The sequence below is a fragment of the Ahaetulla prasina genome, chromosome 6, assembly GCF_028640845.1.
Source record: "Ahaetulla prasina isolate Xishuangbanna chromosome 6, ASM2864084v1, whole genome shotgun sequence".
Taxonomy (NCBI): domain Eukaryota; kingdom Metazoa; phylum Chordata; class Lepidosauria; order Squamata; family Colubridae; genus Ahaetulla; species Ahaetulla prasina.
In genome coordinates, this window is record NC_080544.1 from 7,581,782 (window position 1) to 7,786,405 (window position 204,624).

General features: G+C 41.5%; 4 protein-coding genes across 6 annotated transcripts; 1 reads left to right on the plus strand and 3 right to left on the minus strand.

Moving 5' to 3' along the window:
- Positions 1–15,032: 15,032 nt before the first annotated feature.
- CHCHD1 (coiled-coil-helix-coiled-coil-helix domain containing 1) lies at positions 15,033–20,338 on the minus strand. Its single transcript, XM_058187990.1, has 3 exons — positions 20,146–20,338; positions 17,962–18,080; positions 15,033–15,436 (listed from the first exon to the last, which is right to left on the minus strand). Exons 1-3 carry the CDS (start codon positions 20,336–20,338, stop codon positions 15,338–15,340), a joined length of 411 nt encoding a protein of 136 aa, XP_058043973.1. The 3' UTR covers positions 15,033–15,337.
- A 4,911-nt stretch (positions 20,339–25,249) lies between these two features.
- FUT11 (fucosyltransferase 11) lies at positions 25,250–32,514 on the minus strand. The gene is made up of 3 exons (XM_058188579.1): positions 31,511–32,514; positions 27,223–27,848; positions 25,250–25,921 (listed from the first exon to the last, which is right to left on the minus strand). The coding sequence occupies exons 1-3, from the start codon at positions 32,216–32,218 to the stop codon at positions 25,774–25,776; spliced, it is 1,482 nt and encodes a 493-aa protein (XP_058044562.1). The 5' UTR covers positions 32,219–32,514; the 3' UTR covers positions 25,250–25,773.
- Positions 32,515–41,637: 9,123 nt separating this feature from the next.
- Positions 41,638–103,064, minus strand: SEC24C (SEC24 homolog C, COPII coat complex component). Of its 3 annotated transcripts, XM_058188573.1 has the most exons (25): positions 102,673–103,064; positions 85,564–85,767; positions 80,947–81,030; positions 79,845–79,989; positions 75,563–75,741; positions 72,974–73,438; positions 70,654–70,793; positions 68,972–69,040; positions 66,802–66,913; positions 64,802–64,929; positions 64,391–64,529; positions 62,586–62,701; positions 60,960–61,084; positions 60,509–60,700; positions 57,442–57,535; positions 55,356–55,472; positions 52,173–52,343; positions 51,606–51,702; positions 50,447–50,592; positions 49,249–49,387; positions 48,741–48,859; positions 45,928–46,107; positions 44,400–44,591; positions 43,949–44,038; positions 41,638–43,693 (listed from the first exon to the last, which is right to left on the minus strand). In XM_058188573.1, the coding sequence occupies exons 2-25, from the start codon at positions 85,736–85,738 to the stop codon at positions 43,553–43,555; spliced, it is 3,555 nt and encodes a 1,184-aa protein (XP_058044556.1). In that variant the 5' UTR covers positions 85,739–85,767; positions 102,673–103,064; the 3' UTR covers positions 41,638–43,552. The 3 variants fall into 3 exon arrangements, with proteins under 3 accessions (XP_058044556.1, XP_058044558.1, XP_058044557.1); XM_058188575.1 differs by lacking the exon at positions 80,947–81,030; XM_058188574.1 differs by lacking the exon at positions 68,972–69,040.
- A 12,834-nt stretch (positions 103,065–115,898) lies between these two features.
- SYNPO2L (synaptopodin 2 like) lies at positions 115,899–187,631 on the plus strand. The gene is made up of 4 exons (XM_058188576.1): positions 115,899–116,127; positions 130,540–130,691; positions 138,485–139,137; positions 181,001–187,631. Exons 1-4 carry the CDS (start codon positions 116,017–116,019, stop codon positions 183,322–183,324), a joined length of 3,240 nt encoding a protein of 1,079 aa, XP_058044559.1. The 5' UTR covers positions 115,899–116,016; the 3' UTR covers positions 183,325–187,631.
- Positions 187,632–204,624: the final 16,993 nt, after the last annotated feature.

The following is a 204,624-nucleotide window of genomic DNA, read 5'->3' on the forward strand; positions in this document are numbered from 1 at the left end:
GGATGGAAGGCTGAGTCAACCTTGGGCCTGGTGGGACTAGAACCTGCAGTACTTGCAAGCAGCTGTGTTAATAACAGACTGTCTTAGCAGCCTGAGCCACAGAGGCCCCTAAATAAACTTCAGGCCTGGTGCCATGTTATTAAGCCTTATTATCATGAGAGAAAACTAAAATGAATTGAAGGATCCACAACCCTACCTCCTTTTAAAAAAATCTTACTATCATGTGCCTTGGCCACTCCAAAGCAATGAAAATCTGTCTCAAAGGTGCTTTTTCAAGAGAAAGTTGAAACTTGTAGAAAGTTAGTACCCCCCACCCCGAAGAATGAAATATTTTGAGAAATATTAAAAAGGCAGAAAATTATATATTAAATGAGAAGTAGGGAAACATGCTCTTAAAAGGCAGAAAACAAACTCAGTCTTTCTTAATAGCCCCAAAGAAAACCGAGGAGGTCACCTTTTAAAAATGCAGATTTGGTAATCCACTCAAGACCGAATTAAAATGCCAAGGAAGCCAGCATCTATGATTAATTACATTTGTTAAACAAGATTTAAAAACCCAAGTCATTGCCGGCCTTCAGGAGACAAACTAATTAAAATTAAAATCAAATAACATACACAAAACAAGCCTCTAAATTACAAAATGCTGTAGAACAAACTGTATAAAAATCCATGTATTCATCAAACCAATTGGTCAGCTACCCAGGACCTCAAACCCATGTTCCCCAATAAACCATCTTTCCAATCAGCCTCCATGTTTCCAATGTCTTTCTCCTTACTTGGAACTGAACCAGAGTTAGGAGTTTTTTACACCACTTTACTGCCATCTTGTGGTTTACTGGAGGTTTTTAGTTTAGATCTGGTTGTTCTAATTGTAGCAGGAATGGCAGAACCTGGCAGTGGAGTTGAGAGATCAGCCTAGACTTTCTATGTAGCTTCAAGTGAACTTAGTCCAACCCATCTTGAATTCCATTGACCCTTATATAACCACAAGCAGGTGCTAACTGTTCAGTAAGCTCAGTAAGCTCAGTAAGCTCAAACTGCCCAAGGAGCTGCTGATTCAGTTCTACAGAGGAATTATTGAGTCTGTCGTCTGCACCTCTAGAACTGTCTGGTTCGGTTCTGCAACCCAACAAGAAAAACACAGACTTCAGAGGATAATTAGAACTGCAGAAAAAATAATTGCTACCAACCTGCCTTCCACTGAGGACCTGTATACTGCACATATCAAGAAGAGGGCCGTGAAAATATTTACAGACCCCTCGCATCCTGGACATAAACTGTTTCAACTCCTACCCTCAAAACGACGCTATAGAGCACTGCACACCAGAACAACTAGACACAAGAACAGTTTTTTCCTGAAGGCCATCACTCTGCTAAACAAATAATTCCATCAACACTGTCAAACTATTTACTGAATTTGCACTACTATTAATCTTCCCATTGTTCCCATCACCAATCTCTTTCCATTTATGACTGTATGACTATAACTTGTTGCTGGCAATCCTTATGATTTATATTGATATATTGACCATTAATTGTGTTGTAAATGTTGTACCTTGATGAACGTATCTTTTCTTTTATGTACACTGAGAGCATATGCACCAAGACAAATTCCTTGTGTGTCCAATCACACTTGGCCAATAAAATTCTATTCTATTCTATTCTAGTTGAGAAGATTCCTCTGCATAGGCACGATTAGCAATAAATCAGTTTAACTGGACACGTGAAGGTACAGAAAATTGTGTACCTTCACTATAGGTACAGAAAATTGTAGGTACATAGTAGACCTTGTCTACTATGTACCTACAATTTTCGGTACCTATAGAAAAACACTCTATTTTGGCAACACTCCATTTTGGAGCCAAAGATGTTTTGAAAATGATTAAAATTTTCTCCTAAATTAATCCTAATCCTGTACTTTACCCTGACATATACTGTGGGCATTTCATTCCCGAAGAATGAAATATTTTGGGGAATATTAATAAGAGGCAGAATATTATATTTCCCCAAAGGAGAAATGGAGAAAATTTTTAACAAAAGCAGAAAGCAACCTCCAACAGCCTCCAGCAAATGCCTAAAGTCTTTAGGGATGGAAATTTTATGCCTATTAAGAAATCCGGACCAATCTATTCATAAACAAAACATCTTTAGCTCCAGGTGATGGGATTAAGAAGGACAGGACAGGACCAGTGGTGGGATTCAACATTTTTTTACTACCGGTTCTGTGGGCGTGGCTTGATGGGCGTGGCTAAGTGGGTGTGGCAGGGGAAGGCTACTATAAAATCTCCATTCCCACTCCACTCCAGGGTGCAAGATCCCCATTTCCTCCCGATCAGCTGGGACTCGGGAGGCAGGGCCCATCAAAGGTGGTATTTACTGGTTCTCAAAACTAGTCAGAACCTGCTGAATACCACCTTTGGACATGACCCTTAGGCAGTGGTGGGATTCAAGTAGTTTAACAACCGGTTCTCTGCCCTAATGATTTCTTCCAACAACCAGTTTGCCAAACTGCTCAGAAAGTTAACAACCGGTTCTCCCGAAGTGGTGCAAATCGGCTGAATCTCACCACTGCCCTTAGGACATACCATTAACCCTCCACCAATCAAATAATAACAGCACACAAAGCAAACCTCAAAATTATAAAATACTGTAAAGTGTATAAAAATCCTTGCATTCATCAAGCTAATTTGTCAGGGGTCAAATCAATGAATGGAATCCTTCTTTCCAATCTGCCTCCGTTTTATTTCTAGCACCTTTCTCCCTGCTTGGAACTGAACCAGATAGACTTTCCTTCCAACGATACTGTAACTGGGAATTAGAGTAATGTATGAAGTCATAATTCTTAATTAATACTATACTGTTCAATGGGAGCTAACAAAGATGTATGTTCCAGCTCCAAATCAGTAGTATTTGAGTTTTCTAGATTATTTCAGTTAGCATCCTTTTAAAATAATTATTCTTGAATTTGTAATAAAGGTATCTAATTAATAGTGCATCGATGCACTATGTTGTGCATCTAACTAGACTTTAGCCAAGTCAAACTGATCTGCAACCAGTTAATATTGCCAAAACCAACGGTGAAATCCACTTAACTTCGCTACTGATTTGGGAACGGGAACGTGCAGGAGTGTGCACACGCCTCTTCTGCACATGCGCAGAGGGTAAAAAACGGGATGTAATGATGTCCTGGTGGGTGGGCGGAGTCTCCCGTCGTCGGCACTACCAGTTCACGCAAGCCGGATAGACCCAGCCGGATTTTACCATGGGCCAAAACCCAACAAAAACATTTTTTACAGTCCTTCCCTTGCAGACTATGACTTCAGCATAACTTGGAGCAGGGGTCTCCAACCTTGGTCCCTTTAAGACTTGTGGACTTCAACTCCCAGAGTCCCTCAGCCCGCAAAGCTGGCTGAGGAACTCTGGGAGTTGAAGTGCACAAGTCTTAAAGGGACCAAGGTTGGAGACCCTTGACTTGGAGGGAGAGTTTGTACATATCTCTGAGCTGATGGTCAAGTTGAGAACATTATTCTCTACTGCTGCAGCATTTATGACGAAATCAGGATTAAATTTTTGACAGTAGCTGAATTCAAGAAATTGGACCTTGAATGGTTGAATTGTCTTCTTGGAGGACGTGTTTCCAGCTATTAATGGCCAAGTTGCTATAATTGCTGTATTGTCATTTAAAGTTAGAAAGGGAATTTTAAACTATTAATTCGAGTCCTGACTTTTTGTTTCATATCTAGCACATTTTAATTACCTTATTTTATTTGCTACTTTGTTGTATTTTATGCTATGCTACAGTTATGACCTATGGTTACAACAATAATTCACAAAGTAAAATCAGGGGTCTCCAACCTTGGTCCCTTTAAGACTTGTGGACTTCAATTCCCAGAGTCTGGGAGTTGAAGTCCACAAGTCTTAAAGGGACCAAGGTTAGAGACCCCTGAACTAAACTGAGCAACCAAAATTTACCATAAGTCCTGGTCCAGAGAAACCTCATAGTCAGCCCTTGTCCCAGCTTGAGTCCTTAAAAAAAAACAAAATCATTTGTAGAGAAAAGGTCCGCTTTTAGTAAGATCAAGTGTTTAAGTCAGATCTGAATGTTCCCATGTAAATTTGGTATATTTCCCTTCTCCTCAAGCCTTCCTAGGTCCTCACCTTACTTGGTCATCTGGCTAGGGCCAAAGAGTATTCAAATTTGTTGTTTTGGGAACAGTCCTGGCTTTGGCACTTCTTTTGCATTCCGTTCTCATGGCTGGATGGATTGGCACCTCTGGTTCCTGTCGTTCCTCCCTTCCTGCATTCCCTTACCTTGCTCCCCTTCCCCACTTTTAGGACAGCATGCCATCAATGCGAAGTGAAGCTGAAGCGGTGTTGTTGGTAGATCTGTCACTCACATATTTTTTGTGAGTGGAACACTCATAAGTGTTTTACAATCTCCATTGCAATACTGTGTAGTGATCTATTAATGCAAATTCAATAAAGATATCATAAAGTGTTCTATCTTTTCACATTTTGTTTCATATATGAATTGTTGTTAATTAAGTTAGACTTTCCAGCTTTCAATATTATAATGTAGTATAACTAGTGATGGGATTCAAGTAATTTAACAACCGGTTCTCTGCCCTAATGATTTCTTCCAACAACCAGTTTGCCAAACTGCTCAGAAAGTTAACAAACCGGTTCTCCCGAAGTGGTGCAAACTGGCTGAATCCCACCACTGAGTATAACACCGAAAACCACTTAATATTAGTACTTCTTTTTCATCATTACATTGCTGGCATACTTACTACTTTGATTAAAATATAAAAATATACTGCATATTTAAAAATCATTAAGTATGCATATTCAAGCTCTGAAATTCCTCCTTCATTAACTTTGCCCATCCACTTGCAACATCTGTTCTGGATTACACAGGGAAGAGGAAAGAAAATCCTCATGCATTTTTTACAGATATACACAAAAGCACAGTGTCTACAAATATACTGTCCTCTACTGTGCTGTCACAGAAATTTATTTATTTATTTTATTAGATTTTTATACCGCCCTTCTCCCGAAGGACTCAGGGCGGTGTACAGCCAAATATTAAAAAGCCCACAATATACACATTAAAACAAAATTAAAACAAGCATATTACAAATGGCCGAAATGTAAACAATTTAAGATCATAAAATTCATAAATAGCCCCAAATTAAAAATTTAATAAAACTTTTTATTAAAAAAGTTAAGAAAAAAGTTAAGGAAAAAGTTTTTTTAAAAAAATTCTGAATAAGTAAATTGAACAGAGTGCCAAGGTACAAAACTACCTTCAAAGCTACAAATGTAATATCTTTAAATTCCAGTCTTAAGAAAAAATAAAAATGTTTATTAAAAAAAATCTTAAAACATCTTGATGCTTATGACAAGGAACAGATGAGAGTTAATATTAAACCTGTTTCCCAATTCTATAGAAGTGCTACAGAAGATCAATTCTTTCTGAGAGTTGCATGACTAATTTGCATTTTTTTTTGGTCCAAAATGGATTACTCCATTACTTCAAGCAAACAAAGGACAAAAGAAAGATCAAAGTAAGGATGCTGATGTCATCTGGACACTCTGTGAAATTGCTCTAAAGAACCGTGCATGCTGCATGTTAAAAGGTCCACCCGGAAGCAGCTGAAGAGGATGGAAGGGATTTATGAGTTGGCTGGAAGGTCCCTCTTGCTTTCTTAAGAACCTATAGTCAGTGTTTTTTTGGGCGTTTTTTGTTTTGGAAATCTTCATAACATCTTTTTAAACAAAAGGAGTTAATCTTGTCAGCTCTTTCTCATCAAAGGGATGAAGCAGGAGGAAGACATACTTAAAAGAATACTCAGTTTTGTAATTTAATTGTTTGTAAATGTGTGGAGGCAGAAGGACTCATTCTTAGCCTTTTCGTTTGACAGATCACTAAGCTGTCATCACAAATTTTTGGGAGAACCAGCACATGGAAGATGGTATCTGTGGGCAAAATGCATCTGTTAAACTAATTGCTTTTAAGTGGTTAAAATCTCAAAAGACCATCAAATTATTTGTTGTTGTTGTTGTTAGAGATCTTGTGAGATTTGGTGGTCTCTTGAAATTCTGATTGTATGTTTATATATATTTTAAGAGACAGTCCAGTGTAGCGATTAAAGCATCAGACTGGGAGACTATAGGTTCCAGTCCCACTTCAAGCACAAGACCAGCTGGGCCATCTCTCTAGGAAGAAGGCAAGCACAAACTACTGCCAAAAACTGCAGGGATAGTTCAAGAAGTTAACCAGAGTCAAGATAGACTCAAAGGCATAAAACCAATTATGACAATAACATCTGAGATGAATTAGACATATTGGACCAGGCTGAGCCCGAGGGTATGGGGCCAAGAGCATCATTAATTTGCAATGGCTCCACTCCCACAAGAGTCCATGCTCCCGGTTTTGACCAGCTTGCCCGATCCAGTAGCGATGATGGCTGGTGGTTCGGAGAACCGGTAGCAAAAATCCCTGGCCCCACCCCCTGCCTCTGCTGAGCCATGCCATCATCAGAGGTTTGGTTTTTTTAACTTTTAAAAGCAGTTTTTCTTCAGCCAAAAACATGCCTTTAAAAGTAAAAAAAAAAAAAAAGCCTTTGATGATCCTGTGGCTCAACTGGGATCGTCAGAGCCTTTAAACTTTTTTTTAAGTTTAAGTTTTTTAAGGTTAAGTTTTTTAAGGTTCACCAGAACCTTAAAAAACATGTTTTCTACAAGCTCTTCAGCTGAAGAGCTTGTAGAAAAAAATCCTTTTAAGAGGTTCTGGGCTGATGAGGGAACTTCAGCTGGGATCGTCAGAGGAGCTTTTAAAATCTTTTTTTCCTCTGGCAATCCCAGATGAGTTTCCTGATCATCACAGGCTTTTAAAATCATTTTTTAACAGCCCCCATTTACAATGCCCACCCAGTGCCCCCTCCTCACTTACCTATAATTACTGTTCCTTTCGGGCTGGCAAAGCCATGCTTTTCTTCAGCTACTATAATCAGTTGCATCAGCTAGCAACTGAATCTGCCTGCCTGAAATCCATCTCCTCGTGAGCAACTCAATCTGCCTGCTTTGCTGGCTGAGGAACTCTGGGAGTTGAAGTCCACAAACCTTAAAGTTACTAAGGTTGGAGACCCCTGATCTAAAAAAATACATAAATAAAATAATAAAATAAAATATTTGTGCAGCTTTCTGAGATTTGGTGTGCTTCTGTAGTGTTTCACTCTAACTACACAAACACACAAAATTTCACAAAGCTGTATGTGGCATTGTGTGTGTGTGTGTGTGTGAGTAGTGTTGTGTTGTGTCTGTGTAAAGTGTGAAAGTGGGAGGTTCCTGCTTGTTGCAGGGGCCATTTTGGGTGAAGTGCAGCTGCTTTTACATTGTATGTGAGTCAGTTGTGTTGTGTATGTGTAAAGTGTGAAAGTTGGTTTTTGGTGCCTCTTATTATTTTGTATACTTTGTTTATTATTTTTATTATTTATTGTTATTGGCCACGCCCACCCAGTCATCTGACCACCAAGCCGCGCCCACCAATTAAGCCACACCCACAGAATCAGTAGGGAAAATTTTTAGATTTCACCCCTGGTCCAGGCCCTCTTGAATTCTGTTACTCTTATTCTAGCATCAATTTACCTCTACTGTTAGTAGATCAGATTCTTGTGTATAGGTAGCATGAAATAAACCTGAAGTGCTTTGAACTGAACTCCTGTTCTGTTCCTAGTTATTTGCACCTGACAAGACCGAACTTTCTCAGTGCCAGACATCATAATCCCAATGATATCTACTACAGCACTCCTAACAGATGGCCATTTGGGAAAAGCCATTGAGATCGCATCATTATTGTAAGACAGTGGTTCTCAACCTTCATAGTGCTGCGACCCCTTTAATACAATTCCCCACAATGTGGCCACCCCAATCGTAAAATTATTTTCGTTTTGAATTTATCGCGCCTGAAGCCTTATTGGCTAGCGATCTGAACTGCTTGCGATTGCCTTGAGGACGGAGGCATTAAAGCGGAGACTCCTCCCCTATTAAGTTTATGGCGTCTGAAGCCAGATTAGGCTAGCGATTGGGAGTGATTGCAGCTGGCTTGAGAGGGAGACATCAGAGCAAAGATTTCTCTTTTTTTTAATTCATCGCACCTGAAGCCGAATTCGGCTAGCGATTTGAAGAGCCTGCAGCTGGCTTGTGGAGTCAACTTTTGGAGCGCGATTCTTCGACTCGCAAGTATACTTCCCATATTTCCGATGGTCTTAGGCGACCCCTGGCAAATCGTCATTCGACCCCCAACTGGGTCGCGACCCACAGGTTGAGAACCACTGTTGTAAGAGATTCTTCCTGGTGCCCAGCCCAAATCTCCGTCCTTTTAATTTTGACCCGCTTCTTCTTGTCTTGTCTTCAACAAAGTTAATCTCACATTTCTCATCTTCTGTACCAGAATCTCATGAAGACTCTCCATGCTTGGTAGGCATGTTAAGGTATTAACATCTGCACTTTTACCAGCACTATAGTCATGGACTACATGTGGGAACCATTGTGGAATGGAGATCCCATGCAGTATACATATTGGATGAAGCTGCAACACATATTTTACTGTAGCTATTAGCATAGACCTAATAATGCACGCGATGTCTCAGGGGCTAGGACGTTGAGCTTGTCGATCGAAAGGTCGGCAGCTCAGCGGTTCGAATCCCTAGTGCTGCTGTGTAACGGGGTGAGCTCCCGTTACTTGTCCCAGCTTCTGCCAATCTAGCAGTTTCGAAAGCACGTAAAAATGCAAGTAGAAAAAATAGGGACCACCTTTGGTGGGAAGGTAACAGTGTTCCGTGCGCCTTTGGCGTTGAGTCATGCTGGCCACATGACCATGGAGAAGTCTTCGGACAGCACTGGCTCTTCGGCTTTGAAACGGAGATGAGCACCGCCCCCTAGAGTTAGGAATGACTAGCACATATGTGCGAGGGGAACCTTTACCTTTTAATAATGCACGATTGCTTGGCATAGCTGTGTGCTTTCACCAACCATCAGTAAACAAAAGTAAAGTCTGGCTATTGGACCATTTAAAAATCGGTAGAACATAGAGGTACAGCAGGTAGACATTTCCTAAATAGTGATTAAACGTAGAAAGCTGTTTCAAGACGGAGAAGTAGTAATTATTATTAAGCCACACTATTCTTCCAATGAATGCTTATTGCTGACATTTGTTGTACACAGTTGAAGTATTAATATATCTAGACAAAATAAAAGATTGATCAGAAAATGAATAGAGTATGCTTGCTAGTTCTCCTTGAACAAAGAATGCAGAATTAATTCTTTCAGTTAGGGTTTGGGTTAGTGACCAGATTCTCAAGAATGGTGCATTGCAGGACAAAGGAGTATGTACTTTGTTGTTGTTAGTTGTGAAGTCGTGTCCAATTCATGGACAATGGTCCTCCAGGCCTTCCTATCCTCTACCATCCTCTGGAGTCCATTTAAGCTCATGCCTATTGCTTCAGTGACTCCATCCAGCCACCTCATTCTCTGTCGTCCCCTTCTTCTTTTGCCCTCAATCTTTCCCAGCATTAGGCTCTTCTCCAGTGAGTCCTTCCTTCTCATTAAGTGGCCAAAGTATTTCAGTTTCATCTTCAGGAGATGTACTATAAATGGTTAAATAGGATCTTTGTCCAAAGGTAGCTTCCAAGACAAGTATGCAAAGATGGCTTAATTGTCTGCATTTTTATTCCTCTTCCAGCCTAGTCCTGTCCACAGGCTGAAGTCTATGTACCTGAGAGTATGTTTTAATTTTATCTTCACAAGTACCTGTGAAACAGGGTCGGTTAAAAGAAGATGAATGACCCAAAGTCACTTGCTAAACTATGGTCAGTTGGGTTCTTACATCTGCATTTTCTTGACCAAGCCCAACACTGTAACCAATGTCTTACAATATACTGGCTGTATTATTAGAGGCAAAGAGATGGTTTTTTTGGGAGGAGCAGCAGGTAGAATTTTGCTCATTCATTTTCTTTTGGAATATATCGCAACGTCTTTGCAATTATCTCTCTGAGTCAGCCATTGCAATCAGAGGTGGTACTTTGCATTTATACTTTATAGTGAAGTTTCCACAGCCTGAAATCCCATTAAAGAAATGAATACCTTCCAGCACTTAGGTTATTAAAAATTTAAGTTACATAAAGTTATCAAATTAAAAAAGGTATACAAAGTTATCAAATATTGGTAGTACCATGAAGGAAAAAGATTTAAGTCCTTGGAAGACTCTGGTCTTTAAAACATCACAAAACTTATTTTTGATGCAGCAAACTAATATTTGATGTTTTACTAATTCCAAGGCAGGTGGGTGTGAGCACACTTTCAGCTTAGATCAGGGGTCTCCAACCTTGGAAACTTTTAAGACTTGTGGACTTCAATTTGTTTTATTTATTTATTTTATTTATTTATTTTTGTCACAACATTATATACAAGCACATATAATGATAGAAAAACAATAGGACAGGAACGGTAGGCACTTTTGTGCACTTATGCACATCTCTTATAGTCCTCTTAGGAATGAGGTGAGGTCAATGGTAGACAGTTTTTGGTTGAAGATTTTGGAAGTTTGAGAAGAGACCACAGAGTCAGGTAGCGCGTTCCAAGTGTTAACTCTTGTTACAAAAGTCATATTTTCTGCAATCAAGATTGAAGCGGTTAACATTAAGTTTGAATCTATTGTTTGCTCTTGTGTTATTGCGATTGAAGCTGAAATAGTCTTTAACAGGAAGGACATTGCAATAGATGACACAGGTCATGTCGGAGTCGGCGGAGTTCTAAGTTTTCTGGAGTTGAAGTCCACAAGTCTTAAAGTTACTAAGGTTGGAGATCCCTGGCTTAGATCGAGTCTTGCAATCCCTTAAATTTGGAATTTTAAGCAGGAATTTTCCACTCTCACTAAAAAATGTTGGAGTTTTATTTCAGTAAGTTATCCTCAGTTTGCTGCTGGTTGCTTTTCAGAACAGCTGATCGTTGTGGCAGGTTATTTTCAATGTCCACTGGTGGCTGCTGCCCTTTGCTTGACCTGCAGGGATCTCTGCTCATTGACTGCATCACTGACTTAATGGGAGAATGAGCAAAAGGAAAGAGATATTCAATGACACCTGCATACTTGGGATAGGGGAGGGTTGTTTTAAACTTGGAAATGCCTTTGTAATTCTATTTCTCCGGCATATGTCAACTGGATGCATTGTTATTTAATCATCCGAATAAAGATTGCCTGCAGAAGTCAACTAAAGCACACCAATACAGCAACTTGCACAAAGAATTCATTACAAAGCATAGAGGAGACTGCCAGCCCATTTGCATTCATTCAGTGAGGAGAGCCTGCATCAAATGAGGGAGTTGCTAGTGAGGAAGTCGTTCCATAGTATAGATGCAGTAATTCAGCATCTGCTGGGAAGCAACACCCCTTTTTTGTAGCTTTTTCCTCTTCCTGGATGCATAGGAGAAATAATGAGGAGGAAAGTTAAGTATCTTTCCAAATCCTGGCATTATATGATTATAAATATTCAGACTGCATGCCTGATCGTGGCTAATCAGTCAAGAATCTGAGACAAAGAATCTGCCATGTGTGTAGAACATGACCATAGTTTGCAAACCCCCGCTGTGTAAATTTATTCCTAACGTTTGCATTGCTTTCATGGTGTCAAATGAATCTAACTCTTCCAATGACACAGATCTGTTAGCAAGCTTTTCCATAACCTTGGCATGCCTAGATAGGCTAAATAATATCCCGCCAGGCATCGTGAGCTGGTCACAATGCAAGATTAAACAGTTCAGTGACTGCTGGCAGATGAAAGACCCATCGCCTACCTGCCCAGATCCAAGCCACAGCAGGGAGAGGAACACTTGGGGGAGCACCATCTTTCTGCCGGCCGGGAGCTGATTCTTCATGCTGGCGCTTTACGCTACTGTCTGTGGCTGAATTTATCATTGGTCTCCTGTGCCGCTATTCCCCTCCCTTCGCTTTCATAGGGGCTCAGAGGTTCCTGTCATTTTCATGCAAGGAACAAAACTCACAGCAGCCCCATTAAAGGCATACTTGTCTTCGTCACTTTAGCTTTTCCTCCTCCAGCAAAAAATGGTCAAGTGGAAATCTTTGCTTTGAACAACGAAAGAAAGCAAAATTATTTTGCTTGCTACTTCTGCACTTTTTTTTTTTTTTTGGTACCTATTCGGCGTTTTAGCTCACCTCTTCTTCCTAAAAGAGGCTTTTCCTTGAGCATTGTACATGCCCAATTCTCACAGATTTCTGCCTTCCAAACTGGACTAGGATTGGGCTTTTCAGTGGTCGTCTTGCTGATACGGACTTCATTGCAAAACAAACGTTTTGGGCTTCATCCAGCTTTTATAAAAGACCTCCATATGGACAAGAGACTTGAGATATCCTGGTTGCCTAAGAGAAAAATCTCCCTCAAGATAGCTCTTAATTCAAAGGTAGATCATTCAAATTAATTAGTGGGTTTAATATGGTTTAGCATAAATCATATTTTTCGCCGCTGGCAGAGCAAATTTTTAATTTGGATAATTTATTAATTGAGAGTAAATTAATAAATTAGCCAAATGAAAAACATTATTGCCAATCATGAAAAATATATTTTATTCACTGCATTAAGACAGAGTCTTAAGAATATCCTTAACGGGTTTCAAAGGAAGTTAAATGCTTGAACACCAACTGGCAGTCAGAAGACATGATCAATATTTTAATTTCACAAGATATAGAGAAATTTAACCATAGTTTCAATTGGGAAAATGTGATAATCCTAGACCAGGCCAAATCCAAAAATGCCAGGGAGTTTCTAGAACAGGGCGGTCAAACTGGAGTTCTTTGAGGGCTGGATTAGCATTGTAGTTCTCCTTGGGCCAGTGGGGGGGGGAGGGGAGATGGGATGGACACCTCCTGCAGCAGTTTGCTGGCCAAAACAGGGCACAAAATGCACCCAGCAAAATCCTGCAGGAGGCCATCCAGGTTGAAAACAGACTGTGGGGTGGGGTGGGGATGGAGCACACGCCCCCCCACCCCACCCCGTTTTGTCCACCCGAGGCACTGCAGGCCGGTCCTTTGCTATTTCCAGGCTGGCCCCGCAGGCCAGATTTAAGCACTCCGCAGGCCAAATTCGGCCCACGGGCCTCGAGTTTGACATCCCTGTTCTAGAAGCCTGGCACTCTTGACAAATCACCCATCAATAGACACACAGACATTAACAACATCTGTAGATTATGCAAGAGAGACAATCAACAATCAAGCTTTGCTGGCTGAGGGACTCTGGGAGTTGAAGTCCACCAGTCTTAAAAGAGCCAAGTTTGCAGACCCCTGACCCAGATCAATGTAGATTAACTCACAAGGTTAACTTCAGACCAAAAATCAAGTAAGCAGTACACAACCAAGAAACTGCCGAAGACCCATCAGTAAACAACAGCCCAACCAAAGATTCCCTAAGACTGCTCCCACCCTCCTACATGGTCCGTTTTCGGCCAGCAGTGTTGCAGGAGGATTGGAATGGACTGGATTACAATGGCCCATTTAATTAGGTCCATTTAATCTACAATCAACCATCTATAATCGACAGCCATTTCTATTTACTATCCTGGACATTTACCTCTGCTGTTAGATCTTGTATTATCATGTTATTTATGCTATTGTATTATTAGTTGAATAATAAAAATAACAATAGCATAAAGGGCCTCTGTGGCTCAGACTGGTAAGACAGTCTGTTATTAACAGCAGCTGCTTGCAATTACTGCAGGTTCAAGTCCCACCAGGCCCAAGTCCCACCAGGCCCAAGGTTGACTCAGCCTTCCATCCTTTATAAGGTAGGTAAAATGAGGACCCAGATTGTTGGAGGGGCAATAAGTTGACTTTGTATATAATATACAAATGGATGAAGACTATTGCTTGACACAGTGTAAGCCGCCCTGAGTCTTCGGAGAAGGGCGGGGTATAAATGCAAAAAAAAAAAAAATAGCTTTTCTTCCTGGAAAAGCAATTTACTATTAAGCTATTAAAGGGTGTAAATTTAAAAATAAGAAGTTTAGTGGAGTATGAAGAATAAGTAATAAATGTTTGCTAGTAATATCTGGTAGAAGAGATAGGAAAATGGTTATAGTAAAAAACGGTGAAAAGAAAGAACGGAAAAAATACATCTTGAGCCTGTGTCAGACACCTACCCCGGCCACACCCATCATGACCACGCCCACCCCTGGACATACACGTACACATACCGGCCCTCCGAAGTCAAACACAACCCTGGTGTGGCCATCAATCAAATTGAGTTTGACACCCCTGATCTAGATTATCACATTTGGACAATTCTTCACTGATGTTTAATTTGGTAAAAAGTAATGTTGTTGGGGCTCACCACTTTCTACCTTCACACACAGAGATCATGAGACGCTTATTATATTAAACATCCTTTTGGTCTGAATGGGTACTAGGATGCAGCATAAAGATCTTACTAAGGGCTTTTCCAGGTCTCTGAATATTATTAGGGAGAATCAAAGTGCCTCCGTTCTTCAAAGCCTCATCATCCCACAAATGCCAAGACATTCCTAGGACTTAGCAATGGGTAGTTTTTGGAAGCAGGACTTGAAAGAGCTCCTGGTTGAGAGTACTTTCAAGTGGAAGCTCCTTGGGGACTGGATTCAACTGACTGTCTGACATTCCCACTAGGACACGAGGGGACAATCATGATCTAGATCAGGGGTCTCCAACCTTGGACCCTTTAAGACTTGTGGACTTCAACTCCCAGAGTTCCTCAGCCAGCTTTGCTGGCTGAGGGACTCTGGGAATTGAAGTCCACAAGTCTTAAAGGGTCCAAGGTTGGAGACCCCTGATCTAGAGAAGTGCTGCTACCAAGAAAGATCCAGAAGACAGAGGAGGGAATCTCATGGATAGGATAAATAGATTTACATAATCTGGTAGAAACGCTGTTTTAGCCAGGGTTTAGCAGACAAAACTTACTCCACTAGAAGAACTTGACTATACATGAAAAATTAATTTATAATTTAATTTTAGTATGTAGGTAGCATGTTTCATTGTATGGTTTTATTTCATATAACTCAATATGACAATAAATGGACAATCTATCAGAAAGTTTTCTGCTTGAAGAACCTTCACATCAGAGAAAATGCAAGCTTTGGTCTTACTGGCAGCAGGTCTTTTTAGACAAAGTCACTTATATAATTCTGAAGATTATTTCTCCTCAGTTTTAACAAGTGAGGGTGGGGGAGTTTTCCAAACTTGATCTAATTTCAGGTTTTAATAACCAGATATTTACAGAAACAATTTTTGTTAATATTAGTATGTAATATTTGGGTGTCGTCCAAGTAATTTGTTGACTTTTTCTGCATCAAGAGTTCCTGAAGATTCTTCTGGAGTTGTCTCTTTTTTCTTTGCCTGAAAAGAGCACAAATAAATTTATGGAGTTATTGAACTGCAGTGTAAATTCCCAGTCATTTTTCCAATGTTATTGATCCCAGTCACTAAATGACTAGAGTTAATTTTGACAAACCAAACAGGTATTGTCAAAAGTCCCTTATTCCTCACTTATTACTCAAACTAACAATTAATTTTATGGCAAATGTAGAGTAGTTGGATTTTTAAAATCTATTCCTAGGAATATGAAAAAAATATATTATTTTGGTCACACTTTGTGACTAGTTTGGTCTTATCCTGCTAGTTGTTTTTTAAGAATCTATTATTTTCTACAAATAAGTGTAACAGAAAAAACATAATTGGCAATATGACTTTTCGGACGCATTCTGTATAAACTATTTTGATGATGCAGACAGCTCATACTTTCTATAACCACAAGGAAAACAATGAGAAGCAAATATGTAATGTATGGACCGTTTCAGCAATTATTTTTCTTTTAACAAGTTTCCTTTTTTTACAAAGCATCATAACTACTTCCAATTTTAGTATGGGAATGAGACTTGTATGCAGTCTCCCAGATATCCAAAGCCAATTTTGGGGATATGGTATACTTCCAACTTTTTCTCTCAATTCTATTTTGTAACAATCGTTGAGCAATTAGGCATATGCTACCTCCATTTTTATTTTGTTTTGTTAGCAATAAAGTTAGCTGTTGAGTATTGAACATTTTGTTGCTGGCAGTCCTTATGATTTATATTGATCTATTGACCATCAATTATGTTGTAAATGTTGTACCTTGATGAACGTATCTTTTCTTTTATGCACACTGAGAGCATATGCACCAAGACAAATTCCTTGTGTGTCTAATCACACTTGGCCAATAAAAAATTCTATTCTATTCTATTCTATTCTATTCTATTCTATTCTATTCTATTCTATTCTATTCTATTCTATTCTATTCTATTTTGCCTCTGTGCTATTCTTCTCCTACGTCAAGGAGCATACTCCCAATTACAGGATCAATTTTAACTTTTCGGTTCTAGAAAAAGATGATAGAAATCAATAGTTTCAAAAAAAATGCAATTTGGACTTTTTTTTAAGTTTCAAGCTTAAATTGGGATGTTCCAACATCACCCGAAGCAATGTGGTCTCATCATGGCCCTATTCGGAGGTCAAAATAAGCATTCCCAATTGAGTCATTTCCAATCTGAACCAACACAGAAATATTTCCAAATTGCACCTCCCAGGGTTGTTCAAAATAGTTTGCACAGTTCTTTGGCTTTTTTTAAAAAAAGTTTTTTTTTTTTTTACATTTATATCCCGCCCTTCTCCGAAGACTCAGGGCGGCTTACAGTGTATAAGGCAATAGTCTCATTCTATTTGTATATTTTACAAAGTCAACTTATTGCCCCCCCAACAATCTGGGTCCTCATTTTACCTACCTTATAAAGGATGGAAGGCTGAGTCAACCTTGGGCCGGGCTTGAACCTGCAGTAATTGCAGGCTACTGTGTTCTAATAACAGGGTCCTTACAGCCTGAGCTATTCCGGCCCTTTGAAAGTGGTTCATAGAGTGAGGATAACAAAGAGTTAAAGCAGGCTCTTTTTTCAATGAAATGACAATAGTGGTAGTGATGTTATCCTAGTCTTGTTTCTCATTTTAATAATGTAAGTGGCAGTATTATGGGCTCCAGCAGTATCGACTACATCCCCTGGCTGACAAATATTTTAAATTATTTCAAGAGCAATTTATTTAGGATTTCATATGCTACCACCAGTATCTTGAAGCATCAACTGTCCCTGCTTATATTTGCTAAATTATCATTGCTGCCCATTTTAATTAGATGAAAGTTTATTAAAGAAATTTTAAATAAAATACTATGCAATTAAAACGGCTGGTGATTCTAAGGCATTACAAACTCAATATAATAATAATAATAATAATAATAATAATAATAATAATAATAATAATAATAATAATAATAATAATAATAATAATAATAATAATAATAATAATAATTATTATTATTATTTAATTTTTATACCGCCCTTCTCCTGAAGGACTCAGGGCGGTTCACAGCCAAGTAAAAACAACAGTAAATAAATGCAATACAAATAAAATCAATAATAAAAAACTTATTCAATTTGGCCCCAATTTAAAAATACATTTAAAACCATAAAACCCATTAAAATTTAAAAACCCAATAATAAAAATTCTAAAAATTCTATGCCAGTCCTGCGTGGAAGAATAGATACGTCTTCAGCTCGCGGCAGAAGGTCCGAAGGTCAGGAAGTTGTCGAAATCCTGGGGGAAGTTCGTTCCAGAGGGTGGGAGCCCCCACAGAGAAGGCCCTTCCCCTGTGGGCCGCCAGCCGGCATTGCTTGGCTGACGGTACCCTGAGGAGTCCCTCCCTGTGAGAGCGCACGGGGCGGTGGGAGGCAAACGGTGGCAGTAGGCGGTCCCGTAAGTAACCCGGTCCTAAGCCATATATATATGGAAAACAGTTTCTTTATAGAATATTGGGGGGGAAAATAAAATGCAATTACTTCTGCTTTTGCTGCACATTCAAAGTATGTCTTAATCTCCTTAGCACAAGCACTGTCGCTGAACTCATGTGCCTTCCAGCAAGCCATCATCAATGCCATTTCTGTAACACAACTTGCCTCTGTAAAAAAAAGAAAAAAAGAAACTCCCATTATCCAGGAGTATTTTATAACTTCTATAAATCTATTGCAAAAGCAACACACAAAATGAGGAACAACATACAGCAGGCACTGATCGCAGCGTATTATTTCAAAGGCTGTTAACCTCCACTGGAATTGAAAATTCTTAAATAGTATCTATAATGGGAAGGAGGATGAGGGAGAAAGTCACTGGTCAATGGAAAGACATTTGATCAAGGTGGGCCAGATCCCTGTATGTAATACCTGGCACAAGACAGATATTCGATCAGATAGATTTTAGCAGAATCGGTAGAAGCTGTGTGAACCGGTACATACATGTTGGATGTCCGTACATATCAGTGGTGGGTTGCTACTGGATCAGGCGAACTGGTAGCGGCTGCGGCGGGAGGCTCTGCCCACCCACCCAGATGCTTCTGCGCATGTGCAAAGTGTCATGTGTGTGAGTGAGCATGCGAGTGCCCAAGAACAAACCGGTAATGATGGGTTTTGAAACCCGCCCCTGGTACCTATGCACATGGGGTAAGCTTCCCTCTCTAGCCTATACCTGGGAATGAAGTCCACGCGCCTTAAAAGTTGGGGAAGTTGAAAAATAACGGTGTATATGGATAATTCTGTTCAAATATATATATGCTTGTCATATGCCCTTCAAGGAGCCCACAGAAACTCAGGTAAAGTCAAGATGATCCGGACTCCAGGTAATATTAGGGGCACGAAAGTGACTTTCTGCTTCCTCTTTCCTGGCGGTTTCCCCCAGGATTTTGCCAGCCATTATTTTAACAGACATTTCTCTCCTCATTGTGCTTTTCATGACTTGTGTAGGAAAAGAAAAAAGACATTTACCAAATCAACATCAGATCTGCTCTGTTAAGCACTGAGAGGTGATTACAGGAAATCTTTCAATGGAAAGGTCACATTAATTTTCAGAATGATGTACTACTTTTTCCTCTTCCACCCCTTTCAAGAACTGCTTCTTTAACAAAGATGTCTTTTTATCCAGTATGACCTGAAGCTTTAATGGCCGGGTGGCTGTTTATTAAGCCTGAAGCACTTGATTAGATTAACAGGGTTGCAAGGGACCTTGTAGGTCATCTAGTCCAACCCCCCTCCTCCCAAGCAGAAGACCCTACACCATTTCTGATGGATTGGCTGTCCAGTCTCTTCTTGAAAGCCTTCAATAATGAAGCTCCCACAACTTCTGAAGGCAACTTCTGTTCCATGGGTTGATTGTTCTCACTGTCAGAAATTTCTCCTTATTTCTAGGTTGAATCTCTCCTTGATCAGTTTCCATCCATTATTCCTTGTTTGGCCTTCGGGTGCTTTGGAGAATAGCTTGACCCCTTCCTCTCTGTGGCAGCCCCTCAAATATTGGAAGATGCTATCCTGTCTCCCCTGGTCCTACTTTTCACTAGACTATCCATGCCCAGTTCCTGTAACTGTCCATCCTATGTTTTAGTCTCCAGTCCCCTCATCATCCTTTTGTTCTTTTTGCACTCCTAATACTAGGTTTTAAGAGAATAACAGAGTTATTCTGTTAAAGGGACCTTGTAGGTCATCTAGTCCAACCCCCACCCAAGCAGGAGACCCTACACCATTTTTGACAGATGGCAGTCCAGTCTCTTCTTGAAAGTCTCCAGTGGTGAAGCTCCCACAACTTCCGGAGACAACTTCTGTTCCACGGGTTGATTGCTCTTCCTGTCAGAAAATTCCTCCGTATTTCCAGGTTGAATCAGTTTCCATCCATTATTCTTTGTCTGGCCTTCAGGTGCTTTGGAGCAGAGGTCTCCAACCTGGGCCACTTGAAGCCCGGAGGACTCCAACTCCCAGAATCCCCCAGCCAGGGTCTCCAACCTGGGCCACTCTAAGCCCGGAGGACTCCAACTCCCAGAATCCCCCAGCCAGGGTCCCCAACCTGGGCCACTTGAAGCCCGGAGGACTCCAACTCCCAGAATCCCCCAGCCAGGGTCTCCAGCCTGGGCCACTTTAAGCCTGGAGGACTCCAACTCCCAGAATCCCCCAGCCAGCAAAGCGCCGCTGGCCTTGGCCTACCTCCGAGCTTCAGTCGCCGGTTGGAGACGCGGTCGGCTAGCACCAGAGGCAGTTTCGCTTTGATCGGGCGACGCCTGCCGGAGACCTTCACCATGTCGCCGAAGCGGCTCCGGCAGAACGAAATTCCACCGGGCGAGCCCGCCATGGCACACCGGAAGAGCGGCCGCCACGTGATGGCCCCCCCGAGCACCATAGAGCCGCACTTCCGGTGCTCAAGAGCGGCCGCCACTCACTCCAGGCTCTCCAGTTGGGCGGGCGGGTGCGCGCGCATCCACTTGCATCCTGAACGTGGGGCTCGAAGCCAGAGTGACGGGGGGGGGGGCTGTGGGGACCCCTTTGGGGGCCAATGTGGGTGGAGGGCCGGGGTAGGCCGAGGGGGGAGGGACGTTGTGCCCAATAAATGTAATAAAGCAGGGGTCTCCAACCTGGGCCACTTTAAGCCTGGAGGACTTCAACTCCCAGAATCCCCCAGCCAGAATTCTGGGAGTTGGAGTCCTCCAGGCTTCAGGTGGCCCAGGTTTGGGACCCTGGCTGGGAGATTCTGGGAGTTGAAGTCCAGCCAGGCTTCAAGTGGCCCAGGTTGGAGACCCTGGCTGGGGGATTCTGGGAGTTGGAGTCCTCCAGGCTTCAGGTGGCCCAGGTTTGGGACCCTGGCTGGGGGATTCTGGGAGTTGAAGTCCTCCGGGCTTAGAGTGGCCCAGTTTGGGGACCCTAGCTGGGGGATTCTGGGAGTCGGAGTCCTCCAGGCTTAAAGTGGCCCAGGTTGGAGACCCTGGCTGGGGGATTCTGGGAGTCGGAGTCCTCCAGGCTTAAAGTGGCCCAGGTTGGAGACCCCTGTAATAAAGAGAATGGACTAGGTGCATTCTGGAGCAGGGCGGGGTCTCCAACCTTGGTGATTCCCAGGGTTCCTCAGCCAGCAAAGGATTATAGGAATCTTCTTTGGAACTTGTAAACATAATGAATGAGAATAAAGTCAATTTCTCGTTGATATATTCTAATATATCAACCTCTTTCTTTTTATTACTCTATGCTTTGGTCAATCATGAATAATTTCTTACATGAAGGTACCTTAGGGTACCTTAGCTTCAATACCTTCCTCTCTATCCATCCATCCATCCAACTGCACTGAATATTCCGATAGAAAACTTTACAGTTACAAATTGTGGTTTCATGCCATTCAACAGATTAGCCTCGCTATTTTTATTTATTTATTTATTCATATTTTTATACCGCCCTTCTCCGAAGACTCAGGGCGGTGTACAGCCAATAAAACAACAAGAATCCTAACCAATTAAAATAAAATATCAAGTTTAAAAAACTGATTCAATCGCTGTATACTTAAAATATTAGCTAAAATTTATCAAAACTAAAACCTTAATAAAACCCTATTAAAACCCACTAAAAACCCCATACTAAAATCAATCGGGCCAGCCCCGCTTGGTGAAAAAAGAAAGTCTTCGGCTCGCGCTTAAAGGTCTGGAGATCAGGGAGGAGACGGAGTCCCACCGGCAGCTCATTCCATAAAGCCGGGGCCCCCACAGAGAACGCCCTTCCCCTGGGGGCCGCCAGCCGACATTGACTAGCCGACGGCACCCTAAGAAGACCCTCCCTGTGGGCGCGCACTGGACGTACCGGACAATGGGAGGTAACTGTCGGCAGCAGGCGGTCCCGTAAATATCCCGGTCTAATGCCATGGAGCGCTTTAAAGGTGATAACCAACACCTTGAAGTGCACCGGGAAGACCACCGGCAACCAATGCAGCCTGCGCAGGAGAGGTGTTACATGGGAGCTACGAGGAGCTCCCTCAATCCCCCGCGCGGCCGCATTCTGCACCAGTTGGAGCCTCCGGGTGCTCCTCAAGGGGAGCCCCATGTAGAGAGCATTGCAGTAATCCAGACGGGAAGTGACGAGGGCATGAGTGACCGTGCATAACGCGTCCCGGTCCAGGAAAGGGCACAATTGGCGAATCAGGTGAACCTGATGAAAAGCTCCCCTGGCGACGGCTGTCAAATGATTTTCTAAAGACAGCCGTGCATCTAGGAGAACGCCTAAATTCCAGAGACCTCTTGGAGACGAATTCATCACGGCTGACTGTTGGGGGCGAGTCATTGGGCCCGATGGAGAGGGTGCGCAACTTGGGTGTCCTCCTGGATGAACGGCTGTCTTTTGAAGATCATTTGACGGCCGTCTCCAGGAGAGCTTTTTACCTGGTTCGCCAGTTACGCCCCTTTCTAGACCGGGATGCCCTATGCACGGTCACTCATGCCCTTGTGACGTCTCGTCTGGATTACTGCAATGCTCTCTACATGGGGCTCCCCTTGAAGGGCATCCGGAGGCTTCAGTTAGTCCAGAATGCAGCTGCGCGGGTGATAGAGGGAGCCCCTCGTGGCTCCCATGTGACACCTATCCTGCGCAGACTGCACTGGCTACCTGTGGCCTTCCGGGTGCGCTTCAAGGTCTTGGTAACTACCTTTAAAGCGCTCCATGGCATAGGGCCGGGCTATTTACGGGACCGCCTGCTGCGACCGAATACCTCTCACCGACCCGTGCGCTCTCACAGAGAGGGACTCCTCAGGGTGCCGTCAGCTAGGCAGTGCCGTCTGGCAACACCCAGGGGAAGGGCCTTCTCTGTGGGGGCTCCCACCCTCTGGAACGAACTCCCCCCAGGACTTCGTCAACTTCCGGACCTCCGAACCTTCCGTCGCGAGCTTAAAACACATCTATTCATCTGCGCAGGACTGAATTAGATTTTAAATTTTATATTGGTTTTAATGGGTTTTATTATTTATATTGTTTTTTAAAAAATTGGGCCATGTAGAATAAGCTTTTTAACTGTTATTTTATTTTGTATTTATATGTACCTTTTTTATTTGCCTGTGAACCGCCCTCAGTCCCTAGGGAGATAGGGCGGTATACAAATATGATAAATAAATAAATAAATCATTGGCTGACGTTAAGGTTCTGCTATAATGCTAGGTTGGGATGGATGGTTTCCCGATTTTTGAAAGGGTTCGCACACCTCCAACGATTTCAGAATCCAGATTAATTGCTCAGTATGCCTAACGCAGCCTGAAACAATATTTGCAGTCCTGTCACCCTTTTCCTGTTTAGTATTATCTCTTTAATGTCCTTAGGCTTCCCAGTGCCAGGTATGACATAGCGTCTGTCTCAAGTGTTTAATGAGCAGTATGGAGCATCTTGGCTCAGCTTGTGCATTCATTTTATAGGAGATATATGGCGTTTTTTAAACAGCACCAGAAAGTCTAATTATTATTCTTGAATCCTATTAGATTTAGTTATTACAGGTGAAGGATATTTAAAATAATTGCTTTTCACATGGAAAAACAGGCCTATACATTAAAGATGTATAGATGTATGCTGGGGAAAAACATCAGGAGGAGCAGGGATCCAGGCAGTGAGCCTCATGCTCACCTTGGTAAGATGTTAATATGACAGCAAAATGGTTGAATTTCATTTTCTTTCGAACTTGTTAACAATATTCAGAGATTTTGACCTTTATGTTTAAATAAATTATTTAAATTATATAAATAATAGCAGTGAATGTTAAGCTCTGGATATTATATATCAAGTTTTAGCAAAAATTAGTCACAGTTCCCATAAAACTCCACCTTGCAGGTAACAGTTAATTCCCTTTTTCTAGCCATCACCTTTGTTATTCTTCCAGATTTCCCGCTGTTTTTGGATTATCCTGTTTTTTGTGCAGTGAAGTAAGTTTCAAAACCAAAACAGAATCAGGATTGAGAGGGACCTCCGAGGTCTTCTAGCCAATTCCCTTCCCAGAGCAGGAATCGTCATACCATCCTGGACAAATGCCTGCCCAATCTTTTCTTTAAAACTTCTCTGATGGAATATTCATGAGTTCAGGAGGCCGGCTGCTCCCCAGTTTAATAACTCTCATGTTGAGGAAATTCCTCCTTAGTCCAAGTTTTGTCAGCGCTCTCATGTAAAGAGGAAACCTGATTAGATGAACTAATTCCACTTTATTTAAGGCTGTATTAACGGAATTTTGCAAACTTCCTGCCACCACTTATAACTGTTTGAACAATTAGGGTGGGTTCTTCCTAAATTTGTTCCTTTGACCAGACAAGAGAGAGGAGCATCTGGGGCTCTTCTCTCTCTTGTCTAATCACATTTCTTCCCCTTGAAGGTTAAGGGCATCCATATATTTCATTACAATTTTGGATCTTTCACTGTAAAGCTTCCGTATATTCTTGTCTTACCCATCAGATGCTAGAGAGAGTAGATCTACCGTATTCTCTTTCCTATGATGTTCCTTCATGTATTGGAAGACCGCTATGATGTCGTCATCTTTAAGCTTGTTGAGGTGCAATTGATTTTTCTGTAGTAATAGTACAGGTAGTCCTCAACTTATGACCATAATTGAGCCCAAAATTTATGTTGCTAAGTGACACGTTTGTTAAGTGAGTTATGACCTTGCTTGCCACAGTTGTTAAGTGAATCACTGCCGATGTTAAGTTACTAAACGGCTGTTAAATGAATCTGGCCTCCGCATTGGAGGATGCAAAAGGGGGTTACGTGACCCCAGGACATTGTAACTGTCATAAATATGAGTCAGTTGCCAAGTGTTGGAATTTTCTCTCTCTCTCTCTCTCGTCTTGCATGTGGTAGCACCTCTGACAGATAGAGCCATCCTAAAAGTATCTGTTTGGATTTTATGGGCTAAAATCAATAAAAATATTACAGCTGCATTAGAATTAAAGCAACAGCAGCTTCTAGTGGCCTCACTGTTTCAGCCCATTTCTGAATCAATCTAGGCTTTTTTTACCCTGTTTTTTCTCATCCTCTTTTCCTCTTATTAAAGCCCTTTAAATAAAGAAGCCCAATGCAATTTTTACCTTTTTAAAAATGCACAAAGCATGTTGGTTACCTAATAGCACAAGAACTGTTGTAATCCTACATTCACAGCATTTCAAATTAAAAGGGAAAATAGTTATTGGCATGATCATGCAAGCAGGTTTCTCTCAGGGTGCCCAGTTTAGCCCTATATATTCCCTTGAATAATTTGTAGGCAGAAAAATTGAACTTATGTCTAATCTTAAGTAATTAGGCTCTCAAAAGTAGGTAATAATTAAAGATTTATTTGATTTATATTCCACCTCTCTTCCTGGCGCCCAAGGCAGCTTACAGGGGATCTGCCTTCATATTTATCCCCACAACAGCAGTCCTGTGAGGTAGGCTGGGCTGAGACTGGACCGATCCAAAATCAGGAAGCAAATTTCCACCATTAAGGGTTGACTTGATCCTAATTCTCCTTGGTCCCAGAACAGCACCCTAACATTAGTACACCATTGTACTAATTTCAATTCTCAGTATATACAAAGAATTTTTATTTACAGAATTAAAAAGGCTATATCATGAATTGCAGTAGTAGTCACTTTTTAACAAAAATATTTTATAAAAACAATTGATTTGATTTAATTCTAATTAAAATATTTCAGCAAAAATGTTACTGTCTTATTCCTGAATGGTGTGTCTAGTATCTGCCTGATTAACACACTCAGTTGTCACATAAGGCAAGTTGGTAAGAGTACATATTCTGCCCATTGTTCATATAGAATTTTTTATATAACAAAGAATCCTAATTGGTTAGTTATGCTGAGTCCTTTTCAAGAAGATTTTGTGCATATAATCCCAAAACTTCCCTTGATGAGTTTCATTATGATGAATCATAGCTGTGAGAGCTTCTCCTTGATCAAGACTCTGCCAGTAATCTTGAAGCCACATTTCTTTCCAACTGAAACATATAGAACAAAAATATTATTTAGTTTTTTTTTTATCATAGACAGACTACATGGTCAGAATAAAGCATTATTTTGCAACTAAACGGGAAGATAAAAATGAAGTAGGCTGTTACTCACTTGCCAAGATCTTGGCCAAACATTTTGGTATTAATCTGGAACTTCATGAACTTCATTTATTTCTAAAGTTAAACCACATATTTGCTACAGAAATTAATAGCCTTGTTGAAAGAAAAATCTGGAAACAACTTTAATATATGTATTTGGATCAGGTAATGTAGAAGTGATGATAAATAAGCTATTATAGCTATGATCTCAAACCATTTTCGCATGCAGTAAGATACAAAGATCAGTAAGACCTATTATACTATTATATAATTATAATGGTAATTGTTTCATCCTACATACTTATGGTTATGTTGCCGCTACTGTATTATGCATCTAATCACCTGCCTATGTTTTGCAAACTGCAACATTTTAGGAAAAAGCAGATTTAAGACAAGGAAACCTCCTCCTCTTTGCTTTCCTGACTTTATTGATGAAGCTGCTTTCAAAATGAAAATCCACTTTTCAGTAATTATGCAAAAGTATATGAAATTGTCCCTCCCATTAAATTTGCAGTTTTAAATTTTATTACAGCTTTTTGCTTATCATCAATTTCAGATTATAATACTGTAAGGTTTGTTTTCTTTGCACTATGAAGCGGTATATAAATCTAAGTGCTATTGCTATATGTAACTTAAATGTAATTATTAAAGTGGTATATTTTGTCTTGCCTAATGCCCCAATGAAATTATTATTTTTATTCAAGGGTTGGGTATCACACAAATGCATGTTATTGTTTTAGGACCAGGTGGTCATGGTATTGCATATCTTGAGAACTCCTATTTTAACTAGTGAATACTGCTGTGTGAGAGACAACTGGGATTGGTTGAAAAGTTGGCATTCCACAGTTCATATATTCTGCAATACTATGTGATGTCTGCATTGAGAGAGTGATCAGAACTACCCATTCTTTAAGTTTTTTTATAGTGAGAATGTTAATTACATAATTGTATTTAAAATTTAATTTAAATCTAGCCATTCAGTGTAATACTAGGTTGTCCTAAAATGGCTCTAGAATACAATGTATTTAATAATATAATCGGATCAAGTCTTTCCAGTCCAGTTTCAGTTATATGCTGCAATTTTGCCACCGGCTACTATAAGAATATATTACGTAGTTTAGTAACGCAAAAGATAAAATTTAATCACAACACTGAATTAACTTTATAGCCTTAATAATAAATGCAAGTACCTGTCTCCATCAGGAATGTCTTCAATATTGCCATAACCAGGTGCTGGTGAAGGACATCCCATGTGTGTGGTCTCTGCGATATGAACTTCTGGCGCTAGTGATTTCCCGTGAGTTTTTTTGTGGTCTCTCTCTGCATTAAGTCTTGCATTTTCTCGGTCACAGACGAAGCACTCAAATCCGTTTAGATAATTAGGCAGGGACATGTCATTTACCCCCCATTCACGCTTCCTCATGTTCTCAAGCAAGAACTGGTTTGTAATACCATGTGGGCTCTTGTAATTTAGATATTTCAAATATTCATCTGGGTTCCTGTCCAGAAAATCAATATATTCTGCAAGTTCTTTAGGGCTTCCAAAGTCATCGATAAGAATAATGGAATGATCATCAGGCATCCAGTCTCGTACGGATGGTGAACCTCGATACACAGGGATAGCCCCTACATGCATGGGCCTCCAGAGTTTCTCTGTCATATAATCAGGACAGATGGCATTCTCCATAGCCAGGTGAAATTTGTATTTAGAAATAAAATTCATGAATTCAGAGTCCTCTGTAGTGGCTGTAGAAGTGTCCATCAATCTCATATTGGGAAGTTTTTGGTTGTTCAGGCATCTACCATAAGAGTCCACCTAGAAGAATGATGATAATGATCTGTTACATTTTTCCCCATCTTCTCTTCGTTCCCACCTCCCTCAATGCATCTTTGCCACCGAAGAAGCAACTAGAATTTTAAATACTCTGTTTTTGTCTGTTTTCATTAATACCCTGCCATTAACCTGTTATGTGACGATAACCTGAGGGGGGGTGGAAATCACATTTAGATAAACTAATCACTTCCTCAGATAAATTCTCTCTTAGTTATCTAACATATACTTGTGTGGGAAGGTCACCCCAAAGAAGACAGTGCCAAGGACCCCTGAAACAGTGCAGAAAATAAAAACAGCTTTTTCCCTTAGCAGAGTAAAGGTACGGAGGCAAGGGAGGCAAGGGCTCAGGAGATAATTGCAAGTCTGGGCAGACTGTGCCAAAAGCTATTAGTAGAAATAAAGCAGATCAGGAAAATACTCAAACCCAAGCTAAAAATAACTCACCAAGGCAAAACCAGAACTCCCTTTTACCTGCCACCCCCCCAGGATTAACCCCCAGGATAGGAAAGACGAAGGTCCTGGGACAGGATTAACCTATTATGGCAGGAAGACAGCTTCAACCAAAGGCACACATCAAAACCCATCAAACTGTAGGAGCTTCAAAGGAAAATCAAGTACAAGAAGGAATGGGTTTGCCTCCCCAATCTGCTTGCAAGCCAGGAAAGCTTGAGCTGTGTCATGTCTGCTTCTTGCCTTCCTACATTAAAAGAATTCCGCTTTCTGGCAGCTGGCTTCTGAATCCATTTCTTCTCAGCGTCTGTGGTGTGTCCTAGCTGGGGAATGAACCCAGGAGTTTTTCTTCCAACACTTGACACTCAAAGTTCAAAGTATAATAATGGTAAAAACCAGGAACTCATCAAAAAATGTGCTAAACGGATTACCGTAACTATCGGTAAGACCATCAGCTTAACCCAAACAAGCTTTATTTAGCAACTTGTCAGGACTTTCTCAACCAAGAGCAACTGATCGACTTACCTACCTATATATCTCTGTCTGTCTATCTAACATCTGTCAATATCATCTATATCTATCTCATTAATTTTTATTTTTGTTTTGTTTATATCCTGACTTTATAGATCTCAACTTACAACCACAATTGAGCCCAAAATTTCTGTTAAACGGCAGTTGTTTTACACCATTTTTCAATCTTTTTGCCATAGCTGTTAAGCAAATCACTGCAGTTGTTAAGTGAATCATATAGTTGTTAAGCAAATCTGGCTTTCCCCATTGACTTTTCTGGTTGGAAGCTGGCTGGGAAGGTACAAACGGTGATTACATGAACCCAGGACAATGCAATTATCATAAATATATGTCATTTGCCAAGCACCTGAATTTAGATCATGTGACTTTGGTCTGCAACAGTTGTAGGTGTGAAAAATGATCATGCGTTATTTTTAGTGCCATTGTAACTTTGAACAGTCACTAAATAAATGATGGTTTTGTAAATAGACACCAATGTCAATATAAGCACGTAGATGAATGATTGAATAAGAACAGAGAATACATATCTATGTCGATACAGTAAGCTGTAAAATAATATATGATCTAATGTTATGTTTGTTACATGTTTTTAATGTGTTTTCATTTTTTGTATTTTTCTTTTAAAAGTCAAAAGTTTAATAAAAATTACTTTTTTAATAATAATAATAATAAAAGCCACCAAGTTTGTTCTAGCTTTGTTATTCAACAACAAAACATTCAATGGAAGACTTTTAGCAATATTTCCACTAGATCAGGGGTCCCCAACCTTGGCAACTTTAAGCCTGGAGGACTTCAACTCCTGGAATTCTGGGAGTTGAAGTCCACCAGGCTTAAAGTTGCCAAGCTTGGAGACCCTTGCTCTGGAGTGCCTGTGGCACAGTTGGCTCGCCGTTCTCCATTCGAAGGTTAAATTAAATGAATAAATAAATAAAAAAACCTACTATTATTGTGTAGCCAGAGCAGGTTTACAGAAATGCAACAAAATGATCAGTTGATTAAAAAGTATGTCCTGAAAGAGACGAAGGCAGGAGCTGGCTTTGTAGCCTTGGGGGAAAAAAAGAGAATGTAAGAGCTGCCTGACAGTGGAAATGATTATCCACAAAGGTGATGGGCTCCTTTATTCTGGATGCTATAAACAGAGGGTGAATAATGATTTGTTTGGGGATTCTTGCGCTCAGGTAGGGGTAGACTTGATGGCTGTATTGCATCTATTATAGTGTACACTGCCCAGAGCCCCTCCTTGACGGAGACGGGCAGGCTAGAAACATGAAATCTAAACAAACAAAAAGTTAAAAAACTCTTTCACATCTAAAATAGAGTTAGATTGCCAAAATTGCTATATATGGGCTACAGAAATCCAGATGACCACTAGATGGCACCAGTTTTCTATTTAGATTTTTGTAGTTGAAAACATGGAAATAAAATACCATGGCTATTCATATTGAAGTGACAAATGCCTGAAAATAAAATCTAAGCTATTTATAAAATGAATTTATGGATCCTCCCCCCCCCAGATTAATTACATTTTCATTGTGAATACGTTTGGACAAGAAACACATGTACCAATTCTAATAATTACAGTTCAATCTGTATATCAAATACAATAATATAATCCTACAGTTTTACAAATGAAACTGATTTATTGGAAGTAAAGAAATAATTCCTCCCCTTAAAACAGGGGTCCCCAACCTGGGCCACTTGAAGCCCGGAGGACTCCAACTCCCAGAATCCCCCAGCCAGGGTCCCCAACCTGGGCCACTTGAAGCCCGGAGGACTCCAACTCCCAGAATCCCCCAGCCAGGGTCCCCAACCTGGGACACTCGAAGCCCGGAGGACTCCAACTCCCAGAATCCCCCAGCCAGGGTCCCCAACCTGGGACACTCGAAGCCCGGAGGACTCCAACTCCCAGAATTCCCCCAGCCAGGGTCTCCAACCTGGGCCCCTTTGAGCCCGGAGGACTTCAACTCCCAGAATCCCCCAGCCAGGGTCCCCAACCTGGGCCACTTGAAGCCCGGAGGACTTCAACTCCCAGAATCCCCCAGCCAGGGTCCCCAACCTGGGCCACTTGAAGCCCGGAGGACTTCAACTCCCAGAATCCCCCAGCCAGGGTCCCCAACCTGGGCCACTTGAAGCCCGGAGGACTCCAACTCCCAGAATCCCCCAGCCAGGGTCCCCAACCTGGGCCACTCTAAGCCCGGAGGACTCCAACTCCCAGAATCCCCCAGTCAGGGTCCCCAACCTGGGCCACTCTAAGCCCGGAGGACTTCAACTCCCAGAATCCCCCAGCCAGGGTCTCCAACCTGGGCCACTTTAAGCCCGGAGGACTTCAACTCCCAGAATCCCCCAGCCAGGGTCCCCAACCTGGGCCACTTGAAGCCCGGAGGACTCCAACTCCCAGAATCTCCCAGCCAGCAAAGCTGGCTGGGGGAGTTCTGGGAATTGAAGTCCTCCGGGCTTCAAGTGGCCCAGGTTGGGGACTCCTTGCACTAGATTACCAGAGTAGCCTGCCAATCCCGCAGGAAATGGGGGAGCCGGCCACAAAATCCAGTCCGCTATTCCAATTCCCGCCCCAAAAGCCCGGCCTCGTCTTCGTCGTCTTGTGAACCGAGCGAAGCCCGTCCGAGGCCCCAGCGCCGCCTCAGGCCGCGGCATCCCCTCTTTACCTGGATGTGTTTCATGAGCTCCCTCACGTACCGGTCGCGGTCGGCGGGGACGTCGCAGTGCGACTGCAGGTAGAGCAGCGGGGCCAGGCCTCGCTGGCGCAGGCGGTCCTTCTCGGCTAGGCCGCGCCTCGGCGGGCGGCGCAGGTAGGCCAGGTCGGGCAGCCACTGGAGGCTGAGCGGGAAGTCGGAGTGGCGGCGGAAGGTGGCGGTGTGGTTGAAGAGGCGGATGCCGGCGCCGTGCGAGAGCAGGTAGTTGTTCATGGGCGACTCCTCGTGGAAGAGGGCCCAGGTCTGGTGAGGCAGCCGGGGCAGCGGAGCCTCGTAGGCCCGGAAATCCGTGCCGTAGAAGAGCAGCGAGCGCGTCCGCCGGTGGCCTCGCACCCGCCGCTCCTTGGTGGCCAGGCAGGAGCCCCGCGGGCAGTCGATGCGCGCCGTCCCGCCGGGGAAGTGCGGGAAGAGGCCGCCGCTCCACCACAGCAGGATGGGCAGCTCCCGGTTGGCGCGCCGGTCGCGGTTCCCGGGCCCGCGGAAGGACGGAGCGGCGGCCACCGACAGCCCGGCGGCGTGGAGCTGCGCCGGCTGAAAGAAACGGGCGTTTCCCGACTCCTCAGAGGCCTCTTCGGGCCCTGAGGGGATTTCTTCCGTGCCGCCGGCCGAGCAGCAGCAGCAGCACCAAGCGGCGAGCTGGACCAGCCGGAGGAAAGCCATGGCCGCTTCGCCTCAGCGCGCCCCGGGGCGGCCGTCGTCTCCGGGGCAGTATGGGGGGGGGCGGACATTTTCCCGCTCCGCCTCAGCAGGGAGAGAAGCGGACGAGGGGCTTCCGTTCCCGCTTCTTTTTTTTTCTTGGCGCTGAGGCGGCGACTCCGTCCGGGTGTTTTTTCCCTTCAAATAGGGACAAGCGAGGCAGCCGGTATAGGCCGGGAAGCCCTTTGTCTCGCTGCCCTGGGTAGCCTGGGCCCAAATCTTGAGGGAAAAGACAAGGACAGTCTGAGGCAGGGGCCTCCAACCTGAGTCACTTTAAGCCTGGCGGACTTCAACTCCCAGAATTCCCCCAGCCAGCAAAGCTGGCTGGGGGATTCTGGGGGGTGGGGGCCTCCCGGCTTAAAGTGGCCCAGGTTGGGGACCCTGGCTGGGGGATTCTGGGAGTTGAAGTCCTCCGGGCTTAAAGTGTCCCAGGTTGGAGACCCTGGCTGGGGGATTCTGGGAGTTGAAGTCCTCCGGGCTTAAAGTTTCCCAGGTTGGAGACCCTGGCTGGGGGATTCTGGGAGTTGAAGTCCTCCGGGCTTAAAGTGTCCCAGGTTGGAGACCCTGGCTGGGGGATTCTGGGAGTTGAAGTCCTCCGGGCTTAAAGTGTCCCAGGTTGGAGACCCTGGCTGGGGGATTCTGGGAGTTGAAGTCCTCCGGGCTTAAAGTTTCCCAGGTTGGAGACCCTGGCTGGGGGATTCTGGGAGTTGAAGTCCTCCGGGCTTAAAGTGTCCCAGGTTGGAGACCCTGGCTGGGGATTCTGGGAGTTGAAGTCCTCCGGCTTAAAGTTTCCCAGGTTGGAGACCCTGGCTGGGGGATTCTGGGAGTTGAAGTCCTCCGGGCTTAAAGTTTCCCAGGTTGGAGACCCTGGCTGGGGGATTCTGGGAGTTGAAGTCCGCCGGGCTTAAAGTGTCCCAGGTTGGAGACCCTGGCTGGGGGATTCTGGGAGTTGAAGTCCGCCGGGCTTAAAGTTTCCCAGGTTGGAGACCCTGGCTGGGGGATTCTGGGAGTTGAAGTCCGCCAGGCTTAAAGTGTCCCAGGTTGGAGACCCTGGCTGGGGGATTCTGGGAGTTGAAGTCCGCCAGGCTTAAAGTTTCCCAGGTTGGAGACCCTGGCTGGGGGATTCTGGGAGTTGAAGTCCGCCAGGCTTAAAGTGTCCCAGGTTGGAGACCCTGGCTGGGGGATTCTGGGAGTTGGAGTCCTCCAGGCTTAAAGTTGCCAAGGTTGGGGACCCTGGCTGGGGGATTCTGGGAGTTGGAGTCCTCCGGGCTTAAAGTGTCCCAGGTTGGAGACCCTGGCTGGGGGATTCTGGGAGTTGAAGTCCGCCAGGCTTAAAGTGTCCCAGGTTGGAGACCCTGGCTGGGGGATTCTGGGAGTTGAAGTCCGCCGGGCTTAAAGTTTCCCAGGTTGGAGACCCTGGCTGGGGGATTCTGGGAGTTGAAGTCCGCCAGGCTTAAAGTGTCCCAGGTTGGAGACCCTGGCTGGGGGATTCTGGGAGTTGAAGTCCGCCAGGCTTAAAGTGTCCCAGGTTGGAGACCCTGGCTGGGGGATTCTGGGAGTTGAAGTCCTCCGGGCTTAAAGTGGCCCAGGTTGGAGACCCTGGCTGGGGATTCTGGGAGTTGAAGTCCTCCGGGCTTCAAGTGGCCCAGGTTGGAGACCCTGGCTGGGGGATTCTGGGAGTTGAAGTCCTCCGGGCTTAAAGTGTCCCAGGTTGGAGACCCTGGCTGGGGGATTCTGGGAGTTGAAGTCCTCCGGGCTTCAAGTGGCCCAGGTTGGAGACCCTGGCTGGGGGATTCTGGGAGTTGAAGTCCTCCGGGCTTAAAGTGTCCCAGGTTGGAGACCCTGGCTGGGGGATTCTGGGAGTTGAAGTCCGCCGGGCTTAAAGTGTCCCAGGTTGGAGACCCTGGCTGGGGGATTCTGGGAGTTGAAGTCCGCCGGGCTTAAAGTGTCCCAGGTTGGAGACCCTGGCTGGGGGATTCTGGGAGTTGAAGTCCGCCGGGCTTAAAGTTTCCCAGGTTGGAGACCCTGGCTGGGGGATTCTGGGAGTTGAAGTCCGCCAGGCTTAAAGTGTCCCAGGTTGGAGACCCTGGCTGGGGGATTCTGGGAGTTGAAGTCCGCCAGGCTTAAAGTTTCCCAGGTTGGAGACCCTGGCTGGGGGATTCTGGGAGTTGAAGTCCGCCAGGCTTAAAGTGTCCCAGGTTGGAGACCCTGGCTGGGGGATTCTGGGAGTTGGAGTCCTCCAGGCTTAAAGTTGCCAAGGTTGGGGACCCTGGCTGGGGGATTCTGGGAGTTGGAGTCCTCCGGGCTTAAAGTGTCCCAGGTTGGAGACCCTGGCTGGGGGATTCTGGGAGTTGAAGTCCTCCGGGCTTAAAGTGTCCCAGGTTGGAGACCCTGGCTGGGGGATTCTGGGAGTTGAAGTCCTCCGGGCTTAAAGTTTCCCAGGTTGGAGACCCTGGCTGGGGGATTCTGGGAGTTGAAGTCCTCCGGGCTTAAAGTGTCCCAGGTTGGAGACCCTGGCTGGGGGATTCTGGGAGTTGAAGTCCTCCGGGCTTAAAGTTTCCCAGGTTGGAGACCCTGGCTGGGGGATTCTGGGAGTTGAAGTCCTCCGGGCTTAAAGTTTCCCAGGTTGGAGACCCTGGCTGGGGGATTCTGGGAGTTGAAGTCCGCCAGGCTTAAAGTGTCCCAGGTTGGAGACCCTGGCTGGGGGATTCTGGGAGTTGAAGTCCGCCGGGCTTAAAGTTTCCCAGGTTGGAGACCCTGGCTGGGGGATTCTGGGAGTTGAAGTCCGCCAGGCTTAAAGTGTCCCAGGTTGGAGACCCTGGCTGGGGGATTCTGGGAGTTGAAGTCCGCCAGGCTTAAAGTTTCCCAGGTTGGAGACCCTGGCTGGGGGATTCTGGGAGTTGAAGTCCGCCAGGCTTAAAGTGTCCCAGGTTGGAGACCCTGGCTGGGGGATTCTGGGAGTTGAAGTCCTCCGGGCTTAAAGTGGCCCAGGTTGGAGACCCTGGCTGGGGATTCTGGGAGTTGAAGTCCTCCGGGCTTCAAGTGGCCCAGGTTGGAGACCCTGGCTGGGGGATTCTGGGAGTTGAAGTCCTCCGGGCTTAAAGTGGCCCAGGTTGGAGACCCTGGCTGGGGGATTCTGGGAGTTGAAGTCCTCCGGGCTTAAAGTGGCCCAGGTTGGAGACCCTGGCTGGGGATTCTGGGAGTTGAAGTCCTCCGGGCTTAAAGTGTCCCAGGTTGGAGACCCTGGCTGGGGGATTCTGGGAGTTGAAGTCCTCCGGGCTTAAAGTGACCCAGGTTGGAGACCCTGGCTGGGGGATTCTGGGAGTTGAAGTCCTGGCTTAAAGTTTCCCAGGTTGGAGACCCTGGCTGGGGATTCTGGGAGTTGAAGTCCTCCAGGCTTAAAGTGTCCCAGGTTGGAGACCCTGGCTGGGGATTCTGGGAGTTGAAGTCCGCCAGGCTTAAAGTTTCCCAGGTTGGAGACCCTGGCTGGGGATTCTGGGAGTTGAAGTCCTCCGGCTTAAAGTGTCCCAGGTTGGAGACCCTGGCTGGGGATTCTGGGAGTTGGAGTCCTCCAGGCTTAAAGTTGCCAGGTTGGGGACCCTGGCTGGGGATTCTGGGAGTTGGAGTCCTCCAGGCTTAAAGTGGCCCAGGTTGGGGACCCTGGCTGGGGGATTCTGGGAGTTGAAGTCCGCCAGGCTTAAAGTGTCTCAGGTTGGAGACCCTGGCTGGGGGATTCTGGGAGTTGGAGTCCTCCGGGCTTAAAGTGGCCCAGGTTGGAGACCCTGGCTGGGGGATTCTGGGAGTTGAAGTCCGCCAGGCTTAAAGTGTCTCAGGTTGGAGACCCTGGCTGGGGGATTCTGGGAGTTGGAGTCCTCCGGGCTTAAAGTGTCCCAGGTTGGAGACCCTGGCTGGGGGATTCTGGGAGTTGGAGTCCTCCGGGCTTAAAGTGGCCCAGGTTGGAGACCCTGGCTGGGGGATTCTGGGAGTTGAAGTCCTCCGGGCTTAAAGTGGCCCAGGTTGGAGACCCTGGCTGGGGGATTCTGGGAGTTGAAGTCCTCCGGGCTTAGAGTGGCCCAGGTTGGGGACCCTGGCTGGGGGATTCTGGGAGTTGAAGTCCTCCGGGCTTCAAGTGGCCCAGGTTGGGGACCCTGGCTGGGGGATTCTGGGAGTTGAAGTCCTCCGGGCTTAAAGTGTCCCAGGTTGGAGACCCTGGCTGGGGGATTCTGGGAGTTGGAGTCCTCCGGGCTTAAAGTGTCCCAGGTTGGAGACCCTGGCTGGGGGATTCTGGGAGTTGGAGTCCGCCGGGCTTAAAGTGTCCCAGGTTGGAGACCCTGGCTGGGGGATTCTGGGAGTTGGAGTCCTCCGGGCTTAAAGTGGCCCAGGTTGGAGACCCTGGCTGGGGGATTCTGGGAGTTGGAGTCCTCCGGGCTTAGAGTGACCCAGGTTGGAGACCCTGGCTGGGGGATTCTGGGAGTTGAAGTCCTCCAGGCTTAAAGTGGCCCAGGTTGGAGACCCTGGCTGGGGGATTCTGGGAGTTGAAGTCCTCCGGGCTTAAAGTGTCCCAGGTTGGAGACCCTGGCTGGGGGATTCTGGGAGTTGAAGTCCGCCAGGCTTAAAGTGTCCCAGGTTGGAGACCCTGGCTGGGGGATTCTGGGAGTTGGAGTCCTCCGGGCTTAAAGTGGCCCAGGTTGGAGACCCTGGCTGGGGGATTCTGGGAGTTGAAGTCCGCCAGGCTTAAAGTGTCTCAGGTTGGAGACCCTGGCTGGGGGATTCTGGGAGTTGAAGTCCTCCGGGCTTCAAGTGGCCCAGGTTGGGGACCCTGGCTGGGGGATTCTGGGAGTTGAAGTCCTCCGGGCTTCAAGTGGCCCAGGTTGGGGACCCTGGCTGGGGGATTCTGGGAGTTGAAGTCCTCCGGGCTTAAAGTGGCCCAGGTTGGGGACCCTGGCTGGGGGATTCTGGGAGTTGAAGTCCTCCGGGCTTAGAGTGGCCCAGGTTGGGGACCCTGACTGGGGGATTCTGGGAGTTGAAGTCCTCCGGGCTTAGAGTGGCCCAGGTTGGGGACCCTGACTGGGGGATTCTGGGAGTTGAAGTCCTCCGGGCTTAGAGTGGCCCAGGTTGGGGACCCTGGCTGGGGGATTCTGGGAGTTGGAGTCCTCCAGGCTTAAAGTGGCCAAGGTTGGAGACCTCTGCTCCAAAGCACCTGAAGGCCAGACAAGGAACAATGGATGGAAACTGATTCAACCTGGAAATAAGGAGGAACAGTCTGAGGCAGGGGTCTCCAACCTTGGAAATTTTAAGCCTGCAGGACTTCAAACTCTCAGAATTTGCTTTGCTGGCTGGGGGATTCTGGGAGTTGGAGTCCTCCGGGCTTAAAGTGACCCAGGTTGGAGACCCTGGCTGGGGGATTCTGGGAGTTGAAGTCCTCCGGGCTTAAAGTGGCCCAGGTTGGAGACCCTGGCTGGGGGATTCTGGGAGTTGAAGTCCTCCAGGCTTAAAGTGGCCCAGGTTGGAGACCCTGGCTGGGGGATTCTGGGAGTTGAAGTCCTCCAGGCTTAAAGTGGCCAAGGTTGGAGACCTCTGCTCCAAAACACCTGAAGGCCAGACAAGGAACAATGGATGGAAACTGATTCAACCTGGAAATAAGGAGGAACAGTCTGAGGCAGGGGTCTCCAACCTTGGAAATTTTAAGCCTGCAGGACTTCAAACTCTCAGAATTTGCTTTGCTGGCTGGGGGATTCTGGGAGTTGGAGTCCTCCAGGCTTAAAGTGGCCCAGGTTGGGGACCCTGGCTGGGGGATTCTGGGAGTTGGAGTCCTCCAGGCTTAAAGTGGCCCAGGTTGGAGACCCTGGCTGGGGGATTCTGGGAGTTGAAGTCCACCAGGCTCAAAGTGGCCAAAGTTGGAGACCCCTGGTCTGAGGGATACAGAAAATTGCTCTGGGTTTTTTTGGTGTGGGGGAGCAGCTTTAAAAGTTGAGCAGTGAAATTTTGCTTACTTTCCAATATGTTGACGAAGAGGTTGACAGAGGGAAAAGCATATCGTGCAATCCTGATTGGCAGTCTCTTCTGCGTAATAAAATATCTTCGTATACGGATAATGTAATTCAATCTAGCATTCACATCTTTAAAACAGAAACAGAGCTGAAGCAGCTTCTTGGATGAGAAGCAAAACGTCTTCAAAGAAAAACCAGAAAGTCCAGTTTGCCTCTTGAAAAAAGCACCTGTTCACAAAAATGTTACACGCTATTAAGATTTGAGAAGAATTAAGAAACATTTAAGGACAACAAAACCATTGTTTTTTTCTATGGGATATTACAACTGTACTCAAATAAACAATATCCACTGTGTAGAAAAATACTGCAGATTTGGAATCGTTCAACATGCGCCAAAGCATCCAAATGATATAAAAAGGTATTTTAATGGGATCATAACCTGTAAAACTTGATTGGCAGTAAACTGATCCAAAATGCTGTATCTGTCTTAGTCCGTGAACTTAAAAAAGATTTACAGTATGATTAAATAATGCCTAGGTCAGATGACCAGAAATATGATTTTAGGATGTTTTTCATTATATTGATTTTTTTTGTCTTTATTACTGTAATTCTCAAGAAGTCTTGCAATTGGGCAGGCAGAAATTAAATAGGAAAAACAAAGATGGTATTATCCCAAAATGTAAGTTTATCAGGAGAACCTGTATCAAAATGAAAATTTGTTCTAGTATTTGCCAGCTATACCTTGCAATCATGATGTAACCGCAGCTGAGTTTTGACTAAAAGAAAGAGCCATGCCTCTGCCATGATATTAAAAGGAATTGTAATTTCTAATCGTTTATAATGGCTTTTTACTTTTATCTATTTGATTAAATTATGTAGACCAATTTAGAATAAAAGTGAAAATAAATAATTTGCTTAAATAAAATCTGCAGGATGGTTTTTCCCAAAATATCTTTAATAATTTATCAGTCTGCTTAACATATCTTAAAAATATTAACACAGGAATATCTCTACATATATCCGTCTTGAAGTAATGGTCTGCTTGATCTGGTGTGAGAGGCATGTTCCAGATCCCATCTGCCATGGTAGCACCTAGGAAGAGCCTTTTTCCTGGTATTAGGTTTGCCCCAATCCTACTGGCCTTTGGCAAATCTGGCTTTGCCACCTAAATGAGAGCACTGGCAATATGGGTGAGCCTATTCTGCGGCTGATCTGAATGTGTGTTCTCATGAATGTTGTAAGTAGTTATGTCATTGCTTTTTTAAAAAAAAAATTAGTTGTTTTATCTTGCATTTGTTTTTAATGTTATGTATATGAGTGGCCATATAAACTTGCTAAATAAAACAAATATATGAAAATTATGGTAAATCATTTGTCTTCTATGGGGTTTGTACATTTATAAACAAAACTCAGTCTGGTGGTAGAGGTTGGAAAAGAAAGTAGAAAAGATGGGGAAAAGTAAGTGAAGAAATATATCCAACATTGTAAGGAAAAATCTTAACTGAATTAAAAAGGCCTGGCTGTTCCAGCCAGTAATTAAAGCAAAATGCCTCTAGAAATCTTGGCCGAATTGTTTAAAAATGGAATCCAAGAAAACTTGAATGTATTATCCCTATGGGGCAAATCAGGCACTTAGCAATTGATAAAATAATTCCTGCGCAAGATGAAATGTGAAATTTTCCGAAGCTGAAATTGTTAAGCTACCAAATTTATTCCGTGTAACATTAAGAGATGAAGGCTAGGCAGAGATGTAAATTTTCTACACTACTACTCATCTGTTCTTCAGTTTCCATTTTCTATATTGGGGAACACTGAATGCTCTAGCATTAGCACAACTTTTAATTCCTTTTTTGAGAGCTAGTTTGACCAAGTCACCAGGTTAAAAACGGAGACTCTGAGGTCTTAGTTCGGCCTTAGGAACTAAGCCAGATAGGTTACCTTTGACCAGTCATTCACTCTCAGCCCTGGGAAGAAAGCAAATGGCAAAATCTTTCCAAGGAAACTGATGACTGGTCCAGGCAGTTGCCAGAAATCAACAATGATTCAAAGGCACAAAAAGAAAAATCCTTTTGTTGTAATTTTTTAAATTTTATAATTTAGTCAAGTATTTGTCTTTTACTTGTGGAAGTATTGATACGTAGTCGCTTTGGTTTCTTTTTGAATGTGTTCACAAAGCTTGTATGTAAATTTTGTGCATAAAATACAGGAATCTTGGAATATGTTTATGGTAAAAAGAACATAGGTTTATGTTCTTTGCTGTAGTACTGAAAGCTGCAGAGATTTCTATTTTGGTGAAATTAGTATGAATAAGGCATGTTATTTAGTGTAAGTGTCCATTTTCAGTGGCTGAAGAAATAACACTACAGTATAGACAGGTTCCTCACATCTCTAAATGCAAATTCAGTGCATGGAATAATATGGGTGAGCAAGCATGAAACAGATAGCCAGTGAAGTTAGCTGGGCTAATATCTAAATACACTGCCGGGATTATTCCATCAATCAGCTGAGATTTGGGATCGAGAAGAAAAAATGAATATATGTAGCAGCAGTGAACTGGGGAACCTTGGGAAGGGGGTGGAAGTTTTGGGAAAAATGACACTGATAGAAGCCTGCATGAATCCCATTTTCTCTGGCTAAGAGAAAATGGGAAAAAATAAGATGGAAAGAATAAAAGAGGGAAGGACTGACAGCGTTCTACAGAGTTGGGGAGAAAAAAATTATCTAGACAGACTTCCAACCAGCCCAGCTTCCTCTCAACCCCACAAACAGTTGTTAACTGCATTTCTTTTTAAATTTTGTTTTAAATAAAGTTAATTTTTGGAATCTTTTCTCTAATCCTTATTTATGTGCCCATATTAGCATGATATCCACGGTTCAAAGGAATCCATGTTGTTTCTTTTTCATGTTGCATTTTTTTGCAGTAATCATGATTTGGTGCCTACATGGAGCTATATCAGTATTCTACAATTACTGCATCACTTTTTGGTTGGAAAGAATAACAAAAATTACAACTATTATTTCTTCCATCTCAAACTGAATGAGAGTACGAATTGTTTTAAGAAACAATCCTACCCTCCAGTAACACAGACCTGTTAAGAATATGCAATAACACAAAAATAGAAATAGATTTTAAGAAATTCAATATAATGTATTCTAGATCACAGTATAAAAGTTCAATTTTACAGTAAGATTATTTTGTCATGAAGAAAGGTAATTTAGCTTTAGGAAGGGATGTTGTATTTCAAAATAGTGCTAGCATACTTTGCCTTTTCATACGATTACTAGTTTTTCTCAGCAAGCACTAATGAAAAATTAGGTTCATAGATTAGAAAATGAAATTCTTTTTTGCAGATAAGAAAAAGTTTATAAGTATCTGATAGAATATTGTTGTAGACCATTGCAAATTATAGTTTATTTGCCATTGTGGAGCTTGATAAAGTCAACCTGCAAACCAGTTCATTCCCCTCCAAAGTACAGGCCTTGGAAAAAATAATCAGTATTTATTTGCTAACAATGACATAAAATACATCTTTATATAATTTTTTACAAATTAAAAGATGAATTGAAAAAAAGTGAAAATACACTTAACTTTTTAAAATTTAAATTCTGGAAATTAGAATTCTGAAAGTTTCATTTTTGACTCTTGTTTTGGGGATGGATGTTGTTTATTTGTTTCACAGATTTCCAAATTTTGGTTGGGATAATATATTTGGCAAGAAGGAGAGGGGCGATCTTAAGCACACCTGAAATCTTTATGAATCTTTTGGAAAAACTCCTTGAGAGCGAATTGTGTACATTTCTTTGCTATGTGATGAAAGGGAAAGCTGCAATAGATCAAACAAAATATTTGCAATTTCTCTCTTTCTCTCTCACACACATACATGCACGCACATACACACAAACACAAAATAGATCATGGGATAAGAAACTATACTCCTGAATATTTAATCATTCATGTACATAAAACTTTGAATTTCAAATATTCAGTCTCAACCCACAATTTGCCTAGGCAAGCCTCTTCCCTTCTCCCCTCCCAACCCTGTCTCAAAATTCCATGTTCCTATTCTCTTAATACATCCTGAACACTGCAAGACAATCTAAGCATAGCCTTTTTTTAAAAAAATAAGTTATCTCCTACAAATTAATGAGCCTTTATACTGAGTCTGTGAAATTCATTTCATTTTGCTATCAGAACTCCTTTGGCCCATTTGAAGCCAGAGTAATGGTTTATCAATGGAAAGATTGCCTATCAACTAGGCCAACTGAATGTCTGAGCTTGAAGACTAAATTCAGTTACGACTATCCAACACTAAAGAACCAGTTTGTTATTTTACCAATGACCAAAATTATCTGGCGCTATCAGTGGCATGATTTGAACTTTGCGTTATGAGCATTTCTTCCCTATGGAGATCTCAGATACTTCAGTGCTTCTTGGATACTACTCAACCTAGCCATATTTCTATGCCACTTTTTGACATCTTGTTATAAAACGTTTCTTTTAAAGGAGAAATCATATGGTCATCATCTTCAAGATACTTAATTAAAACCTAGCATGCGAATAGGAAAAAAAAAGAGACAAAACAAGATACTGGCAAAAAGATGCTTCTTTTCTCAAAGGAGTGATGGCAATACCAGTTCACACCAACCAAAGACAGATTTAACTTTCCTAGAGACAGGACCTGCTTGTTTCCATTTACTTATTTCAAGGCAAATTTGCGTAGCAACACAATTACAGAGTTAAAGGCATGTCAATTTTTTTCCCCAGCTCAAAATTTGGGATCTTTTTTAAAAAGAAGACACCATTCTATAATTCGATTACAGTATATTGCATCCTCAAATTTTAAGAAGTTACCGCCCTATCTGACATCCACCTCCCAACTGAGTAGGGCCGACCACCCATCTTTTTCTATTTGGCTCATTTTCTTTTCATAAAGACTATCACATACACAAACTTTTGCATCACCATCTAATTTTGGAGAACGATTGCTTTTTTTCTTCTGACGCAGAATCACGTACATTAACTCAAAGGAACTCGGGTGTCAGGAGAAAAATGATGTAGATTTCTGCCAATCTTAGTAAGTGACGTAGGTTTAGGACCCAGAACCGAACAGTGTTTTTCATCACCCTCAGTAGATGTTTTGATTGTTCATGTCTCTCGCAAAGGTTTTTGGAGATGCTGAAATTTCGTGGAGTATATTAAAATTATACAGGTTTTTCTATAGTCCTTCCAAAAGGAGATAGGGTCGCTTACGAGGCAGTCAGTGAAACCTACAGATGTCAAGTGCTGGCATTCAGCATAATTCTGACTCTAGCTCAGCAACTGGCGAATTTCTTTGTGCATGTGACAGAGGAAGTCCACATATGAAGCCCCCCCATTCATGCTCTTATCTTCCACCAAGAAGTGTTTGAACAGCAGATCTAGTTTGTCTTCCTGCTTCACAATGATGAACTGAAAGCAAAAAAGAAAAAAGAAGGTATACAATTTGCACATAAAGTCTTTTGCCATCTGAATTTAATGTAGCCACATTCCGACAGTGAAAGCAACGGAACAATCCATGCCCAGGTTTGAACCACCACAAGCCCATTTAAAGACTACGACTCTTTCTTTTAAGGCATTCAAATCAGATTTTTATACACTTTTGAATGCCTGGGAATCATAAAAGACAATCATTTTTGTTATAATCATAAAATCAAAACCAGTTACCTTCATGTAGCGTGATCTTTGAGCCTGGAATATATCAATAGTGGATCGCACTCTTTTTGAAAAGGGATTATCCAAAACTGGTAGTGTGCACTGTAACAAAATTATGGCACATCAGATCAGGGACCATTTAAATCATTAATTAAATGAATTTTTAAAACATAGGTGACATCGGTTACGTTACACAAATCATATTACAAAGTGTGAAGATGCTTGAAACAGTGTGGAATGTTTCACAATATTGAAAATGAAGGAGAACAGCAGAGCCTTAGTGAAAGCTAATATTTCCTCAATGCTGGCCTTTCATTCCCTTGATCATGATCCTGCCAAAATGTTATTCATTGAAATACCTTTAAATTTTTAAGGTTATTATGTAGAAAACGGAAATATCCAAGGTCAGATATGACATATACTAAAATTAAGGCAATTTTCTCTTTATCCAATCCTAACTTACCATAGAGCTGTTGATCTGGCTGAAAGATGAGACTCCAAAGAGGTTTTGGATCAGCCCCTGTTGAACGTTTACTCCTACCCACAAAAATATATTCAGGCCATTTTCTAGTAGGTATATGTCACCCTTGGAGAGACGTTCTTCCGAGTTTCTGATTGCTATTGGTAAGGAGTCGCTGCTATAATCTATTTTGGTCTGTAGAACAGAGTGGAAGTTACTATCTCCTGGGCATATATAAAATACACATACACATTTCACGATAGCACTTAACCAGGAATAATCCTTGGCCTGTAGCCATGGAACTTTCAAAAACTAACTCAATAATTCTCAGAGCGCCCCGTTTAAAATGTAAAAGACATTATAAGAATTAATTGACAGACTATTCCCGTGAATGGGGAATTTGGAATATACATTACACAGACATTACACTTTTTTTTATTTTTTACACTGAATATTCTACATAAATTCAGATGGAAAACACAAAATCATTATTGGTCAGCTTTGCGTGATTTGGTTTGGCACCTCACAGGCATCCTGTCATCAAAGGCTGGGTGGGGGGAAGGATGAAAGGATAATAAAGCTACATGTGGACATGATGGGAAATTGGGAGGGGGGTGGGATGACATGGCAGCCAGATCCTGTTTGTACCAACATCCCACGGCCAGGCACCCTGAGAAAATGTGGATTACCCACAAATATTTCAGTGTTCTCAAAACATCTTGCTGAGCTCCGGTTGATTGGAAAGAGACTAGTCATGGGTGTGTATGTGTATGTGTATGTGTGCGTGTGCGTGATGGGCTGTGGGTGAAACTTTTTTGTCTTGTGAGGCGCAGGAGAATTCAGAGCTGGCTTGACTTCATTGCAACCAAATGGAGTCATGGGTCTTTCTTTCCTAAGGGATCGGATTGGGGCAGGTCTGTCATTATTTGACTATATAATATATTCCAAGGGATTTTCTTAACTCCAGACTCCAGTTTACCTCATGATGGTACTCTCTAAGGAAATATTCAGAACTAAATCATGAGGCATTCATTTAAATTTATATTAAATGCCAATCAAGTATAATTTACATTTTGATATAATTATACTACATAAAATGTGTTTTTTTTTTAAAAAAAAGAATGTTGTCTACACTTCATAGAATGACTCATGCTGCCTATATACACTCACATAACAAATCTATAAAGAAATATTAGCATAAAAATGTCATCAGCCTCTTTGTGGACCATGTTTTTCAAATTTTTAAATTTTGGTGCTCCTCTGTGAACGTCAAATGTCAAGTTTAAAATCTTTTTTCAAGGGTATTCATCCTAGGTGAGATCAAGTTGCCAACTAGAGAAATAGGATATTCTGCAATTTGGCAAATAATTTGAATGAGAATTTTCTAAAATAACAGAAACAGTAAATAGCAATTTTCCCACATGTTTACTACCCTACTAAACAAAAGTTCTATTTAATTACATTAATATTTAGTTGAGTCTATACTTCAGACTTAGACAGTTAAAGCCTGTCTATATTTAGAAGCACTCACCAGTGGTAACAGTCTAGGATAAAAGAAAACATGAGTTTCTGCAACATCCATAGAGCTGATGAGCTGGCGGATATAGGAGCGATCGTCAGTGGTGACCTCAGACCCAGGCTGGAGCACGTCACTTTTCAAAACACAGTTCAAATACACAGGGAGAAGTTTCATGCATTCAGGAAGAATCAGCTAAAAGTGACAAGAAATTTTAAAAAATCATTCTTAGGGCCAGAAAAAGTCAGTATATTAATTTTAGTTTTGTACAAATTCACCCTCACCACTCATTTTGGCTTCAATGAAAAAAAAAACACAAAGCTAATTCAGCTAATAGCTAATAAAAAGCTAATTCAATTCTAGCCTTGCAATTTATCTCAGACTGCAACTATCTCATAAGTCTGTATTCAGATACAGAATCCTCCACTTATAACCATTCATTTTAGCAACCATTTGCAGTTTACAATGGCACTGAAAAAAGTGACTTCTTCTTCTTCTTCTTCTTATTGTTGTTGTTGTTGTTGTGTTGTTGTTTTGATTTCTATACCGCCCTTCTCCCAAAGGACTCAGGGCGGTTTACAGTCAAAGTAAAATCAATTAATACAAAGGAAAATTTAGAGTTGATTGAAGAACTTAAAACCAATAAAACCCCTTATTAAAACCCCACTAGGCCAGTCCTGCACGGTGAAACAGAAATGTTTTCAGCTCGCGTCGAAAGGTCCGAAGATCAGGGAGTTGACGGATACCTGGTGGTAGCGTGTTCCAGAGGGTTGGTGCCCCACAGAAGGCCCTCCCCCTGGGTGTCGCCAGCCGACATTGACTGGCCGACGGCACCCCAAGGAGAACCTCCCTATGGGAGCGCACTGGTCGATGGGAGATCGCCGGTAGCAGCAGGCGGTCCCGTAAGTAACCCGGTCCTATGCCATGGAGCGCTTTAAAGGTGGTAACTAACACCTTGAATTGCACCCGAAAGACCACCGGAAGCCAGTGCAGCCTGCGCAGGAGAGGTGTTATATGGGAGCAACGAGTCGCTCCCTCTATCACCCGCGCGGCCGCATTCTGAACTAATTGAAGTCTTCGGGTGCTCTTCAAGGGAAGCCCCATGTAGAGAGCATTGCAGTAGTCCAGACGGGAAGTGACGAGGGCGTGAGTGACTGTGCACAAGGAATCCCGGTGTAAGAAGGGACGCAATTGGCGTATCGGGCAGACCTGATAAAAAGCTCCCCTGGCGACGGCCGTCAAATGCTCTTCTGACGACAGTCGTGCATCCAGAAGGACGCCCAGATTGCGGACCTTCTCTGTGGGGGCCAATGACTCGTCCCCCACAGACAGCGATGGCCTCAGCTGATTATACCGGGACGCCGGCATCCACAGCCACTCAGTCTTGGCGGGGTTGAGTCGGAGCCTGTTTTTCCCCATCCAGACCCGCACGGCCTCCAGACAACGGGACATCACCTCAATGGCTTCGCTGGGATGGTTAGGGGTGGAAATGTACAACTGCGTATCATCAGCGTACAGATGACACCGCACCCCAAAACCACGGATGATCTCGCCCAGCGGCTTCATATAGATATTGAACAGGAGAGGCGAGAGAACCGACCCCTGGGGCACCCCACATAAGAGGCGCCTCGCGGTCGATCTCTGCCCCCCTGCCAACACCGTCTGCGACCGGTCAGAGAGGAAGGAGGAGAACCACCGAAAAACGGTGCCTCCCACTCCCAGCCCCTCCAGCCGCCGCAGCAAGATACCATGGTCGATGGTATCAAAAGCCGCTGAAAGATCTAATAGGACCAGGACAGAAGAACAGCCTCTGTCCCGGGCCCTCCAGAGATCATCCACCAATGCAACCAAAGCCGTTTCAGTGCTGTACCTAGGCTGGAAGCTGGACTGGAATGGGTCCAGATAGACAGTTTTATCCAGGTACTCAGGAAGCTGATGCGCTACCACACTCTCAACAACCTTTGCCACAAAAAGAAGGTTGGAGACCAGACGGTAGTTCGATAAAACAGCTGGATCCAGGGAGGGCTTCTTGAGGAGGGGTCTCACCACAGCCTCTTTCAAGGTCGTAGGGAAGACACCCTCTCTCAGAGAAGCATTAACAATTCCCTGAAGCCAGCCTCGTGTAACCTCCTGTGTGGCCAGTACCAGCCAGGAGGGACACGGATCCAATAAACATGTGGTTGCATTCAGCCTCCTCAGTATCCTGTCCATGTCATCGGGAGCCACAGTGTCAAACTCCTCCCAGATGACAGCCTCAAGATCCGCCTCCATCATCCCATCTGAGACTACCCAATCTGTGTCCAGCCCATCCCGAATCTGAGCGATTTTATCGTGCAGATATTGTCCAAAGTCCTCAGCACGGCCTTGCAAGTGGTCTTCCCTAACTCCCTGAGTAAGAAGGGAACGGGTCACCCTAAACAAGGCTGCTGGGCGATTATCTGCCGACGCAATAAGAGCGGAGAAATACTCATGTTTCGCCGCTCCTATCACCACTAGACATTTACATTTTGAGTGCTCAGCAACTCACCTGCATTTACAGCTGTTTGCTGCGTCCTGTGGTCATTTGACCATGATTTTTTTTATTTTAAAAATATTTTTTTTACCAAAAACTGGGCATTTATTTTTGGTTTCTGTAGATTTGCTTAAAAACTGCCATGTTCTCTTAATAACGGTGACTTTTGCTTAATGGCCATGGTGATTCAGTTAACAACTTTCATAAAAAAGATTATAAAATTAGGTGCAGTCATGTAATGAACTGCTTAACAATTGACATGACGTACGGCCAATCTCAGTGCCCTGATTAAAGATTACCAAGTTGCGGGAGTTACCTGTCCAGCAGAAGAAGGGCTAGCACAGTTTTTTCGATAGCATGCTAAGATCTGGGCACACTGATTGATCAAGGTATCTCTCACGGTTTTGACTGGATTGTTCAGTACTCCACGATATGCTTCAGGAAAAAAAAAAGTCCCTGATTAGAAAAGCAATTAGCTAAGCTATTCATCTGTTAAAGGAAATTATTAAGATTGAGTCATTGGATATGAAATAGGCAGCAAATAAATTTCATAATTAATAAATAAATAAATAAATAAAATAAAATAAAATAAAATAATAAGGGCAACCAGTTGTTTTCACACTGACGTTCACTGCCAGTGTGCTCTCTTATCTCTTAACATCCATTATTTATTTACAACTCTATCTGCAGCACTGGAAGAATCCAGGAAGATATTTTCTTGCAGCTTGTCACTTAAAAGCTCTCAAGCTTAAAAGCCTGTCATTTAAAAGCTCTCAAAAGACAAAGGTTTCCCTCCTATGAAACAATTACAAGATTGTCCTTACCAAATTTAGCCAAAAAATTGATAAGTGTGTCTGTCTCACAGTTCCTATAAAGATCAGCCAGCTGTGTGCAGCAGTTCAGGGAGAGATTGTGAATGCGCAGACGCCTCTGTCCTGCACAGCTGGTATATAATACAGCACACTACGTGAGAGAGAGATATAAGCAGAGCTATTAAAACGTGTACCTCGAAGATTTCAGTCAACTCCTAGCTTCCCATTACTTTCTATGGATAGTACGGCTTTTATGAACAAACATTAGATGCTCCGGGATTGAACTCTCAATTCAATTCAATTCTTTCTTTGTTGGCCAAGTGTGATTGGACACATAATCACACACATATGAAGAATGGATATTGAAAGTTATTAACTTGGCTGAGATGGCTAAAATCTCAGCGTTTTTAAAAGACAATACGCAGGAAAGATATTTAATTGAATGGAAAAAATGGATTGATTATCTACAAAACAGATATCAGATTAAGAAATATCAGATTGCCTTTGAATAATTAGAAAGTTATTTTATGTAATGGGGAGGGGGTTGGGAGACGAAAAGCTTTGGATGTGGTTATTTGGATTGGACTTTACCTTGTGATTGACCCGGGAAGCCGGGGGTGGGGGAGGGAGGGGGATGTTTTGTTTTTTTTTTTTTTTGGGAGGGAGGGGGAAAAAAGGGGGAAAATGTTTTTGTTTTTTTTAAAACTCTTTCAATAAAAAAAAAAAAAAAAAAAAAAATAATCACACACATATGCTCTCAGTGTACATAAAAGGACAAGATACATTTGTCAAGAATCATAAGGTGCAACCCTTAATGATAGTCATAGGGTACAAATAAGCAAATAATCCATCTCTAAGCAAAACTTAGATCAGATGGGAGGAGGAAAGCAATATCTTTACTATGTTCTTGGGTAGCCCAAGATCATAACCAGTGATTTACAGACAGCTTTCAACAGGAATTGGTGTGATATGCCTCAAATACGTTCAAATTATTTGGCAGTGCTAGGGCACAGAACCAGGAAAAAGAAAGCCTAAGATCTTAAACTTACCCACTGAATGGATCATTGCTAGCCCCTCACACCTATCCACCAAGAAAAAGTGTGAATTCTGTGCTAAATAAAATTGATTGCCGTTTGACTATAGAAAAGAAGATATCCTCCCCAAGAACCACTGTCTACATACCCAACAGCATCCCTTACACAGGAATTACCTGAAGCAAGGCCCCGCTCTCTTCTCTTAGCTTGTCATCATGTTTAAATTCCACAGTGATCGTTTTGTCACAGTCTAAGCCTGCTAATTCCACATCTGTTGTATTGCTCATACAGAAAGCTCCAAAGAAGTCTGTTGCTCGAATACCTAGAGAACGAACAAAAAAACCCACCTTATCCAAGATGAAATCTTTTAAAGGCTGGGTTCGCATATCACACTTGGGCTTAGGATGGTGGAGAATTCAGCAACTCTCACTGAACACATTTTTGGGAAGATTCCAGGCATCTACAAGGAAAGCTATGCTCCTAAGCAGTGAGGAGCAAGTGCTTGGCTTTGATGTTACCTCTATCTGGAGGACATTGTGGAAAGTTAACATTTGGAAAGCGGCAGGCCCAGATACTATCCCTGGGCGAGTTCTTAGGGAGTGTGCAGATGACTTGGCTTGTGTTCTTACAGATGTTTTCAATCTTTCATTGCAGCAGGCAAGTGGGCCTTCCTGTTTTAAGACTGCAATTGTTTTGCCAGTGCCTAAGAAGTTTATGAGCCTTAATGATTATCTTTAGGTTGTACCTGCATCCATAATTATGAATATTTTGAAAGGATTTTATTGTATCTAGCTTCCTTCCAGTATTTGACTCACTTCAATTTGCTTATTGGGCAATCACTCCAGAAAGGATGCTATTTCCTCCATCTGAGTTTGACAGAAAAATGACAATAAAGATTATCTTATCTTTTAACTTAGCTTGATTTATAGACTTAAGTCAGTCCAGAATTTAAGCAAAGGTGAGCTGCAGGACCATGACAGGGGAAGTCTGCAAAGGCTGCAGCTAAACCTCATTCACTGTAATAGTATGTGGGAATGACCTTGGGAATGACAGGAGAAAGAGGCAGAGCCCAGACAATGGTCTGAAAATTGAAATCAGTGACTGAAGGAGGTGTGAGGGGGGGTAGAGAAAGCATCTCAGAAGGGACCTTCCCTATTTTTCAGAAGAGCAAAAGTAAGGGAGGTGAGAGGTATTTGCAAAATTCTGTTACTGTCACTTTACAATAAGGGTAGTATTAGTATTCATAATTGATGTTTCTTGTCTGGATCACTTCAAGGGGCTGATTCAATATTTACTGATTAGATATATGTTTTTGATATATAGATATGTGCTTACCTGTGCTAGTACGTACTCTCATCACAGCATCAAATCCAATTTCTTTTTGAACATCTCTACGTAAATCATTCAAGAAGCGTTCCTGATCCGTTTCCACCTAAAATACACAATCAGCATACTTCACATGGTTGATTTCTAACAGAGGCTGAATGGCACTCCAGCTAAGACCACTGTCTTATACATCCAGTTTATGTAGGATATAAACTCTAAATTACTTAGAAACTCAGAGAACACATCGTTGCTTTAAAAAAGAATCATCTGCAATATACACCATAGTCTACAAGTCTAGATCTTTTATTTTTTCACTGCAAGGTGCCTAAACCACAGAAATCCACCTGAATAATTCAAAATTATGCTGTGAAGAATAATCAACTTCACCGTTCTTTACTTTTTAAACTTATGTAGAAGCCAAGGGTATACTGATCTCCTGTTGAACTAATCTGAGCTACTACCGATTCTAGCTGGCTCCTGAAATAGTTTTACTACTTGCCCTCTCTCCTTTGAGACCATAATTGCAGCCATAAAGTAATATGAATGAACAGATGTTAAAGCCAAGACAAATCATACCTGAAAATATGTGTATTTATAAATGGAGCCACCAGTCTGATACGGAACAACCCCCAAGGTAGCTACATCCAAATATTGATTTGGGAAAAGGAAAAGGTCCACACAGCAGCCTTGGGCCACACAATCCTTGGCTAAGTTGTTGTAGAAATTCGTTTGAGGCTGAAACAGAGTCTAAAGCAGAGAAAAAGGGTAAACAGAGAGAGCAGAAAACAAGATAAATATTGAACAATGTGGGAAATCCCATCTTAGAATTATCTCCTTTGTCCTAAACATGTGAGCAAAAATAAAAGTAAAACCAATTAGGTAATATATTATTTTCTGCCTATAAAAGCCAATTTGGTCTAGTGGTTAAAAGGCATCAAACTAGAAAGCGGGAAATTGGGAGTTGTAGTCTCGCCTTAGGCACGGAAGCTGGTTGGGTATTCTTGGGCCAGTCATTCAATCCACCTCACATGGTTGTTGTGGGGAAAATAAGAGGAAGGTGTGTTGGATATGTTTGAATGGATTATGTGTAAAAATAATAAAGGCGGTATACAAAAATAAATAAACAGAGCCTCATATTTCAATATTACCATATTTGTTCATTGAATTAATTTAAATATGCCAGAATCTGCAAATTACAACTTGTATCAACAATCTCACAAATCATTTTTAGAAATTTCTTAAGAAAACCTTGATTTTCTTAAACGATTTAACTTTTTCTAATAGTTTTTTCTTTCAGAATTTTATTTATTTATTATTTATTTTTATTTATTATTTATTTTAATCATACCTGGTATACTCTTTCAGAAAAAATACAGTTTAAAAAACAGCACTGAAATATGAATAAAATACTATGTTTCAAACTCGTCACTCTGATTTACTAAGCTCAGGTCTTGGGCAAATTGTTGTTGCTTTAATGGATAAGGAAGCTGCAATTATCTTCAAATAAGAAGATAATTTCTTTTTTTCTGAAAAGACTTAGAATGATCTCTAGGCAAAAAAATGGAAGAGGGAGGTTACAGTGGAAATACCATCAAAATAGTAATTTATTATTTATTTATTTATTTTAATCATACCTGGTATACTCTTTCAGAAAAAATACAGTTTAAAAAACAGCACTGAAATATGAATAAAATACTATGTTTCAAACTCGTCACTCTGATTTACTAAGCTCAGGTCTTGGGCAAATTGTTGTTGCTTTAATGGATAAGGAAGCTGCAATTATCTTCAAATAAGAAGATAATTTCTTTTTTTCTGAAAAGACTTAGAATGATCTCTAGGCAAAAAAATGGAAGAGGGAGGTTACAGTGGAAATACCATCAAAATAGTAATTTATTATTTATTTTAATCATACCTGGTATACTCTTTCAGAAAAAATAAACAGAGCCTCATATTTCAATATTACCATATTTGTTCATTGAATTAATTTAAATATGCCAGAATCTGCAAATTACAACTTGTATCAACAATCTCACAAATCATTTTTAGAAATTTCTTAAGAAAACCTTGATTTTCTTAAACGATTTAATTTTTTCTAATAGTTTTTTCTTTCAGAATTGTTGTTGCTTTAATGGATAAGGAAGCTGCAATTATCTTCAAATAAGAAGATAATTTCTTTTTTTCTGAAAAGACTTAGAATGATCTCTAGGCAAAAAAATGGAAGAGGGAGGTTACAGTGGAAATACCATCAAAATAGTAATTTATTATTTATTTTAATCATACCTGGTATACTCTTTCAGAAAAAAATACAGTTTAAAAAACAGCACTGAAATATGAATAAAATACTATGTTTCAAACTGCGTCACTCTGATTTACTAAGCTCAGGTCTTGGGCAAATTGTTGTGGTCCGTCAGCAGCCTACAGAGCTGGCAACGGAGTTGGACAGCGATGAGGCTGAGGTGAGGCCAGGGCCATCGGGAAGTGAGGTGCGGAATCCAGAGCCACCAGAGATTGATAGTAGTGAGGCAGAGACTGATAGTAGTGAGGCAGATAGTAGTGAGCCTGTTCCTAATGCACGCATGAGAAGAGCTGCCAGAAGGCAAGAACAGCTCAAGCAGAGAGGACAACTCGGGAGTAGGGCCAAGAGATGATTGGCCTCTCCCATAAGTCTTAAAACAGACCAGCACCGGCGTTTCAGCTTTGCCGGAAAACAATGTTGTAGCTGTGTCTTCTGCTCCATCTTCTGCTTCGTCTATGTCTTTGTTTTTGTGGCTTCTGGACATTTGCCAGGAAGGGCCTTTGGCAGTTTGCCTAATTGGACTAACGTTTGTGAGATAACTGTGTTTGTGTTGGGAGGCATTTGTTTTACTTTGAATTGGACGACACTGGGAATGAAGTAATTCCCAGCCGTTCGAATAAAGTTTGTTTTTCTACGGACTAAGTTTATTACTACCTACTTGGGTCTGGGTCACAACACAAATAGATTATTTGCTGAAGGCACAATAAAGAAGATGATGACTGAAAAAAAGGAACCAGATGGGCTTTCAAAGAGCAGAACTCAACCTGATATTCAAAGGTCTGCAGATCAAAAGGATGTATATATTTGCTATGGAAATTAAGGCCTTTAATGGTTCTTCTGAATGTTTACATTACAATTTCTCTTCTTTGGTGTTCAATCCATGATTTGTATTTGACTGGGTTTCTTTATTTGGCTATGACAGCTGAAGGAAGAAAAAGTTCTAGGATTTTCCTCTCTCAGGAATTTCATTCAGCAAATTTTATTTTTCTGTCTTTTATGGTGAAGGGCTTTGATCAGCGAAGATTTCCAAGAAGAGCGACTTCTCTGCTGGTTCCCTTTGGAACCCTCTCCCTCCCCTCAACCCTGAGGTAAGGAAGGTACAGCAGAGCCCAGGAATTTGGGGCTCTCAGAGGAGCACTAGCAACCTGAAGACCCTCCCCCTCTTTTTAATCATCTAATATTCAATTTTACCTCTCCTTGCCTAAATATTTTAATATTTTTATATTCAGATTTACTTTCATTCGTTTATAAACCACCCACATTCCTTCTGTGAGGGAGATGAGCAATTTCTAAATGTGATAATAAACCAACAAACCTGGTTCAGGTTGGGAAATATGGACAGTTCATGGCAGTGGGAAGAGTGGGGGGGGGGCAGCAAAAGGAACAAAGCAACCAAGGAGACATAAGAAATCAGAATCAGACTTCCTGCCTTGGCCTACTTCTGTTGGAATACGATCCTTTACCTTTTCTTTATCAGTATTCATCAGTTTCTTGTCATCTCTGTTCTTCAGCTTTCCTGGAGCCTCTGCTATAGGCAGCGATGTGTGAAATATGAAAAGCTTGCCAGCACAGTCGGCAGCCTGTAAGCAAACATGGAAAGGTCCTTGAAGTGACCATTTGAGACTCTTTGGTCCTTAAGAGCCCTCCTCCACACCACCATTTATATTAAAACATAAAAGGCTTTTCAATGAAAAGCAAATGTAGCTTTTCAAGTGACCCATCTTTTACAACCGGCACTTACTGTACATACTGATCTTATTCCCAACATGTTGCAATTTTTTTAAAAAAAATCCAAATATCAACTTATTTGAAGTGTTTAACATTTTATCCATATTGCTCAAGATCCTCTGCATTCCCATTACAGATTTTTCTGCCTGATAAATATTACCTAAAACAGTGGTTCTCAACCTTTATAGTGCTGCGACCCCTTTAATACAATTCCCCAAAATGTGGCGACCCCAACCGTAAAATTATTTTCATTTTGAATTTATCGCGCCTGAAGCCGTCTTGGCTAGCGATCTGAACTGCTTGCGACTGCCTTGAGGACGGAGGCATTAAAGCGGAGACTCCTCCCCTAGTAAGTTTATGGCGCCTGAAGCCAGATTAGGCTAGCGATTGGGAGTGATTGCAGCTGGCTTGAGAGGGAGACATCAGAGCAAAGATTTCTCTCTTTTTAATCATCTAATATTCAATTTTACCTCTCCTTGCCTAAATATTTTAATATTTTTATATTCAGATTTACTTTCATTCGTTTATAAACCACCCACATTCCTTCTGTGAGGGAGATGAGCAATTTCTAAATGTGATAATAAACCAACAAACCTGGTTCAGGTTGGGAAATATGGACAGTTCATGGCAGTGGGAAGAGTTGGGGGGGGAGGGGCAGCAAAAGGCACAAAGCAACCAAGGAGACATAAGAAATCAGAATCAGACTTCCTGCCTTGGCCTACTTCTGTTGGAATATGGTCCTTTACCTTTTCTTTATCAGTATTCATCAGTTTCTTGTCATCTCTGTTCTTCAACTTTCCTGGAGCCTCTGCTATAGGCAGCGATGTGTGAAATATGAAAAGCTTGCCAGCACAGTCGGCAGCCTGTAAGCAAACATGGAAAGGTCCTTGAAGTGACCATTTGAGACTCTGGTCCTTAAGAGCACTCCTCCACACCACCATTTATATTAAAACATAAAAGGCTTTTCAATGAAAAGCAAATGTAGCTTTTCAAGTGACGCATCTTTTACAACCGGCACTTACTGTACATACTGATCTTATTCCCAACATGTTGCAATTTTTTTAAAAAAAATCCAAATATCAACTTATTTGAAGTGTTTAACATTTTATCCATATTGCTCAAGATCCTCTGCATTCCCCTTACAGATTTTTCTGCCTGATAAATATTACCTAAAACAGTGGTTCTCAACCTTTATAGTGCTGCGACCCCTTTAATACAATTCCCCAAAATGTGGCGACCCCAACCGTAAAATTATTTTCATTTTGAATTTATCGCGCCTGAAGCCGTATTGGCTAGCGATCTGAACTGCTTGCGACTGCCTTGAGGACGGAGGCATTAAAGCGGAGACTCCTCCCCTATTAAGTTTATCGCGCTTGAAGCCAGATTAGGCTAGCGATTGGGAGTGATTGCAGCTGGCTTGAGAGGGAGACATCAGAGCCAAGATTTCTCTCTTTTTTAATTCATCGCGCCTGAAGCCGAATTCGGCTAGCGATTTGAAGAGCCTGCAGCTGGCTTGTGGAGTCAACCATTGGAGCGCGATTCTTCGACTCGCAAGTATACTTCCCATATTTTTGATGGTCTTAGGCGACCCCTGGCAAATCGTCATTTGACCCCCAATGGGGTCACGACCCACAGGTTGAGAACTGCTGACCTAGAATTATATAAAATTCTATATGGATCAGTTACCACGTAATAAACAAACTGGATTCAGCACTTACTGCTACTGTCTTGAGAGGTTTACAGAATACTCAAAAAAAAAAAAAAGGAAGAGACTGAGAAAAATCAAGTCAAATTAAGGAGCTGAGGAACATAAAAACTAACCTTTAGAGCTTCCATGCCAGCCTGAATCACTGGAGCAAACACTGTTTCTGTTTCTCTTGTATCAGCAAACATTTCTGGGATCTGATCCAACAGGCTGCAAAATGATGAAAATCGAAGTCAAAATTTAGGCAAATCTCTAGGATTGGCGCTTAAGTTATTTCTGATCAATGAGCACAGATGCTTTATTCCAGCCAATTAGAACTTCTGGAGGAACAAAACCCATCTACGGTATTTTGGGAGTAAGGTAAAAGAGTCCTTGTGGATTTTACTCCACTAGTTGTTGCTGACTATAGGAGATTGTGCGTTTGAAGGTTACTGACCCAGCGCTGTCCAAAGACATTTCCATGGTCATGTGGCCTGCATGACATCACTGAGCGCTGTTATCTTCCTACCAAAGTGGTACCTATTTATCTGTTTGCATTTGTATGCTAGTTTGGCAAAAGCTGAAGCAAGGACGGGAGCTTACCACGTCATGGGGGTCTCGGGTCTCAAACCTAGGCTGCCGGCTTTCCAATCAACAAATCCAGCATTTTAACTGTCAGCCACCACGCTGCCCTATTTCTGGATTAAGTCAAGTTTATTATATATTTTTTTATCTGCCTAATTTTGATCTACAGGGTAGAAGTATTTAAATTTGCACTTTTGGTCTATCAAAAAAACTTCCTACTATAAAGCAGGATAAGAAACAAGCACGGAAATAATTAAACAACTCAGACTGTATAAGCAGGAACTGATCAAAAGCAACAGCATGATTGCTCTCTTAAACTTAAGCTTCCTCCTCTTTCAAGTCCCTTTCAAGGGCCTCTGGTGGCTCAGACTGCTAAGACAGCTGCTTGCAATTAGTGCAGGTTCAAGTCCCACAAGGCCCAAGGTTGACTTCCATCCTTTATAAGGTAGGTAAAATGAGGACCCAGATTGTTGGGGGCAATTAAGTTGACTTTGGATATAATATACAAATGGATGAAGACTATTGCTTGACATAGTATAAGCCGCCCTGAGTCTTCGGAAAAGGGTGGGATATAAATGCAAATAAATAAATAAAAAAAGTCAGAGAATATTTACTTTTGCTTAATGGGGTAACATCTTTATTTATGGTATTTATGGGATACCTTTAATTTTAAGCATAAATTCATGTTTATTTCTCTTAATCTTGTTCAACTTCAAGTTAACGGAGTAACCACTTTTTCTATAGTTCTAATAACCAGTGAAACAGCTCACTTTATGCAAAACGCTTATATCCCTTCCTGTTAATTCAGTTGAAAGCAACTGATTTAACAAATCAGAAGGCACTAGCGCAGCTAATGAGAACAACAAAATGGTCATAAAAAGGTAAAGGTTCCCCTCACACATACGTGCTAGTCGTTGCCAACTCTAGGAGGCGCTGCTCATCTCCGTTTCAAAGCCAAAGAGTCAGCGCTGTCTGAAGACGTCTCCATGGTCATGTGGCCGGCATGACGCCAAAGGCGCACGGAACACTGTTACCTTCCCACCAAAGGTGGTCCCTATTTTTTCTACTTGCATTTTTACGTGCTTTCGAAACTGCTAGGCTGGCAGAAGCTGGGACAAGTAATGGGAGCTCACCCCATTACACAGCAGCACTAGAGATTCGAACCGCCAAGCTGCCGACCTTTCGATCGACAAGCTTAACGTCCTAGCCCCTGAGCCACCGCGTCCCTTTTAAAATGGTCATACTTCGAGCAAAAACTGAATAAAAATAAAACCCACACACTCAAAATGAGTGTGATTCTTAATCCTGGAGAGAAAATGACAGCACGTGCTTGAAGAATCCTATTCCTTGTGGGTGGAAGAACTGGGAGCATCAACTCTGCCCCCTCTATAGGGAGTCACAAACTCTTTTCATATAACACTTTTACATATAACACTTACATGATTAAATATCTTGGAAATTCTGATCTCTTTTGTGTACAGCTAATATTGTCAGATCAGTATGATTCATTCTCTCTGAACGCAGCAAAGTTTTGTTACACTGTCCATAAAATTAGGCAAACTTTGATCACCCACTGATGATTTCATCATCAATGGTAATATATTACTATGCTCTGATCTGTTCAGTTCTGTCCCGTTTTGCTTTATTTTATTTTAATGTTTAATTTTTTGTGCAGATCTGTGCACAGTGCAATGAAGATTGATTGATTGATTGAACCAACTCAGCAAGCATATTTGAATGCTAAATTACTTCCTCAATCCAGATTTTTGTTCAGGAACAATGCTGTATATTGCATGCAATGTGGTTTGAAGGACAAGAAATTAATTCAAATTACCTATAGTAAAATAATCAATCTCACCAGCAATGTTTGATATTTTCAGCATTTCCAGTTATATGTGTTCCAGGTAGTCCTTCCTTTCTTATGTTATGATGGACTTGCCCAGAGCTATTTATGACCTGTTTCTAAACTTCAAATGGCTGCACCAGATGGTCATGTGATGCGTATTTTGGGTGCTTGGCAACTGGCTCAGCTTTATGGCTGTTTGCATTACCCCATGGGCACCCCTTCCTCAGGAAAGCCTTTTTGTGATGGCAATGCTCATTCTAATGATTGCTAACCTTGCCTGAGAGCACTTTCAGGTCACTAAGAACAACAAGAAGATAGACATAACAGGTAGTCCTCAACTTACAACCATTGCTTAGCGACCGTTTGAAGTTAAAATGACACTGGAAAAAGAGACATGACTGGTCCCCGCATTTGCAACTGTTGCAGTTTCCCCATGGTCATGTGATCAAAATTTGGACACTTGCAACAGGCATGAATTTATGACAGTTGTACTGTCCTGGGGGTCACATGATCACCATCTGCAACCTTCCCAGCCAGACTCTGATAAGCAAAGTCAATCAGGGAAGCTGAATTTACTTGTGATTGCATCGCCACTTAACAAATGCAGTGATCTGCTTAACAACCGTGACTAAAAGATGGTTAAAAAGTGTGTGATTCACTTAGCAACTGACTTTCTTAGCAACAGAAATTCTGGTCCCAAATGTGGTCGTAAGTCGGGAATTACCTGCATCAATTTGTCAACGCTCATAGTATATAGGTTGAGTTTTGCTTACCTGGTAAAAACTGTGCGAGATTCGTTCACTTTCACAAGAAAGCCATCAAGCAAAGGTACAAACATATCTGCTATATCCGAAACAACCATCATTTGCGGCTGTGCCAGGGAGCTCTTGACATTATAGAAGTGTAGAACTTTGTTGTACGTGACAAAACCCACCCGGATGGCCGATTCTTCCGTAGTTCCTTCTCTGTTAAAAAAAAAGATGATAAATATAGCGTAAAATGGGCTTGCAAAATCAAACTGAAAAACAGCATCAACAGATGATTGTGCCCTTATATCTACTGACCAAACCCCATGTTTGAGAATGCAGCTGGGAAGTCCTCTCATTTTATAGGATACTTAATTGAAAGACTGACTGAACCGTTTCGCTGAAATAGGTTGATTATAATCAAAGTTTATTATAAAAAATTGGTTCACTAGGACCACTATCTTATGTCAGCAGGTACCTGGGGAGGTAATCCAGGAGAGTCTTCAGTTCTTCACATATCAGCCTGACCAAGCCACTCCGTATTGCATTATATGACACATCAATCATGAAAATAAAAGCAGGAGGGTTGGGATACTTATTATTCTGCAAGAAAGGAAAACAAGCACAATTATTCATTGCACAGTTCTGAGTAATTTCCCCATCTTAGGTCTTGAAAGAAACAAGCTTTAACAGTATTTCTGCCTAGACCAGCGGTTCTCAACCTGTGGGTCGCGACCCCGTTGGGGGTCAAATGACGATTTGCCAGGGGTCGCCTAAGACCATCGGAAATATAGGAAGTATATTTGCGAGTCGAAGAATCGCGCTCCAATGGTTGACTCCACAAGCCAGCTGCAGGATCTTCAAATTGCCAGCCGAATTCGGCTTCAGGTGCGATGAATTAAAAAAAGAGAGAAATCTTTGCTCTGATGTCTCCCTCTCAAGCCAGCTGCAATCACTCCCAATCGCTAGCCTAATCTGGCTTCAAGCGCAATAAACTTACTAGGGGAGGAGTCTCCGCTTTAATGCCTCCGTCCTCAAGGCAATCGCAAGCAGTTCAGATCGCTAGCCAAGACGGCTTCAGGGCGCGATAAATTCAACACGAAAATAATTTTACGGTTGGGATCGCCACATCGTGGGGAATTGTATTAAAGGGGTCGCAGCATTATAAAGGTTGAGAACCACTGGCCTAGACTAAAAGAAACTGCAAATGCAAATCTTACAGTTTTCCAGTACTGACTATTAGCGTTATATCAGTGTTTATCAACTTTGGCAACTTTAACATATTGTGAACCAACTCTCAAGAATTCCCCCATATGCTGGCCAGGAGAATTTTGGGAGTTGGAAGCCCTCTCATCTTAAAATTACCAAAGTAGAGAAACACTGCATTTTATCCTGGCAGCCCTTAATTTTTATGCAAGGTGCTGGCCTCTAGATCCTGCAGATCTAATTTTATAAAAATAAACCCCTTCCGACCCCCATAAGGGCTAATTCAAATTCATCAGAGCAATCTTTTGCGTTTCTTGGCATGTTGTAGCTGGTTCTCTTTTGTCTGGAACCTGAACTAGTTTCTACTGAGGTTTACAATAATTTGATTAAAATTAGCCTCTCTGAAGGGGTAATTAAGGCTCCTTAATCCTTAAAGACAATTACTTATATCATACTGAATATTAATGATGGATGATCTCTCTGCCCATTTAACGAGTGCAGCACTGGAAAGCCAATAGTGAGAAGTGGTGGCAAGGTTTAGAAAGTATAAAAGGAATGTTATTACCCAGAAATAAAGGAAGAGTTCATTAGTAATTGACAGCTTAATCAGCCTACAAAAAGCCCAACAAGAAGATATTTATATTGTTCAAGTCCACCTGAACCAATGAATTTAATTTAATCCAGGGCTGAATACTCTGTCATTTTCCAAGGTTTTGTTCCTCGACCTTAATCCTGACAAAAGTCAGGATTAACGAAATCTATATAATTCCTGCCTACTTGTTTGTGCTCTGACGCCAACTGAAAAGCACTGAATGTTGACTTTCCCCAAGAATTTGTCATTTAGCCTACTGGTCTCTCACTGTAAATAAAATAAATAATAAATTACAAGTAGAGATACCTTGCAGTAGTCAACGGTAGCTAGGTATTCATAGGAGCCCAGTGATAATTCAGGTCTGTCATAGTAGTCCACTCGCCTGCCTGTGTGATCCAAATGCTGGAAGTAATGAGATGGCACTGCGGGGGGAAAAAGAAAAGGGAGTAACTTTTTTTCTGCTTACTTTATTTCTTCTCTCTGTCAGGCCAGAATCTGTGAGTTTCAACTGTTCAACTGGCTCTTCAGAGTTCAGAGCAAGGGGAACAACAGTTGTTAGCCTTTATAAATGCTTCTCGTAAATTGACAACAATGCCATTTGACAATGTACTGAATCCATCTTCTCTCCCTTGGCACTGCCTTTGAATTGAAGGCTTCGTAGCGGGAACATCTGACTTCTGTATCTGCCCCTTCCCTAGCTCTACTTTTTGTGACATCATTCCGGAGAACCTGGAACATTCTTTGAGCTACTTGTTGGTCCTTATAAAGATATCATCCACTTATGGATTTCGGATGTTTTATTTTCATAGGGCTATAGATCAAATTTTATAGTCCTGAGTGGGTTTGCTACCTACATTCTAAGACATTTTAATAGACCCTGCAGCCAATCAGTAAGCAATAGTAATCTTCCTATGTCCATGATGGTGAACCTGTGGCATGCAGAGCCATATCGGTGGGCACGCGAACTCAGCTCCGGCGCGCATGTCTGTGCTGGCCAGCTGATTTTCAGGCCTGCTGGACCTGCTGGAAGTAGGGAAACAGGCTGTTTCCTGCCTCCGGAGGGGCTGGGGAAGGCCCGTTTTTTGCTCTCCCCCCCGGCTCCAGAGCCTCTCATCCCACCCCACCCCGGAGGCCAGAAATGGTCCGTTTGCCAACTTCCGGTCCCACCGGAAGTTGGCAAATGGGCCGTTTCCGGAGGGCCTCCGTGTGTGTGTGTGTGTGTGTGTGTGTGTGTGTGTGTGTGTGTGTGTGTGTGTGTGTGTGTGTGTAGAAGGCCGTTTTCGCCCTCCCCAGGCTCCTAGAGAGGCTCTGGAGCCAGGGGAGACTAAAAAACAGGCCTACGTGCCAAAAGCGTGGGGGGGGGGTTTGCGTGTGCATGCGCGGGTGGTGGGACGCATGGAATTATGGGTGTGGGCACACACACGCATGACACCCCCCCTGCACTCCCCCCGCTTTTGGCACACGATTGCAAAAAGGTTAGCCATCTCTGTCCTATGTCATTAAAATTTAATTTCCAGGTGGTGTTACCTTCCAACAAAAAATGCAAACATATTGCTTTTTATTTTGCATTTATTGTTCTTGCAGGCTGAGGCAAAGAGGCAGTCCCAGAATCAGCGAAATCTGGGGGCTGGGCAGGGGACCGAATGCATCTGCCCTCAGTGTGGAAGGGATAGCCACTCTCAAATTGGCCTTTTTAGCCACGCTAGATGCTGTTTCCAGAGCACAAGACCAGAGTCTTTTGAGACTGAAGGATTCCAATGCATACATACATTGTTCTTGCATTACAATCTTTGCACAAGTGTTAAGAGAATAGCAGAAAGGCTTAGTGTGATCAGCTATGCTCTATTTTCTCACTTTTTTGAGAGAAACCTGGATATACATTTTTAAAAATAAGATGTTCTGCATATTGTATGTTTCATTTCAATAAAGGCAGATTCCTCAATAAGCCAATTGTAAGTAAAATTTAGGGACAAAGGATGATGTATAGTTTTCACCATTTAAATATAAATCTGTTCTTGGATTTTCCCATGACGATTTCTCAGATGAAATTCCTGGTTGGCAGCAAACTGTCCTCACCCTCTACGAGGCCCCTTTCCATAGGAAGCTCTTACCCTCCGTAACGCAGCTACAGAAACAGCACTGGAATCGCCTTCCTCCCTCGATGAACTGCATAAAAGGGCACATGTACGCCTTGCACCTGTTGCACCGAATGGGACCCGATTCTCCATGGTCCACCAAATAAGGAGGGGTCTGGAAAGAAAAAAACACTGGATATCGATGCTATTTACACTCCCCCTTTTTTTTCCCATACATGATACTAAAGAGTGCTTCTGCATCTTGCTCTAGTATTCATGTCCAGAGTAATTTCTTCTTTCTGAAGAGCGAAGCATCAAAGTTAACTCTTGGGATGGAGGAGCTCACTGGGTAAACAAAAGCTTCAAGGGAGGGTTTTCTTTCCCTGGGGTCCATGATCTTGTAATAGTGTTGCTATTTTATCAGATGATTCAGCCTATCAGTCTTACCTCTTCTGCGGGAAGTGCAGCCAACGGTTTTATGACTGCAGCGAGAGGAACTTGAGATTGTTTAGCCATATCAGAAGTGCAGGGAATATTATAAGAAGTACATCTTATATAGCGGGGACTTGCATTACCTTGAAAAGAAGAAATGAAAACTTTTACCTATATATTCTTCAATAGATTTATTACACACACACACACTCATTTCACTGTCTTGCTATTTTTGAAGTGGAAGTTTTTTAAAAAAATTTGCATTTATATCCCGCCCTTCTCCGAAGACTCAGGGCGGCTTACAATATGTTAGCAATAGTCTTCATCCATTTGTATATTTATATACAAAGTCAACTTATTGCCCCCAACCATCTGGGTCCTCATTTTACCTACCTTATAAAGGATGGAAGGCTGAGTCAACCTTGGGCCTGGTGGGGCTTGAACCTGCAGTAATTGCAAGCAGCTGCTGTTAATAACAGACTGTCTTAGCAGCCTGAGCCACAGAGGCCCTTGAATTTATATCCCGCCCTTCTCCGAAGACTCAGGGCGGCTTACATTGTGTAAGTAATATAAATAACACAAACATGATCTCCTTCGAGTGAAAGTTGGATCTTACAACATTATCCTGGGACACGTATATTTGCCTTCATTTGTGAAACCTAACAGTTGATAACTAGATGGGCATGTTCATACTGCTTTCAAATACAGAATTAGTTTGCTGTTTATTGCTTTCCTCCTGAACATTTTTTCTTTTCTTTTCTTTTAATCTAGCCTGCAGCTCAGATATGCCACGGTTATCTCTGATCCAAATAGGCTTGCAGCCATGATGGTTAACCAACCAATAATAAATCAAGTAATGAGGCCCTCAACCCATTCCGAGCCCTAGACCTGGGTACACAGACGATTTTGTGAAAGGCCAAAAGGCTTAGGTCCATTATAATCTCCGAGGGGAGAATATTCCATCAGGCAGGGGCTACAGCACAGGAGCTAGTTCTTGCCAGTTGACACACTGTGATTGACAGGATATGCGGCATGCCCAATCTGTTGGATCAGACCGGACAGCTAAAAACACTTGGAAAAAGATGGAACTTCAGGTAACCCGGCCCCAAGCCATGTATGGTTTTAAAGATAACCACCAGCACCTGGAAACACACCAGGAGCCAGTGCAGTCCACAGAGGAGTGGTGTTACATGTGCCATGTGGCTGGCACCATTTATTACCTATACAGCTGCATTTTGCACTGGTTAAATTTTCTGAATGCTCTTCAAGGGCAGCCTACAGTAATCTAAGCAGGAGGTTACAAGGGCAGGGGTGGCAGTAAGCAGGGCCTCCTGGTCCAGGGCTTGTGGTATAAATGTTTTAGTAAGTCCACAAAAGCATCATGCCATAGATGTCAACATCTGGACTGCCTGTTTACCTATCTGATTTGTATCTCAACTTCCCTCAGGAGCTCAAAGTAGTGACTTTTTGATTTCAAGTAAAATTTAATTTTAAATCAAAAAGTCACTACTTTGAGCACCTGAGGGAAGGTGGGATACAAATCAAATAAGTAAACAGGCAGTTCAAATTTTGACATTATGGAGCAATTTTCAGGAATATAAATATGTATTTGTGCATTGGTATGTGTAGGTATAAATATATGCTTCTGTATACCTGCATCTATTTACCTATATATATCTTCTTGCCCAATAGAACTCATAGCATTCAAACCTTGAATAGGACTGACTTACTCCTTAGTGTTTTAATGCTTATCATTAATTCAAGGAGGTCAAGCTCTGATCTCCGTATTCTCTTGGAGCTATGTATGTTATTCTATGTAACAGTATTCAGAAATTTAGTGTGAAAATACAGCATGGCAAACTTTGTGGCTGAAGAGCACAATATGAATGCATAATGAAATTCTGAACAGAAAAACTGCAGTTCTTCACTATATAACACAACTAACTTAATCCAAGTGTTTATGCCGAACACAGGAAATTTCTTTTTTGATGGTGCCTTCGTGGAGGCTATTTTACCTTGATCTTTCACCAAGAAATTTGTAGTGACAAGAGGTGGGACTTGCCCACGTACTCCTGTGATGAAGGGCTCTGACCCTCGGTTGTTTCTGTCATCTTCAATAACCTGAATCTAAAATGGGAAGCAACAAGTTAGCACTACAAAAGGTTTTAGCAAAGGTTGTGATAATATAACATACAACGTTTTTAATCCTTAAAGGAGGATGTTCATTTTAAACTTCTACTTGTTTTGCTAGGATTGAAATCAACAGTCCAAAATTAGTGTAGTTAATATACTTTGCAATGTTCACTTCAATATATGTTGTCTATAAAGTTTATAAAGTCATTGTTTACATTTTTTTCTTTTTTTGCAACTGGACAGTCAAGTTATAGCTTAAAATTTTATGCTGGACCATTACAACAGCATTTTTGTTTATCAGGTGTCTTCTCTCTCTCTCTCACTCCCTCTCTAATATTTAAATAAACTGCTTTAGGAGTTTCATGATAATCAACACAAAGGCACTATGAAAAGAAATCAGCTCTCATTGAGATATGCTAGACTACCCTAAATCAGATTGTAAAAAGAAGTGATCCTTGAAACTAAGATAATCATAATCATCTAGAGCAGGGATATCAAACTCTATTTCATTGAGGGTTGTGTTTGACCCTGGGGGGCTGGGGGGCGCGTGGCCAGCTCAATGTCACTCGTGTCGGGGACGCCTGTGGCGGTCCAAGCACTCTGCCAGAGAAAACGGAGCTTGGGAGTGCCGCCTGTGGTCCTTGCGAGCTCCATTTTTGGCTGCGATGGCCTCCTGCAACCCTCTGCCAGCCAAAATGGAACTCGGGAGGGCCGCACACAGCCGTCCCTTTTTGCTGGCAGAGGCACCATGGACCGGTCCTTCGCTGTTTCCCGCAGGCCAGATCCAAGCACCGCACGGACTGAATCCAGCCCCTGGGCCTTGAGTTTGACACCCCTCATCTAGAGAAACTAGTGGTCAGAGAAAAGGCAAGTTCAACATTATTTTGTACTCTAGTTTTCTTCCATCTACTTCCATCCCTGCTACATGCCTAGATATATTATGTGTATTTTAGATGCAGCAATCCAATTCCTGAAAAAGAATTCCATATTTTTGTTGCATACTTCTGAAAAATCTTAGGCCAGATTTTTCAAAACCACCATCTTTTTGCTTAGCAGTATCCTGCTTCACCAATACTATTCCATCTGCTCCACTAAAGCTATTCCAAAATTCTCTTCTAGGTTAAGAATAGTAATGATTTCTTGGTACTACCTCATACGGATTCTCCTCCTAATCACTCAAAAAAGAGCATTGTTAAACTCATGACGCAATGTACTACTTAATTATTTCCTAATACCTGGATTATAAATCTATTCCTTATAATGTTATCAAAAACAATTTAAATGTAACCTTTTAATTTATCATCCAATTCACCTTTCTAACGGGAATGCTTCAACTTCCTTTCCCTAGAGAATTAGATTATTTTAAAGAATATCTCTTATGATGAAAATGACTATAAGTTTCCCTTGATTAGAAACACACTCATCAAGAGATTGCACAGAAAATTGAAGTGACCACACCAAGACGACTTTTTTTTTTGTTCCAGCTGTAAAAAAAACTAAGCGAAGTTGGTAACATCACCAATCTATTTTACGTGTTGTGACCAAATTCAGCTCATTCCCAAGACAAAACAATGTAGGAGCAATAGGCAAGTGACATTCTTTGTCTTCATGAAAACAATAATATGAACTGACCTGCTGCTTAATTAAAATGAATTAATTAAAAAAGTAGCTGTTAAAGTCATGCTACAGCAGGTATTCAATACATTACATGTCCAATTTATTCTTAAATATTCATCCTAAGTATGTGCTGTAACGATTTCTCCAGGGGTTATTTGCTTACACGAGGCTAGAGTTGAAAGGAAAATATATAACCTGCTTATCTTTTGTGGTTTTAAATGCCAAGCTTCTATTGCCCCTTGATTTTTGATGTAACAGATGATTTCCACATTTGCGGTGTTTTATTCTGTTTATCGAAATGTGAGCAGAAAGAGAGGAAGAGGAAAGGTGGATGGACTAACACCAGGGATGGTTAACAAGGGGAATGATTTTGCGGATATACACAGGCAGCCACCGACATGCAGACAAGAGCAGACAGAGAGACAACGCACTTACTGGGCTAGGAATTGCATCAGGATCTATTCTGTGCCTGGGTTTCTGCTGAGGTGGCAGCTCATTGAGTTGCTTTTTTTGTTTGTTTAAAAGGAAAAAAAAAGAAGTAAAATTGCCACAAAAAAAGGGAAAAGAGAGACAGAGTAGTAAAATAAAAAGTACCAAGCAGTGTTACTCCTGTCTATCTTAATTTCTACCACTGTTAAATATATTCATCAGGATAGTCTTCATGCAAAGGTGGGTGGGGGATAATACTTGGTTAGGTTTTCACATTTTATCTCCATTTTATCTCCATTAGAGGGAGTCCTCTCTTGATGGAGTCGGCAATTCTCATGCTTACTTCGTGTTTTCAGAATTACAGATTGAGATATGCTCAGATTCTCTGAAAATGCCTTTAAAGGAAAAGCAGAAAAGAAAGCAGAGCTGCTAAACACTTTCTTGTTGGTAAACCTCAGCTTTAAAATATAGAAGGCTGAACTTCTTTTCACCAGCTAAACTGGCATTGCAACGGAAAAGGCATTTTCAGGTACTCTCGGGAGAGCCATTGCAACTACCACTGGATATAAACAAAAGCCAGAATTCCATCATAACATTCATTACCACTGGAGAGGACAGGTTTGTGGTAATATGGGAGGCTTGGGTCCTTTGAATCTGGTCACAGATTCTTAGAATCCAGTCCGTAGCACTGTAGGGTTTACAACATGCTATTATGCTAGTCAAGGTTCCCTTAAAAAAGCAGATAAACGTCAGTATGCCTCACTTTAGTAACTGTGAAACAGCCAATTGCATGCCTAGTATGATTACTGGCCCCTATTTCAAATGTAAAGGGACACGGTGGCTCAGGGGCTAGGACATTGAGCTTGTCGATTGAAAGGTCGGTGGTTCGAATCCCTAGTGCTGCAGTGTATTGGGGTGAGCTTCCGTTACTTGTCCCAGCTTCTGCCAACCTAGCAGTTTCGAAAGCACATAAAAATGCAAGTAGAAAAAATAGGGACCACCTTTGGTGGGAAGGTAACAGCGTTCCGTGCGCCTTTGGCGTTGAGTCATGCCGGCCACATGACCACGGAGACGTCTTCGGACAGCGCTGGCTCTTCGGCTTTGAAACGGAGATGAGCACCGCCCCCTAGAGTCGGCAACAACTAGCACGTATGTGCGAGGGGAACCTTTACCTTTACCTTTTTATTTCAAATGTGCTTTCCATATATTCAAAGAATCAGTCTAAGCTACCAAAATTATTCATGTGGATAAACATGGGCTAAACATGATAGTGTTCCTACTAGTTCCTATAATCCTTTTTCAACTCTGGCATGATCACAGGAAATGCAGTGGGCAAATCTGTGATAATCTAATCCAGGGGTCTCCAACCTTGGTCCCTTTAAGACTTGTGGACTTCAACTCCCAGAGTCCCTCAGCCAGCAAAGCTGGGAGTTGAAGTCCACAAGTCTTAAAGGGACCAAGGTTGGAGACCCCTGATCTAATCAATATGCTATTTCTTTAGAAAACACAACTCTGGAAGCAGTTAGAATGCTAAGAGGGATAGAAAAAGTAATGTGCAAAAATGCCCTTTGGCTGTAGGAAAGGACTATGAATTAGGCAAATGCAGAGGAACCAAGAGTCTTGTTTTTCCTTCCCCATCACTTTCTAGAATAGGACGTTAAATTCTAAAAGTGATCTGGCTCACTTACTGGGCTAGGAATGGAGTCCGGGTCTAGTCGTTTGGGCGGTGGCGGCGGTGGTGGTGCTGGAGGCTGACTTCCATAATTTGCTGGTCCAGGGAAAGCTGGACCATACACCGGTTGAGTTCCTCTATTTTGCCCAAAAGAACCTGAAAAAAAATGATACAGATATACCTTTATTTGAATGCATAACAGAATTTAAAGGTTATACAATATTAATCTCAACTGCTTTTACTAAACTCAGATTCTGATTATACCAACTCAAAACTTCAATTTGAACAATTTTACTTAGAATCCTAAATTAAATCCTGTAAATAAGTGAATAATGCTTTTCAGGATCACTTCTGAAATTTAAGAAATTTAAGCTGTATTAATTACTTTAATACATCTTGACAATATTTCCACAGAAAAGCTTTGTAAAATTAGAATTTCAGACTGGGTCAGAAAAGTGGCATACAGAATCTCCCACACTGTATATTAAAAAGAATAAAGCAGCAGAAAAGAAAGAAAAAATTATGTTGGAATATTTGCTTCCATCTGGATTTTCTGAACTTTTCCATATTTATCACTATTGTATATATTATGAGAGCTTCACAGATTTCGGCAAACAAATAGCATTAGGTTTAATCTGTTAATTTTAACAAGATAGCAAATAAGACCCCCCCTTTCTTGGGACTCGTCCCACTGTGCTTTTTATCGAAAGATATCATGTTCCTGCATTAGAAGTTTCACATCTGGGATTACCGTATTTTTCGGAGTATAAGACGCACTTGCCTCCCCCCCCAAAAAGTGGGCCGAAATGTCTGTGCATCTTATACAGCGAATATTGCGGTGGGGAGGGGGGTTGTTGCGTAGCTGATCAGCTGTTCTAGAACGCGCCAAATGGGTGGTGGCGAACAGGCTACGGCAAACAGGCTGTGGCGAGCAGGCCAGATGAATACCGGATAGATGCTGGGAGGCAAAGGCAGATTTTTTTTCTTGTTTCTCTGCCCAAAAGCTTGGTGCATCTTATAGTCCAGAGCATCTTATAGTCCGAGAAATATGGTAATTACTTTTAGCATCCATAAGATTTGAACAATTTTTTAAAAAGTGCAATTCTCAATTGTTAAAAAAATATCGCAAAGGCAGCTATGAAAATGACCACTAATTCACTGTTCATTATGCTTGAAAGCAAATTAATTTATATATGGAAACATATCATATCTTAAGGTAGGAAAAATATTAGGTGACCAAAAATGCCAGGGTTTTTTTTTTTTTAAGTTTTCAAAATCAGCAGAAGAAAAAAATTATATGAAAAATGGTACCGGAAAATCTAGAGAAAAGGGCTACATGTACCACAGTAGAAAGACTACACTAGGAATTGGTTTTTTTTAGATTTAGATAATGAAGAAATTGATATTTTATGATATGAAATTATTATTCAGCATCTTAGAGAAAAAAAGAGATATTAGTATCTATTATACAATTCAAATGAAATAGTAAGATTCTACCAAACACCACCCTATCTGTTCTGTCCCCTCTCTTCCTTCCCAAAACAATACGCCAGCCAAGGCGTCTGCCAGCAATTTATTTACACTTGGCTGGGTTTCTTCTGACAACAAAAGTTCTGGCAACGTTCCTTCACGTGCCAGCCAAGTCCTTATCAAGTAGCAGTGTGCCGACAGACCGTTGCCAGGGCAACCAGGAGTCTGCAGGATGAACTAAAGTACTCACAAGTAATCCCAGCCTTCAGTCCAAAACAGTCAAAGAGCCAGTAGTCCGGAACTTTGTCCGACACAAGGGCCTACGGAGCACTCTCCCTGCTTTTATCCCTTGTGGGGTGTGGCTCCATGACTCAGCACTCCCTGGGCCTGCCCCATCCTTTCCTCTGCTGCACATGTTAATCTTGGCGTCGCTGTTTCGCACCTAGCCAAGATTGATCCTCAGCAGCTGGTTCTTGGGGTGTTGCCAGGGAGGAGGAGGGGTTGGGGGAAAGAGGCCTTTTCAGCTCCTCCTCCTCCTCCTGGCCTGCAGCTGGAATCTGGGATGGTGCCAGGGAGGAGGAGGGTCCAGGGGGGGAAGGAGGCCTTGCCAGCTCCTCCTCCTCACTCTCCGAGTCATCCGGCTCCAGGAAGCCAGGCCCGGGGGCCGGAGCCACAACACTATCCCTCCGTCCAAATCCAATTCAGAGGGCCGAAAGGAGCCTCTGAATCAAATGCTGCAGGAGAAAAAGTGCAGGGAGCAGCTCACCCACATGAATATAGGCCTCACTAGTGTTTGGATACAGCCCATTGACCTTCCCTTAGATGTAAGTTAGGGACCAATGAACGGATCGTTTTTTACAGCATACCATTTTGCTGCAATGCATATCCTGGTTGTGAAGGATGGACGGGAGGTGGTCCCTGCAGTCCTGTTACTGGTGGCCCAGGAAGTGGTCCCGTCATAAGTGGCTGAGGTGGTGGTGAGGTCACATGATTTGGCTGTGAAGTGAGCAGTCCAGTAACTGGTTGTCCAGGCAACAATGGACCCTGCATTGTGGGAGGCCTCGAAATCCCCGTAGCAGCAGGATAACTGGACACTCCAACCCCAGCAGTTGAAGGTGGGGGAGCAAATAGGGGAGGTGGAGCGGAAGAATGCAGGGCTGATGGACCTGATATAGGTGGCTGAGCTATGGGAAGACCCTGAGACAAGGTGGTAGGAGGCAATCCATGAGATACATTGGGAGGTGCTGGTCCTTGGCCTGAATATGACATATATTGCACAGATCCAGGTGCAGTAAAACTTCCTGAGGCCGATGAAACCGATGTTGGAGGACCTGAGGAGGAGATGCATCAAACAAAATTTAACAACTATTTCCATGTTCTTGGTAGACTTGGTTAACATACTGTATATTGATGACTGAATTTTGTAATGTTCCTTAACATTAAGGAACATCCTTAACACCCGATTGCCTCCCACCGACCCGTGCGCTCTCACAGAGAGGGACTCCTTAGGGTGCCGTCCGCCAAGCAATGTCGGCTGGCGACCCCCAGGGGAAGGGCCTTCTCCGTGGGGGCTCCCACCCTCTGGAATGAACTTCCCCCAGGACTCCGCCAACTTCCTGACCTTCGAACCTTTTGCCGCGAGCTGAAGACATATCTATTTATTCGCACAGGACTTGCGTAGGATTTTAGTTTTTAATTGGGTTTTTACTGTTTTAATTATATTTTAATTTGGGCCAATTTAATAAGTTTTTTAAATATTATTTTATCTTGTATTTATTTTTGTTCTGTTTTATCTGGCTGTAAACCGCCCTGAGTCCTTTGGGAGAAGGGCGGTATAAAAATCTAAATAAATAAATAAATAAATAAATAAATAAACAAATAACTTGACTGATTTCGTATGCTAGTTACTTTCATTACACACGTAGATGTATTTTCATTTAATAACAAAGAAAATACAGTACATGTGAAACCATACTGATTACCTCAATTACCCAAGCTTTAATATAAGACACATTTGAGCAGCTCTTAAAACTTGAATTGGACTAAAAATCAAGACTGACAATAATGCCAATCCATTAAAGTCCAGATCAATTCAAATAGGCAATGAAAGATCATATTTTCCAGGAAGTAATTGTCTCAGGAATTTTTGCCAATGCCAAGCATGCATGCCACAAAAGGAAAACAGATCAATTAAGAATTCAATTCAATTCATATATAATAAAGGGGGGGAGGATTTCTATTACTGCCTGCAAGACAATTATAGGCCCCTAGCTTCATTGTTTTGTATTCCTTAAATAAGCGAATCAACCTTCAAACTTTAAGTGACTTCTGTGAAATAATATAAAGCTATAACAAAGTTTTGACACTGAATTTAATTCCGCTCATTGTTAATGCATCATTTTAAAGTACAATATATTTAGTCTGGATTCAACATCTATTCTACACACACACACACACACACAGCTCTTTCAAATTCAAGTAATTTATAAAGAAATGGATGACCTACACTATACTATTTTAAATCAGGAGCAGGCAAGCCACAGACCACATATGGATAAGACCACAAATACAGCTACAAATTTTAATACTATGATTTAAATCCATCTTTCTCAACATGGTACTGTAAACATATATCCTAATATATGTCATAACTATCATAACTGTTACTCATAATTCATGGAAGACAAGTATCACAACGTCTCATTTTGGACCACGCGAGCAATATTTCTTTCCTTTTCTCAGCATCAGGCAGAATACTTTTTAATCACCCTTTTTATGCTTCTTTCAGCACTGCTATTCAACCTATCCCGTTTTTTTATTAGGTTGTAACTGTGCATGTTGTCCTGCACTGTACTGACACATATTCTAGAAGCTTTTATTCCACAAGTACGAACAGGTGAGAGTTTCAAACGAAACCAATGGATGTGATTTTAAATGCCGCAGCAGGGGCAGGCAATTGATTTTCACAAGCGGCCACATGAGAAACTGGGATTGTTATGGAGCTACGCCGCTGCTCCCCTGTGCCAGACAGGGCTAATCAAAGGGCCAAATTTGGCCCTTTGACTATGTGGCCATAAAATGCTCAGGTTTGCTGTACAGATACATCATAGTATATTAGCAAGATTGAAGGTGCCCTGAATCGTTTTAAAAACCAGCGGACAATGTGTGTTTCAAATCAAGATCAAATCTTGTTGAATTCAAGCCCTGCCCATGTCATTTTCTTGGCCTTCTGGGATGTTGATTTGATTTTCCAACCTACAGTCTTGATGGACGCATCCTCAATGCCAATTACTCCTTAGCTGGTCAGTGATTTATATTATTTACTAGCTGCAGGATATTTTTCTCTTCGTAGTATTTTCAATATGAGAAGTATGTGTATGTTGAGGAGGATAATCTTTCCTGAAGAATCTTCCAAACCAAACCACCCACAACATGCCCGTGTTACCACTTCTCACCATAGCCCAGTCCAGCTGGGGATGGGACAGAGGATGATCCCCTGCCTATCTGCATTTCTGCCACCTGACTGGTCAGCTGTTGGGTGCTAGTTGGAGGCAGTCCATATTGCTGGAAAGCAGGAGTGTGAGCCACAGAAGGAGGTGCTGTGCCCACCATGAATTGTTGAGAAGCAGAGGCTCTGGAGGGAAGAGAATGAAGACAGCTCTTTATTAACATAAGTCACTTAGGTTACATCATTGCTTATACTTAGCCCTGGAAAGAGACAAATCCTTATACTTCTTGGATTGTGGTGGATCTAAAGTTCTTTTTCAGTTCAGAACGGGAAATTTGAATAATTGTATACTTTATGTTTCTTTCTGACAATATCATCTATGGATAATGGATAAGATAAAGCACAAAGGGCCATTGTAGAAATAACTTTTAAAGTGTTTAAATTTGGATCTAAATTTCAGGAAGTGACTTTCAGAAAGAACTTAACTAGAAGGAAATAATCTGACTTTTCAGACAATGTCAATTATCCGGGTATTGCACACCTTTTATATGTACAAATAGGATTGACAGAGGCACCTGTTGGCAGCTCCTTAAAGAAGCCACACCTTTTCTTGAGATCACAAAGCTATGGCTTCTGACAGATGCAATGAAGACAACCATGCCGGATTCAAATAGTGCATGTTGTTATTATTTATATTTAAAGACCAGCCAAACAAAATGACTCTGGGCAACTTACAATTAAAACAAAAATACCTACAGTATGTATGTATGTATGTATGTATGTATGGGCATATATGTATGTACTAGCTGGACGCCCGTGCTTCGCTACAAAACTATGTGATCGGGTGTGATAAATTGACACTTAAAGCCTGAAACTTAATGCAGAATGTATAACTCCATAGCATCAGAGCATATTAGTATAAGGCAACTGGCAGTTGGAACAGAGGGGGAGTGGAAGTAGAATGTCCAAGCCCACAGGCCTGATGAGTCACACACTGGCCACGCCCACACCTTATTTAGCGAAGGGGTAGTATCAGAATGTGTGAATATAAGGCAACTGGCAGTTGGGACAGAGTTCCTTTCAGGTGGGAAAGGGGAGTAGAACATCTAGCTCCTTAGCATCAGAGCATGTGAATATAATATTATATGAAATAATAATGATCTGATGATCATTTCAAAAAATCCTTTCTTAGCGAGCACCTAGAAGCCAAGAAGAACATACATGGCAAATTTCAAATTTGTAGGCTTTACGGTTCTGGAGATTTGGTGATGATGCGTGACAGGCTCACATCTCAGAGAGAAGAGCCTAATGGATTTTGGTAAGATGGCAGAGCTGTGGGAAGGAATCATATTCTTCCCAAATATTTCAAATGAAAAAATGGATTTATTTCTTCAATACCTCTTCATAGTTCCTTATTCTGTTATAATTTCATTGCCTTTATTTGTAATTTCCTTAGCATTTTGTTGTTTGAGGCACAACCACTACAAATAAATAAATTTCACCCTACTTGAACTTTATAGTGATATTAAAAGAGTGAAGATATTAATTTGTCTTCAGCTTTTGCCACTCAGATATTTTCCTGTATTACTGTAGATCCACCCCCCGAAAATCTGTTGTATCTTTTATTATTCTTCGCCAATACAAGGTGTTTTACATATTGGTGACTGAATCACTGAGGCTCTGAAGGTTTGTTGTTTGTGAGTCTCCTAAACTAGTGATCTGTACTCTCTGTAAAGGCACTCGTGGTAAAAAAAAAAAATCCTAACAATGGGATATAATATTCTTGGTGCTTGCCAATCATTTTAAAGGATTTTAGAATAATCAGGTAAACACTTTTATCAGCAGAAGAGAATATATGTAGCTCAGGGTTGAACTGTGGAGTCCTTAGTTGTTTGCTTGGAGACATTTCATTATCCAATTAGGTAACATTTTCAACACTAGAACTAATCAGATGAAACCTCTGCAAGCAAACAATCAAACTCAAACAGCACCAAGGTTGTCAGTTCCTATTTACACTCTCCATTTATTCTCTCTATCCAATGCAGGTAGTCCCCAAGACCACAGCTGAGTCTGTTGCTAAGCAAGACAGCTGTTAAGTGACTTTCACCCCATTTTACAACTTTTCTTGCCACAGTTATGAAAGGGAAGCCTTGCGTGCTGTGAGGCCAGGCTGGTGAGTGGGGCATGGAGGATCTGGTGGCAGGCGCGCTGCTGATCTTCAACTTGTGGCAGACATCCGGGCTGGAATGCAGTCAGTCTTAAGATCTGACCTACGCGTCTGCCCCGGAGCCAGTGAGGAGCTGCCCCACTGCCTTGGCCCCATTCCTGGGCATGCCCACAGGAGGCAGCGAGAGCTGGGGTTCTGGGCGAAAGAGAAGCACTCAGAATGCAGTCAACCTGCGGGGCAAGATGGTCCCTAGGGATGCCAGGCCCCATGAACTCACCGCTTCCTGTGCGCGTGCCCAGGAGGCAGGACGGGGACAGCCTCTCGCTGGTTCCAGGGTGGACCCACAAATCTAAGGCTGACTGCATCACCAGGTTGCAGATCAGCGTCCGGTTGGCCTGGGCTGGGCCGAGATGCCTCAGGCCGGTCCTTCGCTGTTTCCAGGGCAGCTCTGTGGGCAGATCTAACCACACTGCGGGCCAGATCTGGCCCGGGGGCCTTGAATTTGACACCCCTGCCTTAAAAGATGAGCATTACACAACTCTAAAAACTTGCTTTCCACTTTTTTTTCATGTAAGAGCATAGCTATAGCACTTAGATTTATATACTGCTTCACATGCTTTATAGCCCTCTCTTAGCGGTTTAGAGTCAGCATATGGCTCCCAACAATCTCTCACTTTTCCACTTCGGAAGGATGGAAGGCTGAGTCAAAGTTGAACCGGTGAGAATCGAACTGCCAAAGTGTTAGCACCCAGCAGTCAGCAGAAGTAGCCTGCTGATGGCACCACCACGACTTAACTATTGTCGTGGTGTTGTACTTATACGTAACTATTGTCACACACAATTTGTCTGCCTCCAAAGTTTTCTGGGCAATCAGGGAATAATAAAAGTTAATACAATCCTAGATAAAACCACAAGCAATATACTGTAACTAACAATTGTCAGAAACAATAAAAATACAAAACTAAGGCAAGTTTCTTTAAAATAATGAAATTACTTAGCTTACTATGACTTAAGTGTCTAAGGGGATGGCAAAAAGAAGCTAAGCTGTTCCTTTTAATCTAAAGAGCCCTGAATGGCAGCTGGGGCCAGAGTCATAATCTGCACTCAATAATAGATTCCATTTCTAGAGAACAGCAGAAGTCTGCACTTGAATTATCATGCCTCACCAGGATCAGGATCTGGCGATAACAGATGGAAAAAGAACATGGGAAGGATGAGAAAATTAAATGAGGAAGTAATAAAAACATCTATGAAGATGGGAAAAATAAGCCCAAGAAACATGAAAAGCCGAGACCCATTGTCTCATACATGCGTAAGCTTCCCTAAGCTGAAAGGGATTTAGTTTTAAGGATATGAACACCAGCCGGAATTACAGCTGCATAATGAAAAGAAGCTGCCAGAGGTCATAACCATCTTTCTTAGGAAAACTTTAAGTTGAAAACAATGATATAGTGAGAGTATTTTAAAAGTACTCTCAACGGACACTGCAGAAGTATAAAGAAGCATGTTTTTAAAGCCAATATCTCCCAATTTATTGAGAGCTATTTAAGACTATTAGAATCCTTTTCCAATCAGAGGATGCTGTATGCCCATTAGCGTTTTAAAGTTATTGTTTAGCAGCTTCGCATACAGGGGAAACTTTATTTATTGACTTATGGAGTGCTTTTTGCACTTTCTATAATATAGCTAGTGTTGCATATTCTTAAAAATATGAAACACTATATGAAAAAAATCAATAAAACACCATACTATAAAACTAGTGAGTATGGAATGGCTAATTCCAATTCATGCTTATACTAGCAGCAGCACTATTCATTATAGATACAATCTCTCACTCTAGTGTCTCAAATGCTCTTTGGAGCATCCAAAACGTCTTAAATGTCCGGAGTGAGAGTGCCAAATTTTTAACACATCAGTGACTGTTGCACAAGAGCTCCTGCAGAAAATGCTTGCTTCCGACTTCCCCATCATCTTTCAAGTGAGATCGGGAATCTCCACAAGCATAGTCTATAGGCTAATCTACAATTTATGGCAAAAATATGGTAAGATAGAATGCCATGTTTTCTGTCTTCCCGTTCCACAAATAGCAGGTTGACGTCCTGACTAGTCTTTTCTTAAATACCTTTGCATGGGAACTGTAGAAGCAGGTATCCCATTTCGTACATCTCCTTGTCCAAACTGACTACAGGCAGGTTGTTCAGAAGGGATTAACGTTCCCGATGTCGATGCAGATGCTCCAGATGAGGTGGGAGGAGCTCTTAGAGAACCTAGAAGTATTGAATTCCATTGTCAGTTACACATCAGTTGTCAACATTGTTGGCATGACCATTCATAAAAACAACATGAAATAGACCCACAGTATTAAATGTAGTATATTATCTTTTCAGGTATATTTTCATGATACACAAGAATTTTATTATGAGAAGGAGAAAATAAAAAATAAAGATTAGCTACATATGACATTTGGCAGAGGACCCACCAAACAACAGGAGAAAATGCTTTTGTGTAAGAGAGAGAGAGAAATCTGTTAATGACAGTTTAGTTATGAACAAATCATGCTGTTCTGTTCAAACTCTGCAATTCCTCATGCAGACAAAAATAGCTAATAAACTACAACTAGCTCTTCAGATGGTTTATTCCGTGTGACATGTGCATGAGGGATTCTAGCTTGTCCCTCTCCCTGTTTTATCCTGATAATATACAGTAATATACAGTAATATACAGTAAAGGAAAGGAAAACTAAGTCTTGTTACATAGTAGAGGAAGAAAGGCCAATCAGCCGATTGGCACATATTAAGATAAATCAATCTTTATGATTAATGAACAGATCAGCACTGCAAGTTAGAAGTTCTAGTACACATGAATGCTGTGCTTTTTTCGGATAAATAACACAAAGGCCAGAATTAGAATTGGAAAAATATTAGCATCGTTTTCATAGCCCACTACTTCCTAGCTTTATTTTAACCATCAGGTTAAAACGGTCTTACATTTTAGTGTTTCTACTATTTCTGGAAAACACTTTTGTTACTAGAAAGTATTTGTGATCGTATTAGGATTGTTCCTCGCTGCACAAAACCTTTGGCCTACAGTCATGCATTTATAGGGAATATCCGCAAATACCTCATTTCCCTACACTACAACAGCTTAATATTCAGATGAAGTGTAATAGTTAAAGCAAATGCATTAGAAAGTCTTTTTTCACACGATAAATGGAAAGCATTTACCTAGGAAGTTAGGAGCAAAGGAAGCATCAGAATCAAGAGAGACAGGAGGATTCTTAGAAGGAAACCCCAGGGAAGGATAGTAACCTAGAAAGGCAAAGGTATAATACAATGTGTTTGTATGTGCCCATTAATATGTATTATGCCAGATGTCAAAAATGGAAAAACAAATATATTATTATATACATAAATATAATAAATTACTTCTTTTCCCTCCCACCTAACAGTCACATGACTGAAAAGCAGCACAGGCAACAATAAAGCCTAGCCAGAGGAGGGTTTTGTGGTATTGGCATTTAATGGCTTAGCAAGGTATTTATTTTCAAATAGAGTCGTCACAGGGGGAAGGGAAGGAGCAAAGAAGCTGTGTTTTCAAAAGTGCTTATACGAATCAATCGACATTAAAATGTTCTACTAGAATAGAATAGAATAGAATTTTTATTGGCCAAATGTGATTGGACACACAAGGAATTTGTCTTGGTGCATATGCTCTCAGTGTACATAAAAGAAAAGATACGTTCATCAAGGTACAACATTTACAACACAAATGATGGTCAGTATACCAATATAAATCATAAGGATTGCCAGCAACAAAGTTATAGTCATACAGTCATAAGTGGAAAGAGATTGGTGATGGGAACTATGAAACGATTAATAGTAGTGCAGATTCAGTAAATAGTCTGACAGTGTTGATGGAATTATTTGTTTAGCAGAGTGATGGCCTTCGGGAAAAAACTGTTCTTGTGTCTAGTTGTTCTGGTGTGCAGTGCTCTATAGCGTCGTTTTGAGGGTAGGAGTTGAAACAGTTTATGTCCAGGATGCGAGGGGTCTGTAAATATTTTCACGGCCCTCTTCTTGATTCGTGCAGTATACAGGTCCTCAATGGAAGGCAGGTTGGTAGCAATTATTTTTTCTGCAGTTCTAGTTATCCTCTGAAGTCTGTGTTTTTCTTGTTGGGTTGCAGAACCGAACCAGACAGTTATAGAGGTGCAAATGACAGACTCAATAATTCCTCTGTAGAACTGAAATCAGCAGCTCCTTGGGCAGTTTGAGCTTACTGAGTTGGCGCAGAAAGAACATTCTTTGTTGTCCTTTTTTGATGATGTTTTTGATGTTAGCTGTCCATTTTAGATCTTGCGACATGATAGAACCTAGAAATTTGAAGGTTTCTACTGTTGATACTGTGTTGTCTAGTATTGTGAGAGGTGGAAGTATGGAAGGGTTTCTCCTAAAGTCTACCACCATTTCTACGGTTTTGAGTGTGTTCAGTTCCAGATTGTTTTGGTTTCACCACAAGGCTAGTCGTTCGACCTTTCGTCTATATGCGGATTCGTCATTGTCTCGAATGAGACCAGTCACTGTTGTGTCATCTGCGAACTTCGGTAGCTTAACAGATGGATCATTGGAGATGCAGTTATTGGTATACAGAGAGAAGAGAAGTGGGGAGAGCACACAGCCTTGGGGGGGTCCCTGTGCTAATTGTACAGGTATTTGATGTGATCTTGCTTAGCTTCACCTGCTGCTTCCTGTTTGTTAGGAAGCTTGTGATCCACTTACAAGTCTGTTCCGGTACCTGTAGCTGGTTTAGCTTAGTTAGAAGAATGTCTGGAATGATGGGACAATGATGGGACACTAGGACACTGAACTCAAAGTCAAAACAATCCTTTATTGTGAATGCAGCCCCTATCTGCAGGTCCTCAAAACAGTTGTCTCTCTCATGAATGAATGCATCCCAGGATGTTGCAGGTCCCATGTGGGTCAATCACAGGGACCAAAGCTTTTGCCTTCTAAGTTTTTGAACTCCTGCTGGAGCTCATCTTCAGAGAACTTCTCTTCAGAAGTGTGTGTGGTGTCTTTTCTGAGGACTGTTGTTCTATCCTCCCAAAAGAGACATTTGATTGAAGGAAGTGCAGATAAATGCCACATTCACACTCCTGCATGCTCTAGAGTGCTTTCCACTTTCTACCCAAAGCACTGCAGAGCCTTGATTTCTACTAAGCATAAATGTTTAAAAAAAAGGTGATTGAATACCGTTATGTACAGGCCACTTCTAAATAATCGTTAGCAGTTGCCACGATTATTGCTCAAAAATGTTCAGGCAGCCCATCTCAAACTAGCTACGAAGTATTATTTCTATATTTGTTATTGCTCTTGCTTTATATGAATCACGTAAGTTATCAGTGTTTAATATGAAACAGATTATTATTATTATTATTATTATTATTTATTAGATTTCTATACCGCCCTTCTCCCGAAGGACTCAGGGCGGTTTACAGCCAGCATAAGAACAGAACAATATACAATTAAAAACAAAATTAAAAAACTTATTATACAGTTGGCCGAAAATTTAAAAACATTTAAAATCTAAAAAACCCATTAAAATTCATCTAGAAATTTAAATTTTACATTTTAAAAATCTAACAAAAAACTTAAGCCAGCTGGATGCTGGATATCACAGTACAACCACTGAGAATGGAGTCAGAGCTCATTTTGTTTAGTTCATGGCACCAATTTCTTGCCACTTAAGTTTCTGGTATTACATGGAAGGTAATTTAAAGAGTGAAAATGGATAAAAGTCCATACATTAATTTTAACACTAACTAACAATCAGCAAGAAGATCCCTGCTCTAAGCATTTGAATTGATAAATCTTTAGGTTTCTAATTACCAAGGGCTCACTTCTATCAATCTATCAATTAAGTGCTGAATAAACTTAAATTCATGCATTTTGCATCTAATCTCCTGGCAATGCATACTTCTATGTAACAATTTTTAAAATAATATTTACAACTTTGTAGTTTTTCTCCTAAAAAGGTCGAAAGTTGAACTACTTAAAAGCAATGCAGAACTTAAACTGCTCACATATTTATTGGCAAGCAATAAATATTGTTTTTACAGAAGAGTTTTTTTCTTTAAAAAAAAGTAACTTCTCATCAGGAATAGTGCAAGATTTTCAAGTAATTAGTAGAATATAAAATTTCTACAAACGAGGTTTTTGATGAATAATATAGACAAAAATTAAGTCATCTGCAGGCATGAGCTCTTCACCAAATTCCTGCTAATTCATATCCTGATGCCTTAAAATTACTAAAGCCCTGCATTATCTGCCAAGTACAGAGAAATATAAATATGGCAAATGTACCACTTTTGTCCATCATCCCTATTTCAAGAACAAAAACTACTTTTCCAATAGCAAAGAACCTAATCTCTATTCCTTCAAATGGCCTTCTAGAAAAGTTTTCTTGCTGACAGGCGTAATTCCACTCCCCCCCCCCCCAATTTCTTGATAGGCCATATACCTAGGCATGTCCCTATGTTGTTGTTGTTAGTTGTGAAGTCGTGTCCGACCCATCGCGACCCCATGGAAAACGTTCCTCCAGGCCTTCCTATCCTCTACCATCCTCTGGAGTCCATTTAAGCTCCCTTTGACTGCTTCAGTGACTCCATCCAGCCACCTCATTCTCTGTCGTCCCCTTCTTCTTTTGCCCTCAATCTTTCCCAGCATTAGGATCTTCTCCAGTGAGGATAGGGATAGACATATCCCTATACCAGCCCCCAGATATGCTTGCTAATATATTATTTGCAACCTACCAAATTTCAGAGAGCAGCGTTGCGTAATATAGTGTTTTACAACCCACCCACCCCCAGTATTTCACAATGAGGAAGCTATGTTGCAATCACGAAGGTGAAAGTTATTAGCTTACAACCATTTCTCCTTTACAGTGACCAACTTCCAAGAATGAAGAAGCCCAATCCACCCGCTAAACTGTTTCAACTCCTACCCTCACAACGACGCTACAGAGCACTGCACACCAGAACAACTAGACACAAGAACAGTTTTTTCCCGAAGGCCATCACTCTGCTAAACAAATAATTCCCTCAACACTGTCAGACTATTTACTGAATCTGCACTACTATTAATCGTTTCATAGTTCCCATCACCAATCTCTTTCCACTTATGACTGTATGACTATAACTTGTTGCTGGCAATCCTTAAGATTTATATTGATATATTGACCATGATTTGTGTTGTAAATGTTGTACCTTGATGAACATATCTTTTCTTTTATGTACGCTGAGAGCATATGCACCAAAGACAAATTCCTTGTGTATCCAATCACACTTGGCCAATAAAAAATTCTATTCTATTCTATTCTATTCTATTCTATTCTATTCTATTCTATTCTATTCTATTCTATTCTATTCTATTCTATTCTATTCTATTTCTTTTACATACACTGAGAGCATATGCACCAAAGACAAATTCCTTGTGTGTCCAATCACACTTGGCCAATAAAGAATTCTATTCTATTCTATTCTATTCTATTCTATTCTATTCTATTCTATTCTATTCTATTCTATTCTATTCTATTCTATTCTATTCTATTCTATTCTATTCCTTTTATGTACACTGAGAGCATATGCACCATTGCCTTATACACTGTAAGCCGCCCTGAGTCTTCGGAGAAGGGCGGGATATAAATGTAAAAAAAAAAAAAAAAGACAAATTCCTTGTGTGTCCAATCACACTTGGCCAATAAAGAATTCTATTCCATTCCATTCCATTCCATTCCATTCCATTCCATTCCATTCCATTCTAAACACCATCCTCTCCTCTTACCTTGGGGAGGGCCTGCTTGTTGGTATCCTGTAACTGGGCCATTGTAAGCCCCGTACTGAGAGGCAGGAATACTCTGCATTTGCTGTCCTCCATAGTCAGGTTGCATGTAATTTGCATATCCAGGCTGTGACTGCCCATAAGGTGGCCCAGTGTGAGCTTGCTGGTTTACACTCATTATGTTCACATCCCCAGGCTACTCTTCACCTGCGGGAAGGAAAGAGAACCATTTAGAAATCACTCAGAGTAATATTCCTAGGAAGAGGAAAGGTTGAAAGAAACAGTTTGATATAACAATGCTTCTACTACATGACTCTGTGGAGTTTGAATTTATTATTTCGCGTTATATTATTCACAGCTGTTCAATTTATTTCATATAAATAAGTTCTCATAATATACACATAAAGGAGTATGATGACTTGCCACCGTTAAAGAAGATTAAGGCACAGCATAATTAAACCTCAAACTTCAATTTTCATTCACGTTAGGTTATAATTCCCACAAATTTATTTATTTATTTAAAGCTTTTGTGTATCATTTTATTATAGGTTCTCAGAGTGGCATTCAATAATTTTTTAAAAAAATGAAGCGAGAAGGATATTAAAATATAAAGATATTTATAAAACTATCAGCAGAAATAAAACAACATAAAACCTCTTGGATTGAAAAGCCTAAAGAAGATAGCTTTTGCCCCAATGGGTCAGTTTGCAAAAAAGCAGGTTTAGCTTTCACTGGGGTCTGTCACTCGAACTACCCAGAACCCATGTCCATTTTATATAATAAACCTAAGAAAAAAACATGTATCATTCAATAGCCTCCCACCGACCCGTACGCTCCCAGAGAGGGACTTCTCAGGGTGCCGTCCGCCAAACAATGCCGGCTGGCGGCCCCCAGGGGAAGGTCCTTCTCTGTGGGGGCTCCCACACTCTGGAACGAGCTTCCCCCGGGTTTACGGCAAATACCTGACCTTCGGACATTCCGTCGCGAACTGAAGACACATCTCTTTATCCGCGCGGGGCTGGCTTAAATTGGATTTAATGTGAAATTTTATCAATTTTTTAAACGGGGTTTTTAGTTTATGGAAATTTTTAATTTCAGGCTAATTTAAATAAGTTTTTAAATGGTATTTTAATCTGTATATTGTATTGTTTTATCTTGCCTGTACACCGCCCTGAGTCCTTCGGGAGAAGGGCGGTATAAAAATCAAATAAATAATAATAATAATAATAATAATAATAGCGTCATTTGGTTGGGAAATAGAACAGGTTCTTCCACCTATACAGACCTTGAATCTCTTAACACCACCAACACACTAACAACGGAATGGTAGCAATTCTGGAGCAACAGCTTATAGATAAACTAAATAAAAAAAGATGGCAACTTACACTCAGGCTGTCTCTCCAAATATCTATCTTCCTATGTAGTATCCCATATATCAAGGTTGAAAGTAAAACATAAAAGGTATATAGACAGTTCACTTCATTCAGGACAGTGAAGCTGAATTGAGGATGACTCCAACACAGGAAAAAACTAGTTAGGCAATGCCATCAAATTTTGTGTACAATTTACAACAGTTCATTTAGTGACCGTTACAGTGGCAATGAAAAAGTGACTTATGACCGTTTTTCACACCTATGACCACTGCCGCATTCCAATATGATCAAAATTCAGGTGTTTACCAACTGACTCTTAGTTATGACAGTTGCTGTATCCTGGGGTCATGTGATCACCTTTGGCAACTTTCTGACAAGCAAAGTCAATGGGGGAAGCCAGATTCATTTTACAACCGCGTTATTAGTTCAACAACTGCAGTGATTCAAGTTAACATATTTGGAAAGGGAGGTTGTAAAATGGGGCAAAATTCACTTAACTCTGTCATTTAGCAAGAGCAATTTTGAGCTCAATTATGCTCATAGGTCGAGGAGTTTCAGTTGAGCAAGATCCTTTGCACAGGATTCTGATTTAGATTTTTCAATGCATCGGTCTAGTTCAGAGGTCTGCAAACTTGTCTCTTTTAAGACTTGTGGACTTCAACTCCCAGAATTCCTCAGCCAGCAGAACTGGCTGAGGAATTCTGGGAGTTGAAGTCCACAAGTCTTAAAAGAGACAAGTTTGCAGACCCCTGGTCTAGTTCACATGAATGTTAACAGCACCAGCATAGAGATGGGCCAAAATGCTTATTTGGAAAGGAAATTATTGGGGGAATGAAGGGCTGCTCAAAAGCAATCTATGATGCCTTTGACTTTGCAGCCACATCAGACTTGGCAAGCACCAGCTAAAGTAAGGATGTTAAATTATCCCTCTTAGGTGATCTTGCAACTGGATCGAGGCCACTGACATCACCTGTTTGAGAACAGATTGTTGAGAAGAGAGCAAGCATTTAGGCTGAAGAATTTATCCAAGGTTTTTTTAAAAAATGAATTCTATTTACAGATATTGGCAAATTAGCCTCCATTTACCCTTTCATGTGCTGACGTAGCAGCTTACCCCAGGAGGGCCTAACATAGATTCTGCAAGCATTAACAATCCAATTTTTAACAAGACACATAATATGCAATATTTGAAGATAAATATGTCAGGGTTCCAAGGAACACCCCCAATGAAATAAAGCTCTGAGGCTTGAGGTTCTTCAAAGTTCCAATTTATTAGAGATGTCATGTTGGCACAGCTGGGAAAACCCGAAACTCCTGGAAAGTGGTGGAAATACGGTAATATGGACTGTGATAGACCTGTTCTCCAAACAGGCCCATTTTATTCCTTGTTCTGGACTTCCCTCGGCTAAGAGATTAGCCAAGATGTTTGTCAAACAGATCTACCAGCTGCGACAAAATAATATCCGCAATGAACAAGTCAAGGATTTTTCAATACCTCAAAGTTATTCTTTATTTCTCTTTAACATGGAATTATAAAATATATATCTATATCTGGGCACTAGCCATGTCCAATACAATAGTTCAGTTTGCCAACCAAAGGGTAAATAATTATTTTTGGAAGCATAATATTCATAAAGGAAAAGACATGAAGCTGAGTGCTTTACAGTTAGGTTTTGCTAATGTTAAGAACCTATGAAAATCTGAGCTAATCCAGGCTAAATTTATAAGAGCAATGCTCTGTATACTATGTATTCCAAATATGCTTTAGCACCTGAAAACAGGCAGAAAGGCACATGTGAGGCATTGCTAATTATAATATCCAGCCGAAGTAAATTGCATGAAAGACTATCTCATACTTTAATCCTAACAGACAGGTTCATTTCATCTTGGAAGAAAACCCAGCCACACATAATCACTGCAATTTTCAATCGACTTTTTGCTTCAACAACTTTACAAGAAAAACATCTCTGGAGATAAAACACTACATGCTTGATTCTGATCTTTGGAGAAACTGAACTTTAGTAACCAATTCTTATATGGGCAATCTGGGCAGAGGGCCACTTATATCAGTTATTTTGCTGATATAGTGGCTATTCCACATAATACAACACTCTCACAGGAGGATATGCACAGGTGGTATGCCACCTATAATACTTAAGGTAGATACAATCACATTACTTTGCAACATCATCTTTGTTCTCATTTGGAAGGTTCAAGAGAACGAGTTCCACAGGTTTGGCTGCACTTTTCCATGTCCCAGTTGTGGTATTCTACTATAATATTCTCCATTAGCATGACTGGATGAGGAAAGAGTAGATTTCTTGTTAATGGACAACTCCTCCTACATTCCTAAAATGATTGCTCAAGTTTGCTCAATTTATTGTTTTATTATTTCCCAAAAAAATAAAAACATACTTATATGCTCAAATGAACAATTAGTATGTTTATGTTTAGGACACTTAATTTTAGTACAAAACTAGGGAAGAAATGCACAGAGACCACATTTCTAACAAGTCTTCAAGGCAAGACTTTTGCAATGGAACGAATGCTTGTTCAATTTGAGTAAGATGGTTTTTTGACCAAGGAATGAGAGAGGCCTTCCTTGTAATTTATAGCAATCGTTTTATAATTTTAAGAGCACATAAGGACAATTTCGTTTCTTCTCAATTAGTTTCCACCCCGATGGCATTTAACCCGAAAGCATATGAAAAATTACAAAAAAAAAACATTTGCGTGAAATGCTACATGAGATAATTTCTAGGTAAAAGGAAGCCAACTATGGTACAAGACTATGTCATGTGAACCAGCATATTTCTCACAATTAACTGCATTTCTCAGTTTCTTCCAGAGGAGGAAGGGAAGAAGGGAAAATTCTATATGTATGAAAATTTTGCTGAATTTCTGAAATTTTAATTTATACAAAAATACAAAAATTAAGTACTCATTGATAACTATCAATCAATCAGAATAGAGCTGGAAGGGACCTTGGAGGTCTTCTAGTCCAGCAGGAGATCCTATACCATTTCAGACAAGTGACTGTCCAGTTTCTTCTTAAAAACCTCCAGTGATGAAACACCCAGAACTTCTGGTAGCAGGCAGTTCCACTGGTTAATGGTCCTCACTGTTAGGAAGTTTCTCCTTAATTCCAGGTTGCTTCTCTCCTTTGATTAGTTTTCTTCAATTACTTCTGGTGCTTTGGAAAATAAATTGACACCCGTTTCTCTTTTGTGCTAGCCTCTCAAATACTGGAATGCTGCTATCATGTCCCCTCTAGTCTTTCTTTTCTCTAGACTAGCCATACCCAATTCCTGCAACCGTTCTTCATGTTTTAGTCTCCATGCCTTTAATCATCTTAGTTGCTCTTCTTTGCACTTTTCCCAAAGTCTCCATATCTTCTTTGTAATGCTTTGTAAGTATTCCAGATGTGGCCTTACTAAGGCTTTATAAAGCGGTACTACTATTTCCCATGATTTTGATTCTCTGTCTCTGTTTAAAGCAAGCAAGAATTGTATCAACTTTTTGACTGCTTTTGCACACTGTTGGTTCATACTTCAATTCCATTTTTTGTGTCTCCTTATACAGGTAGTCCTTGACTTACAACAGTTCACTTAGTGACTTAAAAATTACAGCTGCACTGAAAAAGTGACTTATTTATTTATTTATTTATTTATTTTATTCAATTTTTATACCGCCCTTCTCCCGAAGGACTCAGGGCGGTGTACAGCCATGTAAAAAATCACATTATAAACATTAAAAGAAATTAAAACAAGCATATTATAAGGTGGCCGAATTTAAAACCATTTAAAACATTAAAATATAAATAACCCCACTAAAATTTTAAGCCAGTCCCGCTTGAATAAATAGGTGCGTTTTCAGCTCACGGCGAAAGGTCCGAAGATCAGGCACTTGACGTAACCCAGGGGGAAGCTCGTTCCAGAGCGTAGGAGCTCCCACAGAGAAGGCCCTACCCCTGGGGGCCGCCAGCCGACATTGTTTGGCGGACGGCACCCTGAGAAGTCCCTCTCTATGGGAGCGTACGGGTCGGTGGGAGGCAAAAGGTAACAGCAGGCGGTCCCGTAAGTACCCGGGTCCTAAGCCATGGAGCGCTTTAAAGGTGGTAACCAAAATCTTAAAGCGCACCCGGAAAACCACAGGAAGCCAGTGCAGACTGCGCAGGATTGGTGTTACATGGGAGCAACGAGTTGCTCCCACTATTACCCGCGCAGCTGCATTCTGGACTAACTGCAGCCTCCGGGTGCACTTCAAGGGCAGCCCCATGTAGAGAGCATTGCAATAATCCAAGCGGGAAGTGACAAGGGCATGAGTGACCGTGCATAAGGCATCCCGGTCAAGGAAGGGGCGCAACTGGTGCACCAAGCGTACTTGGTGGAAGGCCCTCTTGGAGACGGCCGCCAAATGATCGTCAAACGACAGCCGCACATCCAAGAGGACACCCAAGTTGCGCACCCTCTCCGTTGGGGCCAATAACTCGCCCCCCACAGCCAGCTGACCATTATGACCATTATGGCCATTTTCTACACTTATGACCATTGCAACATCCCATGGTCACATGATCAAAATTCAGATGCTTGGCAACTGACTCCTATTTATGATGGCTGCAGCATCCTGCAATCTTCTGACAAGCAAAGTCAATGGGGAAGCCAGACTGACTTTAACAACCGTGTTACTAACTTAACAACTGCAGTGATTCGCTTAACAACCGGGTCAAGAAAGATTGTAAACTGGGGCAAAACAAGAACTGTCTCATTTAGCAACAGAAATTGTGGTTGTTAGTCAAGGACTAACAGTACTTCTAAGTATCTAACTTAATATAATTTGACTACAGTTAAATTGGCCCAATAGTTATAATCTTATACCATTACAAAGTCCATTAATCAACTCCTTCCCATTGGAAACAAACCAAGCCTAGAAAAATCAATCCATTTATTTCCCAGTAGGACGGAAAAGTACTGTTCCTGATCATGCAGATCTGATATCTCAAAGTCCTTAGGTCATTAAGTACACGCAAGAAGTAGAATCAATAGACTACTGATTGTGTTGTTAATTTGAGTTTTTAATAGCATTTGTTAATCTGTTTAAGAAATTAAAAACAAACCAACCATGCAACTCGGCTCGCCTTAAAATTGTCTGACGTCTGAAGGGGCCTATGGACTACCTATCCCCCTTGCTGGAGTATGTCAGAGTCTGGAATTGGGACAAATAAGACAAGGCTAGGAAAGTGATCTCCCAAAGAAAAGAGATCCGGTCTGTTTTGGATGGAACAGTATTCTTTTTCTTTTTTTTAATTTTCTTTCAATTTTCTTTGTTTATAATCAAAAATTCAAATATATAAAAATAGTAGGGAAATAATGGACAAAAAAGGGAAGGGAAGAGTGTGGGGCAATGAAAAAAAAGCAAGAAAAGGCAATGACTTCCATCTCCCTTTGGTGCAGTAGAATAAGATAATACAGCTAATCCCAGAGGTAAGAGTTCACTTAGCGACTGTTCAAAGTTATGACCTAACCCCCCAACCCAAGAATTTACGACACAGTCCCAAAATTATGTCTGTTGGAACACCATAGCAGTCGTTCACACTTACGAACTACAGCCAAGGCTCTGCAACATTTGCCCTGCCTATTGCCCCACTGGGTCTCTACAGGCACTAGGCCTCTTCACCTTGTGAAGATCTAGGGCGCATGCATCCCTCTGGGCCTCTGTTCTTGTTGGCAAAGGCCTCCTCAAGCCCTTTGCCGATGAGAACAGAAGCCCAGGGGGGCACATGCAGCCATCCCGGCTTCCGTTTTCATCGGTAAAGGCTTTTTGCAAAAACGACTGGAGCCTATATGTAATCTCCATTACATTCATAACTCAAGGACTATCTGTAGCATCAAACCTCAACTTTTTACTTTTACATAATAATGTAAGTGTTTACCAGGCCATCTCTTACAGGTTTAATCTAGCTATACGTGAGTTTTCCAAACATTTAGTATGAATTACTGTAATACATTCTATTATCTGCTGTTGAAGTTTCTGGAAACATTGCTTGGTTCAGATGCAGGCAACACTGAGTGCTCAAGTATTGAACATCTATTTTACAGAAATTGCATTGGTTACTAATTTGTTTCTGGGAACATCTCTTACCTAGAAAGAGAATATTTTCTGCATCATCAGCAGAAGCAGCTTCAAGACAAGCAGCAGTGGCTTTAAATTACAAGGAAGTCAATTTTGGTCCAGCCATCTGGATTTTTTTGCCTAATATTAAGAGCTGTTCAATAATGGAACAGCTTAGACGGAAACAGATGATCACTGGAGATGTTTAAGCAGAGGGTGGATAGCCCTATCTCTGGATGCCACTGTAGTGAATTTCTGCATTGGTCAGAAGTTGCACTAGACAATCTCCTAGATCCTTTCCAAATCTTACATTTCTATGTCCTGTAAGTAAGGTTACCAGATCTGCAATGTAAAATATATAAGACCTCTAAACTAGCAGCCAAGAGACAAAAATCTACAGTATAAAATTTTGCTGCCATTTAATGGCAACTAGATCTGGCAGCCCAAATCCAATATCTGTACTTTTAGGTTATCTATAAATGAGTGGTACTAAAGTACTTAGTACTACAAATCAAAATAGTTACATTTCAAAAGTTAAAGAGCGTTGTTATTTTGCAATTATACTTTTTTTTAAAATTTACATTTATATCCCGCCCTTCTCCGAAGACTCAGGGCGGCTTACAGTGTGTAAGGCAATAGTCTCATTCTATTTGTATATTTACAAAGTCAACTTATTGCCCCCCCAACAATCTGGGTCCTCATTTTACCTACTTTATAAAGGATGGAAGGCTGAGTCAACCTTGGGCCTGGTGGGATTCGAGCCTGCAGTAATTGCAGGCTGCTGTGTTTTAATAACAGGCTATCTTACAGCCTGAGCCACCACGGCCTTATCTTACAATTCCTCAAACAACTTCACAGTTTAGGTAAACATTTACATAGAAACATGAAAACACTAACCACAGACTAAGTAAGTTAAATTCCAACATCACATAATAACATGTTTCTGATTAATTCTACTTTTATTGAGTTTATTGATAAAATCTAGATATTAACAATGGTGATACCATTAGCAACGGTGACAACCTCACCATCTCTGAGAGAAACCATTTTTTAAGATTCTGCTTTTGACCAAATGTGGGAGGAGCCTCTTGGTGATATGGAGAAATCTATACAGATCATGTGTTCTTTCTGATAAAATCACGATGTAATGTGAGAATAAGCCATGTAAGTTTTCCCTTTCTAGTTATCTACGCAAAAAATTATTTCCACTACATCCCATCCCTTATTTCAGATTGAAGGAATCTTTTTCTCCTGTCTTTATAAAGTGCAGCCTACCTTGTGCTAGCTGTCCATAACATAATAAATACATCAAATTATTTATTTATTATTTATTTATTTATTTGAATTTTTATACCGCCCTTCTCCCGAAGGACTCAGGGCGGTGTACAGGCAAGATAAAACAATACAATATACAGATTAAAATACCATTTAAAAACTTATTTAAATTAGCCTGAAATTAAAATTTCCGTAAACTAAAAACCCCGTTTAAAAAATTGATAAAATTTCACATTAAATCCAATTTAAGCCAGCCCCGCGCGGATAGAGATGTGTCTTCAGTTCGCGACGGAATGTCCGAAGGTCAGGTATTTGCCGTAAACCCGGGGGAAGCTCGTTCCAGAGTGTGGGAGCCCCCACAGAGAAGGACCTTCTCCTGGGGGCCGCCAGCCGGCATTGTTTGGCGGACGGCACCCTGAGAAGTCCCTCTCTATGGGAGCGTACAGGTCGGTGGGACGCGTGTGGTAGCAGCAGGCGGTCCCGTAAGTACCCAGGTCCTAAGCCATGGAGCGCTTTAAAGGTCATAACCAACACCTTAAAGTGCACTCGGAAGGCCACAGGCAGCCAGTGCAGTCTGCGCAGGAGCGGTGTTACATGGGAGCTACGTGTAGCTCCCTCTATAACCCGCGCAGCTGCATTCTGGACTAACTGAAGCCTCCGAGTGCACTTCAAGGGGAGCCCCATGTAGAGAGCATTACAGTAATCTAAATTAGAATCTAGAAATCAAAACTTCTCCATCAACACATAGCTACGGCCAGCTGCTTACTTAAAACACTTCTTTGGACTGGAAGGATGGATAAATGAGAACATAACTTCAGCTGACATTTTTTTGAGTACCAAGACTTTCAAAGTCAATGGTCATACGGTTAAACTATTTTTGCCCCAAAACCTGAAATTTAGCAACTGAATAATACCAAAGGATTACCATTTTTACTTGAGTCTAATCAATAGAGAAGATTTAGTTGAAAATCAAATAGAATAGAATAGAATAGAATAGAATAGAATAGAATAGAATAGAATAGAATTTTATCGGCCAAGTGTGATTGGACACACAAGGAATTTGTCTTGGTGCATATGCTCTCAGTGTACATAAAAGAAAAGATACGTTCATCAAGGTACAACATTTACAACACAATTGATGGTCAATATATCAATATAAATCATAAGGATTGCCAGCAACAAGTTATAGTCATACAGTCATAAGTGGAAAGAGATTGGTGTTGGGAACTATGAAACGATTAATAGTAGTGCAGATTCAGTAAATAGTCTGACAGTGTTGAGGGAATTCTTTGTTTAGCAGAGTGATGGCCTTCGGGAAAAAACTGTTCTTGTGTCTAGTTGTTCTGGTGTGCAGTGCTCTATAGCGTCGTTTTGAGGGTAGGAGTTGAAACAGTTTATGTCCAGGATGCGAGTGATCTGCAAATATTTTCACGGCCCTCTTCTTGATTCGTGCAGTATACAGGTCCTCAATGGAAGGCAGGTTGGTAGCAATTATTTTTTCTGCAGTTCTAATTATCCTCTGAAGTCTGTGTTTTTCTTGTTGGGTTGCAGAACTAATAATTGGGTTGCAAATCTAATAATTACAACCAAAAGGCTAGCAAAGAAAAAGCTAACACTTACAAATTCAGTGTGTGCATGCAGACACATATTTATGTATCATTCAGTAAGTAGTAAAATAAAATGTAAGATATATAACAAAGTATAAAATATAACATAAGGTAAGGAATTCAATAATAGTAGAGCAACATAAAATTCAAGTACAAGTAGTCCTCACTTACACCCATTCAATAATCAAAGGTATGATGGTATTAAACAAGGGGAACTTAGAACTGCCCTATGGCAGGGGTCTGCAAACTTGGCTCTTTTAAGACTTGTGGACTTCAACGAGGAATTCTGGGAATTGAAGTCCACAAGTCTTAAAAGAGCCAAGTTTGCAGTCCCCTGCCCTATGGTATGTGATCATGATTTGGGCCCCTGGCTTGCAATTATGATTTTGCAGCATCCCATAGTCATGTGGTCATCATTTGCGACCATCATTGCCAGCTTCTGACAAGCAAAATCAATGGGGAAGCCAGCAGGAAGTTGCAAACTGCAATCATATAAATACAGGATGCTCTGACTGCATGGGATTTGCCTAGCAACAGCAAGTGTCATGACCAGACCTGCCTTTTTTTTTTAAAGTTGGGACAGTCACATGACACTGTACTTTACAATTGTGTTGCTTAGTGATGGAGTTTCTGGCCCCAATTACAGTCAAGAAATGAGGATAAAAATCTTCAGCTACAAGCAAGGCAAGAACAAACAGATGCACTGAACTGGGTAGCAAGGAGGATATGTCTGGGTTCCTTTCTGATGGAGGAGCAACAAATGGAAGTTGTTCTCTTTGCCTGGAATTTTTTTTCAGGACGGGATAGTTGGCAGTCATCTGAGAATCCCAGTAAAGATAACCACTAAGGAGCATACAGGTAGTCCTCGACAATTGGGACAGAATTTTGGTTGTAAGTTGTTGCATGTGACCAGACTGGGTTTTTCTTTTAATAATTTTAACTGTATTTTTTATTTATTTGTTTTAGAAGATTTATATGGCCACCCAATCACTGTCAGTGACTCTGGGTGGCTTACAAACAATAAAATATGAAATATGAAAATGTAAGTGGGAAGAGACACAGATAACCTGGTCCCAAGCCATGAAAGTCATTGACTGTTAAGCGATCATAAATCCAAATACTCTCTGCCGAATGGGCAATTTTTGTCAGAAACCAACAAAAAACATTGCAAATTGTGTTACATGACCACGGGACACTGCAACTGTTTATAAACGCGAGCTGGCTGCCAAGAGACCCTCCAACCATTAATGATTCTTTCCGAGGCCTTTTTAGTTTGAATTGTCATAAATTGAGGAATCCCTGTATGGCTTAAGACACATGGACTAAGGCAGCGGTTCTCAACCTGTGGGTCATGACCCCATTGGGGGTTGAATGACGATTTGCCAGGGGTCGCCTAAAACCATCGGAAATATGGGAAGTATACTTGCGAGTCGAAGAATCGCGCTCCAATGGTTGACTCCACAAGCCAGCTGCAGGCTCTTCAAATCGCTAGCCGAATTCAGCTTCAGGCGCGATGAATTAAAAAAGAGAGAAATCTTTGCTCTGATGTCTCCCTCTCAAGCCAGCTGCAATCACTCCCAATCGCTAGCCTAATCTGGCTTCAGGCGCCATAAACTTAATAGGGGAGGAGTCTCCGCTTTAATGCCTCCGTCCTCAAGGCAATCGCAAGCAGTTCAGATTGCTAGCCAAGACGGCTTCAGGCACGATAAATTCAAAATGAAAATAATTTTACGGTTGGGGTCGCCACATCGTGGGGAATTGTATTAAAGGGGTCGCAGCACTATAAAAGTTGAGAACCACTGGACTAAGGGATGCCACGGTAACTTTTTTTAAAATTCAAGTTTTTTATTTTATATTGTTTATACGTATCAATGCACGAACAGTGTGATATCTGGGTATCATACATTTCAATACAATATACATAATATTATTACTCCCAGGTATTATGTTTCATTTTCATTGTTTCATATTGTATACACATATTTTTTACTATCACCCTTCAGTTCTAAACCTTCCTTTTGTTCTTTCATATACTTTCAAAGACGCTTTTTCCCCTACTTCCCTTAGTTAACGCTTCACATTAATTTACATCAAAAATTCATCTTCCAACCTTTCATTATTTGTCTCAATATACACTCCTAGTACCAATCACAATCACAATCATTAATATATTAATACATAATGATGTATTATTAATACATAATGATCAGGGGTAACTTTTTACCAACCAAGGAGGACTCCTAAAGGCAATGCACCCAGCCAGACACCCAGCCAGGCAAATATGCCTTCAAAATTTCAGTATTGTGATGGATAATAGAGAGGAGGCCGCACAAATACTTTCAGATAAATCCCCAGAATTGTAAGGCTTAAATTAGGGTTAAATTGGTTTGAAGATGTCTCAGATATGTTGCTTGAGAGCACTTCTGGCATCTGCTGAGCCTAATGAACAGAGACACTCCATTGAGAAATGCAAAGAGTACATTTTGTCAATAGATGATCTAAGGACCAAAGCAATGGGAAAGAAAATTAATTTTACTCAAAAACTGAGGGGCAGGAAGTAAGCTCTAGCTTCCCAAGCCCATCTGTAAATTGTAAGATGTTATTCTTAATACACTTTGGGCTGCAAGAGTAGCTATAATAAACTTAGTCTTAATAACCTCAAGGGTATTGATATTTGTAAAAGAACAGTTTTGAGTTCCATAAGTATAGTTTTTTTCCTCAGGAAGAGGGAAAAAATGCAAATAATAAAAGAGAGCTTCTTTAGATATGCTATAATGCAACAGTTGATCAGGACTAATAACTAAAAAACAAATGCTAATAACTAATAAGCAAAAGGCTGAACTCCCCAAATCACAGTTTGAACCAGTCTTCTTCAATTAAAAAAAAATTGTTTGAACAGGTAATATAGGTATTCCTTGACTTGCAATCATTTGTTCAGCGACCATTTGAAGTTTTTTTTTTATTATTTGAATTTATATCCCGCCCTTCTCCGAAGACTCAGGGCGGCTTACAATGTGTTAAGCAATAGTCTTCATCCATTTGTATATTATATCCAAAGTCAACTTAATTGCCCCCAACAATCTGGGTCCTCATTTTACCTATCTTATAAAGGATGGAAGGCTGAGTCAACCTTGGGCCTGGTGGGACTTGAACCTGCAGTAATTGCAAGCAGCTGCTGTTAATAACAGACAGACTTAGTCTGCTGAGCCACCAGAGGCCCCCCAGTTACGATAGTGTTCAATTAAGAAATTTAATAATGGCCATTGCTGCACCCCTGTGGTCATTGGACCAAAATTTGGGGGCTTGGCAGCCCATCTGCACTTACGACCACAGGGGCGCTTCAACTTCCACCCACCCACCCGCCCACCCTCCTCCATCTATGCCCTTTTGGTCCTCTGAATTCCATAGCTTTGCTCCTGAGCTGACTTTCACTGCTTTCTTGCTTTCACTGCTGACCAAGCATACCTGGCCTGGCCCTTCATAAGGCAGCTGCTGGTCAAATGAGGCTTTCTTCCCAAGGTCACAAATGAAAGATGGCCAAGAAGTGCTTCACGAAGGGCAAGGGCAGGCATCATCAGTGGAAGCAAGAAGAAGGTAAAGTTCAGCAGTGATGGTGGAGCGCAGCGTAGCCAGGGTAACTGCAGGCTTGGCCAGCTGAGGTTTCCTGGGATGGCAGTGGCTTTGAACTATGCTGTTGGGACAGCTGGGGCTTCCTGGGTTGCTATGAGTTTGCACTGTACAGCTGGGCGTTTGGGCTTGGGTTGCACTGCCAGGGCAGCTGAGGCTTCCCAGGATACTATAGTTTTAGACTGTATCCACAGAACTATAAGTTGCATTTCATAAAAACCGGGATATAAATAAATAAATGTAATGTATAAATATATAAGAAGTTTTGCTGTATTGTCCTCTGGTCAAACCCATCTCAAAGAATGAAAAAGAGTGCTCTATGACAGGGGTCTCCAACCTTGGTCCCTTTTAAGACTTGTGGACTTCAACTCCCAGAGTTCCTCAGCCAGCTTTGCTGGCTGAGGGACTCTGGGAGTTGAAGTCCACAAGTCTTAAAGGGACCAAGGTTGGAGACCCCTGCTCTATGAAGTACACTGAAGGAGCTGGGCAGGAGTAGCCTTGAGAAAGGATGGATATAATCGTGAAATAATCATCTGGGAGAAAATAATTCTAAGAAAAAAATCACTGTAAAAAACAACTTCAAGAGAAATTGGCAGGAATTTATTATATTCTCCGTCAGATTTGTTCAAATGGAGGTTAGCCAACTATTACTTTGGAATAATTTTATTTTACGGTATTTTCTGCACTGTATCATTCTATAATGAATAGAGGGTTGGATTCAATCGCCTAACCAGTCCATTCTAAACAGAGGTAGTCCTCAACTTACAACAATTGAGCCCTTCAGTAAAGCATTTGATAAAGTAGACCATAACCTACTACTAGATAAAATAGAAAAATGTGGGCTAGAAAGCACCAATAGTAGTAGCTATTATTATTAGTAGTAGTAGTAGTAGTAGATTATTATACCCACTAATAATAGTATTATTATACTCACTAATAGTATTATTATTATACCCACTAATCAGGTGATGCATTTTGAATATATATATATATACACACACACACACATATACACACACACACACATATACACACACACACACATACATACATACACACACACACACACAAAATGAAGTTTTTGTTTTAAAAACGCTTAACAGGAAAATTTTAAAATTTTAGAAATTCAGGGCGTAAGAGACATTAATCAACAAAATATGGTTTATTGTGGAATAAATTGTTGTGGGAGAAAATAAAAGTACCCTAACATTTCCAAACTCTACCCATCATACCCTTAATAGTTTTCGCTCTTATGATTCAGTTGTAAAGACTTAAGATATATAATGTTCGAAATAGGGAAGTATTTTGGCTAAGTTACCTGGCACGTAACTTTTTTTGAGTACAGCTTAAAAGTATTTAAATTACCTTTGTTCCTACAATCTGGTGTGGTCCAAGACCAGCCGAGATGTAGTGGAGCAGCCTCATCGCTATTGTGGATGTGGAGTTTGTTGTTGTTGTTATAAATCGAGAAGACGGTTTTTTGCCAGCAACAGACCAGCTCAGGGATCTCCAACCTTAGCCACTTTAATTCTGGGAGCTGAAGTCCTCCAGGCTTAAAGTGGCCAACGTTGGAGACCCCTGCCCTAAAACACACTCTGAAAACCGCTGCCCAACATGATGTAGAACAGAGGTTTTCAAACTGGGCCGCTTTTAAGACTTGTGGACTTCAACTCCCAGAATTCTCCAGCCACCATAGCATAGCTGGAGCATAGCAAAGCTGGCTGGGGGATTCTGGGAGTTGAAGTCCTGCAGGCTTAAAGTGGCTCAGGTTGGAGACCCTGGCTGGGGGATTCTGGGAGTTGAAGTCCTGCAGGCTTAAAGTGGCCCAGGTTGGAGACCCCTGCCTCAGACCGTTCCTCCTTATTTCTAGGTTGAATCAGTTTCCATCCATTGTTCCTTGTCTGGCCTTCAGTTGCTTTGGTTGGTCTCCAACCTTGGCCACTTTAAGCCTAGAGGACTCCAACTCCCAGAATCCCCCAGCAGGGTCTACAACCTGGGCCACTTTAATCCTGGAGGACTCCAACTCCCAGAATCCCCCAGCCAGGGTCTCCAACCTGGGCCACTTTAAGCCCGGAGGACTTCAACTCCCAGAATCCCCCAGCCAGGGTCTCCAACCTGGGCCACTTTAAGCCTGGCGGACTTCAACTCCCAGAATCCCCCAGCCAGGGTCTCCAACCTGGGCCACTTGAAGCCCGGAGGACTCCAACTCCCAGAATCCCCCAGCCAGGGTCTCCAACCTGGGACACTTTAAGCCCGGAGGACTCCAACTCCCAGAATCTCCCAGCCAGGGTCCCCAACCTGGGCCACTTGAAGCCCGGAGGACTCCAACTCCCAGAATCCCCCAGCCAGGGTCTCCAACCTGGGCCACTTGAAGCCTGGAGGACTTCAACTCCCAGAATCCCCCAGCCAGGGTCTCCAACCTGGGCCACTTTAATCCTGGAGGACTCCAACTCCCAGAATCCCCCAGCCAGGGTCTCCAACCTGGGCCACTCTAAGCCTAGAGGACTCCAACTCCCAGAATCCCCCAGCAGGGTCTCCAACCTGGGCCACTCTAAGCCTGGAGGACTCCAACTCCCAGAATCCCCCAGCCAGGGTCCCCAACCTGGGCCACTCTAAGCCTAGAGGACTCCAACTCCCAGAATCCCCCAGCAGGGTCTACAACCTGGGCCACTTTAAGCCTGGAGGACTCCAACTCCCAGAATCCCCCAGCCAGGGTCTCCAACCTTGGCAACTTTAAGCCTGGAGGACTCCAACTCCCAGAATCCCCCAGCCAGGGTCTCCAACCTTGGCAACTTTAAGCCTAGAGGACTCCAACTCCCAGAATCCCCCAGCCAGGGTCTCCAACCTGGGCCACTCTAAGCCTAGAGGACTCCAACTCCCAGAATCCCCCAGCCAGGGTCTCCAACCTGGGCCACTCTAAGCCTGGAGGACTCCAACTCCCAGAATCCCCCAGCAAAGCAAAGCTGGCTGGGGGAATTCTCGGAGTTGAAGTCCACCAGGCTTAAAGTGGCCCAGGTTGGAGACCCCTGGACAAGCCTACACCTGCCGAGGATTCACGGTCGTCGGGTCGCTCGGTTACGGCATTTCGTCGGAACCCAGGAGTCCCGCATCACACTCACCCATCACGAAGAGACCCCCGAGCACGTGGGAAAAGGGAGGGGGGCGGGCAGGCAGGCAGGCGAGCTCCTCTCAAGTCTTCCCACCCAGAGCCGTCAGGAAAGGGGCCAGACGGAAGCACTAGCCGGCGGGAAGGGCCCACGCCAACCCGGAGCCCTTTTCCAAGACGGTGAGGCCAGGCCGGGCCGGGCGACTAGGAAGCCCCGGCAGGCCCCTTTTTCTTCGCCCGCGACGGGAAGCAGCGCTCGGCCCAGGACGCCTCACAGCCAGGGGCCCCCGGCGATGACCACTTCCGGTTCCTGGGCCGGGCGCTCCCCGGAAGTGCCCCTCCCCAGTGCACGCTGCGATTCCTCCGAGCTGCCACGTCCTCACTCGACCAACGGCCCGCCCAAAAGGAGGGCGCATCATGGAGAAGAAAAGAAGAAGAAGGAAAAAACGGGAACAGGAAATGACGAGTGAGCTTGTGCGGCCCCGTGATTGGTTCCTCGCTCCTGTTTCCGGTGTGTGCGTATGGTGCGGGGGGGGGTAGTCAAGGTAGTTTTCCTGTCAGGATCGGAGTCGTTTTTTTCTTGCTGTCTCCGCTAGATTTGCGTCACGTGTGAATCGGCTACGTTCAGCGTTACACGCGTCCGCAGTCCTCTCCCTAGCACAGGGGTCTGCAAACTTGGGTCTTTTAAGACTTGTGGACTTCAACTCCCAGAGTTCCTCAGCCAGCTTTGCTGGCTGAGGGACTCTGGGAGTTGAAGTCCACAAGTCTTAAAAGACCCAAGTTTGCAGACTCCTGGCTTAAGACACATGAGCTAACTTTTTTTTTTTAATTCAAGATTTTTATTTTATATTTTATATTTATTTATTCATTTATTTTGTCAAACACAACACTATATATAAGTATAAGCATGAAATAACCACACAAATTGAAAACAACCAAAGGGAACATTAGGACAGGAATGGTGGGCACGCTGGTGCTCTAATAAATATTATTTATACGTATCAATGCATGAACAGTGTGACATCCGGGTATCATACATTTCAATACACTATGCATAATGTTATTATTCCCAGTTATTACATTTCATTTTCATAGTTTCATGATGTATACACATATCTTTTACTATCGCCCTTCAGTTCTAAACCTTCCTTTTGTTCTTTCATATACTTTCGCGCGCGCATGTGTGTATCTCCCCTTGTTGTGTCTTGCCCGCCCTCAGAGCAGCCGGGGCCTTCTTACCTGCTCCCCAACACTGAGGAATGTATGCCTCCCGGCCCAAGTCCTGGCTCCATGCCCACACAAACTGCAGAAGAAGGAGCATCTCCCTGCCCCAGCCCTGACTCCATGCCCAGGCAAACGGAGCAGCTAGACCCCTCCCCCTCCTCCACAGCAGGTGAGCCTGAGGAAAGTTTACTTCCAACAGCTGATTGGAGTGACCCTGGCATCAGAAGATTGGCTAGGCGGAGGCAACAGAAGGAAGGGAGGGGCAGACCTTAGTGAGTGCTGAGTCATGGAGCCACACCCCATGGCCTATATAAAGGATCTGCTTTCTGGCGGTCTCTGAGTCAGGCAAAAGTCGAACTTATCTTGCTGAAGTCACTTTCTGGTCTCCTGCCTGCTCTGAGGACTTTGCTAGGACTTTGGGCAGAGCTGCAGAGGCAAGCCTGATTCGGATTTCCCTGACCCAGCTGTCAGCGGAGGAGTGGGACACGACACCCCTCTAGTTTCCATCTCTATTTTATTTCGGGTTTTTTTTTCTCTTCCAATAATATTCCAATAATATAATATTCAAAGACAGCAAAGCTAGCTGAGGAACTCTGGGAGTTGAAGTCCACAAGTCTTAAAAGAGCCAAGTTTGCAGACCCCTGCTCTAGCACATTCAAAACGGCTGAATCAATTAAGGGCAGCATACCTGCTTCTTCTTCTTTTTCTTCTTCTTCTTTTATGCAATTCTTTTTTCTTTTTCTTATAAAGAGTTTTTTTTTTATTTTGAACACATTAAAACACAAGACAAACATACAACATTTATATACATATCACTGTTTCTTATCAGCTATTCAAGGAGGTCCTTTCTTACTATTTATACATATTTTAATTCTATCTTATTCTACTTTTATATTATCTATCTTCCTTTATTTCATCTACATTGCATCTACATTCATCTACGTTTTCTTTTTTCCGCTACATACAGATTTCACCCTGTTGTTTTATTTTCATTGTCTTTCCTATTTTTCAACCATTTGTACCATCTGCACCAGACCTTATAATATTCTGTATCCTCTTTTTCTTTGATTTCTTTTGTGACTTTATCCAGCTCTGCACATTCTAGGATTTTCTTAATTAAATAATCTTCTGTTGGTGGGTTCTCCTTCCAATTTTGCCCGTAAGCTATACATGCTGCTGTTAATATGTGTAGTATTATTAAGTATTGTGTAACATTTGTATAGTTTTCTGTTGGGATCCCTAATAAGAATTGTTCTGGCTCTCCTTTTATTGATTCCTGCATTATCTCCTCTAACCCGGTGCAGCGTAGCTTCTTACTCGGATTAGCCGCATGGGCAAAACGCGTAGAGGAGGAGAAGAACCGCCAGCAACCTAAGCCGCAAGGCCTGCCCCTGAAAAGCACTTTTAAGTGGAAATGGCAGTCGGCGTGCCAGTCACTGGTAGCTGTTGATAGATCAGGGTGGTTGTACAGGAATCAAAATTGGGATTTTGGCTCTTAAAAAATCAAAGGTGTAATAACTACATCTTATTCCCCAGGCGCTCCCAACAAAATCCCTAGGAAGCTAATACATGCTGGATTGGATGCAAAGATACTGCAGCAGCTAAGGTCTAGTTCAGTCCAAGGTTTACTTGGAGAATTACATAAAAAGAGTCAAGCATTCACTGTAGTATTCACCATAGTCCTCTTTTCAGCCAAAATCCAGTCCTTAAGACTTAGTCGAGAAAAATGTAAAACTCCCAAGTTGTTCCCTACTGTTCTAAACCAGGGGTCTCCAACCTTGCCAACTTTAAGCCTGTTGAATTCCCAGCCAGCTTTTAAGCAAAAAGCTGAAAGAGACAAAGGCAGGAGCTGGCTTTGTAGCCTTGAGGGGAAAAAAGAGAGTGCCTGACGGTGGAAATATTTCCAGAAATATTTCACTAGAAGAGTTCTTCGCTCCTCCGAAAACAACAAAATACCTTATACCAACAGACTTGAAATCCTGGGATTAGAAAACTTACAACTCCGTCGACTTCGACATGACCTGTGTTTAACACACAAAATCATCTATTGCAATATCCTTCCTATAAAAGACTACTTCAGCTTCAATCACAATATTACAAGAGCAAAAAATAGATTCAAGCTAAATGTCAACCGCTTCAAACTTGATTGCAGAAAATATGACTTCTGTAATAGAGTTGTTAATGCTTGGAACTCATTACCTGACTCCATAGTCTCTACTCAAAATCCCAAAATCTTCAACCAAAAACTGTCTACTAGTGACCTCACCCCATTCCTAAGAGGTCTGTAAGAGCACAAAAGTGCCTACCGTTCCTGTCCTATTGTTCCCTTTCATTATATCAAATTAATATAGTTGATGCATATTTTTTAGTCATATATATATATTCTTGTTGTTTTATCTATGACAATTGTTTGTGTATACTGTTGTGACAAAAAGAAATAAAAAAAAATGATTACCCACAAAGGTGATGGGGCTCCTTTACTTTAGATGCTATAAACAAAGGGTGAACAATGATTTGTTTGGGGATTCTTGCGCTCAGGTAGAGTCAGACTTGATGAATGTATTGCATCTATTATAGTGTACACCGCCCAGAGCACCTCCTTGAGGGAGATGAGCAGGCTAGAAACGTGAAATATAAATAAACAAAAATTTTAAAAAACTTCCCATCTAAAATAGAGTTAGATTGCCAAAATTGCTATATATGGGCTACAGAAATCCAGATGACCACTAGATGGCACCAGTTTTCTATTTAGATTTTTGTAGTGGAAACATAGAACTATAACACTATGGCTATTCATATTGAAGTGACAAATATCCGAAAATAAAATCTAAGCTATTTATAAGATGAATTTACGGAGCCTCCTCCCCTGCCCCCAAATTAATTATTGAATTAATTATGAATTAATTTTCATTATGAATACATTTGGATAAGAAACACATATACCACTTCTAACAATTACAGTTCAATCTATATATCAAATACAATAATATAATCCTACAGTTTTACAAATAAAAGTGGTTTATTGGAAATAAGGAAATAATTCCCCCCCTTAAAACAGGGGTCTCCAACCTTAGCCACTTTAAGCCTGGAGGACTTCAACTCCCAGAATACCCCAGCCAGCTTTGAATTTTGGGAGTTGAAGTCCACCAGGCTAAAAGTGGCCTAGGTTGGAGACCCCTACCTTAAAATAATATTTTTAAAGAAAGGAATCCTTATTGATCTTAAATATTAATATCCTCCCAAAAACACGATCCATCATAATAATTAAAGTATATACATTTTATTCTATCTCCAACGTAAGGCCAATAACCAGGCTTTTTTGAACATCTGTTGTGTCTAATGAATTTAGAACAACAGAGTTGGAAGGGACCTTGGAGGTCTTCTAGTACAATTTCCTGCTCAAGCAGGAGACCCTATACCAGGGGTCTCTAACCTTGGTCCCTTTAAGACTTGTGGACTTCAACTCCCAGAGTCCCTCAGCCAGCTTTGCTCTGGGAGTTGAAGTCCACAAGTCTTAAAGGGACCAAGGTTGGAGACCCCTGCCCTATACCATTTCAGACAAGTGACTGTCCAATCTCTTCTTCAAAACTCCAATATTGGAGCACCCACAACTTCTGGAGGCAAGCTGTTCCATTGATGAATTGTTCACACTGTCAAGAAATTATTAAGGAATTACAGTAACCCTATGTTTAACTGTAAGTAACACACAGGTAGTCTTGAACCTATACATCCAATCGTTTAGTGACTGTTCAAAGTTGTTTATCATCAATTTGATAAACAAACACTGCCACATCAATAAATTATAACCTTCATTTCTTAACAGCAATGTTTAGTCTATTACATAGAATTTTAAAATCCTACAAAATTTGTCTCGCCTTTTCAGGCACGTGGTTCCAGCAGTTTTTGCAAACACTAAAGCTATATTTTCTACAGTATATAAATTCCAGTGGACAATTTTTGTAACTGTATTATGTTATTTGTACTCTGATTTTGCTACAGCCACTAATGAGATAATCTTTCTTAATTTTGATGATGATGATATTTATTTTGGGGCAGCATCTAAATCTAATGAGATTAAATAAACAAATTCAGTAGATGTTAGGATCGGATTTAGGAGGACATACTTCCCTCAATGATTTTGAAACAGATTTAATAAGACTATTGAAAAATGCTGAGGACTTTGCTGTTTTGGCTAAATTTTCTAAAAGATGTTGGAATAGCTGAAGTCTCCCATTATTAATAAGTCTCTTCTCCTATAAATGTTATAATCTGGTCCAGGGAGAAATATGCAGATTTTCTATTGCCTATTGTACACCCCCACAATAAATATAGTTGTTTCACCTTCTTAATATTCTTACCCAAACCCTGAAACTCAGATTCCAGGATCAGTGCATATCTGTACACTTGATTCCCATGTAATACACCCCTCTTTGTGTGTGGACTATTTATTTTGAGTAAGCTGTATCCTTCAGTCTGGCATTCCATTCATAAGTTTCATCCCACCAGGTTTCAGGAACACCCATTAAATCATATCTGCCTTCCGGCGTTAAGATTTCTAATTCGTCCGGTTTGTTCCCCATACTCCATACATTTGTACAGAATCCTTGGGTAAAAAGCTTGATCTATTCTTTCCTGTTTTGAATGCTCCTTATTGGGCGCCTCCACATTCTGTGTCTGACGACTGTGTTCCATTCCAATATGCAGTATTGTATTTTTTTTCAGAGTCCTCTTCTCCTTCCCCCCCCCCCCCCAGAGGATTTAATCCAGAGCCCCCTGGATTAGTTTTCTGAAGCACCTTCCAAACACATTTTCTCAGTTCTCAAGAGCTACAACCTATCTCCTGCCTGGAATCTTTCGTTACGAAAACCAATCTCATGATGAAAGAACCGCATCCGTTCTGTGCTACTGTGATGAAATAAGTATAGGAAAATGGGAAAAGGGACAGAATCTTAATGAATTGTCTTCAAATTCCACTCTTAGTATTAGGAGATTCATATTATACAGACAAGTCAAGAAACGTTAACAGGAAGTTCATAGCCGAAACTGCAGACAACTTGACAGGTAACTGAACTTAGACACCTGTGCCCTAGTTAACAGAAGAACACATGAAATGGGGGGCCCACTGAGATAGTGGGCTGTCAATAAGCCAATCATGCTCTGATATATGCTTGTATAACCATATAGAGAAAGATGTTTTTTTTCATTTTCCTGTTTCCTGTATTGTCTCTAGTATAAAGATATGTACATCAGAACCCCTCGTTGTTCATTGGGTTATATTTGCATAAAACTACCTTTCCTGCGTGTATAATAAACTTGTTCTATTCATCTAGGAATTCTCTGAGTCCTTTAATTCTATAACACTACCGTCTTTCTTCGTTTTGTTTCTCTGCCGTTCAGTTCTCAGTAATGTTGCTGATGCTTTGATGGGATTTGGAGCTCATTCTCTTTGTTGAGATCAGAATCCAAACTATAGGATCATGGCAATGGAGGTTCTCCCAAACTCTTTTCCTAACAGTCTCTTCTCTTCCCTTTGGAAAAGGTGCCATCCAGTGTTATCTCTTTCGGTGATCAATAATACAGGCCAGGGCTAATGTATATCTACTTTATCTACTTATTTATTTCTGCTCATTGCTTTATTTTCCTTTGCTTATTTTAATGGTTTTCTTTAACACTGCATCCTTGTTTTAATCAAGCTGTGACATGGCTATTCTATAAAAAAATTTTTTATTCCTATTAAATTATATTTGCTCCTCTATCGAATTATATTGAACCCCTCTAGTTCAGAGCTTGTCTATTTTCTGTGTTTGGAACATTTACCATGTGAACAGTAAACAATATGAGCTTTATGCCCTACCTTTTCCTCGTGTTTTACAAAATGTGGCTTGTTCTAATATAATTAGCCACTTACCGGAGTTTCTCCTAAAGTGCCTAAGCTCTGGTTTAAAATATTTCATCTTGTTATCTTTTTCCTTGCAAGTTTCAGTTTGAAGCCTTATTGTTCAACTTTACTATGCTTTGGGCAAATACATTTTCACAGTTCTTAAGAAAAATGCCTGTCTCTCTTCAGTAGTCCTTCATCCAGAAACATAAATTGCAAGATCTAAAATGGACAGCTAACATCAAAAACATCATCAAAAAAGGACAACAAAGAATGTTCTTTCTGCACCATCTCAGAAAGCTCAAACTGCCCAAGGAGCTGCTGATACAGTTCTACAGAGGAATTACTGAGTCTGTCATTTGCACCTCTATAACTGTCTGGTTCGGTTCTGCAACCCAACAAGACAAACACAGACTTCAGGGGATAATTAGAACTGCAAAAAAGAACAAACCAAAAAAAAAACAATTGCTACCAACCTGCCTTCCATTGAGGACCTGTATACTGCACGAGTCAAAAAGAGGGCTGTGAAAATATTTATAGACCCCTCGCATCCTGGACATAAACTGTTTCAACTCCTACCCTCAAAATGATGCTACAGAGCACTGCACACCTGGACAACTTGACACAAAAACAGTTTTTCCCCGAATGCCACCGCTCTGCTAAACAATTCCCTCAATACTGTCAAACTATTCACTAAATCTGCACTACTATTAATCTTCTCACCGTTCCCATCACCCATCTCCTTCCACTTATGACTGTATGACTGTAACTTTGTTGCTGGTAATCCTTACGATTTATATTGATATTGATTGTTTCTTGATTGCTTATTTGTACCCTATGACTATCATTAAGTGTTGTACCTTAGAATTCTTGATGAATGTATCTTTTCTTTTATGTACACTGAGAGCATGTGCACCAAGACAAATTCCTTGTGTGTCCAATCACACTTGGCCAATAAAAAATTCTATTCTATTCTATAAAATAGTTTCAGATTCTAAGTCTCTCACTGATATTATATTTGTAAACAGTGTTTGACCTACAGCATTTATCTCCTTTCTTTGCTTTTTTCATGAATTACAAGAGCAGACAGAATACCATCTATTATTGTAAATTCTCTTGTTATAACTTCAAAGTCCAAAATGATGTGATAGTAGTTAGTCTGGATTGTGTCACTCACCCCCACATGGCAAACAGGGAAGGACAACGCTTGATGGCTCTGATGAGCGTTAGGTGCATTTCTTGTATCCAGGCTTGTATTTGTTTCAGTTTTTCATAATAAGGAATTATCGACTATCTTAATTTTTCTCGTGTAATAGTCACATTCTCTCTTTAGATTCAGCAGTTTCCTATTGTTCCAGAATACCTTCCAAATATTTCTTCGACAACCACTTTCATCTTTTATGCCCTTTCCCTCCAGTTTCCTACTTGCAAGGAGTTATTTCTTGCATTGTTTCCTGTCTAAGAAATATTGCTGTTTATTTATGAAGTACAATACAGGTACTGATAATCTTTTTCCCAGCCCTCTTATGTTTTCTTCAAGCATTGCAATGAACTTTAACTTAAATCTTTTTACAGATTCTTGGGTTCAAATAATATGCTGTCTCAGTTATAGAGAAAAAAACATAACGATCCCTCGGTTAAACCATTTTGCAAATTTTCCTGCCAAACTCTCGTTTGCTTCAGTTCTGAAACTGACTGCTTTGATTATGTGAAACAGCCTCTGTTTGGTAGCAAGAAAGAATCATTCAGTCATACACAATGAACAATGAAGCAGTTTGTAGGATATATTCTTCGCAGTTTTCTTTTTATTGTGTTCTGGTTTTTTTCCATAAATCAGCCTTTGAATAGCCTTAAAAAGGAGCATTACATGGTCCAATACATTGATATTTGCTCATCTGTTGTTGTGGAATGGGCTTGCTGGATGGAGGTGGATGTCTCTGGGACCTATTCCTAAATAACATTTCACAAATTTTCCTCTCCAGCAATTGCAGCCTTATCACAAACTGACAAGTAGTTCTTAGGAATGGTTAGGAATTTGAACTTAAATTTCACCACCCTTCAATTTGATTCACTACATAAAATTGGTGCGCTCAAATATTGGGACCCACAATTAAAGGATTCTTAAAATAAACCAAAATTGCAAGAAAGCCGAATTCTCCAAAAGAGCTAAGTACATTGCAACTGAAATTTCACATTCTCTAAATATGTCTATTTCATCAGCCTTTCTTCGCTCTTCAGTGTACTCTGTTCAGATTAGTTTATTTATTGACTTGCAGATGTTGCTGGGAAGCCTAAGTGTTTTTGGCTCAGAGCCTCATTTCTCTGTCCTTGGTGAAAAAAGGCAGGCAGATCAAAGTTGTGTAAATCACTTGTCACCATTTTCTGGATTCTGCAGAGATTGCAGAATACATGTTGAGTGTATTTCATTCTAAAACTACTAGAAAATTACATTATGAGACTTACAACAACTCTGGATACCATCTTTTCTTTCTTTGCTAGTTGCCAGCAGTACAGTATTGTAGCTGAGAGATTTCAGGTCGGAGAAAGCATTTTAAGTCTCTTCGGCTGTCATTTTAGTAAGGTGATTTTGTGCCCACTTTTTCTCATTTCCTAGGAAGAAACAATGGCAAACCACTTCTGAAAAATTTTGCCAAGAAAACTGCAGGGACTTGTCCAGGCAGCCTCAAAAAATTGGACATGATTGAATCGAGTGGAATGGGGAAAAAAGTTAAATCCAGAATATGCTCGAGCTACAAAGACTAAGTAAGTCAAAAATGGGCAACTTTTCAGCTTGTGTGTATGTTTTATATTTTGTCATGTAATTCATGATAAATATATATTTTAGAACACAGAATAATAGAGTTAGAGGGGACCATGGAGATCTTCTAGTCCAGGGGTGTCCAAACTTGGTCCCTTTAAGACTTTTGGACTTCAACTCCCAGAGTCCCTCAGCCAGCAAAGCTGGCTGAGGAACTCTGGGAGTTGAAGTCCAAAAGTCTTAAAGGGACCAAGTTTGGACACCCCTGTTCTAGTCCAACCCCGCTGCTTAAACAGGAGACCTTATACCATATTAGACAAATAGTTGTCCAATCCCTTCTTAAAAGCCTCCACTGTTGGAACACCCACAACTTCTGAAGGCAAGCTGTTCTTCTGGTTGATTGTTCTTACTGTTAGGAAACTTCTCTTTACTTCTTGATTGCTTCTTTGTTCAGTTCCCATCCATTGATTCTTGTCTTGCCTTCTGGTGTTTTGGAAAATAGGTTGACCCGTCTTTGTGGCAGCCCCTCAAATATTGGAAGCCCCTAGTTCTTCTTTTTAACTAGACCAGTCATACCCAATTCCTGCAGCCATTCTTCATATGTTTTAGCCTTCATCCCCCCAATCATCTTTGCCACTTGTTGTGGTCCATCAGCAGCCTACAGAGCTGGCAACGAAGTCGGACAGCGATGAGGCTGAGGTGAGGCCAGGGCCATCGGGAAGTGAGGCGCAGACTCCAGAGCCTCCAGAGACTGATAGTAGTGAGGCAGAGGAACAGGAGGAGGCTGTTCCTAATGCACGCATGAGAAGAGCTGCCAGAAGGCAAGAGCAGCTCAAGCAGAGAGGACAACTCGGGAGTAGGGCCAAGAGATGATTGGCCCCTCCCATAAGGCTTAAAACAGACCAGCACCGGTGTTTCAGCTTTGCCGGAAAACAGCGTTGTAGCTGCGTCTTCTGCTCCGTCTTCTGCTTCATGTAAGTCTTTGTTTTTGTGGCTTCTGGACTTTTACCAGGAAGGTCCTTTGGCAGTTTGCCTAATTGGACTAAGGTTTGTGAGATAACTGAGGAATTTGTGTTGGGAGGCATTTGTTTTACTTTGAGTTGAATGACGCTGGGAATGAAGTAATTCCCAGATATTCGAATAAAGTTTGTTTTTCCACGGACTACGTTTATTACTACCTAGTTGGGTCTGGGTCACAACACCGCTCTTCTCTCCACTCATTCCAGAGTCGCAGCATCTTTTTTATATTGTGGTGATCAAACTTGGATATAGTATTCCAAGTGTGGTTTTACTAAGGCATTATAAAGCGGCGATATCACTTCTCATGATCTTGATTCTATCCCTCTATTGATGCAGCCAAGGATTGCATTGGCTTTTTTGGCAGCTGCAGGACATTGTTGGCTCATATTTAAGTCATTGTCCACTAGGACTCAAAGATCCCTCACACAATTACTGCTATTGGGACTGCCGGTGGGACTCCGTCTTCTCCCTGATCTTCGGACCTTTAAACGCAAGCTCAAGACTTTCTTTTTTCACCAAGCGGGGCTGGCCTGATTGATTGATTTTAATATTTGGGGGTTTTAGTGGGCTTCTTAACAGGGGTTTTTATCTTTTGTAATTTTTTATCTAATATTTTTAAGTATACAGTGGTTAAATTAGATTTTTAATCTTGTTATGGTATTTTAAATTGTTTTTGATTATTGTCGTTTTATTTGCTGTACACCGCCCTGAGTCTTCGGAGAAGGGCAGTATAAAAATGTGAATAAATAAAATAAATAATAAAATAAATAAATATTGAACCAAGTTTCACCTAGTTTGTATCTTTACATTTGATTTTTCTTTTCTTGCCTAAGTGCACCAAGACAAATTCCTTGTGTGTCCAATCACACTTGGCCAATAAAAATTGTATTCTATTCTATTCTAAAACCTTACTTTTCTCTACACTGAATTTCATTTTGTTAGATAGGGCTCAGTGTGCAAGTCTGTCGAGATCCATCTGGGTCTTGAACCTATCTTCTCGGGTGTTGTCTATTCCTGTTAGTTTGACGTCATCTGAAAATTTGATGAGTTTTCCTTCTGTTCCCTTATCTAGATTGTTTATGAAGAAATTAAAGAGTACTGGGCCTAAAACAGAATCTTGTATCCGGATAGCATTACACAGTGGTGGGATTCAAATAATTTAACAACCGGTTCTGTGCCCTAATGATTTCTTCCAACAACCAGTTCACCAAACTGCTCAGAAAGTTAACAACCGGTTCTCTCGAAGTGGTGCGAACTGGCTGAATCCCACCACTGGCATTACACTATCCGAAGGGTGAAATCTCTATGAGTCCTACTGAAATGACTGGCAAGTCCCACTCACTGTAATGTGTTGCCCAGATAAGCTTTCCACTTCACTCACCGCAAGGGTTTTTTGACGAAGGTGAAACAAACATCTTAAAACAGAGGTCTCCAACCTTGGTCCCTTTAAGACTTGTGGACTTCAACCCCCAAAGTCCCTCAGCCAGCAAAGCTGGCTGAGGAACTCTGGGAGTCGAAGTCCACAAGTCTTAAAAGGGACCAAGGTTGGAGACCCCTGTCTTAAAAGATTTCTTATGTGGGTAACAGCAGAGAAATCTTTCAGGAGCTTTTGTAATTCCATGTTTTATTGATATATATATATGTTTTATTTATGATGAACGTATCTTTTCTTTTATGTACACTGAGAGCATATGCACCAAGACAAATTCCTTGTGTGTCCAATCACACTTGGCCAATAAAAAATTCTATTCTATTCTATTCTATTCTATTCTATTCTATTCTATTCTATTCTATTCTATTCTAATTCTATTCTATTTCTTTTATGTACACTGAGAGCATATGCACCAAGACAAATTCCTTGTGTGTCCAATCACACTTGGCCAATAAAAAATTCTATTCTATTCTATTCTATTCTATTCTATTCTATTCTATTCTATTCTATTTCTTTTATGTACACTGAGAGCATGTGCACCAAGACAAATTCCTTGTGTATCCAATCACACTTGGCCAATTAAAAAAAAATCTATTTTATCTATTCTATTCTATTGCAGTGCTTAAGTCAAATCCTCCACAGCTAGAAAAGAATGAGGCAAAGCTCTAGAAAGACAGGAGGTGAGCTATTTTCAGCCATGAGTCTGGAGTGAGACATCCAGGATCTGTTTCGCCAGGAGGTGGAGAGGACAGAGAGTGAGATTGACAAGATACATGTGCAAATAACTCTGGCGTTTTACCAAAAGGGGTATGAAAGGCCTGGCAATGGTCTGCTCAGCAGCTGGACATTTGGAAGGGTATCGGGTGTTGGGCTTTTCTCTGCCTGGGAAAAGGCTGGGGGTGGGGCAGAGAAAATCAAACGTTGGGGAGGGACTAGAGAAAGTAGATGCTACTTGCAGCAATGGACAAGTAGCTCCTCTAAGAGCTAGAGATTTATTTTGCAGCCAAGGTGTTTGTCACACACACCCAAAAGGGCTGCTGAGGTGATGGGAGCCGAAGACAAAGAAGAGGTGCTTGTAACTCTCTCTGGAGGAGGCCCCTGGGGCTTCCGCTTACAGGGAGGCTCTGAACAAGACAGACCCCTCCAAGTATCCAAGGTAAGACCTCCTTCTAGCTCTCTGGAGTGGACACAGACACTGGGGAAAGTGATGGGAATCTTATTTGCGCCATTCCAAGTCATTGATTTTCAGGGCTCCAACCGTCTTCCTTGGAGTTTATATATCTGTGCTTGTTGTACATGCAGATTATTCTAAATGTCAGATAAATAGGTTGTTGCCAAAGTCCATAGGATCTCTGCAGTCAGCATTTTTATTCCCATGCTACTAAGTTTTGTTAGCCGAAGAAGCACATTTTAAAATTTAATCTTCAAAGACTGAAAGTAACGTGCTAAATAAGAACTCAACATTTACTGTTCTCCAAATGGATATTTTTAAATTTTATTGGAAAATTTATTTACTGTTTTTTTCCCCAATAACTGGTCAATTTAATTCCAAATACAGTACAACTTCTATAAAAAACATAGATGGCAAGCAATATCTTAAAGTATTTTTGCAATTTCTCTTATGCAGAGGGGCTTACCTCTTCCAAGTAATATCTACTGTAATGAGTACATCTTCCAAAACCATAATTCAAGATTTAAAGCAATATTTTTACCCATACACATTTTTCAACTCAAACTCAGCTCTTTAAACGACCAGGTTTTTAAAAATTGGGTCAAAAAATACACAAATTAAGTATGGTCATTAGGATCTGAAAAGTGTTGAAAACAAAAATGGAATTTTTTTAAAAAAAGGCAGTGGCAATGTTGCTTGACTTTTAGGGTACTTTGGTCCTAAACTGTGTAATAAAAATGTTGAGAACTCCCTGATGAGTTTGTGCCCTAAAAGGTGTTTAGGAAATTGTTTCCCCTTGAGAACTTTTAAACTGGATCTATATGACATAGAATCAAATTAATTTGTATGTATATACTATACCCACATCGTCCTAAAATTAAACCACTCTGTAACCAACGCAATATAAAAATCTTGTCTTACAAAAGCAAATTGTTTCTAACAGAACCTATGTCTCGGCTAGCTGAGCCACAGTTGTGTCAGCTGTGGTCGACACTATGGTGATGGCATAATTTTAATTATATCAGAGTTGCAATATACTGTCTAATGTTTTCTCTTCTGTGAAGTATCAGATGATTTATCAGGAATGAATATCTCAAATGCATTTTATTCCCAGATTGCTCTTCTGTCTATGAATCTCTAGAAGCTGCCAACAGCAGACCTGTAGATCTATTTAAATTACCGTATATACTCGAATATAAGCCGATCCGAGTATAAGCCGAGGTCCCCAATTTTACCCCAAAAACTGGGGTAAACTGGGGACTCGAGTATAAGCCGAAGGTGGGAAATGAGGCACCTACCGGTTGGGGAAACCCTCCCTCCCTCAGCTGAGAAGGCTGGCGGCTCCCCCGCCCCGCCCTCTCACTGCACCGGCAGGGCTCCAGTCGGGTAAAATGTGAAAAAAAAAAAAAAAAAACTCGAGTATAAGCCGTATATACTCGAGTATAAGCCGAGGGGCTTAAAAAAAAAAAACTCGAGTATAAGCCGTATAGACCCGAGTATAAGCCGAGGGGACGTTTTTCAGCACAAAAAATGTGCTGAAAAACTCGGCTTATACTCGAGTATATACGGTATATATTAAATAGATTACATATTATTATATATTAAATTATATTAAATAATAAACATGTAAACAACCTACAACTGATACTAATACCATTACCTAAGATCCTTACGAAATACGCATTAAACGTTGTGATAACACAAACATGGTCTGTAATAACTGGCCAGAGAATACTTCCACTACTGTTCTCTAATGGCACCTAATTTCAGAACTGAAATGAAGCTGAGCATAAATGAACTGTTCTCACCATTTTAGTTATGTGGATGTGATAGTCCTTTTCTTTAGAGAATTAGCAGCTCATTGAAAACTGGCAGCCAATTAGAAGGTTCTTTTTTTGGCAAAAGGTGAATGGAGATAATTCAGCCAATTTATAACCACTGTCAATAAGCAAGGGCCTCATTGTATCTCCTTAGTTTCAAATAAAAAAACCCACCTCACACAGTTTTCTCTCCCCATGAACAAAATCTGTCGAACAAATGTGAATAATCTCGTGGGTCCATTATAGTTTGTATGACTGAGCTTACTCCCATTTTAGGTGTTCCTTCCATCATGGCAATGAGATGATGAGACAAAGTAGAAGGCAGGATGAGTCGGGGCTTACAGACTAAACTATTTACAGCTGTTGTCCTGTTTCATTTACGAAATTTAAGTTAAAGTTATAATCGTTACTGAATTGTAAATGTCTTGTTGCTACTCCTTTTCCCATCTTATTTTTTTTACTGCAGCAATTTTTTAAAACTTTATTTGCATTAAGAACAGAAATAATATAACCCTTTTTTGTGCAAATGTAGATAGGAAATACACATTGTCCTATTTGAGTGTCAGGACTGAGGACTGGGAGTTGTGAAGGTGTAGTTCATCTGTAGGAGTTGTGAAGGAAATGTAGTGAAAGTCTACTTGCAGAAGCCATTTGTTGCAACCATCAGCCAGTTCAGAATTAACAGCAGGAGTAATCAGGCTCTTTGAGGCAGGTCTGTAGGACAAAGGTAAGACTGGGGTCCAGGCAGAAAAGAATCCTGGGCAAAAAAGTCTGCCAGGCAATTAGGGTTCAGGGGACAAAAGGATTAAATTGCACACCCTAACAATGGGATGGAGGGACGCGGTGGCTCAGGGGCTAGGACGTTGAGCTTGTCGATTGAAAGGTTGGCAGCTCAGCGGTTCGAATCCCTAGTGTTGCAGTGTAATGGGGTGAGCTCCCGTTACTAGTTCCAGCTTCTGCCAACCTAGCAGTTTCGAAAGCACGTAAAAATGCAAGTAGAAAAATAGGAACCACCTTTGGTGGGAAGATAACAGCGTTCCGTGCGCCTTTGGCGTTGAGTCATGCCGGCCACATGACCACGGAGACGTCTTCGGACAGCGCTGGCTCTTCGGCTTTGAAACGGAGATGAGCACCGCCCCCTAGATTTGGGAACGACTAGCACATATGTGCGAGGGGAACCTTTACCTTTACCTTAACAATGGGATGACTGCTCTCGAGCAAGCTGTACTGGAAGTTGCTGCTCTCTCGTCTTCTCAGCTGCAAAGGCAGATCAAGTTGCCCTTTGATTCTCTTAATGTCTTTCTCTTGGAACCGAGCACTTCAGCACTCAGTGACCACCTGATGTTGCTGCTGTTGCTATCATCTGCTTAGCTGTTTCTTCTCCCTCTCCCGCTCCTCTGCTCAAGGGACTGATTCTGGCTCAGACTCAATGCTGGCCTGGTTTTTAGAGACAAGGTTTCCATAGAGTATGTCAGCCTCTCTTCCCATCCCAGGAGTCTTCCATGATACTTCATGGAAAGGAGAACATTTCCCATTACCTGGGCCTTGGATTTAGCATAGCATGCTGATCCCAACAAAAACATTTGGGCCTTTTTTCCGGAATTTTGCAGAACACATGGGATTAATCAAACAGCACAACAAATTAAACTGAAGTGTGGTTGGCTAATTTGTGGCTTAGTATTCTATGAAAATAGCCTGGCTTCATTTATACCTTTGATTTGTTTCATGTTATTTTGTTACCTCTTTTTTTTTTTGTTACCAAAATCTTTAAAGTATAAGCAAAAATGTTTCACTCTAACCCTAAAAGTTTTCAGTTTGCTTCCTGTCACAGTGTCTTTTTATATCTCTGCAGCCAATCACAAAATAACTTTTTGTCACAGAACTACATTCGGCATTTGCTCATTTTCAAACAGAGGTGAAGTTCAAACCAGGGGTGAAATTGAAAAATTTTCCCTACCGGTTCTGTGGGCGTGGCTTAATTGGTGGGTGTGGCTTCATGGTCAGGTGACCTGGTGGGCGTGGCTTGGTCAGGTGACTGAATGGGAATGGCCAATAATAATAAATAATAAAAATAATAAACAAAATATACAAAAGTTGGGAGCGCGCCGGTCTACCTTCTTTAAAAATAGAGGCACCGGTCTACTAGCCACCTACAGCGCTGATCAGCTGTAGTATTTTTTATTTATTTTTTATTTATAATTACATTTCTATACCGCACCATCTCCCGGAGGACTCAGGGTGGTTTACAGCCAATATTAAAATACACACACCAATACAATATAAATATAATAAATAACAATATTTAAAAACAAATTAAAAACAAATATTTACTGGCCGAATCACTAAAACGGTCGGAGACCGATTAAAACCCATTAAAATTTCGCTAAAATGTGTCTTAGGCTAGTCCCGCTCGGTGAAATAATAAAGTCTTCAGTTCACGTTTGAAGGCCCAGAGGTCGGGGAGTTGGTGTAACCCCGGAGGTAGCTCATTCCATAGGGCTGGTGCCACCACAGAGAAGGCCCTCCCCCTGGGGGCCGCCAACCTACATTGTTTGGTTGACGGCACCCTGAGGAGGCCCGCTCTGTGGGAGCGCACAGGTCGTTGGGAGGCAATTGGTGGCAGAAGGCGGTCTCACAAATACCCCGATCCTAAGCCATGAAGCGCTTTAAAGGTGGTAACCAACACCTTGAATTGCACCCGGAAGGCTACCGGCAGCCAGTGCAGGCCGCGCAGGATAGATGTTATATGGGAGCAACGTGGTGCCCCCTCTATCACCCACGCGGCCGCATTCTGGACTAGCTGGAGCCTCCTGGTGCTCTTCAAGGGGAGCCCCATGTAGAGAGCATTGCAATAGTGCGGCCCTTTGAAGCGCCGTGGCAGTCATTTAAGGCCGTTTGCAGCTATATCACCACCGAGAGCTTCAGGGACAGAGAAGAGGAACAGCGAGGCATGGACGGTGGGGGCAGGGAGGCAGGGATTTTTGCTACCGGTTCTCCAAACTACCCGCCCCCATCGCTACCAGATCGGGCGATCCGGTCTGAACCGGGAGCATTTCACCCCGGTTCAAACCACAAACCACAAATTTTCTCTTTTAAATCTATATTTTCCTGCTCTAAGAGATACTGTGGGAATAATCTGAATAGGAAGCAAAAGGATAGATTAAAAACCAACCACAAATCCATAGTTCTCTCATTTAAAATTACCTTTCTCAAAAACAAGATCTTTCACTCAAGGCCCTCTTTCTCTCTCCTATTATTTTATAGCCACAGAAAGACCTACCTGCCCTCTTTTCTCCTCTGTTTTGGGTTACCCCAAGGCGTTACTTTTTGTAACAAGTAGTCTCTGAGCAGAAGTTGAGACTTCATTCATGGGTCCATGAGGCCTTCCTGGCACTTGCTATCTCTTTTTCTCTAGCTCAGGGGTTTCCAACCGTGGCAACTTTTTGTGGACTTCAACTCCCAGAGTTCTTCAGCCAGCAAAGCTGGCTAAGGAACTCTGGGAATTGAAGTCCACAAGTCTTAAAGTTGCCAAGGTTAGAGACTCCTGCTCTAGCTGAACTTTCCGTACAATGTGAAACTCTGTTATACACCTGGATGACATTTGGCCTAATCCACTCTGTCTTGTATTGCACTATGTGATGGATATGCGTTAGGGCCATATTTAGTTTCTGATGACAGGGCAGGAACTAAACTTCATGTTATTTACATTTACTTAAACTTTAAGAGGGATGTGGTGGCTCAATGGCTAAGATGCTGAGCTTGTCGATCAAAAGGTCAGCAGTTCAGCGGTTCAAATCCCTAGTGCCACATAATGGGGTAAGCTCCCGTTACTTGTCCCAGCTTCTGCCAACCTAGCAGTTTCGAAAGCACATAAAAAATGCAAGTAGAAAAAATAGGGACCACCTTTGGTGGGAAGGTAACAGCGTTCCGTGCGCCTTTGGCGTTGAGTCATGCCGGCCACATGACCACGGAGACGTCTTCGGACAGCGCTGGCTCTTCGGCTTTGAAACGGAGATGAGCACCGCCCCCTAGAGTTGGCAACGACTAGCACGTATGTGCGAGGGGAATCTTTACCTTTACCTTAAACTTTAATATAGTTATTGTAATTATTATTAGGGTTAATAATAATAATAATTTTCCCTTCTATATTTGGCTGCACTTGAATTTTCTGAGGGGAATAAATTCAGGAGATCTCAGCTGTTCAGCATCTAACAATTGTCTTATGATTCTGATCATTATTAGGCTAATGTTCAACATGTGAAGGCTGCCCTCTCTTATTGCAATATATAGAACATAAGAAAACAGGACATGACCTTCTTCCTTAGGGAGAAGTGCTAACAACTCTTTGGAACATACTTTTCCATCAAGGATTGGACTCATGCAAGACCAATAACAGGTCTTGCACACCCCTTGATGCTCTGAAGTTTCCAAAAGGTTGTGTATGTTGAGCTGATTAATTTTATCCCTGCTTTCAAAAAGAGAAAGAAATAAGGCCCACTAACTACAAATTGGTTAATCTGATGCTGATAACATTGTAAGCATTTAAAAAAGAAAACATTCCTTAGCAGAAGCCAGCATGGATTTAACAAGAACAGCCCCTGCAAGGCAATTTTAAACAATTATTTAATTTAAAAACATTACAATTAACATTTCTTCAAAAACATGGGTTATTAGTTTTTTGGGCAATATATTTAAAGCCCCTTCATGATACGGGGACTAGCAAACATGATACAGGACAGGATCAAGACTGAGGAGGATCTGAACAAGCTGGGACCAACAAGATGAGCTAAACATCAAAGGGTTAAAAAAATCAAAGGAACAAGTGTATAAGACCAAAAGAAAAGGAAACTACACTGCACAGCCATACTTAGAAAACGATGTCGCTGACTTAGGGAAATCACACAACTGCTGAACATGAGCATGTGTGATGCAGCTGGAAAAAAAAAGGCAATTCCAGGCTTAATTGTGGTCTTTGACTACAATAGAGCCCAAGATTTCCATTGGTAAACAAAGTAGCTGTTAACTGAATTTTGCCTTATTTTACAACCTTTTTTGCAACAGTTTTTTACTGCAGTTGTTAAGTGAATCATGCAGTTGTTAAGTGAATATGGCTTCCCCTATTGACGTTGCTTGTCAGAAGCCGGCTGGGAAGGTTACAGATGGTGATCACATGACCCCAGAACAATGCATCTGTCATAAATATATGCCTGTTGCTTAGCCCCCAAATTCTGATCACATGACCTCTGGGAATCTACAACGATTGCAAGTGTGGAAACTGATCATGTCACCTTTTTCAGTGCCATTGTAACTTCAAATGGTCACTAAACAAATGGTTGTAAGCAGTGGTGGAATTCAAATAATTTAACAAGCGGTTCACCCAGGGTCAGGTGGGCTGTCGAGCCCCCCACGAAAGCCAACCTGATCCTAGACGAACTAGTTGTTAAATTACCTCCCCCGCTCAAAGTGGATCCTGGGCGCTGTGTTGCGTTGCAATGGAGAAATGGGCAATGGAGCAGCCGGCACAAGGGAAGGAGGAGGGAAAGCGGCTTTCTCCTTCCCTCGTGCCGGTGTTGTGTCTTGCCCGCCCTCAGAGCAGCCGGGGCCTTCTTATCTGCTCCCGAACACGGAGGAATGTATGCCTCCCGGCCCCAGTCCTGGCTCCATGCCCAGACAAACTGCAGAAGAAGGAGCACCTCCCGGCCCCAGCCCTGACTCCATGCCCAGGCAAACGGAGCAGCTAGACCCCTCCCCCTCCTCCACAGCATGTGAGCCTGAGGAGGGTTTATTACCAACAGCTGATTGGAGTGACCCTCGCATCAGAAGACTGGATAGGCGGAGGCAACAGAAGGAAGGGAGGGGCAGGCCTTAATGAGTGCTGAGTCATGGAGCCACACCCCATGGCCTATATAAAGGATCTGCTTTCTGGCAGTCTCTGAGTCAGGCAAAGTCGAACTTATCTTGCTGAAGTCACTTATTGGTCTCCTGCCTACTCTGAGGACTTTGCTAGGACTTTGGGCAGAGCTGCAGAGGCAAGCCTGATTCGGATTTCCCTGACCCGGCCGTCAGCGGAGGAGTGGGACACAACAGCCGGCCACTCCATTGCCCATTTCTCCATTGCAGCGCAGCATCCAGGATCTACTTTGATAGCGGTGGCTGGGTAATTTAACAACCCACTCGACTGAACAGGCACGAACCGGCTGAATCCCACACTGGTTGTAAGTCAGGGACTTATATCATACTGGTAGAAGCACAGGGTCAAGGTCTGTAGAAATCATTTTCTTCTCTATTCATGTCGGTTAGGCTACACCTCAAATATTCTGTCCATTTCTGGACAAACTGGAGCACCTCTAGAGGAGAACACAGATTACAAGGGGTCTAGGTTGCTCCCGGTTTGCCTCGGTTCAGGTGAACCGGTAGTGACGGTGACGGGAGGTTCCGCCCACCCTCCCAGACATCATCAAAAATGCTCTGCGCATGTGCAGAAGGGCTACATGCTCACAAAGCCCACACACTACCAATAGCAAACCAGTTGTGCCAGGATTTGAATCCCACTACTGGAATATACCTATATCATACATCTCTGTGTATGTTTATGTGTGTGTATATTAGGACCAGATGGGAGTGTTGCATATATCTAGCCTTGAGGAAATCAAGACTGAAAGAAAACTTGCTAACTGTTCAACTATCTCAGTGTCATGTAGGAAATAGGAGAGAGTTTGTCAGCTTTGCCCCAGAAGCTAAGAAACAATGCGTTTGGCCACGCTAAAGAATTTCCACTGCTAAACTCTCTTCGACAATGAAACATTTGCCTTAGGAGGTTGATTTTTCATGACTGAAGACTTATTTAAGCAGATTGTGTATGCCCTGAATTAATTCTGGGCAATGATTTTTTTTTTTATTTCATTCAAAGTCTTTTTTCACAGACATTGCCGGGCAAGGTTATTTTTGATGCTGTACCAGTCAGTGCACTGAGTTATTTTGCCTAGGTAAATAATTTTGCATCTATTGTATTTCTGAAATTTAAGTCAGATGATGGATTTTAAAAACTAATTTCTGTTAATGGTATTTTAATTTGGAACCTTACATTGATTTCCTGACCAAAATGGTAGGTCCATTAAGAAAGATGGAATGCCATGATACTTGTCAATTATATTATTGTGTATTAATGGTTATTATAATTGTCCCTCTGTGGATAATTTCTTTTGCTTAAATTTATTTCCAGTGCCTTCTCTGCTCACCTCATGATGATGTCATCTATTTCAGGGGTCTCCAACTTTGGCAACTTTAAGACTTGTGGACTTCAACTCCCAGAGTTCCTTAGCCAGCAAAGCAAAGCTGGCTAAGGAACTCTGGGAGTTGAAGTCCACAAGTCTTAAAGTTGCCAAAGTTGGAGACCTCTGATCTATTTAGTTGAGTCCCACTCAGAGACCGACCTGAGTCTCTTGTGGAAGGTTGGTTGGTGTTTGCTGGTTGGTTGATGGTTACTTAGTGTAAGGATATAAAAGTGTAAGGATATAAAAACGACCGGAAATTATCATGTTTCAGACAGATACATAAATAAAGCAGAGAGAAACATAGAAATAAGACTCAGGGAAGGAATATGTTGATTTATATCAAAATATTATATCAAAGAGACTGTATCAAAGATTTATATCAAAAGTATTTTCTTGACATTCATATCAAGAAATTTTATGTTCTGGGCTCCATTTAGGCTGTCAATCCCTTGCCTGGGGATGCACATGCTCTTTGGCTTTGGGGCATTTGGGTTTTAATCAATCCCATTCCTAACATAGCCATAGACATTTTTGCCTCTCCTTCACCATTTCATGCTTTTGAGGCCTGGATGCTCTTCCCAGAAAGTTAGGAAGAAAAGAGCAAAAAGGCGGAAGGACATGTAGTTGGGTAAGGCCAGGAGGAGAGCTCCTCGCTCTGCTTGCTTGATCTATGGTTTCATGTTCTCATTCCACATTTTTAAAAAATGTTAAAGGCAGGGGAAGGGCAAAGACTGAGAAAGACCAGGGTGTTGGCACTTGTGCTAATAGATGCAGCAGATGGAATGGGTTATGGCTATTTTAAGATGGCAGCAGGAGCTGGACCCCAGAGGCTGATCAAAGTCCAACAAATTCCTAGCCAGGTCATAGTTCCCAAAACAGATACTTCCCCTTTCTTTCTGTCTCCATTTTAAACTGATAAGAACAGATATGACACTTTCACTGTAGAGACACTCGGGGCTGTGCCAGACGTGAAGCTAAACGCTTAAGGAGCCAATTGCCTTCCATTTAATGAATAGCTCTGTGGGTGGTGATTTTTAACAGGGGCTATTGTGTACGAGGTGGTGCAATCGACATTACTGGTCCTGCAGTCCAAATTACAATTACTCCAAGTTGTTATTAATTAAAGAAAGTTGAATTGTCTTAATGGCTCTCTGCATCTTTAATTATCATTTTTAGCTTGATTGATTAATAGACTTTCCAGTCCTACTGTATCAATTGTGGTTTCTTCATTCTACTTCCTGATCAGAACATAGAGTAAAAGGTTTCAAAGGGACTCTGGAGGTCTTCTAGTCCAACCCCCTATTTCAACAGGATACCCTATAGCAGGGGTCTCCAGCCTTGGCAACTTTAAGACTCGTGGACTTCAACTCCCAGAATCCCTCAGCCAGCAAAGCTGGCTGAGGAATTCTGGGAGTTGAAGTCCACGAGTCTTAAAGTTGCCAAGGTTGGAGACCCCTGCCCTATACCACTCTGGATAAACAGTTGTCCAATTTCTTCTTAAAAATCTTCAGTGATAGAGCATCCACAACTTTTGCAGGCAAGCTGTTCCACTGATAAATTCTTCTGTCAGGATATTTCTCCTTAGTTCTAGGTTGCTTGATTAGTTTCCATCCATTGCTTCTTGTCTTGCCCTTCAGTACTTTGGAGAATAGCTTCTCCCTCTTCTCTGTGGCAGCCTCTTGAACATTGGAAGACTGCCATCATGTCACCCCTAGACTTTCTCTTCATTAGACTAGCACAGGGGTCTGCAATCTTGGCTCTTTTAAGACTTGTGGGCTTCAACTCCCAGAGTTCCTCAGCCAGCTTTGCTTGTGAACTTTGAACTTTGTGAAATTTGAACTTTGTGAACTTTGAAGTCCGCAAGTCTTAAAAGAGCCAAGTTTGCAGACCCTTGGACTAGCATACCAAGTGCCTGCAACCATTCATCATATGTTTCAGCCTCCAGTCCCCTAAATCATCTTCGTTGCTCTTCTCTGCACTCTTCTCAGAGCCTCAGCATCTTTTTTGTATTGTGGTGACCAGAACTGGATGCAGTATTCCATGCGTGTATATTCCACTAGTGCAATATAAAATGGCGCTATCACTTCATGTGAACTTGAAATTATCCCTTTGTTGATGCAGTCTAGGGCTGTATTGGCTTTTTTAGGCACACTGCTGGCTCATACTTGGGATGGCCTATTAGGATGCCTAGGTCACTGCACTGATGAAGTTACCTCATTTGGGTCATGAAACATCTCTAAGAAAACAACCAAGCCAGAGAGCACCAAGGACTCTTCATTTCAACCCTGAGCTACAAATATTCTCCTATATCTCTTTCGCTGTTACTGCTGTTGAGCCAGGTTCCACCCATTCTATATCTGTGCCTTTGGTTTTTCTTGCCTAAGTGTCAAACCTTAGTTTTCTCACTGCTAAATCGCATTTTGTTGGGTAGGATCCAGAATTCAAGTCTGTCAAGGTCCTTATGAATCTTGAGTCTATCTTCTAAAGTTTTGGATATTTTCTCCAACTTGTCTGTCAATTTGATGATTTGTAATTTGTGTTTTTAACCTTACAGTCTTTCTAAAGGCTTTTCTTAATACCATAACTTTGAATTTGTTGTCAGGGCTTCTATTGGTGCATGGCATTTTGGAAGTATAGATTTGGGGATCTCCCAACATTAACCCAACAATGTCCTGGTTGCAGAAATCCAATAAATAATGGAAAAGCTTTAGATATTTCCCTACCCTTATTAAAGGGATGTGGTAGCTCAGGGGCTAGGAGGTTGAGCTTGTCGATCGAAAGGTCGGCAGCTCGGCGGTTCGAATCCCTAGTGCTGCCGTGTAATGGGGTGAGCTCCCGTTACTTGTCCCAGCTTCTGTCAACCTAGCAGTTTCGAAAGCATGTAAAAAATGCAAGTAGAAAAAATAGGGACCACCTTTGGTGGGAAGGGAACAATGTTCCGTGCACCTTTGGCATTGAGTCATGCCGGCCACATGACCATGGAGGCGTCTTCGGACAGCGCTGGCTCTTCGGCTTTGAAACGGAGATGAGCGCCGCCCCCTAGAGTCGCCAACGACTAGCACATATGTGCGAGGGGAACCTTTACCTTTATCTTTTTACCTACCCTTATGCTGCCCTGTTACAGGTAAAGGTACGCTGCCCAACTATTTTGCTAGATTATTCTGTTAGATGGTCAGACCATCAGAGTTCACTCTCTCATGATGTTCTCTAGTGACATGACTCTGATTAGGTAGGTCTCCCCTAGCAGGAAAGCACCATGCCGACAGTCCATCTGGCCTTGTTCATTCCAGAATTCCAGGTTAGAAATTAGGAAACTGTGAGTTTTAATCCTGCTTTAGGAATAAAAGTCAGTTGGATGATCTTGGACCAGTCGCTATTTCTTAGCCTAATCCACTCCACAGGAATGTTGTGTACAAAACAGGAAGAAGATTGAGTTACCAGTATTTATAAAAATAATTAAAGCAGGAATTAAAAAAGTCCAAAAAACTGTTGGGTCCCTATACCATGACAGATTCTGGGGGATTGATTCAGCAAAGCCTAAAACATCTGTATGACTCCGTATAAGCCTAAACACAAAGTGCAAAATGGTATTATTTATTTGCCTTATACACTGTAAGCCGCCCTGAGTCTTCGGAGAAGGGCGGGGTATAAATGTAAACCAAAAAAAAAACAAAAAAAAACCAGGGGTCTCCAACCTTGGTCCCTTTAAGACTTGTGGACTTCAACTCCCAGAGTTCCTCAGCCAGCAAGTCTTAAAGGGACCAAGGTTGGAGACCCCTGATTTAGAAAGCATTTTGCTTTTAGTTTGGCGTGTTTAAAAAGTGATGTCAATCTTGTACGGTTTCTTTCAGCTTTCTTATTCTCCGGCTGGTGTTGGCTTTGATGGTGTCTGGGTTTTCTGGTGACCTTGTTTCCTTTTAGCTCTGATCATTTTGAGCAGATCTGCCTTTTCCAAGAATTTGATTGTGTGACATGGCTGAAATAAGTAAGGCGGAATTTTGTGATTTTGTCTTCCGGCAATATGTCTGGTTTTATATGCTCTGGTAGTTCCTCGTTTGTCATCTTTGCTGTCCAAGGAATGTGCAGGAACCTCCTCCAACATCACAGGTCTAATGAGTCGATTTTCCTCACGCCTTTTAAAAAGCACTTCAGGGCAAAAGCAAAGACATATCAAATGAGAATGGTTTAAATGTTATTTATTTGACTCTGATCATGTCTTTCAGCTCTGGGAGCATCATTGTCTTTGATTGTACGGCTTTACTGCTTCAGGAGTCTTACTGTGCCCCTCAGTATGGAAATCGTGGTACTCTATGGGTTTATTTTACTTAGGAAGAAAGGGTATATGTAGGCCCATTACCTCAAATGACTGCCCATTACATCCTTCAAAGCAAGGGTCTCCAACCTTGGTCCCTTTAAGACTTGTGGACTTCAACTCCCAGAGTCCCTCAGCCAGCAAAGCAGGGGTCTCCAACCTTGGTCCCTTTAAGACTTGTGGACTTCAACTCCCAGAGTCCCTCAGCCAGCAAAGCAGGAGTCTCCAACCTTGGCCCCTTTAAGACTTGTGGACTTCAACTCCCAGAGTCCCTCAGCCAGCAAAGCAGGAGTCTCCAACCTTGGCCCCTTTAAGATTTGTGGACTTCAACTCCCAGAGTCCCTCAGCCAGCAAAGCAGGGGTCTCCAACCTTGGTCCCTTTAAGACTTGTGGACTTCAACTCCCAGAGTCCCTCAGCCAGCAAAGCTGGCTGAGGAACTCTGGGAGTTGAAGTCCACAAGTCTTAAAGGGACCAAGGTTGGAGACCCCTGATCTAGACATTATACAACTATTTATTTGTTTGTTTCTTTGCTTCTTTGTTTATTAAATTCATGAGGGTGGCCGTGATGCTGTGACGGAAACTCCCACCATTTTTCAGTGTGTGACATAAAAATGGCCACTATATTGCAGTGGTGAAATTCAGCCGGTTCTATCCAGCTCGGGCGAACTTGTAGTCCCAACGGCAGGAGGCTCCGGCCACCCACCCTGACATCATCACTTTCCGTTTTTAACCCTCTGAGCATGCGCAAAAGGCTCTTTGCATGCGTGGAGGAGACGTGCACGAACATAGCACACGTGCGCTCACACTTCTGAACTGGTAGCGAAGGTAAGTAAATTTCACCCCTGCTATATTGATTTTATTTTTATCCTACCCTGTAGATATGCCTAACTGGACTTCTGTCCAAGACTCTCTCATTCCCTATTGAAAAGTTGAGTAAGTGATGGGGGCAGTTCTGGACTGCTGATCCCTACTTCGCTTTCCTTTTTTCAGATTCGCAAGAGAAGTAAAGCGTGTCGTGGAGGCCTAAGGGAAAACGATGAACTTCTCTCTGTTAATGGAAAGCCATGTGCTGGCCTCTCCCATGCCACCACCATGCAGATCATCGATTCTTCCAGTAATACCCTCAGCATTGTTGTTAAAAGGTAAGGGATCCTCTGGTGGGGCTGAGTGAAAGATTGATTACTCCAAACCATTTGGATAAATTGAGTATTTTGAACTGGAACAGCACCATCGAAAGCTTTTCATAAAGTTCTGGTGGGATCCTACCTGATTTCACAAATATCGCCAATTATCTCTCTCCTCCACTCAGGCGGAAGGAACACATGCATGGAAAGATCACAGTACAAAGCTATGCCAGGTTTTGCTCTGATATTTATTGTACATTGAGTCTGTCATTTGCACCTCTATAACTGTCTGGTTCGGTTCTGCAACCCAACAAGAAAAACACAGACTTCAGAGGATCATTAGAACTGCAGAAAAAATAATTGCTACCAACCTGCCTTCCATTGAGGACCTGTATACTGCACGAATCAAGAAGAGGGCCGTGAAAATATTTGCAGATCCCTCGCATCCTGGACATAAACTGTTTCAACTCCTACCCTCAAAACGACGCTATAGAGCACTGCACACCAGAACAACTAGACACAAGAACAGTTTTTCCCCGAAGGCCATCACTCTGCTAAACAAATAATTCCCTCAACATTGTCAGACTATTTACTGAATCTGCACTACTATTAATCTTCTCATAGTTCCCATCACCAATCTCTTTCCATTTATGACTGTATGACTATAACTTGTTGCTGGCAATCCTTATGATTTATATTGATATATTGACCATCAATTGTGTTGTAAATGTTGTACTTTGATGAACGTATCTTTTCTTTTATGTACACTGAGAGCATATGCACCAAGACAAATTCCTTGTGTGTCCAATCACACTTGGCCAATAAAAATTCTATTCTATTCTATTCTATTCTATTCTACATATTTTGTGGAAATGTTCATACCAGAACGAGATCCATGAGACTCTGATGCACAAGCCTTCAGACCAGGCTGAAGGCCATTTAGCTAATGCACAGCATTTTGATAGTCTCTTCTAAGAATAGAATGGAATGGAATAGAATAGAATAGAATAGAATAGAATAGAATAGAATAGAATAGAATAGAATAGAATAGAATAGAATAGAATAGAATAGAATTTTTATTGGCCAAGTGTGATTGGACACACAAGGAATTTGTCTTTGATACATATGCTCTCAGTATACATAAAAGAAATACAATAGAATAGAATAGAATAGAATAGAGAATATATTACAGAATAGAATAGAATAGAATAGAATAGAATAGAATAGAATAGAATAGAATAGAATAGAATAGAATAGAATTCTTTATTGGCCAAGTGTGATTGGACACACAAGGAATTTGTCTTGGTGCATATGCTCTCAGTATACATAAAAGAAATAGAATAGAATAGAATAGAATAGAATAGAATAGAATAGAATAGAATAGAATAGAATAGAGAATATATTACAGAATAGAATAGAATAGAATAGAATAGAATAGAATAGAATAGAATAGAATAGAATAGAATTCTTTATTGGCCAAGTGTGATTGGACACACAAGGAATTTGTCTTTGGTGCATATGCTCTCAGTATACATAAAAGAAAAGATACCTTCATCAAGGTACAACATTTACAACACAAATGATGGTCATAGGGCGCAATTTGACACTTAATGATACAACACTTAATGATAATCATAGGGTACATATAAGCAATCAGGAACAATCAATTTCAATATAAATCATAAGGATTACCAGCAACAAAGTTACAGTCACAAGTGGAAAGAGATTAGTGATGGGAATGATGAGAAGATTAATAGTAGTGCAGATTTAGTAAATAGTTTGACAGTGTTGAGGGATGTCAGATGCTTAACTGTGTTAAGCAGGATGTCACACTTGTATCATTTTTCCTATGCAAAGTTCATAATAACAATAAATCTAGCTGCTGGTACTGTACAGTACTAGAGTATTCGGGATGTAGGGCCCTTAATATTGCGGATATTATGGCTGAAATGCAATTCCATGATACAGACTCATTGCAATACATTGTGTGCATTGAGTTTTTATCTTTTAGATTTCTTACCTTAGAAATGTTAAACTAATACTTTGTAAAAATTCCTTGGTGTAACTGCATTGGGTTATGGACTTCAGAATCAACTGAGATTTTTTTAATATGTCTCTGTGTGTGTATAGTATTAGTTTAACATTTAACATTTCTAAGAAATCTAGAAGATAAAAGCCCTAAATATACTATATGTGAGATAGATAGATAGATAGATAGATAGATAGATAGATAGATAGATAGATAGATAGATAGATAGATAGATATCCAAAATTATTATGTCCCTGTCAATGTTCTGTCTCAGCAAATTGTTAAAAATCTTTGAGATGAAGATATAGAATAGAATAGAATAGAATAGAATAGAATAGAATAGAATAGAATAGAATAGAATAGAATAGAATAGAATTCTTTATTGGCCAAGTGTGATTAGACACACAAGGAATTTGTCTTGGTGCATATGCTCTCAGTATACATAAAAGAAATAGAATAGAATAGAATAGAATAGAATAGCATAGCATAGCATAGCATAGCATAGCATAGCATAGAATAGAATAGAATAGAATAGAATAGAGAATATATTACAGAATAGAATAGAATAGAATAGAATAGAATAGAATAGAATAGAATAGAATAGAATAGAATAGAATAGAATTCTTTATTGGCCAAGTGTGATTAGACACACAAGGAATTTGTCTTGGTGCATATGCTCTCAGTATACATAAAAGAAATAGAATAGAATAGAATAGAATAGAATAGCATAGCATAGCATAGCATAGCATAGCATAGCATAGCATAGAATAGAATAGAATAGAATAGAATAGAGAATATATTACAGAATAGAATAGAATAGAATAGAATAGAATAGAATAGAATAGAATAGAATAGAATAGAATAGAATTCTTTATTGACCAAGTGTGATTGGACACAAGGGATTTGTCTTGGTGCATATGCTCTCAGTATACATAAAAGAAATAGAATAGAATAGAATAGAATAGAATAGAATAGAGAATATATTACAGAATAGAATAGAATAGAATAGAATAGAATAGAATAGAATAGAATAGAATAGAATAGAATAGAATAGAATTCTTTATTGGCCAAGTGTGATTGGACACACAAGGAATTTGTCTTGGTGCATATGCTCTCAGTGTACATAAAAGAAATAGAATAGAATAGAATAGAATAGAATAGAATAGAATAGAATAGAATAGAATAGAATAGAGAATATATTACAGAATAGAATAGAATAGAATAGAATAGAATAGAATAGAATAGAATTCTTTATTGGCCAAGTGTGATTGGACACACAAGGAATTTGTCTTGGTGCATATGCTCTCAGTGTACATAAAAGAAATAGAATAGAATAGAATAGAATAGAATAGAATAGAGAATATATTACAGAATAGAACAGAACAGAACAGAATAGAATAGAATAGAATAGAATAGAATTCTTTATTGACCAAGTGTGATTGGACACACAAGGGATTTGTCTTGGTGCATATGCTCTCAGTATACATAAAGGAAATAGAATAGAATAGAATAGAATAGAATAGAATAGAATAGAATAGAATAGAATAGAATAGAATAGAGAATATATTACAGAATAGAATAGAATAGAATAGAATAGAATAGAATAGAATAGAATAGAATAGAATAGAATAGAATTCTTTATTGGCCAAGTGTGATTGGACACACAAGGAATTTGTCTTGGTGCATATGCTCTCAGTGTACATAAAAGAAATAGAATAGAATAGAATAGAATAGAATAGAATAGAATAGAATAGAATAGAGAATATATTACAGAATAGAACAGAACAGAACAGAATAGAATAGAATAGAATAGAATAGAATTCTTTATTGACCAAGTGTGATTGGACACACAAGGGATTTGTCTTGGTGCATATGCTCTCAGTATACATAAAAGAAATAAAATAGAATAGAATAGAATAGAATAGAGAATATATTACAGAATAGAATAGAATAGAATAGAATAGAATAGAATAGAATAGAATAGAATAGAATAGAATAGAATAGAATTCTTTATTGGCCAAGTGTGATTGGACACACAAGGAATTTGTCTTGGTGCATATGCTCTCAGTATACATAAAAGAAATAGAATAGAATAGAATAGAATAGAATAGAGAATATATTACAGAATAGAACAGAACAGAACAGAATAGAATAGAATAGAATAGAATTTTTATTGGCCAAGTGTGATTGGACACACAAGGAATTTGTCTTGGTGGAAACGCTCTCAGTGTACATAAAAGAAAAGATACCTTCATCAAGGTACAACACTTGGGGCCGCGATGTGGCTCAGGCTGTAAGAAGCCTGTTATTAAACACAGCTGCCTGCAATTACTGCAGGTTCTAGTCCCACCAGGCCCAAGGTTGACTCAGCCTTCCATCCTTTATAAGGTAGGTAAAATGAGGACCCAGATTGTTGGGGGGGCAATAAGTTGACTTTGTATATAAATATACAAATAGAATGAGACTATTGCCTTACACAATGTAAGCCGCCCTGAGTCTTCTGAGAAGGGCGGGATATAAATGTAAATAAAAAAAAAACACTTAATGATAGTCATAGGGTACAAATTTAACACTTAATGATACAACATTTAATGATAGTCATAGGCTAAAAATAAGCAATCAGGAAACAATCAATATCAGTATAAATCGTAAGGATACAAGCAACAAAGTTATAGTCATTCAGTCATAAGTGGAAAGAGATTGGTGATGGTAACTATGAAACGATTAATAGTAGTGCAGATTCAGTAAATAGTTTGACAGTGTTGATGGAATTATTTGTTTAGCAGAGTGATGGCCTTCGGGAAAAAACTGTTCTTGTGTCTAGTTGTTCTGGTGTGCAGTGCTCTATAGCGTCGTTTTGAGGGTAGGAGTTGAAACAGTTTATGTCCAGGATGTGATGGGTCTGCAAATATTTTCACGGCCCTCTTTTTGACTCGGGCAGTGTACAGGTCCTCAATGGAAGGCAGGTTGGTAGTAATTAATGCAGGTGGCTTAAGTGATTGAATTAGAAACAAATAAGGAGACGAGCTGTGATGTCATTCAAGCCGGCAGCTGCTAATGTAAAATTGGTACAACTGGAGGGTTTCAGGGATTCCCAGCAGCTAAACTGAGAAGAGCGATTCTATTTCAAACAGGTTCTGTTCTAGCCACACATTCTTTGTCTGTCTCCCTCCCTCTCTCTCTCTCCTTCTCCCCCCCCCAAAAAAACCCCCACTGCCAATCCATGGCAGCATTACAGATATCTGTAAATCGTGGTATGGCAAGTTACCAGTGCTGCAATATTAGCTATGCTGGAAGGAGGCACAATATTGCGTTGAAGCTAAGGAAAAGCAAGTAGAGAAGCTTTCCTGAATATAAAATGACAGAATTTGAAGGCCATCTTGGCCAACAGGTTTTGAGTACAACACAGTTCAGGGTGGGAATCTAAACGAAAGGATTCCAGACAGAAGGCTAAAGAGCTCCCATTGACTTTCTGAGTAATTGAACTCTAACAAGCAGGAGCAATTTCCTAACGATCACTTGGTATCTACCTTTTTGCAATCCAAGCAGGGGTGAAATGCTCCCGGTTCGCATTGCTTTTCCATCGGAGGTTCTCCACTGGTGAGAATTGCATCCACTTCATTGCCGTCATGGCATCCATTCCCCAGGGTCTTCCCTTTTTTCCACTCATCTTCTAACTGCTCTGGAGGGGGGTGAGGTTAATTACCATTTTATTGCTCCATTAACCATCTGGAGCAGGGGTCTCCAACCTTGGTCCCTTTAAGACTTGTGGACTTCAACTCCCAGAGTCCCTCAGCCAGCAAAGCAGGGGTCTCCAACCTTGGTCCCTTTAAGACTTGTGGACTTCAACTCCCAGAGTCCCTCAGCCAGCAAAGCAGGGGTCTCCAACCTTGGTCCCTTTAAGACTTGTGGACTTCAACTCCCAGAGTCCCTCAGCCAGCAAAGCAGGGGCCTCCAACCTTGGTCCCTTTAAGACTTGCGGACTTCAACTCCCAGAATCCCTCAGCCAGCAAAGCAGGGGGCTCCAACCTTGGTCCCTTTAAGACTTGCGGACTTCAACTCCCAGAGTCCCTCAGCCAGCAAAGCAGGGGGCTCCAACCTTGGTCCCTTTAAGACTTGCGGACTTCAATTCCCAGAGTCCCTCAGCCAGCAAAGCAGGGGGCTCCAACCTTGGTCCCTTTAAGACTTGTGGACTTCAACTCCCAGAGTCCCTCAGCCAGCAAAGCAGGGTTTTTTTAAATTTTTGTAATTTTATGGGGGTGTATATTATTTTAATTTTTGGGCAAATTTAAATCAGTTTTTTAAGGGTTGTTTTAACTATTGTGTATGTCTGTATTTTATCTGCCTGTTCACTGCCCTGAGTCCTTTGGGAGAAAGATGGTATACAAATTAAAACAACATCATCATCATCATCATCATTATCATTATTATTATTATTATTATTATTATTATTATTATTATTATTATTATTATTATTATTATTATTATTATTATTATGGTTGCTTCATTGCTGGAGGATTTTAAGAAGAGATGGACAGCCACTTGTCTGAAATGCTATATAGTCTCCTACTTGAGCAGGGGGTTGAATTAGAAGACCTCCAAGGTCCCTCCCAGCTCTATTCTGATTCTGATTCACTGGAATGCTTTAGCTACAGCAAACCCACCTGAGTGGCTTTTTTTTATTGTTTATCCCTTCCTACCTGGTTAGCCTGCCATGCTATCTTTGCGAGATAATGTGTATACAGTACACACTTTTTGGTTTGCTGTGTCACAGGTCCCTGACTGTTCCTTCCCTTATCACTACTCAGTTCTGTTCATTCAAGGAATGAATTACCTTTGGGGCTACGCCTACTCCCCAACCTCCGGACCTTTAAGCTCAAGACCTTCTTGTTTCACCGAGCAGGGCTGGCCTAATGGTTATTTTAATGGGTGGTTTTATTGATGGTTTGGTTTTATAGTTTTACTCGTTATTTTAATATTTCGGCCAATTGAATCAGATTTTTAATTGAAATATTGTGTTTTAACTTTTGTATATGTGTTTTATCTTGGCTGTAAACCACCCTGAGTCTTCGGAGAAGGGCGATATAGAAATGCAAATAATAAACAAACAAACAAACAAACAAACAAACAAACTTGCTGTGAATGTTTATTACAAGGTCATTTTAAGCAGTTCACGTGTGTGGTGTGTATGTGCGTGTATCTCACAGGTTTGGTAGGGAATACAGCTCTTATAGAATTTTTTTTTTTTTTTATTGGCCAAGTGTGATTGGACACACAAGGAATTTGTCTTGGTGCATATGCTCTCAGTGTACATAAAAGAAAAGATACGTTCATCAAGGTACAACATTTACAACACAATTGATGATCAATATATCAATATAAATCATAAGGATTGCCAGCAACAAGTTATAGTCATACAGTCATAAGTGGAAAGAGATTGGTGATGGGAACGATGAGAAGATTAATAGTAGTGCAGATTCAGTAAATATGTGTATGGGAGGGTATCTTTTATGAGCACATTGCATCCTCTCATCCAAGTAATTAATCAAGATGGACAGCAGAGGGCCAGGGATTCATCGAGAAGGAGTTTGAAATGAGGGCAGCTGGAGAACGCAGTCTAACCTCTGGGAAGTATCAAAGGTGGAATGTCAAAAAAGGGAATCCTTATAGTTTCATCCCAGCGGCCAGCAGGATGAACAGATACAAAAATGTGATGGGTCAGAAGTGGATCTTGTAACCTACACAACTGATTAAAATTCTCTTCCTTTTCTGATCTCTCCAGGGCAACGACCAGAGACCCGTCTGGGCCAAGTTTACTGCGCTCCCCTTCTCCGAAGCAATTGCAAGCTGCCTCGCTTGCTTCTCCACTAAACCGAGCCTCCCAGGGACCCAGTTCTGAAACAGGGGAGCCCCAAAGTGCCCCAGAAGCTGAGCAGTTCCAGCGGCGGCAGCTCCTGGAGAACCTGACCTCCCCACCGGACAGTGAAGCATATTATGCTGAGACAGACAGTGATGCTGATAACATGGCCCAAGAAAAGCATCGGAGAGCTCGCAAGAAGACTCCCCGCTCCCCCCCGGGGGGACCAAATAACAAAGTGGGTGAGCCACAGGATGAAGTCTCTGAGCAGAGTGGCTACGACAGCACACCTGAAGTGGTGGCACCAGGTGGAGAAGGAGAAGGGCTTGGTGGAGTGGCTAAGAGGGAGATTGTATTTCGCCCAGAAAATCAGACTGACGCACCTTTCTCAGAGAGTGAAGTTTTGTTACACCCATCCTTAGCTGAAGAGATGGCGGTTCCCCAAGAAGCTATGCTCCTTCCACATGCAACTAGGACAATTCGAGCGGAGCGCCACTTGATCCCCATGATAGGTCCTGTGGAGCACCCTGTCGATGAAGATCTGACTACCAGCTACGCAGAGAAAGCGAAACAAGCCAGTAGGTGTTCTGTAATGCTCTTCTTTTCCCCCACTAATGCTTTTTGTAAACGTTCATTTTAACTGGTGTAGAGTTTCCATCAGTTAAAGTTTAGAGTTTCCCTCAGTTAGAGTTTCCATGGGGGACACGGTGGCTCAGGGGCTAGGACGTTGAGCTTGTCGATCGAAAGGTCAGCAGCTTGGCGGTTCAAATCTTTAGTGCTGCCGTGTAACGGGGTGAGCTCCCGTTACTTGTCCCAGCTTCTGCAAACCTAGCAGTTCGAAAGCACGTAAAAATGCAAATAGAAAAAATAGGGACCATCTCTGGTGGGAAGGTAACAGCGTTCCGTGCGCCTTTGGTGTTGAGTCATGCCGGCCACATGACCACAGAGACGTCTTCGGACAGCGCTGGCTCTTCAGCTTTGAAACGGAGATGAGCACCGCCCCCTAGAGTTGGGAATGACTAGCACTTACATGCTAGGGGAACCTTTACCTTTACCTTTATTGAGTTTCCATTTCCTGATCCATGTTGCTTTGTGACATCCAGATCCAGCAGGGAAGGGTGTGAATTGCACAGAAAATACACTTTTGTTTGGTTAAGAAGAAATATCCCCAAAGTCAGACGTAGACTAAATGTAGACTGACTTTTGTCTACACACCTTCCCAGCATATGGCAAATTTTGAAGCGCCAGGTAAAGAGGATTCATTTTTAGGATAAGCAACCAGAATTTGCATGCTGGAGGTTCCTAAAGGAAGGCTGAGGGACGTGGTGGCTCAGGGGCTAGGACGTTGAGCTTGTCGATCAAAAGGTCGGCAGCTCAGCGGTTCGAATCCCTAGTGCTGCCGTGTAATGGGGTGAGCTCCCGTGACTTGTCCCAGCTTCTGCCAACCTAGCAGTTTCGAAAGCAGGTAAAAAATGCAAGTATAAAAAATAGGGACCATCTCTGGTGGGAAGGTAACAGAGTTCCGTGCGCTTTTGGTGTTGAGTCATGGCGGCCACATGACCACGGAGACATCTTTGGATAGCGCTGGCTCTTCGGCTTTGAAACGGAGATGAGCACCGCCCCCTAGAGTTGGGAACGACTAGTACGTATGTGCGAGGGGAACCTTGACTTTTATCTTTACAGAGTTTCCATTTCCTGAACCGTGTTGCTTTGTGACATCCAGATCCAGCAGGGAAGGGTGTGAACTGCACAGAAAATACACTTTTGTTTGGTTAAGAAGAAATATCCCCAAAGTCAGACGTAGACTAAATGTAGACTGACTTTTGTCTACACACTTTCCCAGCAAACGGCAAATTTTGAAACTCCAGGTAAAGAGGATTCATTTTTAGGATAAGCAACCAGAATTTGCATGCTGGAGGTTCCTAAAGGAAGGCTGAGAGACGCGGTGGCTCAGGGGCTAGGACGTTGAGCTTGTCTATCGAAAGGTCAACAGTTCAGTGGTTCGAATCCCTAGTGCTGCTGTGTAATGGAGTGAGCTCCTGCTACTTGTCCCAGCTTCTGCCAACCTAGCAGTTTCGAAAGCACGTAAAAATGCAAGTAGAAAAAATAGGGACCACCTTTGGTGGGAAGGTAACAGCGTTCTGTGCGCCTTTGACGTTGAGTCATGCCAGCCACATGACCACGGAGACGTCTTCGGACAGCGCTGGCTCTTCGGCTTTGAAACGGAGATGAGCACCGCTCCCTGAAGTCGGAAAGGACTAGCACGTATGTGCGAGGGGAATCTTTACCTGTACCTTAAAGGAATGCTAGGAAACTCTGTATTTTAAAGAACATTTGAGGGAGGGGTGCAGAATAGCCCTTCTCTGCCTGAGGCTGTAAAGACCCGGCACCAATCAAAACACTTTTTGTGAAGCAACTGATCAACACTGACAGGGTAAGCCACTAGTATATGAAAATAAGAGCAAACTCCATTCTCTTCTAGTACTGATGATGTTCCTTAGTTTGGTAATGAAACATCTACAAGAAAACCATCAAGCTCAGAGAGCACCAAGGACCCCACAGTTCAACCCTGAGTTATAAATATTCTCTTCTATCAATAAACCCTTTTTGACTAGGGGGACTCAGAGCCTGCCTTACATGAGATGGCTCCCAGTGGAATTCATGCTAAATTTTGGTATGATTTCTTTAAATAAGAAATGTAGAATTATAATGGCTGAGTCTTTGATCCTTCATACATCAAAAACATACAAAGCTAAATGATAAACAAATAAAAACCAGATTTGAAAAAAAGAAAAGGCTCAGAAAAGAAAAAGAGTGAAAGTGTAAGAAAGAAAGGAAAACCGAAAAAGAATGACTTCCAACTTCCTTTGGTACAGATATGAGTAAAAAAAAAAAATTAGGATTAACTTTTTACATTATTTCCATAATCCCATATCTAATCATCAAAGCCCCAGATCATATTTAATTTCAGTTTCTCACAAAAAGTCCAGTAATGGTTCATATCGCTTTAGTCACTATTTGTTAAGGAAACCACAACGGATTTATCTAATTGCACCAAACTCTAAATAAAACAGGAATGGAAAATCCTAAACTCTAGCCTAGACCCATGCTTCTCAACTTTGACAATTTTAGGGTGCATGGACTTCAATTCCCAGAATTCCCCAAGCAGCATGAAGTTCGCCCATCTTAAATTTGCCAAAACTGAAAAACGCTGATCTACAAATAGGGATTTTTCCATTCTTCTTTTACTGGTTCCTACTTACTTATGAGCAATCATAGTGAAAAATTCTCACTCCACCTCAGAGAAACCACAATTCCCTCACTAACCTGTTTTCCATGTTCTCCTGCATGCAGGGCACGGGTGAAATCTACTTACCTTCCCTATCGGTTCAAAAGTGTGCGCGCGCCATCGTCACGTTCCGATTTTTGACCTTCTGCGTATATGCAGAAGGCTTTGGGCATGTGCAGAGGGTTCAAAACCAGGAAGTAATGATGTCCGGGAGGGTGGGCGGAGCCTTGCACTGCCACCGCTACCAGTTCGCCGAACCACGCGATACTGGCGCTACCGGTTTGCGCGAGCCAAATAGAACTGGCAGGATTTCACCACTGGTGAAGGGCAGCAAAAGAAGACCATGAGACTGCCAGTTAAAAAAAAAAATTGCAGTCAGAGCTTCCACCTTCTAGGGGGAAAAGATCTCAAAAAGTTAGAAGGTCTGAAAAAAAGAATTCTTTCCTATTGCAATTAATCAACCCAAGGCAAGTATTTATACTAGACAAATTGCTAAGGGATGATCTCAATTCTCTCTTGAAATGGGATGTAGTTGAGAGTTGGGTGGGCTGAGAGTCCTTAGTTCCTCCCACTCGATTGACTGCTTCATTGGTATCATGCCCCTCGTGGAGCTTCCTAGAAGATTGACCTCGCCCCATTCCTAAGAGGACCATAAGGGGCGTGCATAAGCGCACAAACGTTCCTACCGTTCCTGTCCTATTGTTTTTCTTTTCTTCTTCTTATATATATATATACTTATACCTCCTAATATTTACTCATATATATGTTTATATACTATATAATCTTTTTGTATGATGTTGTGACAAAATAAATAAAATAAATAAAATAAATAATAAAATAAATAAAATAAAAGCCTTTTCGGACCTCAGACTCAGCCTTAAAATATAGTACTTAAGGTGCTAGGTGAGAAACAAAAGACCCTGCATTCTAGTCCTGCCTTAGGCACCACGGTAGCTGGATTACCTTGGATAGATAGGCCAATCCTTCTCCTAGAACAGGGGTCTGCAAACTTGGCTCTTTTAAGACTTGTGGACTTCAACTCCCAGCTTTGCTGGCTGAGGAACTCTGAGAGTTGAAGTCCACAAGTCTTAAAAGAGCCAAGTTTGCAGACTCCTGTCCTAGAAAGAGGCAACGACAAGCCATTTCTGAAAAACCTTGCAAGGCCTAATCCAGGCAGTTCCTAGGAGTCAAGACTGACTTGAAGGTACATACATTACATTTATTTGCTCTATGGGCTTTTCTCGCAAGTTGTTCATGACTTGGAAATCTTATTGACAGTTCTTACGGAACAGCTTAAAAGAAGGAACCCAATTAGATAATCCCTAGCTGTTTTTTTTCTCACCCAACCAGAACTTAACAACCCACTTTGTGCCAGGTGGGGCTTTATAGATGAGCTAGAATTTGCTAAGTTCCTTTCACTGTCTGAGGCTGGTGCTGTGCCCAAAAGCATGCTAAAAGTTTTCATCTGTTCCTGCCAACAATGGCTTTTCCATGGCTTTGCTTTCTACTGTTGGTATTACTTGGGCAGAAAGATACTACTTGTTAAGTTCGGGAAGTAACGAGGCTGGAGACCAGGGTAGTGACAACAGCTCTTTAATATAGGGTGAACCCAGCAACAGGCAGGGGGAAAAACCTCTCCTTTTATACAGTTCTGGTGGAGGCTTCGACCAATCAGCAACGTGCTGATTTCCCGCTCAAATATTTAAAGGTACAAACATGAATACATAACACTCCTCCCCTCCCAGAAAACACTTTGCCTCTATTTACATATTTATTTACATGTTATTTTTCGACGTAGTCACGCAAATAACCTGGGCGTCTCCTAGTTCTTTCTGACCTGCGCGGTTCAGTTCTGGGTGGTGTTTTGAGCTGGTCGGAGGGGCTGTTGTCTCCTCCCAGCTCTTTCTCTGGGCCAACGGGCTCCGGATTATTGGCCGACTCTTTTTCTTGGCCATCCGCCTTGGATTAATTTTGAACTTTCCTGCTGCTTCCCTCGGGACCTGATGGCGTCGCTGGAACTCTGGGACCTCAGCTAAGTCTTGCGCCCCCGGTCATTGTCAGCTGTGGATTCAAATTGGTATTGGTCATGATCTGTTCCATTTGGTTCGGTTTGATCAGTTATTCGCTTCTTAACTGATCTATGTGGCGCCCACACTCGGTTGTCGGGTAGCTCTACCACGCATTTATTTTGGGCCGGTTATCTTTATTATTTGTCCTGAACCAACTAGGGCCGTCCCCATAGTTTCGGCCCACACCCGGTCGCCTATGCTCATTTCCTTGTCTTTTCTAGTTCCCCTTGTAACCCTCGGGTGTGTAATGGGGTTCAAGCGGTCAAGTGGGCACCGGAGTTTCCGTCCCATTAGCAATTCGGCTGGGCTTTTCCGGTGGCGTGCTTGGGGTTCTGTGCTGGACGGCTAGGAAAGTCTATTTTGTTTGCCAGTCACCTGGCTTGAGCCTGGACAATGCCTCCTTAGCGCCCGGACGGAACGCCTGCAAGGCCATTCGACGCAGGGTGGAAAGGCGCAGAGAGGGCATGTCGGATGCCTTCCTCTGCCAGGTATTCTTCAAACTGGGCTGCCGTGAATTGGGGCCCATTGTCGGACACCAGAGTGTCCGGCAACCCGTGAGTTGCGAATAGGTGGCGCAGAGTTGCGATTACTGCTTCGGCCGTAGTGGATTTCATGATTATGATCTCCAACCATTTAGAAAATGCATCCACAACCACTAGGAATGTTTGGCCATGGAAAGGGCCAGCAAAGTCAATGTGGATTCTTGACCAGGGCCCTTGGGGCTTTTCCCATTCTCTGACTGGGGCCGTTGGGGGTAGAGGTCTGGACTCTTGGCAAGCTTGGCATTTCCCTACCCTCTCAGCAATCTCTGCGCCCATGAGTGGCCACCATACATAGCTTCTAGCTAACCCCTTCATCCTTACGATCCCTGGGTGACCCTCGTGGAGGAGGTCCAATACCTTTCCCCTTAGCTTATCAGGAATTATTACACGATCACCCCATAACAGGCACCCCCCTTGAGCCGAGAGCTCATCTCGTTTTTTAACAAATTCTTTGAACCGTTCGCCCGGCGCAGCGGGCCACCCTCTCTGTACCCAACCGAGTACAGTCCTTAACACAATGTCCCGGTATGATGCCCGAGCCACTTCCTTAGATGTGACTGGGCCAGAGTCCAACGAGTCAATAAGTAGGATGGGCGTCCCCGGAGTGGGGTCTTCGGTCGCCCCTGGTAGTGGGCATCGGCCGTCTGCATGCCCCACTTCTTTTCCTGGTCGATGCTGCAGCTTGTAGAGTAAGCGCCAAGAATATAGTCCATCGGGTCAAGCGTGGCGAAAGTGCCACAGGCGTTGGTGATGTCGCCAGCCAGTATCCCTAGTAGCGGTCTGTGGTCAGTCACGATTTCAAAATTCCGCCCAAAGACATACTCGTGGAATTTTTGACCCCTGACACAATGGCTAGTGCTTCTTTGTCTAATTGGCTGTAGTTCCTCTCTGGGAGGACATCGTTCTAGAGTAGAGCTATAGGGGCTTCTGTGCCGTTTGAAGTCTATGGCTGAGTACAGCCCCACCCCATAAGGAGCATAACCAGCACTAGGGGTAATGAGTCGTGATATTGGATGAGCAGGCTATCACTTGAGAGCAGGTTCTTTACTGCTTCAAAAGCCCTATTTTCTGACTTTCCCAAGACCAAACAGTATTTTTCCTAAGAGCCTATGCAGCGGTTCCATAGCAGTTGCTTTGTTCTTTAAAAGACCGCGTAAAATTAACCAATCCCAGGAATGCCTGCAGCTCTGCTTTGTTTTGGCGCTGGAGCCTTCCTAATTGCCTTAACCTTGCTCTCAGTAGGGTGAATTCCTTTCTTGTCTATCCGGTAGCCCAAGAAATCGAGATTCGACCCCTATCTGGCATTTGTTTGTCTTGACTTTTAATCCGGCTGTCCGGAAAATGCTCAAGACCTTTCTTAACCGCTCCCCAATTCCTCCATGTTTTCCCTGAAATTAGGACATCATCAGTAGGAACTACCCTGGGAGCCCCTGCAGTAGTCGTTCCATCAGGTTTTGGAACAGCCCTGGTGCCACACTGACCCCAAATTGCAATCGGGTGCACTTGAAGGCCCCCTGTGCGTCACAATCGTTTGGGCTTGGCTGTGCGGGTCTACTGGCAGTTGTTGGTAGGCTTGGGCCAAGTCTAACTTTGCAAAGACTTGCCCTTGCCCCAAAGAGTGCAATAAGTGTTGCACCACTGGAACCGGTAAGCGCTTTTCTGTAAGGCTTTGTTAAGCGTCGCCTTGTAGTCAGCGCAAATTCTAATTGACCCGTCCGGTTTTATGGGGTGACGATTGGCGTCTCCCACTTTGCGTGATCGACTGGCACCAAAATCCCTGATTTATGAGCTTGTCCAGCTCCTTATCGATTTTTGGTTTTAGGGCAAAGGACTCTCTCGCCTTAAGCCTAATGGGGCTACCTGGGGTCTAAGTTGAAGGAAATAGGGGTCCCCTTGTACTTGCCCAGGCAGTCCTTGAAGACATCTTGAACTCGTTAAAGAGAATGTCTTTCAGGTTACAGTCACTTCTGTAGATGCCAGTCACTCCCATGCCCAGGGCACGAAACCAGTCTAGTCCCAACAGACTGGGCAGAGTTCCTTCGGCGATCGTGATGGGCAGGGTCTTTTATGTGGGCGTACTCGACTCGGACGGAGGTGGTCCTCGAACAGGGATGCGATTCCCTGGTAGTCGTGGACTCGTAGCCGTTGTGCTTGCAGGTGGCGCTTGCGACGGACGGCAGCGACTTCGCCAAAGTGTCCCAGGACATGATGGTGATCGCTGATCCGTGTACTTCAAGCCGGCACCGTACTCCCTCTATTTTGGCTTGGTGAAGATCTTCTTCTCCACTTTGGTCGGCGCGGCCTATGACAGTTGTTTGGTTGGAATCCCTTTTTGTTTGAGCCAATCGGGCCGCCTTGCCGATTCCGCTCTGATTGGCGATTTGAATTCGGGGAAGGTTGGGCGCTCGACAAACTTGAGCTAGGTGCCCTTTCTTCCCACACCGCCGACATGTCGCGTCTTTAAACTTGCAGCGTTGGCGCTGGTGTTGACCCGCAGCTTCGCATTCGTCTCGGTCCCCTTTGTCGCGTTTCTCGGTCGGCAGACCCTTCCTCATCTTCACCGTCATTCGGTCTGAACCTCCTCCTGGTGCACGGGTTGCCTTCGCGCGCCTTTGGGACCGGCTTCTGCAGTGTCTCTGCGCTTGGGATGACATTTCATGTGCTCTGGCTTCGTCCAGGCGTTGGCAGCGTGAGGTTGCTCTTTGCTAGCAGCCGTCGCCGCAATCGGATGTCTTTGACCTCGGATGAGTTGCTCGAGAGCACCTCGTCTGTCACGGTATCCAGTCCTTGGGCGCTCTTCTTAGGCGGCCATGTAGTCACCGATGGATTCGCCTCCATCTGCCTTCGCTCTCCGAATTCAAACCGCCCGCGTATTTGGGCGGGCGTTGGTGCAGTGGTTTCTTAGTAAAGTCTGTAAGTTGGCCGACACCGACTGCAGCGTTGGCTCTGCCAGGGCTTCCGCGATGTCGATGACCTCCGGACCGCAGTGGCTTAGAAATAAGCCCTTTTCGGTTATCTGGAACTCCGTGCAGTTCGTTGGCTTCTAGAAAGCTTTGAAGCGGGTCATATCGTTCCCCATTTCTCTTTGGCGGGTCAAGCGGCGGGCGGTGTAACTGGCCATCTCGCTTTTCTGCCCTGGGTTTGCTGGGTTCGGGTCTATCGTGCTTCAGCTCGGTTCTGGTTCTCCTTAGCCTCGAAATCCCACCTTCGTCGCCAATGTTAAGTTCGGGAAGTAACGAGGCTGGAGACCAGGGTAGTGACAACAGCTCTTTAATATAGGGTGAACCCAGCAACAGGCAGGGGGAAAAACCTCTCCTTTTATACAGTTCTGGTGGAGGCTTCGACCAATCAGCAACGTGCTGATTTCCCGCTCAAATATTTAAAGGTACAAACATGAATACATAACACTACTAGGTAGCCTATTCTTGATTTACTTATTTATTTAAGTTTTTATTTATATAAACAATTTCTATGTTTACCCGTCTCACTACTGTGACTCAGAGTGATGAAGAGGACTGTAAAACAAAACCAAACGAACAGAATAAAAAAATATGTACAAGAATAATACATCGGTAGTCCTCACGTTACGACCATAATTGAACCCAAAGTTTGTGCTGCTAATTTGTCGAGTGAGTTTCGCAGCATTTTATGACTTTTCTTGCCACAGTTGTTAAGTGAATAATTGCATTTGTTAAGTTAGTGACAAGGTTGTTAAGTGAATCTGGATTCCACATTGACTTTGCTTGTCAGAAGGTAGCAGAAGCAGATCACATGATCCCAGGACACTGACTGCAACCATTATAAATATGAACCAATTACCACCTGGTTCAGTTCCAAGCGGGGAGAAAGATACCCCGGAAACATGGAGGCTGATTGGAAAGATGGTTTATTGATGGACAGGACCACATGGATTTGAGATCCTGGGCAGCTGAACACATGGAGTGGAGAGTGAGGGTTATTTATACCTTCTCTTGGGCCTTGTCCTTGAGCTTCCTGTTCCTGTGGCAAGAGCATGTATTCTATTGGTTGCTGTCAGACTCCCATGGGCTATGCAGGGGTCACAGCTGAGGTTTGGTTGAAGCTTGGGTTGATGCAATGAAGGGACTTGTTGTACAGTTCCTATTGTGGCTGAATGGCTTTGCCCTGAAGGATAATCCCATCATCCTGGAGCTGGAGTTGTTTTGTTTTGTAGATAGGCTGGCCCAATCTTTCTTAATGGGCACCAAATATCTGTGGGGGCAGGGAGCTATTTTCTGTCTTTAAAACATGTTTCTCCTTTTATCATCCAGGGAAATATAATATTCTGCCTTTACTATTTCCTAAAATATTTTACTCTTCTAGGAGAGGGGTGGGTGCTAACTTTCTACAGTGTTAACACACACTTGCTTCTGGGTTCGGTTTATATTAACTCGCTCACAGCCCTGGACGACTGCCACGCTCAAATCACTTTCAACCAAACACTGAGGCACAACTGATTCTTTAGAACACACGGAGACCCAGTGAATTTAAAATGACAGCAAACTTTATGGAATGGAAGCTAAGTCTGGATCCAAAGAGGATTCAGAGAACGGCCAGGCTTGGGGAACCCTTTGATCCTCCAAAATCCTTGCCTTGTTTTGGTGATGGCACTTGGGGAGGGGTTTCCTGCCTGGGCAGGGGGTTGGACTAGAAGGCCTCCAAGGTCCCTTCCAACTCTGTTGTTGTTGTTTTTGTTGTTGTTAATTTCTTTTGCTGATCCAGGTGACCTTTTTTTTCCTTTGTTTCCTTATTGACTTGGTTTTTCCTTAGCTACTTTCCTTGAGGGAGATTTTTCCTGGCTTTTGTCACCGGATCATCATTATCTTTAGGTCTGACAGCTTCAGCCTAGTCTTTACTTAAGCACTTATTTATATAAACAATTTCTATGTCTATTCATCTCACTAATTCGACTCGGAATGGTGAACAGGAATGTCAAACAAAATCAAACAAGCGGACTAAAAATAGAATAGAATAGAATAGAATTTTTTGTTGGCCAAGTGTGATTGGACACACAAGGAATTTTTCTTGGTGCATAAGCTCTCAGTGTACATAAAAGAAATAGGATAGGATAGGATAGGATAGGATAGGATAGGATAGGATAGGATAGAATAGAATTTTTATTGGCCAAGTGTGATTGGACACACAAGGAATTTGTCTTGGTGCATATGCTCTCAGTGTACATAAAAGAAATAGGATAGGATAGGATAGGATAGGATAGGATAGGATAGGATAGGATAGGATAGGATAGGATAGGATAGGATAGGATAGAATAGAATAGAATTTTTATTGGCCAAGTGTGATTGGACACACAAGGAATTTGTCTTGGTGCATATGCTCTCAGTGTACATAAAAGAAATAGGATAGGATAGGATAGGATAGGATAGGATAGGATAGGATAGGATAGGATAGGATAGGATAGAATAGAATAGAATTTTTATTGGCCAAGTGTGATTGGACACACAAGGAATTTGTCTTGGTGTATATGCTCTCAGTGTACATAAAAGAAATAGAATAGGATAGGATAGGATAGGATAGGATAGGATAGGATAGGATAGGATAGAATTTTTATTGGCCAAGTGTGATTGGACACATAAGGATTTTGTCTTGGTGCATATGCTCTCAGTGTACATAAAAGAAATAGAATAGGATAGGATAGGATAGGATAGGATAGGATAGGATAGGATAGGATAGGATAGGATAGGATAGGGTAGGATAGGATAGAATTTTTATTGGCCAAGTGTGATTGGACACACAAGGAATTTGTCTTGGTGCATATGCTCTCAGTGTACATAAAAGAAATGGATAGGATAGGATAGGATAGGATAGGATAGGATAGGATAGGATAGGATAGGATAGGATAGGATAGGATAGGATAGAATAGAATAGAATAGAATTTTTATTGGCAGTGTGATTGGACACACAAGGAATTTGTCTTGGTGCATATTCCTTGTGTGTCCAATCACACTTGGCCAATATACTTGGCCAGTATATTAATAATATGACACTCCATGTTGGTAATGACCGTACCAAGTGGCTTTATGAAGACATTAAAGAAGAAGAGGGAGAGAATAGAGTTCAGAGGCAAACCAGGATGCTGAAGGCTGAACAAAAGTAGCCCAGCTGATCGGTCAGTTGGGCTGAAGAACAGACAGGATGAAGTAGAGAGAGATCTCTCAGATGTCAAGTTAATTCCTTCTGGTTCAGCCCAACCCAGGGATCTCTCAACTGGACTAGTTTTAGACACAGATTGATCAGTTTTCCAATAAGGCCAGTAGACTCATCTTCTGACCTAAGTGACAGCTGATCAGTGCAGAGGCTACACCCAACAACCTCTACCTTTTGTCAAACCCAGCCCGTCAGACTTTAAATACAATGATGGGTTATAGCTCTTTTTATGTTGGCTTGCTGACACTAGATGGCAGGAGAACAAAGTCAAGAGAATCTATCAATTGCTGCCCTTATATTGTCTTCCAGCAATGCTCTGAGGACAGGACAGCTCACAAGCCTTGGTAGGTTATAAATTGGCAATCAGAGGAATACAAGTCAGCATATTTTTCTAGCAAGTCAAGAAGGAATATTCCAGTAATGGGTTCCACTTACCTTCACTTCTGGTTCAGGACTGTGAGGCCCGCGCGGCGCTTCTACACATGCACAGAAGCATCTGTGCATGCGCAGAGCATCTGTGATGACGTCCAGGTGGGGGGGGGGCTCCCATCGCCACCACTACCTGTTCGCCCGAAACGGGACAAACCGGTAGAAACCCACCACTGGAATATTCATTAATACAATTGTGAGGAACAGCCTCATAATCCACCCCCCCTCCCAATTTATTGATGAGAGGAATGTAGATTTGAAATACGCATTGTTCAAATGGACACGGAAAGATTTGCTAACTCTGCTTTGCTAAAAATAGTAAAGGTTGCCTGAAAGAGCTTAACATACAGTAGAGCTTAACATACAGGAGGTGGTTCGCAACTTGGGCGTCCTCCTGGATGGCCGGCTGTCCTTTGAGGAACATCTGGCAGCCGTCACCAGGAGGGCTTTTTACCAAGTTCGCTTGGTTCGCCAGTTGCGTCCCTTCCTTGACCGGGATGCCTTATGCACGGTCACTCACGCTCTGGTTACGTCTCGGCTGGATTATTGCAATGCTCTCTACATGGGGCTGCCCTTGAGGTGCACCCGGAGGCTGCAGTTAGTCCAGAATGCAGCTGCGCGAGTGGTAATGGGAGCCGCTCGAGGCTCCCACGTAACACCACTGCTCCGTAGTTTGCACTGGCTTCCTGTGGTCTTTCGGTGCGCTTCAAGATCCTGGTTACCACCTTTAAAGCGCTCCATGGCTTAGGACCCGGTACTTACGAGACTGCCTGCTGTTACCGTATGCCTCCCATCGACCAGACGCTCTCACAGAGGGCCTTCTCAGGGTGCCGTCCGCCAAACAATGTCGGCTGGCGGCTCCCAGGGGTAGGGCCTTCTCTGTGGGAGCACCGACGCTCTGGAACGAACTCCCCCCTGGCTTACGTCAAGTTCCTGATCTTCGGACCTTCCGTCGTGAGCTAAAAACATACTTATTTATTCAAGCAGGACTGGCATAAATAGTGATTTTAAATTGGGGTTTTAGAGATTTTAAACATTTGTAAATTTTTTAAATTTTTAAATTATCGGCCATTTATTAATAGTTTCTTTTAATTTCTTTTAATTGTATATACTCTGTATTTTGTTTCGGCTGTGCACCGCCCTGAGTCCTTCGGGAGAAGGGCGGTATAAAAATCTAATAAAACTAGAAACTAGAAAAACTAGTTATTTATGTTCTAATCTATTTTTTTTTAAAGTCCATTTACAGGAAATGAGGGTAATATCTGAACCAAAAGGATTTTGTTGGGGTAGCATTATGTGGCTATATGACAGTGGTCATCAACCTGGTCCATACTGCCCACCAGTGGGCATTCCAGGTTTCACGGTGGGTGGTAGGGGTTTTGTCAAATTGTCAAATTATAAATTTTATAAAGTAAAATTACTTCCCTACTTTATAAATCACCATTACTGTGAAACAGGTGGGCGGTTAGAAAATTTTACTACTAACATAACATAACATAACATAACATAACATAACATAACATAACATAACATAACATAACATAACATAACATAACATAACATAACATAACATAACATAACATAACATAACATAACATAACATAACATAACGTAACAACAGAGTTGGAAGGGACCTTGGAGGCCTTCTAGTCCAACCCCCTGCCCAGGCAGGAAACCTTACACCATCTCAGTCAGATGGTTATCCAACATTTTCTTAAAAATTTCCAGTCTTGGAGCATTCACAACTTCTGCAGGCAAGTCGTTCCACTTATTAATTGTTCTAACTGTCAGGAAATTTCTCCTTAGTTCTAAGTTGCTTCTTTCTTTGTTCAGTTTCCACCCATTGCTTCTTGTTCTACCCTCAGGTGCTTTGGAGAACAGCCCGACTCCCTCTTCTTTGTGGCAACCCCTGAGATATTGGAACACTGCTATCATGTCTCCCCTAGTCCTTCTTTTCATTAAACTAGACATACCCAGTTCCTGCAACCGTTCTTCATATGTTTTAGCCTCCAGTCCTCTAATCATCTTTGTTGCTCTTCTCTGCACTCTTTCTAGAGTCTCAACATCTTTTTTACATCGTGGAGACCAAAACTGGATGCAATATTCCAAGTGTGGCCTTACCAAGGCATTATAAAGTGGCACTAACACTTCACGTGATCTTGATTCTATCCCTCTGTTTATGCAGCCCAGAACTGTTGGCTTTTTTAGCAGCTGCTGCACACTGCTGGCTCATATCTAAATGGTTATCCACTAGGACTCCAAGATCCCTCTCACAGGTACTACTATTGAGCAAGGTACCATATATACGGTACTGGTGCATTTTGTTTTTTTTGCCTAAATGTAGAATCTTACTTTTTTCACAGTTGAATTTCATTTTGTTAGAAAGCGCCCAATGTTCAAGTCTGTCAAGATCTTTCTGTAACTTGAGCCTATCTTCTGGAGTGTTGGCTATTCCTGCCAGCTTGGTGTCATCTGCAAATTTGATGAGTTCCCCATCTATCCCCTCGTCCAAGTCATTGATGAAGATGTTGAAGAGTCCTGGGCCTAAAACAGAGCCTTGGGGTACTCCACTGCATACTTCCCTCCATGTGGATGTAGTTCCATTGAGGACTACACGTTGAGTGCGGTTGGTCAGCCAGTTGCTAACAGAGATACAAAAGTGGGCAGTATGTATAAAAAGGTTGACTACCCCTGCTATATGACATTAAGGTTTTGTTTAAGTACTGTATTTCCTAACAATAGGAAAATATAGAAGGAATTCCTGCCTGTTACTGGTGAGGCGTTTCTATAGGACCACTATTCACCTGAGATTCAGGGTTTGCACTTAAAAATTGGCAATATGATGGACTGAGTGCCACAGTAGCTTTCTTTTGAATCTGTGTGTGACATTAGGTTGTATCTGCCATTTTAGACTCCAAAGATTTCAGGGATATTTTATGCAATGTCTCAGCGCAGACAAGAAGGCCCCATTAACAAGCCAGGAGCATGATTGATGGTTTTAGGACCTATTCTGCAAGCATACATATTCACTATTCACATATCAGACCTAGTAAAAAGGAAGAAAAGTGAAAACAAGGGCATAAACAGAGAGTGCCTTTGTCTTTTACTTGCTAGGTCAATGCAAAGGAGGTGGGAGATTCCAAAGAGCATTTTAGACAGAAAAATCCCCACACCTAATTTCCGTCTTACATTCTGTGGGTCTTGATACCTCTGTTGATCTTTGCATCGTATTCGTTCAGGGGCCTCCAACCTTGGTCCCTTTAAGACTTGTGGATTTCAACCCCCAGAGTTCCTCTGCCAGCTTTGCTTTGGATTCCTTTCCTTAGGAGAAGTCAACTGAGATTTATGGCATTTCTCTATAAAAGATGTATTTACATAAATAATCAATAGCTTATTCTTTAGAGCAGGGGTCTCCAATCTTGGTCCCTTTAAGACTTGTGGACTTCAACTCCCAGAGTCCCTCAGCCAGCAAAGCTGGCTGAGGAACTCTGGGAGTTGAAGTCCACAAGTCTTAAAGGGACCAAGGTTGGAGACCCCTGCTTTAGAGGGATATTTACAAGGAACAAAAAACCACTTTGGTAAAAAAAAAACAATGATTGAGAATAGGAATGAAAGTGAAGTTGGAATTCATATGGTCCCTAGATTATACAGATTGTTAGCTGCAAGTAAGGAAGACTTGAAGAACTCATTAAGGAAGTAAAAATGAAAAATTTAAAAATCCAGGTTAATGTTTTGTTTTTGTTTTTTTTTTTTTATTGAAAGAGTTTTAAAAAAAACAAAAACATTTTCCCCCTTTTTTCCCCCTCCCTCCCAAAAAAAAACAAAACAAAACATCCCCTCCTCCCCACCCCGGCTTCCGGGTCAATCACAAGGTAAAGTCCAATCCAAATAACCACATCCAAAGCTTTTCGTCTCCCAACCCCCTCCCCATTACATAAAATAACTTTCTAATTATTCAAAGGCAATCTGATATTTCTTAATCTGATATCTGTTTTGTAGATAATCAATCCATTTTTTCCATTCAATTAAATATCTTTCCTGCGTATTGTCTTTTAAAACGCTGAGATTTTAGCCATCTCAGCCAAATTAATAACTTTCAATATCCATTCTTCTATTGTAGGTATCTCTTCTTCTTCCAGTATTGTCCAATCAACAGTCTTGCTGCTGTTATTAAGTTCAAAATCAATTTAGTCTCAATCCCTGTACAATCCATTATAATTCCCAAAAGGAAAAATTGTGGCAGGAACTTTATCTTCTTCTTCAGTACATTTTGAATAATCCACCAAATTCTTATCCAAAAGACCTTAATTTTCTTGCAAGTCCACCAAATATGAAAATATGTAGCATCATCACAATCACACCTCCAACATTTCGCTTGGATATTAGGATACATACATGATAATTTTTTGGGATCTAAATGCCATCTATAAAACATCTTATAAAAATTTTCCCTTAAATTCTGTGCTTGTGTAAACTTAACATTTCTAACCCAAATTTTCTCCCATGTTTCCAACATTATTGGTTCCTGAATATTCTGTGCCCATTTTATCATACAATCCTTTACCAAATCCTTTTCCGAATCTATTTCAAGCAACACATTATACAATCTCTTTATATGCTCCTGGGTCTGATTTCTAATTTGCTTTATTAAATTTTCCTCCCTTTGCATTATACCAATTTTTTGATCTTCTTTCCATCTAGCACTTATTTGCCCATATTGAAACCAAGTATAATTCCTCCCTTCTTCATTTAATACCTGTAATGATTTTAATTGCAATCTACCTCCTTCAGCATACAAAAGTTCTTTATATAATCATTTCCTGTTTCTGTTCTATATTTATATTCTCTATTGCATGTCTAGGGCTCGCCCATATAGGAATCTTATAATCTAATTTATAGGAATATTTATTCCAGACCATAAAGAGCACTTCTCAACACATGATTCTTAAAAGCCCTATCCACTTTTTTCCATAAAATAAATCGCATGCCATCCATATAACAAGTCATAACCTTCTATATTCAAAATTCTTTCCTCTGTTAAGTTAAACCAGTCACTTATTACTGAGAGGGTTACTGCTTCATAATATAGTTTAAAATTAGGCATTCTTAAACCACCTCTTTCCCGTGAATCCTGTATAATTTTCATTTTAACCTCGCCTTTTTACCCTGCCATATAAATTTATTAATCCCAATCTGCCAATCTTCCAAATTTTTATCCTTTTTAATTATAGGTATCATCTGGAACAGAAACAAAATCTAGGTAACACATTCATTTTAATAGCAATCCTTCCCAATAGGGATAACTGCAATTTCTTCCAGCCATTCATATCATTCTGAACTTTTGCCATAGCAAGTCATAATTATTCTTATAAAGTTTCTTGTTCGATGAGCTAATATAGACCCTAAATATTTAACCTTTTTACTACCTCAAATCCTGTCATTTCCTCTAGTTTTTGTTTCTGTTGTATAGACATATTTTTAATTATCACTTTTGTTTTTTCTGATTTATTTTAAATCCTGATACCTTTCCATATTTATCAATTACTTCCAACAAAAATCTACTTGAATTTATAGGATTCATTAACGTAACCACTACATCATCTGCAAAAGCTCTAACTTTGTACTCATATTGTCTAATCTTAATTCCTCTATTTTCATTAATTCTCGTATTTTATCTAATAATGGTTCCAGAGTCAAAACAAACAATAATGGTGATAAGGACATCCCTGTCTTGTTCCTTTCGCAATCTTAATAACTTCTGTCAAACTACCATTTACTATAATCTGTGCTGTTTGCTCTCCATAAATCGCTTTAATTATTCTAATAAAACAGTCTCCAAATTGCATTTTCTCTATTAATTTAAATAAAAATCCCAATGCAATCGATCAAAGGCTTTCTCTGCATCCAAAAAATAAGTGCTGCTGAAGTATTCTTCTTTTCCAAATATTCCAATATATTAATAATCTGTCTAACATTATTCCTCATCTGCCTCCCTTTTATAAAACCAGATTGATCAGTATGAATTCTTTGTTGTAAAACTAACATTAATCTATTTGCTATTATTTTACAAAATCTTATAATCATTATTTAAAAGTGAAATCGGCCTATAGTTACCAGATTTAGAGCAGTCTTGCTCCTCTTTCGGTATCAGTGAAATAAAAGATGTTTTCCATGACGGGGTATTCCACTCCTAATTGTATCTGATTAAATAATTCTTTAAGTGGGCCTAATATTTCATCCTGTGTTTTTTATAATAAGTTGCTGTAAGACCATCTGTACCAGGGTTTTCCCATTTTAATTGTTTAATTGCCTCCACTATTTCTCCAGTAGCTATCGGCGGTTCAGCTCCTCCTCTGTTCTAATGTTAGAATATTCACCTTATAATCTTTCAAATAATCATAAATGTCCCTATCCAATATTTTGTCTTTTGCATATAGTGCAGTATAAAATTCTGAGAATGCCTTTTAATTTTATCCTGTTGATATGTCTTTACCTTTATATTCTATTTTTTGTATGACACGTGCTTTCTGTTTCTTCCTTAAATTATATGCCAACCATCTCCCAGGTTTATTTGCATTACAAAAGGTATTATGTTTAGCATATTGTATATTCGTTGCCACCTGGTCTGCCATTAACATATTAAATTGACTCTGTAATATTTTTATAGCCTCTTTAAGTTTATGATCTTGTGGGTTTTGAATTAATAACTGTTGCTTCCTTGAATTTCTTCTTCCAAATATCTACGCTGCTTTTGTTTATTATTCCTTTGCCTGTTGTCCAAATAAATCAATATCCTCTAATAAACGCTTTGCTCGCTTCCCACACAGTTCCTATAGGTGTCCCTTTGTACATATTAAAATCAAAAATTCTTTAACTGTTTCTTACAATAAGTTACATTATCCTCATATCTAAACAGATTTTCATTCAACCTCCATGTTCTACCACCTTTTTCCCTTGTAATAATTCCATCCATACTGGGCTATGGTCAGTTAAACACCTCGAAATATCTTCGTTTTCTTCACCCTAGAAAGCAAGTCATTAGAAATTAAAATAAAATCAATGCGTGAAAAGATTGATGCCTATCAGAAAAAAAGTAAAATCTCTCTCATCTGGATTCCGTAACCTCCATATATCTCTAAACTCAAAGTCTTCCATCATTTCAAAAAGATTTTGGTAATTTTGCATGTATAGGTATCTTCTTGGAGGAGTTCTCTTATCCTTCTTGTATCAATTACTCCATTCCAGTCTCCTAATAAAATAAACGAACTATAATCCCAGAGGGTCAACCTCTCATGTAACATTTTGTAAAACTTTTCTTGTTGCTGATTAGGTGCAAAAAAGTCTTTTTTGCATCTATCACCAGTTCAATAGCAATAAATCTTCCTTGAATATCTGCCTCAATTAGCTTAGCTGGTATATCCTTCCTGATATATACAACAATTCCATGCTTCTTTTCCAAAGCTGATGCAACAAAATGGTTACCCAATTTTGAATTAATTAAATATTTTTGGTCTGATAATTTTATATGTGTCTCTTGCAAACAAATCACATCATTTTTAAATTGTTTCAAGTAGTGAAATATTTTCCTTCTTTTCTGAGCTGAATTCAAGCCATTAACATTCCATGACAAGATTCTATTTGCCATTACTGGCCTCCTGAAGCTTTGAAGCAGACAACGAAAGCTCCTCCTCCGGTATCTTCCGTCTAGCTCCTCCCACAGCTTCCATAATGGGATCCTGACTTTTACTTTGAGACTGTTGCTCTTCTTTACGCTTAAGGGCTCCTCTTGTCACCCTTTGCTCTTGTGGTTCCTCTAATACTGGCAGCAATAAAGGCTCTTGGGTCACCACGCCTTCTTGAGTCTCTTGAAGTTTTTCTATCACTTCTATTTCGACTTTCAAAACTGTAGAAAGAAAATCCTTTGCCTTTAAAACCGTGTCAATTCTATATCTCCTTCCTTGATAGAATAGTGTCAGTCCAACTGGCACCTCCCATCTGAATTGAATCTGATGTTTTTTAAGTTCTTGTGTAAAAAGCAAATTGCTTCCTGTCTCTTAACATCTTTGAAGGAATCTCTTTCAACACCTTCAACTCCTGTTCTCCAATTTTTAAAGTTGTCTGATATGAAACTTGCAGAATTTGATTTCTCATAGTCCTTTTCACAAAATAAACCACAATGTCCCGAGGAAGCTTTCTCTGTCTTGCAATCCAAGAATTAACTCTATATATTTTATCAATTTGGTAAGCTACCTCTTGGGGGTCCGCTTCAATAAATTCAGCCAATGCTTCTGATATAATTTTTCTTAAGTCTTCTCCACGCTCTTCTGCATACCACAATTCTAAGAGCTCCTTCCATAAGTTTATATTGTAATATCACAACCTGATCTTCATTTTGACCCACTTTTTTCTGAACACCTTTCATTTCATCTTCTAAATACTTATTTGACTGAGAGATCTGTTGCATTTCCACTTCCAATCCTTCAATTTTTTACTCAGTCCTTGAACTGCCATAAGAATATCTTCTCTTATTTTTGCATTAAAATTCTCCATCATCTCTTTTGCCTATCTTCAGAAAGTTTTAATTGTTCTTTCAATATTTCCTCAAGACTTGGTTCAGATCCCTTCTTCCAGAAGGCTTTAAAGGTTTAGCTGCCATTCTGTCTTCAAAAGAATCAGGAATTCAAACTTAATAACTCTCCTTCCCTCCTTTCAGTATAAAAAACTCCGTTTGTAACAATCCACAAGTAACGCTGCTTCATCGTACTAAAAATTTTACTTTCACTTTTAGACGCCATTTTAAAAGTCAATTAATCAAAGACAAAGAAAGGTTTCAAATTTCAAAAGGAGTCGGTACTTGCCGTGCTGATTCTACATCAAAGTTCGAACGCTTGTGAAATTCCCGTCTGCTTGGAATATCAATCAATTTAATAAGTTCTCTAGAGCAGAAGCAACATTCCTCTCCTTTTCCCTGATAAAAACAGGGGCGTGCTGAAGTTGGAAGGAGTGGAATTCGGTGGGGTCATAAATCCAGGAAAATTCGCTCTTAAGAGCAAACCCCCTGTCAGACCTGCCACTCTTCCACAATTCTGATAATCTCTTTCACCCAGAGATTATGCTAAGCTCAGTGAACAGTGATTTATTTTCTGTTTCACTGACTTTTACAATCTTCTAACACGGAGTGCTCTGTTTGAGCACCCAGCAGGAGGGTGACGTCACTGGAGCCTCCCCAGGTTAATGTTAAACATTAAGACTGAGGGAATGTTATTCTGCCCACTTCGTGAACTCACAGCTGATGGAAAAAGAAATGAAGGTAGTATGAAGTTTTGTGCTTTTGGACTGCGAAGTGGGTGAAAACAGATAGTATGCTAGAACTAGAGAGGATATGAACGCTAGAAGAAGAGCAGTGATGGAAAAAATAATCAGCTAAGGTCAGTGCTAAAGTGGAAATGATCTTTCCAGTGGTAATTTATAACTCTGGAAGCTGGTCATTAAGAAACAATGAAAGAAAGAAGATAAACACTTCTGCATTTGGACATGGTTACTAAGGATACAAGAACATTAAATAAAAGCTGATTTTTTTCTGTTTTGGTAATGATTAGCCAGCAAAACCCCACATACTTTGAGCTCATTATATGAACAAATGTTGGACAAGAAAAAAGAATGTACTTGACAAGTTTCAGGAAAGTAAAAGATGAAGAATCCACTGGATAAAGTAAATGGAAGTATAGAATAGAATAGAATAGAATATTTTATTGGCCAAGTGTGATTGGACACACAAGGAATTTGTCTTGGTGCATATGCTCTCAGTGTACATAGAAACAAAAATCCAAGCCAGGTTCAGTTCCAAGACGGGGAGAAAGACGTTGGAAATAAAATGGAGACTGATCGGAAAGAAGGATTCTGTTTATTGATGAGCAGAACCACCAACAGCATGTGGTCCTAGGGCAGCTGACGGAGTGGCTAAATGAGTGGATGGGTCTTTATAGGTTTCTGGGGTTCTGGTTTTGAAATGCTTCGGGGTGTGTGCACGGTAGTGAGTCTGGTCTTTAGAATTTTGGGAAGGGGAGATGCAAATTTTAATCCCAACATTTGAAGCTGAAGGTGTTTTGTTTGTGAATAGATTGGGCCAGTCTTTCTTAATGGGCACAAAATATCCATCTCTAACGACTTCAGACATCTGCTTTACTATAATATAGTATTAATATAATATAATATAATACTATATATAATATAATATAATATGATATCGATTGTTTCCTGATTGCTTAATTGTAGCCTATGACTATCATTAAGTGTTGTATCATTGTTAAATTTGTACCCTATGACTATCATTAAGTGTTGTAAGTGTTGTACCTTGATGAAGGTATTTTTTCTTTTATGTACACTGAGAGCATATGCACCAAGACAAATTCCTTGTGTGTCCAATCACACTTGGCCAATAAAAAAATTATATTATATTATATTATATTATATTATATTATATTATATTATATTATATTATATTATATTATATTATATTATATTATATTATATTATATCATATCATATCATATCATATCATATCATATCATCATATTATATTATATTATATTATTTTTATTTTTTTTGTTTACATTTATATCCCGCCCTTCTCCGAAGACTCAGGGCGGCTTACAGTGTATAAGGCAATAGTCTCATTCTATTTGTATATTTTTTACAAAGTCAACTTATTGCCCCCCCAATAATCTGGGTCCTCATTTTACCTACCTTATAAAGGATGGAAGGCTGAGTCAACCTTGGGCCGGGCTTGAACCTGCAGTAATTGCAGGCTCTGTGTTCTAATAACAGGCTTCTTAACAGCCTGAGCTATCCCGGCCCATTATTATAATATATACTATTATATTATATATAATATAATATTATATTATATTTCTACCTCTTTTAATATTCCCCAAAGTATTTCATTCTCTAGTAGAGAAGAGCTTTCCACTGAAGCATAATCTCAAATTATTGCCAGGAACAGGTCAAATCTGAGTGTAAAATGCCACCCAGGCCACATTGATATTAGCTCAATAATTTTCTAAAATCCCTTGAGATTTATATACATTTAGGCAAACTATTCTGGATAAGCAAAAGCAATATTATGCAAAGCACAGAAAAAGCAAGAAACAGTGTGCAAAAACTAAAGGCAGGAAATAAGAGAAAACAAAATATAATTAAAATCAAGTTTACACCAAAAACATTCATTATGCCTGTCCATGCCTTTCTGTTTTGCAAACTTATCTTCTTTCCATTGTGCTCGTGAACTGATTCATACATAGTTTTTTTATTTTTGAAGCTTCTTACCTAACTTGAGATGTCTAACTTTCACTTCCAATTCATATAACAAAAGTAGGCAGAAGTAATTGTTTCCTGTTGACAAAAAAACCCACAAAAAACATTCTCGACAGACCACATATGTCATTTTCCCATCAGATTTCCAGGGTAACCAGTGATGGCAGAGATTGCAGGCACAAAGCCAATTGGCTGCCTTTTTGTCAAATTTCAGAACCAACTGTTTAAAACAACTGGCTAAGCCATCCCTCTCCCTTTAGGACAAAAAGATGCCATCTTCCATTAACATATGTTTAGGCATGTTCTAGTCACAGTATATTCCTACCTTGGTGGGGTGGAACGGAGTTGAGGGAATCAAATTGTCTCCAATTCTTTTACCTTTGTTTGTATTATGTGCAGAAGTAACCCAATGCAGCACAAGTTCTCCACTCCTCTGAACACAACAAAATACCTGATGGCACCAGACTTGAAATCCTGGGTTTAGAAAACTTAGAACTACCCCGCCTTCGACATGACCTAAGTTTAACTCATAGAATCATCTATTACAATGTCCTTCCTGTTGAAGACTACTTCAGCTTCAATTGCAACATGAGCACACAATAGATTTAAGCTTAATGTTAACCGCTCCAATCTTGATTGTAGAAAATATGACTTCAGTAACAGAGCTGTTAATACTTGGAATGCACTACCTGACTCTGTGGTCTCTTCCCAAAATCCCCAAAGCTTTAACCAAAAACTGTCTACTATTGACTTCACCCCATTCCTAAGAGGTCTGTAAGGGGCCTGCATAAGAGCACAAGCGTGCCTACTGTTCCTGTCCTATTGTTTCCTTTCATTATATCCAATTATTATAGTTATTACATACTCATACTTATATATATGCTTATATATTGTATAGTTATTTCATGCTTATGCTTATATATATACTGTGTGACAAAATAAATAAATAAAGAGAAGAAACCCCTACAGTTACCACACAGATTGGATTCATGCAACATGGTTGGATATCGTGGTTGGATTTATAGTTTAGTGCAGTGCTTCTCAACCTTTATAGTGCTGTGACCCCTTTAATACAATTCCCCACGATGTGGCAACCCCTTTAATACAATTCCAACGATTTGGTAACCCCAACCGTAAAATTATTTTCATTTTGAATTTATTGCATCTGAAGCTGTATTGGCTAGCGATCTGAATTGCTTGCGATTGCCTTGAGGCTGGAGGCATTAAAGCGGAGACTCCTCCCCTATTAAGTTTATGGCGCCTGAAGCCAGATTAGGCTAGCGATTGGGAGTGATTGCAGCTGGCTTGAGAGGGAGACATCAGAGCAAAGATTTCTCTCTTTTTTAATTCATCGCGCCTGAAGCCGAATTCAGCTAGCGATTTGAAGAGCCTGCAGCTGGCTTGTGGAGTCAACCATTGGAGCGCGATTCTTCGACTCGCAAGTATACTTCCCATATTTCCGATGGTCTTAGGCGACCCCTGGCAAATCGTCATTCGACCCTCAACGGGGTCCCGACCCACAGGTTGAGAACCACTGGTTTAGTGTGTTGCATGAATAGAACCAAGAAAGTGAGAGCCAGCATGCCTAGCAATGAAGATTTTAAACTAAGATAAGAGATCTATGTTGAAATATATTCCCAGTCATGGAAGTTCTTTGAAGGTCTCTGGAATACTCCCTCTGTCTCTCAGCCCATGAGACGGTGTGGGGCAGAGCTGGACCAGGAGCAAGGAGCCTGAGATTTTAGTCCACTCTGGGCAATTTTGCATCAATCCTTTCCTCTCACCCCAACTTATCTCCTAGAGATGTTGGCATGGGGAAAAACAAACAAACAAACAAGAGGGATGCTGCTTTGAGCTCCTGGAAGAAATACATCAAACAGCTAAATATCTCTTTCCAATCAGAGACTTAACGAACTGAACTGTTGGTGTTTGTGGAAATCTTTATAAAAATTACTTTTTTCCAAATATTTTAAAAACATTAATCAGAGAGAAATCACTCAGGGAATGCAGAATGTCCTTTCCTGATTGAAGGTTTCCAAGTAAAGATTGGAAAAATGTCAGCATGGATACTTTGATGAGAGATAGTTTATCTTAGCAAATAAATGCATAGTGTATGTTACTCCCAAGCTGATGAGAAATGCTGAATTATTAAAATAAGCTTAAATTGTACTTCACAGTTTAAAAGTGATGAAAAAGAAATGAAAATGAGTTAAAATTAGAGCCGAATGATTTAATTTCCTGATGGCTTGCCAAGAGTTTCAGTTACTTTCAACTGAGTCTATTTATCTCTTTTGAATAATGTACAGCCACGACATGAATGCTGGGCAAGGCATGCTCAGCTGTTCTCTTCCATCTGATTGTCCTAGAGGGGTGAGCCATCTTCTGCATCATAACTTATTTTCATAAGTCGAGTCAGTAGAGTGAGATGTCCCTCAGAAAAGCCATCATAGGTGGCATTTCTAAGGATACAGAAGTAGTATTCAGGACCGTGGGGCAATCAAAAGCTGCAAGTAACTTGATTTTAACTGCTATAGCTATTCTACGGCCTGCTTCAGAAATGTTTTTTTCCCGAAAAACAAGCATCTAGAACTTATTATATAAATTAAAATTTGAATAGATAAGCAGTTGACAGCCAACTCACAATCTATGTGTAAAACAAAAAAATTCTAGGTTGATCTTCACAATTATAATATAATGAGCATGGCAAAACTATTATTACCAACTCTGCACAAATCGGCAAACAAGTTAGGAGAAAAGAAACATAAAAATTAAAAAAGTTTGAAACAGTCTATATATTCAGTTGTAACCTAGAAATATGTTCAGTTTGTGGACCAGTTTAGATAAACATTTAAATATGTTTGTGGAAATGGTATTGGCACCAATATAATACGGCATGATAGGTCTACTAAATTACAAGTATACATTGCAAAGACTGAAAAATAATTTGCCAAATAATGTTGGGGGCCTACAGTTTTTGTGGACACGGTGGCTCAAAGGTCTAGAACGTTGAGCTTGTGGATTGAAAGGTCGGCAGCTCAGCGGTTCGAATCCCTAGTGCTGCCGTGTAACGGGGTGAGCTCCCGTTACTTGTCCCAGCTTCTGCCAACCTAGCAGTTTCGAAAGCACGTAGAAATGCAAGTAGAAAAAATAGGGACCACCTTTGGTGGGAAGGTCACAGCATTTTGTGCGCCTTTGGCGTTGAGTCATGCCAGCCACATGACCACGGAGACGTCTTCGGACAGCGCTGGCTCTTTGGCTTTGAAACTGAGATGAGCACCGCCCCCTAGAGTGGGCAACGACTAGCACGTATGTGCAAGGGGAACCTTTACTTTTACCTTACAGTTTTTTGCTATAAATGAAACTCATTTCAGAGAAGGCAGTCCACTAAGGATAGACGGCTTTGCCTAAGATCTTGAATCTGTGTCAGAACTGAGAGACTGAATCTCACCCATATCCTTCTCTCCTTCAGGATCACCCAGCCCCTCTTCCCCTCCTTTCCTTAATTTCCCAGATATGATCTCCAGTTACACGATGCAGAATTATAAGTAGGTCCATCAGAGAAATGAGAAAACCTTTCTTCCACTTTCCCACTCTGGGAGTCTGCTGTTGGGGCCTGGAGTGAGTTGCCTATAGGCAAGCAGGGCTGTGTCTTAGTTCACTCTTTATTGTCTCTTTTCACACCACAGCCACTGGTTTCTCCTCTCATTTTTATCCCAGTTGACTTGTTACTTCCCTGATTTTTGCTCACCTCTGCTGATCTTTTGATTTTTTTCTGTATTATATTTAGCTTTATATTTTGCTACCATGCATTATTGACAGAGCAAAGGGGAGAGTACAACAAAATTGAGGAGTGTCTAAGTAACACACAATTTGGTTTCAGAAATGATCTTGGTACACAAGATGCCCTATTCAGCCTTCAAGTTCTTGTACAGCACTGTAGAGATGTCAATCACAGTGTTTACATGTGCTTCATCAATTCTGAAAAAGCATTTGATAAAATAAGACCCAGCAAACTATTACGAATCCTGAAACAAGTGGGACTAGATGACAAAGACATCCGAATCATAAAGAATTTATATTGGCATCAGGTAGCAAATGTGAGACTAGGCCAAAAATACTCAGATGATGCAGAGGGGTCAGCCAAGGTTGTATTCTATCTCCGCTGTTGTTTAATATCTACTCTGAGTCAATTTTCAACGAAGCACTGGAAAACACTGATGCTGGCCTCAAGGTAAACGGTGTTCAACAATCGTAAAAGATCAACAATTTAAGATATGCTGTTGATACAGTTCTGCTTTCCAGTAAGCATGAAGACCTTCAGCTCCTCATCTACAGAGTCTCAGAAATATCTGAAAAATATGGCTTGAAGCTTAACGTCTCAAAAACCAAGATTGTCAGCAAACAACCCATTAATTTACCACTGATAAATTCGGAAGGAATACCACAGGAAAAAGTTGAAAGGATCACGTACCTCGGTTTTAATTTACATGAAAGCTGGGACATGATCAGTGAAGTAAAGACAAGGATAAAGAAAACTCGAAGAAGCATTCTTCAAAACGAAAAAGGTCTTCTGCAGTCACGACTGAAAATGAGGCTTGTCAGATGTTTCATCTTTTCTATCCTGCTCTACGGAGTGGAGAGTTGGTCTCTGACAGAAAACCACTTGAAGAAACTAGAAGCATTTGAAATGTGGATTTACAGATGACTGTTACGTATAAACTGGGTTAACAAATGAGAAGATGCCTGGGAAAGCAAAGAGAAATAATCAAAGCCATTAAAACAGCAAAAGTTAGAATATTTTGGACATGTGATGCAACACCCAGAAAAATACGGCATTCTTCACTTAACCCTCCAGGGAAAGATTGAAGGCAAACGAGGTCCAGGCAGAAGAAGAGCATCATGGCTTCAAAACCTAAAGGACTGGTTTGGACAAAACTCAGCAGCACTTTTTCATGCGGCTGTTGACAAAAATAGGATTCCCAACATGATCCGATGATGGATATGGCACAAGAAGAAGAAGAAGATGAAAGGGGGGAGTAGCAGATATGAATATGCCCAAATGCATCCTGCAAGCCCACCTTAGGTCAGATCCAGAATAATCAAACCCATTTCATTTGCAACACATTCAAAATTAGAAATTAGTATGTCTCTTTCACTTCTTGGCCTTTTGGCCAAGATCAAATGTAGTATATGTATGTATCCCTTTTCCCCGAACAAGAAGCAGCCATTAAGTGGGAGAGCTTTCATCCCAATCAAGTACTTATTTTTATGAAGAGGTATGGTCAGCTGTAATGAGATTTAATTAAATATTATTTATTTGTATCAAATAAATTTTCTACTTGTTAAAAATAATAATTTAATATTGATAAAGGGACGTGGTGGCTCAGGGGCTAGGACGTTGAGTTTGTCGATCGAAAGGTCGGCAGCTCAGTGGTTCAAATCCCTAGTGCTGCCGTGTAACAGGGTGAGCTCTCGTTACTTTTCCCAGCTTCTGCCAACCTAGCAGTTTCTAAAGCACGTAAAAATGCAAGTAGAAAAAATAGGGACCACCTTTGGTGGGAAGGTAACAGCGTTCCGTGCACCTTTGGCGTTGAGTCATGCCGGCCACATGACCATGGAGACGTCTTCGGACAGCGCTGGTTCTGAAATGGAGATGAGCACCGCCCCCTAGAGTCGGCAACGACTAGCACGTATGTGCGAGGGGAACCTTTACCTTTACCTAATATTGATAAAATGGTTAACAAATGACCACTCAAACACCACTAAAATCAATAAAACCAGCAAGAACAGGGTCAGCAACATCATCCATCCTGTTAGAAGATGGAAGAGCTCAGCAATTGATAAATCCAGGATGAACAGGCAGGCCTGGCCTTTTATGACGGGGGATGTGCCCTATTTGGGGCAGCATCACAGAGAAAGCTCAGGCTTCTAATGAGGCCTCCTCAGCGTTTAAGGATGTTAAAGGAAGAGGTACAAATAGTCCTCAACTTACGACCACAATGGAGCGCAAAATTTATGTTGCTAAGTGAGAAATTTGTTGTGAATTTTTTGACTTTTTTTGCCACATTTGTTAAGCGAATCACTGCAGTTGTTAAATTAGTAGCATGGTTGTTAAGTGAATCTGGTTTCCCCATTGAATTTGCTTGCCAGAAGGTCACAAAAGGTTATCATGTGACTCCCAGAACACTGCAACGGTCATAAATGTGAGTCAAGCCAAATCTGAATGTCAATCATGTCACCATGGGCTTGCTACACTGGTGATATGTGTGACTTTGAAAGTCACTAAACGAACTGTTGTAAGTCAAGGACTATGTCGTGTCCCACTCCTCCGCTGACGGCCGGGTCAGGGAAATCCGAATCAGGCTTGCCTCTGCAGCTCTGCCCAAAGTCCTAGCAAAGTCCTCAGAGCAGGCAGGAGACCAGAAAGTGACTTCAGCAAGATAAGTTCGACTTTGCCTGACTCAGAGACTGCCAGAAAGCAGATCCTTTATATAGGCCATGTTGTGTGGCTCCATGACTCAGCACTCATTAAGGCCTGCCCCTCCCTTCCTTCTGTTGCCCCCGCCTATCCAGTCTTCTGATGCGAGGGTCACTCCAATCAGCAGCTGTTGGAAATAAACTTTCCTCAGGCTCACATGCTGTGGAGGAGGGGGAGGGGTCTAGCTGCTCCGTTTGCCTGGGCATGGAGTCAGGGCTGGGGCCGGGAGGTGCTCCTTCTTCTGCAGTTTGTGTGGGCATGGAGCCAGGACTTGGGCCGGGAGGCATACATTCCTCAGTGTTCGGGAGCAGGTAAGAAGGCCCCGGCTGCTCTGAGGGCGGGCAAGACACAACAGACTACTTGTATTCCTTCAAATGCATAGGTCAACATTATTACCTTGAGTGTGGCGTGGCATCCAACAGTTAACCCCTACAGCTGTTTCAAAATAGGGTTACATGATTCTTGACCACTGTCCCTAGCAGTATTACGGCCGTCACCATTGTATTTTCGATTACATTTTCGAGGGCAATCCTATATAAAACACATTGAAAAGATCCTAAAAAGTGATGATTACCAGCACTTGCCAGATAATTTCTGTTCAGGTATGGCTTCAGTGAGTACAACAGCAGAGCTAGAACAAAGCTGACACCTCTCGACCTTTCAATGAGATTAGGAAATATCCTCTAATTATCTACCTGCTCATTCCATCACGGAGCAAAAATAGATTGCCTCATCTCCTAAATTGGAGAATTTTCTATGTGCTGAGTCATCAGCATGCAAGTAGGATCTTGCTGCATATTGTGCACTGTTCCTTCCTAATAGCTTTCTATCAGTTTGAAATGAATGCATACCCTAGTGAAAATTCATAAGATCCCATGGCATACTTGTAAATAGGATCATGATTTGTGACCTTATTCAGGGGAGGTCCGCGGACCTCATGGGCATTACGGAGACCTGGTTGGGCCTTGAGGGGGGGGTCCCCCTTGTTGAGATGTGCCCTCCAGGCTTCCGAGCATTTCATCAGCCGAGAGTCCAAGGTAGGGGTGGGGGGGTGGCGGTTGTTATTAAGGAAGATCTAGAGCCGAGGGAGACCACTGTTCCTCAGATTGCTGGCTGCGAATCCCTCTGTGTGCGCTGGGGCTATAGGAATCAGTTGGGCTTGGTGATCGCGTACCTGGCTCCTTGCTGCGTGACCACAGCCCTGCCCGAGCTGTTGGAGGTACTGGCTGCCGTGGCGGTTGAGACCCCCAAACTTATAGTTATGGGGGATTTCAACTTGCCATCGGTTGGCCTGTCATCAACGGCAGCTCGGGAGTTCCAGGCTTCCATGACGGCCTTGGACCTGATTCGAGTAAATGATGGCCCTACGCACACAGGGGGAGGCATGCTAGATATGATTTTTATCTCTGGACAGTGGTTAAATGATCTGGTATTAGATGATTTAGTAACAGAACCAATGTCATGGTCGGATCATTTTCTCCTTCGCCTAGACTTCCGAACCGCTATTCACCACCGCAGGGAGACGGAACCTATACGGTGGTTCCGTCCCAGGCGCCTGATGGACCCTGAGAGGTTCCAGACGGAGCTTGGGCCATTTCCTGAGGATCTGGCCCACGGCACGACTGAGGAACTGGTCGTGGCCTGGGAGCAGGCCGCGGCCGGTGCCCTGGACCGTGTCGCGCCTTTGCGGCCTCTGACCCGGCGTAGGTCTCGTCCGACCCTTGGTTCTCCGAGGGGCTGAGGGAGATGAAACGCCGGAGAAGACGCCTAGAGAGCACCTGGAGGTCTAGTCGCTCCGAAGCTGATCGGACACTAGTTAGGACCTATACTAGGACCTACCTAGTGGCAATGAGGGAAGCGAGGCGCCTCGCCTCTACCCTCATTGCGTCGGCAGATAACCGCCCGGCCGCCCTGTTTCGGGTGACCCGCTCTCTCCTACATCAGGAGGTGCGGGATGACCCTTTGCAGGGACGAGCTGAGGAGTTTAGTGGTTATCTATACGATAAAATCGTTCAGCTGAGGGACGGCCTAGACCGAATTTGGGATGATCCAAGCGAGGGAGAGGAGGCACGTCTTGTTGAGCACATTTGGGATGAGTTTGACCCTGTGGCTCCGAGGGCGTGGACAGGTTGTTGGGGAGGCTTCACGGCACGACATGTTTACTGGACCCGTGCCCTTCCTGGCTGGTACTGGCCACTCAGGCGGTGACACGAGGCTGGCTCAGAGGATTATCAACGCTTCTTTGTTGGATGGGGTTTTCCTGCCGCCTTGAAAGAGGCGGTGGTGAGACCCTCCTTAAAGCCCTCTTTGGACCCAGCTATTTTGGCTAATTATCGTCCAGTCTCAACCTTCGCTTTGTTGCGAAGGTTGTAGAGAGTGCCGTGGCGCGACAGCTGCCCCAACACCTGGATGAAGATGTCTATCTAGACCCGTTCCAGTCCGGCTTCCGACCCGGATACAGCACGGAGACAGCTTTGGTCGCATTGGTGGATGATCTCTGGAGGGCCAGGGACAAGGGATATTCCTCTGCCCTGGTCCTATTAGACCTCTCAGCGGCGGTCGATACCATCGATCATGGTATCCTGCTGCGCCGGTTGGAGGGATTGGGAGTGGGAGGCACCGTATATCGGTGGTTCTCCTCCTATCTCTCCGACCGGTCGCAGACGGTGTTGACAGGGGGGCAGAGGTCGACCGCGAGGGGCCTCACTTGTGGGGTCCCTCAGGGGTCGATTCTCTCGCCCCTGCTGTTCAACATCTACATGAAGCCGCTGGGTGAGATCATCAGTGGTTTCGGGGTGAGATACCAGCAGTACGCTGATGACACTCAGCTGTACCTTTCCACCCCGGACCACCCCAATGAAGCTGTTGAAGTGCTGTCCCGGTGTTTGGAGGCTGTACGGGTCTGGATGGGGAGAAACAGGCTCAAGCTTAATCCTCGAAGACGGAGTGGCTGTGGATGCCGGCACCCCGATTCAGTCAGCTGCAGCCGCGGCTGGCTGTTGGTGGCGAGTTACTGGCCCCAAAGGATAGGGTGCGCAACTTGGGTGTCCTTCTGGATGATCGGCTGTCGTTTGACGATCATTTGACGGCCGTCTCCAGGAGGGCCTTCCACCAGGTTCGCCTGGTCCGGCAGTTGCGCCCCTTCCTTGATCGGGATGCCTTATGCACGGTCACTCATGCGCTCGTTACCTCTCGCTTGGATTACTGTAATGCTCTCTACATGGGGCTCCCCCTGAAGTGCGCTCGGAGGCTTCAGTTAGTCAGAATGCAGCTGCGCTGGTGATAGAGGAGCTACGTAGCTCCCATGTAACACCGCTCCTGCGCAGACTGCACTGGCTGCCTGTGGCCTTCCGGGTGCACTTTAAGGTGTTGGTTACGACCTTTAAAGCGCTCCATGGCTTAGGACCTGGGTACTTACGGGACCGCCTGCTGTTACCATACGCCTCCCACCGACCCGTACGCTCCCACAGGGAGGGGCTTCTCAGGGTGCCGTCCGCCAAACAATGTCGTCTGGCGGCCCCAGGAAGGGCCTTCTGTGGGGCTCCCAGCCTCTGGAACGAGCTTCCCCCGGGCTTACGCCAAATTCCTGACCTTCGGACATTTCGTCGCGAACTCAAGACTCACCTTTTTATCCGCGCGGGGCTGGCTTAAATTGGGATCTTAAATTTTAAATTTATTAATTTTAAATGGGGTTTTAGTAGAGTAAATTTTAATCATTGGGCTAATTTAAATAAGTTTTTTAATTGGGATTTTAAATTTGTATATTGTATTGCTGGTTTTTATTATGCCTGTACACCGCCCTGAGTCCTTCGGGAGAAGGGCGGTATAAAAATTAAATAAAATAAATAATAAAATAAATAAATAAGCAGAAATGACATTTTAATAAAACAGGTCTACAGGGTTTTTTTCCCCAGTAGCATAAAAAGCTATAAAGAAATCTAGAATAATCAATCAGAGTGCATTTCCTTGGTCTCTATTTTTCTAAAATAGACCATTTTTCTAAATTTGGGATTAAAGCTAGATTTTCTTTTAAAACTGAGCATGCATGGAATATTGCTTACTATAAACAGGAGAATTAAGAAGGCTTTTCAAAATTATTTTTGGCTCAGTTGAACTTCTCTCCTTTATTTCTAAATTCAAGGAATCAGCCCAAAGCCCAAGAACCTTCACTGTTCCAACTATTTCATTCTGCAATGGCAAATGAAAACGTGGGAACTCTTACTCTGAGATTACCCTGACAGCTGGGAGTTGAAGTCTTAAAAGAGCCAAGTTTGCAGACCCCTGCCCTAAGAGACTGGCTATTTTGGTTATTCCAATCTTGGGGAGGAGGAACTATTTTCCAAATCTCAATAATTTTTCTTTGCATTTATATTCATTGAATTTTATATATTTCCATACAATATATAACTTGCATATGCATGTCCTTTCTCAGAACTTCCTCCTAATGCCACTCTCTACAACAAACGTTGAGGTTGCTCTCTCCCTTGTCCTTCTGTCAAGAAAGGTCTTGCCAAGTACTAGAAGACAGATACAAAAGTTGGAGACAGGTATAGGCTGCCTTCTATAACACATCTGCTAAAGAGGAAAATGCTTAAATGCTTAAGCTGAAAATGGCCATAAAGAACTTTGCAGTATCTTATTTAGATGCCATATATATGAATCATGGGGACGCGGTGGCTCAGGGGCTAGGACGTTGAGCTTGTCGATCGAAAGGTCGGCAGCTCAGCGGTTCGAATCCCTAGTGCTGCCGTGTAACGGGGTGAGCTCCCGTTACTTGTCCCAGCTTCTGCCAACCTAGCAGTTTCGAAAGCATGTAAAAATGCAAGTAGAAAAAATAGGGACCACCTTGGTGGGAAGGTCACAGCATTTTGTGCGCCTTTGGCGTTGAGTCATGCTGGCCACATGACCACGGAGACGTCTTCGGACAGCGCTGGGTCTTCGGCTTTGAAACGGAGATGAGCACTGCCCCCTAGAGTCGGCAACGACTAGCACGTATGTGCGAGGGGAACCTTTACCTTTACCTTATATATGAATCATCGCCCAAAACCAGCTCACATTTTTATGATTGTACAGCTACTCTGAACTTCTATGAACATGAACAAATAAATTCCAAATTATCTTGTTAGCATAGAATTCATTTTGATCCCATCATTTTAGTGATGGAATATTCATTTTCTATCTGCCCTGAGCATTCTAGATGTCTGATCCTTCTCTAAAGACAAGATAAGAGAAATTGGGTAACAGAGAAGGCTATTGGTGTTCATGAAGTTTTGTCTCACAAAAGGCCTCCTTGGTAAATCAGATAGGAAACACAACTGCCTGCGTTAATTATACACTATTGTTAGGATAGATTAACAGAATCTTGCAAGTCTGTTGAAACAAATTTCCCATTGCCACTTTAAACCAAGTGATCAATTAGGGCAGATCTTTTCTAAGTTTCTTTCTCTGACCGTTAATCCACTGAAGGTTCCTCTTTCTCGTCTCGTCTGTTTTTTTTTCCTAGACAGCCGAAGCCCACTGCAACTATATCACAAAAAAGGCTCTAAGAGTTGTAAACCTAATCTTGCGTAGCTTCTTCTCCAAAAACGCTACATTACTAACCAAAGCATATAAAACATTTGCTAGACCAATTCTTGAATACAGCTCGCCTATCTGGAACCCATACCTCATTTCAGACATTAATACAATTGAGCGTGTCCAGAAATATTTTACAAGAAGAGTTCTTCACTCCTCTGATTACAACAAAATACCTTATGCCACCAGACTTGAAATCCTGGGTTTAGAAAACTTAGAACTCCGCCGCCTTTGACATGACCTGAGTTTAACTCATAGAATCATCTATTACAATGTCCTTCCTGTTGAAGACTACTTCAGCTTCAATTGCAACAATACATAAGCACACAATAGATTTAAGCTTAATGTTAACTGCTCCCCAATCTTGATTGCAGAAAATATGACTTCTGTAACAGAGTTGTTAATGCTTGGAATGCACTACCTGACTCTGTGGTCTCTTCCCAAAATCCCCAAAGCTTCAACCAAAGACTATCTACTATTGACCTCACCCCATTCCTAAGAGGTCTGTAAGGGGCGTGCATAAGAGCACCAGCATGCCTACCGTTCCTGTCCTAATGTTCCCTTTCATTAATGTTCCCTCTTCCCCTCATCCCTCAAAGTTACCCACATAATCCATTTCACTCTGATACTGGCTGCCAGAGTAGGGCATTGTTGAGGCTGCTAGGTGGTGATCAAAATCGTATCTTCAAGATGACCTTCATCAGAAATAAAACAAATGGGAAGTTGTATAAGAAAAGACCTAAATTAAAAAAATAATAATAATCCAGGAAATTTCTGCCATTTTTCACTCAGTTACAGCAGTTTTTGACTCCAAATGGAAAGATTAAGATTTATTGCTGGACCATCCTATCTATGAATTGATTGAACTGGGAGTTCCATGTTCAGACACCAATTGTAAAAATCCATCTGAATTGAGATGATTGGCAGTATAACAGTCAGATCCAGCAACTTGAATGGCAACAATGCATAGAATGAAAGCACGACTGCAAGTCCGTAAAGGAATGTAAAGAAAAATCTCTGATGTCATATTGCCTTAGTTCAGTGGTTCTCAACCTTTATAGTGCTGCGACCCCTTTAGTACAATTCCCCACAATTCGGCGACCCCAACCGTAAAATTATTTTCGTTTCGAATTTATCGCGCCTGAAGCCGTATTGGCTAGCGATCTGAACTGCTTGTGATTGCCTTGAGGACGGAGGCATTAAAGTGGAGACTCCTCCCCTATTAAATTTACGGCGCCTGAAGCCAGATTAGGCTAGCGATTGGGAGTGATTGCAGCTGGCTTGAGAGGGAGACATCAGAGCAAAGATTTCTCTCTTTTTGAATTCATTGCGCCTGAAGCCGAATTCGGCTAGTGATTTGAAGAGCCTGCAAATGTGGCTTGTGGAGTCAACCATTGAAGCGCGATTCTTCGGCTCGCAAGTATACTTCCCATATTTCCGATGGTCTTAGGCGACCCCTGGCAAATCATCATTCGACCCCCAACGGGGTCCCGACCCACAGGTTGAGAACCACTGCCTTAGTTGCTGACAGATCACCTGTTTTTTTACATTTCTTCTGTGAGGATAGGGATAGGCAAACCTCCAAGGCGGGGGGGGGTGTCATCCGGATTTTTTTTTTTCTGCATCTCCATCAGATCACAAAGTATTTGTATTTAAGGTAGGATCAAATCAGGGAGCAGATGCTCAGTTTATTCAGATTATTATTACTATAGATTTTGGGGATTACTGAGAAAAAGCTCGAGAAACTCAAAAGTAATCCCACCTTGATTTTGTTGAGGCAGATTTTAATTATGTCAGGTATAAAATGGTGCAGAGAGAAAATCTGACAGGCTTTCAGGATTGATGTCAGCCCTTCGAGAACGTCGACAAATAGACAAGGCAGCAATTCAAAGCATGTTTTTCATACGTGGAAAGTAGAATCGGGGAATCTTAAAAGCCTGTCAGAGTTTCCATTTGTCCCAACTTATATACCAAATAGAACCAAGGCAATTTTACTTTGACTTTCTTTCTCACACTTTCCAGGGTAGCTTTTTCTCCTCTTTAATGGTTTGTCCATTCCTTTACTAAAGTCACCACTATAATGCTTTACACATAGTTATGTGCCAATGATTTGTGACTGAAAATAACTGGCACAATAATTTACTGCCATTCCTGATTACAGAACCTTGTCTTACTTTTATATGCTGATTCAAATTAGAACAGGAAAATTTTTTAAAAAAACACCACATATACAGCTATGAAGGCAAAGAGAATTATGATAATCATGACAAGATTGGTTACTTTGTGATTCAGAATAGTGCAATATTTAACGTTTGGTTATGGCTGTGGAAATTTGTTATTGGTTATGGTTATGGAAATTAGCCTTAAGAGGAAGAAAAACCCAATTTTTAAAACTCCTGTGTATTTAATATACAAAGTGTATATTCCTGGTTTCTGTTATTAATTACAAAGTAGATAGAATCCTGGCCCCATTGATATAGATCTTGAAGAATAAGGGTAAATAAGGGAAAATTTATTTCCCCTTAATGATGCACTTATGATGTTATTAATTTTCCTATGTTAGCCACATTTTGGATGTGAATAGGACACATCTGTGAAAAACAATAGTGTGCCATATCGTATGACCTGTTGCAAAAATTCAATTTGTGAAAATACTTTGATTCAAATGCTGATTAAGATAACCATTTGAGTGTTTTGTGTGTGTGTGTGTAGGGGAAAGGAGCTGAACTTTGTGTCTTAGGTTAGTGAATGCCAGGGGGAAAAAAATCTAAATTAAATTGGATGCCTTTATTCTATTCAGAAGTGTGGAAACTTGTTGTGAGAAATGTTCTGCCTTATTTTAACCCCAGCTCTGAGAGGAGGATGGGAAGTGGAGCAAGTGTTTGACAGTTGACAATGTCCATCACCCTCTTTAGAGATGATGCCTGGGAGGTAAAAATAGCAAGAATGACCTCATGGCTTTTAGCAGCAATACTGAAGAGACAAAAGAGCAGCTTTAAAAGGCCAGCAGAGTTGCAGTCAAAGGACCTGGACTCTTAAGGTTTTGATTCTGCTCCAGAAGGGAGCCACGCTACTTCTCTCTCTCTCTCTCTCTCTTTATGGAGAGTTGGGAGTTAAAAACAGTACGTGACATGCCCAGCTCTCCAGGACTGGATGCTGCTATCAAGCACTTGGACCAACCATATGCAGGTACCCATTTCCTTTGTGCCCTGAACTTAGCAAGCTTCTTCTCTTTCTGTATTTTTTTTTTCTCCCATAGGGATGTTTGCCTGAGGAAGGAAACTGAATTAGGAAAGAGAACGTTAAAAAAAATTAATTTAGGAAAAAGTAGGATGAGCAGAGCCAACAGTGGGTTGGAAGCTGCTTTGAACCAACGTATTGTGCAAGTCCCCGGTTTCTTTCAAGAGGACAAGAATTTATCATGATAATATTACAGCTGATGCTGTTTTCAAATGGCTGTTCTGGGAGAATAATGCTGAAGGTGCCTGAATCCTTAGTCTGACCTTCTGTAATGGGAAAGGTTAGTTTTGCTAGAAATGTTACCCTACTCTCCTTTCCACCCTACTTCCTGCTTTCCATGATAATGAGGGCTGTTGTTGTTATTAGCATTTGATTATAAAAGAAGCTATAAAACAAGGCAGCTTTTCCAGCCTCATTTCTTTGACTTCTTAAGTGGAAGCATGGTAGTAGCTTACCTGTGTTTTATAGCAGGGGTTTCCAACCTTGGTCCCTTTAAGACTTGTGGACTTCAACTCCCGGAGTTGAAAAGCTGCAAACTCAGCAAAGCTGGCTGAGGAACTCTGGGAGTTGAGTTAAGTCCACAAGTCTTAAAGGGACCAAGGTTGCAGACCCCTGTTTTATGGCATCTACTAGAGTCATCTAAGAGGGACGCGGTGGCTCAGGGGCTAGGACGTTGAGCTTGTCGATCGAAAGGTCGGCAGCTCAGCGGTTCGAATCCCCAGTGCTGCCGCGTAATGGGGTGAGCTCCAGTTACTTGTCCCAGCTTCTGCCAACCTAGCAGTTTCGAAAGCACGTAAAAATGCAAGTAGAAAAAATAGGGACCACCTTTGGTGGGAAGGGAACAGCGTTCCGTGCGCCTTTGGCGTAGAGTCATGCCGGCCACATGACCACGGAGACATCTTCGGACAGCGCTGGCTCTTCGGCTTTGAAACGGAGATGAGCACCGCCCCCTAGAGTCGGCAACGACTAGCACGTATGTTTGAGGGGAACCTTTACCTTTACCTTTAGAGTCATCTAACCACTGCTGTGCCAATATGAGACTGCTAAAGAGAGGTTTCACAACATCTTATCAATGTACATTTTGTTTACTATCAATACATTGTCAACTTTGGGCTGAGCTTGCAGTCAGCATTAGGGCAATTTTTAAAAAAATCAGAGTTACAATAAAGGAAGCACTGCTCAGTTGAAACTACTTCTATATTGGGGAATGTGAATATTCTTTTTTTGATAGACATATTTTAATAATTTAATAGAAGTATTTCTACTTAGACTAGAAAACCTCCGAAGTCCCTTCCAACCCTATTATTCTATGCTATTAGAATATTAGAATCCTATTCTGATTAGGAATATGGAGTATTATTAGCACTTTTTCTAGTACGTGTCTATGGGTTATTGTGTCCCTCTCCTTGACTCTCAATCTGCTTAATAGCAGAACTGATAACAGCCCAGTATCAACATTTATCTAAAAAAGTGGAGATGCCAGGAATGTCTCCACTCCTCTGATCACAACAAAATACCTTATGCCACCAGACTTGAAATCCTGGGTTTAGAAAACTTAGAACTCTGCCGCCTTTGACATGACCTGAGTATATCTCATAAAATCATCTGCTACAATGTCCTTCCTGTCGAAGACTACTTCAGCTTCAATCGCAACGATACACGAGCACACAATAGATTTAAACTTAAAGTGAACCTCTCCAATCTTGATTGCAGAAAATATGACTTCAGTAAGAGTTGTTAATGCCTGGAATGCACTACCTGACTCTGTGGTCTCTTCCCAAAATCCCCAAAGCTTTAACCAAAGACTATCTACTATTGACCTCACCACATTCCTAAGAGGTCTGTAAGGCGCGTGCATAAGAGCACCAGCGTGCCTACCGTTCCTGTCCTAATGTCCCCTTTGATTGTATCCAATTCGTATGGTTATTTCATGCTTATACTTATATATACTGTTGTGTTTGACAAAATAAATAAATAAATATAAATAAATTAAAAAATGTTGTATAGGCCCTTCAAATCTTAGCAAATCCCAAAAGACTTCTGAGCTGAAGGCCTGCTAAAGGGGCTTGGATCAGACATGTTAAACTCAAGGCCCGTGGCCCACATCCAGCCCACGATGTGGTTAGATCTGACCTGAGGGGCTGCCCTGGAGACCGCGAGGGGCCGTTCCCCACTGCCTCTGCCCTGGCCCAGCCCAGCTGCACGCTCCCCCCCATATGCACGCACAGGAAGCGGCGAACATGTGGCCACTGGTGTCCCCGGTAAAAGAATGGGGCGGGAGCTGTCCCTGGTGAAAGGAAAGTGCTTTCTCACACGGAGGGCGAGGTCAGTCCCCAGTGGAAGAATTTACTAGCTTGAATTTTACTGGCTCAGGTCCAAGTTTCAGTCGCTCAATCATGAAGGCTCTCTGGCATTTTCTGCCAAAGATTTCCTTTCCTCTATCAAAGTAAACCTAATCTTACGTAGCTTCTTCTCCAGAAATATTACACTACTAACCAGAGCATACAAAACATTTGCTAGACCAATTCTCGAATACAGCTCGCCTGTCTGGAACCCACACCTCATTTCGGACATTAATACAATTGAGCGTGTCCAGAAATATTTTACAAGAGTTCTTCACTCCTCTGATCACAACAAAATACCTTATGCCACCAGACTTGAAATCCTGGGTTTAGAAAACTTAGAACTACGCCGCCTTCGACATGACCTGAGTTTAACTCATAAAATCATCTGCTACAATGTCCTTCCTGTCGAAGATTACTTCAGCTTCAATTGCAACAATACATGAGCACACAATAGATTTAAGCTTAATGTGAACCACTCCAATCTTGATTGCAGAAAATATGACTTCAGCAACAGAGTTGTTAATGCCTGGAATGCACTACCAGACTCTGTGGTCTCTTCCCAAAATCCCCAAAGCTTCAACCAAAAACTGCCATTGACCTCACCCCATTCCTAAGAGGTCTGTAAGGGGCGTGCATAAGAGTACAAACATGCCTACCGCTCCTGTCCTAATGTTCCCTTTGACTGTATCCAATTTCTATGGTTATTTCATGCTTATACTTATATATACTGTTGTGTTTGACAAATAAATAAATAAATAAATAAATAAATAAATAAATAAATAAATAAATAAATAAAAGTACTATGACATTCTTGCATTCCTTTGTTAGAAGAATGCAACCTTGAAGATTATTCATTTGGGAGCCAAGAACATTCCTTGTCATCAGTAAAGCTGTTTTGCCTTACAGATGCTACATATGTGCTTCAGCGTAGATTTCTTTATAGAATCCTGATTGTGCTTTTTGTTCTTGTTCTTTACAGAGCTTAATCGGGGTGACAGCATGCAAGAAAAAAACATGAAGGAAGCCAAAACCAAATGCAGAACCATTGCGTCTCTCTTGACAGATGCCCCCAACCCCCACTCCAAGGGAGTTCTGATGTTTAAAAAACGCAGACAGAGAGCTAAGAAATATACCCTAGTCAGTTTTGGGAGTGTGGAAGAAGACCGCTGCTATGACGAAGAGGATGGAGTCTTCCCAACGAGCGAGTCAGAATTTGATGAAGAAGGCTTTTCTGACGCTCGAAGTTTAACCGACCACTCAGATGGAGGCAACGCCTACCTTGACATTGAGAAGCCCAAAGGCCCTCCTGCGCAGGAGCAGGCCCAGCTACAGCAAGGGCTGAGTGAAGCCTCCGGGAGAGGAGCACAATTATTTGAGCAGCAGAGGCAGAAAACTGAGAAGCAGACCTTGGAAAACACGTCTGCCCAGAAACCAGAGGCAGAGCTCCCAAATTCAACCATTCAGCCGACACGCAGCATAATGAGTATTGAAGCACCGATGCCGTGGAAGGCGGAAAAGACTCCTCTCAGTGTCCATTTAGAATCTGCACCAGTTTCAAGTGAGCTGCCACCCCCTACTCCTGCTCAGCTCCAGTCTCCCTCCGTTATCTTTGGAGAGGGAGCCCAGATATCTTCAAATACCTCAGGCATCTTCAATAGGTCCGCTCGGCCTTTCACTCCTGGCTTTTCTGGGCAACGTCCCATGACGTCATCGGTTATGTTTAGACCTTTAGTGCTTAAAAAAAGTAGTGAGAGGATAGGTGACCAAAGAACAGCTGCCCCTCCTGTTGCCCCTCTTTTTTCAGGGACGGTCCTTCCTGCCCCTCCATCATCAGAGCAATCTAGAGGCACAGCAAGCGCATCTGTGTCTCTCTATATCCCAACTACACCATCATCAGTACAGGCAGCAGCAGATGCAAAATTAGCAGAAGCTAAGTCACCTTCCAGAGCAGGTAGAACCTCCACTGCTTCGATATTTCTCTCGTCCTCTTCTAGACCAGCTGCGGATGCAGCCATAGCTACATCTACCACGTTAGCTTCTCCACAAACCCAGGGTTTTGCATCTTCTCCTTTTTACGTTAGCCCAGTTTCACAGCCCCTCAATCAGCCACCAACCCAGCAATTCACCGGTAACGTCTCTGCTATTCCACGGCCTGCTTCTGAGCCTTTGGCTTCCAGGGAGCAGAGGGTTGCCGTTCCAGCTCCCAGAACAGGTATCTTGCAGGAGGCCCGCCGCCGAAGCAGTAAGAAGCCCATGTTCAAATCTGTAGAAGAGAAGAAAAAGAATTCCCCAAATCCAGAGTTATTGTCCCTTGTGCAGAATCTGGATGAAAAACCCAAAGGGGACCACCAAGGAGCAGGATTTGAATCAGGCCCTGAGGAAGATGTTCTCAGTCTGGGAGCAGAAGCCTGCAACTTCATGCAGTTCTCAGGCCGGAAGTTCAAGACCCCACCTCCAGTCGCCCCTAAGCCTCAGCAATCAGGCACCCCTAATGGAATGGTGAACGGCCCATCTCCTGCGCGTGACCTGCCTCATTTGAAGGGGAAAGGGGCGGAGCTTTTCGCTAAGCGGCAGAGCCGAATGGATAAGTTTGTGGTGGAGGCTGTACCAACATCGAAGCCAAGAACTCCATCTCCTGCCCCTTCTCTTCCCTCTTCCTGGAAGTATTCACCCAATATCCGTGCCCCACCTCCCATAGCTTACAACCCATTACATTCCCCATTTTACCCACTGGCAGCTAGCAAATCCCAGGCCGCCAAGGCAGAGAGCAAAGTTAAGAAAGCGCCAAGCCACAAATCAGGGATCAAAGTCATTGACTTCCTCAGACATCAACCCTACCAACTAAATTCGGCCATGTTCTGTTTTGGGGAGACTCCAAACACTGGTGTCCAGACCCCTACAAGCCCAACAGTTCAACAGTCCAGCTTGTCTTTCACACCGGCCAAGCAAGCCCCTGTGAAAACAACCAGGACCTATGAAATCCGTCGTTTTTCCACCCCTGTCCCAATGCCAATTTCGAGTGGTATGGCTCCCACAGTGTTAGCTCCTCGTTCTGCCACAACATTGGATGAACCAGTTTGGAGAGCAGAAGTGACCTCTACTTCTGAGCCTGCGTCCCCAGGGCTCTATCAGGGAGTTCCCCTCCAATATCAAAGTTCTCCTGAGCTCAGTGAGATGAGCAGAGGGGTTTCCTCCAGCTGGCCCAAATCATCCGTCAACTTCCAGGTAGCTAGACCCAGGTTTTCAGCGTCCCAAACTGGGATGCAGGCACATATTTGGAGACCAGGATCTGGTCACCAATGAAAAGGTTTTTTCTGTTCGTTTTAATATCTTCAATTTTGTAAGTGAGATTAGTTTCCGCTCACTGCTAATTGTGCTCTGGCTTGCAAACTTAGGTTTGCTCCTGTGCAGTGTGCAAAATGGCCATAGACACAGTTGTTTAAGCTAAATACTTGTCTTTGTGGTTCCGTTCTTCTGTTTAAACCTAATTCCTATAAATTAGGTCACTGAAGACAAACTGGAGACAAACTGCCTTTCTTCCTAAACCCCAATCCCTCTGGGTTTTTTTGGGGAGGAGGTTGAAATTCTTTAACAGGATTAAACAGGGGTTTTTTGTTTTGTTTTGTGTTTTGGAGCAAGAAAATAAAATAGTGAAGGTAGATAGCTTTTTCATTGACATGGCAGATGAATGAGACTCATCTTAAGCAACAGGAAGCAGCTCAAACATCATGAATAAATTTTAGCTCTGGAGACCTGACAGCCTGCCTTCATCTAAACCCAAAGGTGGACAAAGAAATAAAATTGCCAAAAGTGGGGTTTGGGTTTTTTTCCTTTATAGGGAAGCATTCCCTCATTGTCCCCACATTTTGCCCTTGGATTAGCATTCTGAGACAAATAGGGGACTCCAGTCTGCTTTGCAATTTGTATGTATGTATGTATGTATGTATGTATGTATGTATGTATGTATGTATGTATGTATGTGTGCCTCTGGATCAGTCTTGACTTCTGGCAGCTGCCTGGACAAGATTTTGTTTTTTTGCAAAGCTTTTCAAAAGTGGCTTACTATATTACCTGTTTCTTAGGGCTGAGAAAGAGGGACTGGCCCAAGATCACCTGGCTTCAGGCCTAAAGCAGGATTAGAACACAAGTCCATGCTGCGTTATAATTCTGTTGCCAATATTTGTGGCTAATATGTTTGACTGAGACCCAAATTCAAGATCCTACTTAACTCTAGACCTCCCTGGGTCAGTCATTATTTCTCAGGTTTCTTAAAGAGCTAAAGGAGTGAGGAAATTACAGGCAAAACATCATGTGTTCTGTCATGAACTTGTAGAAGAAAGGAAGGCAAAAATGCACACATGTATGTATAAATAAAGCAGAAGATTTGAAAGGCACTGGTTCACATAAATGTATCTACAACCTCAGCCTGGAATTACTAAATGGGACAGGAGCCAAAGACTAAATCTTTCCTTCTCAGGAAAGATTCCTGGTCTTTTAGGACCAGGAAGGCAGACTGAAAAGGCTGGGAATAAAAAAGGCATAGAAATGACCTTCTAGGTAAAAGCAGCTGTGATTTAAATACAGCCAGAAGACCTTAGTCTTCTTACGACCCATTTTTTTCCTAACTGCAAGAAAGATATAAATGTAGGGAGAGTTTACTCATCCGGTCTTTTCTTGGCAGCCATTTTCCATAAATCAGAAATAATATTTTCTGGAGGTTCCTGAGAAAAAAAAGAAGAGGTTGAGAGAATTCACAGGAGCAAAACATGAAGTGTTGACAATTGAATTTGCTAAAATAAAAGATGGCGTTCATCTCTTATTACGAGAGAGCAAGTAGAAGCGGGGGAGGGAAGTAGGAGCAAGTGTGTGAAAATTCATGCGGTAGGATTTAATCACTAAGCCAAAACATCAGCAAGAGTCCTTATAGGCTCTTGCAATTTAATTAAAGATAACAAGCGAGGAGAAGTTATTTTACAGCTACTTGAAATCTTTAAATGTGCCCAGGTAGTGGTGCTAGAAGCAAGAGGATATTAATCTCACAATTACTCTGCATTCACTCAGTCCCTTGAAATTTTGTGATGGGGGTTGTATTAGGAGTGCAGTGCATAGGGGAAAACACTAAAAATGTAATCTGACCTGCAATCACATTTAGATCCTTGAGAATTTGAGGTCAAATACACAAAACATTCAGTCCAATTTTGAATTAGCCCATTTACAGAAAATTTACATGAGCTAAAGTCAAAGGATTGGAGTGTGCAAATAGTGTATTTTATCTCCGATGTCAGAATCTTTCCTAGGCTGCATGGCTTGACATCAATGTAAACTGCAGTTCTTGAACTGGCTGTCTGAATAATCTACCAGAATTATTTATATTATTTTGACAGTTCTTGTTGCTATGAATGGGAAAAGAATTACGTGTAACCTAGTTTATCTGGATCTTCATTCAGTGGATTTCATACTTTAGGTACAACAGGTAACATTTTAATTCCAATCTCTTCTTCAAAACCAATTTTGCTTAAAATTGCCCAGGCAATTGTTGCAATGTATGCCATTAATGTAATCATATAGGCCAGGGGTCTCCAACCTTGGTCCCTTTTAAGACTTGTGGACTTCAACTCCCAGAGTCCCTCAGCCAGCAAAGCTGGCTGAGTAACTCTGGGAGTTGAATCCACAAGTCTTAAAGGGACCAAGGTTGGAGACCCCTGATATAGGCAACATTTTTATGCATTTTGCATCAATTTATACATTTTGTGTGATTACACAAATCATAATGTAAAAAATTTCAGTTAATTCTTCAAACAATGTAAATTGGTGCTAATGACATGAATTGGATTTAAGGGATAGTTGGATTTAATGGACTATAAATAAATGGCTTTATAGCTTTGTTTATGGAACATATTAAACTGGAAAACATGGTATTTGAGCATATGCAAGCTGCCATATAACTTCGTCGCAGCCTTTTAGCCCTTACCACCCTGTCCATGTTGGGTTTCCTATTGGGACTTCTAACAAACATGGCTACCAGTTCTGATTTCTGCAATTCTAAATTAGGATCAATTTCAGGTTCCAGTGACACGGAGATCCTGTGTTCAGAAAACTTGAATAAAGAGCTATAGGCAATTAAGGACTTTGCAGTTTAGCCTATCATACAGAGACAAAGGCCCTGAAGAAAGCTGAAGAACTGTCAGTTTAGGAACACCTAATGCAATTGCAAAATCCTTTGGGATGTTTTTTTTAATTTGAATTTATATCCCGCCCTTCTCCGAAGACTCAGGGCGGCTTACATTGTGTTAAGCAATAGTCTTCATCCATTTGTATATTATATACAAAGTCAACTTTTATTGCCCCCAACAATCTGGGTCCTCATTTTACCTACCTTATAAAGGATGGAAGGCTGAGTCAAACTTGGGCCTGGTGGGACTTGAACTTGCAGTAATTGCAAGCAGCTGTGTTAATAACAGACTGCTTAGTCTGTTGAGCCACCAGAGGAAAGATTCTTTTTTTTAAAATTTGCATTTATATCCCGCCCTTCTCCGAAGACTCAGGGCGGCTTACACTATGTTAGCAATAGACTTCATCCTATTTGTATATTTATATACAAAGTCAACTTATTGCCCCCAACAATCTGGGTCCTCATTTTACCTACCTTATAAAGGATGGAAGGTTGCAGTTAAGAAAGAATCCTTGATGAGGCACCAAAAAGCCACCTAGCGTTAATACCAAATAATATTTTCAGTGGGAAGGAGAATTCTGGTAAGATTTTAAATAGGGAGAATGATGGAATGAATTCCAAAAGAAATAGCAATTAGCATAGATTAATCAAGAATTTGTATTATCCAAATGGAGATTAAATGGAGGAAGCTTTGAGATCCAGTTTCTATAACCAAGTCCAAATTTTATAATCCAACGTCGAGCATTGCTGGGACTCAGTCAACTGGAACCTTTTGGATCTCATGGAGCAAAGTGTAACCATTCACCTTTCAGAGCAGATGTTGTGGGTCTCGAGAACTTTTCAGAACTGCTCAGAAATACAGATTTTCAGTACAAGTTCTATTAAGAAAGTAAAGGATCCTACCACGGGAATATAGGAGCTGAGCTAGCTAGCCCTCTCCTCCCTCACTATTGAATTTTCTGTTAACTGGATAATAGATATGAAGTTGTGGTAGGAAACACCGCCAAAAGACACACCATCATAAAAGCAGTCTTCAACTAAGCCACCGGGAGAGGGACAACTGCAGCTCTTCCGATCGCTGCTTGAAGAATGACTAAAAAGTGAATTTTTTTACCTGGAATGCAGAAAGACACTTTGGATGATCTTCGCATCTTTCGGATCATCGCATTGGCTTTCTCCACAACAAACTCGAAAGAATGCTCTTTGCTAGAGTGTTGTTTGTGACCCGCTTCTCCTGCTTTTTCTGAAAAGTGACCATTTCATGTTGAAGAAAGGAACCTGCCAGCTGGAAGCTTTTCCCCCAACTGTGTGAGGCTGAACTTCTGAAGTAATAATAGAACTGACGCTGTCATTCTAGTTTTTTTTTTCTTTCATTTGAAACTGAAAGTCACTTTCCAAATGCTTGTGCTGAGGAATAAATTTCTGATATGCACTTTAATTCTTCTTTACGTTTGGCTTTTTCATTCTCATATTCCTATTATGCTAGAAAATAAAATGAATACAGCTAATCTTTGATGTACAGCCACAATTGAGCCCAAAAATTCTGGTGCTAAGGGAGACATTTATTGAGTTTTGCCCCATTTTATGATATTTCTTGCCACCATTGTTAGGTGAATCACTGCAGTTATTAGATTTGCTCTTAGGGACTGAAGTCTAAAACATATTCAATTATGCCAAGAAAATAATAAGGAAGTCATCATAATTGGAGTTGCACAGTACACCATGTAATATGAACCATTGTATTCTATGGGGGCTGAGTCTTCCAGATCAGGGGTCTCCAACCTTGGCAACTTTAAGACTTGTGGACTTGAACTCCCAGAGTCCCTCAGCCAGCAAAGCTGGCTGAGGAACTCTGGGAGTTCAAGTCCACAAGTCTTAAAGTTGCCAAGGTTGGAGACCCCTGTTCCAGATCAAAATTAAGAGTGGTTAGCTCTAAGGTTTGAAAATTATAAATCTGATGTACATTCTATATGAAACGTGAGACTGATTATTGTCTAAAATAATGCTTGATTACTAAGGAAGCTAAATAAGTCCCAAAGCAACTTGAAAACTGAAACCTTGAAGTTAGAGAAAACAATAAAACAGAGGAACAGCCCAAGTTCACCTTTCTTTTATATAATCAGTGTTGTCTAGAATTTCATAATCTTCTTTCCTTGGCCTCTGAATATCAGTCTATTTCCTTGAACTTTCTGGTGGAAAACAGGGAGCCACTACCCTGATAATATGAGCTTCAGTTTTCCTCAACTTGCAACAGGATGCAGATTGAAGCTCAAAGCCATAGGAATACATGGAAATTGCTACCAAATACATAAACCCAGTGATGGGATTCAGCCGGTTCGCACCTATTCGGGAGAACCGGTTGTTAACTTTTTAAGCAGTTTGGAGAACCAGTTGTTGGAAGAAATCTTATTTTGTTTTTTTCCACTTTGCAGGGCTAATTCTGTAAGGAAGGCAGGAAGGAAACATTCTGGTGGTGTTTCTAGCCTAATCTTTATTGCCCTGCTTACGGAAACTGCCTCTCTGGTTAACCCTTAGTACATTGTAACAGCTAAGGCGAAGCGCCCATCGATGTGAGTGACCACGCCCACACGGTCACATGACCGCTGAGCCACGCCTACCCAGTAGGGCAGAGAACCAGTTGTTAAATTATTTGAATCCCACCATTGCATAAACCCATCGAACATATTTATGATTTATATGTGGAACTAAGGATAATGTCTTAATTTAAGACCACTTAACTCTGGGATGCATGAATGAATTTGATAATTGCTTTCTATTTCTTCCAATACAATAAAATACTGGAAAGAAATTATGTGTAGGAGCTCAGAATTCTGTTATTAGCAGAGTAACTTTCTGACAACTGAACAGAACAAAACCAAAACTAGTGGCGGGGGTGGGGGGGCAAGCTGAAAAAAGAAACATTAAATTAAAAATGGACCAATTCTGGTTAGGTTCGGAGGAAATTCCTGCCCCCTCCAATGCTTCCTTATGGAGGACAGAGTTGGACAACCGCTTGGAATGTGGCTGACTGTTCCATTCTAACCTCTCCCAACTTTCTCCTGGCCAGATGATACACAGCATGTGGTTCCTCTGCTTCATAGGGGCTGATCTGGACTTGCCCCTTGCTTCTGCATGAAGGTGAGCCATGTGCTATTTTAAGAGGGCAAGAATTTCCCTAGCCTGATCGGAGACAACCACTACCTGAGTTCTCCTCCTTTATCAGTATCAATAACACTTAGACTTATATACCTCTCCACGATGCTTTACAGCAGTGGTTCTCAACCTTTATAGTGCTGCGACTCCTTTAATACAATTCCCCACGATGTGGCGACCCCAACAGTAAAATTATTTTCGTTTTGAATTTATCGCGCCTGAAGCCGCATTGGCTAGCGATCTGAATTGCTTGCGATTGCCTTGAGGCTGGAGGCATTAAAGCGGAGACTCCACCCCTATTAAGTTTATGGCGCCTGAAGCCAGATTAGGCTAGCGATTGGGAGTGATTGCAGCTGGCTTGAGAGGGAGACATCAGAGCAAAGATTTCTCTCTTTTTTAATTCATCACACCTGAAGCCGAATTCGACTGGCGATTTGAAGAGCCTGCAGCTGGCTTGTGGAGTCAACCATTGGAGCGCGATTCTTCGACTCGCAAGTATACTTCCCATATTTCCGATGGTTTTAGGCGACTCCTGGCAGATCGTCATTCGACCCCCAAAGGGGTCGCGACCCACAGGTGGAGAACCGCTGCTTTACAGGCTACCTGAGCAGTTTACATAGTTAGCATGTTGCTCCCAACAATCTGGGTCTTCATTTTACTGATTTCAGAAGGATGGAAGCTTGAGTGGGCCTCTAGTATACACCTAGTGGCAATATCATTCTTTTTTCCTTTTATATTAAGCCATATGCATACTAGGAGGCTTTCATCCTTGATTTTATGCATTTCTCTAGAGGTGTGGTGATTTCTTACATATAATCAGGGGTGAAATGCTCTGAAGTCTGCTCCTGGTTCGCTTCACGAGCGCATGCACGCCAAACTCAAGCTTTGCCCACATGCATACCGGAGGCGCTAAGAAGCCTTTTCTGAGTCTGCAAAGATAAGTAGAAAAGCATGGCGTGAGCGTGCGTGTGTGGAAACAGTTGTGCCACACGATTTAGATTCGCTAGAAAGGAAATGTTTTCTAGCAAATATAAATCATGCAGCACAGCTAATTGTCACCTTTGGAACTTCTCTGGAACCGATAATTAAAAATGCTTTAAAAAGTAAAAAAAAAAAATTGCAAAGATCAGCTGTGTAACACACGATCATTAGAACTTTTTTTTTTCCTTTTTAAAGCAGTTTTAACTACCAGTTTCAGAGAACGGGCCCTAACCGGTAGCATTTCACCCCTGCATATAATGCACCTCCACCTCCTCTTTTGTTAGATCTGTTGAATTCTCCCAGATTTCCCCTCTAACCCAAATGATATGAAGAATGGTGAAGATGTTGTCCTCAGAAGGAGAGAAAGTAGTTTTTGCTGCCTTTCCTGGTGTAAATTGGAAAAAAAGCAGAAATCTCTTCCATCAGGAGCCATGTCACCCATGAATGGACAGAGCCCCTAGCCAATCACAGCAGTCAAAGTGGAGGAAGGGCAGGAAATCTAGGAAGTGATGTTTAATGTCAGCTTCATTTACAGCTGATTTATGCATGAGAGCTGAACAGCTGAAGGTTGCAATGAGAAAAGCCCTTAATGCTCAATTACACATAGCTGTAAGACAAGAGGGGGGAGAGATGCACCACAAAAAGTAAAATCATTTTAAAAATTAATAAAAAGGTTTTTTAAAAGGTTAAACAATAAACATGTATTTAAAAAAATACGCCTGCCTGCTATGTCCACTGCTGGTTAAGAAGTTGGAAAAGATTCCAGCTCATGCCTTTATTATCCTTTCTGACCAAAAGCAAAGTTAGAAAGAAAATATCTTCTTGATAGATAGATTACTCTGAGCTAATGCAGGTGAATTATTCAAAAATAAAACACCAAATAAAGTCTTAGGGGAAGAAATTAGCAAAGAAAACTGAATTCAAACAAAGGATGGGTCAGGACAGGAGCTCTGGAGAAAACATTTCTGAAAAATCCCTTCAGTGCATCCCAGCCAAAAGTCAACTGGCCAACCTCCATTCTAGGTCCCTCCTTCTGATCATGTGAACCAAAGTGGAGCTATTGTTAAAAGTATCGCAAGAGAATATTTGTAGCTCAGGGTTGAACTGTGTGGTCTGTGGTGCTCTCTAGGTTGGTTGTTTTTTTTGCAGGTGTGGAGGACTGATGATATTCCTAGCTGAGCAACGTCACAACAAAGCTCAGAGAGCACCACAGACGCCCCAGTATTTTTAAAATGTTCAGAACAATTTCAGAAGTTGCAATCTGCAAGTCTTACCTACTTAGGAATCAGTTGACTTAATAATGCATTGAGCACATTACAATATAGATTCAGAGGCTGGTCTCTTTAGTTAATACTTTTAATACTGTCAGAAGAAAAATCTGATCCAGTTCCAAGCTGGGAGAAAGACGCCGGAAATAAAATGGAGGTTGACTGAATGGAAAGAAGGTTTATTTGGTTTTCAGAAACTTCAGTGACAGCAGCAAATGTTTCTGGGGTGGCTGAATGGATGGATTTTTATAGGTTTCTGAGATACTCCAGGGGGTTGTGCAATGTAGTGAGCCTTATGACTTTTGCTATTCTAATAAGATAAAGGTTTCCCTCGCACATACGTGCTAGTCGTTCCTGACTCTAAGGGGTGGTGCTCATCTCCGTTTCAAAGCCGAAGAGCTAGCGCTGTCCAAAGATGTCTCCGTGACCATGTGACCAGCATGACTCAATGCCAAAGGCGCATGGAACGCTGTTGGTCCCTATTTTTCTACTTGCATTTTTTACGTGCTTTCAAACTGCTAGGTTGGCAGAAGCTAGGACAAGTACTAGGAATTCGAACCGCTGAACTGCCGACGTTTCGATCAACAAGCTCAGCATTTTAGTCATTGAGCCACTGTGTTCCTACGCTATTCTAATGGTGGTGGGTTAATCCTATTATGTCCTAAAAGTCCTGTCCTGTCCTTAGAATTTGGGTGGGGAATGTAGATTTTTAGATGTTTTTCTACTTTTAATCCCTTCTGGGGGAGCTGGTCTGAAGACATTTTGTTTATGAATAGGCTGGCCTGGATTTCTTAATGGGCACAAAATATCCATCTCTAAAGGCTTCAGGCATCTGCTGGATGCTGTTTCCTATAGCAGGAAGACTGGGGCGGCTTCCTGCCTTTAAGAGTGTGTTTCACTATTTCTCCTTCGGGGAAATGTTCTGTCCTGCCTCTTTTTTAATATTAAGAATAAATAATATTTTAATCTGGGGAGAAGGGGCTTCCTACAATATTGTCTTAGTTAACACTGTCTGAAACTCAATCCAAATCCCATGCTAATTTATTTCACTGTTACCATCGCTCTGCGCAGCACGGAAAAATAGGTGAAATCCACACAGATACAATGCAGTTTATATCTGCTCACCTGACGGATACATTTTGTACACCCATAGAGGTCACTGCTCCTTTTTGTCTCTGACTGATTCAGCTGCAACCCTTTTCGATCTCATGGCAGCCATTCTTTTTTAGGAGAAAACCCCAACCATGAAATAACTTTGGAATTGACCATGAATGTTTCTGGCATTAATGAAATAAATCCTTCAGTTTCTTAATTAGGATTTGGAAAGACTGCTGTCTAGAATAGAATAGAATAGAATAGAATAGAACAGAATAGAATAGAATAGAATTTATTGGCCAAATGTGATTGGACACACAAGGAATTTGTTTTGGTGCAGATGCTCTCAGTTACATAAAAGAAATAGAATAGAATAGAATAGAATAGAATAGAATAGAATAGAATAGAATAGAATAGAATAGAATAGAATAGAATAGAATAGAATTTATTGGCCAAATGTGATTGGACACACAAGGAATTTGTTTTGGTGCAGATGCTCTCAGTTACATAAAAGAAATAGAATAGAATAGAATAGAATAGAATAGAATAGAATAGAATAGAATAGAATTTATTGGCCAAATGTGATTGGACACACAAGGAATTTGTTTTGGTGCAGATGCTCTCAGTTACATAAAAGAAATAGAATAGAATAGAATAGAATAGAATAGAATAGAATAGAATAGAATAGAATAGAATAGAATAGAATAGAATTTATTGGCCAAATGTGATTGGACACACAAGGAATTTGTTTTGGTGCATATGCTCTCATTGTTCATAAAAGAAAAAGAAAAAAAATACCTTCATCAAAGGTACAACATTTACAACACAAATGATGGTCATAGGTTGCAATTTAACCCTTAATGATAGCAACAAAAAGTTACAGTCATATAGTCATAAGTGGAAAGAGATTGGTGATGGAAACGATGAGAAGAATAGCCTTTTTTGCAATGAATTGCAAAACCTATCACAATTTCATCAGGTGAGTGTTGCTTATTTTAACTCTATTTGCATTAACAGTAGTTATATGGTGCTTGCCCACCAAATTAGGACCAGTTTTTACACTAGGAGGTAGCAGGGTTTTGGCAGATCCAGAAAGGCAAAGAAGGAGACTACTTGGAAACCTACAGACAGGATGTCGTGTCCCACTTCCCCTCCGACGACCGGGTCAAGGAAGTCCGTATCAAACGTGGCAACGAAGCCCCTGCAGCTCGCCAAATTCCTTCGAGATTTATCAGGGCAGGCAGGAGTCCAAGTTGTGACTTCAGCGATAGAGTCCGATATCAGCAAACTAGATGAGACTTTGCTTGACTCAAGTATACTTCCCATATTTCCGATGGTTTTAGGTGACTCCTGGCAGATCGTCATTCGACCCCCAAAGTCGCGACCCACAGGTGGAGAACCGCTGCTTTACAGGCTACCTGAGCAGTTTACATAGTTAGCATGTTGCTCCCAACAATCTGGGTCTTCATTTTACTGATTTCAGAAGGATGGAAGCTTGAGTGGGCCTCTAGTATACACCTAGTGGCAATATCATTCTTTTTTCCTTTTATATTAAGCCATATGCATACTAGGAGGCTTTCATCCTTGATTTTATGCATTTCTCTAGAGGTGTGGTGATTTCTTACATATAATCAGGGGTGAAATGCTCTGAAGTCTGCTCCTGGTTCGCTTCACGAGCGCATGCACGCCAAACTCAAGCTTTGCCCACATGCATACCGGAGGCGCTAAGAAGCCTTTTCTGAGTCTGCAAAGATAAGTGAGCATGGCGTGAGCGTGCATGTGTGGAAACAGTTGTGCCACACGATTTAGATTCGCTAGAAAGCAAATGTTTTCTAGCAAATATAAATCATGCAGCACAGCTAATTGTCATCTTTGGAACTTCTCTGGAACCGATAATTAAAAATGCTTTAAAAAGTAAAAAAAAATAAAATTGCAAAGATCAGCTGTGTAACACACGATCATTAGAACTTTTTTTTTCCTTTTTAAAGCAGTTTTAACTACCAGTTTCAGAGAACGGGCCCTAACCGGTAGCATTTCACCCCTGCATATAATGCACCTCCACCTCCTCTTTTGTTAGATCTGTTGAATTCTCCCAGATTTCCCCTCTAACCCAAATGATATGAAGAATGGTGAAGATGTTGTCCTCAGAAGGAGAGAAAGTAGTTTTTGCTGCCTTTCCTGGTGTAAATTGGAAAAAAAGCAGAAATCTCTTCCATCAGGAGCCATGTCACCCATGAATGGACAGAGCCCCTAGCCAATCACAGCAGTCAAAGTGGAGGAAGGGCAGGAAATCTAGGAAGTGATGTTTAATGTCAGCTTCATTTACAGCTGATTTATGCATGAGAGATGAACAGGTGAAGGTTGCAATGAGAAAAGCCCTTAATGCTCAATTACACATAGCTGTAAGACAAGAGGGGGGAGAGATGCACCACAAAAAGTAAAATTATTTTAAAAATTAATAAAAAGGTTTTTTAAAAGGTTAAACAATAAACATGTATTTAAAAAAATACGCCTGCCTGCTATGTCCACTGCTGGTTAAGAAGTTGGAAAAGATTCCAGCTCATGCCTTTATTATCCTTTCTGACCAAAAGCAAAGTTAGAAAGAAAATATCTTCTTGATAGATAGATTACTCTGAGCTAATGCAGGTGAATTTTTCAAAAATAAAACACCAAATAAAGTCTTAGGGGAAGAAATTAGCAAAAGAAAAACTGAATTCAAACAAAGGATGGGTCAGGACAGGAGCTCTGGAGAAAAACATTTCTGAAAAATCCCCTTCAGTGCATCCCAGCCAAAAAGTCAACTGGCCAACCCCTCCATTCTAGGTCCCTCCCTTCTGATCATGTGAACCAAAGTGGAGCTATTGTTAAAAGTATCGCAAGAGAATATTTGTAGCTCAGGGTTGAACTGTGTGGTCTGTGGTGCTCTCTAGGTTGGTTGTTTTTTTTGCAGGTGTGCAGGACTGATGATATTCCCTAGCTGAGCAACGTCACAGCAAAGCTCAGAGAGCACCACAGACGCCCCCCCCCAGTATTTTTAAAATGTTCAGAACAATTTCAGAAGTTGCAATCTGCAAGTCTTACCTACTTAGGAATCAGTTGACTTAATAATGCATTGAGCACATTACAATATAGATTCAGAGGCTGGTCTCTCTTTAGTTAATACTTTTAATACTGTCAGAAGAAAAATCTGATCCAGTTCCAAGCTGGGAGAAAGACGCCGGAAATAAAATGGAGGTTGACTGAATGGAAAGAAGGTTTATTTGGTTTTCAGAAACTTCAGTGACAGCAGCAAATGTTTCTGGGGTGGCTGAATGGATGGATTTTTATAGGTTTCTGAGATACTCCAGGGGGTTGTGCAATGTAGTGAGCCTTATGACTTTTGCTATTCTAATAAGGTAAAGGTTTCCCTCGCACATACGTGCTAGTCGTTCCTGACTCTAAGGGGTGGTGCTCATCTCCGTTTCAAAGCCAAAGAGCTAGCGCTGTCCAAAGATGTCTCCGTGACCATGTGACCAGCATGACTCAATGCCAAAGGCGCACGGAACGCTGTTGGTCCCTATTTTTCTACTTGCATTTTTTACGTGCTTTCAAACTGCTAGGTTGGCAGAAGCTAGGACAAGTACTAGGAATTCGAACCGCTGAACTGCCGACGTTTCGATCAACAAGCTCAGCATTTTAGTCATTGAGCCACTGTGTTCCTACGCTATTCTAATGGTGGTGGGTTAATCCTATTATGTCCTAAAAGTCCTGTCCTGTCCTGTCCTTAGAATTTGGGTGGGGAATATAGATTTTTAGAAGTCTTTGTTTTTCTACTTTTAATCCCTTCTGGGGGAGCTGGTCTGAAGACATTTTGTTTATGAATAGGCTGGCCTGGATTTCTTAATGGGCACAAAATATCCATCTCTAAAGGCTTCAGGCATCTGCTGGATGCTGTTTCCTATAGCAGGAAGACTGGGGCGGCTTCCTGCCTTTAAGAGTGTGTTTCACTATTTCTCCTTCGGGGAAATGTTCTGTCCTGCCTCTTTTTTAATATTAAGAATAAATAATATTTTAATCTGGGGAGAAGGGGCTTCCTACAATATTGTCTTAGTTAACACTGTCTGAAACTCAATTCAAATCCCATGCTAATTTATTTCACTGTTACCATCGCTCTGCGCAGCACGGAAAAATAGGTGAAATCCACACAGATACAATGCAGTTTATATCTGCTCACCTGACGGATACATTTTGTACACCCATAGAGGTCACTGCTCCTTTTTGTCTCTGACTGATTCAGCTGCAACCCTTTTTGATCTCATGGCAGCCATTCTTTTTTAGGAGAAAACCCCAACCATGAAATAACTTTGGAATTGACCATGAATGTTTCTGGCATTAATGAAATAAATCCTTCAGTTTCTTAATTAGGATTTGGAAAGACTGCTGTCTAGAATAGAATAGAATAGAATAGAATAGAACAGAATAGAATAGAATAGAATTTATTGGCCAAATGTGATTGGACACACAAGGAATTTGTTTTGGTGCAGATGCTCTCAGTTACATAAAAGAAATAGAATAGAATAGAATAGAATAGAATAGAATAGAATAGAATAGAATAGAATAGAATAGAATAGAATAGAATAGAATTTATTGGCCAAATGTGATTGGACACACAAGGAATTTGTTTTGGTGCAGATGCTCTCAGTGTACATAAAAGAAATAGAATAGAATAGAATAGAATAGAATAGAATAGAATAGAATAGAATAGAATTTATTGGCCAAATGTGATTGGACACACAAGGAATTTGTTTTGGTGCAGATGCTCTCAGTTACATAAAAGAAATAGAATAGAATAGAATAGAATAGAATAGAATAGAATAGAATAGAATAGAATAGAATAGAATAGAATTTATTGGCCAAATGTGATTGGACACACAAGGAATTTGTTTTGGTGCAGATGCTCTCAGTGTACATAAAAGAAATAGAATAGAATAGAATAGAATAGAATAGAATAGAATAGAATAGAATAGAATAGAATAGAATAGAATAGAATAGAATTTATTGGCCAAATGTGATTGGACACACAAGAAATTTGTTTTGGTGCAGATGCTCTCAGTGTACATAAAAGAAATAGAATAGAATAGAATAGAATAGAATAGAATTTATTGGCCAAATGTGATTGGACACACAAGGAATTTGTTTTGGTGCAGATGCTCTCAGTGTACATAAAAGAAATAGAATAGAATAGAATAGAATAGAATAGAATAGAATAGAATTTATTGGCCAAATGTGATTGGACACACAAGAAATTTGTTTTGGTGCAGATGCTCTCAGTGTACATAAAAGAAATAGAATAGAATAGAATAGAATAGAATAGAATAGAATAGAATAGAATAGAATAGAATAGAATAGAATTTATTGGCCAAATGTGATTGGACACACAAGGAATTTGTTTTGGTGCAGATGCTCTCAGTGTACATAAAAGAAATAGAATAGAGTAGAATAGAATAGAATAGAATAGAATAGAATAGAATAGAATAGAATAAAATAGAATAGAATAGAATTTATTGGCCAAATGTGATTGGACACACAAGGAATTTGTTTTGGTGCAGATGCTCTCAGTTACATAAAAGAAATAGAATAGAATAGAATAGAATAGAATAGAATAGAATAGAATAGAATAGAATAGAATAGAATAGAATAGAATAGAATTTATTGGCCAAATGTGATTGGACACACAAGGAATTTGTTTTGGTGCAGATGCTCTCAGTGTACATAAAAGAAATAGAATAGAATAGAATAGAATAGAATAGAATAGAATAGAATAGAATAGAATAGAATAGAATAGAATTTATTGGCCAAATGTGATTGGACACACAAGGAATTTGTTTTGGTGCAGATGCTCTCAGTGTACATAAAAGAAATAGAATAGAGTAGAATAGAATAGAATAGAATTGAATAGAATAGAATAAAATAGAATAGAATTTATTGGCCAAATGTGATTGGACACACAAGGAATTTGTTTTGGTGCAGATGCTCTCAGTTACATAAAAGAAATAGAATAGAATAGAATAGAATAGAATAGAATAGAATAGAATAGAATAGAATAGAATAGAGAATAGAATAGAATAGAATAGAATAGAATAGAATAGAATAGAATTTATTGGCCAAATGTGATTGGACACAAGGAATTTGTTTTGGTGCAGATGCTCTCAGTGTACATAAAAGAAATAGAATAGAGTAGAATAGAATAGAATAGAATAGAATAGAATAGAATAGAATAGAATAAAATAGAATAGAATAGAATTTATTGGCCAAATGTGATTGGACACACAAGGAATTTGTTTTGGTGCAGATGCTCTCAGTTACATAAAAGAAATAGAATAGAATAGAATAGAATAGAATGGAATGGAATGGAAAATATGGAATGGAATAGAGTAGAATAGAATAGAATAGAATAGAATAGAATTTATTGGCCAAGTGTGATTGGACACACAAGGAATTTGTTTTGGTGCAGATGCTCTCAGTGTACATTAAAGAAATAGAATAGAATAGAATAGAATAGAATAGAATAGAATAGAATAGAATAGAATAGAATAGAATAGAATAGAATTTATTGGCCAAATGTGATTGGACACACAAGGAATTTGTTTTGGTGCAGATGCTCTCAGTGTACATAAAAGAAATAGAATAGAGTAGAATAGAATAGAATAGAATAGAATAGAATAGAATAAAATAGAATAGAATTTATTGGCCAAATGTGATTGGACACACAAGGAATTTGTTTTGGTGCAGATGCTCTCAGTTACATAAAAGAAATAGAATAGAATAGAATAGAATAGAATAGAATAGAATAGAATAGAATAGAATAGAATAGAATAGAATAGAATAGAATAGAATTTATTGGCCAAATGTGATTGGACACACAAGGAATTTGTTTTGGTGCAGATGCTCTCAGTGTACATAAAAGAAATAGAATAGAATAGAATAGAATAGAATAGAATAGAATAGAATAGAATAGAATAGAATAGAATAGAATAGAATTTATTGGCCAAATGTGATTGGACACACAAGGAATTTGTTTTGGTGCAGATGCTCTCAGTGTACATAAAAGAAATAGAATAGAATAGAATAGAATAGAATAGAATAGAATAGAATAGAATAGAATAGAATAGAATAGAATAGAATTTATTGGCCAAATGTGATTGGACACACAAGGAATTTGTTTTGGTGCAGATGCTCTCAGTGTACATAAAAGAAATAGAATAGAATAGAATAGAGTAGAATAGAATAGAATAGAATAGAATAGAATAGAATAGAATTTATTGGCCAAATGTGATTGGACACACAAGGAATTTGTTTTGGTGCAGATGCTCTCAGTTACATAAAAGAAATAGAATAGAATAGAATAGAATAGAATAGAATAGAATAGAATTTATTGGCCAAATGTGATTGGACACACAAGGAATTTGTTTTGGTGCAGATGCTCTCAGTGTACATAAAAGAAATAGAATAGAATAGAATAGCCTTGTCGTCTCGCCTGGATTACTGCAACGCTCTCTACATGGGGCTTCCTTGAAGGGCATCCGGAGGCTGCAGTTAGTTCAGAATGCGGCTGCGGGTGATAGAGGGAGCCCTCGTGGCTCCGTGATAACACCCATCCTGCGCAGGCTGCACTGGCTACCTGTGGCCTTCGGGTGCGCTTCAAGGTTTTGGTGACCACCTTTAAAGCGCCCATGGCATAGGGCCGGGTTATCTACGGGACCGCCTACTGCGACCAGATACCTCTCACCGACCCGTGCGCTCTCACAGAGAGGGACTCCTCAGGGTGCCGTCAGCTAGGCAGTGTCGGTTGGCGACGCCCAGGGGAAGGGCCTTCTCTGTGGGGGCTCCCACCCTCTGGAACGAACTCCCCCCAGGACTCCGTCAACTTCCTGACCTTCGAACCTTCCGTCGCGAGCTCAAGACACATTTATTCATCTGTGCAGGACTGGCTTAGATTTTTAAATTTAGAGGGGTTTTAAATTGATTTTAATATTTATATTTGATATTTATATTTCTATTTTTAATAATTCGGGCGCTAGAATAAGTTTTTTAAGGATTATTTTAATTTGTATATTGATATTGATGTTTTATATGCCTGTAAACCGCCCTGAGTCCTTTGGGAGATAGGGCGGTATATAAATTCGAATAATAAATAAATAAATAAAATAAATATGCTCTCATTGTTCATAAAAGAAAAAGAAAAAAAATACCTTCATCAAAGGTACAACATTTACAACACAAATGATGGTCATAGGTTGCAATTTAACCCTTAATGATAGCAACAAAAAGTTACAGTCATACAGTCATAAGTGGAAAGAGATTGGTGATGGAAACGATGAGAAGAATAGCCTTTTTTGCAATGAATTGCAAAACCTATCACAATTTCATCAGGTGAGTGTTGCTTATTTTAATTCTATTTGCATTAACAGTAGTTATATGGTGCTTGCCCACCAAATTAGGACCAGTTTTTACACTAGGAGGTAGCAGGTTTTTGGCAGATCCAGAAAGGCAAAGAAGGAGACTACTTGGAAACCTACAGACAGGATGTCGTGTCCCACTTCCCCTCCGACGACCGGGTCAAGGAAGTCCGTATCAAACGTGGCAACGAAGCCCCTGCAGCTCGCCAAATTCCTTCGAGATTTATCAGGGCAGGCAGGAGTCCAAGTTGCGACTTCAGTGATAGAGTCCGATATCAGCAAACTAGATGAGACTTTGCTTGACTCAAGGTTGGAATGCCAAAAGCAGGTCCTTTATAGATGCTGTGGGGTGTGGCTCCATGACTCAGCATTTATCCAGGCCTGCCCCACCCTTCTTTCTGCTGGCGTCGCCTCTCAGCTCTCCGGAAGCGAGGATCCTCCCACTTTGAATTGTCTTCAGCTGTCTCTACCGTCGGCATCTGGGAAAGGGAGGGGTCAGAGGGAGCAGGTCCGGGTAATTGCACCACTTGGCTGACTTCCTGCTCTGACGGCTGCGTCGAAGGAACACACACTATATGAGTGAGCTGTATTGGGCTTATCTGTTCGCTCCTGACATCCTCTCCCGGCATGGGGCCAGGGCCGGGGGCTGGAGGCATGACAGGCTGTTCATCTTCATTATCAGACTCGGAGTCTGATAACAGGCCCGGGAGGAGACGGGAGGGGCCCGGCTGAGGAGGACGAGGCACAACACTGTAAGCTAAATTGGGAAACTGCAAAACCATATCGAAAGATTGAAATGGCTAAACCTTTCTTTATAGTTGCCAGCTAGAATCCTAGGGAGTCAAGCTGGCAAAAGTCACGATGGGAGCTGGAACAAATGCAGCACACATTGAAAAGGGATTATAATACAGGGTTAAGGGTTAAAAAGATGATGGTGATCATCTAGTCCAGGGGTCCCCAACCTTGGCAACTTTAAGCCTGGTGGACTTCAACTTCCAGAATTCAAGTATTCTGGGAGTTGAAGTCCTCCAGGCTTAAAGTTGCCAAGGTTGCGGACCTCTGATCTAGTCCAATCTGTAATTACTGCAGGAATTCTCTAGTCGGGCATGTTTGACAGATGGCCGTCCAGCCTGTTTCAATACTTCTTGAAACAGCTCTTCCACTGATGAACTGCTCTTATTCTTGCAGAATGTTTCCATCTATTCAACCTATATCTGTCTTCTTGTACTGCAAATTCATGGGTTTTTTGTTTTTGTTTTCTGAAGGCAGCTATCAGCTCTCTTTGCGTATTGCACCTCTTCTGTTTTCCTAGTTAAACATAGCCAGTGCCTCTAATGCAGCGGTTCTCAACCTGTGGGTCGCGACCCAGTTGGGGGTCGAATGACGATTTGCCAGGGATCACCTAAGACCATCGGAAATATGGGAAGTATACTTGCGAGTCGAAAAATCGCGCTCCAATGGTTGACTCCACAAGCCAGCTGCAGGCTCTTCAAATCGCTAGCCGAATTCGGCTTCAGGTGTGATGAATTAAAAAAGAGAGAAATCTTTGCTCTGATGTCTCCCTCTCAAGCCAGCTGCAATCACTCCCAATCGCTAGCCTAATCTGGCTTCAGGCGCAATAAATTTAATAAGGGAGGAGTCTCCGCTTTAATGCCTCCGTCCTCAAGGCAATCGCAAGCAGTTCAGATCACTAGCCAATACGGCTTCAGGCGCGATAAATTCAAAACGAAAATAATTTTACGGTTGGGGTCGCCACATCGTGGGGAATTGTATTGAAGGGGTCGCAGCACTATAAAGGTTGAGAACCACTGCTCTAATGGCTCTGTGTGTGTGTGTGTGTGTGTGTGTGTGTGTGTGTGATGTGTGTTTGTTTGTTTTCCCTCAGGAAACTTGATTTCTTTCCTCTGTATGTGATCCAGTGTGTCAAAATCCTTTCTAGAATCTGAAGTAGGCTGATCAAAGCAGAAAGAAATGAACAATGACTTCTCTTGATTTGTTCATAGTTCAATCTTGATTGCAGAAAATATGACTTCTGTAACAGAGTTGTTAACGCTTGGAACACATTATTACCTGACTCTGTGGTCTCTTCTCAAAATCCCAAAAACTTCAACCAAAAACTGTCTACTATTGACCTCACCCCATTCCTAAGGGGACTATAAGGGGCATGCAGTGGAGGGATTCAAGTAATTTAACAACCGGTTCTCTGCCCTAATGATTTCTTCCAACAACCAGTTTGCCAAACTGCTTAGAAAGTTAACAACCGGTTCTCCCAAAGTGGTGCGAACTGGCTGAATCCCACCACTGGGGGTGTGCACAAGAGCACAAAAGTGCCTACCGTTCCTGTCCTATTGTTCCCTTTCATTATATCAAATTAATATAGTTGTTGCATACTTTTGCTTACATATTATGTTTGTGTATACTGTTGTGACAAAATAAAAATAAAATAAATAAATAAAAAGTGGGAAAGGAAAATAATAATAATAAAAAAAAATAGTACTTTGACTTCTCACCAACCTTCCCTGATAACTTGGGCAAGAAGAACTTCTCCCAAATTTGTCCCCATTGGCCTCTGACCTGACTCTTCAGCCTGGGATTCAGCGAGGCTTCTATGGCAGAGAACGGGGGATATCTCTTCCTAGCCACTTGTACTATGCTCCAAAACAAGGTCCTCCCACAGCTAAAAGTTGGCAAAAATCTCCCCTAAGAATTTGTGCTACGTTTCTGTGCCTTTTTGCTACTTTTAATATCTGAGGATCATGCATCTATCTTTGCTGAGCACTGGATTTCTTTCTTCTTTCCACTGGCAAGGGAGAAAGGATTGATGAACCCATGGCCACTAGGTGGTATAACTGTTTCTCTATTCTACCAGGATTTTTAACATCCATCTGCTATAGTGATAAGTTGGCAGGATTTAAAATATTATGGTAGGCTTACTAAATCCATCCTCCTAATCTTTTGCTATTTGGACTTCACAGGGAATATTCAATACCACATACTTTCAGGGTAGCAAACAGAACCCAACGCTCGTCTCTGGCAACCACTGGATATAATTTTTATCTGCACCTACAGAATTATAGGCTCATTAAAGAAAATTGACTCCATCTTGAAGACAAGAATGATTTCACAATATTGTATTGGTCATGCAGACTATTCTCAGGACGGATTTGCATTAATGACTACAGGAGCTAGAGCAAAAAGATGAGCAAAAATGACCCAACTAACTGAAAACAGGCAAATACCCCCCAAAACACGATTTGAAAACAAGAATGGAATCCATGCATTTCAGAAAACAACTGGATCACCAAGCGAACATTTCCAAGCTGTTCCCCATCCTGAGTTGATCTCTGTTGCTTGAAGCAGCATATCAGAAACCTCTCTTATGGAACGTTATATAAAGACAGTATTATTGTGGTTCGTTACACACTCATCCAGATGTTCAGATTTGGCATTTTTATTCACTTATTGAGTCCTTTCCAAGGATCTGGGATAGGCAGAT

Excerpts from the sequence above, each read along its gene's own strand:
- CHCHD1 (XM_058187990.1), bottom strand. The coding sequence starts at position 20,338 with ATGGTGCTCGGGGGGGCCATCACGTGGCGGCCGCTCTTCCGGTGTGCC. Across the intron at positions 18,081-20,145 it reads CCGGCGACTGAAGCTCGGAG|AGGCAAGTTGTGTTACAGAA; the intron begins GTAGGCCAAGGC and ends TTTTTTTTACAG. Across the intron at positions 15,437-17,961 it reads AATGTGCAGCAAAAGCAGAA|GCAAAGAAAAAAGAGACAAC; the intron begins GTAATTGCATTT and ends TGCTCTTTTCAG.
- FUT11 (XM_058188579.1), bottom strand. The coding sequence starts at position 32,218 with ATGGCTTTCCTCCGGCTGGTCCAGCTCGCCGCTTGGTGCTGCTGCTGC. Across the intron at positions 27,849-31,510 it reads AGCTCATGAAACACATCCAG|GTGGACTCTTATGGTAGATG; the intron begins GTAAAGAGGGGA and ends TCATTCTTCTAG. Across the intron at positions 25,922-27,222 it reads GACATTCCTGATGGAGACAG|TTGGAAAGAAATGTGGCTTC; the intron begins GTACTTGCATTT and ends TATATGTTTCAG.
- SEC24C (XM_058188573.1), bottom strand. The coding sequence starts at position 85,738 with ATGAGTGTAAACCAGCAAGCTCACACTGGGCCACCTTATGGGCAGTCA. Across the intron at positions 75,742-79,844 it reads TCTACAGTTCCCATGCAAAG|AGCCTCTGCTTCTCAACAAT; the intron begins GTATTTAAGAAA and ends TCTTCCCTCCAG. Across the intron at positions 62,702-64,390 it reads CTGTAGCTGCGTTACGGAGG|TGCCATCTCATTACTTCCAG; the intron begins GTAAGAGCTTCC and ends TTCCCCCCGCAG.
- SYNPO2L (XM_058188576.1), top strand. The coding sequence starts at position 116,017 with ATGGGAGCCGAAGACAAAGAAGAGGTGCTTGTAACTCTCTCTGGAGGA. Across the intron at positions 116,128-130,539 it reads GACCCCTCCAAGTATCCAAG|ATTCGCAAGAGAAGTAAAGC; the intron begins GTAAGACCTCCT and ends TCCTTTTTTCAG. Across the intron at positions 139,138-181,000 it reads AGAGAAAGCGAAACAAGCCA|AGCTTAATCGGGGTGACAGC; the intron begins GTAGGTGTTCTG and ends TGTTCTTTACAG.